The following is a 286,735-nucleotide window of genomic DNA, read 5'->3' as shown; positions in this document are numbered from 1 at the left end:
AACAAAGCTAGGACCGTGACCTGAGGGCCAACACTTGACATGCAAATTTTTTGTAGCTTTTTGTTTGTTTGTTATCAAATAGAGCCTTCCAGAAGCTTATGTAGGCAATTGCTAATAAAAACATTTACAGAAAGAATTCACCTACTTCCTATGTTTATAAATACATTCTTTTTTAACTTCCTGAACCATCTGGAAATCACATAGAGGTACTTGTGGATTTTTTTTCTCGTAATAAAGAGTATTATAGAGAGTTATATTATAATATATATTGTATGTGTTATGGAGTGATTTCTGCCCATTTGCTTTTAAAAACATATTTTAAAATAATATATATTAAAAAGACTATTAGAAGGATTTAATATATTTCATGTTACATATATATGTTATAAAATTTAATTGAATGGCAGCAAGCTATAATTCTGAAATGTCTAATTGCTCAACTCCCCCAAAAGAGAGAAATTATGTGTCCTAGTAATTGATTCAATAGTTTTTCTAAGATTTTTCTCATTTAGTACAAGTTTCCTCGTCATGTCTTTCCAATGCAGACATCTTAAACATTTCTATGTAACTGGGGAGAAACAGCACTATTGCCATATTATCCACTTATTGTTTTAAAAATGCATTTTTGCTTTATAAACAATTATTTTTTGTTTTCTAGATTGCTTGTTTTGGCATCAATCATCTGATAGTCGTCTCTATTAGTGTCTTTCATTAGTCAGCCTTATGGTAGTAAGTACTTACTTTAGTGAGAGCTAAATGATAATTCTAGTTTTTAATGTCACTCTTTCAGAACTATACCTGAAGGTCCTTCTTCAGTTACCGTCTGATTGTTTTTCGATTATCTAAGTGCTTCTGTTGCCTGAGAGTGACAGGCGGAACGCTGTGGAGCCCAGCTGCCTGCACAGGTGCATGTCAGTGTGGGAGAAAGAGTGGCTGAGGAGCTTGTATTTGGAATAGACCACAGAACCACAGGTTAGCTTGAAGGAATGGCTTTAGTGCAAAAATTGTGTTTGCAGGTGTAAAGACTTTTTAAAAATTGAGTTATTTGTTTTAAAATGTATTTTATTTTAGGTGCTTCCAGTGATTTTGATAATGCACCTAAAATAGTAAAGCAGATGCTGCCCAAATTTGGAATCAGTGAAAAGGTAATAGCTAATTTTCATCCTTTCCATGTATGAAATCATGTGTCAAGTGTCGCTTTCAGAGATGCTTCTGATTGTAAGTTACTAGCATTTATTTTTACCTGTCTCATTTCAGGTGGTTTATTCTAAACAGTATTCTAAATGTTATTCTCTGAGTAACAAATATAGAGCATTCTGTCTGCTCAGAATTAGCTTTTGAGATGTTAACTATGATGCCATGAGTTAAGCAAGTGACGAAGTAAATGCTTTTAACCTTTCATATGGCCTAAAAAAGAGCCTATTTTCCGGGCTTGCTTGCTTTACACTGTCCCTTTATCTCACACTCCCACATTGCCACGGCGGCTCCTTGCAGCACTTCTGTACTCCAGACTGTGGCTTTCTGTATTTAGAGTGGCCCACCCAGGTTCTCTAGGGACTACTCAGAACGAGATTAAAATGATTGTAACTTTTCTCTCTTGCTCACAGATTCACTAATGGAGTTTAGTTTTTATACATTCAGAGGAATAATGAAATTTCTTGACCCGTAAATGCAATTTTCTATTGTATTTCTTCCTTGCTAGCCATGATAGTTATTTCTTTATATATAGGATAGTACTTTCTCTGTTAAATGTTGGCTTTTGGAGGCTTTTCTGTTCCATTAGTTTCATCATTTTGGTTATAGCTTGAAGTTACGATCTACAGTAATACAGGGACACTGAGTCCAGAAACTCAATCTGCCCTTTAACAGGAAATAAGAGTCCTTCTAAGGATAATGAAAATATTTTTCTATGTATACTTATATATTTTCATTTATTAAAATTAAATAAATAGATAATATTTCTAAACAGGTACTTTAAAATGATAAAAGCTGTAGGCCTTCTGCTCACCAGAAATATCACTCCATAAAATAAAGAGAATAGGTGCACCATTGCAGCAGTGCTTTAAATATGTCAGTAAGGAACTCTGGTCATGAACTGGGTCTTTATGGTATTCTGACCATGGGCTCTGAAGTTATATTTGTGAGGGTAAAATTTCAATTCTACTTTCTCTGCAAAACCATAAGCAGTGATAGAAAGGGGGACATTGTTTATTGATTCCCTGTGTCTCTGTTTTCCCACACTGACATTTGTTTTTTTTAGCAAATGTTACTGATGATTTGCTTTGCAGCCACCAGTGTGCATGCGCTGAGAATATAGAATAAGCAAAACAAGTGTCCCTTTGGCTGCAATGTACATTACAGACTAGGGTGCAGAATAGGTGAGAGTGGATTCAGGGAGATCAGTTAGGAAGCACTGCAGTAGTCCAGTCATGATAGAACGGATGCGTGGATGAGGTTGGTGAAACTAGAAATGGAGACACGTGGTGGAGTCAAGAGATACGTATGTAGTAGAATCAGTATGTCCTTGTGATGCTTTGGCTGTGAGGGGTGAGGGAAGTTAAAGGTCTTTTCTAGATTTCCACCTCATGCGACTGCATAATTGTTTGTGCCACTCCCTGGGGAACCTGGAGACTAAGCTCGGCTCAGGCTGGAAAGTGGGGAGATCATGAGTTCAAGGGGAGGATTGTTTTTAAATTTTTTTTAGAGCTGGAGTCTTGCTATATTTCCTAGGCTGGATTTGAACTCTTGGGCACAAGTGATTCCCCTGCCTAAGCCATGTGAGTAGCTGGGGCTATGGGCAGGTCCCATCATGGGGGATACATGAGTTCTGTTATGTCCATGCCGGTGAGGAGAGTGCAGGCGCCTGGGGGTGAGGGCAGTGCAGGCGCCTGGGGGTGAAGGCCAGTGCAGCCCACTGGGGGTGAGAGGAGTGCAGGCCTGCGACAGGTGGAAGGGTGGGGGTGGTGGAGGGAGTGCAGGCGTGGGAGTGAGGGGAGTGTAGGCACGCAGGGCTGAGGGGAGTGCCGGGGCGGTGGTGTGGGGACCAGTGCTGGATCCTGGGCAAAGGTCTCAGATCGCCTGTGGGGTTGGGGGCCCTTCAGGCGCCTGGAGCTGAAGGGAGTGCTGGCACCTGGGCTTGAGGGCAGTGCAGGCTCCTGGGGGTGAGGGGACTGCAGGCACATGGGGGTGAGGGGAGTGCTGGTGCCTGGAGCTGAGGGGAGTGCTGGTGCTTGGGGGTGAGGGGAGTGCAGGTGGGTGATGGAAGTTTAGGCACCTAGGGGTGAGGGCCAGTTCAGGCACCTTGGGTGAGAGGAGTGCAGGCACACAGGGGTGAGAGGAGTGCAGGCACAGGGGGGTGAGGGGAGTACAGGCGCCTGGGGGGGAGGGGAGTGCCGGTGTATGGGGGTGGGGGCCTGTGTAGACCTGTGGAGGTGAGAGACGATGCAGGCTCTTGAGGGTGGTTGCCGGTGCCTGCGCATGGGGGTGAGCACATGAAGGTGAGGGCCAGTGCAGGCGTGCAGATGTAGGGGCGAGTGACTTTGCGTGTGGGTGGGTGCCGGTACAGGTGCCTGTGGGTGGGGGCTGGTGCCGGTGTGTGGGGGTGAGGGGCTGTGCAGGCACGTGGGAGTGAGGACGTGGGGGTGAGTGTCGTTGCCTGCTCGTGGGAGTGGGGGTGGGGGCAGGTACAGGCACGTGGGAGTGGGTTCCGGTGCCTGTGCGTGTGGGTGAGGGTGTGGGGGTGAGGGCCAGTGCAGACATGTAGGCCTGAGGGACTTGCAGGCACATGGAGTTGAGGGGAATGCCGTTGCCTTGTGGTGAGAACCAGTGCAGGCGCCTGTGGGTGAGGGCATGGGGGTGAGGGCCGGTATGGGCGAGTGCGGGTGGGGGCCACTGCAGGCACCTGGCATTGGGGGCTGGTGCAGGGTCCTGGTGGTGGAGGCTGGTGCAGGCCCATGGTGGTGAGGGTATTGCCTGCACGTGGAGGTGTGGGCTGGTGCAGACGCATGGGGATGAGGGTGTGGGGGTGAGGGCAGCGCAGGCACCTGGGGCTCAGGGGCAGTGCAGACACATGGGGGTGAGGGACGGTACAGGTGCATGGGGGTGGGGCTGGTGGAGGCGCATCAGGGTGAGGGCATGGGGGTACAGACGTGCCGGCGTGTGTGGGTGAGGGCGTGGGGTGAGGGCTGGTGCAAGAGCGTAGAGGTGAGGGCCTTTGCAGGCGTGTGTGGGTGAGGCCATGGCGGTGAGGGCCAGTGCAGGCGCTTAGGTGTAGGGCCGGTGTCTGTGTGTGAAGGTGGGGTCCTGTGCCGGCACTACGGGGTGAGTGCCGGTACAGACAAATGGGGGTGGGAGCCAGTGGTGATGCGTGGGGATGAGGAATGGTGGCATTTTGTCGTCACAGGGTGAGGATGTGGGGCTGAGGGCCAGTGCTGGCATGTGGGGGTGAGGGCCTGTGCAAGCGCGTAGGGGTGAGAGCTCGTGGTGGCGCGTGCGAGTGTGGGCTTTGGGGTGAGGGCCTCTGCAGCCACTTAGGGGTGAGGGCCGGGGCTTTTGCAAGGGGGTGAGGTCTTGGGGTCAGGGCCAGTGCAGGTATGTGGGGGTGAGGGCCGGTGTCCCTGTTTGGGTGTGGGGGCCAATGCTGGCGCTTGGGGGTGGTAGCCGGTGCGGACGTGTGGGACTGGGGGCAGGTGAGCGCACGTGGGGATGGGGGCCTGTGCCGGCATTTGCGGGTGAGGCCATGGCGGTCAGGGCCAGTTCAGGCGCTTAAGTTTGGGGGCCGGTATCTGTGCGTGAAGGTGAGGGCCAGTGCCGTTGCGTGGGTCTAGGGTCTAGTGCAGGCGCGTGGAGATGGGGTCCTGTGCCTGCACTTGGGGGTGTCAGTGAAGACATGCGGGCGTGGGAGCTGGTACTGTTGTGTGGGGTTCAGGAACGGTGCTGGCATGAAGGGGTGAGGGCGTGGGGCTTAGGGACAGTGCCGGCATGTGGGTTTGAGGGCTGGTGCAAGCTCGTAGGGCTGGGGGCCTGTGCTGTTGCGTGGGGGTGAGGATTGGTGCCAGTGTGAGGGGGTAAGGACATGGGGCTGAGGGCCAGTGCCGGCGTGTGGGGTTGACGGACAGTGCAAGCATGTAGGGCTGAGGGCCGGTGCAGACACACGGGGCTGGGAGCCGGTGGTGTTACGTGGGGGTCAAGAGTGGTGCCGGCATGAGGGGGTGAGGGCGTGGAGCTGAGGACAAGTGCTGCCATGTGGGGATGAGGGCCTATGCAGGGACTTCGGGATGGGGGCCAGAGTGTGTGCATGGGGGTGAGGGCTGTTGCATGGGCCGGTGCCGTTGCGTGGGTGTGGGGGCCAGTGAGGGTGCACGGGATTGGGGTCCTGTGCATTCCCTATGGGGTGAGTGTCGGTGCAGACACATGGGGGTGGGAGCCGGCGGTGTTGCCTCGAGTTGAGGAAAGGTGGCGGGGCGTCAGAGTGAGGGTGTAGGGGTGAGGCCAGTGCCGGCATGTGGGGGTGAGGGCCAGTGCAAGCGCGTAGCAGTGAGTGCCTGTGCCAGCGCTTGCGGAGTAGGGTGTGGCGGTGAGGGCCAGTGCGGGCCCGTGGGGGTGAGGACTGGTGCCGTTGCGTGGGGGTGAGGGCCAATGGCGGCACGTGGGTGTGAGGGCGTGGCAGTGAAAACCGGTACCAGTGTGTGGGGTTCCGGGCGTGGGGTGAGGTCCGGTGCCGGCACATGCGGGTGAGGGCATGGGTTTGAGTGCCAGTGCCAGCATGTGGGGAGAGGTCCGATGGAAGGTCGTCGGGGTGGGGTCGGGTGTCTGCACTTGGGTGTGAGGACAGTGGAGGCACCTGGGAGTGAGGGACAGTTGAGACACATGGGGGTGAGGACCAGTGCCGGCACGTGGGTGTGAGGGCATGGGGGTGAAAACTGGTGCCGATGTGTGGGGGTGAGGGAATGGGGTGAGGGCCAGTGCTGCCTGTGGGGGTGAGGACAAGTGCCGGCGTGTGCGGGTGAGGGCATGGGGGTGAGGGCCAAGCCAGCGTGTCGGGGTGAGGGCCATTGCAAGCGTGTACAGGTGGGTACCGGTGCCGGCACGTGAGGCTGAGGGCGAGTGGAGGCACGTGGGGGCGAGCGCGTGGGGTGAGTACCGCTGCCGTCGTGTGTGGGTGAGGGCGTGGTGTGAGGGCCAGTGCCGGCGTGTGGGGGTGAGTGTCAGGGCGGCGCATGCTTTGAGGGTGTGGGGGTGAGGGACAGTGCAGACTCCTGGGGCTGAGGGTCAGTGCAGGCATGTGCAGATGGGGGAACGGGGGTGAGGGCTTGTGTTCTGTGTGGAGATAGGGGCATGGTGGTGTGCGCCGGAGCCAGCTCATGGTGGAGGGATCCAGTGGAAGCGCGTGGGTTTGGGTGCCGGTGCACATGCGAGCGAGTGGGGGCCGGTCCAGGCAAGTAGGGGTGAGAGCCGGTACGGGCGCATGGGGGTGGAGGCAAGTGGTGGTGCCTGGGGATGGGGGCCAGTGCTGCCGCGGGGGTGTGGGGGCCGCTGCTGGCACATGGGGTGGTGACAGGGGCAGGTGTGTGGGAGTGGGAGCATGTGCAGGCACGTGTGGGTGGGGCCCAGTGCGGACACGTGGGGCTAGGAACTGGTGCTGCTGTGTCGGGGGTGGGGGCCGGTGCAGGCCCGTGGGGGTGGGAGCCGGTTTCGGCACATGGGAGTGGGGGCCGCTGCTGGCGCGTGGGATGGGAGCCAGGGCAAGTATGTGGGAGTGGGAGCCTTGCAAGCGCGTGTGGTTGGGGGCCAGCGTGGGCACGTGGGGTTGGGGGCCGGTGCGGATGCGTTGCGGTGGGGGAAAGTGTGGTCATGTTGGGGTGGGGACTAGTACGCGGCACTGGGGGCCTGTGTGGGCGGGCGGGGGTGAGTGCCGCTGTTGGAACGTTGGCGTGGGGGCCGGTGCTGGAGCGAAGGGCTGCGGGTCCGGGGGGGAGGTCCCCTGCAGGCGTTGGGGGGTGAGGGCATAAGGGTGAGTGCCAGTGCAGGCGTGTGGGCGTGAGGGTTGGTACGGGGACGGGGAGATGGGGGTTGGAGCGGGAGCATTGTGGTGGGGGCCGGCGCTGGTGCGTGGGGATGGGGGCCTGTGCCGGCGTTTGCGGGTGAGGCCATGGCGGTCAGGGCCAGTTCAGGCGCTTAAGTTTGGGGGCCGGTATCTGTGCGTGAAGGTGAGGGCCAGTGCCGTTGCGTGGGTCTAGGGTCTAGTGCAGGCGCGTGGAGATGGGGTCCTGTGCCTGCACTTGGGGGTGTCAGTGAAGACATGCGGGCGTGGGAGCTGGTACTGTTGTGTGGGGTTCAGGAACGGTGCTGGCATGAAGGGGTGAGGGCGTGGGGCTTAGGGACAGTGCCGGCATGTGGGTTTGAGGGCTGGTGCAAGCTCGTAGGGCTGGGGGCCTGTGCTGTTGCGTGGGGGTGAGGATTGGTGCCGGTGTGAGGAGGTAAGGACATGGGGCTGAGGGCCAGTGCCGGCGTGTGGGGTTGACGGACAGTGCAAGCATGTAGGGCTGAGGGCCTGTATCTGCGCATGGGGGTGAGGGCCAGTGCAGACACACGGGGCTGGGAGCCGGTGGTGTTACGTGGGGGTCAAGAGTGGTGCCGGCATGAGGGGGTGAGGGCGTGGAGCTGAGGACAAGTGCTGCCATGTGGGGATGAGGGCCTATGCAGGGACTTCGGGGTGGGGGCCAGAGTGTGTGCATGGGGGTGAGGGCCGTTGCATGGGCCGGTGCCGTTGCGTGGGTGTGGGGGCCAGTGAGGGCGCACGGGGTTGGTGTCCTGTGCATTCCCTATGGGGTGAGTGTTGGTGCAGACACACGGGGGTGGGAGCCGGCAGTGTTGCCTCGAGTTGAGGAGCGGTGCTGGGGCGTCAGAGGGAGTGTGTAGGGGTGAGGCCAGTGCCGGCATGTGGGGGTGAGGGCCCGTGCAACTCCATAGGCGTGAGTGCCTGTGCCAGCGCTTGCGGAGTAGGGCGTGGGGCTGAGGGCCAGTGCGGGCCTGTGGGGGTGAGGACTGGTGCCGGTGCGTGGGGTGAGGGCCAATGTCGGTACGTGGGTGTGAGGGCGTGGGGTTGAAAACTGGTACCAGTGTGTGGGGTTGCGGACGTGGAGTGAGGTCCAGTGCCGGCACGTGCGGGTGAGGGCATGGGGGTGAAAATTGGTGCCGATGTGTGGGGGTGAGGGAATGGGGTGTGGGCCAGTGCCGCCTGTGGGGGTGAGGACAAGTGCCGGCGTGTGCGGGTGAGGGCGTGGAGGTGAGGGCCAGGCCAGCGTGTCGGGGTGAGGGCCACTGGAAGCGTGTAGGGGTGGGTACCGGTGCCGGCACGTGTGGCTGAGGGCCAGTGGAGGCACATGGGGGCGAGGGCATGGGGGTGAGTACCGCTGCCGTCGTGTGTGGGTGAGGGCGTGGTGTGAGGGCCAGTGCCGGCGTGTGGGGGTCAGTGTCAAGGCGGCGCATGCTTTGAGGGTGTGCTGGTGAGGGACAGTGCAGACTCGTGGGGCTGAGGGTCAGTGCAGGCATGTGCGGATGGGGGCACGGGGGTGAGGGCCTGTGTTCTGTGTGGAGATGGGGGCATGGTGGTGAGGGCCCGTGCAGGCGCTTTCTGTTGGTGGCCGGTACACTGTTTGCACACTCACAGAGCCACGCACACACTCCACACACCCCTCTGCACACTGCCATGGCCACAGCAGTGACGCCGCAGCTCTTACCTGCCACACACACAGTGGAAGGCTCCACAGATCTAACCTCCAGACAGACCTCTGTCCGATGTAGAACAGACAGGGGTGCAAAGGGCAGGGAGCTTGAACCTCGGGGCACTGGTGCCCGGCTGCCCCTGCCCTGGCTGCAGCCCACTCACCGAGTCCAGGACGCCATACAGTTCAGCGGGTCTGTCGCCCACCGTGAGAACGTGCTCGGGACTGTCTGCAAGTGCTCCTACCTACGGAGAGAGGAGGTGGCTTGGAGCCCCAGCCAGGGAGTCAGGATTCAGCAAGACCCCAGGCCCAGGAGACAGCGTCTTGCCCACAGGCCACGGGGACAGTGGGATGGCAGACTCTGAGGGAAAGCCCCTGGCCCTGCCAGCAGCCCATTCTCGGCGAGCGAGAAGTTTCCACCCCTCCCTCTTCTCTGGGAGCATTTATGGAACACACTGTTGACACCTCCTGCAGTGGCCATCAGTGCCCTGAATCTCTTGCGGCAAGTTCGAAGAGCACCCTGTGCGTGGCCCTGGGAAAGCCGCCTGTGACACCTTTCCCCGACTGGGCTCATCACTGGCACCTGAATTACCTGCCGTCTGTTGTTCACATGGACTCTCACGCAGTAGACGTACGGCCCCATTCTCCGTGCCTTGGCGAGCTGAGAACAAGAAGGCATGGAGTGCCAGTCCCCAGAATACATGCGGCAAGGGGCTGGGGATGATGGGATGCACTGCCTGCCTCCTGTGACTTCCTGAGTGATTCTGGCACCAGTTTTCCTCTGAGCAAACTGAGAATCACGCTGGACACCTGGACATCTGCAAGAGAAGCAAGCAGTGGCCTGGTCGGCAAAGGCACCAGCGTGACTCCAGAAGCTCTGAGACTGCCCCAGGCTGCCAGGGTGAAAGCACTGACACTTCAGGACATGGCCGGGTGCTCCCCGCAGCTCATCCTCCTGGGGAGAGTGTGCCTAGATAGGCCCTGAGCAGCCACCACCCAGCTTCTCCCAGAGTGAACAAGGGCCGCAGCCCAGGACCCATTTGACAGATGGGGACGGAGGTGGTTCAGAGCCTTCCCAGGAGGCTGCCTGACCTCCCCCACCTGCCACTTCGTACCTCTCTGCCTGAAGGGCAGTGCGGCCACAACCCCACAAGCAGAAGCCCGGGCCACAGGCAGAGAAGGTGAGCCAGACCCTCCTGTGAAAAGCAGGCTCAGGGGGCTGTGTGTGGCTGGGTCCTGTTCCAGCAGAGCCTATGGGCCTCCTGTTGGCTGCTCTGGGTTCTGTGGGTCAGGACTCCAGGTCAGCCGCACCGGGCAGGGCCCCGACCCCTTCTGCAGCAGGTGCCTCCCTCCCGACAGGAGCCGCAGCCCCACAGTGGACGGACAGGGGTCGGCTGCGCCCTGCACGGCCTTTTGCACCATCTGAGACACAGTCGTGAGATGCAAGTCAGCTGGAGAGGACACTGGACGGGAGAAGGACAAAGAGGCCAGCGAGGCGAAGCGGCTGTTCTCTCAGGGCCCCCAGCTTCCTCCCTTCCTTCTCCCCCTGCCCCCCTGCAGGGTCACACCGCCTTTTTACTCAGAACTGGGAAAGGACACACGCGTGAGCTCGGTAGTTCTCAGGGCACCCGGGACTGGCCCTGCGCCCTGCACAGGAAGGAGCCTGGAGCTCAGAACAGGGGCGCCACGTGCTCCACCAGCCACAGGGGTCTGCACACAGACCTCCCTGAGGCCCCGGTCTGTGCCCTGTCCCTGACCACCATCCAGGCAGTAGGCACTTACCATCAGAGATGGCTTGTCGAATCTCCTCATTTGCCGGCAAGAAAATCAAGAAATATGGGGATGGACAGTGAGGTGAAACAGTAATGGTAAGACCTTGGAAGCTGGAACAGATTCTCTGAGATCTACAGGACTATAGCTTTTTAATTCCTTCGTGCAAGTTAGTTTCTCCGTCAGGTTCAATGTCCTCCAGTAGTGTGAGCTGGTCATTGATGCTTTTTCTGAAAAAAATATAAAAAAGCAGATGGAGGTGAAGAGGTTTGACTGTTCAGAAACAACTCCCAAGCTAGGCTGGAGCCCTTGTCCACTGTGGACACCTGCCTAGATTGGTGAGGGGCCTGGGCAAGTGCCACGTCCTGCCCATTCCTGATTGTGAGTGTGACAGCAGATTTGCTGTCTTTCTCTGTGATTTAGTGAGCAGTGGCAGGCAGGGGGGTTGGGGGCTGATTGGCTAGTCCCATGTCAATGGGTATGGCCTGGCCCTGTCTGAGCTTCTTCCTGACTCATGGAATGCAGGCCTCGGGGACATCACCAAGGGCCCTGCTTGGACCATCCCCGGTGAACGTCAGAGCTTCCCGGGGAGCTTCAGCTGCGAGCCAGGCCCTCCCAAGGCAGCAGCTTTCCAAACCCTGACCCAAACCCTAACCCTAACCCTAACCCAGAGTGTGCAACTGCCATTCAGGGCCCGGCAATGGGGCCAGCCATCCTAACCCCCACTCTAAGCTAACCCTGTGCCCCGGCACCCTCAGGTTGGCCATGTATCTTTCACTTGAAAAGGCTGAGCTTGGGAAAGGTCACCTGCTAAGCCCCCCCAGCCCGCAGCCCTCCCGCACAGCATGAGGTTCGGTCCAGTCGCATGAGGGTGAGCACGTGGGGGTGCCAGTCAGGCAGGTGGAGGTGGTGGCCAGTGCTGGCACATGGGTGTGAGGGCTGTTTTCTGCACTTGGGGTTGTGAACGGGGAGTGAGGCCCCTGCAGATGCGTCGGGGTGGGGGCCGTTGTCAGTACGTGTGGTTGAGTGTCCATGCAGGCGCGTGGAGGAGAGGGCAGTGCAGGCGCCTGGAGGAGAGGGCAGTGCAGGCGCGTGGAGGAGAGGGCAGTGCAGGCGCGTGGAGGAGAGGGCAGTGCAGGCGCGTGGAGGAGAGGGCAGTGCAGGCGCCTGGAGGAGAGGGCAGTGCAGGCGCCTGGAGGAGAGGGCAGTGCAGGCGCCTGGAGGAGAGGGCAGTGCAGGCGCCTGGAGGAGAGGGCAGTGCAGGCGCGTGGAGGAGAGGGCAGTGCAGGCGCCTGGAGGAGAGGGCCGTGCAGGCGTGTGGAGGAGAGGGCAGTGCAGGCACGTGGGGGTGAGGGCGTTGGGGTGAGGACTGTTGCTGGCACATAGGAGTGAGGGTATGGGGTGAGGGCCAGTGCCAGCATGTGCGGGAGAGGGCGTGGGGTGAGGACTGGTGCTGGCGAGTGTGGGTGAGGTTGTGAGGATGAGGGCCAGTGCCAGCGTGTGGAGGTGAGGGCCTGTGCAAGCGCAAAGTGGTGATTGCCGGGGCAGCACCTGTGGCTGAGGGCATGGGGATGACGCCCAGTGCAGGCCCTTAGGGGTGGTGGCCGGTGTCTGCATGTGGGTTTGAGGTCCAGTGCTGTTGTGTGGGTGTGGGGGCCACTGCAGGCATGTGGAGGTGGGGTCCTGTGCCTGCAGTTGGGGGTGAGTGCCGGTGCAGTCATGTGGGGGTGGGGGCCATTGCTGTTGTGTGGGGGTGAGGACTGGTGTGTTGGCATGGAGGTGAGGGTGTGGGTGTGAGGGCCAGGCAGGCGTGTGCGGGGGTTGAGGGCCAGTGCAAGCATGTAGGGGTGAGGGCCTGTGCCGTCGTGTGCAGGTGAGGGCATGGGGGTCAGGACAGTGCAGGCGCTTAGGGGTGGGGGCCGGTGTCTGCGCATGGGTGTGAGGGCCAGTGCCGTTGCGTGGGGGTGGGGTCCACAGCAGGCGGGTGTATGTGGGGTCCTGTGCCTGCACTTGGGGGAGTGGTGGTGCAGACACATGGGGGTGGGGCCTGGTGCTGTTGCGTGGGGGTGAGGGCTGTTGACTCCGTGTCGGGGTGAGGGCCGGTGCAGGAGTGTGGGAGTGCGGGCCGGTGCTGTTGCGTGGGGTGAGGGCCGGTGCAGGTGTGTTGGGGTCAGGGTGTGGGGGTGAGGACTGGTGTAGGTGCTTAGGGTGGGGGCTGGTGTCTGCACGTGGAGGTCAGGGGCGGTGCTGTTGCGTGGGTGTGGGGGCCAGTGCAGGTGCATGGAGGTGGGGTCCCGTGCCTGCACTAGGGGATGAGTGCCGGGTCAGACACATGGGGGTGGGGGCTGGTGGTGTTGCGTGAAGGTGAGGACTGGTGCCGGCGCATGGGGGAGAGGGTGTGGGGGTGAGGGTTAGTGCCGGCATGTGGGGGTGAGAGCCGGTGCAAGGGCGTAGAGAAGAGGGCTGGTGCCGGCGCGTGCGGGTGAGGTCATGGGGGTGAGGGCAGGTGCTTAGAGGTGGGGGCTGGTGCCTGTGCGTAGGGGTGAGGGTGTCACAGTGAGGGCCAGTGTAGGTGTGTGGGGGTGGGCGCCGGTGCCGTTGCGTGGGGGTGGAGACTGGTGCAGTCGCATTGAAGGTGAGGGCCAGTGCAGGTGCCTGGGGTTGAGGGCAGTGCAGGTGCGTGGGGGTGAGGGAAAGTGGAGACACATGGGGTGAGGGCCTGTGCAGGCACATGTGGGTGGGGGTGGTGGCTGGTACAGGTGCGTGGGGATGAGGGTGTGGGTGTGAGTGCCGGTGCAGGCGCTTGGGTGTGAGGGCAGTGCAGGTGCCTGTGGGTGAGGGACAGTGCAGAAACGTGGGGATGAGGGCTTGTGCAGGCGCATGGAGGTGGGGTCCAGTGCAGACACGTGAGGGTGAGTGCCGGTGCTGGCTCATGGTGGTGGGTGCTGGTGCAGGCACGTGGGGGTAGGGGCCGGTGCTGGCGCATGGTGGTGGTGGCCAGTGCAGGCACCTGGGGTTGGGGGACGGTGCAGGCTCCTAGGGGTGAGGGTAGTGCTGCGCATGGGGGTGAGGGCCCGTTCAGGCACGTGGGGGTGAGGGCTTGTGGGTGAGGGTCGGTGTAGACGGGTGGGGGGTGGCAGCCGGTGCCAGCGTGTTGTGGTGGGGGCTGCTGTCTTCTCTTAGCGTTGAGAATGGGGGAGTGAGGGTCCCTGCAGATGCGTCGGGGTGGGGGCCAGTGTCGGTACGTGGGGGTGAGGGCTCGTGCAGGCGCATGGAGGAGAGGGCAGTGCAGGTGCATGGGGGTGAGGACATGGGGCTGAGGGCCGATGCAGGTGCGTGGGGGTAAGTACCCAGGCCGGCCCGTGGAGGTGGGGGTGGGGCAGGCAATGCAGTTGGGGGCCGGTGCCCACGTGTGGGTTTGGGGTCCACTGCAGGTGAATGGGGGTGGGGGCCGCTGCCAGCTCACGGTGTTGGGGGCCGGTGCCGGCACGTGGGGGTGGAGGCCGGTGCAGGTCTCTAGAGGTGAGGGCCAGTACCTGTGCTTGGGGGTGAGGGCATGGGGGTGAGTGCCCCTGCAGATGCGTCAGGGTGGGGACCAGTGCCATTGCGTGGGGGTGAGGGCCTGTGCAGGCACATGCGGGTGAGGGCCGGTGCCTGTGTGTGGGAGTGAGGGCATGAGGGTGAGGGCCAGTGCAGGCACTTAGGGGTGGGGTCCTGTGCCTGCACTTGGGGGTGAGTGCTGGCACAGAAGAGTGGGGTTGGGGGCTGGTGCCATTGCTTGGGGGTGAGGGTCGGTGCAGGTGCGTGGGGGTGAGGGAGTGGGGGTGAGGACCAGTGCTGCCGCGTAGGGGTGAGGGCATGGGGTGAGGGCCAGTGCTGGCATGTGGGGGTGAGGGCCGGTGTAAGCACATAGGGGTGAGTGCGGGGGCCGCGCATGAGGGTGAGAACGTGGGGGTGAGGGCCAGCACAGGCACTTAGGGTTGGCGGCTGGTGTCTGCATCTGAAAAAAATAGGAATAGAAGGGAATGTCCTCAACTTGCTAAGAAGCATCTACAAAAAAACCCACTGCTAACATCATACCTAATAATGAACACTGAATTCCATCCTGCCAAGATCAGGAACAAGGCAAAGATGTCTACTTACTACTCTTATTCAACATAGTGCTGGAAGTCTAGCCTGTGCAGTAAGACATGGAAAGGAAATAAAAGTCATACAGATCAAAAGGAAAAAGTGAAACTGTCTCGATTTTCAGGTGACATGATTGTCTATTTCGAGGAAACTATCATTAGAATGAATAGACAGCCTACGGAATGGGAGAAAATATTTGCTTTCTACACACCCGATAGAGGCCTCATAACAAAAATCTATATAGAACTCAAAAAAATCAACAGGAAAAAAATCAAACAACCCCAGCAAAAATGAGCAAAGGACATGAACAGAAACTTTTCAAAAGAAGAGAGAATAATGGCCAGCAAACATATAAAAAAAAAAATACTCAACATCTCTAATCATTAGGAAAATGCAAATCAAAACCAAAATGAGATATCACCTAACTCCAATGAGAATGGCCTTTATCAAAAAGTCCCAAAACAACAAATGCTGGTGAGGATGTGGAGAGATAGGAACACTCTTACACTGCTCATGGGACTGCCAATTAATACAACCCCTGTGGAAAGTAATTTGGAGATACCTCAAAGAGCTAAAAATAGAAATACCATTTGATCCAGCAATAGAGCTACTAGACATCTACCCAAAGGAAGAAAAGATATTCTATAATAAAGACATCTGCACTTGAATGTTTATGGCAGCACAATTCACTAAGTCAAGGATGTGGAAACAACCCAAGTGCCCTTCAATTGATGAGTGGATTAATAAAATATGGTATATGTATATAATGGAATACTACTCATGTACAAAAAACAATGGTGATCTAGCACCTCTTATATTATCCTGGATAGTACTTGAGCCCATCCTCCAAAGTCAAGTATCACAAGAATGGAAGAATAAGCACCATCAAATTGGCACTAACTGATCAACACTAAGGTGCTCACGTGGTGGTAATGTTTATTGGGGGTTAGGAGTTATGGAGGTGGGGGTGGGTAAGCTCATAACTAATGGATGCAGTGAACATTCTATGGGGGAAGGGCACACCTCTAATCCTGGCTTGGGTGAGGCAAAGTCATAACATGTAACCAAAATGTTTGTACCTCCATAATATCCTGAAATAAAAAAAAAGAAAATCCAAAGGAATTTACAAAAAAAATTAGAACTCCTAGAACTAAGTGAGTTCAACAAGGCTGCAGGATACAAGAGCAATATACAAAAACTAGTTGAATTTCTGTATACTGACAATGAACATATGTACATGGGGAAAAAAACACCATTTATAATCACTAAATAAAAGTGAACACCATTTATAATCACTAAATAAAAGTGAAATGTCAGTATTAATCTCAAGGAACTTGTATGCCTAAAACAAGAAAAAATTAATGAAAGAAATCAAAGAAGATAAATGTAGCAATATACAATGTTTCTATATCTGAAGAGTCAACATAGTAAAAATGTCAATTCTTTTCAAATTGATATGCAGGTCTAATGCAGTTCTCACCAAAATCACACCAAGATGTTTAATAAATACATACAAGTTTGTCCTAAAATTTATATGGAAATACATAAGAACCATAATAGCTAAAATAATTTTTAAAAAACCAATTAGATGGATTTCATTTCAAGAATTATTATATAGCTACATAAATTAAGACTGTGGAATTGTTGGATGGACAGACACATAAATCAATGGAAAAAATAGAGAGCCCATAAATAGGGTCAAACAAATATGCCCAAATCATTTTTGACAAAAGTGCAAAAGTAATTCAATAGAAGAAAGAGCCTTTTAAACAAATGGTGCTAGAGCTATTGGACTAATTGGACTTCTTTTTTGTTTCTTTGTTTGTTCTTTTATTCTTTTTCCTTTTTTATTTCAGAATATTGTGAAGGTACAAATGTTTAGGTTACATACATTGCCTTTGCCCCCCTGAGTCAGAGTTACAAGCATGTCCCTCCCCCAGACAGTGTGCATCACACCCATTAGGTATAAATATACCCATCTCCTTCACCCCCATCCCACCTGCTGACAGCTAATGAATGTTATTACCATATGCACACATAAGTGTTGATCAAATAGTATCAACTCTATGGTGAGTACAGATAGTGCTTGTTTTTCCATTCTTGGGATACTTCACTTAGTAGAATGGGCTCCAGCTCCATCTAGGAAAATACAAGAGGTGCTAGTTCACCATTCTTTTTGTGACTATTACTCCATTATATACATATATCACATTTTATTAATCCACTCATGCATTGATGGGTACTTGGGTTGTTTCCACATCTTTGCAATTGTGAATTGTGCTGCTATAAATATTCAAGTGCACATGTATATTTTGCAGAATTTCTTTTTTTCATTGGGTAGATGCCCAGTAATGGGATTGCTGGATCAAATGATAGTTCTGCTTTTAGCTCTTTGAGGTCTCTCCATATTACTTTCCATAGCAGTTGTACTAGCTTGCATTCCCACCAGCAGAGTATGAGTGTTCGTAACTCTCTGCATCCATGCCAACATTTGTTTGATTGAGACTTTTTGATAGAAATCATTCTCACTGGAATTAAATGATATCTCACTTAATTTGATTTTGCATTTGGTTTTGATTTGCATTTCCCTGATTATTAGAGATGTTGAGCATTTTTTTATAGGTTTGTTGGCCATTAGTCTGTCTTCTTTTGAAAGTTTCTGTTCATGTCCTTTGCCCACTTTTTAATAGGGTTGTTTGATTTTTGCTTGATAATTCTCCTGAGTTCTATATACATTCTAGTTATCAGCCCTTTATAAGATATGCAGAATGCAAATATTTTCTCCCATTCTGTAGGTTGTCTATGTGCTCTAATGATAGTTTCCTTGGCTGAGCAGAAGCTTTTGATTTGATCAGGTCCCATTTATTTATTTTTGTTGTTACTGGGATAGCCTTTGGGCTCTTCTTCATAAATTCTTTCCCTAGGCCACTATCGATAAGAGTTTTTCCAACATTTTCTTCTAGAATTCTTACAGTTACATGCCTTAGGTTTAAGTCTGTTATGTATCATGAGTTGATTTTTGTGAGAGGTGGTAGGTGCAGATCCTGGCTCAGTCTTCTACATGTGGCTATCCAATTTTCTCAGCACCATTTATTGAATAAGGATTCTTTTCCCCAGTGTATGTTTTTGTCTGTTTTGTCAAAGATAAGATGGCTGTATGAGGATGGTTTTATATCTAGGTTCTCAGTTCTGTTCCATTGTTGTATATCTCTGATTTTGTGCCAGTACCATGCTGTTTTGGTTACTATAGCCTTGTAGTATAGCTTGAAGTCTGGTAAATTGATGCCTCTCATTTTGTTCTTTTTGTTTAAGGCTGCTTTTGCTATACAGGGACTTCTCTGGTTCTACATGAAGCATAGAATTATTTTTTCTAGATCTATGAAAAATGATGTTGGTATTTTAATAGGGATTGCATTGACTCTGTAGATCACTTTGTGTAGTACAGACATTTTAACAACATAGATTCTGCTGACCCATGAGCATGGTATGATTATCCACTTGTTTATGTACTCTGCGAGTCCCTTCCTCAGGGTTTTGTAATTCTCCCTGTAGAGGCCTTTTACCCCTTTAGCTAAACATATTACTAGGTACTTTATTTTCTTTGTTGCTATTATGAAGGGTATTGAGTCTTTGATTTGGTTCTCAGTTTGACTATTGTTGGTATATATGAGTACTACTGATTTGTGTACATTATTTTTATAACCTGAGACTTTGCTGAACTTGTTTATCAATTCCAGTAGCCTCATGGAAGAATCTTTAGGGTTTTCTAGATATAAGATCACATTGTCAGCAAAGAGCAATATTTTGACCACTGCTGTCCCCATTTGGATACACTTGATTTCCTTCTCTTCTCTGATTGCTCTGGCTAGAACTTCCAGCACTATGTTGAATAGAAGTGGTAATAGAGGGCAACTTTTTCTGGTTCCAGTTCTAAGTGGGAATGCTTTCAATTTTTCCCATTCTGTATGATGTTGGCTGTGGGTTTGTCATATGTGGCTTTTATCATTTTGAGATAAGTCCCATCTATGCCTATTCTGTTAAGAGTTCTTATCATAAAAAGGTGCTGAATTTTCTTGAATGCTTTTTCTGCTTGTATTGAGAGGATCATTTGGTCTTTGTTTTTACTTCCATTTATGTGGTGAATTACATTTATAGATTTGCCTATGTTGAACCATCTCTACGTCTCTGGGATGAAGTCCACTTGGTCCTGATGGATTATTTTTTTATAAGCACTTGAATTCAGTTTGCTAGGATTTTGTTGAGAATTTTTGCATCCATATTCATAAGAGATATTGGTCTGTAGTTTTCTTTTTGTGTTGAGTCTTTTCCTGATTTTGGTATCAGGATAATGTTGGCTTTATAAAACATGTTGGGAAGGATTCCTTCCTTCTTGATGCTGTGGAGTAATATCTGCAGGATAGGCACCAGCTCCTCTTTGTAGGTCTGGTAAAATTTGGGTTTGAAGCCATTTGGTCCAGGACTTTTCTTTTTAGGAAGATTTTTTATTGCTGCTTCAATTTTGGTACATGATATTGGTCTGTTCAGGAATTCTATTTCTTCCTGATTGAGCTCAGGGAGGCTGTGTGTTTCTGAAAATTTGTCCATTTCCCCCATATTTTCAAGTTCACATGCATAGAATTTTTATGATATTCATAGATGATATTTTGTATTTCCATGGTATCAGTTGTAATTTCTCCTTTTTCATTCCTGATTGAGCTTCTTAAAGTCCTTTCTTTTGTGTTTCTGATCAATCTAGCAAAAGGTATGTCATTTTTTTTAATTTTTTCAAGTAACCAACTTTTTGTTTTATTAATCTTCCATATAGTTTTTTTGTATTATTATTGATTTCATTTAGTTCTGCTCTAATCTTGGTTTTTCCTTTTCTTCTGCTGGGTTTGATATTGGTTTTCTCATCCTTTCCAGATCTTTGAGACAATTGATTATAGATTGTTGATATGTGATCTTTCTGTCTTTGGATGTGGGTATTTCTGGCTATAATTTTTCCTCTCAGGACTGCCTTAGCTGTGTCCCATAGGTTTGGATAATTTGTGGCCCCTTTATCGTTTAGTTCAAAGAATCTTTTGATTTACATCTTAATTTCCTCCTTAACCCAATGGTCGTTCAGCAGAAAGTTGTTTTGTTTCCATGACTTTGTATAGAGATGAGTGTTTCTGTTGGAATTGATTTCTAATTTTATTCCACTGTGGTCTGAGAAGATACATGGTATAAGTTCTATTTTTTTACATTTGTTGAGATATGTTTTGTACCCTAGGATATGCTCAGTCTTAGAGACTGTCTCATGAGTTGATGTGAACAACAGATATTTAGTGGTTTGGGGGTAGAATGTTCTGTAAATGTCTGTCAGGCCCATTTGTTCTAGTGTTCCATCGAAGTCCATTGTTTCTTTGTTTACTTTCTGTTTGGAGGCTCTGTCCTGTTCTGTCAAAGGGGTGCTGAAGTCTCTGTATATTCTATGCTGCTTTTTATCATTTTGTTTAGATTGAGTAGGATTTGCTTTGTGAGTCTGGGTGAACCTGAGTAAGTGCATGAATATTTAGAATTGTTCTGTCTTCTTGTTGAATTGTACCCTTCACCATTATTTAATGACCATTTTTGTCTTTCATTATTTTTGTTGATTTGAAGACTAAATTACCTGAAATCTGAACTGCTACACCAGCTTTCTTTTGTTTTCCATTTGCATAGAAGATTGTTTTTCATCCTTTCACCCTGAGTCTGAATGCATCCTTGTGTGTTAGATGTGTTTCCTGAAGACAGCAGATATTTGGCTTGTGTATATTTATCCATTCTGCCAGCCTGTCTCTTTAGTGGGCAGTTCAAGCCATTCACATTTATTGAAAGAATTGATAAGTGGGCAGATTTCTGTTCATCCTGTTGAGTTGAACTTTGTTGCTTTGTTTTCTCTCTTGAGCCATTTTGGTATCTGGCCTTTGAACTTTAGCTTTTGGATGATTTTATACTGGTGAGTGTCTATTGAGCTGATCCATGTGTAATGTTGTTCTGAGTACTTCCTGGAGGGCAGATCTTGTCTTGACAAATTCCCTCAGTGTTTGCTTGTCTGAGAAGGTCTTTATTTCTCCTTTGTATAAGAAACTTAGTTTTGCAGGATACAAGATTCTAGGCTTAGAATTATTCTGTTTGAGATGACTGAGTATAGAGCCCTAGTCATTTCTGGCTTATAAGGTCTCAGTTGAGAAATCTGCAGGTAGTCTGATGCGTTTTCCTCTGTAGGTTACCTGCTGCTTTCTCCTTACAGCTCATAGGAGGGCCTCTTTCATGTTTATTTTGGCCAGCTTGATGACTATGTGTCATGGTGTCTTCCTGTAAGCAATGAATCTCCAAGGATTTCTCTGAGATTCTCATATCTGGATATCTAGATTTCTAGCAAGGTCGGGAAAATTTTCTTCCATTATTCCCTCAAATACATTTCCCAACCCTTCTGTATTTTTTTCTTCACCCTCATGGATGTCTATGATTCTTAAGTTAGGCCTCTTTCTATAATCCCACATTTCTTGTAGGCTTTGCTCTTTTCTCTTATTTCTCTGCTCTATCTCTGCAACTGAAAGATGTTGTCTGAAAGGTGTTGTCTTCAACCTCAGAGAGTCTTTCTTCTGCTTTATTTAACCTGTTCTTGAGGCTTTCCACTGTGTTTTGTAATAAATTGAATAAATTTTTCATTTCCAGAAGTTCTGTTTGATTTTTCTTTAATATTTCAATTTCTTTAGTGAATATTTCATTCGTTTCCTGGATTTTTGTGTGTGTGTGGTTTCTTTGTGTTGAGTATTTATTTTATTTTGCAGTTCATTGAGTTTTCTTAAAATCCATGCTCAAAATTCTTTTTTTTTTATTTCAGCATATTATCGGGGTACAAAAGTTTAGGTTACGTATATTGCCCTCCCCCCCAATCAGACCTTCAAGTGTGTCCATCCCCTAGACAGCGCACATTGCACTCATTATGTGTGTATACACCCATCCCCTCACAACCCCCCCCACATCTGCCCAACACTCGATTAATGTTATTCCTAAATGTGCTCTTAGGTGATGATCAGTGAAACTAATTTGATGGTCATGCTCAAAATTCTTTACATGTCATGTTAGTGTTCTGATTTTGGTTGGTATGCATTGCTAGAGAGCTGGTGTTTCCTTCTGGGGGTGTCCTTTTTGTTTGATTCTTCATACAGCCAGAGTTCTTTTACTGATTCCTTCCCATCTGGAGCAGCTGTTGCTTCTTACCTTTGGATTTTTGTTCAGATGGTGACATGCCCAGTTTAGTCTCTGAGAAAGTGGGTGGTGCTTGTGGGTAAAAATCGACCACACCCTGTATACTGAGTCAGTAAATGCAGTAAAAGGGCATGCACATTGACCTCCCTGTCAGTAGGTTACTCTTGCCAGGAGAAACAAGCCACAATGTTGTTTTTTGATCCTGTGACCAGCTCTACTTCCTGTAGAGAAGCAGTGTAGTGCCCCAGGTGGTGGGTGTGGCCCTGGTGTGTCTTTATTCTCCACCTTAGCAGAGGCGGGAGGGGAGTGAGGCTGGGTGGGGTTGGATTGGGTGAGCCTGACCTCAAGCTCCACAAATGCTGTTAGAAGGGGTCAAAGGTGTTTTCCCTGCTTGTGGGCAAAGCTTCCAGAGAGGGGCTGAAGTGGCCCCACTCAACCAGAAAGTCTGCTTGTGGAGGTGGGGCTGTCTGAATCCCACCATCTGGCAGTCTGGAACAAGCCTCACTACTTTCCACCCTTCCCTATTCCATGGTTTCTCCAGGGCCTCTGCTGGCAGACAGGACCTCCAGCCAGCCAACATCCTCCATGACTGTGATGCAGGCTGGGAGGTTCGGTTCCCAGCCCAGGATGCTAGCCTGAGTAGGGAGCACAGGCCTCCCATGGGAGGAGGGGTGCCTAGTGAGTATACTTCAGCTAGGACCCAATCTGATCTGCTCTGGCAGGCACCCACACCTCAAGAAACTAATTCAAAAATATCCCCTCTGTGCTCCTGGGCAATGCAATTGAGACCTGAGTATACAGGATCTGGCCTGCAGGAATGTCTCCTCAGCCCCTGAGATCAATCCCTGACCATTCCAGGGAGAAGAATGCTGGTACCAAGTCACCTATAGGGTCCCCAAGCTGATTCAATGTCCCTCCACCTCAGGGTTTGCCCCTCTCTGCTGGGGTCACTGGGCAAGCAGCACCAAGAAAGGCCATCGGGTAGGGAGCTCACAGTCTGAGCACCCCTCAGTCCACTGTAGGGCCCCAGAAGGAAAGGTCCAAGCCCCATTCCTTGTGGATGTCTCCAGATGGTGGCTAAATTGTCTCTCTCAGCAGCCATGCATGGAGAAAGGGAAGGGTAGAATAAAGGAGTAGGTGGAGGGTGGTCTGCGCACTGGTTGTCTCTGACCCTCTCTCTGGGAGGCAGTCTTCCCAGAATGACTGGGCTCTGGAGTCACACAGATAACCTGGGACTCGCTGGATCCCTGTGGCTCCTGCAGGCTGGGCCAGAGTTGGGAAATGTCTGTATGGGGACCAGCAAGATGGATCCTGAGGAGTTGAGGCCCCCCCAAGGAGGACAAAGCTGCCTGGTGGGTAGAGAAGCAATATAACACCTGCCGACTGGCTTGGGTCTGTGGGGCAAGAAGTGCCCTGAGGGAGCTGAAAGCCTGGTGACCTGTCCACAAGAAGGTCTCTGCTCATTGGCAGCAGCAGTCTCTGGGCTTGCTTTGGCAGAAGGTCTCTCCAGCAGCTCAGGAGCCCCACAAGGGAGGGGAATTTTAACTGTTCCGCCTAACCTTTTCGCTAGTCTCCAAGCTTCTTGAGGTTTAATCTCTGCCAGTGCCTTTCTCCTTCCAGTTCTGCTCTGTAACCTTTTCCCGTGAAGTCTCCTATAGGTTCAGGTACCTTTCCTTCTGACTCTCATCTGGTCTGTCTTTTTGGTTTTTTCCCTTTCATCTAAAATTTCTCCTTCTTGCAAAGAGTCCCTGGCTAGTGGTGTTTCTCATCCACCATCTTGCCTCCTCCCCCCGGTTGGACTTTCATAGGCAAAGAAAACTAATCTCTATCTAAGTTTCACACTTTATACATAAATTAACTCAAAATAATATATGTATTTAAATGTACAACATAAAATTGTAAAACTTTTAGGAAAAAAAGAGGAGGAAATCTTCAGGATTTATGGTTAGGCAAGGAATTCTTACACATGACACCAACAGCGTAAAACATGAAAGAAAAAACCAACTAGACTTCACCAAAATTTAAAACTTTTGTTCTATGAAAGATGCTATTAAGAGGATTAAAAGAAAAGGTACAGACTGAAAGGACATATTTGGAAATCATATATTCAACAAAGGACTAGTATCTAGAATATATTAAGATCTCTCCAAACAAAATAGTAAGAAATGATCTAATTAGTAAATGGGCAAAAACAGGAAGAGGTATTTCATGGAAGAGGATATGCAGATGTCAGATAAGCACAAGAAAAGAACTTCAACACCACTAGCCATTAGGAAATAGAAATTAAGACTACAATGAGATATAAAATTTAAAAAAAGTGATGATACCAACTATTGGTGAGAATGCAGAGAAACTGTATCTCTCATACATTGCAAGTAGGTATGTAAAATCACACAGCCACTTTATGAAACAGTTGGGCAGCTTTTTTAAAAACCAAACATGCAATTACCACACAACCTAGCAATTGTCCTCCTGGGCATTTATCCCAGAGAAATGATAATCTATTTTCCCACCAAAACTTGTACACAAATGTTTACAGCAGCCTTATTTGCAGTACCCAAAAAATGGAAACAACTTTAGATGTCTTTAAATGGAGGAATACTTAAACAACTGCAGTACATAGAATAATACTCAGCAGCAAAAAGAAAGTAACTATTGATACACAACTTGCCTAAGTCCCCAGGGAACTATGCTGAGTGAAAAAAAAAATCCCAGAAGGTAATATACTGTTTGATTCCATTTATATAACATTCTTGAAATGATAAAATGATACAAATGGAGAACATATTTGTGTGTGCCAGGGGTTAAGGGGGAGGTAGAGGTGAAAGAGACATGGGTGTGGCTATAGAAGGGGGCACCATGAAGGATCCTTGCAGTGATGGGCATGGTCCGTATCTTGACTGTGTTAACATGGATATCCTGGTTATGACATTGTACTGCAGTCTTGCAAGATGTCACTATTTGGGGAAAAAGACAAAAAGTATATGAGATTACTCTATTATTTCTTACAATTGCATATGAATCCACAAGTATAAATTTTGTCTCAAAATAAAATTTTAACTTAAAATATTGGAATGATAATTAAATAATGTATTTGTAACATATTTCACTATAACATTATTCCAAACATTTTTTAAAATATGAAATAAATGTAACCTAAACATTTGTACCCGCATAATATGCTGAAATAAAAATTAAAAAATAAATAAATAAATAAATAAATATGAAATAAAAATGGATTCATTCCCCATAGCCCATATTCTTAAAAGTTCAGGAATAATCCTCCTATAATATGTCAATTAGCATCTTTGGCCTCTGACAAACCAACGCAAACTTTAATGGCATAAAACAAAAAGAATTCCTTATTATTTTTATTTTTTTTATTTTATTTTTTTTGAGAGCACACTGGGCTCAGCAAGGTGGTTTCCACTCAGGGTTTCTCATGCAGTTGCAGTCAAGCCATGGCTGGGTCCGGAGTCATTCAAAGGCTTCCTCACTCACCTATCTGGTGCCTGGGCTAGAAAGATTCAAAGAACTGGGACTCCTCCAGCATCTCTCTCTGTCCCTACAGTTTCTCTAGGTGATCTCTCAGCATGGTGGCTGCAGAGTAGCTGGATGAATATCCCAACCAGGCAGAAGCTATGGTGCCTTTTCCCACCTACACTTGGATATCATGCTACATCACTTTTCTATATTCTATTCTCTTTCCCTCTCTGTCTTCAATCATCTTTTCCATAGCCCTTTCCTCACTCCATCCCAGAAGGCTCCCTCTACCATCCACCAGCAAGCCCCCAAATTCTTGTTATTTTGTTAGGCAAAGAATTATCTTTTTCCACTCACATTTTGTGAATTTCATTTGTGGAAAATATAGAGGACATAGGAGGTAGCATTCACCTTCCACAGCCCAAAGAGGGATATTATGGCAGATGAGAATATTGCTCCCAATTCCTCACTCCCTCCCTGTAAGATCACAGCAATGCCCTTTGTCATGTGACACTGCAGGGCTTTCTACTAGAATAGGCAGAGTGTGATTCCCCACTCCCTGGTGTCACTTCGGCACGTCCTTGCTTTGGCCACTGGACCATTAATGGACATGGTAAAAGGAGAGGCTGGAAGTGGATTTGCTTGGTCTAGCTTGTCTTTCCCACTCTACCCATCAGCCAGGAGAGGAATGTGCCCCCGGTAGCCACAGGTCCCAGCATGAGAAGATACATGGAGCACGCCTGAAGCCAGCTTTCAACCAGAGCCACACCCTCCAATCCCAGTGGTACCAAGGGGAGCCCAGCTGACCCACCAAACTGTGGATGACAAATAAATGTGCTTGTATTTGCAAGCCACTGAGTATAGTTTGGAGATAGGCTGTACTTATGTCCAAGAACAGAGGGTAAGTGCACAGCATTACCACAATCCAAAAAATTACCAAAACCATGATAATTGTGGGGCTTTAACCCCACCAAATGCAAAAGAAGATTGAGCAGTTTGGGTTTAAATTAGCCATTTTTCCTCCTCTGGTTGTGGGTAAACGGCTAACAATGTCCATTCCTTTCTGCATGTGGCTTAGACCTTCTGTTTACTTTCTAGACCTATTTCTCTCCAAACCTGATAAATATGGAAAGCCAATTGTGTTTCTAGGCAGCAATGTTTAGGTAAAAGAGATCCGTGAGTGGTTGGTTGCTTCTGGATATGAGGAACTTATTAATACCAGATAAAAAGGCATAATTTGGGACTTCCCCTCCACTAGAAGCCACCTATAGTCATTCCTAGGGCTGTTGTCACAAATTACCACAAACCTGGTGTCTTAAAACAACAGAAATTTATCCCCTCATAGTTCTGGATGCTAGAAGTCTGACATTGAGGTGTCAGCAGGACCACGCTCTCTCTGAGAGTTCTGAGAGAGGGTCCTTCCTGCCTCTTCTAGCTCATGGTGGTTGCTGGCAACCCTTGCTGTTTCCTCTCTTGTAGATGCATCACTCCAACTTCTGTCTCTGCCTCCACATGGCCTTCTTCCGTGTGTGTCTCTGTGTTTGGCCAATTTAGGGGTGTACATGTTGGGAGTGCATACGTAGGAGGTTGAGCGAGGACCTCAGTCATGTAGAGAATCAAATTCTATTCACATAGCAATAAAAATAAATTCACATTGTGTGCTTTTCTCCTGAGAGCCCAAGTGTTCAAATGTAAGAATAAGACACCACTACACATTGGCCTTATTGGATTTCACTTCTTAGATTATGTCTAGGACACATTCAACTCTCCACGGGAAGAATGGAAATAAAAGACTTAACTGTGTAGTAGACTGACTGGTACGCACATGCACACACACATGAAGGGGGAGAAATGTCATCAGTTCTGAGAGCATCTTTTATTCATCTATATTTCAGAGGCCCAATGGTCTCCACCATGTACAAGCCCCACGTGGCTATCATTAAGAGACTGGGCTCTACTGCTATCCAGAGGAATCAATGTGATAATTAACGAAGCACTTTTCATTGATGAGAACTTGTAGGTATAAGCATTCTTTTTTTAATCATTTTCAGGGATATAATATGTTTTCCAATTGAGTAAGGGAAGAAACCAGGTACAATATATGCCTCCCAATATTCACTGGATAAAACTGTTTCTGATGATCATTTTCCCACCATTTCTAGTTCAGATCAAATCAACCACTCTTGATTTCTTTCAATTGGCTATATGTGCTACACTCACTCTTGCCCCGTGCACTTGCCAGGAATCCCTGAGCCTAGAATACTCTCTCCCTGCCCCATCCCCTCCAAATTAGTTCTCTGTCCCCTACTTATCCTTAAGAGCTCAGCATAAGTGACACTTGTTACAGGAGCTCTTCTTTAACCCCACAGCAGGCAGGATTCCCTTGCTTTGGGTGCTCCCTTCATCATGATATTTTATTTTCATTACTCATTAAATTGTCTTCCCAACTAGACAGTGGGACAACATTTTCCCACCTTGCTCACTGCTGCATCCTCAGCAGGTATTACAGGGCTTGATGAGGGCAGGATAAGTATTTGTGATAAGAGGGAAGGAAGGAATGAAGTCTGTAATGACATAGTTAGAACTGAGACAATTATGTGGCAGATTCTGACCAAATAGACTGAAAGCAGGAAAGGAATATTTTCAGGAGTAAATTATGTAGGCTTTATGACATATTTTGTTCCAAGTAGTAGCCTCTTGCTTTCACTTTGTTGATACACTGCATTGTAATCTCCGAGTCCTCTCAAAGATAAAATTAGCCTTGAGCAACATGAGGAAAGCAGCACTCAGCCTTTGATCAAAGGGTCCACCAGAGCCACTGGCACGATGTAACTGGATCCCAAGATCCTAAGGAGCTGATCTGTACATCACCTTAGGAACTCTGTGATATACCAGGAAGGGGTGGGAGTGAGTGAGTGTCACGGGTGGAGTGGCTCTGGAAGGGAAGATTAAGTGGACTTTAAGGCACAGGGTTAGGTTTCCAGACACCAAGATAACTGCCCTTTATGTCTGAAGAAGGAGAGACAAAGGCTGCTCTCCCACCCCAGTGGTAGGTGCACCAGGAAAGCAAAGACATTCACCTGAGATGGGAGAATAAGGATACAGGCACTGCCCTGAAACCAAGAATCAGGTCAGGAGAGAAGGCTGCCTAGAGCATCCAAAGGGACTCCTCTCCAGCCCTGCAATGAGGAGCCCAGTGACCTTGTTAAGGAGAGAATTTGGGAAACCTGGAAGAGGAAGCCTGAAAGACAAGAGATATTGTCCACGGTCATCAGGAGTGTTGGCGAACTCAGAATTATGGTTTTCTCCCTCCAGGAGCAGAACGAGCTCTGGCCCTTGATAGATGCGAATTCAGCCCATTGTCATGTCTGAGGCAGAAATAGATGGAGTGAGGCTTGGGTCTGTCAGAGCCCAAAGCACTCGTGCTGAAGACCAAGGGAGTAGCACAGCAGCACTGAGCCAATGACCCATGCAAGTAAGGCGTGCACCAACTGGCACCCAGCTGGGAAAACAGAAACCACATCGTCTATTTTCACAAAGAGAATCTAATGTAGAGAATTGGTTAGATAAGTTTGGGAGGACTGTGGGGCACAAGGGAAACACTGAGGTGATGCAAAGACAGTGACTGCAGAAAGCGGCTTTATCTCCTGGGACTGGAGGGACACAGAGAGCTTGAGGCCATTGTTACTGAGAAGTCCAGAGAAGGGGCTCCACGGAGCTGGGCCAGAGACCTCTGAGGTGGGTCAGCTTCCTGGGTGGCCTTGGTCCTCCAGTGACATGAAGAGACCCCACAGAGCCAAGGTGCTGGCCTGAGGAGTAGGCACTGCCGAGTGGGTGCTGCTTCCTCAGGACCTCCGAGGAGAGCCCTGCTGAGCAGGGATTCAGACCTCCAAGCGGGCAACACTGGTGACCACATCCTGGCATCTCTGAAAGGCCCAATGAGGCTGCTGTGAACCCGTAACCAGCTGCTGTCACTAGACCCATCACTGCTGTAGAGTTAAGGAGTCATTGTTAGGGTCAGTCTAGCCAGGAGCAAGTGGGACAGAGCATGTACCTGCTCCCTATTCTGGCCTCCTCCTTGCAGTCTCCCTCCAGGCTCCCTTCTGGGCAGAGACTAACAGACACCCAGCTGCAAAGAAGAAATAGGGTTTGCAGCATCCCAGGCCCAGAGTTCCCAAGCTGGGTTTGGAACTGAGAGACAATAGGTTAATAGTGAGCAATTGCTGCCCAGGATTCAGGACTCTCCGCTCTAGACCAGCTCAGGCAACTACCACAGCACAGCGGGAGGCAGGAGAATGTGTTGTGTTCCCTGGTAGGCAGATCCACATAAAGGTTCCAGCAGGCAGCTGAATCAGCATCCCAGGGAAATTGAGTAGAGGTTGGATGATAATTTGGGCTCTGAGTTTTTTCACTGTCCAATATAACTAACATAGGTGACAGTTCCACATTAGAAAGTACATTTGTAGTACTACCTAATCACATCTGTTGATTATAATTCATTATAATTCAGAAAAATAAAGCATGATGGTAGATCTCATTCTCCTGATTAGTCTGTCACAGGCTGAGTATAAGTGTTTAAGGGGGAAAAGACAGCATATGGCAACACACAAATCCAGATCAATTCAGTATCAAACTACCAACAAGTTCTGACTCAGATGTATGGTCAGCCAGACATGAGGCTCGCTCACCCCTGGAAAAGGACAAAAGCAAGACCCAGTCACAGCTTGGCTCTTGAATGTGATGTAGAGCCAGCATAAGGAGATATTGTCTTTAAGAGCCCAAGCACCTTCCTCATCCCATGCTTATAGAGAATGCCAGGGGCTCTGTCTAGCTGGGCTGTTGAAGATCCAGGACCCAGCCATGATGTCCAGTTTATGGGTGGAGCTCTCACTCGTGAGTGCACTGGGCTCAGCCCAGCTGGTGGTGGAGGATGAAAGCCTACCCCTACCTCCCATATGGGGTGGGCCAAATGCCTTTCTTGCTTGCCTTTGATGAAAGTCACTCCTTTGATGAAAGTAACTTCTCCACCCTCCCTTTCTAAGAAGAAAGGGGTCCTTAGATTAAATTTAAAAGAATCTTTTCCATGCTATGGAAATTAAATGTGAGGGAACTTCCTCAGTCTTATGGACGTGCACTTTCTCTGGAATAAATCTCTACAACTGCCAGAAAGGCCCTAAGAAATCTGCTCCTGGGAAAATGGCTCAGGTATCCCATCTCTTTAACTAAATGGCAGATAACATTGCACCAATTCAGTCGCTCTGACAAAAGTTGGTGGATTGAAATCTTACGTCCTCTGCTGAGGTCAACTGCTACCTTTCAAAAAAACTGCTCTTCCAGACACATTGGTCATGTTGGGCAGGAGCCTCAGAGGACATGCTGCTTGTTAACAAAGTCCTTTGTCATCCCACCTACGGACAGCACGAGAAGCTAGAGGTCATGATGGACTATAATATGCTTTGGAGGCTAAGAGCATATGCTCTGGATTCATGGAGTTTCTGTTCAACTCCCACATCTACCACCCACTCATTGTGTGACTTGTACACATTGTCTAGCCTCTTACAGTCTTAGCAGAAAGCTAGGAACAACCTGTGCTAATACTTAGTCCCAGACCTGGCGTGTGGCAGCTCTCATGTTAGCTAGAGGCAGTGATTATAGTGATGAGAGGGACACAGCAGCAGCAAAACATCTTTCCAAGTGTGAGAAAGGCCATCTCTGGTTGGCTGTAGACCAGTGGTTCTCATCCAGGGGTGATCTTTCCCTGTTTCCAGAGATATTTGGCAATGTCTAGAGATAGTCTTGGTCGTCACAACTGGAATGGTCCTACTGGCATCTGGTTGGCAGAGGCCAAGGATGCAGCTATATGCCCTGCCATGCACAGGGCACCTCCTGCAGCAATGATCCAGCCCAAAATGCCAATAGTGTGGAGGTTGACAATCTCTGATGTAGTTGCATCCAAAGATTAATTCCTAAACTGAAGAAAAGGAAGGAAAGCCAATATAAAACACAAACACAGGGGTCACAGGACAGAAATGTGGCTAAGATTTCAGTTTCTGAAACAACCTCCACAGAAAGACAGCTGGGTGCACTGTAGACCCATGCCATGTCTCCACAGGCAGATCCGCCATTGCTAGGGCTGTTGATGCTGCCACATCAGTCTGGTTTCCACCACTGAGAGGATGTCAGATCGAGTCAGGAAGACCAAGAAGATAAGCACTTGTGGTTGTAAAGTCTTTCAAAGAAAGCATGTGCTTTCCTTTACTGATACATGTTATCAAAGACAAAAAACAGAAGAATGGGTAAAACAGAAGTTGTATCACTTCTACTCTGTGGCTCTTAAAGACTTGATAATACGAATTTATAGAACATCTGCCTGCCAGATGCCTGTGGGGTTATGAGTTTGTGTGCATTAAATTACAGGACTGATGTTAAGAGATAACATCATAGGGAAGCAAAAGCTGCTTCTCAGTTCCAGCTGAGGGAAGCAAATTGTCACCATTCCCCACAAAAGCATCTGCAAAAAGAAAAAAGTCTTAGTTGCTAGGCCAGTAGGAGGAAAGGATACAATTGCTCCTGAGAAGGCAAGCACCAAACAAGACAGCAGTCTACATGGAAGGACACTCTCCTGCACCAAGTCAGCTACAGGGAGAAGGACATGCAGCTCACATAGGGTGCAAAGCAACAGATAAGCAGAGTCCAAGGGACAGATAAGCAGGGGTCTCAGCTAAACTGGGTAGAGAAGAGTGATCTGAAGACTAATGTGGACCTGTTTGAGTTTGAAGAACAAGAAAAAGGTGTTGGGCCTGAAGAAGGTGGGCTTTGGGGATCTGGGAGAGAATTCAGATCTAAGGGAAGGTTGACGGCCCATGTCTGTCAAGGAACTCTCCCATTTGGCCCTTCCTGAGTAAAGATGGTGTCATGTATCAGCCTGAAGATTACTGAGATAAACAGGGTCCACTTGTTGCATCAGAAACCACTGGAATTGTTTCTCACTTACCCACCCCAGTTGCTTCTCCTCATACAGTCAATTTTTAGAAAGCCAAGACCACAGCTGCCCACAGCCCCACCTGAGTGGTCCCATACCACTTAGCCCCACTTACCCTTCCTGGCCAGCAAATCCTGTCCTGAGCCAGGCTGTGCTGAGGACCTGTGACATTCAGGCTTCCTCGGTGACTGCTCACCAGTAGCAAGGTCTTAAACTTACATAGCACTTGATGTCCTTTTCTTCAGTTCTCTCATTCAATTGTGGCAGCATCTCTAGGTTAGTTTGTCATCCTCATCACACTTAGAAGAAAAGGAAGGCTCCAGTGGGCTGAGTGCTTCTGAGTCTGTACTTGAACCCAGAACTTCCCCCTCCCAGATCAGGGCTCTTTTCACAATCACACTTCTCTGAGAATCTACAACACCATCACACCGCACCCAAAAAACAGCAGTCTCTGTTTGTATTCATCATCGTGGGTGCTGGTGTGTGTTTAACTGGATTAATAACTTGGTAAGAATAGAGACCAAGTCTCATATTTCTGTTTTGTCAAGTTAGTAACGCTCTCCTAGATTCCCAGTATTTGTCCAAGTGCTTTTTATTTTTTAAACACATTGTAAAATATAGAAAATATAAAAATTATAGAAACTAAGTTGAATAACACAATACATACTCTTCATGGCATGTTGAAAATCTATTAATAATCAAATTGAGTCATTGGTGGTAGTTTTCAAAGCACTGTTCACTGGAAAGTCTCTGAGACCACTGAGGGTTGCAACATGTTATTTGGGAGTCAGAATGCTGTTAGAAGACACGAAACCTGGTCTATAACAATCTATGTGACAAAGCCACAGTCAGCCACAATTCATCAAACTTTTGAACTTCATGTTCAAAATCAACATGCTTCTGATGAATGATAATGAGAATATTGGATGGAGAACCATGGACAATTCATCCCTTCTAAATCAAATATCACACTCCACTCCTAGCTTCCACCTACAGCAGCAAACTATATGTGTTTTTATTCAATTCCAAAGATACAGGTAAACATTCACATCTTATTATACTTTTTGTTTTAATATATATATATTTTATTTTAGCAAATTATTGGGGTACAAATGTTTAGGTTACATATATTGCTTTTGCCCCACCCGAGTCAGAGCTTCAAGTGTGTCCATCCCCCAGACAGTGTGCACCGCGCCCATTAGGTGTGAATATACCCATCTCCTCCTCCCCCCCAGCACCTGCCTGACACTTGATGAATGTTACTACTATATGTGCATTTAAGTGCTGATCAGTTAATACCAATTTGTTGGTGAGTACATGTGGTGCTCGTTTTTCTGTTCTTGTGATACTTCACTTAGTAGTATGGGCTCTAGCTTTATCCAGGATAATACAAGAAGTGCTAGATCACCATTGTGTTTTGTGGCTGAGTAGAACTCCATGGTATACATATACCACATTTTATTAATCCACTCATGTATTGATGGGCACTTAAGTTGTTTCCACATCTTTGCAATTGTGAATTGTGCTGCTATAAACATTCTGGTGCAGGTATCCTTTTTATAGAATGTCTTTTTTTCCTTTGGGTAGATGCCCAATAATGGGATTGCTAGATGTATCACATTTTCTTTATGCACTCATCAGTTGATTGGCAGTCCATATCTTTGCTATTGTGATTAGTGCTGTGATAAACATATATGTACAAGTGTCTTTTTGATATAAGGACTTATTTTCCTTTGGGTAGATAGCCAGTAGTGGTATTGCTGGATCAAATGGTAGATAAGCTTTTAGTTCTTTGAGAAATCTTTATACTTTTTTTCCATAGAGGTTATACTTATTTCCATTCCCACCAACAGTGTATAAGCATTCCCTTTTCCCTGCATCCACACCAACACCTATTGCAACATCTATTGTTTTTTGACTTTTTAATAATGGCCATTCTGACTGGGGTAATGTGGTATGTCATTGTGGTTTTAATTTGTATTTCCCTGATGATTAGTGATGTTAAGCATTTTATTCATATGCTTGTTGACCATTTGTATCTCTTCTTTTAAAAAATGTCTTTTCATGTCCTTTGCCTACTTTTTAATGGGGCAATTTGTTTATTTTTTCCTGATGAATTGAATTCCTTATAGATTCTAAATATCAGTCTTATTGGATGTATAGTTTGCAAATATTTTCCCCATTCTGTAGGTTCTATTTATCTGCTAGTTATTTCTTTTGCTGTGCAGAAGCTTTTTAGTTTAATAAAGTTCCATTTGTTTATTTTTGTTTTGTTTGATTTGCTTTTGGGGTCTTAGCCATAAATTCTTTGCCTAGGCCAATTCAGGTCCCAATAATCAACTGATGTTTGACAAAGCAAACAGAAACATACACTGGGGAAAGGACACACTATTTAATAAATGGTACTGGGAAAACTGAATAGCCACATGCAGAAGAATGAAACTTCTTTTCATCTTTAGTGGGTCATGATAAAGAGAATGGATTTTCCAGGACAGTTTTCTAATGGCACAAAGCACAAATTCAAGACCTGTCTTCATTAGACATGGAGGATTTGTCTACTCAGTTTTATTCTGAAACAATGAAAGGATAGCAATGCCTTGTCACAATGCTGTGTAACTTATTAGAGCCAAGTCATAGAGGTTGTCTCCATTCCAGGCCCGTGAGGTAGGTCAGATACTCATAATCTGAGAAGAAGGTCAAGGAGAGGTGAGAAATCTTGGGCATTATTCCAGGTGTTAAAGTTAGAATTTCTATATTCAAAGCAAAGTAATGGTCCTAATAATACATTTTACCTTGAGTGTTACTGAGAAGAAAAGAGAAAAATAGAAACAACAGTTTGCATTAGAATCCAACTATTTTCAAGATCCAGTTGGCTCCAGATGAAAGATCTGAGGTAAGATAATGGGGGCAGGTTTCTTAGGGGCCAATGGTCACCTTAAAGCAATTCCTCAGTCTGACAGTCCTCCAAGTGCTGTGGGGTCCACAATCCTGCCTAAGTCTACACACCTAAATTCTGGGTGTAATTTCAGGATTTATACCCTGAACACTATACACACAAAAGAATAAAAAGGAAAACATTTGGTATGGCTATAAGTCTAAAACACAAGGAGCATTTTTTTCTTTTCCTAAAGAGCTTTGCTTCCCTGTCAATTTAGCACTGACATCACCTTGAGGTCAGACAGTGAGATCCCATGTCTCAGAGGCTTGTGGGTCACACCCAACCACAGTCCTCCCATCAGCCAGTCTTGAGCACCAGATCTCCAAGCTCATCCACGCAGATGTTCTGCTGGAGTGGAAAAGACAGGTTTATTGACCTTCCAGACCAGAAACTTGATAATCAGACCCCTCACAGAAAGGTTAATTCCCACAAATTAATTTCTGAAGTAAGGAAAAAGCTTCCTGAGGGCTGCCTTGACCTCCTTGTTTCTCAAAGTATAAATGAGGGGGTTGAGGGTAGGACTCAACATGGTGTACAGCACGCCAGCCAACTTGCTCTTTTCTGCACTGTAGCTGGAGACGGGGCTTATATAGGCATAGAAGACAGCAGTGTAATACATGCACACCACAGTTAGGTGGGACGAGCAGGTGGAGAAGGCTTTCTGCTTCCCCTCCGCAGTGCGCATTTTCAGGATGCTGGAGATGATGAAGCCATAGGACACGATGGTCAGGAGGAAGTTCAATATGCCGTAAAAGGCGTCAGCCAGGACAATCATGACACTGTTCACATAGGTGGAGCTACAGGAGAGAAGCAGCAGAGGAGGGATCTCACAGAAGAAGTGAGTAACAACATTAGGGCCACAGAAATTCAAGCGCAGCATCAGCCCCGTGTGGATGGCTGTGTTGAAGGCGCAGAGTACCCACACACCTGCAGCCAGCATGCTGCAGAACGCCCTGCTCATCATGGTGCTATAATGCAGGGGGTGGCAAATGGCTGCATACCGGTCATAGGCCATGACCGTGAGCAGGAGCAGCTCAGAAGATGCAGCCCACGTGAGAAAATAGAGCTGGGCCATACAGCCTCCATAGGAAATGGAGCTTTCCTCTGACACCAGACCTTCCAGGGCCTTGGGCATGATGGAAGAGGTGCAGATAATGTCCATAGTAGCCAAGTTGAACAGGAAAAAGTACATGGGGGTGTGGAGCCCAGGGTTGAAGGTGATGGCCAAAATGATGAGGACATTACCTGTGAGGGCCACAGAGTAAAGGGAGAGGAAACAGATGAATAAGAGCACCTGGTATTCTGGGTGCTCTGAAAAGCCCTGCAGGATAAACTCTGTTACCAGGGTCTGGTTACTCATGGTCCTTGGGCTGAGAGGGTTTTCCAGGACTATCAGATGAGTCTCCACCCACAGCTTCATGTGATCTCAGGGCTAGAGAGATAAAGGAGAGGGGTGCTCAGGAAAGCTGCTACCACGTGTCATTCACACCTCACATTATGGCATGAATGATATTATATAAATGCACTAGGACATATTAATTAAGACAAATACGCCAATATCACAACAAGCAAAGGACATGAACATTTAGTTTGTAAAAAGTAAATACAAATGGCCAATTAAACTCATGAAGCATCATTCAACCTCATTCAAAGAAATGCAAATTAAATCAATGATCCACTCTTTATCGTCCATGATTTTGCAAAGTTAGAAAAGCATGCTATTGACTAGCATTAGTATGGTGCAAAGATGCAGGCCTTTCAAAATGTGTATTCCCTACCCAGCCATAAAAAAGAATGAAATAATGTCTTTTGCAGCACTTGGATGGAACTGGAGGCCATTATCCTAAGTGAAGTAATGCAGGAATGGAAAACCAAATACCACATATTCTCACTTATAAGTGAGAGCTAAGCTACAGGTACGCAAGGGCATACAGAGTTGTGCAATGGATATTGGAGACTCAGAAGGGGGAAGGATGGGAGCAGGTAAGGGAAGAAAAAATACCTATCAGGTGTATTGTACACTATTTGGTGACAGGTACACTAAAAACCAAAACATCACTACTGTATAATTCATCTGTGTAACAAAAAAACACTTGCATCCCTAAATCTATTAAAATGAAAACAAAACAAATAAAATAAAATAAAATATTCTATCCATTTGAGCCAGAACTTTCCCTTCTGGAAATTTTTCCTAAGGAAATAACTCAAAACATCTTTAAGGTGACAGAGCAGTGCTATTTATAATAGTGAATGTTTAAAAGCAACCTATACTTGTGAGTATATCATGGTATTTTGATATAATGCTGTGTAGTTATCGAAATAATGCTTTGGAAGTGTTTTACTGATGCAGCTCCTCCTGGCCCCCTCCTCTGCAGCCTGTCTTCCCACTCCTCCTAACCCTCAGAACTGCATCCCCTCCCACACCCAGCACTCCCAGACAGGCCCATGCACTGGGTGGGCCACACCAGGCTTTCTGGGTTTTGTTCTTGTAAGACCGTCAGCCAGGAATGCCCTTCTTTTCATCAACCAGCTCGATCATCAGCCCTCTCCTTCTCAAACATCACTTTCCTGGGGAGAAAGGCCCACTGCCCTTTGTGTCCCCTCAAGATTCTGTACGACTTCCATCCTAGAACCATTACATGTCACTGCTTGATCAGGTTACCCAGCAGTCTCCCCTGTGGTTCATATGTGCCCCATGGATCTCTGGACATCCCTTCTTGGCACCAGGCCCTGCGCCTGGCAGGCAGTGGGTGGGCACTCCAATACATGTGTTGAGACAGTGCTAAAAGGCAGTTCAGTACGGATAACAGCAGAATGACTTCTATTCTCAAGGCAGTGCACATTCTGTATTATTTAAGATAAAATTGGCATGGTACACAGTTGCTTTTCCCTCCTTTTCAACTCTTTATTCATTAAGGAAGTTAAGGAAGACGTTCACTTTTAATTAATAATTCTGGGTTTTGTCAAACTTTAAGATGTGTATTTACCATTAAAACATTAAAAAGTTTACACAAAATGACCAAACCTTACCTCCAATCTGGGTCATATCACCGTTTTGTGAGGTGAAGACTGTTCTGTGAAGAGAAAAGCATAAAATCCCTGTGACTCTGAGCAGTAAGGCTACATTAGCGTGGAGTCTGACCGGAGATGATGGAAATGATGGGGTTCCATCTGGGCGTCTTCCCAGCAGGAAGGTATCAGGATAGCTCAACTTTAGTGTACATAATGAATACAATACACTTTAGCTGATTTCATTTTTATTTGGGACAAAAAGATTGAATAATTACTTTTGCTCAGTGTGAGTCATGGATCTGGAGAAATAACTGTAACTCTATTTGCTCTTACCATGGCTCAGTGAGTGATTCCTGTTTAACTTCAGGGTAAGAGGGACAGAATTGGATTTGTCCCATTGATGTCCCAGTGTGAGGTTTCTGCACTTCCCACTGATGTCCTCCATAGGATTTTAGCCACCTGATTCCCCAGCCAGCATGACATCATGGTTCACCTCACAGTGCAATTCACAGACAAACCAGAGTCAGCACCTGCAGCTGCACCCAGGAGGAGACAAACATCCATCACTGAGCACCCACCCAGCAGCGAGTCCTGGGTCTGCCACACACTGTTCCTGTAGCACCAAGAGAACCCATTATGAAGGAGACCTCGAACTCCATCTACCTTTTAACTCAGCCCAGAATGAGGTTAGAAAAAAAACTGCAACATAAATGGAGGTTTTTAACCAAGAGAACCCGTTATGAAGGAGACCTTGAACTCTATCTACCTTTTAACTCAGCCCAGAATGAGGTTAGAAAAAAAACTGCAACATAAATGGAGGTTTTTAACAGGTGCTGAGCACAAGGAAGTTTCAACAAACACATGCACATCCAGCAAAAATATTAGCCCTCAGATGGTTACCCGCTCACTGTGATTTGCAGGGCAGGTGGGCAGCTTCCTCCACCAATCGGTCAAGAGGAGATCAAAGGTTCAGGGTGCCAACACTCTTTCTATGAGAATAACCATACGTCTGTTGGACCTCAGCCAGTTATTTCTTCTTCTGAAAATAATAACAAAGACCTTGCTCCCCCAAGATTCACAGGGCATTGGCTTTAATTCTCATCAAGCATCACAAGAATATTACCAAGGATGTGAGAGAAAAGAACACACTTGCAGGTAGCAATTGCCAAGTTTAAACACCTACTACATTCAAACAGACAACACAGTGACTCCCCACATGCAAGGCAATAGGATATTTAGACAGTGGTTATATTCCACATTTATCAAACCCTTTGGCACTCAAGCTTCTGAGAAAATAAAACCATATTAAATATCTTGGATGTAGGTATACACCCATCCCCTCCCCCCACACTCCACATCTGCCCAACACCCAATTGGTGTTATTCCCAAATGTGCACTTAGGTGATGACTTTTGTACCCCACTAACAAGCCGAAATAAATAAATAAAAGTTATTTACTATTAAAAAAAAATATATATATATATATCTTGGATGGTTTTTCACCGCTTTAAAGAAACAATAGGTACCCTCAAAAATCCCTGAAATTAAAAAGGTCATTTCATTGAGATTATCCTAAAGATAGATTGAATTTTACATGGAGTACAATTTATTTGTAGTGAAATTTTCTCTTAGTTCCAATTTATTGTTTATAGTTTCACAAATGGAGAATTATTGCTCTTTTAAGGTGCTTAATTAATAATGGAGAACTTGACTACTTTCATTATGTTTATTTCTAAAGGGGTTTAAGGATTTTCAGACACTATATAATTAATCCAATGTCCTTTAATTTTTTTGATCATAGAATCATTTTATTACACAGTACCAATTAATATCCAGAAAAACCAGCAAATGAGACAATACAATTTAAGCATGTCAACTGACAGTGAAGAAAAGTAACTACATTTTAAAAATAAACTGGCCTGCAAGATATTAAGTAATATACATTATTATCTTGCTTAATATTCATTTCATATCTGCATATTGGTATAAAATTATCTTCATTTTAAACATAAGGAAACTCAGGTTCAGAAATCTTCAGTTACATGCTTAGGTTACAGAAACCATATCAGCATCTGGGTCAAAATTTGAACCCAGGTCTATGTGATTTCAAAGTCCATGGTTGTTTCTCTTCTCTTTTCTATCTCTTTTTTTCTTTTTTTTTTTTTAAATTTCAGAGTATTAGGGGTGTGCAAGCACTTTGATTATATTGATTGCCATTGCACCACCTGAGTCCAAGCTGTAAGGGTGCCCATTCCCCAGACAGTGCACACCAGATCCATTAGGTATGAATTTACCCATCCTCCCCACCCCTCCCACCTGCCCAAAACCCTACGAATATTACTTCCCCTTATGTGCACATAAGTCCTTTAATTTTATATGAAGGTAGATATTTCTATTATAAACATGTTTCAAGAATAGAAAACTAAAAATTAGAACATGCCAAAATCTCATATGTTCAAGTTCAAATCGAAAGACATTTTGAAGATAACCTTATCCAACCTATTTATTGGAAAGTCACAAATGAATCCAAATGACTTACCCTAGTAGCACAGAGTATGAGTGACAAAGCTTGTATGAGGTCCCATGGCTTTGGGATTCCAGTCCAGAATCTTTGCTCTGTAATTTGTTAGTTGCCTCTCTAAATCCGACCCCGTCAAATATCAAATAAAAGCCAAGACAAAGAAAAAGCAAGAATTTATATGATCGTATTTATGATTGAAGTGTGCAGTGCAAACCCAAAAACTCTTAACTAGTTTTGGTGCCCCATGTACTCTATTATTTCATTTACTGATCAAATAGTAATAACACACAGGGAGAAATATTCAAATGTTACTGACACAAATGTTACTGTTGATCAGCTCAACAAAAACCATCAGGTCTTTTACATAGTTAATGATTCAAATTAAGCAGACTTAGAATTATGAGCAGAACTTTTCTTAATTTTTTTATATCACTTAATGGAAAAAAACATCCTCAGAACACTCATAATTACCTTGAAAACGTTATTTCACCTTTCTGGAGCTAATAAGTTTTAGGTATGGCCATCCCCTGTCAACCACAGTTGAGGTTGAAAACATGGTGACAACTGAGACAGTGTGCAATATGTGACAAGAACAGTCTAGACAGGATGGTTTCCTTCCCATATTTACGCTGACCTTGCCAAGAATATGTGACTCAACTTTAGCAATGTCTGTCACTGCCTAAGGAAGACACTAGGGAGAGCTGTCCACAGTGATTACTCTAAGTGGACCCTTAAGGAGCAATTAAGTGTCTCTTCGCTGGGGACTTGGCTGTCATTGGGGTTCACACAAAGGTCAGTTCAGACTTCTGATCCAAATGTGTGAAAAGGGATTTAAACCCAAGAAGGGGCAGCAGGACATTCCCTCTGTCCCAACTCACAGTCTGAGGCAGGGCAGAGCCAGGCTCAGGTGCTCAGAATGTGCCCACACATATGGATGGACTGGAAAGAGGGTGTCAGGGAGGCAGCTAGCATTTCTGGACTGTTCTCCATGGAAGACTAGAAGCAAACATCCCCACACTTCTCTGCATAAGCCAGCTCCTCTAACAGAGCTGGCTCCTCACCAACCCTCACTCACACCTTGGCTCCCCTACTTCCTTGCTGTTTCCCTCCTCCAGCCCCTACATCCTCTCTTCCTATCCAAATCCCTACAGATCTAACGCCATGTCTTCTGCTAAGCCTTCCCTGACTCTCTGGAGCTAAGTGGCCACTCTGTCTATGGAGCCTCCATCTCATTCAGGGGTTTCTCCCAGGCTTTGGTGGCAAGAACATGGGCTTCAGAGCCTTTACAGCCCAGAGTCAAATCCCAACCCTGAAAGCTACTGGTTGTGTGACTTTGGGTGAATCTCTTAACTTCTCCAGCACTCAATTCCAATAACGAAAAGACTTACTTCATTGTCACAGCACATATTGCCAGCCAAGAGGCTGGCAGTATCTTAATTCCTCTTCCCCCAATTTGGCACCTATTTACAAATGTATGTTTTTTTTCTTCTGTATTGTTTAGCAAGCAGAGAGCAGGCTACATATCTGTGGTTTGTTATTAGAAAACACTCCAAATGGTTCTAATTTTACAAGGCAGCAAGATATATATTTGGAACAAGCACTAAACTAAATGGTTGACTAATGTCTTTGAGACCTTACTGTTACTTAAATAGCTGTGTAAATTTGTATAAGTCTCCAGTGATGTAGCACTGCTTATATTTCCCTGGATTGAGCTTGAGCCCATTATCCGCAGTGAGGTATCACAAGATCGGAGGAATAGTCTACACATATACTCGCCGTCAAATTGGTACTAACTGATCGACACTATGGTGCTCACATGGTAGTAATACTCTCCAGGGATGGGGGGGGACAAACTCGCAACTAAGGGTCACAAACATGGTGAGCATTGTAGAGGGGAAGGGCATGCCTCTAAACCTTGCTTGGGTGAGGCAAAGTCATAAAAGATAACCAGAAGATATTTGCACTTCAGTGTTTATTGCAGCATTATTCACAATGGCTAAATTATGGAATCAGCTTAAGGGTTTATTAAGGGATGAATGGATAAAAATGATGTGGTGTATGTACATAAAGGAATATTATTTAGCCATGAAAAAGAAGGAAATTTTGTCATTTGCAGAAACATGGATAGATCTGGAGGGCATTATTTTAAGTGAAATAAACTAGGCACAGAAAGACAAATATTTCATTTTCACATTCATATATAGGACCTAAAAAATTGATATCAAGGAAGTAATGAATAGAATGGTGGCTACTGAAGATTGGTAAGGGTGGTGGGATGGGGTAATGAAGAGATGTTGGTGAAGGGGTAATTCAGCTTAATAGAAGGAAGAAGTTCTGATGTTTAGTGGTATAATGGGGCAACTATAGTTGACAATAGTTTATTGTATTTCAAAATAGGTAGAAGTTTTCAAATGCTCCCAAAATAAAGCAATGATGAATGTTTCAGGTGAATCTTGTCCCAGTTACCCTGATTTGATCATTGTATGTTGTGTGCTTGTATCAAGATGTAACACATAATCCATGAATATGTACAATTATTGTGTATGAATAAAAAAATTTTTTTTAATTTGTATAAGTTTCATAATCTCTCTGAATCCCAATTTTTCAATCTATAGAATGGGAATAATAATACCTACCTTCAGGATTTTCCTTTGGACTAAATAAAATGCATACACGATTCCATTTTAGAAACCATGCCAGTTGTCATTAAGGATAGTTCATCAATAGAAATAATTACACAGAGAAATTCTGCCTTGGTAGCATTAAGCCCAAGCAGGCTATCTTTTTTTCAACAAAATAAAAGATATATGAACAAGGAATTCCCTTCTCGTGATGTTAATGATTTGTTACCATTCAGGAATAAATGTGTGTCAATTAGGTTAAAGGCTAAACTATTAAAACAAAGAGATACAAATATATTGGGGCCTAATTTTTTCTTTCACTCAGCAATCTGAAGGTGTGCTTGAGTAGTGGGGTGGTTTCCAGGCTAACAGGGTAGTCTTGGTCCAGTTCCTTCCAAGTCAGTGATTCTTGATCTCCTAGGCTATGATTCTCTTCCCCATAATGAAGTTGCCAGGAGCTTTACATTTCAGCTTTTGGAGGGACACAACAGAAAGCTCAAGGAAAGCAATTTATTTAGGCAAATGAGGTAGATGTTGGACACATAAATTCCGCTCACATTCTATCAGCAAAAAATTTAGTTACATTGCCTCACCTAGCTGCAAGGGAACCAGGGAAATATAGTCATGCTGGAAGATATATGTGCAGGAAAAAGGGGAAAATGAATTTTGGGGAAATAATTAATAATTGCCACAAATATGCAAGAGGAAACCAGAGATAAGGAATTTTTTAAAGAAAGACTGGAATTGAGAGTGAATTTTACATATTACTCCCAAGAATAGAGATCAAAGAAAAGGGGAATGATTGTATAGTCCTACAGGAAGGAGGGAGAAAGTGAAGAGAAGGTGAAAGACATACAGAGGCAAATGATCAACTCTGAAAGTTAAACTAGAAAATCAAAGAAATGAATTTAAGAGTTCTAATAGCCCTACGCAGTATCCAGAAAGAGTTACAAAGTGGTGGGATTCTGAAAAGTCATGGAGAACCCTAGCCATTGCCATTTGATGGAGAACAGTGCTGTGCAAAGCTGTGGAATGACTGACTAAAGGAGAGTGTGATCAGAGCTGTGAGAATTAGCAGACAAGGGAGGCTTTTGGTCAAAGAAATGCTTGGAAACTTGGGAAAACTTAGGGGTCTAGAGAATGTGATGAGGATTCCTGCCTGAGCATATCACTACCCACTTTTCTGAGGCCTATGCCCTAACCTCAGCTAGGACCAGCTATTGAAACATTCATTTTAATACTTTTTGGTGGATTTCTCATCACCCAGCTATAGCTCTGAGCACAATTGATACTCCTCAAGTCATTCTCCTTCTACTTTTCCCTCATACTCAGCTATTGGCCTTGCCTCCTAAGTTCCTGAGAAGAGAAATACCATCTTATTAGAACTCCTCGGCTTCATTCCTCCCCACCTAAATCTTTCTAGGACTTATCCTCAGTCTTTGTTAAGTTCCATCTTTTGTACAGGTTCTATAAGAAGCTAGCTAAAGAGTTAGGAAAGGCTCAGTTTCCCCTAGAGCAAATTGTTGAGCATTGTTATTTTCTTTTAGGTGTCCATATTGCCACAGGATCATGACATAATTCCCATACCAAGCATAATTTGCATGCCAGACATTGAAAGAAGTAGAAAAATATGCTGATAGTGAGAAAAATTAATCAAAGCCAACTCCAAAATGACAAAAATAATAAAATTAGTAGATAAGGACATTAAAATAATCATCATGACTATCTTTCATATGTTAAAGAAGCTAGAGAAAAGATTTAACATAGTAAGTAGAGCCAAAGAAGGCATAAAAAGACAAACTGAATTTCTAGAGATACAAACTATCAATACAATGGATGATATTAACAGCAGATTAGACGTTGTGGAAAAAAAGATTGGTGAATTTGAAAAAATAGAAATAAATCTGCCCAAATGAAACACAGATGGAGAAAAAAATAAGAATAATGCAGTAAGACAACTTCAAATAGCCTAATATATGCGTAATTAGACCTTTACGTGCATAAGGATTGGGAAGAGAACAGAAAAAAATATTTGAATGAATAATAAATAAATTTTCCCAAATTTAATGAAAAATCTAAACCTACACACCTAATAACTTCAACAACCCCATGCATAATAAAAATGAAGAAATTCACACCAAGACATATGCTTAAAATCAGTAATAAAGAGAAAATCTTAGGAAAAAAAGGCAGAGTAAAAAAAAGGCACATTAAGTACAGAGTGACAACAAAATAGAACCTATTAAAAAAAACTAAAAAAATTCTGGCTGGGCGCGGTGGCTCACACTTGTAATCCTAGCCCTCTGAGAGGCTGAGGCAGGTGGATTGCTCAAGGTCAGGAGTTCGAGACCAGCCTGAGTGAGACCCCGTCTCTACTAAAAATAGAAATAAAAATTATCTGGACAGCTAAAAATATATATAGAAAAAATTAGCCAGGCATAGTGGCGCATGCCTGTAGTCCTAGCTACTCGGGAGGCTTAGGCAGTAGGATCACTTAAGCCCAGGAGTTTGAGGTTGCTGTGAGCTAAGCTGACACCATGGCACTCACACTAGCCTGGGCAACAAAGTGAGACTCTGTCTCAAAAAAAAAAAAAAAAATTCTGGAGCTGAAAAATACAATAACTGAATTGAAATTTTTAGTCAGGGATTAAGCAGCAGAGTTGATTATGCAGAAAAGACAGAATCAGTAGACTTGAAGATGGGTCATTTAAAATTATTGAGTCATAGGAACAAAAACAAGGAATTAAGAAAACTGAAGAGAGCCTAAGGGACTTACTGGATACCATCAAGCAGGTCAACAGATGCATTACAGGAGTAACAGAAAGAAAAGAGAGGGAAGGGGAAACAGAGCATAATTGAAGAAATAATGGCCAAAAGCTTTTCAAATTTGAGTAAAGAAATGGACATACTAATTCCAGAAGCTCCAGAAATGGTTGCTAGTACACTCCAAAGAGAATCACATTGATACATATAATCAAACAGTCAAGAGTCAAAGACAAAGAGAATATCTTGAAAGCAGCAAAATAAAGTGACTTGTCATGTACAAGGAAGTCTTTATAAAATTATCAGTGGATTTATCAGCAGGAACCTTGCAGGCCAGAAGACAGGGAAATGATATATTCAAACTGCTGAAAGAAAAAAATATTGTCAACCAAGAACACTATATCCAGCTAAATTAACCTTCAAAAATAAAGGAGAAATGAAGATTTTCCCAGATTAACAAAAGCTGAGGGAGTTCATTACCACTAGATCTGCTCTGCAAGAAATGCCGAATGGTGTCTTTCAAGTTGAAACAAAGGGACGCTGCACAGCAACACGAAATCATGAAAATATAAAGTTCTCCAGTAAAGGTAAATATATGGACATATATAGAGACTGTATTGTATATATTTTGTACATAAATCCACTTTTAATTCTTGTATAGAATTTAAAATGAAAAAGCTTAAAATCTATGTTAATAGATATATAATATGCATAACATATAAAATATAATTTGTGACATCAGTAACATAAGATGGGGAAAAGAATTGTAAAGGAGTAGAGTTTTTGTTTACAATTTAAGTTACATTGGTATCAGTTTATAATGGATTGTTAAAACTTTAAGATTTTTTTGTAATCCCTATGGTAACCACAAAGATAATATCTACAGAATGTACACAAAGGGAAACAAGAGGGTATCAAAGCATGTCACCACAAAAAAAAAAATCAACAAAAGAAGGTAGTAAGAGAGGGAACAAAAGACAAAAATCTACAAGACGTACAGGAAATAATTAACAAAACAACAAGAGTAAGTCTTTTCCTACCAGTAATTTCTTGGGTTTTTTTTTTTTCAAAATTTTCACAAGGGTACAAACCTTAGGTTACATATATTCCATTCGCACCACCCGAGTAGGAGCTACAAGCATGCCCATCCCAGACAGTGCGCACCACATCCATTAAGTGTGAATTTACCCATCCCCTCCTTCCCCCCAACCTACCTGATCCCCAATAAATGTTACTTCCATATGTGCAGATAAGTGTTGATCAATTAGTACCAGTTTGATGGTGAGTATATGTGGTGCTTGTTTTTCCATTCTTGGGATATTTCACCTCAAAGAATGGGCTCCAGCTCCTTCCAGGATAACACAAGAGGTGCCAGATCACCATTGCTTTTTGTGGCTGAGTAGAGCTCCATGGTATACATATATCACATTTTATTAATCCACTCATGTATTGATGGGCACTTGGGTTGTTTCCACATCTTTGCAATTGTGAATCGTGCTGCTAAAAACATTCTAGTGTAGATGTATTTTTTATAGAATGTCTTTTTTTCCTTTGAGTAGATGCCCAGTAATGGGATTGCTGGATCAAATGGTAGCTCCACTTTTAACATCCATGTTCAAAATTCTTCATTGTTCATTTCAATATTCTGCTTTTTATTGGTATCCATTGCTAGGGAGCTGGTGTTCCCTTTTGGGGATGACCTTTCACTTTGATTCTTCATACTTCCAGAGTTCTTTCACTGGTTCCTTCTCATCTGGGGCAGATATTGTTTCTTACTTTTGGATTTACTTTTTTTAAATTTTTTTATTGATAAACAATAATTGTACATATTCATGGATTACATATTACATCTTGATACAAGCACACAACATACAATGATCAAATCAGGGTAAATGGGACAAGATTCACCTGAAAGATTCATCATTGCTTTATGTTGGGAGCATTTAAAAACTTCTAGCTATTCTGAAATACACTAAACTATTGTCAACTATAGTTGCCCCATTGTACCACTGAACATCAAACTTCTTCCTTCTAGTAAACAGAATTACACAAATCCCAAAACAACAAATGCTGGCGAGGATGTAGAAATAAAATGTACTCTTAAACAACCAATGGGTCAAAAAAGAAATCACAAGAGAAATTAGCAAATGTCTTCAGACAAAGGAAAATGAAAATACAATGCACAAAAAAATGAGGTGCATCAAAAGCAGTGCTAAAAGAGAAGTTTGTAGCTATAAACATGTACATTTTAAAAAGAAAAAAGATTGCAAATCAAAAACCTAACTTTACACCTTAGAAAAGTAGAGGGAAAAAAACTACCCATAGCTAACAGAAGGAAGAAAATACTAAAATTGGAGCAGAGATAAATGAAATATAAAATATAAGAATAACCGCAAAAATTAACAGAACTAAGAGTTGGTTTTTGAAAAGAACAACAAAATTGACAAACTCTTGGCTAGATTAACTAAGAAAATAAAACTCAACTAACTAAAATCAGAAATTAAAGAGAGGACATTACAACCCAGGCCATAGAAATCAAAGGATTATAAGAAAATACCATAAACAATTAATTGTATGCCAACAAATTAGATGACTTGAATAGGTATTTCTCTAAAGATGATATACGAATGCCAACAAACATGAAAAAAATGCTCAATATCACTAATCACTAGATACTGAAAATCAAAATGCGATATCCCCTCCAAAAAAAATAGGATGTTTACTCTTAAAAAAGAGAAAGAAAGAAAGAAAGAAAGAAAGAAAGAAAGAAAGAAAGAAAGAAAGAAAGAAAGAAAGAAAGAAAGAAAGAAAGAAAGAAAGAAAGAAAGAAAGAAAGAAAGAAAGAAAGAAAGAAAGAAAGAAAGAAAGAAAGAAAGAAAGAAAGAAAGAAAGAAAGAAAGAAAGAAAGAAAGAAAGAAAGAAAGAAAGAAAGAAAGAAAGAAAGAAAGAAAGAAGGAAAGAAAGAAAGAAAGAAAGAAAATAACAAGTAGTTTATTGTTAGAGGAGAGGATGTGGTTGCTACCAAAGAGATTGAAAGCAAATTGACCCTAGATGGTAATTTAAATCTACCTGAGAAAACAAAGAGCACTGGCAAATGTAACTATTTATTTATAAAAGACAGTAGAAGTACATTTATTCTTTCTTCTCTTAACTGATTTTAAAACAATTGTATAAAATAACATGTACATAATGTACTGTTGAACAAACCCATAATGGGGTAAAGAAATGACCACAGATGGTAAAGTAACAATTAAACAATGTATTGCTTTGTCTATAATATTAATCAGTGTAATATGAATTATAATGACCACAAAAAAGGGAGAAAATAAAACTATACATAAGTAACATTTCTATACATTACTGGAATTAAGCTAGTATGGATCTGAAGCTCATATTTATAAAATGTAAATCATAGGGCAATCCCTAAAAAAGATCAAAAATATACTAAAAAAAACCAAATCATTAATGAGATTAAAATACTATATTAGAAAATACTCAATAAAAAAGAAGTAAAGACAAAACAGAAAAAAAGACATGATATCTAGGAAACAAAAGGGGGGATTGGGACAAGATGGCTGACTAGATACATTGGTTGCCATATCATCCCAAAAAGAGGAAGAAGTTTCAGGTGAAAAAGCATAGCCTAGATGAAATACTGAGGGAAGAGTATGAGAACTTACCCTTACTAGAGATCCCATTGAAAGAAGTTGCAGAGCCGAAAAAGAAGGAGCAAGATTTGGCCAGAGATTGACCCCGGAAGAATTCAGAGCCCTGCAGAAAGGTGGGAATGTTTATTTTTCCTCCCCTTACACCTGTAGGAGTCTGTCAGCTCCCATTCTGTTGAGAGAGTCCTTCTACTCTCATGAGTCCAAGCGCTGCTTTCATCAACAAACTGAGCATTTCTTAGGAACAGAGCACCAGGCTGCAAGCTCACACAGGTTCACTTTCACCCAGCACATACCAGAGCCAAGCCAGTGGACTACATATTGCTTGGACATCCAATGTATGCCTCTATCCTGCCTAGGTATTCACAGTCCTTCAGGCTCCTTATCACCAGACCCCATATGAACATTCCCCAGCATGGGCTTGGACTGACACAACCACAAATGCACAGGGAGACTTAGGAGAACAGCAGTATTCCCAGAGTTCTAACCCATAGGGCAGGCTGCCCCAAGGGGCTGGTGAGGTGCCACAGATGCTTTTTGGAACAAAAGAAAGTGGAACATGCACTCTCCTGCACCTGAGAGCCCCTGTATCATGATCTAAAGTTGTCTGCACCCCTCCCAGTGGAGACACAGGTGCAGAACAGAGTCTGTGAGCTAGAAGAGTGTTCCTGCCCCAGAACAAAAGAACTGGAATCCAGTAAGGAATAGTGGAGATAGGGACTTCCCTTCCTCCAACCATCCAGTTCTGTGGACATGACAACTTCTACTCCCAAGAACAATCTTTTGCCTTGGGTGTGCCATAGAACAGTCAGTCCTGGGCATGTTGGGGGGGGGACTGTAACCCCCACTAATACTGTGCTGACTGCACCCAGGTTTTGCACACAGGGTGTAGCTCATTTTCCCCCCTTCACAAACAGGTAGCATTTTTGCATCTGTCCTGACAAGGGAATCTCAGCCCAGGGGTCTCTCCATTGCTAGATCTACAGCTAACATTCCCCAGTACTCACTTGGACCAAGGTAGCCTTAGGGGACCAGTGGGTCCCAGAGGAACTGTGGGGTGCCAGAGCTTGGACATTGAGGCAAGGCCACTTTCTGCTGAGAGTGCAGCACACCAAAGGGCCCCTCAGGATAAAGGGGACCAGAGTACCAGCTATCCCCCATTAGGAGACTTCTCCTCCTTCTCCTCTTCCCTGCCCACTGTTGCAGAGGCAACTGTAGCTGTTCCCACTCAGGGCTGGTGAGGGTTCCACAGGGGATGATCAAGCCAGGGCACTTAGGAGTAACTGCTCTACCCCTAACAGCATGCCCATCATATCCAGCCTTCCATGGAGAGCAGGGCACCTGCCTTTCTCTTTAAAAAGCTGTAGCAAGTACTTTCATGCATCCCAATAACAAAAACTACCTTCCACCTGGAGGGAGGGTGGAGCAAGCAGTCATCTCCCCAGGCTGCCTGCCTCATCTGAGAGGAACCTACCCCCTTGAAGGCAAGTCCCTAGCACAACTTCCCCTCTCCTGCTGGAGCAGTTCAATGGCAGCCCCCAGGCATTTTGTGAGCCCAGCATATAGTAGTTTGAGCTTTCTTTGCCAACTCTGCTGCACTCAGGCCAGGAAGGGAGTTGGGAATCCAGGCACTCTGTCCACCCCGAGGACAAAAACTACCGCCTCCACTGAGGGAGGGAAGGGTGAGACATCCTCACGCCAAGCTTCCTGCCTCTAATGGGAGAAGCCTGCCCTACCTGGAGACAAATCTGCAGCACAACTACCCACCCCTGCCTGAGCAGTTCAGCTGCAGTCACAGCCATTCTGAGAACACTGCACATAGCCTGTTGAGCTGCTTCCACCATGTCTGCTGCAGCTGGGCTAGAGTGGTTGCTGGGAACCTGGGTGCTTTTATGCCTCTGAAGGACAGAGACCACTGTCACTGCTGAAAGAGGGAGGTGTAAGTGGTTTGTGTGCCCTACAGCTGCCTGCCTCTGCTAATCTCATTGAGGGGTCCACCTGTTCTGTGGCAGGCACACAGAGCATACACCCTTCCCCTAACTGAGCATTCTTCCAGACCAGGATATCACCCTGCCCCTCCCTATCACAGGCAGCACCTGAACTTGGGGAAGTCTGAGGGTGAGTTTTCCAGCCCGGTCTCAGTCTGGTTCCCCCAGGACTCAAGCACACCATGCAGGGGCCTGACAACTGGGGATGACCCTGTGAACCAGGGATTACCTAACCCAGTCCACCACCACTGGCACCTAAAGACTCTCCCAGGGGCCTGAGAACCACCCAACCCAATTGTCAGCAACCTCACAGTGGGTACCTACCTGCACAAGCCAAAAGTCAGCATACCTCTCCTCTCTACACTGAGCAACAGAATTCCTGGAAAAGAAGAGCAAGTGAATCACAAAGCTGTCTGTTTAAGCTCAGGGAAGAGGTTCCAAATGAGAAGGAACCAGTGTAAGAATTCGGGAAATATGAAAAAGCACACTTTTTAAACACCCCCAAACGATCACACTAGTTCTCCAGCAATGGACTCCAACCAAAAGGAAATTTATGAAATGTCAGATATGTAATTCAAAATATGGGTCACAAGCAAGCCCAATATGATTTATGGGAAAGTTGAAAACCAACACAAAGAAATCAAATAATTCAGAACATAAATGAAAAATTGACTAAAGAGAGAGATAGTTTTTTTTTTTTTTAAAAAAAAAAACAGAACTTCTGGAAATGAAAGAATCATTTAGGGGAGTATAAAATATGGTGGAAAGTTTTAACAGACTAGACAAAACACAAGAAGGAATTTCAGAGCTTGAAGAAAAGTCTTTCAAATTAACCCAATCCATCAGAAATGAAGAAAAAACTCAAGAAGAATGAGCAAAGTCTTTGTCAATAATGGAACTATGTAGGACAGCCAAACATAAGAAATATAGGTATCCCTGAATGAGAAGAGGAAAAAATAAAAATTATGGAAAACCTATTTGAGAAAATAATGGAGGAAAACTTCCCTGGTCTTGCTAGAGATTTAGAAATACAGATACAAAAAGGTCATCAAAAACCTGGATGATTCATTTCAAACAGGACATCTCCAAGGCACATGGTCATCAGACTGGCCAAAGTCAAAGTACAGGAGAAAATCTTACAAGCTGCAAGATAAAAGCATCAAGTAACTTACAAAAGAAAATCCATCAGACTAACAGCAGACCAACATCATACCATGTACTTTCTCAGACTACAGTGAAATAAACTAGAAATCAATTCCAAGAGAAACTCTCAAAACTATACTTTACTCTCAAAACTACTTTAAATCAACAAACAACACATGGAAATAAAACAATGTGCTCCTGAACAATCCTTGGGTTAATGATGAAATCAAGATAGAAATCAAAATATTTTTCAGAGTGACTAACAAAAGTGACACATGCTACCAAAATCCTGGATACAGAAAAAGCAGTGCTAAGAGGGAAATTCATAATACTAAATCCCTACATCAAAAAGTATAAAGATCACAAGTTCACAACCTAATGTCACACCTCAAGGAACTAGGAGAACAAAATAAGCCAGAAAGGAATGGGCTCTTATCATCAGTCTTCCTAAACAGAATAACTGATAGCCAAGAATTTTGTATCCCACAAAACTAAGCTTCAAAAATCAAGCAGAAGTAAAGTCTTTCCCAGGCAAGCAAACACTAAATGAATTTGTCCACCAATAGACATGCCCTACAAGAAATCCTTAAAAGTGCTCTACACATCAAATAGAACAATTGATACCTTACAGTATAAAAAGAACCAAAAGTAACAACTCACTACTCTTATAAAACAGTAACTCAACGAGGAAAACACAACTAGGTAGCAATTAACACGATGACTGGTACAGTATCTCACATATAAATATTAACAATAAATGTAAATGGCCTAAATGACCCACATAAAAGATATATATTGGCAGAATGAATTGAAAAAACAGAACCCAAATATATGCTCTCTCCAAGAAATCCATTTAACTCAAAAGATTCTCATAGAATCAAGGTAAAGGGGCAGAAAAAATTATTCCCTGAAAGTGGAAACAAAAAGTGAGCAGGAGTCACTATTCTTATGTCAGATAAAACAGACTTTAAATCAACAACAGTAAAGAAAAAAAATACAAATATTATCATTATATAATGATAAAGAGATCAATTCAACAAGAAGATACAACAATTCTAAATATATATGCAACTAACACATGAGTTCCCAGGTTCATAAAACAAATACTACTAGACTTAAGGAAAGAAATAAACAACATAATAATAGCTGAGTATGTCAACACTCCACTGACAACTAGACAGATCACTGAGGCATAAAATCAACACATAAACACTAGACTTAAATGGGACTCTAGAAAAAATGGAACTCACAGACATTTACAGAACATTCCACCCCAAAATGGCAAAATATACAATCTTCCCATCAGCACATGGAACATTTTCCAAGATAGATCTTATGTTAGGCCACAAAACAAGTCTCAGCAAATTTTTAAAAAATCAGAATCATACCATGTACCTTCTTAGACCATAGTAGAATAAACCAGAAATCAATTACAAGAGGAACTCTCAAAACTACACAAACACATGGAAATTAAACAACCTGCTCTTGAACAATCCTTGAGTCAGTGACAAAATCAAGATGGAACCAAAATGTTTGTATCCCCATAATATCCTCAATTAATATATATATAGTTATCATCTTCTGATTATAACATAGTAAAAAACAAAAATAAAAGTTTACTTTTAACAGCAACAACAAAAATAACAGGCTCTTTGAAAATGAAAAAAAAATCAATATGGGAATCAAAATATTTTTTAATTGAATGACAAAAGTGACATATTCTTCCAAAATCTTGGATACAGAAAAGCAGTGCTAAGAGGGAAATTTGTACACTAAATGCCTACACCAAAAAAAAAAATCACAAATTCACAACCTAATGTCACATCTCAAGGAACTGGGAAAACAAGAGCAAAACAAACCCAAAGTGAGCAGAAGAAAAGCAATAATAAAGATCAGAGCAGAACTAAATGAAATTGAAACCCAGAAAAAAAAGAATCAATGGAATGAAAATTTGGTTCTTTGAGAAGAAAAACAAAATTTATACGGCTAGATTAACCAGGAAAAGAAAAGAAAGGATTCAGATAAGTTCAATCAGATACGAAAAGGAGGCATTACATCTGATACCACAGAAATACAAAAGATCATCCAAGTTACTATAAATACCTTTATGCACACAAACTAGAAAATATAGAGGAAATTGATACATTTTGGGGAACAAAATTCCTCCCAAGCTTGAATCGGGAAGAAATAGAAATCCTGACTACACCAGTTACAAATAGTAAGATTGAAAAAATAAGAAATCTGCAAAAAAAAAAAAAAAAGAAAGAAAGAAAGAAAAGAAAAGAAAAGAGAAAAGCCTAGGACCAGAGAGGTTCACAGCTGAATTCTAACAGAACTACAAAGAACTGACACCTATCCTACTGAAACTGTTCCATAACATTGAGAGGGAGGGAATCATTTCTAACTCATTCTACGAAGCCATTATCACCCTCATACCAAAGCCAGGAAAGGACACACCAAAAAAAAAAAAACTATAGACCAATACCCCTCATGAACATAGATGCAAAAAATCCCCAACAAAATGCTAGCAAACCAAATCCAACAGCACATAAAGAAGATAATCCACCACAATTAAGAGGGTTTCATCATACGGATGCAAGGATAGTTCAACACATGCAAATCAATAAATGTGATTCACCACATAAACAGAATTAAAAACAAAAAACATATGACCATCTCAATAGATGCAGAAAAACCATTCAATAAAATACAGTACCCCTTCATATTAAAAACTCTCATTATATCAAAAAAACACCTGTACCCAAATGTTTATCACAGCACAATTCACAGTTGAAAAGATATGGCATCAACTAAGTGCCCATCAACTGGTGAGTGGATAAAAAAAAGTAGTGTATATATACACACACACCATGGAGTACTACTCAGCCACAACTTGGATGGAAGTGGAGATCATTATCCTAAGTGAAGAATCTCAGAAATGGAAAAACAAATATCACATATTCTCACTTATAAATTGGAGCTAAAGATGGGCATATGTGCCCATAAAGTAGAGTATTGGACATTCCTCCCTAAGAAGCAGGGAAGGAGGACAGAGGGTGAGGGATGAACAATTACCTATTGGGTACAATGTACACTATTTGAGTGATGGATATACTAAAAGCCCTGACTTCAGCATTATACAATTCATCCATGTAACAAAAAATATTTCTGACCCCTAAATCTATTTCAATTTTTTAAAAAATAATAATATTTAGAAAATTCTCAACTTTTCATATATTTTCTTTAGCTGTATTATCCTTTGTTTGTTCCAAACAGTTATGCAGATATTAGTTTGATAATGCCCCACATACCTCTCACAATGAGTTTCTGTTATTTCATTATTTTTTCTCTGTGTGCTGCAATTTTGGTAAATTTTGACTTATCAAACATTATACTTAATAGTGAAGTAATAAAACCCTCCCCCCCTAATGTTGAAAAGAAAATGTTTTTTACAAGTGCAAGTAAGCTCAATGAGATCCATGAGAAAGTTGAAAACCAACACAAAGAAACTAAAAATACAATTCAGGACATGAATGAAAAATTCACTAGAGAGTTAGGTATTTTTTAAACAATAACAGAACTTCTGGGAACAAAAGAATCATTCAGGGAATTTTGAAATACAGTGGAAAGTTTTAACAGACTAGACCAAGCAAAAAAATGAATTTCAGAGCTTGAAGACAAGGCTTTTGCATTAACCCAATCTGTCAAAAATGAATAAAAAATAATCAAAAGAAATATTAACAAAGTCTTTGAGAATTATGAGATTATATAAAATGTCCAAACATAATAATCATAGGTATTTCTGAGGAAGAAGAAGAAAAAGAAGGAAGCTTGAAAAACCTATCCAATAATGGAGGAAAACTTCCCTAGTCTTACTAGAGATTTAGACATCCAGATACAAGAAGGTCATCAAACGCTTGGATAATTCATTGCAAACATGACATCTCCAAGACACATTGTCATCAGACTGACCAAAGTCAACATGAAGGAGAAAATCCTATGAGCTGTCAAACAAAAGTATCAAGTAACTTACAAAGGAAAATCATACTAACAGCAAACTTCTCAGCATAAAGCTTACAAACCAGAAAAATTTAGGTCTTATCTTTAGTCTTCTTAATCAGAATAATTGTCATCCAGGGATTTTGTACCCTGCAAAACTAAGTTACCTAAAGAAAGGAGAAATAAAATCTTTCCTAGACAAGCAAATGCAAAAGGAATTTGTAACCACTATATTGACCATACAAGAAATGCTACAAGGAGTTTTAAACAACAAAATGAGAGGTCAATACTCATCAGTATAAAAACACCAAAATTTTTAAAAAACTCACAATCAACATAATGTCTGGAACAGTATCTCACATATCAACATTTACATTGAAGGTAACTGGTCTAAATGCCCCTTGTAAAAGATATACATTGGCAGAATGGATTGTAAAACACAGGCCAAATAACCTGCTATCTCCAAGACACCCACTTAACTAATAAAGATTCTCATAGACTCAAGGTAAAAGCGTGGACAAAAATATTCCACGTAAATGGAATTCAAAAGTGAGCAGAAATCACTATTCTTAGATAAAGCAGATTTTAAATCAACAACAGTAAAATAAAAAAGGACAAACATTTTGTCATTATATAATGATAAAGGGATCAATTCAACAAGAAGATATAACAATTCTAAATATATGTTCATCTAACACTGGAGCTCCGAGATTCATAAAACAAATACTATTAGACTTAAGGAAAGAAATAAACAGCATGGGAATGTCAACACTCCATTGACTGAACTAGACATCACTGAGGCAAAAATCAACAAAGAAACACTGGAATTAAATGTGACTCTAGATCAAATAAGCCTCATAAACATTTACAGAACATTCTACTCCAAAACTGCAGAATATACATTCTTCTCATTAGCACATGAACCATTTCCCATGACAGACTATATGTTAGGCCACAAAACAAGTCTCAGCAAATTTTAAATAATTGAAATTGTACCATATATCTTCTCAGACCACAGTGGAATAAAACTAGTAATCAATTCTCAAACTATACAAATACATGGAAATTAAATAACCTGCTGCTGAATAATCATTGAGTCAATGACAAAATCAAGATGGAAATTTTTTTAAATTCTTGAATTGGATGACAATGGTGACACAAGATACCAAAATCTGTGAGATATAAAAGCAGTGCTAGGAGGGAAGTTTATGGCCCTAAATGCCTACATCAAAAAGATAGAAAGATCATAATTTAATGTCACACCACAAGGAACTGGAAAAACAAGAACAAACCAAACCCAAAGTGAGCAGAAGAAAAGAAAGAACAAAAAATCGGAACAGAATTAAATGAAATTGAAACCAAAAGAACAACACTAGGGATCAATCAAATTAAAAGTTCATTCTTTAAAAAGATAAACAGAATTGATAAGCTATTAGTTATATTAACCAAGAGAGGAAGAGAGAGGATTAAAATTAGCTCAATCCGAAATGAAAAAGGAGACAACTGATACCACAAAATCAAAAGATCATCGAAGACTTGCTATGAGCAATTTTACTTAGACAAACTAAAGAAAATCTAAAGGAAATGGATAAATTTTTGGAAATGTACAACCTCACCAAGCATGAATCAGGAAGAAATACAATTCTGAACAGACCAATAGAGTAGGAAGATTGAATCAGAAATTTAAAAAAAAAATCCCAACAAAAAAAGCCCGGGACCATATGGATTCACAGCCAAATTCTATGACACCTACAAAGAAGTGACACCTATCCTACTGAAACTGTTCCATGCCATCAAGAAAGAGGGAATCCTCCTTAACTCATTCTATGAAGCCGGTATCACCCTGATACCAAAGCCAGCAAAGAACACAACAAAGAAAGAAAACTATATACCAATGTGCCTCACAAACATAGATGTAAAAATCCTTGACAAAATGCTAGCAAACCAAATCCAACAGCACATCGAAACAATAATTCACCATAATTAAGTGAGTTTCAATCCAGGGATGCAAGGATTGTTCAAGATATGTAAATCAATAACTGTGATTCACTATATAAACAGATTAAAAACCAGAACCATACGATCATCTCAGTAGATGCAGAAAAACCATTTGATAAAATCCAGGATGGCTTCATGATAAAAAACCTTCAACATACTAGGCAAAGAAGGAACATTTCTCAAAATAATAAAAGCTATACTTGACAAACCCAGAACCAACATCTTAGTAAATTGGGAAAAGTTGAAAAAATTCCCCTAAGAACTGGAGCAAGACAAGGATGCACAATTTCACTATTTCTACAGAAATAAAGAGCATCCATATCAGAAAACAGGGTGTCAAACTATCCCTGTTTGCTGATATGATCTTATATCTAGAAACCCCTAAAGACTCCTACAAAAGCCTCCTAGAATTGATAAATGAATTCAGTAATGTCTCAGGTTACACAATTAATGTACAGAAATCAGTAACTTTTTTATACATTAATAGCAGCCAAGCTAAGAATCAAGTCAAGAACGCAATCACATTTACAATAGCTGCAAAAATATACCTAGGAATATACTTAACCAACGAGATAAAAGATCACTACAAGGAGAACTACAAAACACAGATGAAAGAAATCATAGATGATACAAGCAAGTGGAAAAGCATCCCATGCTCATGGATTGAAAGAATCAATATTGCTAAAATGTTCATACTTCCCAAAGTAATCTACAGATTCAATGCAATTACTATCAAAATGCCAATGTCATTTTTCATATTAGAAAATTAGAAAACACAATCCTAAGATTCATATGGAACCAAAACGAGCCCAAATAGCCAAAGCAATCCTAAGTGAAAAGAACAAATCTGGAGGTATCATATTACCCGAAGTAAAATTATTCTATAAGGTGGTAGTAAGCAAAACAGCATGGTACTGGCATAAAAATGGACACAATGATCCATGGAACAGAATAGAGAGTCCAGAAATAAAAGCAAATACCTACAACCAACTGGTCTTTGACAAAGCAGACAAAAACATGCACTGGGCAAAGGGCACCCTATTCAATAAATGGTGCTAGGAAAATTAAATAGCTATATGCACAAGAATGAAGTTGATCTCTCTCTCTCACCATCTACAAAAATTAACTCAAAATGGATTAAAGACTTACATGTAAGACTTAAAAATATAACAGATTTTATAAAACCTAGGAAAAACTATCCTTAACATTGGCCTAGGCAAAGAATTTATAACTAAGATCTCAAAAACAAATACAACAAAAACAAAAATAAACAAATGAGACTTAATTAAACCAAAAACCTTCTGCACAGCAAAAGAAATAACCAGCAGAGTAAATAGACTACTTACATAATGGTACAAAATATTCACAATCTATACATCTGACAAAGGATTAATATCCAGACTCTATAAGGAAATAAAACAAATCAGTAAGAAAAAACAAACAACCCCATTAAAAAGTCAGCAAAAGACATGAACAGATATTTTTTGAAAGAAGAGAAACAAATGGCCAACAAATATGTGAAAAAAATGTTCAACATCCCTAATCATCAAGGAAATGTAAATTAAAACTACAAACACCTTACCCCTGTCAGAATGGCCATTATTAAAAAGTCAAAATAATAGATGTTGGCATGGATGCCATGAAAAGGGAACACTTATACACTGTTGGTGGTAATTTAAATTAGTACAACCTCTATGGGAAACAGTGTGGGGATTTCTCAAAGAACTAAAAGTATATCAACCATTCAATCCAGCAATCTACTGTGGATCTACCCAAATGAAAAGAAATCATTTTAGTAAAAACAAACAAAAAGACACACCTGCATTCATATGTTTAGCACAGCACAATTCTCATTTGCAACCATAAGGAACCAACATAAGTGCCCATCAACTGATGAGTAGATCAACAAAATTTGGTCTATATATACCATGGAATATGACTCAGCAACAAAAAAGAATGAAATAATGTATTTTATAGCAACTTGGATGGAATTGGACGCCATTATTCTAGGAGAAGTAACTCAGGAACAAATAACCAAATACCACCTGTTCTCACTTGTAAATAGAAGCTAAGCAATGGGTATGCATGGTTATACAGAGTGAAATAATGGACACTGGAGACTCAGAAGGGGGAGAATCTTTGTTTTTGGTGTATTCAGATTGTCTGTTTCTTCTTAAGTCAGTTTGGGTCTTTCTAGGAATTTGTCTATTTCTCAACATGATAAAGAGCATGTAGGATTTCCACCTGTTTACATGCTCTGCGATTTCTTTCCTCAGTGTTTCATAGTTCTCCCTGTAGAGGTCTTTTACCTCCTTAATTAAATATATTCCTAGGTATTTTATTTTCTTTGTTGCTATTGTGAAAGGTATTGAGTCCTTATTTTTTTTCTCCATTTGACTGTTATTGGCATATATGAATGCCTCTGATTTGTGTATTGATTTTGTATCCTGAGACTTTACTGAATTCATTTATGAATTCCAGGAGTCTCTTGGTTGAATCCTTGGGGTTTTCTAGATATAATATCAAATTATCAGCAAAGAGTGAGAGTTTGATCTCTTCTGTCCTTATTTGGACACCCTTGATTCTGCTCTCTTGCCTGATAGCTCTCACAAGGACTTCCAGTACCATGTTGAAAAGTAATGTGGACAGTGGGCAGCCTTGTCTGGTTCCAGTTCTAAGTTGGAATGCTTTCAATTTTTCCCCATTCAGTATGATGTTGGCTGTGGGTTTGTCATATACGGCTTGTATCATTTTTAGATAGGCCCCATTTATGCCTATTTTGTTAAGCATTCTTATCATAAAAGGGTGTTGAATTTTGCCAAATGGTTTTTCTGCATCTATTGAGAGGATCATATGGTCTTTATTTTTGCTTCTATTTATGTGGTGAATTACATTTATGGATTTGCGTATATTGAACCATCCCTGCATCTCTGGGATGAAGCCCACTTGTTTGTGATGGATTATTTTCTTGGTAAGCACTTGGATTCGATTTGCTAGGATTTTATTGAGAATTTTTGCATCTATATTCATAAGGGATATTGGTCTGTAGTTTTCTTTTTTTGTTGCATCCTTTCCTGGTTTTGGTATCAAAGTTATGTTGGCTTGATAAAATGTGTTGAGGAGAATTCCGTCCTTTTCAATGTTGGAGAATAATGTAAGATGGGCACTAGTTCTTCTTTTTAGGTGTGGTAGAATTCAGGTGTGAACCCATCTGGTCCAGGGATTTTCTTTTTGGGAAGGTTTTTTATTGCTGTTTCGATTTCAGTTCTTGATATTGGTCTATTCAGGAATTCTATTTATTCCTGGTTAAGCCTAGGGAGGCTGTGTGTTTCCAAAAATTTGTCCATTTCCTTTACATTTTCCAGCTTGTGTGCATAAAGGTTTTTGTAGAATTCATAGACGATAACTCATATCTCTGTGGCCATAAGTTGTGATTTCTCCTTTCATGTCCCTTATGGAGGTTACTAAAGATTTTTATTTTCTGCTCTGGGTTAGTCTAGCCAGAGGTGTGTCTATTTTATTTATCTTTTCAAAGAACCAACTAAAAACATACCATGCTCGTGGATTGGAAGAATCAACATTGTTAAAATGTCAATACTACCAAAAGTGATCTACAGATTCAATGCAATCCCTATTAAATTACCAACATCATTTTTCACAGATATAGAAAAAATAATTTTATGCTTTGTATGGAACCAGAGAAGATCCCATTTACCAAAAGCAATTTTAGGCAATAAGAACAAAATGGGAGGTATTAATTTGCCAGACTTCAAACTATACTGCAAGGCTGTGGTTATTAAAACTGCATGGTATTGGCACAAGTACAGGGACACAGACCAGTGGAAAACAACAGAAAATCCAGATATAAAACCATCCTCATATAGCCATCTAATCTTTGACAAAGCAGACAAAAAGATACTCTGGGGAAAAGATTCCTTATTCAATAAATGGTGCTGGGAAAACTGGATAGCCACATGTAGAAGACTGAAACAGGACGCATAGTTTTCACCTCTCACAAAAATCAAATCATGGTGGATAACATACTTAAACCTAAGGTGTGAAACTATTAGAATTCTATAAGAAACTGTGGGAACAACTCTAATAGACATTGGCTTAGGCAAAGAATTTATGAAGAAGACCTTAAAGGCAATCACAGTAACAACAAACATTAATAAATGGGACCTGATTAAATTTAAAAGCTTCTGCATAGCCAAAGAAACTGTCATGAGAACAAACAGACAACCTATAGAATGGGAAAAAATTTTCGCATGCTACACATCTGATAAAGGGCTGATAACTAGAATCTATTTAGAACTCAGGAAAATCAGCAAGAAAAAAATGAAACAACCCTATCAAAAAGTGGGCAAAGGATATGAATAGAAATTTTTCAAAAGAAGACAGAAGTATGGCCAAGAAACATATGAACAAATTCTCAACATCTCTAATCATCAGGGAAATGCAAATCAAAACCACAATGAGATATCACTTATCTCCAATGATAAGGGCCTTTATCAAAAAGTCCCAAAACAATAAATGTTGGCATGGATGCGGATAGACAGGAACACTCATACATTGCTTTTGGGACTGCAAACTAGTGCAACCTCTGTGGAAAGCAGTATGGAGATACCTTAAACAGATACAAGTAGACCTACCATTTGATCCACCAATCCCATTATTGGGCATCTACCCAAAAGAACAAAAGACATTCTATTAAAAAAGACATCTGCATTCAAATGTTTATACCAGCACAATTCACAATCGCAAAGATATGGAAACAATGCAAATGCCCATCAACACATGAGTGGATTAGTAAAATGTGGTATATGTATACCATGGAGTATTACTCAGCTATAAGAAATACCGGTGATATAAAATCTCTTATGTTCTTCTGGATAGAGTTGGAATCCATTCTACTAAGTGAAGTATCCCAAGAATGGAAAAATAAGCACCACATGTACTCACCAGCAAATTGGTTTCCCTGATCATCACCTAAGTGTACATTTGGGAATAACACCAATTGGGTGTTGGGCAGATGTGGAGAGAGGATGGGATGGGTGTATACCTACATAATGAGTGCAATGTGCACTGTCTGTGGAATGGACATGCTTGAAGCTCTGACTCTGGGGGTGGGGGGGATGGGCAATATACAAAACCTAAACTTTTTTACCCCCATAATAAGCTGAAATAAAAAAAGAACATGTAGGAAAACATCACAGCTAACATTATGTTCAATAGTGAAAAACTGTAAGCTTTACTCCTAAAAGCAAGACCAAGACAAGGATACCTATTTCTAATACTGCCACTAAATATCATACTAGAAGTCTTACCCAGAGAATACAGGCAAGAAAAAGGCATACATGTTTGAAAGTAAGAAGCTAAATTATCTCTGTTTGCAGAATAGATGATTCTATATACAGAAAATCCCAAAGAACACACCAAAAAACTACTAACTTTAATAAATGAATTCAGTAAGGTTGCAGGGTACTATATCCGCACACAAAAATCAGTCAGATTTCTATACACCAACGATGTTGGGTATATTAATTTGCTTATCTGTAGTAATCAGTTCACTGCATATATGTATATTAAGATAAGTATATCAAAGAGTTTGATAAGAGATGAATTGAAATAAAGGACTCAGAATGAAAAAGCGTGGTTTTAAAAAATACTGATAGCAAGTAATCATTGAATCCATTTAAATATAGAACCATCACTAAGCAACTGTAGAATTTAGGGCTACAACACAGAATAAACATAGTAATATAAGATAAATATCTAGAACTTAAATTATTGTGGTAAGGGATTTTAATAGACATGGCCTAACTGCCATCCAAGGAAATGTGGTCTACAATTACACCCATCTATTTTAGTATTTCATGTCTGTTAAGTAAAAAAATGATATATTCTTGTTTTATATTTTATTTCTTTAATTAATGAGAGGTTGAATAACTTCTCATATATGTTGAGGTTTATGGTCATTCCTTTTCTTAATAATTTGCATGGGCTCTTGCTATATTAAGAAATTATTTCTTCATCTATCACACTTTACAAATAGCTTTTCTTTAATGTGTATTCGTATGTCTATGTGTGCAAAAATTTTGAAATTTAATGTAGTCAAATAAGTCTTTCCTGTTATGGGTTTAAGCTTTTCTGTCTTGGTAAGAAAAACCTCTTTACTCTAGATGTTAAAAATATTAGTGATTTTTACTTAGTACTTTTGAGATCTAATATTTTATACCTAAAATTATTAATCAGCAGTTACTTGCAAACCCATGTTCATAGCAGCATTATTCACAATAGCTAAAATGTGGAAGCAATTCAACTGTCCACTGAAAGATAAATGGATAAGTAAAATGTGATATGTCAGCCAGGTGCAGTGGCTCACACCTGTAATCCCAGCACTTTGAGAGGCTGGGGAGGGAAGATTGCTTGAGGTCAGGAGTTCAAGACCAGCCTAGGCAACATAATGAGACTCCCTCTCTACAAAACAAAAAATTTTAACAATTAGCCAGGCATGGTAGTACACACCAGTAATCTCAGCTACTCAGGAAGCTGAGACAGGAGGATTGCTTGAGCCAAGGTGTCGGAGATTACAGTGTGCCACTGCACTTCAGCCTGGACAACAGAGCAAGACCTTGTCTCTAATGAGAAAAAATGTGGTATGTCCACACAATGGAATTTTATTCAGCCTTAAAATTGAAGGAAATTCTGACACATGCTACAACATGAATGAACCATAAAGACATTATGCTTAGTGAAATAAGCCAGTCACAAAAGGACAAATATTATATGACTCTATTTATATGAGGTACCTAGAAAATTCATAAAAACAGAAAGTAAATGGTAATTACTAGGAACTTGAAAGAGGAGAATGAAGAGCTATTTTTTAAACAGTGTGGAATTTTGAATTTGGAGTATGAAAAAGTTCTGGAGATGGATGGTGATGATGCTTGCACAACAATGTGAATGAATTTATTGTGACTGTATTGTATGCTTAGAATGGCTAAAATGATAAATTTTATGTTGTATATATCTTACCACAATAAAAAAAAAACCATGATTGAATTGGTAAGTAGTAAGATAGGAAGTTGGTAGCCATTTTTCTAACCCATTTACTGAAAAATCCATCTGTTTGCTACTGCTTTGATGTACATTGTTTATTTTACTTCAAATTCCCATAGTAATTTAATTCTTTATTTAGACGCAATTCATTTCTGCCTATTTCTGTTTCATTATCAAACTATTTTAATTATTGTAGCTTAATGATATGCTTTATTATAAAATCCAGAATTTTTTTTACAATTACCTTATCTTTTCCCCCATATGAACTTTAGAATCAGCTTATATAGTTCCAAAAAATAATCTTGGATCTTTATTAATATAATATTAAATTTATAGCTTAATTCGGGAGATTCATACATTTTTACAATTTTTATCCTTCTATCCAAGAGTTAGCCATGTCCTTCCATTTTTATGCCTTATTTTATATTTCTTAGTAAAAGATTAAAGGTTTTTTACATATAAATCTTGCACATATATTACTAGGTTTATTTCTAGGTTCTGTATCTTTTTGTGATTGTTATAAATTACATTTTTCTCTAGTATAATACTTGTTAAATTTGCAAAAATTTATATTTTTTAATTCTTGTATGATTCTAATAGGAATTAGTTGAATTCATCTGTTTACTTGCAGTTTTTGCTTTATGAAATTTGGTGTTATATTAGCTAATACATATTGTATTAGTCTTCTAGGTGTGCCATAACAAAATACCATAAACTGGGTTGTTCAAATGCCAGAGATTTATTTTCTCACAGTTCTGGAGAGTAGGAAGTCTAAGATCAAGGTGTTGGTTGATTCACTTTCATGTGAGGGAAGAAGGCTCTTTTCCTGGCTTGCTGATGGCTGCCTTCTCATTGTGTCCTCATATGGTGAAAAGAGGTGTGGGGGGAATGGGAGAGGGGGAGAGAAAGAGATTTCTTACTCTTCTTATAATGCCACGGTCCTATCAGACTAGGGCCTCACCCTTATGACATCATTTAATGTTAATTATATCTTATATATCTTATGTCCAGATTCAGTTGCATTGGGGTTTTGGGAATCTGTGGGAGGACACAATTCAGTCTATAGCCTACATCAAAATTCAAAAAAGTTAGATCTTCAGTGTCAATTGTATTCCTTATAATCAAAAAGGTCATAACATACTTATTTTGTGTTTTCTGCCATATTTTTATTATCTTCAACATGGGAATAATAATAATAGTGTTATTAGGTTTAAAAACAATAAGTACTATAAAATAAAAATAACAAACCCAAAACATGAATTTTCAGGGGAAAACAGCATAAAACCAATACAAACACACTTAGAATGTCAAAGAAAATAACAGAGTATAAAAAAGATATATTTAATATATTTTGAAAAGCTCTGACTTGGGGGGGTGGGGGGATAAGGGCAATATACATAACCTAAACTTTGGTACCCCCATAATATGCTGAAATAATAATAAAAAATAAGAGCTCAAACCTGATTTCCTCTGAGTACCAAAGAGCTTCATGCGTATTTCAGCATGAAGGAGGGAGGGGAACCATAAAAAATAATAATAATAATAATAAAACAAAACAAAAAAAGAAATCTCATTCTAGGCAGAGAAGACGGTTTTGACAAAAATAGTTGAAGGGAACATAAACTCTATGAAACCACATATCAGAAAATATATTCAAGAGATCAAATAAGGAATGATAAAACAATGTTACAAGAGGGAAAGTGAGCTTTACAAAAATAAGAAAATGTTTCTAAAAGAAAAATAAAAACAATGCAGATCTTAATTAAGAAGCATTAAGGGGTAGCATTTGCCCATCTTCTAACTGGATTATCTGATTTTTTACTACTGAATTTATATATTCTTTAAATATTCTTTCTTTTTAAAGGACACATTTTCAGTATTTATTCTAGAGAATAACTGATAATAGAAATACCTCAGATAAATACCTTTGCTCATTTTGAAGCTCTAATCCAGAAAAACTTGGATATTTCCAAATTACTACAAAAAGAACAAATTAACTGTACTCATAAAAGCCCGCTTTTCTTTCTTATTTACTTCCAGGGCAGAACCTGTCATGAATTTAGGGAAATGCAAATTAAAACCACAATGAGATATCATTTATCTCCAGTGAGAATGGTCTTTATCAAAAAGTCCCAAAACAATAAATGTTGGCATGGATGCAGAGAGATAGGAACACTCATACACTGCTGGTAGGACAGCAAACCAGTACAACCTCTGTGGAAACCAATATAGAGATAACTCAAAAAGCTACAAGTAGAACTACCATTTGATCCAGCAATCCCATTATTGGGCATCTACCCAAAAGAACAAAAGACATTCTATAAAAAAGACATCTGTACTAGAATATTTGTAGCAGCACAATTCACAATTGCAAAGATGTAGAAACAACCCAAGTGCCCATCAATACATGAGTGGATTAATAAAATGTGGTATATGTATGCCATGGAGTACTATTCAGCTATAAGAAACAGTGGTGATATAGCACCTCTTGTATTTTCCTGGATAGAGCTGGAAACCCATTCTACTAAGTGAAGTATCCCAAGAATGGAAAAATAAGCACCACATGTACTCACCATCAAATTGGTTTCACTGATCATCACCTAAGAGCACATTTAGGAATAACATTAATCAGGTGTCGGGCAGATGTGGGGGGGGGAGGGGATGGGTGTATACATACACACATTGCACCTTACGAGTGCAATGTGGACCACGTAGGGGATGGACACACTTGAAGCTCTGATTCGGCGGGGGAGGGGGGCAAGCACAATATACGTAACCTAAATTTTTGTACCCCCATAATATGCTGAAATAAAAAAAAAAGAGACACAAACAGGGACAATGCCCTAGAGCAGGCAGTCTTCACCATTTTTTTGCCATGGGCCCCTTTGAAAGCTGGGCAAGACCACAGACCCTTTTCTTAGAATGTTAATAATGAATAAAAATATAAGGGAAGCCAATCATATTGAAATAAAATTATTAGGATATTAAATAAAATTTATTTGCAATATAAAAAAGAAATATATTAATATAATTCTTTATTGTGACCTATTGTCACCCTATTGTGCTATTGAACACTAGAACTTACTCCTTCTATTTAACTGTATTTTTATACCCATTAACCAACCTCTCTTCATCTACCCCTCCCCATCCTTCCCAGCCTCTGGTAACCATCATTCTACTCACTACTTCTACAGCTATTTCACCAAGAGGATAGCAAGCAATCACATGAAAAGACGTTCAAAATCATTAGCTTTTAGGAAAGTGCAAATTGATATAGCAATGAGATACCACTACGCACCTATCAGAATGGCTAAAATTAAAAATAGTGACAATACCATTTGAATGGTCAGACAAACTGTGGTCAATATATAGCATGGAATACTACTTAGCAATAAAAAGAAATGGACTACTGACACATGTAACAACTTGGATAAATTGCCAGAAAATTATGCTGAGCAAAAAAAAAAAAAAAAAGCCAATCCCAAAAGGTTATATAAATGTAATTCCATTTATATAACATTTTTGAAATAAAATTTTAGAAGTGTAGGACAGATGCATGGTTGCCAGGGGTTGAGGCAACAGAGATAGTTTTAGAGCAGGAGGTGGAAGGGAGATGAATGTGGTTATAAAACGGCAACTCCTTGCAATGTTCAATGTTATAACTCATGATAGACATATGAATCTGTACAAGTAATAAAATTGTGTAGAACTTATACACACATATACAAATGAGTAAAATTAAACTGGAGAAATCTTAATAAAATTGCTAGATTTTATTAATGCCAATATCCTGATTCTTATAGTACACTATAATTTAGCAAAATGTTATCATTAGTATAAACTAGGAATAGTGCATAAGAGATGATTCTGTATGATTTCCTGCAAATGCATGTCAATCTCAATAAAAATTTCAATAAAAAGAGGAAGAAAACAGAAGCATTAAGAAGTAGTATTGCCATTACAGAAAATGAATTCATGACATAGAGGATAATCTTGAGAAAAGGGTAAAGAATGTGATCATGAAAGAAATGAAAATTATTAGAAAAGTGATTGACACAGTGAAAAAACAATGGATAACCACTATATGAATACTTGGTGTTCCTGAAAAAGAACCAAACAAGAAGAATGGGACAAATTTAAAGATATCATTGAAGAAAACTTTCAAGAACCAAAGAAAACCCAAATCTTTAAGCCTAAAAATTTCATCATGTCCAAAGCTGGTGGTAGGCATTCCCCAATAACTTTAGATGCTAGAAGATAATGGAGCAAGAGCCACAGAGTTTTGAAGTAGAAGAGACTCAAGCCAGGAATGTAGTACACAACCAAGTTATTATTCAAATATAAAGACATCATAAAAAGAGAATCTATTATACAAAAACTGAAAATGGCATTCAATTATCTTTCCACAAAATATATGCTTACATACATGCACTAAATTAAAACTAACAATAAATTTTTTAATATCATGAATAAGGAAATCATAATGTGAAAAACTGTGGGCATGAATTCATTTAGACATGAACTTATATTTAAATAATAATACAATTCAAAATACAATTGTAATAATTATTGACTAGAAAATTTCATAATCGAAAACATTTTAATAAGCTGGCTCAAATCAGGAATATGTCCACAGAAACCAAGCCATGAGTAGTGGAGTGTGTGAGGGAACAGTGCAATCATTATGCTAATGTCTTCATCTTTTATGTGGTGGCATTAATAGATAATGCTTCTAACATTGATATAATAAAAATTATAGGAAGTCATGTTTTAGATTGAGATATAAAAGATGAGTCAAAGTTAATTGGGTAGATTGGTGATGTGGAGAGGAATGTTCTGGGCATAGCGAATGCTCTGAATCAGAAAACAGAATGACAACTTGGGGAACTGAAAAATGTGTGGCTGGAACATAGAACTTTGGAGAGAGTGACACTAAATGATGCTGGATAAGCAGATAAGGGACAGATCATGGAGTGTCTAGCAAGCCATTTTTAACAGCAAGTGAACTGTGGAAACTTTGAAGCATTTTAAGCAGGCAGTATTGGTGGTGGTGGTGATGGGGTTATATAATGACAATCCCATTTCTAGAAGACTAATTTGACTGCAATTGGAAGAATGGATTGGAAGGGGCAAAGAGTAGAAACAGAGTGGTCATGTTAAAGATGGTGGAGATGTGGTGGTAGGGATATTGGGAAATTTTAAGCAATATTTAGGATTCAACCAGCATTGGTGACTGAGTGAATATAGTAGGTGAAGTGGCACAGGCAGAATTTTAGGTTCACTCGTATACTTCTGGCTTGAGCAACTACATACTCATTGGTGACTTTTATTGAGATGGGGAGAATGAAGGATGAGTTGGCTTGGGGACAAAGATCATTAGAATATTTTGAACATGTTGAGTTTGAGGTGCTTGAGAAACATCCAAGTAAAAATGACAAAGATATCATGTACACACACACACACCACAGACAAAACACAATAATTAATATGAATGAAAAACCTCAATTAAAAATAGTAAATAGGAGAGGAGTGAGATGGCTGACTAGAGACATCATTTGATGGACCATCCCAGAGGGAAGGTAGGGTTTCAGATAAACGAGAGGGGAAAGAGGACACACCTCAAGTGTAGGTCAGAGAGAGAATTGCCAGAGCCCTCCAGGGACCTCACAGAGGAAAATTGTGAAGCAGAGAAGGAAGAGGATAAAGGAGAAAAAGATACCAGCAAGGATCAAAACCAGAGAGGATTGAAGCCCAATGAGGGGGTAATGGGGGAATCATTTTCTCCCTCCCACACTCCTTTGGTGATCAGCAGGCTACCAAGTTGCTTGGAAACTTTTCCACCCCTATGAGCCCAAGCACTGTGGTGAGTATGGAATTGTGGGGAGAACTTGAGTGATCCAAAGTTTGGACATTCCATATAGGGTGTCCCCCCAAGGAAAGTGACCAGATAGGCCAGAGAGCTGGCTTCCTTCCATTTAGACTGCTGTCCTTCCCTGTCCCTCCCACACACACTACAACTGGGAGAGCAGTTTGAACCAAGAATTTCATAAGTGGCTGCCTCTCCATTACTCATATATCCTCCAATCTGACATTTCCACAGAGAGTGGGACCCATGCCTTTCCCCTTGAGGACCTGCAGTGGACCCAGGGTGCCCGATCTTGGAGCTCCGTGCTCATTGGCATTTCTCAGAGATATATGCCAGTAGGTCAGACATGCAGGCCAGATCCTGTGCCCCTTGAACTTGAGTGGGTTGCTGGAGGACACAAGGGGGAAGTTTTGGAGTTGGACTAGGGAAGCGAGGGAGCCCATGTGGACAGAGCTGATTGGAGAATACTGTAGGGGTCTGAGACAGCAATCTGGGGAAGTGCCCATCTCCCCACAGAAAAGCCACACTCTCAGACTGGGGTGCGTCCTCTGGCAGAGAAGGTCCCAACCCAAGGTGCCATAGCAACTGAGTGCAATGTGTTCAGGCATGCTCATTTGCAACCAGACAAATACGTTCAACAACTCTAACCATCATGGAACTACAAATCAAAATCACGATGAGATATCATTTAACTCCAGTGAGAATGGCTTATATCAAAAGATCCCAAAACAACAAATGTTGGCATGGTTGTGGAGAGATAGGAACTCATATACTGCTGGTGGGACTGCAAACTAGTACAACTTCTATGGAAATCAATATGGAGATATCTTTTGATCCAGCAATCCCACTACTAGGTATCTATCCAAAGGAAAAAAGTCATCCTATAATAAAGACATCTGCACTCAAATGTTTACAGCAGCACAATTCATAATTGCAAAGATGTGGAAACAACCCACATGACCATCAATATATGAATGGATCAATAAAATGTGGTATGTGTATACCGTGGAGTACTATTCAGCCACAAAGAACAATGATGAACTAACACCTCTTGTATTATCCTGGATGGTGCTGGAGCCCTTCCTTCTAAGTGAAGTATCGCGAGAATAAAAAACAAACACCACATGTACTCACTATCAAATTAGTACTAATCAACACAAGTGCAGATATGCAAATAGCATTCACTGAGTGTAAGGGAGGGGGAGGAGGGGATGGGTAAATTCACACCTAATGGGTGCAGCATGCACCGTCGGGATGGGCACATTTGTAGCTATGACTCGAATGGTGCAAAGGTAATATATGTAACATCAACGTTTGTATACCTTAATATTTTAAAATTAAAAAAATAATTATTTGATTGCTAAATACCCTGACATGATCGTTACACATTTCCATGTATGTAACAAAATATCACATTTACTCCATAAATATGTGCAAATATTATGTATCAGTAAAAAAAATTAAAAAGAAGCTGCAATAGGCATTTCATCATTATTCTTCCAGCAGGATCTTTACAAAGTAATAAGAACATCTTAAGATGTATCCCTCTTCCTCCTATTCCTTCTGGGATAGAAAAAACAAAAACTAAACAAGCAATGGGCTGAGACTACCTGTTAACATCCATCCTAAGGGGAAGTCTGCCAGGATTATGAGTGCCCTCTATCCTAGGGCAGGCCTGGGGAGATGTGGTCTGAACAACTGATTTCTTTCTCTTTCTCTAAATCCCCAATGAATGAGCTTTTCTTCTTAGTGCTCAGTGGTAGACAGAGCTTAATGTTGTTTAAGTATGTAAATGATCCAGGAGAAACTGAAATGGGCCATAAATGTTTGGAGCTGCCCAAAAGAAGGTCTGGTCTCACAAGTACCCTCCAGAGGAAAGTTACTACTCAGAAAGATTGGTTCTTAGTCGCTTTAGCGCTAAAGTTTTGTCCTGCTGGGGGAGCACAGTTGTCCTGCTTCAGTCAGGAGTGCAGTGGCTCTGGGGCTTCCTGTGGACATGCCACAAGTTCCACTCCATGAGTCAGGGGATCATGCGATCGGCTCAGGGGAAGTTAGGGTTGTTCTCTTGAGTTTAGGTTTATGCCACCTGTCTGCTTTAACAACCACAAAAACCATAGTTTTGTAGCAAGTTGCAAGCTTCCTGGCAACTCAACCTATTAGGATCTATTTACAGCTTCTTCGCTGCTAGCATTGTGCTGGAGACCAAGAGATGAATAAATTATAGCCCCCACCCTCAAGTATTTCAGAATATGGTAGGGGGATGGAGACAGGAGCAAATACCAATGGGACAGAATGGCTATGTGCCAAAATATGGGCTTGAACAAAGGTTGTGGGAGCTCAGAAGAGGAGCAACTACTAACTCTGTCTGGGGGAGTCAAGGAGGGCCCCGTGGAAGAAGCAACATTTGTGCAGGTTCTTGGAGGAGGAGATGAGGAGACAGAGAAAGAGAACAGGATCACTGCAGATGAAGGGAAGGAAATGTGCCAAGATTTCATGGGACTAAGAAGATGTAAATTGTTCAGGAAAGAATACAGTGGTTGAAGCATGGTGCAATGTTTTGTCTGTCAACTTGGCCAGGCTATTCAATCAAACACTAATCTAGGTGTTACTGTGAAGGTGTTTTGTAGATGTGATACATCTGAACAGTTGATTGTATTTAAAGGACATTACCCTGGATTATCTGGGTGTGCGTGACCCAAGCAATGGAAAGGCTTTAAGAATAGGCAGGAGGGGGCCAGGCTCAGTGGCTCACAACTGTAATCCCAGCACTTTGGGAGGCCAAGGTGGGAGGATCGCTTGAAGCCAGGAGTTCAAGGCCAGCCTAGGCACCATAGAGAGACCCCATCTTTACAAAAAAAAAATAGAAAAATTAGCCAGGTCATGGTGGTACATGCCTGTAGTCCCAGCTACCCAGGAGGCTAAGCCAGGAGGATAGCTTGAGCCTGGGAGCTCAAGGTTGCAGTGATCATGCCACTGCACTTCAGCCTGGGCAACATGGCAAGACCCTGTCTGTTAAACAAAACAAAACAAAAGAATAGGCCAGAGGAATAAGAAATTCATCCTGTGGACAGGAGCAATCAGCTCCTGCCTGAGAATTTCCAGCCTCTCTTGTGAGTGGTTTGCTTTAAGGATTTCAAACTTGCCTAGCCAGCTCCCACAATCATGGAAGCCAATACCTTGCAATAAACCTCTTCACATGTACACATATCCTTGTTGTTCTGTGTTGCTGATGGAACTCTGACTGATACACATGGGAAAGGTGGTGAATCAGGGAGTGGATGAGGACAGGCAGTATGAGACTGAGGGGCCAGTGCATGGAGTGGGTATTTCATCCTAAAGGCCAGTGATCCTCCAAGAGTGTTCCCATATACACAGAGCCTGCCGTATGGGGTGAGGGGAAGGCATGGAGTCAGAAAAGGAGCCAATCAATCAGAACTTCTAGCCCCTGTGTTAGTTCAATTTATGTTTAACCCAAGCATCTCCACTTTCATCTGCTTCCTTGTAGGATTTCATTTAAAAAAACAAAATTCACTCTTCAGGTGTGAGAAATCAATGATGGAAGAAGCATTTCCAGAATGGTGCATGAGGAACAGGAGCTCCACAGACATTCTCCGGAATGAAACAATCATAACCAGTGAAAATTAAAAACAAACAAAACAAAAGAGTATGGAAATCGACCTAAGGACAGACCACAAATGAAGAAACACTTATCCAAAAAAATGTACCAATCTCAGTGAGAGCAGTGAGAGTCTGTGGTGTTTAAGCCACGACCCCATCCTGCCCTCGCCTGCAACCAGTCCAGTGAGACAGAAACTCTACTCCAGGGATGTGCAGCCAAAAGGGCAGTGAACCCTTTCCCCCAGCTCCCAGTTTATGGGTGGATAATCAGAACTTCTCATCCTCATCCCTAGTCCATGTTGCAGAAGCTCTGTTTCAGGAAAGCTTGACCAATAAGTCTGAAGCCCCCTACTCCACTCAGCCTCTACTTTTATGGCACAAACTCTATCCCTAATACAGCAGTCCAAGGATACTGAACATCCTCACCCCACATCACTCATGGGGCAGAGATTCCATGCCAGGAGCAAAGTTTCCATACCAGGAAAGACAGAAGAACAGGACCTACTGCCTCATCCAGTGCCCCACTCATACAGAAGGGAAGACATCTGGGAAAAGCATTACACTGCCTTCAACCCCAGCTACAGACCAGTGGCATGGAGGACCTGCCCAGGGGGAGAAGAAGACCATGAGGATAAAAGCCTATAGGTCTTCCTAAGGGGACTGACTTGATTTGGAACAGAACATGGAGAAGTTCAAGCAAAAGGTCACTGTCAAAAACAATGGAGATTTTAGTGATGAGCAATTACGAGGATGATGGCAGCTTAGTGAAAGCAATAAACTAAATCACAAATCACCTAGAAATGTATGGCAGAAACCAAAGAAAGAGACAGCCAAGAAGAGCCTTCCTGAGGTCAAAACAGACTTCAAAAACTGCTCCTGAAAAGGAATACAAAAGTATTTGGATCATACTGTGGTGCAATTTATGCCCCCAGAAAAGAGAAGAGCAATCATCCAGCCATTGGTGGAGGTTAACAGCTGTGTATGATACCAAACGATTCAGGCACATTAACAGAGAGCACTACTGCAAGCACTATAATTCCAGTTTGAGAGTAAATGTGCCCAGTGCTGTGCCCCCTAAGGAGCAACATCAAAGGCTGCACATTGTGGGGGAAATAGACTTTCACTATGGAGTCCAATCAGGTCATTAAATAAATAAACAATCAAACAATAACTATCAAGGGAGGGGACAGAGGCCCGGTGCGGTGGCTGACGCCTGTAATCCTAGCCCTCTGGGAGGCCGAGGCGGGTGGATCGCTCGAGGTCAGGAGTTCAAGACCAGCCTGAGCAAGACCTCCGTCTCTACTAAAAATAGAAAGAAATTATCTGGCCAACTAAAAATATATATAGAAAAAAATTAGCCGGGCATGGTGGCGCATTCCTATAGTCCCAGCTACTCGGGAGGCTGAGGCAGTAGGATCACTTAAGCCCAGGAGTTTGAGGTTGCTGTGAGCTAGGCTGACGCCAGGGCACTCACTCTAGCCTGGGCAACAAAGTGAGACTCTGTCTCAAAAGAAAAAAAAAAAGGGAGGGGACAGAAATGAGTATGGAGAGTAGCTAGAACATAGAGTTTTGAACAAAAAGTTGTAAGTTATGTCGAGAAATAGGAAAGACCGTACAAATAGCTTGAAAATAAAAGGTTGGAAAGAGATAATAATATGCAAACAGCAACCGTAAGAGAGCTGAAGGGGCTAGCTAGTATCAGACAAAATAGACTTTAGAACAGAAAAAAATGTTATTACAGAGATAAACTTGGACATTCTATAATGATAAGGTCAATCCATTAGGGTGATAAAATATTATAATCACCTAACAACAAAATATAAACATATAATCACCTAACAAGAGAATCCCAAAATATATGAAGCAAGAACTGAAAGAATTGAAGGGAGAAATTTATAATTAACAGTAACATTTGGAAATTTAAATACCCCACTTTCAATAATGGATAGAACACCTAGGCAACAGATCAACAAGGATACAAAAGTCTTGGAAAATAGTATAAAACAACTAGACCTAATACATCTTTATAGAACAATCCACTCAACACCAACAGAATACACTTTATTCTCAAGAGTATGGGCACAGTGGCTCACGCCTATAATCCCTGTACTTTGGGAGGCTGAGGCAGGAGGACCACTTGAAGCCAGGAGTTGGAGACCAGCCTGGGCAATGTAGCTAGACTCTGTCTCTACAAAAAAAAAAAAAATTTTTTTTTTAATTAGCCAGATGTGGTGGTGCACACCTATAGTCCCAGCTATTTGGGAGGCTGTGGCAGGAAGATCCCTTGCGCCCAGGAGTTCAGGGTTGCAGGGAGCTATGATCATGCCACTGTCCTCCAGCCTGGGTGACAGAGAAAGTCCCTGTTTCTTAAAAAATAAAAAAAAAAAGAGTACATGAAACATTCTCAGAGACAGACCATACGCTAGGCCATAAAGCAAGTTTCAATAAATTTAAATGGATTAAAGTGTGTTCTCCAACCACAATGGAATAAAATTAGATATTAATAATAAAATATATTGAATTTAAACAACACATTTCTAAATTACTAATAATTCAAGGAAGAAACCACAGGGAAATTAGAAAATTCTTCCAGCTAAATGAAAATGATGACACAACACACTGAAACTTAAGAGATGCAGCTAAAGCAATACTTTGAGAGAAATTTATATCTGTAAAATCTCTATTATTAAAAAAGAAGACAGATCTCAAATAAGTAACCTAACCTTCACCTAAGAAGAGAAAACTGAACCTAAAACAATAGAAGGAAGGAAATAAAGATCAAAATGAAATTTAATGAAATAGAGGAAGAAAATCAATAAAGTCAATGAAACCAAAAGTTAGTCTTTGAAAAGATCAACAAAATTGAAAAACTTTTAGTTAGACTGAGAGGAGAGAGAATGAGAAAGAGAGAGAAGACTCAAAATACTAAAGTAAGGAATAAAAAAGAGGACATCACTTCTAATCTTATGAAAATAAAAAAGATTATATGTAATAGTATATACAACTGTATGCCAACAAATCAGATAACTTAGATGAAATGGACAAATTACTAGAAAGACACAGACCACAGAACTGACTCAAGAAGAAATGGACAATCTGAATAGACCTATAACAAACTAAGAGATTTAATCAGTAATCAAAAAACTACCCTCAAAGAAAACCCCAGGGCCAGAGGACTTTACTGCTGAATTCTACCAAACATTCAAAGTGTTAGTACCAGTTTTTCACAAACTCTTCCAAAACAAATAGAAGTGAGGGAACACTTTCCAACTCATTGTATGAATTCAGTATTACCCAGATACCAAACTAGAAAAACAAAATAATAGGAAAAGTAAATATCAATGTCTCTTATGAATATAGACACAAAAATATTAATAAAATACTAACACTGAATATAGCAACATAAAAAATATTATACACTAGGACCATGTGAGATTTATCCTACAGTTTCAAAGTTGGTTTAACATCTGATAATCCATTAAAATAGGGCATGGATAAAAGAAATTGAAGAAGACACAAGTTAATGGAAAGACATTCTATGTCCACGGATTTGAAGAATTAATATTGTTAAAATGTCCACACTAACCAAAGTGATCTATAGAATCAGTGCAATCTCTATCAAAGTTCCAGTGGTATTTTTCATAAAATAGAAAACAAAATCCTAAAATTTGTATGGAACTACAAAAGACCCAAAATACCAAAGTAATCTGGAGAAAGAAGAACAAAGCTAGAAGCATCATACTCCCTGATTTCAAACTACATTACAAAGCCATAGAAATAAAACAGCATGGTACTAGCATAAAAACAGACACATAGACCAATAGAACACAATAGACAGCCCAAAAATAAACTCATGCATATATGGTCAACTAATATTAGACAAGGGTGCCAAGAATACACAATGGAAAAAAGACAAGTCTCTTCAATACATGGTTTTGGGAAAACTGTAGATCTACATACAAAAGAATGAAATTGGACCCTTGTCATGAGATCTTAACCCATAAAACTCCTAGAGGAAAGTGTCAGGAAAAGCCCCTTGACATTGATCTTGGCAATGACTTTTTGGATGTTATACCAAAGCACAAACTTTTGCAAAAATAAATAAATAGGACTACATCAAACTAAAAAGTTCCTACACAGCAAAGGAAACAGTCAACAAAATGAAAAGGCAACCTACATAATGGAAGAAAATATTTTCAAACCATATATTTAATAAGGGGTTAATATCCAAAATACTTAAGGAACTCATGTAAATCAATAGCAAAAAATAATAGTAACTTGATTTTAAAAAATGGGCAAAGAACCTGAATAGGCATTTTTCTAAAGAAGATATACAGATGGCCAACAGGTATATTAAAAGGTGCTCAACATCACTAATCATCAGGAAAATACAAATCAAAACCACAATGAGATATCACCCCACACCTGTTAGGATGGCTGTTATCAAAAGGACAAGGGACAAGTGCTGGTGAGGGCATGGAACAAAGAGAATACTTGTACACTTTTGGTGGGAATGTAAATCACAACAGCCATTATAGAAAACAGCATGGAGTTCCTAAAAAAATTAAAAATAGAACTATCATACAATAATTCCACTTCTTTTTTTCTTTTTTTGGGGACAGAGTCTCACTCTGTTGCCCGGGCTAGAGTGAGTGCCGTGGCGTCAGCCTAGCTCACAGCAACCTCAAACTCCTGGGCTCAAGCAATCCTACTGCCTCAGCCTCCCAAGTAGCTGGGAGTACAGGCATGTGCCACCATGCCCGGCTAATTTTTTCTATATATATTTTTAGCTGTCCATATAATTTCTTTCTATTTTTAGTAGAGACAGGGTCTCGCTCTTGCTCAGGCTGGTCTCGAACTCCTGAGCTCAAACAATCCGCCCGCCTCGGCCTCCCAGAGTGCTAGGATTACAGGCGTGAGCCACCGCGCCCGGCCCAATAATTCCACTTCTAAGTATATATCTGAAGGAATGAAATCAGTAGGTCAAAGAGATATCTGCACTCTCATGCTCATTACATTATTCACAATAGCTGAGGCATGGAAACAACCTAAATGTCCATCAATGCAATAAAGAAAATGTGGTATGTATATTTACACAATGGGATATTTTTCAGCCATAACAAAGAAGGAAATCCTGCCATTTTGCAAAATCTAAATGAACCTGGAGGACATTATGCTAAGTGAAATAAGCCAGATACAGAAAAACAAATACTGTATGATCTCATACGTGGAATCTAAAAAGTCAAACTCATAGAAACATAAAGTAGAACAGTAGTTACCAGGGGCTAGGTGGTGGGGAAATGGGGAAAATGTTGGCCAAAGGGTACAAACTTTCAGTTGTAAGATGAATAAGTTCTGGGGATCTAATGTACAGCATGGTGACCATACACTATAATACTGTATTGTTACTGAAATTTGACAAGAGAGCAGATTTTAGGTGCCCCCACTCCCCCTCACACATACATACAAATGATAACTGTAGGTGGTGATGGATATGTTAATTAATCTGACTATGACAATCAGTTCACTATATCTCTCTCACTCTCTCAAATCATCAGGTTTTATACCTCGAATTATTGTCAATTAAATATTTTAAAATAAAAAATCATAACAACTTATAAAAAAGAAAATCAAAGTAATGCTGCATATTCATATAGGAGAAAATTGCATAATATCTCAATTGATACAGAAAAAAATTTTGATAAGATTCAACATCCTTTCATGATAAAAGTGCTAAAAAAAAAACAAATAAATGATGATAAAAGGCATCTGTGAAAAACCCATGGCTAGCATCACACTTAATAACGAAAGACTGGGCGCTCACCTCTCAACTCAGGAACAAGACACAAAGATGGCTGCTTTTGCCATTTCTACTTGACCTGGTACTGAAGTTCTACACAGGAAAATTATGCAAGAAGAAGAAATAAAAGGCTTCTAGATAGGTGAAGAGGTGAAACTATCTCTATTTGCACATAACATGATCTTGCATATAGGGAATAAACACACATACACAAACCATTAGAACTAATAAACAAATTCAGCAAGTTCACAGAGTACAAAATGAATATACAAAAAAATCAAATGTTTTTCTATACACTAGCAATGGACAATCTCAAAATGAATTAAGAAAACAATTCCATTTACAATAGCATCAAAAAGAATAAAATATTTAGGGATAAATTTAACAAAAGGGGTACAATGCACTGACAACTACAAAACATTGTTGAAATAAATTAGAAAAGATTTAAATAAATTGAAATATACTCCATGTTTGTGGATCAGAAGATTTAATATTGTTAAGATGGCAATACTCCCCAAATTGATCTGCAGCATCAACTCAATCCCTACCAAAATCCCAGCTTTCTTTTTTGCTGAAATTGACAAACTGATCCTATAATTTATATGGAATTTTAAAGGATCCAGAATAGCCAAAACAATCTTGAAATATAAAGAACAACTTTTTGGTGGATTAACACTTTCTAATTTCAAACTTTACTATAAAGCTGTAGTAATCAAGACAATATGGCACTGCATAGCATGTACATATAGATCAATGGGCTGAAATTGAAAATCAAGAAATAAACCCTTAGCTTCATGATGAATTAATTTTTAATAAGGTATCAAGACAACTCAATGGGAAAAGAATAGCCATTTCAACAGATGATTCATTGACAATGGATATTGACATGAAACAGAATGAATTTGAATTCCTGTATCATGGCACATGTAAAAATTAAATCAAAATAGATCACATTAATAGATTTAAATGAAGAGCTAAAACTATTAAGAAGAAAACATGGAAGTAAAACTTTGTGGTCTTATCACAGGCAATAGTTCTTGGATATGACACCAAAATCACAAGTCACAAAAGAAAATGTATGTATTTAATATATTGCACTTAATCAAAATTAAAAACGTTTGCACTTCAACCACCACCATAAGGAAAGCGAAAAGAAACCCACAGAAGAAATCAAATATCTGTAAATCATACACCTGACAAGAGGCTTCCATCCAGGACATACAAATAACACAACTCAATGATAAATAGCCCAATTTTTTTAAATGAGCCAAACATCTAAATATACATCTCTCCAAAGAAGATATACAAATGGCCAATGAGCATGTGAAAAAAATGCTCAACACCATTAGCTATCGGGAAGATGAAAATCAAAACCACAGTGTGATACTACTTCACAGAGGATATGAAGTGTTGGCAACATGGGGAGCCTGCCTTTGATGACTGTATATAGCCACCGCCTCACGCGGAAAGCATTCATGTTCTCAGTTATCTCAGATCATTAGACATTAATTACTAAGTGTGTACCAGGTCAGACCCGGTGCTGAAGGGGAGCGGGGACTGGGGCGTGACAGTGGGAGCTTGGGGAAGACTTTTGAGGGCAGGCCACAGGCGCGGGAAGCCCCTCTGGCGCACAAAGCCTTCTACCACACCTTCCGCATCCCTTCCAGACCTTCGCCCAGCACGCTGCAGAAAGCCAACCCATCACCCCGCAGCGCAGCCCGTTCCCGGGCACAGGCTCTAATTCCTGGAACGTTCTTGCTGTGGCGTGCACAACTCCTTCTCTAGGACTCGCAGCCGTCGGTCCCCTCCCTGAGCCATCTCCACACGCGCAGCCTCCCAGCGCCGCCCCAAGCGCGCTGACCTCTCCGGACAGCCCCACACGTCCAGATCTGGGTTTTCCTGTCCTGCTGCCCCTCTGGCTGCCCTGCCTCCCGCCATCCGCTGACAACCCCCAGCGCCCGCCAGCACGCGGCGCAGGTAGCCCCAGCCCAGCCTGTGGAGACACCAGTACCGAGGGAAGCCCTCCGTGTTGCAGGTGCCAGCCTCAGTGTCAGCTCAGGTGTGGCCTCCCCCAGGAAGCCCTCCCGGCTCCCCAGGTGGGCTCCTTCTCCCCCTGCAGGCCCCCAGAGTGCCCCTGCTCTAAGTTACCACAGCGTGGGCAGCAGTCCCGGTCGCGCTGCCTCCCACTCACACTCGGTAAGGACAGGGACTCTGTCCAGTTTTCCAGGGGTCCCTGCAGCCCCAGCGCCTTAAAGGAGCCTGGCCCGGAGGGACGCTGAGGCAGACAGGAAGGGTGAAGGGTGGAAACAAAGAGACTGAGGAAGGGGGAAGGAACGAGGGGGTGGCAGCCAAGGTTGCCCCAGTCCCCCGGCTGCTAGAACAGACTCCAAGCGGAGGAGGCGAGACGCAGGAATAGGTGACCCTGCCCTGTCGGAGGCAAGGCCGGGGGCACGGCCCGCGCGGCGGGGCAGGGGGCGGGGCGGGGCCGGACCGAGGCGGGGGAAGGGGCCGTGCCGGGGCTGGGACCGGGGCGGACCTGGGCGGCCGCAGCCCGCGGAGGGAGGTCGCCTTCGGCGCGGGTCCCAGCCAGTTGCGGACGCGCGGGCTACTGCGCCGAGGTTCCCCGCGCTCGCCACGCCGCGCCGCGCCGCGCCATGCCGTCCTACACGGTCACCGTGGCCACCGGCAGCCAGTGGTTCGCCGGCACCGACGACTACATCTACCTCAGCCTCGTGGGCTCGGCGGGCTGCAGCGAGAAGCACCTGCTAGACAAGCCCTTCTACAACGACTTCGAGCGCGGCGCGGTGAGGGCGCGCGTCCGGGACGGGGCGGGGCGGCAGGCGCCGGGGCGGGGGTCAACCGAGGGTCCGTCGGGGCGGCCGAGAGCGCGCTGGGGGTGCCCAGGCCCCAGGCGGGGCGGGCGGAGCTGGGTGGGGCGCGCCCTGGGCTCCCCCGCTGCGGTGGCCAGGACCCAGGTGAGGAAGGGGGCTCTTCCAGCGTGCGGTCTGCGGGGCGCTTCTTCCCCGGGAGGAGGAGAAGGCGCGAGGCTTCCTCTCCGTTTCACCGGTTGGGACTCCGAGGCTCCGAGAGCCCGCTTCGCCGGGCGAGCGCTGTAGGCTCCATCTCTCGCGCCACTGCCTAGCAGGGCTCCTTCCGCAGGTCCCACGGGGTGGGGCTCCGCTCGCAGAACCCTGAAGCACCGAGAGCACCTAGCTGCGGGGCGGGGGAGAGTGCAGGTAAGGGAGTCACAGGCTTGAGTTCCATCTGGGCTTGACTAGCTCACTCTGTTCCTCTCTGGGCCTTAGTTTCCCCACCTGTAAAATGGAATGTTGGTTTCGTTCTGGTCCATGAGTCATGAGGGAGCCCAGGCCCACCCGTTGGCTCAGAGTGGCTCTTAGCAGATTTCGTCACACCTGGGCAGCTTCATTCTCAGGACAGGCCCCAGAGAAACTTAAAGGGAAGGAACAAGAGAACCCAGGCCTTTCGGAATCCTAGGGGGGGCCCGCTCCCTCTCAGCAGAATGTTCACCAGGGAACACTCCCCCCTAGGGATGAGGACCCTGTGGAGGAAGAGGAGGGACAAGAAAGTCCTTCTCCTCACTAGGGACCCTGGAGCCTGGGAATTCAGGGATTAAAGGCAAACCAGGTTTATTGTACCTCTCACCTGTAGTGCCAGGCACTGTGTGTGGCCATGCGCAGGTGGCCTCATTTGGAAGGCGGCTCCTGAAGCTGGCCTGGGCCTCAATTCCAGCTCCATGACTCTCCTGAGGATGGGCAGGTCCGAGTTCTCGTTGAGCACCTGCTGCATACGAAGCGCTCAGTAAATGACTCTGACGGTAGTCCCAGACGCACTGCCAGTGCCCAGGGAATATCAGTTTCCTTCTACCGCTTCCAGCTCCTGCACTGGACCGGAAAGACTTAGACTTTACCAAGCTACCTTCCCGCCATTTAGTTTATTATTAGGTCACACCATATGAAATTGCTCATAATTGACTATTTTTGATGAACACAACTGGAAATTTCATATTTCAATTGAATATGTTTTAAATAAAATTCGTGAAGTGTGTTTTAGGTCTACAAAGCCTAAAGTAAGTAAATCATAGCTTGCTCCTCTGGATTGGAAACTCCAAGTGGGCTTGCTTTCTCCCCAGGAGCCTGAGAACCTTGCTGTAATCTGACTTGGCACTTAGCCAAGTCCAGCCCACTATTAACGTGGCTTGAGCTCCCTGCAAGAAGTGTTAGGTATTGTGTATAAGAGTGACCTTCTATTGCTTGGTTTCCCCCACCGGGGAACTGCCCTGAGGGAGGGGAGGAGGCTGGTGCAGTGGAGCTAATGTGTCATCCACGTGGGATGATGAGACCCTCTGCCATTTCGGAAGCACCTTCATTTATTTCCATTATTTTATGGATTCCGCCAACACCTAGGGGGAAGGTACAGACTATGTGGCCTTTATAAGTGCCCCCTCCCATCTCCTCTACACTCCCCAAGGTTCTGTTTTAAAGCACAGGCTTTTGGTGTGCTCAGGCTGTGCAGCGCAGGGCACCTCATGTGTGGTTTCTCCGAGGAGTAGGCGCAGTGATAATGGGGTCTCGTAGCAAGAGTGAAAGCTCTGCTCTGTTCATTGTTGCCCCACCCTGAAAAGTCATTCAAACGAGACTGGATTAAACACCTCAGTCAGAATCCCAGAAGCAAATTTCAGGAGAGATTTGCATGTCCCATTTCCACTGGGTTGAGAGAGCAGCCATGCAGGAGGGGCTGCTGCGCTGTTGGGAACCAGCTGGGTCCACAACCTCTTGGATAAAATCGGTTTTTGAGAAAGTTCCTGTTGATGCAAAGTTACTCCACACTTTGTCGTCTTGCACAGCCCAGAGCTACTTCCTTATTCTCTAGCCAGGACGTCTTTAAAGACAATCCATCCCTTTTGGGTAAAGGTAAAAGAGAAACCTTAGAGGAAGTACTTGCTGAGAAGGCAAGGCAATCCCATTTTGCTGGGGGAAATGTTACAATCCTTGTCTTTAACAACAGTAACAATAATAACAAAAAAGGCAATTTCCATGCAACCAATTCAGTCATTTCCAGATCACTGACAGGTCAACAACCCTCTTTCCCCCATGCACAATTCACTCAAATAACCGACAGGACTGATTTTTTTCCCACAGTAAACCGAGTTACAAATCCCTGATTATTCTCATCAGAATTCTGCATAGTGATTAAGGTCAAGACTGGGAATTGTCAATGGAAAAGAAGCCAAACTCTGTAAAACAATTTTAAAGAGATTTATTCTGAGCCAAATTTGAGGACCATGACCCAGAGCCATGCCCAAGAGGCCTTGAGCAAGTGGGACTGGCTGTGGCTGGGTCACAGTTTGGTTTTTTTTTTTTTTTTTTTTTTTTTTTTTTTTTTTTTTTTTTTTTTTGAGACAGAGTCTCACTTTGTTACCCGGGCTAGAGTGAGTGCCGTGGCATCAGCCTAGCTCACAGCAACCTCAAACTCCTGGGCTTAAGCGATCCTACTGCCTCAGCCTCCCGAGTAGCTGGGACTACAGGCATGAGCCACCATGCCCGGCTAATTTTTTTGTATATATATTTTTAGTTGGCCAGATAATTTCTTTCTATTTTTAGTAGAGACGGGGTCTCACTCTTGCTCAGGCTGGTCTCGAACTCCTGACCTCGAGCGATCCACCCGCCTCGGCCTCCCAGAGCTAGGATTACAGGCGTGAGCCACCGCGCCCGGCCCACAGTTTGGTTTTATACATTTCAGGGAGACGGGTTACAGATGAAGTCATAAATCAATACGTGACAGGCATACATTGGTTTGGCCTGAAAATTCTTGAAGTGGGGGCTTACAGGTTATAGGTGGGTTTAAAGATTCTTTGACTTGTAATTGGTTAAAGACATGAAGCTATGTCTAAAGGCTTGGAAGGTTTTAACATAAGGAGCTGTTTATCAGAGAGATAAGCCACCAGACATATTTGTTGTGTAAATTGAGGACCTGCAGGTTTGTCTTGCGTACCCTAGGCCTGTTAATGGGTTACAAAGGATGTCTCCAAGGAGGGAGGGGGCATGATGAGGCATGTCTGACCGCCCTCCTCCTGGCAGGCAATTTAGTTTTAGGATATCCCCTTGTCCAAGAGGGGGTCCATTCAGTCAGCCTGTGGGGGGTGAGCCTTAAGATTTTATCTTAGTTCACAGAGTCGGGATTCTCCTGTAAATGGTCAAACCTTCACTGGGAAAGCCCAGATCATACACCAAGTAGCCTTATTTCCAGAGGTTGACCCAACTCTAGGCAAATTTGACAAATTCATTTGTTTCTTTGACTCTGTAAATTTAAAGTAATTCAGGTTGGATGGGATGACTTTAACAATCTGAAGATTTCTGGGAAAACCTAGTTGGCCCATTTCATTGCTTAATGGTACTTTAAAGAAAGCTAAGGGCAATAGGCTGATGGTTCTTGAATACATTCTAAGCGGAAACAAGTCTGGTACAATACATGCTTTTAAAATATAGTCAGTGGATATTCTTTATATATTTATGAAGAATATATTCCAGAGAATGGGAATGAGAATATATTAGTGGGGAATAAACCTTTCTTCCTTATGACTCTCAATTTCTCTGTCTCCTAGTGTTCTCTGTGTCCCATCTCTTCCCGACATTCTGCTCCCTCTGCCCCCTCTGCCCTCAAGTTCCCCCATTTCTACTCTCTGCCAGAAGCTCGCCCCCTCCCTTCTTTTCTGTTCCAATTTCTCCTTCCTGCTCTGTCTTCCAGCCACCCCCAGGGTCCCCTTCCCTGCTCCTTCAATCCCCATCCCTCTGCCCCACGTTTTCCATCTTTCTGCCCCTTGATCCCTCTAACCACTTCCCCCTTCTCCTTCAAATGGAAACTGCCCAACTAACACTTTGCTGGAATATTCATAAGCTTTAAAACCATATATCCAATAAAGAGTTGGAAGCAGCAAGTGAAATGAGCCAGCTGGCCCTTGGTGAAATGAGGCAGGTGGATTGCATGCTTCCCGGTCTCTCTCCAGCATCTCAACTGCCTCATTAGCCACCTTTGTCCCCAGGACACTATGTCCAGCCTTCCTCCTCCCCCATGTGTTACCCACATCAGGGATCTTGCTCTCCCAGTTCCCCTCGCCTGAAATGCCCTTCTCCCCACTCACCTCAGAAATCTGACCCGCTCCCAAAAGCTGCCTCAAATACCATCTCTGCTAAGAAGCTTCTCCATGTCCTTCCCTGCCACTCCACATTACCCCCTGCGCTCCATCAAGGACATGAACCAGGGCTCAAAGCTGGGTCTTACAGCTCCTAGTTCAGGGCTTTTCCCAAGACATGGCCATGGAGAACAGTGGGAGGAACCGAGGCTTGGCCGTCACCCAGGCATGACTTCTAATCATGGGGCCACACATTGTTCACTAGCACAGAAGCTGCCTGACCTCTCTGGGCCTCAGTTTCCATCTGTAAAATGGGATAATCACTCAGCCAGTCACATGTACAGTGCTCACTGAAGGCCAGCTGTGGGCCATCCACTGTTTTTATAACCACTCTGCCCACCAGGCAGAATTCAATGTGTCACATGAGAATTTAGTGTGTCACAGCAAATAGATAACAAATACAGCATCAGCGCAGTGTACCTGGCCCACAGAGAGGAGGGAGGAAGGTCAGCATCTTAAAGTTCCACATAACTTCCTAAGACCTTATTTTGATGTTTGACACATGTGGCCCTGATCTTCCTGGAGGGAGGCCTTTCTCCATCCTCTGTGATTCTTCTAGTAGTTGCTCCCTGGGATGCCAGAGCCACAGCCACCAGGCTTTGTCCCTAAGACTTCCTGAACTGGGTCCAGGCTAAACCCCTCGGCACTTTGTTCACCACCGGTCACATTCAGGCCTGAAGTCAGGGCTAGCAAAGGCCCTGGGCCGGCCAGAGACAAGCCAGACTGCAGGCCTGTCCTGCTGCCCTCGCGGAAGACCTCCTCAGGTGGCATGTTGAGTCCCTGGGAATCTCCCATCCAAGTACTAACCAGGCCCGACCCTGCTTAGCTTCCGAGATCAGACAATCGGGCACGTTCAGGGTGGTATGATCATAGGCAGAGTCCCTGGAAATCTATCTAGTGATTTCACTGCAGGTGAAACTCCAGGGCTCTCCACCAGGGTGCCTGCAGGCATGGGTGGGAAGGGGTCCTGGGGTGTCCCATTCTCCTGTGACTATACCTCAGGTGTGCCGAAGAGTCACCCCATTGTCCCCTCTCTCAGAGAAGCTATTCAGTCACTTCCTTGTGGGTCACACCCCCAGCTGGACATCTGGCCCTCCGCCTAGGACTCACCTGTCCTGGAGCACCTCCTTGGCCCCATCTCTCGTCCCTTTATTCCAAGATGCTGGCTCCTCCCTCCTGTGAGAGTGTCCCCCTCAGGTCCTGGTGGTACCTGTTACTTTGGAGTGTACTCACCCCAGCCTTCTTGGCATCTCCAGCCCCTCAGAGCCACAGGCGAGCCACTTCCCCTGCAGCAGCCCTGCTCAGGCCAGCCTGGGCCTCCAGCAGCCGCCCCTGGGTCCTCACCACATGCCAACTTCCCTCTGCTCTGCCTGCTCCACCAGCAGCCCCCCCATTCTCCCCCCATCCCCAGCCTTACAGGAATTCTCTTTGGGTTTCCAGCTGAGGGGTTTGAGGTCACAGGTTCAGTTTCTTCTTCCCGTTACTCCAGCCACTCAGTTTGGAATGTGTGGTTACAAACAGGCCACAGTGCAAGGGGCCCATGCTAGCTCACGGCTGCTCGGGACAGTGCAGGGCCTGGCACCCTGAGACCCCTGAGGCTGAGGCCTCTGCAGATCCCCACGGTGTGCGGGGCCTGGCGTGGGGCAGACCGTGTGGGCATCCAGTCCTGGGCCACTCAGTCCCACTCTGCTCCTCCAGACGGGCCCGTGGCCATTAGATGTTGGGCCTCTTGTCCCATCAGAACCTGCCTTCCCTGGCCCAGTGATGCCCCCACGCAGAACTCTCCTTCCCCCCCCCCATCCCTAGAAGCCACCCAACAAGAGCTGCATCCTTCCTTTTCCCTTCCCTCCGCCCAGATCATTTCTCCCAGTGCCACACTGGGCTCCTCTCCCTAACTTTGCACCCCAGGACCTCCTGGCTTCTCCCCAGGGGTCACCACCCTTCAGTAAGGACAGAGCCACTGCTTGAGGTCCTGCAGGCCCCGGAGTCAGTGTTCCATCTGTGTGGCCTCGCCTGTGGCCCTGGTTTCCCACAGGACAAGCCTTGGGGCAGGGGACTCTTTCTCGGAGGCTGGCTGGCACCGTCCCTGCAGGAGGAGCTTTCTGGCAGGGCAGAGGCTCATACACATGTGAAAAGACCCAGGACGTGTCATCCCAGCATACAGGCCTGGCTCTTCTATCCTCAGAAACTGTTCCTAACTGCAAACTCAGGCCCAGACCATGCGGCAGGACAGGAAGCTTCCGCTTTCTGACCACAAGCATCTGGCCTTGGCAGCAGCTACCACATACAAACTGCTCATGGTGTTCAGAGCTGAAAACACCCAACTTCTCATTCCTCTTAGGAAGTCCTCCAGGGGCTCTCCTGGCAGCATGGAAGGAGGGGGCTGGAAACAGAGATTCATGGGGTCACATGCAGGATGGACACCCCGCACCCTCCATCTGCTTCGCAGTCACACTGATAATTCTAGGTTCTTCTGCCAAAGGAAAGTTCAAGGATTGGTGAAATCCGACTTAGAAAGTGCCTTAGACCACATCGAGCCCAGGGCTTTCCAAACCTGCTGGTCGTCAGAACGCCCAGTGCAATCCTGAGCCCCTCATGCCTCCTTCCTTCTGCCACAGATTGCTGCAGAGACGCAGACCACCTAGAAGCCGTGGCTGCTGCTGCTGGGCCCACCCATGTCCTAGAGACAGGGGCCTGGCACTGCCTGACCCAAGCAGCTCCATCCCAGGGGCCTGGGTGGCAGCGTAGCACGCAGCCTTGAGTGGCGCCTTGTAGCCACAAGACCAGCCTCAGCCTGCCTCCAGGGGGGCCGCAGGTACAGCAGGGAGCGCTTGGGCTGAATGTTCTCGCCATCGCCACGGGGCTGCGAACTGCAGGTGTTCCAGAAGTTCTTAAGTCCGTGTGACTCCCCTTGTGTCTGAGCCTCCCCATTTCCACTCACGAGAACTAGAGTGAGATGAAGGGGCCTGGAATGGAACCCCAGCTCCGCCCGTTACTAGCTGGCCTGGGGCTCAGCCTCACTGTCCTCGTCCGTGCAACAGGTCATCACCCCCCACCTCCCAAAGTTGTGGTGGGGACCCGAGGTCATGTCAGCAGGCACTTTGCCAGTTGGAAAGGATGCCTGTGTGAGGGCTGGCTTGACTCCTTGCCTGCGGGGGAGCAGGGGTGCTGAGGAGGGCCCTCTCTGAGCACGGCCTCGCAGGCCCTGCACAAGCCTGGGTGTCTCCCCTGCTCCCGCCGGAGCAGCATGCAGGCAGCAGACAGGCCCCTCCATGCAGCGCTGTCCTGGCTCCCTAGAGTCCGTCTCTGAGAGGGCAGGGCTTGTCCATCTCTGTCACCCAGGGCACAGCACTGACCCTTGTCAAGGGCAGGGCTTTGGTAAGCGTCTTGGGTGAATGAACTAAGGTGTTCCTTTAAGGTGCTCACTAAGAATTTTGGCTACATGAACTGTAGGGAGGGAGGCAAAACTCTGCCTCCTCCCATTTCAGCTGGCCCTGAGAATTAAATTGGCATAAGACAGATTAATGGAAAGAAAGCAAGCATATTTATTTTAAAACACAAGTTTTGCATGGCACAGAAACACTTGTAAGGAAATGAAGACCCCAAGAAGCAATTAGGGTCAATCCTTTACATACTGAATTGGACAAAGAGTAGTTAGTGGTGACACGTGACCAGGCCCAGGGGCTTGGGCTCAGCAGGTGATTGGGTGGAGAAGTGACCGGGAAGACAACGGTTTGTGTAAGGAGGTCTGTTTGTGTGGATTTCCTTTGGCCTCAACTTCCCCACCTTGATGAAAAGAAGGTCACTTTCCTTTTGGTGCAGGGAGGACATCTTTCACATGGGAGTTCCATCTTCTGCTTTTAGGAAACGGCACAAAGGTCGGAGTGATCTTCCGCCTGCTGTTTTTCAGCGCTTTTCATTCCAAACAGTCCTTGTGCCAGAGCAGCACATTTCGGGGTGGCGCGGTCTTCGCCGCTTCAGAACAAAGGCCCCGGGGACCGCGGGTCTCACCTGCCTGCCCTTCTCCCCAGGTCGACTCGTACGACGTGACTGTGGACGAGGAGCTGGGCGAGGTCCAGCTGGTCAGGGTCGAGAAGCGCAAGTACTGGCTCTGCGACGACTGGTACCTGAAGTACATCACGCTGAAGACGCCCCTCGGCGATTACATCGAGTTCCCCTGCTACCGCTGGATCACGGGCGAGGGCGAGCTCGTCCTGAGGGATGGACGCGGTGAGCAGCCCAGGGCCCTCCCTTCCCCAGGCTTCCCCTCCCCAAGGGGCTGTGTCTGTGGTGGTGATGACACTGCCGGCCCGGGGGAGCACGGGCTCTGGGCCTCCATGTACCTGCAGTAGGTGTGCGCTTCCTCGGCTACTCGTGACCTCGGGGGAGTGAGTGTCCCCAGGCCACGTGGCCAGCCGTGTCCTCCCTCTGCACTATAGTTCTACAGGTAACCAGTAGCAGGGACATACCACTACATGGCAGTTCTCCACTTTCCAGGTTCACAGCCTTCCCTCCATGAGACCACAGTAGGGCTCAGGTGGGGTCAGGGTGCCCCACACAGGCCTGGAGAGGGAAGGGGTGGACCAGGAGCACCCCGTGTGCCAGCTCCAAGGGACCATGGGCCGGCTTGCAGTTCACAGTCACCACTTCTTAAACCTGAAGTCTCACTTTTTGCTGAAAGAGAAAAAACCCTAAAATCTGCCCCTCAGTACAAACCCCAAAGGTGCAGACCCCAGTCTGGCACTTCCTTGGGAGGCCATTCTTTGTAAGGGACACACAGCTGGCCTGGTATGGAGAATCAGAGAGAGAAACAGATGTCAGAGGCCAGCCAGGCCACTCTCGCCCTGAACAACCCCCTTGCACACCAGCTTCTCAGTGTGCCTGAGTCAAATTCATGCCTGGGCAAAACCTTACCTTAGTTCAAGGCTCTTTGGCTTGCTCCCACTCTACTCAACCTGGAATGATAAACCCTCAAACACCAAGCAGCCACTAACAATGAGAGCAGGACAGCTGCTGCCACTCTGACGGAGCAATCCCTACCACTAGCTGGTTTGCTCTTCACAGAGGTTTGGTGGGGTAGGTGAGATGAGAATGACTGTTAGCACTATTTCATAGCTAAGAAAACTGAAACAAAGGAGAAAAACCCGCATCCCATGGCTTCTGAAATGGAACTTGACTTAAAAAACCGTATTCCAAGAATATCTCTGCCGAATGATTGGGGCAAAGAGGACTTTTGTCCCCTACCTCAGTGCAGGAAAAACATCACAAAATTGCTTTTCTCTTGTGGTTGTCAGAACTTGGAAGGTTTCGGGGAGGCAGTTTTCCAGTATTTGGAAAACACTGGCTCCAAATCTCCCTCCTGCCCACCCACCTCAGATCTCAGTTGTGAAGTCCTTCTTCCCTCAGACCCCTCAGCTCTTCCCAGCAAAAGACTGAGGATGGCACACTCAGGTTAGGATAACTCAGGAGAGTTTAAGGAAGGGACTTCATAGAGCTGAGGGCCCCTGTGCACTGCCAGCCTGATAGAGAGGGGAGAGAAAGAGTGCCAGAATAACCCAGAAGAGGGGTGTCCTGGAGACCACTCCCTTGGAAGAGCTGTGGCCCCTCCTGCTCTCCCCATTCCCTCCTCTCTGGTCAGGGTTCCCAGTGGCTGCACCCAGGGGGAGCCCATTGATGAAGTCTCTTCCCATCACCTTCAGGGACTGGACAGGGTGGACAGTGGGCAGAGAAGCTGTATAGCAAGCTCCACTATCTATTTTTGTGTAACCAACCATCTTGGTAGCTTTAAACAGCCATTTAATTTTGCTTATGATATTACATGTCAGGAACTTGGGAAAGGCTCCACTGGGTGGTTCATCCGTGGCTCACGTGGCATCAGCTGAGGGGACTGGGGCTAAGGATGTTCTTCTCTCATGTGCCTGGCACCTCAGGGCTCCTTGGCCTCTCTCTCCACCTGGCATCTCATACTTTAAGGCTTCTCACAGCATGGTGGCCTTGGGGTACTGCACTTCTTACATGATGGCTGGCTTCCAGGAGTGAGTATTCCAAGAGACATAAAGCAGAAGCTGCTAGTCTCTTTAGACCTGGGCCTGGAAACTGGCATAGTGTAACTTCCACCATATTCTACTGGTCTAAGCAGTCACAGAACTCACCCAGACTCCAGGGGAGGGGATGTAAACCCATTTCTCAATGGAAGGAATATCAAAGAATTTGTGGCCATTATTTTTTTTTCTTACTCATTATATGACTTTATTTTTTTTATTTCAGCATATTATGGGGGTACAAAAGTTTAGGTTACTTATATTGCCCTTGGCCCCCCCCTAAATCAGAGCTTCAAGCATGTCCATCTCCTAGACCATGGGCATCACACTCATTGTGTATGTATACACCCATCCCCTCCCCCCCTCACATCTGCCCGACACCCGATTAATGTTATTCCTAAATGTGCTCTTAGGTGATGATCAGTGAAACCAATTTGATGGTGAGTACATGTGGTGCTTATTTTTCCATTCTTGGGATACTTCACTTAGTAGAATGGGTTCCAGCTCTATCCAGGAAAATACAAGAAGTGCTATATCACCATTGTTTTTTATAGATGAGTAGTACTCCATCTAATCTTTGACAAAGCAGACAAAAACATACACTGGGGAAAAGATTCCTTATTTGATAAATGGTGCTGGGAAAACTGGATTGCCACATGTAGAAGACTGAAACAGGACCCACACCTTTCACCTCTCACAAAAATCAAATCACGATGGATAACAGACTTAAACCTAAGGTGTGAAACTATTAGAATTCTAGAAGAAAATGTGGAAAAAACTCTTATAGACATTGGCCTAGAGAAAGAATTTATGAAAAAGACTCCAAAGGCAATCACAGCAACAACAAAAATTAATAATGGGACCTGATTAAATTAAAAAGCTTCTGCACAGCCAAAGAAACTTTGTGAGAGCAAACAGACAACCTATAGAATGGGAAAAAATTTTCTCATGCTACACATCTGATAAAGGGCTGATAACTAGAATCTATTTAGAACTCAGGAAAATCAGCAAGAAAAAATCAAACAACCCTATCAAAAAGTGGGCAAAGGACATAAACAGAAATTTTCAAAAGAAGACAGAAGAATGGCCAACAAACATATGAAAAAATGCTCAATATCTCTAATCATCAGGGAAATGGAAATCAAAACTATAATGAGATATCACTTATCTCCAGTGAGAATGGCCTTTATCAAAAAGTCCCAAAACAATAAATGTTGGCGTGGATATGGAGAGACAGGAACACTCATACACTGCTGGTGGGACTGCAAACTAGTCCAACTTCTCTGGAAAGCAATATGGAGATATTTTAAACAGATGCAAGTAGACCTACCATTTGATCCAGCAATCCCATTATTGGGCATCTACCCAAAAGAACAAAAGACATTCTATAAAAAAGACATCTGCACCCAAATGTTTATAGCACCACAATTCACAATTGCAAAGATGTGGAAACAACCCAAGTGCCCATGAATACAAGAGTGGATTAATAAAATATGGTATATGTGGCCATTATTAATCCACCACATGGGCAACCTGGAAATGAGCAGGCCTAGCCCACAAGCCATTCAGTGACTCACCACATGATAACCTCTTAAATACTTCACTACTGTACTTCAGGTGAACATAAAAGTCAGAGAGCTGTCACTGTGGCCCCAGGGATTCACAACATCTATGTGACGGGGCAGCTTCATTAAGGCACTTGTATCAGTCCTTGGAAACCTTCCCCCTGAACCCTTCTGCAGTCAGTCCAGGCTTTCTCGTCCTGCCATGTTCCTGGAACTTCTGTCAGTCACTGGGTAGAGTCTTCCAACACCCTCGGGGCAAGAAGAAACAGAGCCATTCTCTTTCCGAAACTTGGCATGTTGCAATTCTGCATGTTTTGTCTTATGCATACCAGTGAAGCTGAAGAGATTCAACTCCTCAGAGCCAAGGTGCCCAAGAGATAGGCTGGTTCTTTGAGGTGTATTAGAGATGTTGAACACTGAGTGCCTACAGCCATGCTTCCTAAAGCCAATAGTAATGCTTATAGACACCATTAATACTCATCTTGCCTCCGCTACTGGCTTTACATACCCAGGGAACAATACGGAGGGTCCCATTGGTCTCCTGTTTGGGCCCCAGCTGCAAGCTTGGGACTGGAGCAGCCTCAGCCTAGAGGTGCTGTGGGTCAGAGAGCTCAGAGTGTGGTGTGAGAACTGTTGGGTCCAGATCTGCAAGGAGGTCAGCACAAATATTGGGAGCAGGTATTTTAGAAACTTTTATAGCAAATTGACAGAATAATTTTATGACTGCTGCACCTAATAATAAAAAAAATGGCTTGCATTTTGAATGTCTTTGATTTGGTTTTTTATTCTATTGTTCTGATAATTAATTTTTGTTGTGTTTTACAAAAATATCAATCTGTGTCAGAATGGAAGTTTTAAAAACCTGGTGCTTCACCACACAGAGCTGGAGAAACACTATTAGGAGATCTGGGCTCTTCCTACTCAGGGCTCTGTTGACTGTGTTCACTGGCTTTATCTTAAATAATAGCATAAAGAGTGATCCTGGTACGACCTCATCTGCTCTAAAGCCCCTGAGAAGCGACCCTGCCCTTAGGCACCTGCCCCAACTCCTGATATGAAAGATGGCAGCAGGACAGGCTGAGAGACAGGATGACCTCTGAGCCAGGCTTGGAGAGAGGAAGGGAAACCTCAGGCCTTAATGGCTACAGGCATGATGGTAATAATTACTGTTGCCATTTATTGGCCATTTACCAGATGCCAGGCACCACGCAGAGAGGTTTACTGTATTCTCTTACTAAATCCACACTGTGACCCTGAGAAATAGGCGTTATTATCTCCATTTTACAGGTGAGGAAGTCAAGGCAACTCACTCTAGGTCATAGATTTAAGTGTCAGAGTCCAAGTCCAAAGCCCACAGGCTAGGACACTGCACCCTGTTTTCCGAGCTTTGTTCTCAATGCTCTGTATAGCCACAGGGAACTAGACAGTGTGGGTATCTGTATGTTAGATCTTAAGTCACACATTTCTCCATGAAGCAACCAAATGGACTTAGAAGCATGAGAGCCAGGAGTCCTGCTGCTCTCAGGCCACACTAAAGCTCACAATCAGCTGCCATTTCTGCTCAGCATAAGAATTGAAGGAAAGAGGAGTAAACTATTCTTTAGTGGTTTAAAAATACCTATCAAGAACCACGCAATACATTTCCGGAATGAAAAGGCAGCTCTGCACCAGGGACCCTAGGATTTCGCAGAACCAAGGTCCTGAGGGGCTGAGCAGAAGGGTAGAGCCGCCAGGTGGAAGTGCACGGGCAGGCCAGAGATGGGTACACACTGCACCTACTGAGCTCGAGGAGAACCAAGCCCAGCTGATGCACCTGGACGTGATTCTCTGAGCACTAAGGGGCAGGGGCCCCAAGGCTTGCTGAGGGAGCAGGCAGGAGGATAAGGAACTGCATTTGCCTTTTGTAAAGAGAGCAGCTAAGAGCATCGGATTTGAGTCTTGTGTTGAAAACCCATTAATTAGGTGCATGACCTTGGGCAAAGTTCAAGAGCAAAGCTATTTAACCTCCCCAAGCCCCAGTTTCCTCACCATAAAATGGGGAATGTTCTGAGGCCTCAGTGAGACGATGCACATAAAACCCTCCGTACAGGCAGGGCATCACAGGGAAACCTGAGCACTGGACATTGCTGTCATCCTTCCATAGGCTCCTCTCATACTTGTTCTTTCTTCACAGCAAGGTTGGCCAGAGATGACCAAATTCACGTTCTCAAGCAGCACAGACGTAAAGAACTGGAAACACGGCAAAAACAGTACCGGTGAGTTATGACATCAGACCAAATGGCCATGGGGCCGTGGCTGCTTCTATCTCGGGTGCATGGTATAAAATAAACCCTGACCACAGCATATGGCCCGTCACTGCTTGTTAATCACTCAGGCACCAGCTCCCTGTGGTGGCTCCACAGTCTCCAAGCTTCACCTTTGCGTACCACTCCAAGAAGAGATGGTGAGCAGAGTCAGCCATACTGGCACACAGGAGGAAAGCGCAGCCCAGGCTTGACCATGCTGCGGTGTCCTCCCACCTCCCACTGGGGGGACTGCCCTGCACTTGCTGTGCTGCTTATAATAATTTGATTACAAACGTGATACACAATCAACAACAAAACTGACCTTCCTCTTCTCTTTCTTTAAAGAGTTTATGCAAGATTGGTATTAATTCTTCAAATGTTTGATAGAATTCACCAGTGAAGCCATCTGGGTCTGGGCTTTTATTTGTGGGAAATTTAAAAAATTGCTAATTTTTAAATTAGTAATTGAATGTGGAGCCACCACAGGGAGCTGGTGCCTGAGTGATTTATAAGCAGAACTGACCTTTAGCTAGCTGACCAAGAAAAAAGAAAGGACTCAAGTTATTAAAATTAGAAATAAAAGAGAAAAAAACAATACCAACCTCGTAGAAATTAAAATGAATAAAAAGAGAACACTATGAACAACTGTGTGCCAACAAATTAGTTGACTTAGATGAAATGGAAAAACTCCTAGAAAGACACAAACTACGAAAACTGACTCAAGAAGAAATAAATACATAATCTGAACAAACCAATCACAGGCATAGAGATTGAATTAGTAATGTTTAAATTTCCCACAAATTAAAGCCCAGATGGCTTCACTGGCGAATTCTATCGAACATTTAAAGAATTAATAACCATCTTGCATAAACTCTTTAAAGAAAGAGAAGAGGAAGGAACACTTACCAACTCATTGTATGGCACCAGTAGCATACTATTAAGTAAAACCAGACAAAGACATCACTAAAAAAGAAAACTACATACCAATATCCCTTATGAATATAGGTGCACAAACATTTTCAGCAAAATACCAGCAAACCAAATCCAGCAGGATATAAAAGACATTATACATTATGAACAGGTGGGATTTATCCCAGTAATGCAAGGTTGGTTTAACATCAAAAATCAATTAATGGCCGGGCATGGTGGCTCACGCCTGTAAGCCTAGCCCTCTGGGAGCCAAGGCAGGTGGATCGCTCGAGGTCAGGAGTTCGAGACGAGCCTGAGCAAGAACCCGTCTCTACTAAAAATAGAAATAAAAATTATCTGGACAACTAAAAATATATATAGAAAAAATTAGCCAGGCATAATGGTGCATGCCTGTAGTCCCAGCTACTCAGGAGGCTGAGGCAGGGGGATCGCTTAAGCCCAGGAGTTTGAGGTTGCTGTGAGCTAGGTTGACACCACGGCACTCACTCTAGCCCAGGTGACAAAGCGAGACTCTGTCTCAAAAAAAAAAAAAAAAAATCAATTAATTTAATACCCCATATCAAGAGACTAAAGAACAAAAAACACATAATCATCTCAATAGACATATAAAAAAGCATTTGGCAAAATCCAATGCCCTTTCATGATAAAGATCACTCAAAAATAGGAATTAAAGGGAACTTCCTCAGCCTGATAAAGGATATCTACAAAGAACTCATAATCAACACCTTACTTAATGGTGAAAGACTGAACGCCTTTTCCCTAAGGTCCAGGAATAGAATAAGGATGTCCACTTTTGCCACTTCTATTCAACGTTGTACTGGAGGGTCAGTTAGGGAAGAAAAAGAAAAAGGTACCCACATTGAAGTACAATAAGTAAAACTATCACCATTCACAGATGACATGATCATGTATATGGAAAATCCTAAGGAATTCACCAAAAGAAACTATTAGAACTAATAAACCAGGAAGGTTGCAGAATACAAGATCAATATACAAAAATCAATTGTTTTTTTAATACACTAGCAACCAACAATCTAAAAATAAAAATAAGAAAAAATTCCATTTACAACAGCATCAAAAGGAATAAAATGTTTATAAATAAATTTAACAAAAGTAGTCCAAGACTTGTGCAATGAAACTACAAAACATTGCTGAAAGTAATTAAAGAAGATCTAAATATGTGGAAAGACATCTCATGTTCATGAATCAGAAAACTTAATTTTAGCCAGGTGCAGTGATGCACACCTGTAGTCCCAGCTACTTGTAAGGCTGAGGTCTAAAGATCACTGGAGCTTGGGAGTACAAGACTAGCCTGGGCAACATAGTTGAGACCCCATCTCAAAAAAAAGAAAACTTAATTTTGTGAACATGACAATACTCCCCAAAGTGATGTACAGATTCAATACAATCCCTCTCAAAATTTCAGCTGGCTTTTTTGTAGACATTGATAAGCTGTTCCTAAAATTCATATGGAAATTCAAGGGACCCAGAATAGCCAAAACAATCCTGAGAAAAAGAAAACAAAATTGTAGGACTCACACTTCCCAGTATCAACATTACTACACAGCTGTGATATTCAGGACAATGTGAAATGGGCACAAGGAAAGATATGTAGATCAATGAAATAGAATTGAGAGTTCAGAAATAAGCTCTGATTTATAGTCATTTAATATTTGACAGAAGCAGCAAGACAATTCAAAGAAGAAAAAAATAGCCTTTTCAACAAATGGTGCTGGGAAAACTGGACAGCCACATGAAAAACAATGAAGTTGAACCATTACCTCACACCATACACATAAATTAACTCAAAATGGATCAAGTACCTAAATGTAAGTGTTAAAATGCAAGACTCTTTGAAGAAAACATCAGAATAAACCTTCATGACTTTAGATTTGGCAAAGGATTCTTAAATATAATACCAAAAGCATAAGCAACAAAAGAAAAATAGATGAATTGATGTTATCAAATTTCAAACTTTTATGTTTCAAAGGATGCCATCAAGAAAGTAAAAGGACAGCCCACAGAATGAGAGAAAATACTTGCAAGTCATATATCTGATAAGGGACTTCCATCCAGAATTTATAAAGAACTGTTACAACTCAATAATAAAAGGCAAACTGCCCAATTAAAAAATGGTCAAGGGGCTGGGTGCAGTGGCTCATGCCCGTAATCCTAGCACTCTGGGAGGCCAAGGCGGGCGGATCATTTGAGCTCAGGAGTTTGAGACCAGCCTGAGCAAGAGCAAGACCCTGTATCTACAAAAAATAGAAAGAAATTATATGGACAACTAAAAATATATAGAAAAAATTAGCCGGGTGTGGTGGCACGTGCCTGTAGTCCCAGCTACTTGGGAGGCTGAGGCAGGAGGATCGCTTGAGCCCAGGAGTTTGAGTTTGCTGTGAGCTAGGCTGACTCCATGGCACTCTAGCCTGGGCAACAGAGTGAGACTATGTCTCAAAAAAAAAAAAAATGGGCAAGGATCTGAATAGACCTTTCTCCAAGGAGCATATACAAATGGCCAACAAGCGCATGAAAAGATGCTTGATACATTAGTCATTTGGGAAATGCAAATCGACACAAGATACCACTGCATACCCACTAGGATGGCTAGAATCAAAGTCAGATGATAACAAGTGTTGACAAGGATGTGAAAAAATCAAAACCCTCATACGCTACTGGTGGAAATGTAAAAATGGTGCAGCTGCTTCATAAAACAGCCTGGTAGTTCCTAACTATTAAACAGAGAGTTACAGTATGAGCCAGCAATCCCACTCCTAGGCATATACCCAGGAGAAATGAAAACATGTCCACACAAAAACTGGTACATGCATGATTATAGCAGCATTATCCATAATTATCCAAAGGTGTATACCCAGATATCCATTAATGAATGAGTGGATAAAACGTGTATCTATGTAATTTGGCCATAAAAAAGAAATGAACTATTGACACATGCTACAACATGGATGAACCTTGAAAGCATTATACTAAGTGAAAGAAACCAGTCACAAAAGGTCAAATATTGTACGATTCCTTTTATATAAAATTTCCAGAACAGGAAAATCTGTAAAAACAGAAAGTAGATTATTAGCTGCCTAGGAGCAAAGGTGGGGGTGGGGAAGTGGTAATTGGAGTGATAGCTACAAGACATGGGGCTCCTTTTTGGGGTAATGAAAATGTCCTAAAGTTGTAATGGTTGCAAGTATCTGTGAAAATACTAAAAAGCTTTGAATTGCACACTTTAAATGGGTGAGTTTTATTGGATGTGAATTATATTTCAATAAAGCTATTATAGAAATTTAAAAATTCAAAATGGATCATAGACCTAAATATAAGAGCTAACACTCTAAAATTCTTAGAAGAAAACATATGAATAAGTCTTCATAATCTTGGGCTCGGCAAAGGCTCTTAGCTATGACACCAAAAAGTACAAGCAGCAAAAGAAAAGTAGTGAAATTGGACTTCATCGAAGTTAAAAACTTCTGTGCTTCCAAGGACACCATCAAGCAAGTGAAAAGGCAACCTACAGAATGGAGAAAATATCTGTAAATCGTAGGAGGTCTGTCTGGAAAGTCTCCAGCCGTTGTTATTATAATGAGAACGGCTTGTGCAACATCAATGCGAGGCAGCCAAGGAGAGTGGACTGGGGTGCACATGTGTGAACAATGATGCTTCCGCTGTACTAGTCAGTGGGGCATAGATGCTGTGGAGTTAGTGTGGGCACTGTGTGGATGTCGCATTCAAAATGACTGAGCAAGTAGAGCAAAGAGTCTGCGTGAAATTTTGTGTTAAGCTTGAACATTCCACAGTGGAAACTATTTGGGTGATTCAGAAGGCTTTTGGGGACGATGCCATGAGTGCAATGTGAATAAAAGTGCGGCACAAGTGCTTCAAAGATAGTGGAGAATCTGTTGAAAGCGACCCACGTTCTGGAAGGCCTGCAACAAGCAGAACACCTGAGAATGTTGAACGTGAACAGGTTAGGTTAAGAGATGGTGGGAGGACTGTGTGAGGTCCCAAGGTGCCTACTTTGAAGTGGACTGGGGCATCACTGTCCTATGTACAATGTTTCTTGTATCTTGTACCATCTTTAGTAATGTCTGTATTCTTCCTATTACATGGCTGGATACTTTCCAGATAGACCTCATATATCTGATAAGGGACTTGTATCCAGAATATATAAAGAACTCTGACAACTTAATTAAAAGACACTGTACAAATATCTCAATTTAAAAATTAGCAAAGGCTAGTTCTCCAGAGAAAATTTATGTATGGCCAATAAGCACAGGAAAAGATGTTCAGCATTATCAGTCATCAGGAAAATGCAAATCAAAACCACAAAATAACCACTTTGCACTCACTAGGATGGCTAAAACCAAAAAGACAGATAATAACAGGTGCCTCCAGGGATGTGGACAAATTGGCATCCTCATGCATTGCTAGTGGAATGTAAAATGATGCAGCTGCTTTGGAAAACAGTTCAGCAATTCCCCAAAATCTTAAACAGAATTACCATATGACCCAGCAGTTCTACTGACAGATATCTACCCAAGAATAGTGAAACCACATGTCCACACAAAAAGCTTGTACACAAATATTTACAGCAACATTATTCATCATAGTATAAAAGTGGAAACAACCTAAATTCCATTAACTGATGAACAGATAAACAAGATGTGATGTATCCATACAATGGAATATTATTTGTATTATTCATTAAAAAGTAATGAACTACAGATACATGCTAAGCCATGAGTGAACCTCAAAAACATTATGCTAAATGAAAAAGTAATTTACAAAAGACCATGTATTGTATTATCTTGTCTATATAGGCAATCCTAAAGAGACAGATTCGTAGATTAGTGGTTGCCTCAGCACTAGGAGTAGGAGATGGGCAAGGGGAGTGAGTGTCAATGGCTACAGGTTTCTTTTTGAGGTGAGAATATTCCAGAATTAGAGTATAGTGATGATTGTGCAACTCTGTAAATTAAAAAATTTCAATAGCATACTTTTTTTTTTCTTTTTTTTTTTTGAGACAGAGTGTCGCTTTGTTGCCCGGGCTAGAGTGAGTGCTGTGGCATCAGCCTAGCTCACAGCAACCTCAAACTTCTGAGCTTAAGCAATCCTACTGCCTCAGCCTCCTGAGTAGCTGGGACTACAGGCATGCGCCACCATGCCCGGCTAATTTTTTCTATATATATTTTTAGTTGTCCAGATAATTTCTTTCTATTTTTAGTAGAGACAGGGTCTCGCTCAGGCTGGTCTCGGACTCCTGACCTCGAGCGATCCACCTGCCTCGGCCTCCCAGAGGGCTAGGATTACAGGCGTGAGCCACTGCACCCGGCCAATAGCATACTTTTAAGGGGTGAATTTTATGGTATGTAAATTACATCTCAATAAAGCAGTTTGAAAAATAATAATAGCACATGTTGCATAGAGTGCTCCCCTGGAAACAGGTGGCTGTGGGCTGTCTCCAGCCTCCAGATGTGCTCAATGGGTCACTGGGAGCTTTGAGTGAGAAGAGTCATTCCCCAGGCTTCCAGGTCACACCTGCCTTTCATGTCATTTCCTACCGTGTGGGCCCTGGAAGCATTTGAGTCTGTGACTCCTCCCAAGGGAAAGGGGCAGAAGGAATCATTCTACCCAGGCAGTGTAGTTACCTGGGCTGCAGTGGGGCCTATGGAAGCCACAATTGTCCCTCAGTAGTTTAACCTGGCACGAGGAATGTGTAGTACATCTAAGTTTTTTTTTTAATAATCCAGTAAAGCAAAAGAAAGGGAATAATGTAAAAGCAGAAAAATACCTATACTTCACTTTTAGGTGTTTTCACTTTTTCTTACTTTTTTATTAGGGATTGTTCTGTACATGTGATCTTGTGTCCTCCTTTTTACCTTTGGCCTTGTAGCAGAATTATTTCCCCATATTTTTAAAATCTCATCATAAACATTATTTTAGTTTTTATATACTATTCCATTGCACAGATGTACCATAATTTACTTAAACACTCAGCCTAACTGGACATTTAAAAGGTTTCTAATTTTTTTTATTCTTATAAACAATGTGAAAACCCTTGTATATGAATCTTTTTGTGCATTATTATTTCCCTAGGATAAATGCCCAAATATGAAATTACTAGTAAAAGTATTAGTATAAATTGACAAATTTCTCCTCAAAAATCCTTACCCAGTTTTCACAAGCCATGTATGGGTCTTCATTTCATAAAACACTTGTCATAGCTGAGCAGTATATTTTCTTTTTTAACTTTTCTGTTAATAATTTGTAAAAGCATCTCTCATCTCCTGGCGTCTTCTCCTTCATCTGCTGCTCAGGGCCCCACCGCTGTCAAGGGGTGAGAAATCTCCTGTGGAGAACACGACTGCCCCAGCCTCAAACTATCTCGAGGTCCATCCCCCTTTCCAGCAAAAACATTTCCATGAAACAGAATAAAGAAATGAGAAACAGCCACACACACGTGGACACTTGATGCGTTACAGAGGGCCCTGCTCACAGGCAGTGCTCAGGCTGCTGGATCATCCAGAAGAAGTGGGTGGGTGAGGGGAGGGAGAGGGAGAAGGAAAAGAGGAGACTGGACTCAAAACACATTAACCATAAAGGAAAGGAGTGGGAAGTTCACCTACCTCGAAATGAAGAACCTCTGCTCACTCAAAGGCACCAGGAGAGAGTAAGGTCATGGCGTGATTGACAAGGATCGTTACTCCTAGGGTGTAAAGGAGCCCTGCAAATCTGCAAGGTGGGGACTGTCAATTCAGTAGAACATGGGCAGGAGGTTCAAGCAGTTGCACAAAATATGAGCAGCAAGTATACAAAAGGTGCTCATCTTTAGTAGGAATCAGAAAATCAGAAGTAAGATAACAATGAACTACTATTACTACCTACCTACACACACACACACACACACACACACCCCAGATGGGCAAAACTTAATGTGACAATACCTGAGCATTGGAGATGTAGAGGCACACTCACATACTGCTGGCAGGAACATAAATTGATACAACCTATATGGAAAACAATTTTGCAATATCTAATAAGATTCAAACTACATTATAATCTATGACCCGAAAATTCTATTCCTGGGCATGTGCACCTTGATGTTCACAACAGCATTATTCATGCTCACCAAGAAATGGAAACAACTCAACGTCCAACAACAGTAGAATACATAAATAAATTGTCATGATTCTACACAGCAAGGAAAACCAATGACAGAATAACATGGACAAACCTCACAGATACAGTGTTGAAGGAAAGTAGCCAGAAACAACGTATCTGGCTAATGCATAAAGTTTGGAATTACATTGGTTGGAGAGCCAAATAGTAGTGGAACTACAAACAATAACCAGGAAATGATTATCATGAAATCAAGAATGGTGATTACTGGGGTCTGGGGACTGGGGGGGGGGGGTTGATCGAGAAAGGTGGGGGTTGAGGGTACTGGCAGCGTTCTGATTTTTAACCTGGGTGGTGGTTATACAGGTGTTTCATGCATTTTTCTGCATGCATAAGTGTATGTGTGGATATACACATACATATATTTATATATTCCATTTCACAATAAAAAAGTTAAAAATAAAACTTTTTTGTCTTTAGTGTCAGGTGTGGGAGAGTAATCTGATTATACTGTGGGTGATGCTAAGGATTATGAATTTGCAATTTGTTTTAAAGTATTTGTGTGAAAGCCTCTCAGCTCAGACACCAAATGAGGTGTTTTGAGACTTCATGCTTGGTACTGTGCGGGTAACATTGTCCTAGACCTCTGCCTCCCATCCCAAAGGGTTGTTATTTTTATGCTTCTTTCTCAGCTTCTCTCCCCACTTCAGCTACATACATGTGGCAAAGCTTCTACAGCCAGTTCTCTTAGTACTTCTGGCCTGTGGAACTGGGTTAAGATAAAGTGCCTGTAAAATTAACTTAATTTGTTATCATCCATTAACACCTTAGTATGAATTAGTGGGGACCTGATTGGACTTGCTGTCCACTCACCTAACAGGACACAAACTAGCCCAATTCTGTGGGAGCTGTTTAATGTCATCACAATCTAGGACTTGTGGAGAGGAGCAGAGGGCTTCCTGGTAAGATATTTTGTCCCTTTCTTAGATCTAATCATCATTTTTTCTTCCTCTTTCTGCTCCTTTGTCTTTTTCAGACCTGCTCCTCTATTTCCGTTTAGAACACACTGAACTTTGCACTGTCTGCACAATCTTAGAGTTCCTCTTTCACATGACTTCTCAGGCTTCCAGATCAGAGGTTGGAAGTAAAGCAACAACTAAGAACAGTCCCATGTCAGAAAGCCAGTGCATCCAGCCATGCAGGTAGATGGAGAAGCCGACCCAGGTCATAAGCCCCCTGGCCCCGCTCTCTTACCGTGATTGCATCTGTCTGTGTGTGTCGCATGCACACACACACACAGCAATATGTGGTAGAGTTTGTGTTTTTTAATAGACATCATTTAATATAATCCTTCTGTGACTTGCATTTTTCACTCATCATTATGTTTTAAAGAGCATCCAGTTGACACAGATAGATATGATTTGTGCATTTAACTTCTGTATAGGGCACTGTTGTCTGAACAACCCACCATGCTCATGCACTCTCCTGCAGTGGGCGTGCAGGCTGGCTTGAATTTCTAGCTGTGACAAACCAAGCCGCAGTGAGCTTCCTCACACGTCCCTCTGTGCTCTCATAGAAGAGTTTCTCTAGGGAATATTCCTAGAATAGACTTGCAGGGGTTGCAGACCACATTCATTTGTAAGTTTTCTGTACCTTGCTGATTGTTTCCCAAAGGGGTTCTGCCAATTTACACCCCAGAAGCTGTTTCTGAGAGTTGCTGTTTCCCCCACCATCAACACACTTCCCATCTTGAGACATTTTCATTCCTGTTAATCTCACGTGTATAAAATAGTATCTCATGTTTTCCTCTTCTTAAATTGCTGCGCTTCTTGCTTTCTGTGGACGTACCATCGCTTACTCAGCCAGTGCCCTGTCTCCCATGTGTATGTTTGCTTGTTTGTCTGGGGCACTGCTGTGCCAATGGTGTTGCCCGAAGCAACCTCGCACAAACATCGTGACACGGTGCTGCTTTAACTACGGGCAGATCCATTCCCAGAACTCGGATTGCTGGACCAAATCGGCATTTTTCGTTTTAAGAAATACTGAGGAAAATCCTTTTACAAAATTGTACGATAATTTTCAGTCCCACCAATTGTATATGAAAAGATACTTTTACCTATACCTTTGCCAATATCTGATAAGCTTGATCTTATAAAAGTTTGGCAATCTAAAGCCCCTAAGACCGCATGATGGTTTTACTCTGCATTGCCCTGGCTGCTGGTGAGTTAGTTAAGCAGCACTGCATTGCCTTTGTGAATCGTCTATTTATATGCTTTATTTTTCTGCAGGCTCTTCTAATCATCAGTCTACAGGAGTACTTTCTATATCAGGATCGTGTCCTTTTGTTACATATGCAGCATTTATCATTTGTCTTCTGTTGCTTTTGCCACCAGAGATTCTAGTTCTCTGGTTTCTTAACTGTAGGTATTGTTTTTCCTTTGTAACCTTTGCGTTTCCTGCTTTGCTTAAGAAAGTCCTCCCCACCCCAGTGTTACACAAATACTTCCCCTATATTTTTGTCATTTTGTCATTTGCAGGACAAATGAAAAATTTAATGATAGTTTGATCAATTTTCTTTTCTGAGTCTCTCTCTCCTTCCCTTCCTCCCTCTCTCTTTCTTCCTTTCTCTTTCTTCTCTGTTACTCTCCTCTCTCTTGAACATTTTAAAATTTAATTAATACATATCTAGGTGTGTCTTTTTTCCCATTTCTTCCCTACCTAGGACTTACTCAGGAATTTGAAATCTTTTTTAGATTAACGACGTTTTTCTTTTGTTGATTTTTTTTTTCACTTCTCCTTATATTCCTCTCTCTTCCTTTAGAACTCTGACTCATATCAGATATTCCATCTCTGGCTTTCGTGTCTCTCACAGGTTCATTCACGGCTTCAATGTCTCTGTGCTTTTGCCCTGTATTTGTGTTACGTTTCCTTCTATTTCTCGCAGAGCACTTCCTGGCACATAGTAGGTGCTCCAAAATTAGTTATTGAATGATCAAATTTTATCTCTCAGGTGATAAATCAAGTTTAGCCTAAAGCTGCCTCCTTACAGATTTTAAGTTTGGCCTACAGGTCTCTCCACACGCAGTGAACTGTAACCTAACAGGCTGTGTAAACAGGCTGCGCCTACTCTCATGGCAACGCCAATCACAGAGTTTCAGCCAGGCACGGGCAGCCAGCTGTCCAAACCATGTCCACGTAAGGCAGACGCCGAGCTGGTCCCGCTGGCTGTGTCTGTACCTCGCATCCACTTCTGTCCCTCACTCTCCTTTTCTGCCCAGAAATGCTTTCCAACCACGTGGCAGCACCTGGGTCGCTCTGAACCTCTTCTGGTTGAGGGGCTGCCCGATTCTCAAATTGTTCTTTGCTCAATTAAGCTCTGTTAAATTTAATTTGTCTAAAGTTTTTCTTTTAACTAAGGAGATCAATCAGATCTAATAGTAACTATTCTCTTTCTCCATTTCTCTATTGAATTCTTAAGTCAGAAATCATGTTTTGTGGTTGCAGGAAGTTTTCTTACATTCTAATTGCACTAATTGCATCTTCTTAAGATTTTTCTCTTTTTTTTTTTGAGAGGTTGTACAAAACTATTGTATTTACAAAAATGACACAAAAGTGAATTCAACAGTCAATGCACATACACACTTCGTTCACATCTTCAACAACAAAAGGTATTCTAAAACTATGGGACTGAACAAGGATACTAGCTTCTCCTGGAGCTGTCCAGCACTAGAGTCACATAAGTGACACCAAAATGGGCAAATACTGCCCGAGCAAAATTCTGCTGTTAAAGCGGAAACAGGTTTAAGGCCATTCAAGGCTTGAGCACAGACCTACAAATCTTTCAGAGTCCCATCTATTTGTATTTGAAATATGTGACCTTCTTCCAACTTGTGGTCTTAAACTTCTGTTTTACAAAACCCAAAAGAAAAGTACAGATGAGATTAATACAATAGAAATTAAATTAAATATGGGTAACATACAAAGCTGTAATTAAAATGAAGTAATGAAAGCCAAAACATTATAATTGTAAAGGTTGCTTGTTACTTGTTGGAACCAGCCCTACACTTAGGTAATACACACAATTATTTTCAGGTAGATTACTTATGTTTTCCAGCATGTCCTTTTCATCAGTGCACTGTTAAACTAATCAAAAACTCTACACATTTCTATTCCCTTACAGTAGCAGCACACACTACAGCTACCTGCAATGCTGTCAGTCTCAAATGACTTAGTGAATGAAAGGAAATAAAAAGAAGATAAGTAATATATTAAGGACAAATAATGGGAATTAGAAGATTCATATGGTTTATCTCTTTTAATCAACCAGCCAGCTTGCTGGCAACAAGGGATGGTTTCTGTTGAGGGAGGTCCTATGCAGTGGGAAACGTGGTCACCAGAGACCTCCGTCTTATCCAGGCTGCAGTAGGAAGTCACTTGTTCTTCATTTTTGCTACCGTTGGCTTTCATGACTTCATCTTAATTATAGCTTTGTAAGTGCGCCCTCCTGAGGCTTCCCTCTGAACCTTTTATGCACTGGTGCACACGTCCATCATCTGCTAACCCTTGGCAGCAAGCCCAGTCTCAGGTCTCCCACTGTGACGCTCCGGGCACAGCAAAGTTGGCTGCCTCCAGACCTGGGAAGGGGTCCCAGTACCTCGCTGGACACAGAGTCAGCCTGTGATATGTTGACCTTCTACTCATCAGCCCAAGGGTCCTTGCCCAGGGGTCCTTGCCATGTGCCGTTGTCAGTGTGGACAGCCTTCACCTGAGGGGCCAGCCTGTGCATTGAATGCAGTTTTCTTCTCTTTCCTCCCACTCAGGTGGATAGAGTGGAACCCTGGCTTCCCACTGAGTATTGATGCCAAATGCCACAAGGATTTACCCCGTGATATCCAGTTTGACAGTGAGAAAGGAGTGGACTTTGTCCTGAACTACTCCAAAGCGTGAGTTTACAAGAGCTTAAGGACACTGGGCACTCCCAGTGCCAGGCTGGGAGTGGGACCCTCCCTCCTTTCCTAGCAGGGCCTTGGGCAGAGGAGCAGCCCAGCCCAGCAGTGTTTCCCAAACATGTTTGAGTGTGTCTTGGCTGTAGAGTGGATCCTTGGTGCACGACCACAGGGTAGCCTAAGTCTGAACAAGGTCACAACATGGAGGACTCCAGATGCCAGACGTGGCTGTGTTCCCAGCCCAAAGCAGGGGTCTTTGGTTGGAAGGCCTTGTTCCCACCACATCTCAGCCCCTCTATGGGCACCTCGAGGGCAGAGAGTGTCCAGGCCGTAACGATGGCCAGATGCCGGCAATGATCCCAGGACATGTGTCCCCTGTTCCTCTGTCACAGCAACCCTGGGGGCAGGCACAGCTACTGTCCCCACTTTTCAGTTGAGGAGCCTGAGGAAAGGAGGCCAAAGACCTTGCACAAGGGCTCCTGCTAATAAATAGCAGAAATTTCCACTGTGCTCCCTTGTCCGCATTGGAATTATTACAGAGTCTTTTAAAAGTTTGCCAATAGGAGACCCCCTGGCTGATTATTAAAAATATGGGTCCCCCGGCCTTTCCCCAGGGCTAGCAGAGGGCCTTCAGATCTGCACGTTGTCACTTTAGGGGATGCTTTTAATCATGCAAGTCCAGAAAACCCTGAATCCACGGTTCTGAGTCCTGCCTGAACCTCGGAGTGCCTGAGGAGCATCAGCACCTCCCTGTGCCTATCAGCACCACACCACGCGAGCGTCGCCGAGGGCAGGACCCAGGCCTGGGGTCTGCAGTCCCGCAGGCGGACGGGGCTGAGAACCACTAACCCAGGCAGCCTGTTTGGCATGGGTGCTTTCTAGGTACAATCATCTATTTTAAGCTTCACAACAGTCCAGGGAGGTGAATAATATTATTGACCATTTCTAGGCAAGGAAACTGAGGCTCCAGTGGGTCAAAGTCAAGGAATCTGCCTGAAATCATTTAGGCAGAAATTGACAAAACCAGGATATGACTCCAGGTCTGTTTGGGTCCAAAGCTGGGGCATTTTTCCCCTGCTATAATTTGGATCAACTAGGAAAAAAATTAAAATCAAACATCTGGATTAGTAACACAGCAGCACGTAACATCTTGCTCCCTGGACACAATTAATCACGGCGACTAATGTCTGACTTTGCATCCCCCCCACCCCCATGCTGGGATTGGTGATGCTGAGCAAAGCCATGTGGCTTTCGTAGGGTGGACCCCAGACTAGGATGGGACAAGCAGGATGGAGGCCCTTGTGAAAGGAGCAGTTTGGAGGGAGAATGATAAGGATGGAGAGGCAGCGACATCAGAGAGGCGCTACTACTCCAGGGAAAAGTGCTCCCTGGGCTCAGTAACAGTGGAGGGAGGGAGAGAGGGATGGAGGGATGGGTAGGTTGAGGGATGGATGGATGGTGAATGGATGGATGAAGGGAGGGAGGAAGAAAGGGAGGGACAGATGAATGGTTGAGGGAAATGGGATAGGTGGATGGGTGGATGATGGACGGTGGATGGATGGAGGGATGGGTGGAGGAGTGAAAGCAGGGAAGCGGCTCACACAGACCTGCCCGGGCATGAGAGGCACATGGGAGCAGGCCCTGGGCCAGTGGAGGTGACCCCAGGCAAACTGTCTAACTTCCCTGAGCCTCGGTGTCGTTATCTGAAATATGAGACTACAGCTCCCACTCAGGATGTTGTGAGATTAAAATGGGACCCTATCTGTCAGCCTCGGTGACACGGAGAAAGTTCTCCTTAAAGACAGCATTGGTCTTCTCCCACTGGTAACGGGGTCAGGCCCACCAGGACCACTTCTCCCTCGTCACACACCCTCGTCTCTAATTACCCTTTGAAAACAAAAGGTTGCCTTCTTTAGAGCCTGGCAAGCTGGGGTTTGAATTAAGACTCAAGTTGTGCCATCTTGGGAGAGTTATTTAACTTTCCCAACTTGCAGTTTTCTTCCTGTAAAATGAGGATGATGATGCCTACCTCGTAGAATTGTTGTGAGATTTAAAGGAATGCAGGCAGGCAATGCCCTGTGGCGATGCCTGGTGCACAGTGGGCGAGTTCCCACTAGTGTCTGGATTCTGGTGCCTGGTAGGACCTTCATTCCTGAGCTCACATAATGAAGCCTTCCGGCAGGGGAGCCCCTTCACAGGCACGGTCGGCGCCTGTTTGCTGTCTACTCTGGGCTTCCCACACACCCACGGGGGGAGGCTGTCCTTCCTTTGACAAAGGCTTATTGAGTTCTTGAGGTGTAAGGGACAGAGTTGAATCAAAAGTGGCCCTTTGTCCCAGCTCCATGAAGTTCACAATCTCATGGGGACCAAGCCAAGGACAGCTCATCATGATAGCACGTGGCAGATACTCCTTAGAAAGGAGTCCTGGGGAAACTTCAGGCAGGAAGGGAGTGACTCTAGGGGAAGAGCATCAGGAAAAAGCCTTCCAGGAGAGAAGATGACCAAGCGGGGTCTTGAAGGATGCATAGGAGTTCACCATGCTGAATGGAGGAGTGGAGAGGAGAGCATTCTGGGCAGCATGGCAGTGAGAACCCCAGTGATCCAGGAGGACCCACGTGGGGACCTGGGTAGAGAAGTGGGGCTGCAGCGGCTGATGGGGGGAGGTGCACAAGGATCCTGGCCTGTACCTGGGCAGCCAGGGCCATGGGGGCTTGAAGCAGGGGCAAGGCCTGGGGGGCTCTGCGTTGAGAGAATGTCCAGAAAGGACAGGTCAACTGTCACATGCTTCAGAGAGATCAGGGCCGGGGGGGCCGGGGGCGTCCGGGCTGACCAGGGCCTTTCAGATGCAGCCACTCAGAAGTCACTGGAGCCAGGGTGAGAGCACTTTCCGGGGGGCAGACAGGAGAGGAAGAGAAAAGGCAGAGGCACTTTCATGAATGGGGTGTGAAGCGAAGAAAGGGGCTGAGTGAACTGCACTGAGGGAGCAAAGTGCTGTGCTGCAGACTGGATGTGAACTGGCCTCTGGCCCCACGGAACACCGCGGCCCAGGCTGCACACTTCAGTATTAACAGGAAGTGATAATCACTGTCGTGGCTGCTAACGCATTTTCCTATTTTTACGCGCCAGTGCTTTGTATACTCTTACATTGTGTCAGCCGTATGAGGCAGGGGCCTTCGTTATGTCCATTTCACAGATGAGGTCACTGAGAAACAGTGAGGTTAAGGGACTTGCCCAGCGCTACATGGCTGGGAGGTGACTGGGCCAGGATTTTAGGCCAGGCCCTCGATGCTCCGTGCTGACCTGCACCTACCGCTGCCTTCTCTCGCTAGGCCTGGGTGGACTCCCTGCCCCATCCAGGATTCTTGTGTCCAAGTCCCAGTACGTGCCAGAGGGCGTGGGGGGCTCTGGGAGCCTCTGGTCCAGCCCTCTCCTGGACCGATGGGGAAGCACGGCCCACGCGTGCCTGTCAGCCCACTCTGTGCACACGGGCCCAGGAGAAGGACAACCGGCAGACCATGGCCAACCTGCGGCCCGCATGGCTCACGCCGTGGCAGTGCTGCTTTGCCCCAGGTTAAACGTGGTGCCCACTGGCAGAAAACTGAAACTCATGGCTAAGGTCACCAAGGAGGCCTTCCGCATTGAACCTCCAGCTCCAGACAGCTTGGTCTCCATGCCATTTCTGGGTAACTGGCCACTTGTTTTTTCTTAGCCACCTGCTCTGCCTGGAGGGAGGCCAGCTGTCCTCAAGTAGGCTTTGCCCCCACCCTGCACAGCAAATCTGTGAAATGGGACATGGAGGAGCTGTCAGGAGAGGGCAGGGGGGCAGAGGAAGCAGCGCTCCCACCCCGCAACCAACAGCTGTGCCCAGCCCGGGCCGCAGCTCAGCTCAGGAGGAAGCCACGGAGTTAGGCCATCAGGGTCCTGCCTGGCCACATCATTATCAGCCTTTGTGGCCTTGGACAAGCCAGGTGTCCTCCCTGGGCTGCAGGTTCCTCCGTTGTGCAAGAACAGACCTTTGAAGCCCTGAATATTCTAATTGTCTATAAGCATGCAGGAATATTTTGCCTCTAGATGACATGCAAATATGTTCCTCCTAACTCACTTCTTCCTGGATCTGTGGCTTCCTCAGAACTGCCACACCCAGCCTGTTTTCAGTGCCAGCCTTCTGTTTTGAAGTCAAAGAGACCCAGCTGAGGGGATGGTGACTCACTCCCAGTTCCCCACAAGAACCGGGGTGAGCAGCCAGCTGGGACCTCTGGCAGCCAGGACGGGACCTCTTTCCTGGGCACCACTGGGGCCCCGACCCTCCTTGGACCCTGAGGGGATCAGGGCCTGGGAAGGCCTCTCCTGTCCCAGAAATAAGTCCTTTTGCACACCCAGACTGACGCTGATGCCACAGGTTTACCCCTCTTGCCTGGCGAGGGTTTCTGCCCCAGGGTGTGCGCTGAGGAGGGCTGCAGGGGGAGAAGGAGGCAGCGAGGCTGAGAAAACCTTTGCTGGGGCCATTCCACTGTGTGCAGCTGTCAGGAGGCCACACTACCCAGGCTGGGCCCCAGCAACTGCTGGCAACACGTCCTGTGGGCCATCTGCAGGGGCTTGTTCGTCCTGTCTCACGGGGATCTTGGCCCCCAGGACCCTCTCCTGAGCATCATGGCCTCCTAGGGGGCCCAGGGTGGCCAGTACCAAGGAGAGAAGCATTTGCTGCCCTGTGGAGGGACCCAAGTGGCCCTGTGTGAGCAGGCATCGGTGTCCTGCCTGGGCCTGGCAGGGCCGTGACAGACCTTGTCTCCTGCTTGTCCGAGGAGTTCCTTGCCTTCAGTCCCTCCACCTTGCTGCCTTCGTGCACAGCCACGGCTGGCGTCCCTGGGACAACAGAGCTGGAATGTCGCTGAGCCCTCTGTCTTGTCAGCCAGGTTCACTCTGGGCAGAACCGCCACCCTCAGTCCTCTGACTCTACTGGGCCGGGAGGGTATGCGGAGGCCCCTGGACTCAGCAGGAGAATGTCTCGGTCCGCTGGGGCTGCCAAGCCAAAACACCACAGGCGGGGGCTTCAACAACAGACAGTTCTGAAGCTGGCAGTCCAAGATCTGGGCACCTGCCAGTTCAGCTCCTGGCGAGGGCCCCCGTGCTGGCTGGCAGACGTCCCACCGTGTTCTTGCTGCACCTTCACGTGGCAGAGACAGAGAGCGAATGAGAATGAACAAGGTCTCTCTGGTCTCTTCTTATAAGGACACTAGTGCCATCATGAGGACCCTACCCTCAGGACCTCATATAACCCCCTACTGCCATCACGTTGGGGCTTAGGGCTTCAGCACGTGAATCGGGGTGGAGGTACAATTCAGCCCATAGCACAGAAGGGGTGCAGAGCACAGGCTGGGGCAGCCAGGGTCAGGCTGGGGGAGTGGACAGCGAGCACTGACCGTGGGGAGGGACAGTCACTTTCATTTTACTCAACTGTGTGTGCCAGAAGGAGAAACTGAGGCAGAGTGTGTCCCAGTGAGCATCAGCCAGAATTCCTAAGCTTCTGTCCTGCAGTCTGCTTGGGCCATGCAGGAAGCGTGGGGAGCCTCTCCCCTCTTCTCCTTTCCTGGACGCCTCCTCCAGGAAGCCCCTGGAATTATTGCTCAGGCTACTAACATCCACTCCCTTGGTCCCCGCAGCCTGCATTTTGAATTTAGCCAGCTCCTGCCTTGGGTTTCCATCTTGCTGTCCTGTGTAATGGGCATTTGGAAGCTTGTGTCCTCAGACCAGACACAGAGCCAGGGTTAGCAGAAAGTAAAGAGCATTTATCTTAACTGAATTATTCATCCCCCCCAAAATCCAGGCAAACGGTAGAGCAGCTGCACGGCAGGCACAGTGCCCTGGCCCTGGAAGTGTGCTCAGGACCCGGCCCACTGAGTGGGGCAGCAGGTGCCTGATGAATACATGAGTGAATGAATAAACACAGGCCTGCATGGAATTCGAGGCCCTGTCACCTGTTTGGGAGGGCAATGACCTGGTCTCTTCCGGGGGGCGGGGGGGGGGTGTGTGGCAGGAGGGGCATTGGGAATAGGCACACACAAGGCCAATCACCTGCCCCCTCGGAGCTGCCTGGGGGTGTGGCAAGGCCCCCGAGACCTGGCTGTGAGGGCCGCGCGGAGGGAGGCGAGGCGGCCTGCATGGAGGTGACCTGCGCTCTGGCCTGCAGGATGGAGAACCTGTTCATCAACCGTTTCATGCACATGTTCCAGTCTTCCTGGAGTGACTTTGCTGACTTCGAGAAAATCTTCGTCAAGATCAGCAACACTATTTCTGGTGAGTGTACCTTTGGGGGCTCTCGAGGTACTGGGGAGAGGGGATGCCACTCTCCTGTCTGAGACTTGCTGGGGAATTGGCAAGGGCTGCCCCACCCCACTGCAGCACAGGACCACCATGCCCAGGCCTCACCACCATGTCACCCTGTCTGGCACCCCTGCACCCCACTTTTGCCTCACTGTGGTCACCCTCATGCCCAGAGGTTTCCCCTCCTTGGACATTCAAGCTCGAGCACCCTCGACCTCATTTCCTCATCAAAAGTCTCAAAAATATCAGAACTTTTTCTCGACGTAAATTAATCATTTGCAGTGCTTCTGAACAGAGGAAAGGCAAATGCTTGTTTTGCAAGCATTTACATAAAAGCTACTTTGGGTCTCTCTGCACTAGGACGTGTTTGGTTAGAGCGCTGGCATCACAGGGGCCAGCGGTGGCACGGGAAGGATGTTAAGGAGGCAGGAATGGGGGCACCGCCCTTGGCAAACTCCCCCCAGGACTCCCCTCCGCTCTCCTCCCTCTATCCTGGCCCCCTCCACGCTGGGCTGAAGGACCCAAGTTCTTGAGAGAGGGGTGACCCGGCAGCTTCCTGAGCCACTAAGGGCCAGCCCAGAGAAGACAAGATGGTGCCACAGTCTGACACAGTGACAGGCAAGGGGGCAGCAGTTGGGCACAGCGAGTGGAGCCTGTGGCTGGCCAGCCAGCCAGTGAGCACCCAGGAGAGGAGACCAGGCAGGGACTCCGCTATCAGGCAGGGTCGGGGGACCATGGCCTGGCTGTCCTCTACTCGGAGCTCAGTCTGGGCCCTGCTCCTCTCCCCGTAGAGCGGGTCATGAAGCGCTGGCAGGAAGACGACATGTTCGGCTACCAGTTCCTGAACGGCTGCAACCCCGTGTTGATCCGGCGCTGCACGCAGCTGCCTGAGAAGCTCCCGGTGACCACAGAGATGGTGGAATGCAGCCTGGAGCGGGAGCTCAGCTTGGAGCAGGAGGTCCAGGTAGGGATTGGCTGGCTGGGGAAGTGGCCAAGGCCACACTCTGTCAGGTGGAAGCCAGTTCCTGCTGGCCAGTGCTCACAGGACCCCAGGACAACAACTCTAGGTCCATCTGGCCAGCTGACAGCACGAGATTGGCTGCCCTCACTGGAGTAGCCTCTTCCTTTTCCTGGCAGCATCCTGGGCATTATGCAAACTGTCTTGTGCAACGTCAGAGGAGGAATTGAGGGAGATGTTTCTTCACGATGCTTGTGTCTGGGAACATAATATCAATATTTTCAATATCAATATCAATAATTACATAGAGCTATCCCTGACTAGGGGTCTGTGATGGGCCAGGCATTGTGACAGACGCTTCACACACAGTCATCAAACTGCCACCCACCTTGCAAAGGTGAGAAAACTAGAGAAAGAAGCAGGCCTTATGTAAGAGCAGAAAAGGGAGGAGTGGGGAGAAACCTCACAGAATTTTTGACTAATTAGAAATGCGAGTGGCACTGCTCCTGTCTCCCCCTCTCCCCACCCCTTCTCCCCACCCTCACCTGTAGGCTCAGCACCCCGACCCCCAGTTGCAAGGGTGACCTAGTGTTGAGAAAGGAGTTCAAACCGACTCTACCTGGATCTGGTGGGACTCAGTGACAGGCACAGTTTCCCCTCAGTCTGCCTCTTCCCACTGGAGCCAGCACAGCTGGGTCTCTAGCCACCCGCCCCCTGCCACCTGCCCCCAGGTGTCCAGGTGGCCTCTGTTGCTTCTGGTCACCCTGTCTTGCATGCCAGCTTGCCTGGAGGCCCCAGCCAGACAGGGGTGGTTGGTGCCATCTGGGGATAAACCTCCCAGCCCCAGTATGCTGTCCACCAGACTCTGGAGGCCACCACCCAGCTGAGTTCCCCAGACAGGTCCCCTGCCCCAGTGCAGGCAGTCCTGTCCCTCTCCTCCTGGACCTGACCAGCCCCAGAACAGTACCTGGGCATGTGGACAACTGACATTAACAACAACACACACACACACAGAGCAGTGCTCTTCTGTAGACTTCATTGCTAGGTGTAGTAACATTGATTTGGTGGCTGTAGGTTTCAAACATCAAATCAGAGAATCATAGAACCTTAAAAGCCATAAAATCCTAGAATTGGAAGGGACTGAGCAGTCATCGGTGCACCCAGCTGCCCAGGGAGGGGACCCTTCTCAGCACTGGGACAGGGTGATGGCCCCATGCTGGGCAGTCCCTGCCACCTGCAGGGCAGGTGAGCTGTGGCTCATCTCCTCTGAGCCCGCCCACCCCTCACTGCCCACACGCCTACACACCCGCACAGTAATTAATTCTTCACTGCCACAGTCATTCACGCTACCTGTCTTTGGCAGCACTTTAGCAATCTGCGGTAAATCTGTGGCTTACTAAAACTCCTAAATTGTTTTTAATCTTTACCTGTGCAATCATTTTTTTGAATACGAATAGAAAAATTCTATCCCTGTTGTTAGTTTTGATTCATTGTTTCACCTCAAGGTTGTTTTTGTTCTTAGACTTTATATTAGGATTCTTTGGTTTCGAATCACAAAAATGAACTCAATCTGGCCTAATCCAAGAAACTACAGGCTCAGGCCACAGGAAGCGGCAAAGCGCTGGGCGGGCCTGGGCCCTGAGGCCGCGCTCGGTCCCCGCCCCACCGCCCCTGGTGGACGCTCCCGCGGCAGGGCGTCCTCACGCGGAGCAGTAACGGCCGCCACCCGCTCCCTGAAGGAAAGGCCTGCAGCCCACTCGCCCAGCAGGTCTGCGGGCTCATCCTCCTGGCCCCATCGAGTCCTGAGGCAATGCCCTCGACCCCCGCCACGGCCGGGAGAATGGAATGCACTGGCCGAAAGAGGACAGGGACCCGACGCAGGCAAGGGCAGCGCTGTCCACCGCACCGCCCCGCACCGTCGGGAGGGAGAGCGACGCCAGCCCTCCTCTTGCAGAAGAGCACGAGGCGGCTCCGGATGTGCCAGGCCTGCCTGCCTGGGCTCCCGGGCCCCCTTCCGTGGGTCGTTCCTCGTTAACCAGCCCGGTTGCCCCCGGATTTGATTGGCAGTCACACCTTCTCGGCAGAAGCCTCTGACGGTCGTGTCCGCGCTCAGAGTCAGTGGTGCAGCCCGTCCGGGAGCCCCGCCAGCCCCGTGCCCGACCAGCCCGCGGGGCTCCAACTCCTCGACCGGGTGTCCCCGTCCCCACCCTGGCCGTGCATCGCCGCGGAAACGCTCCGAGCTCGTCCCTAGTGTCAGCGGCGAAAGCAGGAGGCGCCGGCCCGACCGAGCTCCCCCGCGTCCCGTTGGGCGGCTCTGTCCCCGGCCAGTCCCGCAGTCCCGGGCTCCGGCGGGAGCGAGCGCAGTGGGCTCCGCGGGGACGGGGGGCGCTGCAGGTGGCTGCTTTGTGACGCCTCCCGACGGCACAGACCCCGACTCCTCCCCAGCTGGGGCCCTCCAGCGCTCTCTAAACTCAGGGACACAAAAGGCTTTAGAAGGACGGTCTTGCCCGCAGCCTCAACTCCGGTTCCCAGCGCTGCCGCACCCGCGCTCGGCGGGGCTCCCTCCGGAGGACGCACGGTGACGTCTTACAGGGCGGCTGTCACCTCCCCAGATCACAGCTTGTTAGTTTTGTACTGAAGCGTAACAACTACAGAAAAGGGCACGGATCCGGAGTGTCAGCAAGCCCGATGAACGGCCACCAAGTGACCCGCCATGTCGCCAACCTCTGGAGCAGGCACACAGCACGCCAACCCTGCAGACCCCACCCCGCCCCGCCCTGCAGACCCTGCCCCACCCCTGCGGGAAACCCCTCCCTGCAGACAGCCCGCCCCTCCCCGTCGTTTCCTCCCGAGCGAGGCCCTGGTCCGGGCTCTGGCGGTGGCGGGCCTTTGCCCGGTTTTGAACTCGCAGCGTCCCCTTTTGATATCTGACTTTTCTCATCTATTTCTCCTAACCTCGTCAGCGCCGCTGGTGTAGTGGTATCATGCAAGATTCCCCTATTTCTCCTAACCTCTACTTCTTATTAGACTGCCACTCTGAGGGGTCTTTCAATTTCTTTCATGAGGGTCATGAGGGTCAAGCAGGTTTCAGGTACAACAAATGTGGAATTAGCTGCTGCCATTCCTTCACCTTCCCCACACCTGTCACAGCCTGGGAGAACTCTCGGTGTGAATCTGCCTTGGAGTCAGGGGACAAAAGAACTAGACACTCTGAGCTCCACTGAGTTGTGGGGAAGGGGGACCCCAAAGGCCATCACGCCCTCCCGCCAGGCCTGAGTCTTGGGTCCATCTCTGCTGAAACTGATCTGGACACGTCTCTCTGCCTCCTGCAGCAAGGCAACATTTTCATCGTGGACTTTGAGCTGTTGGATGGCATTGATGCCAACAAAACAGACCCCTGCACGCTCCAGTTCCTGGCTGCACCTATCTGCCTGCTCTATAAGAACTTGGCCAACAAGATCGTCCCCATTGCCATCCAGGTAGGCTGCCTGGCTCTCCACCTTTCTAAGTGGCTCAGTCCTCCGCGGTCCAGGGCTCAGGGAGGACCTTCCTGGGTGGCTCTGTCCGCACCTGCAGGAGGAGGAGGCAGCTCTGCCTCGAGATCCTAAGGAGGGTGCTGAAGCTGAGGGCTTTGCCCTCAGTGGACAAGAAAAGTAAGACACCAGGTAGGGCTCCCTGCCACCACAAGAACCTGCCCTGGGATGACACTCTGCACTCCCAACCCCAGCACCCTGTCTGCGGACCCCAAATCAAGATGCTGAAAGGGCCCAGGCAGGTGAAGCTGTGAGCTGAGCTAGAGACAGGACACCGAGGGGCACCGTGGGCACTGGTGTCCGGGACTGGGCCAGTCCTGGGACGCCACCATCCATGCCTGTGGGTTCGCGTGCCCATCAGGGACTGGGGAGGAGGAGGAGGGGAGCAACTGGCAGGGAGGCAGCCAGGCACTGGGCTCCATCTCCCCCTGTTCCTGGCACCAGTCTGCTGCCACACTGCCTACCAGGACTGGGTAGGTCCATGAGGGTGGGGAGGACTGCTCAGGGGCCCCCATGGGTGACGGGCACACGAGCTTCAGCACATGATGTCTGTGAACCAGACACTGGGTTCTGTGGACATCATAGCAGCTGAATATGTCAGGCCCTAACCACACGCCAAAACTATCCTAAGGGTTAACTTGTATAGTCCACAATCCCTAATCCTCAATTCTGAAATCTAAAAAATGCTGAATACTGCTACGTATTTCAAAAAAAAAATGCAGCAAATTCATTGGCTGCAAACAAACCTTTGAACCAACAGGAGAGGCTATTTACATACAGGCTGTGTCCTGTTCAGTGTGATGTGCATGTGGATCACTGTAAAAGTGCTACTGTTTGTAAATTATTATGTTGCCTCAGACCCAGGCTGGGGGGGTGGGGTAATGTCACATAATGAAGTATACATACTGCTAAAATCCTAAAATTCTGGATTCTGAAGGACATTTGGCCACTGGTGTTTCTGACAAAGATCACCACAGCGCTTTGAGGTGGTGGACACTACTGTTGATCATTTTACCCACATAAGGAAACTGAGGCACACGTGCACGCAGTCAGCCGCAGAGCTGGGATTCAAGCCAGGCCATCTGGCTTCAGATTCCATGCTCCCCCAGGCTCCCAGGGGCAAGTCCCACAGCAGAATTCCCTGCCTGTCATCCGATAGAAGCCCTATGCCTAAGAAACTGATGCAGCAGGTCAAGGGACAGGTGACCTAAGAGAAGAAGACATTGCTGGGAGATCCCAAGGGAGGGGCTTGGAAGCAGCCTGTCCCAGAGATCTCTTGGAGTGGCCTGGAGTCAGGCAGCTAAATCTGCCTAAATTCCAGTTCTGCCACTTGCTAGCAGGCAGCTGGGCCTCGGGCAAGCCACAGAATGTTCCTGAGTCTTTTTCCTCTCCTGAAAGTGGCAACTTTGCAAACCATAAAGACCCATGCAAATGAAAAGACAGAGGATAATAAATCCAAAATCTGGTTCTTTGAAAGACTCAGAAAAATAAATAACCACCTCAGGAGGCTGATGGGAAAAAAAATACAGAGCAAACATAAACAAGATTCAGAATCAGAAAGGACACATAAAAAGAGAATAATTGTAGCTGGGTGCAGTGACATATGCCTGTAGTCCCAGCTACTCGGTGGACTGAGGTGGGAGGCTCACTTGAGCCCAGGAGCTGGAGGTTGCAGTGAGCTAGGCTGATGCCATGGCACTCTAGCCCGGGCAACAGAGTGAGACTCTGTTTCAAAAAAAAAAAAAAAAAGTGAAAATAAAACAAAAAACAGTAGCCTTTCTCCATGTTAACAAAAGTAAAATAATGCCCATATAAAGAAAAATTATAAAATCGGTTTAAAGAACATACAATGAAATCTTAACAATAATTTGATATTGAATAAGAAAACTTTATATAATAAAAAGTCACTTATACCAAATTTTATTATACAAACTTAGTACACTTCCAATTAAAATTTCAATCAGAATTTTTTCTCCTTTTTTGGGGGGGTGTGAGGACGAAACTAAAAAGGTGAGAAAACTGAATAAAAGAATTTAAAGATTCATGTGGAAAAAGAAATATTCAAGGACAGTCAAAAATTTTTTGAAAAAAAAAAAAAAAACTCAGAGGGAAAACTTTCCTTGCTGGGTATTACGGGATTCTGTAAGGTCTATGATCAAAGCAGATGCTCCACATGAGAACAGACAGACTGGGTCGAGAGTATAAAATAGACATCTAGAAACAGAACTCCTACAGAGGAAGGTAATGTGTGACAATGGGGATTTTTCAACTTAATGAAAACGGGGTGGTGTATCAATGGTGCTATCTCACTGTCTTTGCATAAGAAAAAAAAATTATTGGACCCCTCAGTCACAACGTTTATAAAAATAAATTTTGGATGAAGTGAAGATTAAAATGGAAAAAGTAAAAGAATTTAGGATGACAATGGATAATATGCAGACTTTTAAAAGTAAAAACAGGAAACCAAGAAATTATAAGCGAAAAGATAGGCATACTTGATTACATAATGTTTTTAAAATTGAATGGTAAAATACACCGTAAACAAAGCCAAAAGGCAAAAATAGATTGGAGGAAATAACTGCAACACAGGCAACAGCTATAGGATGTATATCTATGATATGCAAATAGCTCCTTCAGATTGATAAGGAAAAGACAAAAACCCCAGTAGAAAAATGGGCAGAGAATATGATAGGCAAGTCACAGATTCGGAAATGTAAACGGACAATTAGTTTATGGAAAGATTCTCAACTTCACCATAGTTAGGGAATGCAAATTCAAGTTAATAAGATATGTGACCCATCGTGTTAGCAAAAAAATAATAGTAACAGCCAACCGCTGCCCCCTGCACAGTTTAGGAATTGTTACAGCTGAGTAGTGTTCACGGGGTCAGAACTGGGCAGCACGAGGTCAGGGCCTGGGCTGGCACCTGTGTGTCAGGTGTGCCTCTTGAGGTTCCGGATTTTGGAGCGGGCAGGTCAGAGGATCCTGGGGTCAGGGCTGGCATGGCCAGGGCAATTGGAGGGGCACTGGGCAGGGGTACCGCGGGCCCAGACTGCTTACTGGCTAAGTGTTCTGACCAGTACCGCTGACCAGCTGTGTACCGGCTAAGTGAACCTTTCTGGAACAATAGAGAGGGCACTGTCACGCCCCCGGCCGGGTGGCTTAGTAGTGTCTTCCGCAGCCGCCAGGCAGCACAAACCAAAGCACTAACCTGCGGTGCGTGGCGGAGGATGGTTACCCTGGCATTGCTTGTGCGGAAACAAACAGAACGATCTGAAGGCAGGAGAGGGTTGATTAAAACCTTCCACGTCCAGGCCATGAAATTGTTAAAACAAACGGGTTCGATCCATCCCAGCTGACCTGGAGGGGTGTCCACGGTGAGTTACAACAGAAAAGAGAGACAGACTCAGGAGACAGTATGACTTCACTCACGTAAAATGAAAGGGCACAGCGAGCCATCGCCAGCCATTCCCGTGTGCAAACCAGCCAGCAGGAAGAGCGTGCAGGTCACTCTGCTCCTGCCAGGTCTTCCGGGAGCGCTGGGGCCGCCCGCTCTGTGCCCAGCGCGGCCTCCCGGCTCTGGAGCACTGGAGACTGAGCCCCTCCAGCCCGAAACGGGCCGCGGTGCGAAGTACACCCCCGACTTCCAGGACTCAGAATGAGGGAGGAAGTGCGAAATATCTCACTTAATAGTTTTAGAATGGTTTCATGTTGAAGTGAAAATACTTTGAATACATTGGGTAAAATAGAATTCCATGGTTAACCTAAATTTCACCTGTTTCCTTTTCCTTTTATTAACGTAGCTTCCTGAAAATGTAAACTGCCATGTGTGGCTGCCATTACGTTTCTGTCGCACGGCGCTGCTGTCCAGGGAGACTTACCCAACGCAATAAGCCGCTCGTCCTTCCAGGCGGAGCTGTGCGGCCCGCCCGCCGCCGGCCGCTGTCCCCTCCGGCGCATCCTGCCGGCCCCGCGTCCTCGCGCGACAGACGGGCCCGGGCTGGGTGCGCGCAGAGGCGGGAACGTGGCGCTGCGTCCGCAGGGGCGGCGGCCAGGGCCCCGCGGAGTTTGGGGGCTTTATTTTCTGGCATTTAGAGGTGACTGAGTGGCTTTTAAAAAGGCGATTCACATGATTTATTTGCATTTTAGAAAAAAAAATCGCCCTTGCCTCAGAGTGGAGATGAACTGGAAAGGGGAAGAGAGGTGCGGCCTCCTGCGGGAGGCGCCTGGCTGCCGGCCTGGGCGGCCCGACCTGGGGGACGCGCAGCCTGAGGGCCCGAGCCCGCGAGCGGGAGGAGCTGACTGAGGGCACAGGGAGAAGATGGGAGCACCCAATAACCCCGCGAGCTGAGAAATTCTTGTCCCCGCAGATGGTGAAGCTGGAGCTCTGGACAGGCTCGGTGTGTGGTCCAGGGTCTTGCAGATTATAAGTGATGTCGCTGGGACAGGAAACACACCCTTGGGCCCCCTGCCCCCCTCCAGGCTCTTCTCATGAGTCAAAAGTCACTGTTTAAGAAATTTGGATTCTTCTAGAATTTCCTGAGAGGCCAGGTTCTCCAACAACTATAGTCTGGAGCAAAATATAGCAATGTGTTTTCTTTCTCCAACATACCAGCTCAACCAAATCCCAGGAGAGGAGAACCCCATTTTTCTCCCTTCGGATGCAAAATACGACTGGCTTTTGGCCAAAATCTGGGTGCGTTCCAGTGACTTTCATGTCCACCAGACCATCACACACCTTCTGCGCACACATCTGGTGTCCGAAGTTTTTGGCATCGCCTTGTACCGCCAGCTGCCCGCTGTGCACCCCATTTTCAAGGTACAGCAGCTCCTGCTTCCCCTGGGTGGGGAGGGCAGCCAGGATATGAGAGCGGAAGGGGGCTGACATTCCCACAGGGGGACTGTGGCTAGAAGTGGGCAGCAGAGGGAGCCCCCGGGAGAGATGTTCTGGGAGTCCATAATGCCCCCCAAGGAAGAAAGCAGCTGGGAGCCCGCTGTTCCCCAGTATGCCCTGCTGGGCTGCTGGGCTGGACCTGGCACAGGCGCCTGGCCTTTTAGGGAGTGGAATTTGAAAAGCAAATGAGTTCCCTGTGATCCTGTTGATCCTGGTGGCCACCCCTGCTGTCACTCTCCTTCCTCTTTCTGAATCCTACCAACACTGACTGCTGGGATAACTGCAGGCTAAAATGCCTCCATGTGCCTCATTTTCCTCATCAGTGAAACAGATCAAACTAGTACACCTGCCTCATTGGATGATGGTCTGGATTAGCACAGTTAATAAACTCAGCTTAAAACAGTGCCTGGGACTGTAATTACACACTATACCAGTGTGACGTACTGTTTTCAGCAGTATCATCTCTACTGTTAAGCATCAGAGCTGTGCCAGGCCCCCAGCAGTCACTCAGCAGGAAGATCAGCACCCCACCCTTCACTTCCCGTTGCATCCAGCATCCCTCTGCATGGCGGGCTGGGGAGAGGCTGCTGGGGTCCCAGGGGCACCTGGTCTGAAGGCCCTGGCTAGGCCCTCTCTGAATCCTCCTCCTCCTCCCCCACCCAGCTGCTGGTGGCACACGTGCGATTCACCATTGCCATCAACACCAAGGCCCGAGAGCAGCTCATCTGCGAGTACGGCCTCTTTGACAAGGTGAGTACCCTCCTTGTCCTTGGGAAAGAGCCCTGCCTGGCAGCCTCTGCCCCCACCTGAGGTCTCAACTGAGGTAGAGGCCTGGGAAGGGTGGAGGCTGGAGGTTGTGCCCAGAGCGCGGCTCCTAGGTTCTCTGGCCAGTCTCTGGCCCCTCCCATTCAGCCACGGGGAGCACTCCTCCCCAGTACACCAGCCGTGTCTCCCTGTCAGCAGCTCCCACCCCTCCTCTCTCCTGGCTTCTGGGACATGGGTGTAGACCCCCTCTGGCACCCACTCCTCATGGCCCACCGACCTCGTCTGCATCAAGGACCTGTGTCTCCCTCCCACTGCTGCCCCCTGGGTCCTGCCCTGGACTGCCCACCACTCTGAGCCTCCCCTCCGTGCTGCAGCTCTCTGTCCCCACTGTGCAAGCCCTGGCGTTGGATCTGGCAAAGGCTACTCCCCTTAAGGCGCTCCTCAGGCTGCCCTTGGCATTCTCTGCATTAAACGTGCCCCCCCCCTACAGGACATGGGTTTGCCCCTGGCCCCATGGGCCTGGCCACCCCACTGCCCTTGCACAGGTTCTCATGGATGCGGGGTGAGCTAAGGGGCTGGACAGGAGGGGAGGGGGAGTCTCGGTTCAGGCCACTCCCCTCCCACCCCAGGCCAACGCCACAGGGGGCGGCGGGCACGTGCAGATGGTGCAGAGAGCCATGCAGGACCTGACCTACGCCTCTCTGTGCTTCCCCGAGGCCATCAAGGCCCGGGGCATGGACAGCAAAGAGGACATCCCCTACTACTTCTACCGGGACGACGGGCTCCTGGTGTGGGAAGCCATCAAGACGTGAGCGGGAGCGGCGCGGTCAGGCGCTGATGGGGGAAGGGAGGCGCGGGGTAGGGGAGGTAGGTCCTGAGCCCGGCCATTAGGAGTAAGTGGCAGGGTCGCCGATGGGGCGCAGCGTCACACACCTGGCTGGGTCACCCACTGCCGGCTGCGCCCCACCCCCGAGCCAGGTTCACGGCCGAGGTGGTGGGCATCTACTACGAGAGTGACCAGGTGGTGGAGGAGGACCAGGAGCTGCAGGACTTCGTGAAGGACGTTTACGTGTACGGCATGCGGGGCAGAAAGGCCTCGGGTAGGGCCACGCCTCCCGCCCCTCTCCCGCCCCTCCTCGGGCCCCAGGCTCCAGCCGCCCGTCGCGGCTTCCCCGGGCTGCTGCGGCGACGCGGGCTGAGCTGCGCCCTCCCCCACCCCCCGGCGGAGCCCGGGCGGGCGGGGGCGGGGTCCGGGGCGGGGCCTCAGCGCGCGCGTGGCCCCGCCCTAGGCTTCCCCAAGTCGCTCAGGAGCCGGGAGAAGCTGTCCGAGTACCTGACCGTGGTGATCTTCACGGCCTCGGCCCAGCACGCCGCGGTGAACTTCGGCCAGGTGGGCCGGGGGCCCTCGGAGCCCCTTCCGCCCGCCCCGCTCCGCCGCCTTTCCCCTGCGGGATCCTGGGGCGGCCGCCGGGAGGGCCTGGGAGCCGCTCTGCGGGGCGGTTCCGACGGCCCAGCCCGCGGTGCGGGTGGAGGGTCCCGGGCGGCGGGGCGCGCGGCCAGGCAGGTGTGGGCGCGGCGGGCCGCAGGTGGCGGGTAGCCGGGCTTCGGGGGCGCCCACGCTTGTTGGTGGCCGTCCCGCAGTACGACTGGTGCTCCTGGATCCCCAACGCCCCCCCAACCATGCGAGCCCCACCGCCCACGGCCAAGGGCGCCGTGACCATCGAGCGGATCGTGGACACGCTGCCCGACCGCGGCCGCTCCTGCTGGCATCTGGGTGCAGTGTGGGCGCTGAGCCAATTCCAGGAAAATGAGGTGAGGCTGGGCAGTGTGGGGGACATCCCAGGTCACCCCAAATTTAACCCATTCTCAACTTTAAGGTTTTGTGACTCAGGGCTCAGGCTGGATACGGGGGCCCAAATGGGCCGGACGTGGCACCAGGTCCTCAGGCCTGAGCCTGGACACAGCTCAGGCTGGCAGGACAGGAAAGCACACACAGGCTCTGCTCCACTAATTGTCGCCGGAGGGTGGTGTGTGACCGACCCCCTTCCCCAGCTATTGACTAAGCTCTTCGTGTGGTTTCTCCCTAGCACCCCAGAGGGAATGACTAAGAGTTTCTTGGGTTGTTTCTAGACTCATACTCCTTATTTATCCTAACACCAAATCTGGTTACCTTGGTGGACACAACCCCTTGGCAGTAGCTCAGTGGTTCATACAGTGATGGTACCAGTTTCACCAGCTTCAGACGGCTTGGGCATCTAAGTGTTTCGGGGCCTTTGCTGATGTGTTGGTCCTTCACTGGACATGCATATGTGTCACTCCTAGTAGAGGAATTTCTTGGTCAAAGAATATTGAGACAATTGACCTCCACACACTAAATCCAAAATCTCACATCTTTCCAGCCCTGAAACTGTGTCTTAACAATCCAATAGAGTAGCTTTTAAACAAGATGTCTGGCTTTCATTTGCAGACGTCTGTGAGCATGCAAATGAGCACACCACCCTGACAGGGAACCCACCCCTTCCGACTCCCCCACAGGCCTGCCTTGGCCCTTCCGCTGCCCCTGTGTGCCTGGAGCCCAGATGGCAAGTGGGAGTGCTGTATAGGGTGGCCCACCCAGGCCACCAGGGCCGCATGCCCGCCACAGCTAGGACCACTAGCAGCGTCCACATTCACCTGCATCATCTTATAATCACTCGGCAGCCAGGCAGTTATTTTTCCCACTAGTCCATGAAGCCCAGGCTTTCCTCAGGGAAAGCAGGTTGGAGGTGGCATTTGCCTTCTCCGTGCACTCTCGGCAGGCAGCAGAGGGTAGAAATGGGGAGGTGAACAGATGCTCCCTCCCTGGCCTCCCAACGGGTGGCCCCTGGGGGTGGGAGAGGCTTGTCAGTTCACACTGGTGGCAGATTAACCTGTCTGTCCGTGCCTGGGCCCTCAGCTGTTCCTGGGCATGTACCCAGAAGAGCATTTCATCGAGAAGCCTGTGAAGGAGGCCATGGCCCGATTCCGCAAGAACCTTGAGGTCATTGTCAGCATGATCGCTGAACGCAACAAGAACAAGAAGCTGCCATATTACTATTTGTCTCCAGACCGGATTCCCAACAGTGTGGCCATCTGAGCACACCTGCACCGGTCCCACTCTGGGAGGGCAGCTGCTCCAGCCCTATGGACTCCAGCCTGCCTGGCGGGCTCTCTGGTCAGGCCTCCTGGCAGCTCACTTTCCCTGTGAGGCTAGTGCATTTCCCTGTTTACCCCTCAATCTTCAGGGAATCCCATAGTTTGATCAAGGTGTGTAAACACTGCAGGGACCCCTCCTATACAAAGCAAAACTGTGCAGCCTCCTCCCCACACGCAGCTCAGTCCTTCCACACTAGGCAGCAGCAGCAAATCAGGACCACTGGTAGATGGTTGCTCTTGTTGGAGACCTGGGATGATTATTTTCTGTCCTATTTATGCCTAGTCCAATTTCTTATGTGTGGTAGGTACCCAAATAAATTCTTATTGAGTGAATTTAAGAATTGGTTGTCATAAAAATAAAAAGGTTCATTTAAAACAGGTCTCATTCCACATGCTATGTCCTAATCACCCTAAATAGCTCACTGACCATCCCCACCCCCAACACACACATGTACTGGAAAAAAAACCATCATCACTGTGATTTCATCTGGGCAAAAGCCTCCCCACCCAAGTCTGGATAGAAGGTGTTTTTTCCCTCTTCTTTTACCGTGCAGCTCCTACTCTTTCTTCAGAACACATCCCAGTTGTCACTGCCTCCGGGAGGGCACCCTTGGTTGCCCAGATAGAGTTTGTCTCTCCCCAGGGCTTTGTCTGAACCTCTGTTGTTGCCTTCCGGGAGTTAGCTACGCTCTCAGCAAAACAGGTCCCAGGCAGGATCATCGCAAGAGATTTGGAAATAATAGAAATAGAGAAATAGAGACAGAGAAATAACCAAGACATAGACAAAGTATAAGTGATGGGGGAGCCAGGGGTCCTCCAGCATTCCCGTGAGCTGTGAGGCCCTGAGTGAAGCCCCGCATCGGTATTGGTGCAGTAATTAGTTGTAGTGGTTATAGATTTATGTGTATAGATAATTTGTTTAGGTTTTAAGGCTCCCCAAAAGTTTCTAGAGATCCCTTAATTAACTCTATCTACGTGGACAAATGGTTACAACAATTTTTTAAGGTAAACTTCTAAGCCCTAAGATAAAACTGTCAGTTAGCAGAAAAGCTAAACAGAAATATAGAGGCTATATATTTCTTTATCTAGTTTCTTATTAATGAGACAAGTGGTCAGGAGTAAAGCAGGAACTGTCCTTGAGGCTAATTTGCTTTAGCTGCAGGTGTCCACTGGGCTGGCATTCTTTAATCAGTCCTTAACCTGTGACCACATGCCAAACTGTCTTACACAAGCTATCAGGCACTGGCCTCCGGGTCTCGAGATGGGTGTCACCTTGCCTATGCCTCTGACTGGTGAGATGCCCTCCTGTGGCTAGGCAGCTTTTAGTCTGGAAACTAACACATTCACAGATTCCTCTAAGACAAAGCCCTGCAAAACTACTGAAACCTTTTATGTCCCTTATCTTCCAACAGTTGCCCTCCCTTGTAGTTTCTCCCTTGGGAGAGGAGCCCCTGGAAGGACAGGAGACCCACCCTATTTATTTCTGTGCCCCAGGCTGGTCAAGGGCTGGCATCAGGCACAAGCACTCAGCTGCTCCCTCATCTCCCTCCTGGCTGGGCACCTCACTGGCAAATATTAGGCATTGTCTTGGGAGCTGGGGGCTTGTTTTCTCCTGAGAAAGTGTTCTTAACATGACTTACAAAAATGCATTCTCTTTTCCCCCAGCCTGAGAAGCAGAGCCAGCTCTAAGCTTGGGCACGGTGACCCCTCACCCTTCCTACTCACATGCCCAACTCACAACCCCATATCCCTGGCTTCAGAATCATGTCAACAGGGTCTCCAGTGTTTCTGGAAGGTGCTCCTGATGTGGTCAGCCTGCAGCTCAATGTCTAGGTAAAAGGCTTATTTCTACCAGGGCTAACATGGCATAGAAGAAGGTGTGCATGTGTTTCTGAGCCCACAAAGCCCTTGGAGAAAATTTGACTGTTGGAGTGAGTACAGCCCCTTACTGCTCCCGACTTCCTACCATCCCTCTGAGAATTGCCCACCATATTTGTGAATGACCTTCAGGACAGATGCCATAAATATATGGCCATGGTAGAGGCATTCCGCTCCATATTACTATTTGTCCCCAGACCAGATTCCCAACTCTGAGAACCTACACACCAATTTTTAGAACCCACAAGGCCATGTGGTCAAGGAGGAGGGGGCAGGAAGGAATAGGAGTGGGCAGGTGCTGCTGCAGGTGTGGCACCAGCGAAAAGAGAAAGAGAAGTAAGGATTGGTATAAAGGGCTCCGGACTACAGAGCTCATCAGAAAAAGTCTCACTCCAACCAATGAGAAGTCCTCAAACAAAAGTCATCATTACAGAAACACTGCATCTGGACGGAATGGGAATAGCGGTCTTGGCATGAATGTCACAGTGGATCCAAAGGTGAGGCAGCTAAGGCTGTTTGTCAGTTATGTTCTCTGTAGCTGGTCATCCTGGTTCCCTGCACCTGGGTATCTAAGTGGCACAGCTCCATTGCTCCCACGCATGCATGGAGCAAACTGCAAACAGCCTGATTTAGGATAAAACAACCTATGTTAGTCTGTCTGTGCTGCTATAACAAACTACCTGAGACTGGATAATTCCTAAAGAAGAGAAATTTATTTCTCACAGTTCTGGAGGTTAGAAATCGAAGATCAAATCACCAGTAGGTTCAGTGTCTAGTGAGGGCTCAGTCTCTGCTTCCAAGAAGACGCCTTTTCCTCACAGAGCAGAAGGGAAAAAAAAGGATGAATACTCTCTGAAGCCTCTTTTATAAGGGCATTAATCCATTCGTGAGGGCTCAAGACTTAATCACTTCCCCAAAGACCCCACTTCCTAAGAACATCACCTTGAGATTTAACTTCCAACATACAATTTTAGGAGGGACACATATATTCAAAATATATTATAGCACAACCAAACTGAGATTTGAGCTTTCAAAGTTTCCAGTGTAAGTTAATTGCTTACCTGAAAAAAAAAAAAAATCCCTCTTTGGAGGAATATAACAGAATTCAGAATCTCTACAAAATAACATTCATCATAGTCAGCACATAATCTAAAATTACTCAACATACCAAGAATCAGGAAAATGTGACCTACTCTCAAAAGACTATTAACAAAGACCAATCACAAGATGACCCAGATGTTGGAATTAGCAATCATTTTAATGCAGCTTTTATATCTGTGCTCAGTGAGTTAAAGGAAATATGCTCCAATTTATGAAAGGATAGGAAATCTCAGCAAAAAAAAAAAAAAAACCCTATGCAATGTAAAAAAAAAAAAAAAAAGAGGAGGAGGAGGAGAAAGAAGAGAAGAACCAAATGGCAATTCTAGAACTAAAAATTATCTGGGAAAAAATAGTTAAATGGGGCTTAATAGCAGAACAGAGATGTCAGAGCAAAGAGAAAACTTGAAGTCAGCTCAACAGAGATGACCCAACCTAAAGTACAGAGATCATTTCTTCTTTTCTTTTTTTTATTTTCAACTGTCTCATTTTGAGAAGCAGATAATTTCTTTTTAATGAACACAGAGAGAGGTATGGGATAATGTAAAAAAATTTAAGATACATATAATTGGAGTGTTAGAAGAAGAGGGGATGTGAAAGAGAATGAAGCAGAATATTTGAAAAAATCAAGGCCAAAATTTCCCCAAATTTGGTGAAAGACATAAATTTAAAGCTTCAAGAAGCTCAGCCAAACCCAAGCAGAATAAATACAAAGAAAACCATACCTACATACTTCAGAGTCAAACTGTTGTAATAGAAACCAGAGTTAAAGAGAAAATCTTAAAAGCAGTGACACTCAGAATACAATAGAACAAAAATGTGAACTACAGCTGACTTTTCATCAGAAAGTGTGGGGGAGGGGCAAAATACAATGGAGCAGTATTTTTAAAGCATTGAAAGAAAAGAAAATCACCAACACAGGATTCTGTAACCAGCAACAATATCCTTCAAGAACAAAAACAAAATAGATTTCCAGTAAAACAAAACTAAGATAATCTATCACCAGTAGATCTGCACTACAAAAAAAAAAAAGCTAAAGGAACATCTTCAGCCTGAAGGGAAGTGATATTAGATGGAAATTCAGATCCTCAGAAAGGAATGAAGAATATTAGAAATGGTAAATATTTGGTAAATATAGAAGATTTTTCTCCCTCTTAATTTCTTTAACATATATATGACTATTTAAAGCCAATATTGTCATGCGACATTTATAATTCGTGTAAAGGTACTACATATGAGGACAGCATAAAAGACAATAAATGGCTACTAAATGGACTTATTTAGTTACACAGTTTCTACATTTATATCAAGTGGTACAATATTAATTTTAGGTAGCTTGTGAAAATTTAAGAAGGTAGATTATAGTCACTAGAGGAACCACTAAAACTATTGTAAAGAAATATGGCTAAAAAGCAATAGATTACTTAAAATGAATTCTAAAAATACATAAATAATGAAAAGGCAGGAAAAGAGAAACAGAGAAAAACAGAGGTAAAAACAGCAAATAATAAAATGGTAGACATAGATTCAACCTTTATGATAGTTATATCAAATGTTAATGGACTAAAAGCTCTAACTAAAAGAAAGAGATTATCAGAATGGATCTAAAAATATCAATACCCAACAATCTGCTATATACAGGATAAACATTATAAATTCATAGTAGAATCAGAATTTTTTTCTGTAAGATATTTTAGGTTTTGCAGGCCACAAACAATCTGTTGCATTTTTTCTAAAACAACCCTTTAAAAATATAAAACACATTCCTCACTCAAGAGACTTACAAAAAACAGGATATGAGCTACATTTGGTCAGTAGTCTGGAGTTTTCTGGCCCCTGATATAGAGAGACAGATAAGATTTGTGAATGGCAAATAAGCACAGGGAAAGATGCTCAACATCATTAGTCATTAGGAAAACGCAAATTAAAACCACAATGGCATACAACTGCACATCTATCTGCAAGAACACCTAAAATTGGAATGACTGACGACACCAAATGTTGGCAAGGATATGAAGTACCTGGAACCTCATACATCATTGTTGGGAATGTAAAATGGTACTCCTGCTTTGGAAAAACATCTGGCAGTTTCTTATAAAACTAAACATATCCCTACCTCCTCTGAACCAGCATTCCATTCCTATGTATTTATTTACCCAAGAGAAAGGAAAATATATGTCCACAAAAATATTTGTACAAAAATATTCTTAGCAGTTTTACTCATAATAGCCCACAACTGGGAACAGTTCAAATATCCCATGGTAAGAACGTGGATGAAGAGAAGCATAGTAATGCAACGGACTATTATTCAAAAATAAAAAGGAACAAGCTAACTGACAGAATGGCATAGGTGAATCTCAAAAACATTATGCCAACTGAAAGAACCCTTACACCAAAGGTATAAAATTAATTTCTGGGACAGGCTAAAACCAATCTCCGATAGAAAAAAGATCAGAAGAGGTGTTTGCTTTTGAGGGGATAGGGACAGGGTGACTGGAGAAGGGGAATCGAGACACTTTCAGGATTGAGATAATGTTCTACATTTTTATAGGGTGTTGGGTTGCACAGGTACATTTGTCGAAATTCATCAAATGGTACCCTTAATATTTATGCACTTCACTGTATGTAAATATTGCCTAAAATGACAAAAAATCATAAACAAATATTGAGTTCTAGCTAATGATATCCAGACTGAAATAGTTGGGGTGAAGTATATTTATGGCTACAATTTACTCTGAAATGCATAAAAACAAAAGCTGATGGATGAACAGAGTGATGAATAGACAGGGTGAAGAGATCTGCAGTAAAGCACATAGAGCAAAATGTTAATTGTAGAATCTAGGGCATATGTATTCTCACTTCAGTAGGCAAGTGATAAACATCCTGACAATGAAATATGCAGTGCTAAAAAGAAATGAGCTATCAAGCCATGAAAAGCCATGGAAGAATCTTAACTGTATATTAGAAAGTAAAAGAAGCCAATCTGAAAAGGCTGCATACTATATGATTCCAAAGACATGATGATGTTCTGGAAAAGGCAAAACTATGGAGACAGTAAAAAAGTTGTCAGGGGTTAGGGCAGGGGGAGGGATGAATAGGTGGAGCACACAGGATTTTTAGGGCAGTGAACCTACTCTGTGTGATACTGTAATGGTGGATGAGGTCACAATACATTTGCCCAGACCGATAGAATGCACACCACCGAGAGTGAATCCTAAATCATGGACTTTGAATGATAATCATGTGTCAATGTAGGTTCATGGATTGTAACTAGTATTACCACTCTGGTGGGGATGCTGACAATGGGGAGGCTGTGGGCGTGTGGGGGCCAGAAGCATATGAAAAATCTCTGTACCTTCCTCCCAATTTTGCTGCAAACCTAAAACTGCTTTAAAAAAATGAATCTTTTAAAAAAATAAACTTATGAATTGCACATATATGCCACTTATATAAGAACAGAGAGTTAATATCCTTACATTATAATTTCATGTAAAACTACAAAGAAAAATCCAAGAGAAATGGCCAAGACATGAACATTCACAGGAGCAGAAATGGGCAAAAGATGTTCAATCTCATTTACCTGAGAAATACAAAGTAAAACCTCAATGAGATACAAAGAAATAACACTCATTTGAGGAACAAGTTTTTAAATGGTAACAGGTGATATGGATGTAAAGAATGAGATGCATATTCTCACAGTAGGAAGGTAAGTGAATCATTTTGAAGGTCAGTTTTGCAACTTAGAAGTTAAATGCATCTACCCCTTTTTTTCTACTTCTAGAAGTTTATCTTCAGAACTGGCCTCCCTTCCACACACATACCCAGGTATACAAAGATTAATGTCACGGATGTGAATTGCAGCCTCATTTCTAATAATATCAAAACTTAGTAATGAACCTAAAAATCTATATCTGTAAGGATTTAAATAAATCGTGCATTAGTTAGAAAGGTATATGCCTATGTTCTGACACAGAAAATATTAAACTGGTTGTTAGATGAAAAAAACAAGCTGCAAAGTGATGTGATTGCTGTAAGCAAATGCATTTTATGTATTTTCATATATACGTAACACTTTATATATTTTTACATACATAAGAGCAATGCCTCCGACTGCATGACTATGGCTCTGTGAGCAGGACCTTGTAACAGAGCCCCAGCCCTGGCCTTCCCTTCCCTGTCGTCCCTCCACCCACCCAAGGTTCCAGCCCTGCTCCTGCCAAAGGGCCAGGTTTGGTTTTCATCCTCTTCTGTTATTATCATGCTAACAGCTTTGACTGTTGTATACCTTTCCCTCCACTGTACTGATTTTACCTCATTCAATCTCTTTTTAATGCTTAACACATTGACTGCCACACTAGAAAAAAATATTTTTTCCTTGGGGCCATGGTATTTCATTATGAAAAATAGAATAAAAACTTCAAAAACAAAACGATCCTAATATAATGAAAAATTTGTTATTTTTTATTGTCTTCTGTGCATGAGTTATATGCAACTTGAAAAATAGTTCTCATGGCTCCCAAGGTGAAGAGACACATGAGTTACATATGCTTCACGAGACCCCAGGCTCAAACCTAGTGTGAGTTAAATACAACTCACATGGCAGTTAATGTGTTAGCCAGACATTCCCTCTTTTCCAGAGAGAGGCCAGTGGCATTGCCTGGTCATCTGGAGAGCCCCATGGGAGCCCTGGGGATCATCCCTCGCCCCCCAGCCTGAAACCCCAAGCAGTGAGAAGCCGCCCTCCCGGCCCTTGCAGCCCCAGCAACATGGAGGTTGACACTTCCAAGACCCTGGAGAGGGCTCAGCAACATCTCTGTTACCAAGACGTCACATGGGCTGTGCACCAACTCCAGGGGCACCATTCACATTACCAAGAGTTGACAAACTTTTCTAGAAAAGGCCACACTGTAAATATTTTAGGCTTTGCAGGCCATACACTCTGTCCCAACTATCCCCCTTGGCCACTGCAGCAGGAAGCCAGCCATAGACAGTATGTAAGTGAACGGGCATGGCTGCACATCAAAGTTTATTTACAAAAACTGGAGGCTGCTTTTGAACAGTAGTTTGCTACCCAGACATCCCCTGGGGGTGGGGCAGCCCTATACCCCATCACTGTGGCTGGAATCAAAGGACAAGAAGGCTTGGCCTGCCTGTACCGAGACCCTACCTAGTGTCTCTTCAGCCAAACTCCCAACATTCCTGAAAAACACAGTGGCTCCTCTAGGAGCCCCAGCCGTCACCTTCATACAGAAGCAGGTTCTTCCTCCAGCTCCATCCCCTCAGCACTGAGCCCTGGGGTTGTCCCCAAGCAGGTTCAGTGGCTCTGTGGGCCCATCCTCTACTTGGAGCCGGAGCCTCCTGTTCTGACATTCTGCTGTGACCATGGCTCCACGAAGCATCCTTGTGCTTAGCTCCCAAGTCTGCCGCAGCACAGTGTGGACGAATTCCCCAGGCCCACCTTGTGAGGCTGCAGCATGTCTGGGTAAGCCTGGCCTCCCTCCTGCACCCCTATCCTTGGTGGGGATGCCAGCACTCCCAGCCCTGTGGGCTGTGTGCAGCCTGAGGATCAGTGGCCCTGCCGTCCCTCAGGGAAGCCCCGCCAGAAGCTGAGAGATGCAGCCTGGCAGAGATGGCACCAGCAACCCTGCTGGTCTCCCTGGTTCTCTTACTCAGCTGGGCTCTGGGTCAGGAAACACGTTTCCACAGACAAGCCTGGTTCACAATCCACCGCTCCCATGGGCATTTGCCACACACCGAGGCTGGCTTCCCCAGGGTGGTGAGCCCAGGCAGGTGAGCCTGGAAGTCTGAAGCAAGCACAGCTGCACGAAATGCCTCAGTTTTCATTCAATGCCTGAGCACCCCCAGACACTCTGGCCCCCAAACACATGCCAGTGTCTGACGGACAGGCTGAGGAAAAGACACCTCCAGAGGCCGCCTGATATTCTTTCCACAAGCCAGACACATCTGGAGAGGTGATCAGGGCCACTGGAGCGCCTGCCCACATCCCCAGCCTCCTAGCAGGAAACAGTCTCATGGCAAAACTCCTTTTTAAAGAAAGGCTTTATTGCTGCAATTAGACACCCCAGTGTATAGCACAAACCCCCCTGTACAGAGAATTATTCAAGTGGTAATACTGAGAAACAGTGAACATACACAAAAGAATACAAAACTAGACATTCAGATAACTAGAAACTTTCTAAGGTAAGAAAAATTTCAAATGTGAAGTGCCTTTAGAAACTACACCACACATGCCAGTGTAAATTTGGTTTTTATTAACAATCAACTTTCTATAAACATTGCATCTAAATGTGCCTGATCAGGTGCACAACCTGAACAATTACTTCCAAAACAAAGATAAATGCTTTTGTTTCCCTACGTTTTGGTCTTTCCTTGGGCTAGAGATGGAAGCTGCACATTCCAAACCAGATTCAAAAGGGAAAGTATTTCAAATGTGTTTGTGTCCAGCCAAGCCCACAGCACTGCGAGGCTCGCCCCGCTGGCCCAGCCCTCCTCTAGCCCTGCAGGCCCTGCAGGCATCACCAGAGGCTCCCAACTGGCCCGGCTGCTGGGGCCTCACACCAGGCAGGGCACACGAACGGCAGAAACTAGGCCTATATGATTGAAAAGAGGGATTAAAGCAAAAAAGGGAGAGATATTAGAAGCCTAGAGTAGAAATAGATCTTACAGGGTTTCCAAGAAAGTCTCCCAATAGACTTGGACACAAAAATCCATTTACAGCTGAAATCAGAAACCTGAAAGTGGTACTTATGGGAGAAAAGGCCCAATCAGAGAGAGGGCTGGCTGGTGACACACCGGAGACTGCCTGCCTCTTCCCCTTCCCTGGCCCACAAATATCAGCCCTCCTGGCCCTGACACCTAAGCCTGGGTTTCTGTATGGTTCAGCCAAATGCCATCTTACCACTAAAGCCAAATGCAAAATAAAGGGGGGGGGAGAACTAGGGAATAAATAGCCCCCCAAAAGAACTTGGCAAGTTCACCCAGATGAAAGGCATACTGGCAGATGCTGTGTCCCCACTAGGTGGCAGCAGAGCACCCCCTGCCAGGCTTCACGCTTCACTACTAGTCAGTCACTGAGGGGCCAATGGATCAGAGGTGCTGAACTAGAACCTGCACGAAAAGAAAAGTCAAGGGGGTGGCTGTGTGCCCCGCCAGGAGGTGAAAGAAGGATGTGGGCGACTGTCCACAGAGTGGCCAGAGATGATGAGATGGTGTTAGGCCTTCCGGAAACGGGAGACGGCTTCACATGAGAATCTGGTTGGGCATGCATGGCAGCCGGACAGGGTGCCAGCCACGCCAGGTGGGCTGCCCAGGGGCTACCCCTACCTCAGCACACTTTCCTCTCTGCAGGAAGTCTCAGGGCTTTTCAAATTCAGCAGAAGGGGTTCCATGGGTGGGAGGGAATTCACACTTAAAAATCTATCCCAGTCATCACTTTAACCACTCATCCGTGGTTGGAGGGTAGCAGGGACAAGTGTACAAAACCAGGGGCCTTGCCTGGGCAAGAGTTCCTAAGAGGCAGTGGCAGGGCTGACCTGGGATTCAGCTCCCCTGAGTGGACAGTCTGTGGCTGCCTGGTGTCCCCAGAAGGAGAAGGGGTGTGGGTAATTGCACTTTGGGGCACAGTGAACACAGGCACAGGCTGGATGTGGCCTGGGAGAGAGGGCAGGTTAACCCATTTTCAGGAGCCAGCTGTGGCCGGACAGTGCCTGTCCGCCCAGAGAAGGGCCACGGCGGGGCAGCTCCACAGACCAGGACTGGTGACCCCGATGCGCCGCACCCAGAGCTTAGAGACCCTTCAACCTCCTCCCGGACTTCAAAACAAACCACAGGCTTCCACTCCGAAAGGCAAAGAAATCTAGTGTTTGCTTGCGCCTTTCAACAGGATGACGGACCAGGCTCAGAGAGAGTGAGGGCAGGACCCCCGGGCACCTCACCACCCCTCTGCCAGCTGGATGAAAGTCACCAGGACAGACAGCACGTGGCCTGCTCACATTGTGGTGTAGGCCCTCTGGCCTACTTTCCTGGAGTTGACTCTTTATTTGCCTGGTACTATGGAACTAGGTTTTAAAAACAGAATTTTAAGCAGACTTTTTAAAGGGATAAAGGCAATTTGATGGTAGTGATTTTGGTTTTGTCTTATGAAACTGGTACAGGAGATAATCCCTGATGACAGAATGGACCAACAGTGGGGCCAAGGGCCCCTAAAGGATCCTGTCTGTTCAGTCCAGTTAAGGCGACAGATGGGCAGGTATGTGGCTGGGGACCCCCGCAATTTGCTGCTCACACCTGATCCTTGTCCTAGGGCCAGCCCACTTGCCCCTTGGCCCTCAGTGGTGACTCCACAGAACCTTCCCCCGAGCAGAGCTGCATGGTGGGCCAGCACCTAGGAGCACCTGCGGCACAAGCCCCGACCAAGGCGGCACGTGGCTGCTCCTTCAGTGTGAAGTCAGCACCAACTGGAGAGATTTGTCTATAAAGGAATATTTTTTAAATATTCATTTTTGTTGTAATTATTCACTTCCTTTCCTTCTGTTTAGATCTCAAAAACCCTTCTTTTTCAGTGTTGACAAAAAAGAAATGTACAGGGCAGGCTTCTGAAATAAGGACTTGTCATAAAACAAGCTCAAAAGCATAGGAATTATGCTCTAATTGCCATTTAACATCCATTAATTCCCATGAAAAAGCCTCAGATCTGTCTGTCCTGTTTTAGAGTCACACAAGTCTGTCTTATGGACACAGAGTGAATGTCACGCTTCTTAGCATATATAAGGCAAAAAGGGTTTTAGATCTATTACGATGTAAAAGAGATAACAAGGGTAACAAAGGGGAGATTTCTAAATGAGATGTTCTTTAAGTGTCAATCCCACTGGACACACGTATCACAAAATAAAGATTCTCTTCTGTAAAGTGCTGTTTGCTCGGTGAATCACACGCCACCACACACGGAGCGCCGGCACTGCCTGCTTGAGAGAGCCAAGGTGGCAGCATCAGCAGAGGGCGGGCAGGACTTTGTGCCGGGAGGGGCTCTCCTTAGTGCAGAGGGGATCCTCTCCTCAGGGCCAGACACTTCAGGGCCTGCACGCTGCAAGCTGGAGGAAGCTGCACATCAAGGCCTGGTGCCCCCTGCTCCTGCTCTTCCCTCGGGTTTGGCATTTTATTCTCTCGTTCTGCTCAAGATCATGGGTGCAAACTCGGCCGTCTCCCCATCATGGCATCATGGAGTCTTCCACCTTCTCTTCCCACAGAGCAGCCTGGCAGAGGGGGGACCCAGCCATGCCTGGCTCCTGGAAGGGCTTTCGAGGAGATTCATGAAGGAGGGTTCAGAAAAAGAGAAGCCACTAAAAATATTCACCTGCCCCGTCTATGCTATTAAAGGACATAAGAAAGGTACACAATTGGCAGTAAACAATTTCCTTCAGCTCTTCACAGATGTCCAGGAAAACTACACCCTCCAGACAATCAAACATGAATGATTTCTGCTCCAGTGTCTTCAGGCTCTGTGCAACAAGAGTTTGTGTCGGAATGACAGACTCCACGTCCATCTTTATTTTCAAAGTTGGTCTCCGTTAGTGCAGATTTTTCAAAAACATTCTTTTTGCTTGTTTCTGGACAATTCTGAACATAGATCACTCTATTATAAGCCTTGAGTCTCTTCCATAAATGCACATATACTTTGCACTGAACATACATAAAAAGAAGTCCTCCGGTGAAGCCAATGGCCACAACCACCAATTTAGTCCAAAAGGGCCACTCTAGGATTCCTGAAAGGAAAAAAACTCAGCCTATTAGATCTTATTTAAGATATGAAGTACATAAAACACTACTTCTGAACTTCCCATAACCAATAGATTCTTAGCTTTCTTTTAGAGACGAGGTCCTGCTATGTTGCCCAGGCCAAAGTGCCGTGGCTGTCCACAGACGCCATCACAGCTCACTGCAGCCTTGAACTCCTGGGCTCAAGTGATTCTCCTGCCTCAGGAGGATCTAGAGGCACATGCCCCAACCACTAGATTCTCAACTGGCCACACCCTGCTTTGTCAAAGGAGAGACAGAAAAGAGTGGCCACCACCTTTTATCCTGCTTCTCTAGGAGGTAGTCTGTGGAGATTCTCACGGTCCACGATTTGATCTCTTCTGACTGGGTTTCAAAAACTACCAACCACCACATCAACAGAAACATCCAAAAAGGATACTTGGTGCCTGCTAATTTACGTTTCCCATCCAGAAACCCAGATGTTTGTGGTCTGGCTGGAACAATGCTCCAATCCTGAGACCCAGTGTGCCATCCAGGGCCTCTGTGCTGAGCTCACCTGGCAGCCTGGGCACTCACCTGTTGCCTGCCCCTGCTTGATCTCCTCAGCGGTGCGGTCGATGAGCACGTACAAGGACCAGACCACGCAGGTAATGGCGATGACATGGAACGTCACTGAGCACATGATCTTCCTGCGCTCATTGGCTGTCATCTGCAGCTTCTCCCACTGGAAAGACAACATGCAGGACATGAGGCTCGGGCTCAAGGTGAACGGCTACAGTGGGGTGAGAACACTGTAGATGGACAAGACTGGCTTTCCGATCCCTTCCCCATTTCCCAAGCTAGATGAATTTCCCCAAATACACGAAGTAGTTCTCTTTAAACCACTTGGCTTTGAACCAGTACCAGGCACAGCCAACTTTCTATGCAATGAAAAGAAGCTAGGATCAAGATGAGTGCTGAACTACCAGCGGCAATGCCCTTGTCTGCTCATTCTGGCAAGCAGACAAATGGCCTGACAGAGGATTCTACGATTTTAGTCCTGTTGAAGACAACATGTTGGCCCGAAACCCAGGTGCTACGTTTTAAGTCTCCCTGACTTGCTGACTGGCATGGACAAGCAGGGGAAGAGAGGGTTGATGATGCCACAACACACTAGCAGATGGGTCACACTATGTTGTGAAGGTGAATGGCAGAAGGCGCTCACTCTTTGGTCCTCTGCTACTTTTGGCAGCAACAGCTCGAAATCGATGCTAAGGGTTCCTGGTACAAGCAGACTCTGCCAGTCCCATCTCCTTTAGGAGCTCATTAATTTACTCCAAATAGCCAGATTTTCATTTTCATTTACTGGTTTCCGAATCAGAAGAAAACACATAAAGGTAGAGAGAAAGAACAAAGTGTAAACACTGCATATCCTTTGCCAACCCTAGTCATAGCCTCTTTCCAGATGGATCTATGCGGGGTAAGTTGAAACTAGAGCCTTGTGGACTATCTGTATTGTCTTAAGACTCACTTGAGAGATTAGTATAGAATAGACACCCAATAAATTATAAGGCTTTTACTGGGGCAGAACAGTTTTTATACAGCTTGTGCCTCCTTTCTCTAGCACGCAACTGCTTTCTGCTGGGGTTTTATACACTAGCAAGTGCCCTGGACTTCCTATCTAAACCCAGGGTCAGTGCCTCGGTGTTCCTGATCCCTGATCCCCACTATTTCCTGGGACACATGTAGCTCAGCCCTTGCACAACCCTTGAACACTCACCCTCACCTTTTTGGTGTATGCTCTTCTCTACAATTTGACCTCTCTAAACTCCTTTCACTTCACCTCCAAAATGCTAGTCATCTTCCAACAACTGCTCTAAAACCCAAACATTCCATGATGCTACCAGCATGCCACTTCCCCAGCACTCTAGCGATAAGGGGCACTTTCTTCTCTGAATGCCTGACGTGCTCCAGCACCACATAATTTTGCATATAACTGGCACTGCCATGTACTGTTATTTGATTACGTGATACCCCCTGCAATTTACATATTAACGTTTTGAGATAGGAACAGTCTCTTACTCTTCCAAACAATCTTCTGTGCCAGGCATCTAGAGAGATATATGAAAACAGCGAACATTTAAACAGGGGGCCAGTGCCATGGACAAAGCTCCTCTCAGAGGGAGCAATGACATGGGCCTGAAGACAGCTGCATGTCACATGTCTGTGGTTCCTTTCCTTTCCCCATCCACCCACCCACTCTCCTGTCCAGGAAATGCTCATCACAGGTGCATACAAGTAATTTATGGTGTGCTATGCTGTGCTGAGTGCTGGGGAAAGATACTAATCTCTAACATACAGTCCTAATTCTGCAGAGAGGCAAGACATGAACAGTTAATACATATAAAGTTAAATGCTAACTATGACATGTCTCAAAACACTCTGCGGTCTAGGGCCAGATGACTGACACAGACAAACAAGCAGGCTTAGTTTGAAGGAAAAAGAAACATTAGGAATGGTCAGAAAGAGGTTCTTCCTGAAGGGAGGGACTTGGAAATCAGTACCAGAAACAACAATCTCTACAACATGAACGTAAGCACCGGCCCCAGCTTTTCAGATAAATGAACGCAGGAGGCAAGCTATGGCTGCACAGTCTGAGATGCTAACTCTTGCAGGGTCACTTGTTTTACAGAGGGTAAAGCAATTCCAGGAACATCTCTTCCTCACACGTACTTTTCTCAAAGGCTTCAGCTTGGTCTCCATGATGAACTCGTATTTGCAGAGCTCGCAGCAGCGCGTGTCAGAGCTCTTGATCCACTGCTGCAGGCAGGCCTGGTGCACAAAGTGGAGGCTTCCCGTGCAGCGGCAAGGCGTGATCAGAGGGCTCTCGTCATCTCCCTCACAGTGACAGATCCTACACCGAAGAAAAGCAGTCACTGTGAGGGGGTCCCACAACGAGGAAGGTGACACTTCAGTGGAAAGTCAATCCCCTCCCACCCTGGAAAACTTTCAGAAACAGACACCACAGAAGTGACTATGAGCACAAAACATACAAACACAAATGAAAACAGTGACTACGAACTAAAAGTTTCTAGCTTACCGCACCAACATGGAAAATCTGGATGGCATTTGGCAACAAAGAGGAAAAAATGACACAAGAAATGACAAAGCAGTCATGTTTTGGTAAGACTTAAGAACTTCAACTGAAAGACGAATTTACAGCAACCTGAAATCATTTTCTACAATGTAAGATGTTAAAATAATTAGATGAAAAATTTCTACATAAAACAAACCCGGCATTCCACCTTCCAAAAATGCTACAGTGACTTAAAAGGTGATGGCATTGCTCTTTAGCTATGAAAACTGACCTCACCTTTACACACCACAACCGTACATTTCTGTCCTCTTTCTGGCAGTAAACAAAGATCACAGTACCTCTCCTGGACCTAAAACACTCACCGTTATCAGATGCTACCATTTCACTTCCTTTTTCAGGACTACTCATAGCAGTACGTGAGAGTTAATTTAAAAGCATTCCTTATTTCCACGGAGGCATGCAGCAGGATGTAACTACTAACCTCAAGGAACTTTAACAAGCTTTTGAGAAAGAGTCTTTCCCAACAGCTGGAGAGCAGGGAGAGACCTTTCCTGAAAGGAGCCAGGCTCTCGGGCTGTCTGTCCTAGTGAGGGGTTTCTGATCCAGTGATGACAGCTGGCATGAGGATGGGAGACTAGGGAAAGGTCAGAATGGGGAAGGCAGAAGAGTGTGACAAAAGTGAATCGCAGAGGCCAGACGAGGATGCTGCGCAGGACAGATAAAGGTGGGAAGTGGAGTTAGGACCTGGGCATAGCTGGCAGGAGGGAGGAGCTACTGCAGAACAGCCACTCCCCACACACATGCAGGGAGCAAGGGCTTAAAAAGAGGCTGGGAGGGGCAGCAAACACTTAAAATCTGGACCATCAAGCTGGAAAGCTGGAGATACTATTTCGTCTTCAAATTTCTTTATGTAAAATCTACTTATTTTTAGTTGAGAAGAGTCAGCTTGGCCTTTAATATGTGGAGCTTCTTCCTCTTGTATCATCTGTGAAAATATCTTGGGACCCACATCATAAAAATTAGTTTTCCAAATGATACCAATACTCCATTCTTCTGGAGAAAACTATTAACCCACAATTGGCCACACTGCCTATGACTTCATTTTCCTGAAACTTCACATATTAAAGCAAGAGGCGGCTATGGGTGTGAGCAGAGACGGCCAGAGCTGCGCTTCCTGGCAAACCAACCTGCAGGCATCCCCTGATGTGGACACGGGGGACATGGGGGGACATTTCTCAGAGAGGGGAGAAGGACAATCCAGGTCGCTGTCCTTTTCTGTGGAGCAGAGGGGCGCCCGCAGGACCCTGCTTTTCAGTTTTGTGGACGTGCTGTCCTCAAAGACGTCGTCGTCTCCCATCTCATCGGAGCAGAAGCCGGCGCTCCCAGCCAGCCCGCTGGAGGACTTGGCGGCATGCAGGTGACCGGCACAGCTCTCCAGCTCGTGGAACCTGTGCAGGCTGCTGGAGCTCGAGCCGCGCGAGAGAGAGAGCAGGTACCGGAGCAGCCGCCGGCTTCTGGACACGGCCTCGCCATCTCCTTTCTCGTCCGACAGCGGGACGTGCACACCTCCCTTGCCAGCTCCCGCCTCAGAGGCAGTTGAACAATTGGCAGAAAGGGATGAAACGCAAGAATGTTTGGAACTGCCAAGAGGTCTGCGGATCAGCGTCCTTTTCTCTTTATGATGGAACCTGTTAATTCTGAGACGTGGATCGTGAGGGAGTATTAATTTTCCTTCAGAACAAGTTCGTTCCACATAGTCAAAACTTTCCAAAGTATCTTGGGCCTTCTCACCCACGTCATTTAGGGACTTTGAGAACTTTAGTGTTCTTCTGCCTTTAGTATTCTTAACAGGGTTCAAGGCCTGGACCCATTCTGAACCAAAGGAATTTCTCTTTGACGCCTGTACTGTGTCTTTACAAATAACTGTCACAGTGAGCCCTTGTGTCAGAGAACTCTGGCATTGAGGAGTTTTCAAGACAACAGCAGACTGCACGGGACTGTGGTGACAACACTCAGAAAACACTGCACTGGAACTGCATGCAGAACAGTGGAATAAAAGCACAGAAAGTAAAAACAATTTTAAAAGAGAACAGACATCAAAGTGAAGAAATGAAACTTGTATGGGTAACTTGTGAGCAAACAGCACATAAAACTGGGCCAGCTGTCTAGACCAAAAGTAGCCTGATCAAGCAATTGGAAATCCGGGAACCTACAGACACTACTGTTAATTTCTGGGGTGCACACTGACCCATCACAGCACTGAAGCAGAGTGTTACCTGCAGATGTCCTGGGTGGACGGTGTGACAGAAGTGCGAGAGAAGGCAGACACCGGAGCCGGAGCTGACGCTGATGGAGGACTCCCAGCCTGTAATGACACATCTCTGGTCAGTGTCCAGGAATGAGCTAAAGAGACCACGTGCGCTGTCTCCTTCTGAATGGCGACGCTGCTCAGTGAGTAACATATACTAGGTCCCAACAAGCCTAGGCAAAACAAATTAAACAGCACTCTTTTTTCTTATCTGTGGATAAAAGTATAGCCAAGAAATATCTCAGACTACAGAACACCACTACTGATCTCTCGCAGGTTCAGTGGTCCTTCGTTTCCTGAGCATCTAAACTGAATTGGGTCATACATAAGTCAAGAAATCAAGTACTAAAAGGTGCTATACAAATGGAAAAGAAGTGTGAAGCACCATGCTGCCACACTTACCTTCCCAGCCCCAGCACACTCACCTAGTTTATGAAAGGACCCTAATCCAGGCTGGCAGATTTGAGAGCTCTCTCCTACTCCACAACCTCATGCACAGTACCATGCTCTGGTCTGTGAAACCTCACTGCCCTGCCATGGCTCCTTATACAAAAGGGAGCCCACCTGACCACGGGGCCACCAGTCAAAACTCAATCAGGGCTTAGGAGGAGAATGAGCACAAAAACGTTTCCAACTAGTCTAAACTTGAAATTGAGAATTAATAAAAGTCATCAAGGCCGGGCGCGGTGGCTCACGCCTGTAATCCTAGCACTCTGGGAGGCCGAGGCGGGTGGATCGCTCGAGGTCAGGAGTTCGAGACCAGCCTCAGCAAGAGCGAGACCCCGTCTCTACTAAAAATAGAAACAAATTATCTGGCCAACTAAAATATATATATAGAAAAAATTAGCCAGGCATGGTGGCGCATGCCTGTAGTCCCAGCTACTCGGGAGGCTGAGGCAGTAGGATCACTTAAGCCCAGGAGTTTGAGGTTGCTGTGAGCTAGGCTGACGCCACGGCACTCACTCTAGCCCAGGCAACACAGAGAGACTCTGTCTCAAAAAAAAAAAAAAAAAAAAAAAGAAAAGTCATCAAGAAAATTTAAATTTGGCTGGGTGCGGTGGTTCACACCTATAATCCTAGCACTGTGGGAGGCCAAGGTAGGATTGCTTAGGAGTTCGAGACCAGCCTGAGCAAGAGTGAGACCCCATCCTAAGGCACCAGGTGTGGTGCTGAGCGCCTGTAGTCCCAGCTACTCAGGAGGCTGAGGCAAGAGGATCTCCTGAACCCAGGATCTTGAGGTTGCAGTGAGCTATCATGATGCCACTGCACTCTACCCAGGGTGACAGATTGAGACTGTGTCTCAAAAAATAAAGAAAGAAAGAAAAGAAAATTTAAATTTGAAAGAATGTGCAATAGGAGGTCCATGGGATAGAATAGGACCTCTCAGGTGGTGAACAATCAAAATTAGAGAAAAGATCTGAGAGGGAGAGGAGGCACCACAGTGGGGAGAAAGCAGACACAGGGAAGTAGGGACGGGGACAGAAGCTGAGCTGAGGATGCACAAGCACCGTTAGAGGGCTCCCACGCTACCATTTCCATGGCCCTCACAGACCCATGCGTATGCACACACATACACTCTTCCCTCTCTGGGACAGTGAGCCTGAGTGAGCATCTGCTTCATGCAACCCACAACTCCAGGGAAACAGTGCCATGAGTCTGTATCACGAGTAAGCCCAAATCACCACCTCCTTTTGCCAGGCCCACTTGAGTGGCCCTTGGTCCTAACTCCTCCAAGTGAGGGAGCTCCGCCCTAGCCCACAACTCCCCAGTTGAGGCCTAGCCCTCACTCTTAAGTGCTACCAGCTGGAGTGCACTGTCATCCTGGCATGCCACCTAGGGGATCCTTGACACTGGTCAGCCACAAGAACAGGTATGGGCATGGCCAAGAAACTCTTGCCCCCCACACAGTAAATTTGGCAGCCTGGAGAGAGCCAGTATAGGCACTCTGATTAAGGTGTTCACTGGACTGCTATTCCTACTCCCCAGAGCAGAGATTAAACATCGCTTAAATCCAACTCAACCTAAAGAAATATGATCCAAGAAGTTACTTGTAAGCATGCTGCATGTGTATGCTGAGACTACCGAGTATCACTCAATTAGCACATCACGTGAGTCAATAAGCAATCCACGTATAGTTTCTAATTGAATGTGCATATGGACATTGGGTATATTTTCTTTAAAAGCATTAATGGTCAAAATTCTTAAGAATCTAAAGTTTATTTGGAGATACAAAAATGACATCCCCAAAATAATCTCCATTGCTACTTTGTCAAGATTCTTCCTAAAACAAAACGAGGTGCATCTGGAGAGCCATGTGGACACTGCTGTTACATCCCTTGCATCCTCTAGACCCGAGTGCACGAGCCATCCTTCTCTTTCTGCAGCGTCCTCCTCTCGAGGCAGCCATCACAGACTCAACCCCTTGGAGGCTCCTCTGCCCCTGAGACGAGCACACAAGGCCTTCTGGTATCAGGCGCTTCACGGTTACTACCACAGGGAAGCAGGTGAGGATACTTATACTGAGGTCTCCAAACTCCTACAACCAGCCTGTCCTCTGACTTTTAGTCCTAACACTGTTCTGGACTGGAAGCCTTCATTAACTTCTTGCTCCCTTCTTTTACTTCTGAGGGTGACCAGCTCTGTTCAGCATCTACAGGCAAGGCAGGAAATGTATCATGAAGGCCACAAGCTGGCCTTGAGTACTTCAGAGAAGTGAGAGGTGTCACCACCACCACCCCCCCAGACTTGGAGGAAGGAATGTCTAGCTGTATTCACATCCCTGTCCCCTCCGTGCTACGAGGTCACCTCTCCCTCTGTGTTGCTGGGTCATAAAGGAAGCCTCCTCCTCAGGAGGGACGGCAAACAGAGGGAAGTATCTAGTTATCTTCCTCCCCGTTAGCTCAGTAACAGCACGATCCTCTTGGAACCACTGCACTTTCCTGTGTTCTGAAGGGAAGGCAAACCCTGCGGGAGGACGATGGGGTCTCAACTGGTGAATGGCACCCAATCAGGGTCAGTGTCCTGGGAGAAGGCAGGTCTCACAGGAAAGTGAAGTCAAGAGAAAATGGCCCCTTACTCTAGTTCTGAACGTCAAGTGATTCACACCAAAAGGGTACTCCGGGGTAATGGTCGCAGCCATGCACACCTGTGACGGGGACAGGGCGCGGTGGTAGCAGGGAGAGCCTGGCAGCAGAACAGAGCCTGCACTGAGGAAGCAGCCACACTGTCCACACACACCACGGGACCTGTGTTCACTTCCCCATGCATTTCCCCACCTCAGATGTATCATAAGGCACTCACACAGGTGTGTCTGCACTTGTGGCAGATGTCAAGGTTGGCAAGACAGTGGCAGCAGTCCCAATGAGAAAAGGCATCATGGCAGGGCTGGGGAGATTCTGCAGCTGTTCAATTTTTACTCAGGAAACAGGAACAACCTCAGCATCCTCCACGTATGTTCCTGCCCTCATTTCACTCTCTACAATCTCATGAAAACACTATAAGACACTCAGCAGGTAATGTCCAAGCCTTAACAAGCCTCCCAACAAAAGAGTAAGAGTCTCTCTTATTAGATCATAAAATTTCCAGGAAATTTAAAAAACCTACTTACTGTTATTTTACATAAAACTCAGCTTCAACAAATGCTGACTCCTTCAATAAAAGCAAAAAACCCAGCGAGGTTTGTGGGCCATCACAGCTCTAATGAGAGGCTCCTGCTGTCACCAGCTAAAGATGGGCACATGCACCAAAGTTCAGGACCAATCCATATGTAGAAGGATCACCAAACCAACGTTAAAGAGCTTTATTTGTTGCTGTCATCAAGCTGAATAGAATCTATCCATCAACCAGCAAGGATCTAAAAGACTGGCCTGGTCAACAACAAAACAAAGTCTATAGCTTCAAAGTGCGGTTCCACCGTCAGACTGCAGAAGTCGACATAGTCAAAGGCCAGCAATCTCCTCTCAGAAGCTCTGCGGCAAGGGACCTCACTAGCTAGGACAGGACGAGCTCTCCTGCTCATCCTGAGAGCAGCAGGCAGGGTGGTATGCGGGGGCTGAGGGCAGTACTCGCCTCAGAGGTCTATGACAAAACTCTGGGAACACCTACATCTCCTCTCCATAGGATCAGATCACACAAGACTTGACAGTTACTGAAAAAAGGTATAAATGTTCATAATGAGAAAAGTCAAATGTGTCAAGAAAACTTAAGCTCTCTGTTCCTGAAGTTCTTTGTTGGTTGTCAAATGAGAGATTTTCCAGTCACGGAAAAGAATGTAAAATTGAAAAAAATTCCTGTAAAAATCCCCTCTTCCTGAGATGTTGTAATTATGCCGAAACAAACCTCTGGATTCTGTCCAAGCCTAAATCCCAGTTTATTTTATTTCTTAGGAATGATAAATACTTTTAGACAATGTGTTTTGCTATATTCAGTCTCTTAGTGGCCGGATTTCCTATCAGATTCACTGTTTTAAATGATTTTAACAAGGCTGCCAAGAACTTATGGGGAAAAGGAAACTTTCCATGTATCCTTGGCAGAAACTGCTATTCCTCTTCTCAGAGGACCTGCGGCCACTGGAGCGGCCATCACAGCACACTCCTCCCGCAGACTTCCCACAGCACCCGCTCACTGCAGGCCAGCACACCTTCCCCACCGGCCTCTCCCTACTTCTTCTCTGTCCAACCCCCTCTGGGCTTTCTTTTCATTTACCAGCAAAGCTACTTTTAAACATTTGGGGTCTCAGGCCCCTAACAAAAGTGAATTTGCCCATCTGCTTTACACCTGATTTACATCAACAGTGTAGGGCCACAGGAATGGTCTGTCTGGGTGAGCTTGTTTCCCAGCCGGGAGGAACTTAGGGAGGGGCTGGATACCCAGGGTAAAAGGTAAGCAGACCCCATGTTTACAACTGCCCTCAAATTATCAAATCACTGAATGGAAAAAAATGGGAAAGAACATGGAGATGGCCCTTAAAACATGAAAAGATGCTTAACCTCTTTTACAGTAAGAAATACAAATTAAAACTACAATGAGGTACCATCATTTTTTAATCAAATAATTCTGTGTTGGCAAAAGTGTGAGGAAACAGGCATGCTGTACACTGCTGGTGGGAAAGCGAATGGTAAACTTCCACAGGATGACAACTGTCTTCAGAACGACAAAGGCACATATACTTTGTTCCAGCAGTTCTTCTTTTATTAATAGGAATTCATCATCACACACAGCACTGTTTGTGACAGTGAAGGGCTAGAATCAAACTAAACAGCCATCAGCTTGGAGCTGACTAAGGCCATATTGTTCCATCTACAGAAAGGATGGAGGGGTCATGTGACGATGGGGAATGCTCGCTGCCCCCAGAGGTACCTGGACTCCCAGTCCACGGAAACTATGAGATGATAACTTTGAATAGTTTTGTGGTGATTTGTTACCCAGCAGTACAAATCTCATACAGGTGGCAAATGCTATCCATTGAAGTGGAAAGACTCTATCTTGGGAGCTGTCAGGGCCATTCACTTCTGAAGTCTCTGTGCTGACAGTGTAATGTAACATGATCTCTTGATTTAGCCCTTTTCTTCTTCTTTTACTTATTTAGATATTTTGTATTTTCTTTGTAGAAATAATCATGCAGTGACTTTCAAGTTACTTTGACATGATCCATAGTGAGCAGTAGGTTTTATTTTGAAATGTGGTTCACTCACACACATAACTGAAAGACAAAATTACCCCAAAGGACTTCATCCTTATTATGACAGATAGACTGTGACATTTTCTATCTTATTCTATTCTTTTTCATTTTTAAAAATGTAGGTTATGACCCAGTAAATCAATTTCTTTATCTATTGTCCCAGAGATAGAAAGTTGTTGGCAATTAGTTGTGCTTTTACTTCTTACTTCTTAAACTATCAGTCACATGTTATTTTTTAAATGAATTTCTGTTTAGAAAATAATGCTCAGGGTAAAGTGGCATATTGGTTCTGAGGGACTCCATGCCAAATCAGTGTCCTTCCCACCCAGGTCCCTTGGTCTGTTTCCTCAGTCGTCTGTGACGGCACCAGCTCAGAGGGCAGCGGTGCTTCTCTCTACTCGTTTCACTAGGTGTATCCATCACTGGACGTAACAAGAGCTTTTTCCTTCTTTTTAATGACTCCTAGGAGTCCAGGTACAGCGCGACAGGATTCTCTGCTCAGGTCTCCCTCCTTCCTGGGGGCCCTGGGGAAGAATGCGTTTCCACATTCATTCAGGTTGTTGGCAGAATGCAGTTCCTTGCGGCTTCAAGACTGAGGCCCTGTTCACTGGCTGGCTGCCCCCTAGGGGCTGCGAGCATTCCCTGTCTCACAAGACCCCTCCCGTCTTCAAGCCCATTTGTGCTACCATCTCTCTGACATCCCCTTCTGCCACCAGCCTGAGAAAGTTCTCTGCTTTTAAGTACTCATGGGATTCCACTGGAACTACATGTACAATCTAAAATAATCTCTCATATTTTAAGGTCAACTGTGCCATACAACACATGATCACGGGAGAGTATCTCATGGCATTCACAGGTTCTGGACAATTAGGTGGGACATCTTTGGGGAGCCATATTAGAAATCATGCTCATCAGACCACTTTTTTTGTGTGCCTCCTGCTCAGGAGGTTGCTAAAGGTCACTGCCCTCCCACTTCCAAACTAAGAAACAGTGATCCACTAACTGCCAAATAAGCAGGACTGACTTCGGATAATAGAGCCAAATAAAGTCTCACTTGGTGTTTAGACACTGAAATGTGCAGACTGAGATTCCATCTCAGCAAACTTTCCGCTTAGCACAGAAGTTACTCTGTCAAACCAATGCTTCATTATGACAGCCTCTGATTTCTATAAACACACAGTTGTATTCAACTTCAAAAATGAGCTACAATTAAAAGAGAAGAGGCCATTCTATGGCTGCCTCTGATGAAGGGCTGTGCCAAGAACGAGCTTTAACAAAGGCAATTAATTAAAATTGACCATTACAAAAGTAAATATATGCAATATAGGATTCATGGAAGAGAATGTACAATAAAAACTACTGAAAGCTAAAATGATTTCCATTATAAATGACTAATTAGCACTGCTTAGCAAATAGCACTAACACTGAATTCTTTTCCTTGGTGGCCTTTTAGAGGGAGTTAGAATTCCATGAATGGCATATCCCCAGCATAATGAGGAGGGTATATCACAGCTGCTAGAGGGAAGGTGGCAGCTGAAGAGACTTTCTCAGAGCTTGTCTTCCAAAGCAAGTCTCCATGCTACAGTTGGGGATCTTGCAAATATAATTTGTTTTCAATAAATTACACTGAAAGCAACAATTTCTGAGCAAAGATGGCTTCACGGTCCCAGAAACTACAGATGTAAGCATATAAAGGTCCGAAATCACCAGAAATAACATTGTGAAAGTGCTGTGTTTATGAGTTATCTACCACTCAAAAGGACCATTTACTATTGTAGACCTCCTTTAAATATTTAACTTTAAAGTTTCGTTCAGGGTCTCCTGAAGGTAGAAGGCAGCAAGTCTGAAACAGTTTCCTAATAATACTAAGACATTATTGCCTACAGTGTGAGCAGTAGCTCATGCTGTAATCCTAGCAACTCAGGGAGGCTGAGGCGAGAGGGATCGCTTCAGCTCAGGAGTTTGAGACCAGCCTGAGCAAGAGAGAGACGCCATCTCTGCTAAAAATAGAAAATATTAGCCAGGTGTGATGGCGCATGCCTGTAGTCCCAGCTATTGGGGAGGCTAAGACAGGAGGATCCCTTGAGCCCAGGAGTTTGAGGTTGCCGTGAGCTAGGCTGACGCCACAGCACTTTAGCCAGCGCAACAGAGTGAGACTCTGTCTCAAATAAATAAATAAATAAATAAACATTTAACTTTTCAAATATAATCAAAATATGTTTTCATTGCCAAGAATTGAGAGAATTCTGGGGTGGTAGCCAAAGCACTGGCTCTTGACTCCAAAGTCCTAATTCTGTGTTCTGGGTCCACTCCACTGAGCATACCACCAAGAAGGAGTTTAATCATTTAAAAATTAGGTCAACAATCCACAGGGCTGCTGCAAGAACCAAATAAATCAGAGAGAGGCAGGAATGTGACACATACCATTCCAGGAACGCCTCCATTCTGTAGACTACCACTCCTGACAACCTACAGAGTAAACCTGCAGGTTTCATCTCTGCTATGGAATGCCTAGTTCCAACAGTTTATGAGATGTTTCTGGAATATGTTAACTTATGAAGCTGCTACAGTTTGGCCTGGCACACAGCGGGTGTTCAGTGAACACTTGCTGAATGAACTAAACAACCATACCCTGGGGAGACTGAGCATCTAAAACAGAGATTCTCAAACTTGTTGGTCTCAGGACCCCTTTATACTCTTCAAAATTACTGAGGCCCCCAAAGAGCTTTTCTTTATGTGAGTTATGTCTCTCAATCTTTATTATAATAGAGCATTTTAAAACACAAGAACACATTCCATTAGGATCTGAAAGAAGATGCTATCTTACATGTTGCTTAGCTCCAAAAACTCCAGTGTGAGCTTGTGAGAGAATGAGAATGAGAAAGGCAAATAATGTCTTACTATTTATTATTAGGAAACTGTTTCAAACTTGCCCCCTCCTACTTTCAGAAGACCCTGAATCAAACTTTAAAATTTGGTGGCCTAAAACTTTAGCCAGAAACTAAACTGTAACCAGCCAAAAGAAAAAAAATTATAAAAATATGGTCCAACTTTGCCAAAAGGGAGCCATGTAGCAAACAATGCCCATGGCTCTGTCAGGACTCAAGGGAGGCTACGTGGTGTTCTGAGGCAGACAGAGAAGGCTGTCGCCACTGGATGCCACACAGCTCCTCCAATTCCTTTGCTTCCACACAACTCTTCCAATCCTATTTTTTTGTCACATGAAAATAAGCAGCTTGTTTTGGGATAGTTGTTTTCTTCAGTATAAATTAAGACATGCACATTTTGCCTTATACATACTGCATAAGGCTAAGTAACCTGAGTCTGTCACTGGTTAACTCTGGATTCAGAAACAAAAGAGAAGCAAACCCTGGTCTTGACAACCACATCCAGATCTGTCCCCTTGGAGCAAAAGTGGGTCAGCAAGCCTCCCTCGTAAGGCTGTATGTACATCTGACACATGACATCCTGCTGTATCTCGCTCCTTGCTAATGGCAACAATAACTGGAAAACATTCAAGAGATCTAGGAGGGTCAATGCTCAAATTCAGTAAGATCTGCTTGCCAAACATTAGAACAGCAATAATCTTAAGTGCTCACTAAACATGTCCAGTCTGACTTCTACCCAGGAATATTTGATTAACCAGCAGTACATAATGTTCATGGTATCTGAATAAAATTACACAGAGCTCTAAGTCTACAGGGCACCAGCCTTCAGCAACTGCAGGAGCCCAGAGAACCTGGCTGGCTACAGGGAGGAAGTACCCATGCTCCAAGCTTCCACTGTCTTCTCACTGCCCATCATGGGTTTGCTCAAAAAACTGGACCAAGTCCAATTCCTAGGGTTAAATAAGAAGGCTTCCCTCAGGGCAAAATAACATCATGTCTGGGTACTGCCCTTCTTGCACCACAATCCTCCCCTGAGAGGCATCAGCAGAGGCTCCAGAAAGCCCAACCCCTACGATTATCCTAGCCTAGGTCAGTTCCTGGTAGCTAAAGAAATTCCAGTTGGACTGAGTGGGTTCAAGCCTCCTCAAGGAATCCCAACCTGCTTCTGAATGATTTTAGGCCAAAGTACTCACTAGAATGGCTGGAGCCAACACAGCCTCACTGCTGACAGGCACCTGCAACTGGGCGCCTTGAGAGCCACCACTGTCACCAACTAAGGCTGCCTTTCATTGTCTATCTCAAGTGCTGGACTTCCCAAGGAGGTGACAAGCTATCTGCTACAGTTTAGCCCCATCCTACTGGCTCCTTTCCTCCTTTCACATCCTGCCGTAAGTGTCCTCTTCTGAGCCACGCCTTCCCTGAGCAGCCCTTCTAACTTGGATTCCTTGTAATTCTCTACCTCAGTTCCTTGTCCGTCCCTTCGCAGGAATTCTCTCCATCTGAGGTATTGTGTGAAGGTCTGTTTACTTCTCTCTGCTGTTTGGTTCGGCATTTAAAGCACAATGTCTGGCACACAGCCGAGCGCTGAACAAATGTGAACTCGTGCAATCCTCATAAATGCTGCACCGGGCCCCCATGTCTCCCCAAATTACAGGCCGAGCACACATCTTGCCAAGGGCTAAGACAGCCCACGGGAAGCGGGTAGTGGTGGCACAGGACACAACATCCCTGGACAGGCAGTCACCTCACCTCACCTGACTCTACACTGAAGCCATGCACAGTACCTTGCTGCATCCCCCTCCCCAACCCACACTCCATGGCTTCCTGGCACCCCAAACTGCAGGCCCCCTGACAGGCAGAGGTTCACAGCAGAGAGGGGAGGGGGCTTGCCTAGTCCCTACCTTTCCCTTTTCTCTACCACACAGCCTCCCAAGTCCCCCTCTCCATCAGAGCTCTATCTAACAAAGGGCCATCCGAACCAGTGAGGGGGTGACAATGAGTTTAGGTGATACACCAAAGAACATATTTTTTAGTAGTTACATTTTCAACTAACCGATCAAAATCTAGAGGAGGAGCTTGATGTCTAACTAGAGGCACCTACTTGCATCCTCTATAAAGAAGAACCAAAACAGCGAGCAGATAATCACACTTTGAATAGATCATCTAAAAGAGAACACTGGAATTCAACAGAGAAGTGACAGAAAACATCTAAAGCAAAGAGGAGTAAAGCAAGGCTGCCTGCTTGGCTGGGATCAGCTGGGAGCTGAAGAGGCTCTGCAATGCAAGTGAGTGATTCCCAGTGGTCCATCCCAGACTCCTGCAGTTGTAGCCCCAGGAGAGCCCCAGACTCTCACGGGCCCTGAGACTCACATAGGGAGCTGCCTGGAAACCATGGCAGGCGCTGCTCCAGAAAGGGAGCCCACACGGGGCCCACACCCCCTCAAGGCCTAAGCAGCTACAGCAAGGTGCCATATTGAGAGCCCAATTCTCACCAGACTGCATCCTGCTGGAGGCCCAAACGGCCCCTGAATCTCCACAGTCCTGGAGGTCCCACTCTGACATTCCCCACCTGCAGCCACTGGCTGCTACTGCCAGGGATGAAGTGCAAACCATTGGCAATGATCCCATCGAGCCCAACAACAAAGCCACTGCACATTTTCACACACCCCAAGGACAAACTCCCCCAACCATGGCTACTGCCACATTGGGCTGCTGTGCCAGGGCCAAAGCACGAGCAAAATGTGCATTCCCCAGCCACTTGCATACAGCTCTGCCAGCAACCCCACCCTCCCTAGTAACAGGGCTGCAGTGCAGCCATTGCTGACCCACCTGATCATTCTGACGTGGGCCTGGGGATCTCCCCACCCCTGGCTACCGCAGCTTGCACTGTGGGGCCTGAGGACAGGTCCACCTAGCCTAGTCCACCATCCCCCATGCCCAAACACACTGTCCAGGGGCCTGGGGACCACACAACCCATCCAGTATTGCTGGCATCTAAACACCCTACCCAGGGGCCTGAAGACAGGCCCATCCAACCTGCCATTACCACTACAGTTGGCACTCACTTGCTCATGGCACATGTGGTCATGGGGACTGGCCTGTTCAGCCCATCACTGCCAACACCAGCACGGACTGCTTGGGAGCTAGAGGGTTGTCCTGCCACTGCTACTGCCATTGCCCACACCACATACACTGCCCGGGGGCCTAAGAATTCACTCAGGCACCTGGCCTACCACTGCCACTATCAGCACCCAAGCAAGCTGCCTGGAGACGAAAGAATCAGCCTGCCTGGACCCACTAACACTAGTGCCAATGTACCTCTGCCCTGTGGCCCTGTCTATATAGGCATACTCAGCCTGCCACAGACACCACTGGGGCATGACAGGCCAACCCGGTGTCTCTGTCCCCAGTAAAACTTAACCACAGCCTCCACTAACAATCAAACCCTAAGCCACCAAGGAAATCACAGACATAAGTGATGTTGTTTACAACCAAAGAAATCATATGGAGACTACATTGCTGCGTGCACCCAGAATCAAATCCAAAGTGCCCTACCCAACCAACACCATAGATGCATCTTCAGGAAAAATCCCCCTACAAAAGCAAATTCAAAAAATTAGAAAAAGAGACTGTTACATGAGATGCACAGATATCAATGTAAGGAAAAAGAAACATGAAAAAGCAAGAAAATAAGAAACCTCCAGAGGAACACAATAATTCTCCAGCAACAGATTCCAATCAAAAAGAAATTTATAGGCCAGGCGCGGTGGCTCACGCCTGTAATCCTAGCACTCTGGGAGGCTGAGGCGGGTGGATCGCTCGAGGTCAGGAGTTCGAGACCAGCCTGAGCGAGACCCCGTCTCTACTAAAAATAGAAAGAAATTATCTGGACAACTAAAAATATATATAGAAAAAATTAGCCGGGCATGGTGGCACATGCCTGTAGTCCCAGCTACTCGGGAGGCTGAGGCAGGAGGATCACTTAAGCCCAGGAGTTTGAGGTTGCTGTGAGCTAGGCTGACGCCACGGCACTCACTCTAGCCCAGGCAACAAAGCAAGACTCTGTCTCAAAAAAAAAAAAAAAAAAAAGAAAGAAAGAAATTTATGATATCCCAGAAAAAGAATTCAAAATAATAATATTAAAGAAGCTCAGTGGGATACAAGAGAATATAGAAAAACAATACAAAGAAATCATAAAAATGATTAAGGATATAAATGAGAAATTTACCAAAGAAATAGATGCCATAAAAAAGAATCAAACAAATTCTGGAACTGAATAATTCATTAAATGAAACATAAAATACATTTGAAAGCTTCAATAGACTACATTCTGTCTTCAGAACTTGGAGACAGGTCTTTTGAAATAATCCACTCAGATAAAAATAAAGAAAAAAGAATAAAAAAGAATAAGCAAAGCTTATGTGACATATGGGACACCATAAAGGAACCTAATATTCAAATTTTTGGTGTCCCAGAGGGTGAAGAGACCAATATCTAGATCTGAAATTGAAACAGCAATAAAAAACCTTCCCTAAAAGAAAAGCCCTGGACCAGATGGGTTCACAACTGAATTTTACCATACCTACAAAGAAGAACTGGTGCCCATCCTACATAAACTATTCTCCAATATTGAGAAGGATGGAATTCTCCCCAACACATTTTACCAAGCCAACATAATTTTAACACCAAAACCAGGAAAAGATGCAACAAAAAAAGAAAACTACAGACCAATATCCCTTATGAATATAGATGCAAAAATTCTCAATAAAATCCTAGCAAATCGAATCCAAGTGCTTATCAAAAAAATAATCCATCACGACCAAGTGGGCTTCATCCCAGAGATGCAGGGATGGTTTAACATACGCAAATCTATAAATGTAATTCACCACACAAATAGAAGCAAAAATAAAGAACATATGATCCTCTCAATAGATGCAGAAAAAGCATTTGACAAAATTCAACACCCTTTTATGATAAGAACACTTAACAAAATAGGCATAGACGGGGCCTATCTAAAAATGATACAAACCATATATGACAAACCCACAGCCAACATCATACTGAACGGGGAAAAATTGAAAGCATTCCCACTTTGAACTGGAACCAGACAAGGCTGCCCACTGTCCCCCTTACTTTTCAACATAGTATTGGAACCCCAAGGATTCAACCAGGAGACTCCTGGAATTGATCAATGAATTCAGTAAAGTCTCAGGATACAAAATCAATACACACAAATCAGAGGCATTCATATATCCCAAGAACAGTCAAACAGAGAACCAAATTAAGGACTCAATACCCTTCAAAATAGCAACAAAGAAAATAAAATATCTAGGAATATATTTAACTAGGGAGGTAAAGGACCTCTATAGGGAGAACTACGAAACACTGAGGAAGGAAATCGCAGAACATGTAAATAGGTGGAAAACCATACTATGCTCGTGGATCGGAAGAATCAACATTGTTAAAATGACTATACTGCCCAAAGTTATCTACAGATTCAATCCAATCCCTATTAAATTACCAACATCATTTTTCACAGATATAGAAAGAATAATTCTATGCTTTGTGTGGAACGAGAGAAGACCTCGTTTAGCAAAAGCAATTTTAAGCAACAAAAACAAAATGGGAGATATTAATTTACCAGACTTCAAACTATACTACAAAGCTGTGATTATTAAAACTGCTTGGTATTGGCACAAGTGCAGGGACACAGACCAATGGAACAGAACAGAAAATCCAAATATAAAACCATCCTCATATAACCATCTAATCTTTGACAAAGCAGACAAAAACATACTCTGGGGAAAAGATTCCTTATTTAATAAATGGTGCTGGGAAAACTGGATAGCCACATGTAGAAGACTAAAACAGGACCCACAGCTTTCACCTCTCACAAAAATCAAATCACGGTGGATAACAGACTTAAACATTAGGTGGGAAACTATTAGAATCCTAGAAGAAAATGTAGGAAAGACTCTTACAGACATTGGCCTAGGCAAAGAATTTATGAAGAAAACCCTTAAGGCAATCACAGCAACAACAAAAATAAACGAATGGGACCTGATTAAATTAAAAAGCTTCTGCACAGCCAAAGAAACAGTCACGAAAATAAACAGACAGCCTACAGAATGGGAAAAAATTTTCACATACTAGACATCAGATAAAGGACTGATAACAAGAATCTATTTAGAACTCAGGAAAATCAGCAAGAAAAAATCAAACAACCCTATCAAAAAGTGGGCAAACGACATGAATAGAAATGTTTCAAAAGAAGATATAAGAATGGCTAACAAACATATGAAAAAATGCTCAACATCCCTAATCATCAGGGAAATGCAAATCAAAACCACAGTGAGATACCACTTAACTCCAGTGAGAATGGCCTTTATCAAAAAGTCCCAAAACAACACATGTTGGCGTGGATGAGGACAGACAGGAACACTCATACACTGCAGGTGGGACTGCAAACTAGTGCAACCCCTGTGGAAAGCATTATGGAGATACCTTAAACAGATTCAAGTAGACCTACCATTCGATCCAGCAATCCCTTTATTGGGCATATACCCAGAAGAACAAAAGTCATTCTATAACAAAGACACCTGTACCCGAATGTTTATAGCAGCACAATTCACAATTGCAAAGATGTGGAAACAACCCAAATGCCCATCAATCCACGAATGGATTAGTAAACTGTGGTATATGTATACCATGGAGTATTACTCAGCTATAAGAAATAATGATGATACGACATCGCTTTGGTTCTCCTGGAGAGAATTGGAACCCATTATATTAAGTGAAGTATCCAAAGAATGGAAAAACAAACATCACACGTACTCACCAGATAATTGGTTTCCCTGATCATCGCCTAAATGCACATTTGGGAATGATACCATTTGGATATCAGACTGAGATGGCGGGTGGGGGGAGGGGATGGGTGTATGCCTACATGATGAGTGCGTTGCGCACCGTCTGGGGAATGGTTATGCTTGAAGGTGCTGATTCGGCGAAGTGGGGGGTGGGGGGAGGGGATGGAGGTATGACTACATGGTGAGTGCCAGGCGCACTGTCTGGAGAATGGACACGCTTGAGGCTCTGACTCAGGGGAATGGGCGGGACATGGTCAATGTATATAACCTGAACTTATGTACCCCCATGTTGAGCTGAAATAAAAAAAAAAAAAAAAAAGAAAATTGAAGAAGACGGAATTCTCCCTAACTCATTCTATGAGGACGGAATTACCCTAATAGCAAAACCAGGTAAGAATGCAACAAAAAATATGACTATAGGCCAATATCCCTGATGAACACAGATACAAAAATCCTCAACAAAATACTAGCAAACCAAATCCAACAGCACATCAAAAAGATAATACACCATGATCAAGTGGTATTTATCCCAGGGATGCAAGGTTGGTTCAACATATGCAAATCAATAAATCTGACACATCACATCAATAGAATGAAGGACAAAAACCAAATGATAATCTCAACAGAAACACAAAAAGCATTTGATAAAATTCAATATTCCTTCACGATAAAAACTCTCAACTAGGCATACAAACATACCTCAACATAATAAAGGCTATATATGACAAATCCACAGCTAACATCATATAGAATGGGGAAAAGCTGAAACCCTTTCCTCTAAGAACTAGAATAAAACAAATATGCCCACTTTCACCACTCCTATTCAACACAGTACTAGAAGTCCTACCCAGAGCAATCAGACAAGAAAAAGAAATAAAAAGAATCCAAATTGGAAAATGAGAAGTTAAACTGTTCCCCTTTGCAGATGATAAGATCTCTCACCACCAAAAATCTCTTAGATCTGATAAATAAATTCAGTAAAGTTGCAGCATATAAAAATCAACATACAAAAATCAGTAGCATTTCAATATTCCAATGATGAACTAGCTGAGAAAGAAATCAAGGAGGCAATCCCATTTATGATAGCTACAAAAAAAAAAAGCCTAGGAATAAATTTAATCAAGGAGGTGAAAGACCTCTACCAGAAAAACTCTAAAACACTGATAAAAGAAACTGAAGGCCAGGCCCGGTGGCTCACGCCTGTAATCCTAGCACTCTGGGAGGCCAAGGCGGGAGGATTGCTTGAGCTCAGGAGTTTGAGACCAGCCTGAGCAAGAGCAAGACCCCATCTCTACTAAAATAGAAAGAAATTAGCTGGACAACTAAAAATATATAGAAAAAAATTAGCCAAGCACATGGTGGTGCATGCCTGTAGTCCCAGCTATTCGGGAGGGTGAGGCAGTAGGATTGCTTGACCCCAGGAGTTTGAGCTCGCTGTGAGCAAGGCTGACGCCACGGCACTCTAGCCTGGGCAACAGAGTGAGACTCTGTCTCAAAAAAAAAAAAAAAAAAAAGTAATTGATGAGGATACAAATGGAAAGACATTCCATGCTCATGTATCAGAAGAATTAATATCATTAAAATGACCATACTGCCTAAAGCAATCTACAGAGCCAATGCAATCTCTATCAAAGTACCAAAGTCATTTTTCACAAATAAAAAAAACAATCCTAAAATTCATATGGAACCAAAAAAGAGCCCAAAATACAATAGCCAAAGCAATCTGGAGCAAAAAGAAGAAAGCTAAAGGCATCACATTACCTGACTTCAAAATATATTACAACGTTATCATAACCAAAACAGTATGGTATTGGTATTGGTATAAAAAACAGACACATACACCACAGGCCAGAATAGAGAACTGAAAAATAAATCCACATATTTACAACCAAATGATTTTTGACAAAGGCATCAATAACATACATTGGATACCCTCTTCAATAAATGGTGCTGGGAAAACTGGATCTCCATATGAAGAAGAATGAAATTGGACCCCTATCTCTCACCATTATACAAAAGTCAACTCAAGGTGGATGAAAGACTTATATGTAATACCAAAAACTATAAAAATACTGGAAGGAAACATAGGGAATAAACTTTGGGACATTAGGCAAAAATTTTATGGCTAAGACCCCAAAAGCACAGGCAACAAAACAAAAATAGACAAATAGGACTATATTACACTAAAAAGCTTCTGCACAGCATAGGAAACAATCAACAGAGTGAAGAGATAACCTGTTCAATGGGAGAAAATATCTGCAAACTACTTATCCAACAAAGGACTAATATCCAGAATACACAAGGAACTCAAACAATTCAACAGTAAAAAAACAAACAATAATCCCATTAAAAAGTGGGCAAAGGATAAAAGGATATGAATAAATATTTCTCAAAAAAAGACATGCAAATGGCCAATGGCTATAAGAAAAAATGCTCAATGTTACTAATTATCAGGGAAACGCAAATCAAAATCACTATGAAATATCATCTTACCCCAGTTAGAATGGCTATTATGAAAAACACAAAAAATAACAGATGCTAGAGAGGTTGCAGAGAAAAGGCAACTCTTATACACTGTTGGTGAGAATGTAAATTAGTACAGCCACTATGCAAAACAGTATGGAAATTCCTCAAAAAACTAAAAACAGAACTCCCATATGATCCAGCAATCTCACTACTGAGTATTTATCCAAAGGAAAAGAAATCAGTACATAAAAGGGATACCTGCACTTCCATATTTATTGCAGCATTATTTAAAATAGCCAAGGTATGGAATCAACCTAAGTGTCCACCAATGGACTAATGGATAAAGAAAATGTGATGTATATATACACAATAGAACACTATTCATCCATAAAAAATAATGAAATCATGTCATTTGCAGCAACACAATGGAACTGGAAGTCATCATGTTAAGTGAAATAAGCCAGGCACAGAAAGACAAATATCACATGCTCCCCATCCATATGTGGGAGCTAAAAAAGTTGATCTCATGGAGAAAGAGGCTGAGAAGGGTGTGGGAAGGTGGAAGGGGGAGTAAAGAAAGGTCGGTGAATGGGTACAAACATACAGTTAGATAGAAGGAATAGTTCTAATGTTCGATAACAGAGTAGGGTGACTACAATTAACAATGTATTATATATTTCAAAATAACTAGAAGAGAGGCCTTGAAATATTCCCAACACATAGAAATGATAAATAGTTGAGGTAATGGACACCCCAAGTACCCTGACTTGATGATCATTATAGTCTATGCATGTAACAAAATATCACATGTACCCCCATCAATATGTACAAATATGTATCAATTTTTTTAAAGGAAAAAAGAAAATTAACCAAACATGCGATTTCACATATTATTCAATGATACAAAATTTTGAATTGGTTCTTTAGAAAATGATGAAGCAAACAGCAGCACTGGAAGCACATGGGGTGAGGGTCAGGTGTGGGTTGGGGGTCTTGGTAACATGGCTCCAGGACAGCACTGCTGGCCCACAAGATCAAGGACCCCTCACCAAGGTGAAGATCAGTGCAAGTTGCACAGGGGCTGCATTCCAGTGCCCGTCTTTCCATGAGCATGCCCCCTGTAGGATTCAAACTACTCAACAGCTTTTCCAGGCACTCAGTCAACAAAACAGATCTTTTCCCAGGGGGGCAATTCTGCTACTTCTAAAAATATAAGATTCTCTACACATTGCTACAATATCATTATAAACTGTGATAGGTTCTATAAATAAAAAGAACACAATACCAAAATGAGTGATGTAACTTAGCTTATTAAGGAAAGGGTGTCAAGGGAAAGCCCCTCTAATGAAGCTAAGACCTGGAGAAGAAACAAGAGTTAGGAGTCAGCATTCATGCAAACAAGGGGTCGGAGGGGACAGGCCTCCCAGTTAGAGAGAACAGCATATGCAAAGGTGCACAGGCCGGCAGGAAGTTAGCTTGTTGGAGTCATCAAGGTGGTCGCTGTACCTACATCATGATGGCCAAGGGGACACTGACTAGATGAGGATCCAAGTGAGCAGGGCCAGATCACTTTAAATCTGACAGGTCAAGGTAGTGCAATGAGATGCACTAAAGACTTGAAAGGAGGAGCATTAGGATTCCATTTACTGGCTGCTGTGTGGAGGATGATATGCGAGGTTGCCAGAAAGTAGGCAGATTCTTGGGAAGCTACTGCAGGAGTTGAGGAGGACTGGGTCTGGGAGGTGCCTGTGATGAAGAAGAAGGGACAATGGGCTGAGTATCAAGCATCCAGCATACCACCACTCAAACATTCAATCCTTAGGTACTGAAAACCACCAGGAGTACATTGTATCCTTGGCTCTGCAGGGTTTTAGGGGGACACAAGACATGGCTCTAAGCTCATGGGGCTTTATGTCGGGTAAAGAGGCAACAGAAAAAAAATTCAATAAAAAACCCGGCAGTGATAAGTGTTATGTTGAAAATAAAGCAGGAAAAGGTGACTGGGGACCACTTAGGTGGTTAGGATGCACCACTAAAAAGGGGTGACAGATTTCATGAAATCCTGCCCCTGTAAGAGAGGCTCAACAAATGATATCCATTAACATCATTGTATTAATACAAAATAAGTACTGGGTAAAGACTTTGCCAGCAGAATTGCTTAAATATCTCAATATACTTCTTTTTGTTGGTTTCTTATGAGACACAGTCTTGCTCTGTCACCCTGGGTAGAGCACAGTGGCGTCATCATAGCTCACTGCAACCTCAAATTTCTGGGCTCAAGTGATCCTCCTGCCTCAGCTTCCTGAGAACCTGGGAGTACAGGCACAGGCCACTGAGCCCACCTAATTTTTTCTATTTTTAGTAGAGATGGGGTCTTGCTCTTGTTCAGGCTTGGTCTCAAACTCCTGACCTCAAGCGATCCTCCCGCCTTGGCCTCCCAGAGCTCTAGGATTACAGGTGTGAGCCACTGTGCCCAGCCCCAATATACTTCTTTTATTAACTTTCTAAGGGTATCAACTGCAGCTGCCCATTTTAAAGACAGGCAAGCCACCGCGGACCTAGCAGCCTACTGTATATCCTGCCTAACCTACCTGCTTCCTTCTTTGAAAGTGGAGCTTGGTTTCTGAAATCAATATGAAATACAAGAGCTTCCAATAAACACTGAAACTCAATTACTTTGTAATGAAATCTAGATGGGATACTATGAGGCAGATTAAAGGCTTATTTTTACCTCTTGTCAATCTCTAACTTCATGCCAGCAAAAGATAAAGCATAAAGCAGACTGCAGATGACTGACTCATGTGCTGAACCCAGCTGGAGCTAAAAGTACACAGAAAATGTCTCCTGACAGAAACAATGGGTCTTTGGGTAGCATAAAACACGTCCGTGTTCTAACCTCCTTTCTTTGTACCTTTTATCTCAAGGGTATGAAGCATCTACGTAAATATGTCTGCTACACTGAAGATACAGTTTTACATGTCATTGCCTAACAACAGTGTCCTCAAACAGCAGGTTCATAAATACTGCAATAGGAAACTGCACTCTCAACAACAGTTATCTTCCCCAAGGATCTCTTCCCACTCTCCCCAGTCTGAACTGGTTAGTCTCAATGAACTGGTTCACTCTATTTTATATAGCTTGCTAACTTTCTTAGCACTTTGCAACAAAATTTCATGCTGATGGGTTCTTGGGGAAGTTCTTCTGAGCAATCAGAGGTTCTAACAGCACACTCCACTTCCGAGATTCTCCTATGAGGCCAGTAAGTGTCTAGGAACTCACTGGACACAGTAAGTGGCCACACACAAAGAGCATACAATAAAAATGTGTGCAAGAAGAAAGAAAAAAGTATACAGTTCTTCCCCGATCAGCAATAAATAATATAGCTACCAGTAAGGACTGACCCCTGTAGCCCAATCAACCTAAGATCACCGGGATTTGACAAAGTTTGACACCAGTCAGGTTTGCTGGCTCACTGTGATAAGGAAGCTGCCTCATATGGTTCTGGCAAACATTAACCCTAAGACTCACAATAACCCTGAAGGTTGTATTATAACCCTAATTTTACTCATCAGGAAATTGAAGCTCAGAGAAGTGTCCTTCCTCAAAGTCACATAGCTAGTAAACAATGGCCCATGTAACTGCAAAACCCTTACAAAGCAACTCAGAATTCCCCCACTCCAAGAGAAGCCCATAACTTTTCCTCTAGACATTTTAAGCTAATGTTTTACAAACACTTTTTAACTATAGGAAGAAACTTTTCGTCAAATAAAATGTTACTAAAACCCATAAACAAACAGATATGTATTTAAGGCACAGGATGATACCCTCCTTCAGAACTGCCCTTAGCCACCACGGCAAGGTAATAAGTGCCACTGTGTGTTTTTAACACACTTAATCCAACTTAACCAAACAGGTCATCTAAATCTGCACCTTCTCACTTTTCTTGATGCTTAAAAGCTGACCAGCTCCTTTGAAAGGTGGTAGGGCAAAACTTTATCCAAACAGTAATGATATACCACTGCAAAATTCTAGAGCTCCAGCATTCCTGGCAAGACAGACAGCAAAAGAAAAGAAATGGAGGCTGGACACAAAAAAGCATACAATGAAAGCATTCATATTTTTCTTTTTACACAAAATTAACACATTAACTGCCACATGAGTTGTATTTAACTCACACTAGTTTTGAGCCCGAGGCCTTGTCAAGCACATGTAACTCACACGTCTCTTTACCTTGGGAGCTGTGTGGTGTGCAGGCAACTCACGCTGCCATGCTGTAGCATAATGTTATGTGATGTGTGGCCCCTGGGGAAAACCCTGCAATTGGTTCTTGAAAATCTTACTTGTTGATGTTCTTATTGTTACAATTGACAATTTAATTGCATATAACTCATGCACAGAAAATAAAAAATAACAAATTTTTCATTAAATTAGAAAGGATCATTTTGTTTTCTAAGTTTTTATTCTATATTCATAATAAAACACTAGGGCCCCAAGGAAAACAATTTTTTTCTAGTGTGGCAATGTCTTAAGTGGAAGAACAAGATGATTCAATTACAAATATGCCTAAGAACAGATCAACTCATGTCTTGGAGGATTTGCTAGATTTTACTTTCAGTTTAAAAAAGTAAGGTGACCTGAATGAAAACATCTGTGTAGTTAGTAATCTAAAATGGCATACAATGTAACTTTACTTCAGAGTATCCAGGAGGCCTGAGATAACAGGCCTTGTTCTAATCTTCCTGTCAGGATCTGTGTCATGTCTGGCCACATGCCGAAGACATGGAGGGAAAGCCCACACCTGCAAGGAAACTGCATGCCCATACTTGTACGGCCAAGGCATTGGCCAGAGTCCACGTCTGGGCTGAAAGAGGAGCGCTGCCTGAGAGCAAGCTTACTGCATGGGAGACACTCTGCTGGCTTCCGGGTCACAGCCAATGTGCTCCTGGTAGGCTAAGGAGACCACACCACAGGTGTGGCAGATGCTGTTAGATGGTTGAGTCACTCCTCCAACCCTCCTTTTCCTAGCTGCCTTCTAGCTAAAGGCGGCCTGCGATCCTGCTCTGGACAGTGAGATGTAAGCAGAAGTCAGGCAGCTGGGCAGCCATGGCCAACATGCCTGCAGGTCCAGCTGTCACCATAAGACAACATGCCAAGCAGGAGGAAGACAATGTACTAAGGAAGGCGGCTCAAAGAATAAAGAGAGCTTGGATCCCTGGCAACATGTGTGAGCAACTCAGCCCTGGACCATCTACCTCCAGATACCTTGTCATCTGAACCATATAAATCAATAATTATTTAAGTCTATAATTGGCTTTTTGGTACTCGTAGTCAAATACGATCCTAACTGAAATGACAGACTCTGATGACTGAGATTTCTTCTCCCATAAAGTATCTGATTTACTGGGGGGAGAAAAAAAATGAAGCTTTCTCCTATAAGTCACTTCCCCCTACACACACTCAAAACTGCCTTACTAGAAAAAATAACTGCTACACATCTTGTATAGTCCCAGAGCAGATTACAGAAATTTAACAAGAACTTCACATCTTTAAAAGAAAAGAGTATAAACACAAGTAAGGTATAAGACACAAAAACCCCAAGGTAATAAATTTTAACTCTACCTTAGAAATGTTGCTTGAATGACTCATGGAATGTCCCAAAGTCTTCTCATGCTGCAAGAAAGCCAAACAAGTGTTAAGTATCAAGCTTTGATTAAAATATGCAAAGAACAAGTAAATGATCATAACAATCCTACTGAAAAATCATTCCCTGAACTAGAATTTGCTAAGCACAAACTACTATATACTACATGTGTGCAGCTAGGTACTAGACACTGGAGAACTGGGAAAAATGAATAAAACAATAGTCCCTGCCCTAAAAGAACTTAACAAGTTATCAGGAAAAAAAAACAAGAGTTTTAACTGTCAAAGTAAGATGGTGATAAATGTCTTAAGACACATCTCAGGTAGAGGTTCAGAGATGAGAAACTACATGTTCAGTTGCATGTGACGGAGTCCATGTTATAAGGAGCCGCTGTAGGATAGGGAAGAAGAAAGTGGCACAGCTGACCCCACCTGGGTTGTCTGGCTCTCACAGTGCTCAGTATTCAACAGGACATCGCAGAGCTCACACCTTCTCCCTCAAGCTAGTTTCTCCTCCTGGAGCAAAGAAATCTGGGAGTGAAGCTAGCCTCCTCCCTCTCACGCACCTGCACATTCATTGACAAAGTCTTGTATCAAATTCTTCCTTCTTAATGTTTCTCAATCTCAAATCTCATCTCCATTTTTATTGTCAATGCTATAGTTTAGCTTCTCCTCACTTCTCATCTGGAATTCTTGAATAACTTCCTACCTGGTGTTTCTGCCTTAAGTTGACCTTCCTGATACAAAATTGTTATGGACTAAACTGTGTGTCCCCCTCAGCCCCACAAAAATTCATATGTTGAAGTCCTAACCCCCCGTACCTCACAATGTGACTGTATTTGGAGACAGGATCTTTAAAGAGGTAATTAAGTTTAAATGAGGTCATCGGGCTAGACCCTAATCCCATAATCCCAATGACTGGTGTCCTTATAAGAAGAGAATAGGACACAGACAAACACAGATGGAAGACAACATGAACACAGAGGTAAAACACAGCCACCTACAAGCCAAAGAGAAACCAGCCCTGCTGGCACCTTGATCTCAGACTGCCAACCTCCAGACTGTGAGAAAATAAATTTCTGTTCTTTAAGTCATCTGGTGTGTGGTACTTTGTTATGGCAGTCTTAGCAAACAAAAACAATAATCTGCCATGCTTTCATTTTTTTTTTAAAGTGAACAGTTCAAACATAAATCTGATTTTTAAAAATAAGAAAGTAACTTCTCCTGAATCCACTCATTCTTTCTCTAAAACCAAATAAGTAAAAAAAAAAAAAAAAAAAAAAAAACCCGCAAAAACAAACAATAAAAAAACAAAACACATTACCAAAGGAAGAGAAGATCTTACTTGTATCTTTAAAATGATCTGTCTTCAGTTCGCATGTCATGCCCTAACCATGGGGAAGGCTGAGATGTAATTAGCAGGTAAAATCCCTTGGTCAATCAGAAGTACAAAAGAGCTAGTGGATTGCTTGAAAACTCCTTTAAAGAAGAGCTAATTCCCTTCCATCAAGCCTCTCCTTAAAGGAAGCTAACTATCAAGACAGTCTGAACTTTTGCTTCCCTTCAACTCACCAAATTACAGACTGCCTTCACTTTTGTACACTCGGTTTGTGAATACTCAGTATCCCTAAAATGCTGATGAAGAAACATTTCCAGATCTCTCAGCAGTGGCCTGCCAGCCAGCACTTCTATGCTGGCAAAGTTGTCTTCTTTGTCTTCACAGCAATGTGTTTGGGCAATTTTTTGATCATTTTTATTATATTCATCCCTTCTTTTAATAAGTCTAAATGGAAATAGAAGTTCAGGTTTCTTAAGAGTAATACAATACAGACACCGCTACTAAGTGTTCAGCCTCAATGGACTGTTTCTTGGTCTTAAGCCAGTCAATGAGTTAGTTATACAGGAAAAGAACCAAATTATAAAGTATGCTCAAAGTGTCAGGGGTATGTCACCAAAAGAATGTTTCTAAAGACCAATTTTAATTAGGAATTTCATTCAGTCATGTCATTCACGCATTCACTCCCTAGGAATGGAGACCTTCTGTCCACAGAACAAGCAATCTACAAACGATTTAAGTTTCAATCACTAGTCAAGAACGTATTATGGATAAATAAGCTTCCAGGTGACTCCCATGCCCCTGGCTGGTCCCCAGACCACAGTTTGAAGTGCAAGTTTCATTCTAAATCTGGAACCAGAATAATCCATAAAGGCTATGACTCATGACTTTTTTTAAGAGACAGGGTCTCAATTTGTTGCCCTGGCTAGAGTACAATGGCTGTTCACAAGCCACCATCACTTCAGCCTTGGGCTCAAGCAATCCTCCTGCCTCAGACTCCTGAGTAGCTAGGACTATAGGCATGCCTGGCTTATGACTCATTTTATAAAAAGCAAATCATGACTATTTTAAAAGTACAATCCTGTGTAAAAGATGGCAGTGAACACACAATTGAGTTAATACAAATAAATCAATCCGGAAACATACTGATATATAGTTTGGGAAACAATGAGTCTGAGGGTGTGAGGCAGCAAAGTTTTGTTAACTGTAAGAAGTTACAAAATCACAAAGATAAAAAGAATCTCGCATGAAGAATAAGGAGCATTTCACAATTTAATCAGTCCTATCAATGATGTTTTGCAAGTCCATGTGTGGCTCCAATAGAAGGTACCCTGGGGGTAGAACAAAGAGGCAGAACCCACATAGAACAAACACACCCTGGAAAGAAGCAGCCAAGAATTATCAAGCAAACAATGAGGTGAAATGCCTAAGCAAGTTTTTGGGATTCTGTATAAAAGAATCAAACAACAGAACTTCATGTGGGTGTTTCCCTGAAACTCTGACCAGGACCAGTCATTAAAAAAACAAAACAAAACAAAACAAAACAAAATCTATGGGCAAGAAACATTGCTAACTTCCTGCTCAACATCCATGCCCCTTTATCTCCACCTACAGAACCCTGACTGTGTTCTGAACAGCAACGGCCCCAGCTTTAAAGTTTTCACTTTCCCAGATCACTTTGCAATTAAGGAAAAATATGTAGAAAAGTTCTTTGTAAAGAAACTAACTAGAGGTTTTCTGGGAAAGCATTTTGCTTTCCTGATATAGCCACTACCCATTTCTCCTCCTTCATCCAGCCTGGAAAATAGATGTAATACCAGGAAGCACAGCAGTTAACCCCAAGACCGTGAAAAAGAAAGATATATACCAGAAATCTGAAACTTTTGGTCTCAGGACCCCTTTAAACTATAAAAAAATTATTAAGGACCCCTAATATGTCTATTATAAAATAGATATAAGTATCAATTCATTTAGCACTAACAATAAACTCAGTTAATATCAATAACATTTCTATGAAAGATAACTGGTTTCCCAAACATAAGTGAGCAGAGTGATATTGTTTTACATTTTTGTAAATCTCATTAACATCTAATTAATAGAAGACAGCTGGATTCTTATATCTGCCTACGTAGTCAATCTCTTTTGATATGCTGCTTTTGTAGGGACCCACTCTGGAGTTGATATAAAGATTATTTTAAGCTGAAGATATTTAAGATTCAACATATGCAGAAAGAAGCCCTCCTCATTCTTCCCTTATCTGACTAAAAGCAGAAACTTCTGGCAAACTAAGGCTGCCATAAATTCCCTCTTCAAGGGTTTACTCCCAGGAAGGAGACCTAGAGTAACCCTATCACAATGCCCTCTCCAGGGGAGTTTTATGGCCAAGAGGAAAGAAAGACCACTCCTATCTACAAAAACAAACATCACAAGCTTTCTTTTTTTTTTTTTTCCTTTTTTTCTTTCTAATAAAGAGAACCTAAATACCAGTGTTTGTTGTCCAGCCCAGAAAGTCAAGATGGCCAGAGCTGGCACTGTGCCCAGATACACCCCCACTTGTGTACCACCATCCTTTGAGCATAGCAAACAACGTGTCCCCTGACAAATGGCTCCAAAGCCTCTGTTTTCCAAGAACTGGCCCACTGAAGCACCATGGAAAGTGATTTCACCCCTTCCTGCTTCCTTCAGCTCTTTGGTCAACTTATTTAAAAATATGCGTCTCTCCCCCACCTTTTTTTCATTTCTGATTCTATTTTGGCCAATTATTCCTGCTCAGTGATGTTTGTAATATGGAAAAATTCGCAAATTAAACATGGCACAATAGGGAAATCATTATAACAAACCACAGGTCTGTGACAACCGTTATCACTTCTTTTATCTATCATTTTTCCTTGTTACAAAGGCAGCACACAGTCACTGTAGAAAAAGCAGAACAGGGAGATAACAAGCTTCCCTAAGACTAGCACTGTTGGCCCCTTGGGGAATGGCCCTTCAGAGCAGCAACTGAAAGCAAATGTAAAGGGAAATCCAGCCATTTCTGGAAGACTGATAACAGACTCAATTTCTACGAAGGTTTTCAGAAAGGACTGCAAAACTGCTTCGTGGCCTAGCTGGATGACAAATGTTCCCAAGCCCCTGACAGCTTCAGAGCAAAAGCGGCCTAAGCCAAATGGGCCAGGTGCTAAGAAGTGACCCACTGTCCTGGAGGGAGAAAAGAAGTCCATGTCCTATGTCCCACGGCAGGAGGGCTTTCCTTCCCTCCCTGTGCTCCACCTAGGAAGACGTTCAAGGTAGTGGCAGAGCCAAGCTCCTCCCTGTCACTTGGAGACGCTGTGCCACTTGCCCACCAGGCAGCAGTGGAGTGTTCTAGGCAACGGCAGAAGCTACATGGCCTCCCCACTAGAAGTCCAGAAGGCTCAGGTAGAGTCTGACCATTGCCTGTCCGGGTCCACCTGGCTGGCATTCGCAAGGGGCCCACTAGACCAAGCACTGGCAGTACAGGTGTGCCACTCACCAGCCCAAGCCAGAGGCTAGGAGGTAGGGACCACTAGGACCAAAGCCCTGAGGGCACTTCAGCTGATCTGTGGCACCTGCATCTGCAGCCACAGGCACACTTGGGACTTTTCTGTCTCCTTTCTAGCACTTGTCAAGGTCTGGATTCACCTTATTTGTGGCTTCTCAATATTAGTGCCTAGAAGGTGGCTAAGATAGCCCTTCTCTCCAGGGAGCCTTTCCCTGATGCTCTAAGGCTGCTAAGCTGAGCTCACAAAGCCCTACCTACTCCCTTCCCCCACCACTAGGTATATCTCTCCAGGTTATCATTGCCCAACCCCTAAGCCCCTGAGAGCAGGGGCCATCTCTGTTTGGTCTCCCACTAGGGAGACTAGGGAGACCTCAGTCCAAATCCGCCATTCACTACTCTTGACATGGCTTTGTGTTTTCACCTGAAATCCTCGGAACAAAGGTGCCTACTTTAAGTAATTGTTGGAAAGATTAAGCAAGAGGAGGTAGGTGAGCTGTTCATAGTCTCTAGCAAGGACTCCTACTGTGCTAAATAAAGCAGGCCTGCCCCTTCACCCCACAGTCCCTCCAAGTCAGAGTTCAAGGCTGGGGTCCCTGGGGGAAAGTGGGGCTGACTCCTGCTGCTCCCAATATAATTCCTACCAGGCTTCAACTTTGGTGGTGGGTGAGCCGGCCTCTGGAGGAGGCCCACTGGGCCTGGCTGAAAGACTGTGCACCTTCCCCAGGGATGGCAACATCACCACCACGGCTGAACCTGGTCCCTATGCCAGATGTTCCTTCGGGCTTTGGCCAATGACCTAGAGAACTCTCCAGACAGAGACTTCCTCGACCTTATTTTTCAGATGCAGGCACCTACCTTCAGGGGGTCACAAAGGTTGTGCCCAGGCTGCCCCGTAGAATTATCAATCAAAGGAGCCCAGCATGAGGCAGGATGGGATATGCACATGCCTCTTGTTCTTCCATTGTCCTTTGATAGGTACACAGAAAGAAGGGGTCCAGGGTAGTACATGCACTTGCTGAAGGGCTCCCATACACCACATCTCAAGCCTACTGAAGCTTTGCTCTTTGGTATGTTTCTGTTAGATCAAGTACCAATGGTAGCTGAATGTTTTCCCAGGAGGACCCAAGATCTCGGGCTTCTCTCTAAGGGTTCTCACACCCACAAAAACCAGTCTTAGGGCAAGCCACTGCCCAGCTACCAACCACTCACTGTGCCCCACCCCCACCCCAACACACACAAGCACACACAGGGGAGATCAGGGAGGAGACAAATATCTTCACCAAGAGCCTACAGGAACCCAGCTGCTAGAGCCATCAGTGCCTCTGGAAAGCCTCTATATACTGTTGTCCTTCTGCCCACAAGTTGGAAGAAGTCAGCATTTTAAAAAGAGAATTCCCTAAGGCAAAAGCAGTCTCCCCCAGGGGTCAGAGAGAAGAAACATAGGAAGCAGAGGTGTCCATGGGGAGTGTCAGCAAAGTCACAGAGTTCTGGAAGGTCAGTGTTGGCAGGATCCTTTGAGATCATGAAGTCCCCTCCTCTCACTGGACAGACGGAAAACTGGAACCCAGAGAGAGGAGGGGACTGGCCAAGAGCTACACAGTGGGTTAGTGGGGGAGCAAGGCCTAGAGGTCGTATCTCTTATTCCCCAGGGCCAGCTGACTTGCTGCTGCTTCAGGTGGTTACCAACCCACCCAGGACCTAAGCTACCCTCATCTTAAGTGTGTGTAAGGAAAGAGGAATCTAACCTGAGTAACCAAGATCCCAGACACAGAACTTTGGAAGCTAAGCCCCCTCCTCCAGCCTCCTGCCCTCACCAGCCTCAGAAACACTAGCTACCTCCCATTCCAAGAGCCTGGAGGGGACGGGAAGGCATTTTCCCATCCAAGGCTCTAAAAATGTGGGAGGGAAAAAAGAAGGCAGGAGAGCTGGGGTATGGTAGGGACTTGACCTGCCACTGCTGACTTAGAAGACAAAGGGGCCACTAGCACAGGAACGCTGGCAGCCTCTAGAAGCTGAGAACAACCATCACCACCACCCAAACAGCCAACGTGGAAGTGAATCAGGTCAGCAACCCGAATTCTTGCAGAAGCAGATTCAACCGCAGAACCTCCAGAAAGGAGCCCTGCCCACACCTTTATGTCAGCCTGTGAGACTCTACGCAGAGGAACCAGTTGAGCCACGCTGTACCTGGATGTCTGACCTACAGAACTGTGAGATGGCGCATTTGTGTTTCATGCCCTGACTTTATGGTAATTTGTTATGGCAGCAATAAAAATCGAATACACTAAGAAATTAGCATTGATATGTTATGAAATAGACTGCAAACTTGATTTCGATTTCAAAAAGAAAAAAAAAAGAATGTGGGAGTGATCAGGGGTGACTAGCAAAGTCCAATTCTTTGCCACTACAACCGGTGGCAAAGCTGCCCAAGAGAGGGAAACCTGTGGAGAATCTCAGTCCAGGAACGGTATTCCCAAAGTGGCACAAGAAAGGCAGGCCGGGACACATGACTGCCTCAGAAGGACTCCAACAAGGACATTAGGGAGGTGACACCTGGCCGCAGCAGCCCACTCCACTGGCCTGTCCAGAGTTCCCCACCACCAGGTGCAAACCACTGGGGAAGCTGGACCAGGGCCAACAATTTTGGCCAATCTCCTCACTGACACATCACAGGCTTTCTTATTTCCAATCTGTTCTCCTAGAAACCCATTTGTCTTTCCTAAAGAAGCCCATGTTCTTACCATAAAAGCCTTTTCTCTTTCCTCCTTTTCCATACGTATTAGGTCTCTGACCATGTAGCAAGCAACTTCTTTGTGACCTCCTGTATGCATATGAATAAACGTTTTTTCTCCTATTTATCTGTCTTTTGCCAGTTTGATTAACAGGCCACTAGTCATGAACCTAGGAGAGCAGAGCAAAGCTTTTTCCTCCCCAACACTATGATTGAAACAAATGAAAAAAATCTGGCTTTACACAGTTACGTAGTTTAAAAAGGAAGTATATTTTAATAACTATTTCAAAGAATTGTGGATGTTACTCTTTGTACTACACAAAAACTCAGCAAGTGATTAGCTGCAATGTGGACTCTGAAATGATATCAATGTGCTTTTAGTACTGTTACATTCAAAATCAACTGGCCCATCTTATACTTTTAATTGATCTCTTAACCATTCATGATTTGATAACATCACACCTTGGCAATGTAGAAATTACTGGCTCACTCATTTACATGAATCTTCCAAATGTCAACACATTTCCTTATGCACTATCAAAAAAAATCATGCTCAATACAGCTATCAATCTCATCAGAAAGTTCTTTAGTTAATGAAAAGTAGCCAAGCTCAAAGTGACTGATATAAATTTCTAAAATTCTAATTTTTGCGTAGAAATCTCAATTTTTATCATTGGTAACAAAGATTATTTGCTTTCCTCAAAGTGAAAAATTCATTTTTGAGACAAATTCTGCCCATATCAGAATAACTAGAATTTGAATGTCATTCTTTCAAGTAAAAATTGTATAGATCTTCCTTAGTTTATGGTAGGGTTACATCCCAATAAACCCATCATAAGTTTAAAATATTTTAAGTTGAAAATGCACTTAATACACCTAACATACCAAACATCACAGCTTAGCCTAGCTTACCTTAAATATGCTCAGAACATTTACATTTGCCTACCATTGGGCAAAATCATCTAACACAAAGCCTATTTTATAATAAAGTATTTAGTATTTCATGTAACTTATTAAATACTGTACTGGAAGAGAAAATCAGAATGGCTATATGGGTACTTAAAGTACAGTTTCTACTGAATGCATATCGCTTTTGCACCACTGTAACATTGTAAAACCATAAGCCGAACTACTATAAATCAGGGACTGTCTGCATGTAGAAGTTCAAGCCTAAAGGTGTTGTCAGAAACAATGGCATTTTAACAGTAAGCAATGAAGAAGAGGGTAGTAGCTCCATGAGGGCAACAAGCTGAACTGCAAACCAAGCCGAAGTGTACGACACCAGGGAAAAACACAGCTAAAAAGAGAACTCCTGGGGGTAGAAGAAACTTCAAACCCTAGCCTTGAAGACCACTGCTGCAAAGGGATCCAAATTTATTTGGATCAGCATGTTACACCCCAGGGAAGTGTCAAAAAGAGCAGAGCAATCAGTTCAGCCAGCAATTAGCAGACACCAAAAGTTGGATGTGATACCAACAGAGACAGAAAACTTAACAGAGTGGTCAGGGAAAGAGACACTCAAAAAGAGCACTGCCAAAAATGGTCACCCCAGCCTGACAGTATGCATGTCCAGGGATGTACTCCCTGAGAAGCAACACCAGAGGCTACACATTGTGAACAGACTTCACTACCGTAGTAAAGCCAAGTCATTAAACAAATAAACAAAAACAACCCCCAGGAGATGCAGGGATGAAAGAATGAAAATTCAGAGTTGCTAGAAACTGTTATGTAAAATGTTTAGTTTTGAACAAAATAATTGCAACACATGCAGAGAAATAGGACTGTTTGATCCATACATAGGAAAAAGTGGCAGGTAACAGAAAGTGCCCTTAAGAAGGCCCAGACATTACACTTAGCACACAAAGGCTTCAAAGTAGCCACTATAAATATGTTCATAGTACTAAAAGTGAAGCTATACTTAAAAAGCAAATGAAAATATGATGACAACGTCTTATTAATTAGACAACAGCAATAAAATGATAGACAATGTAAAAAATGAACATGGAAAATGTAGGAGTGAGAAGTACAATAATTGAAATGAAAAATTCACTATGGACACTTATAGCAGATTTGAGCTGGCAGCAGAAGGAATATGTAAACCTGAATATGCACCTTTGGAGATTACACAAATCTGAAGAACAGAAGGTAAAAGGAAAAAAGAAGAAACAGGCATTTAGAGAAATGTGGTTTTTGATTAAGTGCTCCAACATTTAATAATATATAATGGGAGTACTAGGAGGAAAAGAGAAAGAAAAATAACCAAAATAAAAATGGCTAAAACTTTTAAAATTTGAAACGTTACACATCCAAGAAGCTGGATAAAATTGTAGTAGATAAAAGCAAAGCGATCCACATCCAGACACATCAAATTAAAACGTTGAAAATACTGAAAAAGCAGGAGAGAAATGACTCATCACATATAAGGGAACCCCAAAAAGATTAACAGCTGACTTCTCCCCAGAAACCACAGAGGCCAGAGACAGTGGGAGGACACAAAGAACTAAACAGAAAAAAAAATGTCAACCAAGAGAATCATATTCATCAAAACTACCTTCAAAAATGAAGACAGGCCAGGAACAATGGCTCATGCCTATAATCCCAGCTACTCAGGAGGCTAAGGCAGGAGGACTGCTTAAGGCCAGGATTTAAAGACCAGTCTGCGCAACATAGCGAGACCCACAGTTTGTTAAATGTTTTCCACTAATTCTTATTCGTGATAGTGCTGAAAGTTCTAGCCATCAAAATAAGAAAAATAAAGGAAATAAAAGGCATGTGTATCAGAATGAAAGACATAAAACTCTCTTTTTGCAAATGACAAGACTGCCTATGTAAAAAAAAAAAAAAAAAACCCAAGGAATCAGCAACAACAAACCACTAGAATAAGTGAGTTCAGTAAAGTCACAAGATATATAAAAAAGAACTTAAAATTGCTACTGGAGTGGCTATACCACCAAAAAAACTGAAGTATTTAGGTGCACATCTAGTGCAAGAGGACCTGAATGCTGAAACTGCAAAATACTGATAGAAGATGATCTAAACAAATGGAAAGACATACTGCTCATGGTATGAAAAATTCAACATAGGAAAGCTGACAATGCTTCCCTAAATTGACAAACAGGTTTAACACAATTCCTATCAAAAACAAAATTCCAGCAAGTTGTCTTTTCTTTTTTAGATATAAGCTTATTCTAAATTTATATGGATATGCAAAGGAATTAGAATACCTAAAACAATCTTGTAAAATAGTAATAAATTGGGAAGAATCTGTCTATGCAATTTCAATAATTATTATATAGCCATAGTAATCAAGACTGTGTGGCATTAGTGGAGAAACAGACACAAACATCAACAGGACAGAGAATCCAGAAATCAACTCACATGATATGCCCAACTGATTTTTAAGAAAGCAATTAAATAAAGGAAAGAAGAATTTTCAACAAATGATGCTGGGGCAATTGGACAATAAGCAAGAAAATGAACTTTAACTTGAGTCTCAAACGTCATACAAAAATTAATTCAAAATAACTCATGGACTTCAATGTATAACCTAAAACCAGAAAACTTACAAAAAATAAGAAAAAGATCTTTAGGATGTAGGGCTAGGCAAAGCATTCTTACACCAGACACCTAAAACATGATTCATTTAAAAGATTAATGAATTAAACATCATCAAAATTAAAACTTTTACTCCATGAAACACCTTGTTAAGGGGGGGCGGGGAATAAAAGCTTCAGATTAGGACAAAGTATTTGCAAACCAAGTATCCAACAAAGGAAAAGTATCCAAACAATATAAAGAATTCTTAAAACATAGCAGTAAGAAATGAAAAATCCAATTAGAAAATGGGCAAAAGGTATGATGAGACATTTTAATGAAAAGGATATTCAGATGGTGAATAAGTGCATGAAAAGACATTCCATATCATTAGCCACTAGGGAAATGCAAATTAAAATCACAATGAGATATTGCTATATACCTATCAGAATGGCTAAAATTTTTTTAAAAATAGTGATCACTAAAAGGCTGGTGAGGATATAGAGAAACTGGATCACTCATAGATTACTTGCAGGAAAATAAAATACTACAGTTACCCTGGAAAACACTTTGGAATTTTCTTTAAAAATTAAACATGAAACAGCTATTGTTCTCCTGAAGATTTATCTCAGAGAAAGGAAGACATATGTCCATATAAAAACTTGTATACTAGTGTTTCCAGCAGCTTTGCGCAAACAAATGTCCTTCAACAGATGCAGAATAGTCTTCTAACTGTGGAACATCCATACCAAGGAATCTTACCCAGCAGTAAAAAGGAACAAACTATTGATACAAATAAAAACCTGGAAGAAGTCTCCAGAGAATTACACTTAGGGAAGAAAAAAAAAAAAGACAGCCAGGCACAGTGGCTCATGCCTATAATCCCAGAACTTTAGGAAGCTGGGGCAAGAGGATTGCTTGAGCCCAAGAGTTCAAGGCTGCAGTGAGCTATGATAGTGCCACTATCCTTCAGCCCAGGCAATAGAGCAAGTCTCTGCTTCTAAAAAAAAATTTTTTTTAAAGCCAATCTCAAAGGCTACAAATTATATGATTCCACATACATAACATTATTTAAGTAACAAAATTATAGAAAATAAGACCAGATTAGTGGCTGCCAGTGGTTAAGAAGGGAGTAGGGGCAGGAGGGAATTGGATGTGACTCTACAAGACAAACTGAGAGATCCTTGTGGTGATGGAAATGTGCTGTATCTGGACTGGACTGCTGTGATATTGTGAACAATCGAGATAACTCACTACCTCCGGACCAGCCCTGCTTGTCATACTGGACTGTAACTTTCCAAGATGTTACCACTGGGCAACAGTAGGTAAAAGGTACCCAGAATCTTTTTGTATCACTTCCTACAACTGTATATAAATGTACAATTATCTCAACATATAAAAGTTTATATGTATTATGGCTGAGTGGGTGGATGGTGTGTGTACGGTTTCAACACACTAATTAAAAGGCAGAGGTTTTCCGATTAAATATTAAAGCAACATATAACTACATGCTGCCTACAAGAAAAACAGTTTAAATATATAGACATAAGCAGATTAAGAATTAAAGATGAGACACCATTAACAAGATGACACTAATAACAAGACGATACAGACGGTGGAATTATCTGGCAAAGACTTCAAGCAGTTATTTTTAAAAGACTCAAATGAGCAATCACAAACACTCTTGAAACAAAATGGACTCAATAGCAGAGAGGAAATGACAGAAGAAAAGAGTCAAGAACTTGACAGAACAAGAGAAAGTATTTAATTGAAACAGGAAAGACAAAAAAAGATTTAAAAAAACACAGAGAGAACCTCAAGAACCTGTGAAGTAAAAATAAACAGTTTAACAGTTATGCCATTAGAGTTCAAACAGTAAAGGAGAAAGAGTACAGTGTTGAAAAATATTGGAAGAAATACTTGTTAAAATTTTCCCACATTTGGAGAGAGACATAAGCCTATGAATTCAAGATGCTGAGTGAATTTCAAATAGGATAAACTAAAAGAAACCAGTGCCTGGCATATCATAATCAAATTAATGAAAATTAAAGACAAAGAAGAAATCTTGAAAGCAGTCAGAAAAAAATGATGTATTATCTATAGGAGAGCAATCACTCAAAAGATTGTAGCTGGCTTACCAGGACTGTGGAGGCCAGTACTAGCAAATAACATATTTTTCAAGTATTGACAAAAGAGAGCTGTTTACTCAGAACTCAATATGTCATGAAAATATCCTTCAAAAATGAAGAGGAAATGAAGACACTGACAGATAAAGAATAACTAACAAGATTAACAAGCAACAGATCTGCTCTAAAAGAATTGCTTAAAAGAAATTCTTCATATAGAAGGCAAATGATACCAGAACACTCTGGAACATCAGCAATAAAGAAAGAGCCACAGAAAGGCTCTTGGACAAAAGCATTTGGATAAGAACTACTGAGTATTCTTTTTCTCTTGCTTTATTTAAAACATATTTGATAATTAAAGCAAAAAAAAAAACCCAAACAAACAAAACCCACCCTATGAGGGGTTTTCAAAGTATACAGATGTAACATATAACTACAACAGAAAGGGGGCGGAAGATGAAAGTTATGGTCTATTTTCCATATTGTAGTAAAGTTCCTACATTGCAACTGAAGTAGAAAAACATTAATTCTGAATAGGCTCTGAAATGTACATATTTTGTAATTCCTTTTAAAAAGCAAAGAGATATAGTCAAAATCAAACAGAAGACAGGCACGGTGGTTCACACCTGTAGACCCAGCACTTTGGAAGGCTGAGGTGGGAGTATCTCTTGAGGCCAGGAGATCAAAACCAGCCTGGGCAACCCCGCCTCTACAAAAAAAACAAACAACAAAAATCAGCTGGGTGTGGTGGTGTGGTGCCTGTAGTCCCAACTACTCAGGAGGCTGAGGTGGGAGGATCGCTTGAGACTAGGAGTTTCAGGTTTAATAGAGCTATATCATCATGTCACTGCACTCCAGCCTGAGCAACAGAGTGAGACCCCTATCTCTAAAAAATAAAAAAAACAGATAAACATAGCAATAGTTACATTATGTGCACATGTAAACCTGACAAAAAACACAAATGCACATAACTGATTTTTTAAAAAATAACCAATTATACGTTACATACAGGAAACTCATTTCAATGATATAGGTAGGTTAAAAATAAAGGAATGGAAAAATATATACCATGCAAACACAAATGAAAATATCCAAAAGGTGGAAACAACTCAAATGTCCATCACAGATGAATGGAGAAACAAAATGTGGTATATGCATACAATGAATACTATGCAGTCATTAAAAAGAGAGATACGTGCTATAACATAAATGTACCTTGAAAACATTATGCTAAGTGAAAGAAGTCAGTCACAACAGACCATGTACTATATGTACGATTCCATCTATATAAAAAGTTTAAAATAGGCAAATCCATAAAGACAAAAAGTAGGTTAGTGGTTGCAGGAGCTCTGGGGAAGAGGGAAAGGGGAATGAGGAGTGACTGCTATTGGGCACAGCGTTTCATTTTGGGGTGATGAAAATGGTCTGGACTGGGATACTGGTGACAGTTGTACAACCTTATGAATATACTCAAAACCTCTGAATTGTACACTTTAAAAGGGTGATTTTGTGGTATGAGAATTATATCTCAAAGTTTAAAAAATACTAAGGTCCAAAAAATAAACACTATATGACGTATAAAATACTATGCTATGGTATAAACAAGTAACTCCAGCGGGTTTTCTGCATGAGCTAATCAATACAGGACACCAACTACCTGATTACAAGATACTAGCACATAGCTAGCACTGGGAATTAGAAGTTTAAGTGAATGAGCCTCACTCAGAATCTAACAATAAAACACCATACAGTATGAATTTACTGTTGTAAACATGCTGAATATAGCCAATTTTCTTTCTAGATATTGTTTCCTAAATTTAAAGCCTAGCATAGCAATGATTATTATATTACCTAAGGATATCAAAATTCATGTTCATGTATCTGGCAAGTTCAAAAAGAGAAATCTGGCTGAGCATGGTGGCTCACTAAGGCAGGAGGATTGCTTGAGCCCAGGAGTTCTAGACCAGCCTAGGCACAACAGTGAGACCTCGTCTCCACAAAAAATTTAAAAAATTAGCTCAGCATGGTGGCGTGTACCTGTAGTCCCAACTACTTGGGAGGCTGAGGTAGGAGGATCACTTGAGCCCAGGAGTTTGAGGCTGCAGTGAGCTATGATCTGGCCATTGTACTCCAGCCTGGGCAACAGAGAGAGACCCTGTCTCTAAAAATAAAAATAGAAAATCTGCCATTTTTGCAAAATTACTTTTTTGCACTGGTATTTCCCTGTGTCCCTCTTCCTTCTTCATCTGAGCGAGTAGGCGCTTTTACTGAGTGGCTCAGAGGTCACTTACAATTCTGACATTCTACAAAGATAGCACTACATTCTGCATTTCTACTTTTTAAAAGAAGACTTAGATTTTGTTTTTGTTTTTGTTTTTTTTTTTTTTTTTGACTATCGAACACTGGAACTTTATATATTTTCTTTAATTTCACAATATTATGGGAGTACAAACATTTTGGTTACACATAATACCTTTGCCTCACCCAAGCCAGGGCTACAAGCTTGCCCTTCCCCCATACAGTGTGCTCTGCATCCATTAGTTATGAATTTACTCCCACCATCACCCCCCTCCCACCTGACCAGTAAACAATGAATATTACTACCATGTCAGTACCTTAGTGCTGATCAGTTAGTACCAATTTGATGGCGAGTACAAGCGGTGCTTGTTTTTCCATTCTTGTGATAACTCACTTCGGAGGATGGGCTCAATCTCTATCCAGGATAATATAAAAGGTGCTAGATCATCACTGTTTCTTGTAGTTGAGTAGAACTCCATGGTAAACATATACCACATTTTATTAATCCACCCATGTATTGACGGACACTTGGGTTGTTTCCACATCTTTGCAATTGTGAATTGTGCTGCCATAAATATTCGAGTGCAGATGTCTTTATTATGGAATGTCTTTTTTTCCTTTGGGTAAATGCCCAGTAACGAGATTGCTGGATCAAATGGTATTTCTATTTTTAGCTCTTTGAGATATCTCCGAATTACTTTCCACATGGATTGTATTAATTTGCAGTCCCATCAGCAGTGTAAAAGTGTTCTTATCTCTCCACATCCACGCCAGCATTTGTTGTTTTGGGACTTTTTGACAAAAGCCATTCTCACTGGAGTTAGGTGATAATCTCATTGTGATTTTGATTTGCATTTCCCCAATGATTAGAGATGCTGAGCACTTTTTGTATGTTTTCTGGCCATTAGTCTGTCTTCTTTTGAAAAGTTTCTGTTCATGTCCTTTGCCCATTTATTGATGGGGTTGTTTGATTTTTTTCTTGTTAATTTTCTTTAGTTCTATATAGATTCTTATTATCAGCCCTTTATCAGATGTGTAGAATGTAAATATTTCCTCCCATTCATTCTAATGATAGTTTCCTTGGCTGTGCAAAAGCTTTTTAATTTGATCAGGTCCCATTTATTTATTTTTGCTGCTGCTGTGATTGCTTTGGGGGTCTTCTTCATAAATTCTTTGCCTAGGCTGATGTCTGTAAGAGTTTTCCCAACATTTTCTTCTAGAATTCTTAAGGTTTCATGCCTTAGGTTTAAGTTTCTTATCCGTTGTGAGGTGACTTTTGTGAGAGGTGAGAGGGGGCTACCCAGTTTTCCCAGCACCATTTACTGAATAGAGATTCTTTCCCTCAATGTATATTTTTGTCTCCTTTGTCAAACATTACATGACAGTATGAGGATGGTTTTATATCTGGGTTCTCAGTCCTGTTCCAAAGGTCTGTATCTCTGTTGTTGTGCCAGTACCATGCTGTTATGGTTATTACAGCCTTGCAGTAAAGCTTGAAGTCTGGTAGACTAATGCCTCCCAATTTGTTCTTTTTGCTTAAGATTGCTTTGATTATACAAGGTCTCCTCTGGTTCCAGATCTTAGCAAACTGAACCCAACAGCACATCAAAAAAATAATTCATCACGACCAGGTTGGCTTTATCCCAGAGATGCAAGGTTGGTTCAACATATGCAAATCTATAAGTGCAATTCACCACATAAATAAAAGCAAGAACAAAGACCATATGATTCTCCCAATAGATGCAGAAAAAGCATTTGACAAAATCCATCACACTTTTATGATAAAAACTCTTAACAAAATAGGCATAGATGAGACATACCTTAAAATTATTAAGGCCACATACGATAAACCCACAGCCAGTATCATACTGAAAAATTGAAAGCATTCCCATTTAGAACTGGAACCAGACAAGGTTGCCCACTATCTCCACTTCTATTCAACATAATGTTGGAAGTCCTTGCCAGAGCAATCAGACAAGAGACGGGGACTAAGGGTGTCCAAATTGAGGCAGAAAAGGTAAAACTCTCACTCTTTGCTGACGATATGATATTATACCTAGAAAATCCCAAGGATTCAACAAAGAGACTCCTGGAATTGATAAATGAATTCAGTAAAGTCTCAGGATACAAAATTAATGCACACAAATCAGTGGCATTCATATTCACCAGTAACAGTCAAGCTGAAAATCAAATCAAAGACACAACACCTTTCATGATAGCTCAAAGAAAATTAAATATTTAGGAATATATTTAATGAAGGAGGTGAAAGACATATATAGGGAGAACTACAAAACACTGGGAAAAGAAACTGAAGAAGATGGGAAGAGATGGAAAACCCTACCATGCTCATGGATTGGCAGAATCAATATTGTTAAAATGTCCATTCTACCTAAAGTGATCTACAGAATTAATGTAATCCCTATCAAAATATCACTCTTTACAGATCTATATTTTGGTTTTATTGCTCATTTCAAATTGTTAATTATACATACAATTAAATGCTTATTCTTTCTTATTCTTAATCAAGATCTCACTGTTTAAAAAATAAAACATATTGATAGTCAATATACTACTGAATAAGAAACAAGGACTGCTGACTTCACAGCTCAGGATCAAGACCTGCATCATCGGCTCTCTCCAAAGCTCAGTTTCTCCATTTCACAACCAGACTCTCCAACACCGTTCTCTCTCCTTTACCTTTCCATAAAAAGCCTGAACTCCCCAGCCCTGCCTTTCAATAGGATTGGGTCCCCACTCCCAGTTCTAGCATGGTTGCTAAATGGCCTAACATAATCCCTGTGACAAGAGACTATCACTTCTCACTTATATCCACTGAGTCAATTTCACATATTTGGGTCTGTTAACTTGCAACTTCCCAGTTGCTGTTGCCAAATTCTACTGCAGTTGAGTTGCTATCCATTTATTTCTGTCTAATCAATGCCACAGGCTGGTAACTAATGCCAGACATAGTCTATCCTGTTTGACATAGGAAACTTTTGTTTCCCAGCAACATTCTGCCCCTATGTACTCTTTGCCACAGTGACTGGTTGAGGAACTGAATGATATTAATTGCTTTAGGCCAATCAGAGCCGTCTCCTAGAGCTTTGGGTCATTCTATCCAATTCAAAATACATGGCTGTGACATCTGGGACCTGTTTGGAAGGGAGAGGATTTTCTCTCTACTAAATCTGCTTTTGTTTTGTTTACCTCCAATAAATTATTTTCCACTAGGGATTTGGTTTTATGGTCTGGCCATTTTATAATCTCTGTGAGTGGGCTAATGAGTGAGAGACAACAGATAGTATGGTTTGTTAGTTTTTTCTCTTTGCCTATTTGTCTGCCCAGACTGCAAATAAATTAAGAATTCATGTCCATTGGGAACAGAACAGCTCACTGATATGGATTGATGAGTTCTGCAATTCTGTGTTTGTGCTGGACCCAGAGTTGAAATTTCAGAATTGAAGTCATAACTTTTTTTATTTCAGCATATCACAGGGGTACAAATGTTTAAGTTACATATATTGCCTTTGCCCCACCCAAGTCAGAGCTTCAAGCGTGCCCATCCCCCAGATGGTGTGCTGAAGTTATAAACTCTATCTGCATCTGCATGTCTATGTGTAATTCAGAAATGCCCTTACTTTTCACTGTGTGATGATACAATATTTTTCTACCTCAGGATGGTATTAATAAAATAGATTATAAAATCTCTTAAAGGAGTACATTCTGATTGACTTATAAATAAGTACCTATATATAAACAGAATATTCCTAAAATTCTCAGAAAATAAGGAAGTTGAACATCTAACACCTTCAAGTATGGTAGATTTCAAAAGTATCCTTTCAGAAACCAATATGGAGCTGTGTTAAGAAATCAAATTCACATAATTAAGGTAAATCTTTGGCAAATGAGACTAGTTCAACATTTATGATTTTAATAGAATTGGCTATATTTATCCGTGTTAAGTATAAGCACAGATTTTTACTCTGTTTGGGTATGTCTTTCCTAAATTTATATAGCTTATTGCTAATTGAATATGCTAACATTACTTCTACTTAATGTTTAAGATTATGAAAAATGTAAATTCAGTTCAACCAAGTTGAATCATTGTCTTGATGAACTTGTATTTCATCAGTAATTATGTCTTGCAATATGGCAGCTTGAAGATAAATTTCCAAGATCTTTACATAATATGAAAACTTGAACTAAAAATTAATTAATGGATATGCACTGGGTGCCAAGATCATTGTTAAGACTAAATACTGAAACATTTATTATTAAGCATAATTTTAAGTTAATATACCCTTTTTCCTTATTTTTATAAGCCACAAAGAGGTTGTGTCTTTGGATCTGTTAGTTAGTTAAACATGTTCATTTTTGCCACTTTGAGACTTGTATTTGCAGTTAGAGATAGTCCTATTAGCGCTGGATGTTAGCTCTGCTAGTTTGCTGAAATGGTGGCATGTGATAGCTCACAATTATCCATTCCCTAGTTTTCTCTGCATAATAGAAGTTACTTTGGTTAAAAGTTATAAATCACATGTGCATGAGACTATTATAGTAATGGTGACAGCTACAATATTATGTGTAAGGTAGTATAATAGGTTTTGTTTATTTAGGGAAAAAAAACAGTTTTGTCCTAAAATAAAAGCACTGATTGTTCCAGAGTAAGGAAGAGGGTAGTTGTCTTAGTCTATTTGCATTGCTATAAAGGAATAACTGAGGCTGGATAATATATAAACAAAAGAGGTTTATTTGGCTCACAGTTTTGCAGGCTGTATAAGAAGGATGGCACCAGCATCTGCTTCTGGGGAGTGACTCAGGGAGCTTCCACTCATGGTAGAAGCCTGGATGGTGACAGCAAGGAGGTGCCAGGCTCTTTTTAACAATCAGATCTCTTGGGAACTGAGAGTGAGAACCCACTCATTACCAGGAGGACAACACTAAGTCATTCCCAAGGGACCTGCCTGACCCAAACATCTGCCAGTAGGCCCCATCTCCAACATCAAATTTCAACATGAGATTTGGAGGGGACAAATATCCAAACTATATCAGTTGTAAAGGACAAAACTTGAATTGATACAGGAAGTTGTAGAAGGTTTGAGGAAAAGGAACTGTATTTGCCTTGGCCAAAGCTAGTACAGTTTTGATGGGTTAATTCATAAGATTTTATAAAAGAGCTTGTAGATCCTGTAGTATCAAATATTACACTGACACAAAACTAGAATTTGGGCCAGGCACAGTGGCTCATACCTGTAATCCCAGCACTTTGGGAGGCTGGGAGGCTGAGGAGGGAGAATCACTTGAGGCCAGGACCTTGAGACCAGCCTAGTAAGACCCTATCTCTAAAAAAAAATTTTAAAATTAGCCAGGCGAGGTGTTACACATCCGTAGTCTTAGCTAATGAGAAGGATCATTTGAGCCCAAAAGTTCAAGGCTGCAGTGAGCTATGATCATACCACTTGCATTCCAGCCTGACTGACAAAAATTTATTCTTTCATCTGATAGAAAGAAAAGTTACTAGAAATAATTGGATTCGTTACTACTAATGAAATGCAAGGGAAGAGTCAGCAAATCAGAAGAGATTTGTCAATGCCTTCACTATCATGATAGGTTTCTATATATTATTGTCCTGATGCTGCTCTGCACTATGTTGTTGTTATCAGTCTCTTTTTTTTCATAGACAGGATCTCACTCTGTTGCCCAGGCTGGAGTGCCGTAGTGCAATCATGTGATCATAGCTCACTGCAGTCTCAAAGTCCTGGGTTCAAGTGATCCTCCCAAATAGTTGAGACTACAGGCCTGTGCCCACCACACCTGGCTAATTTTTAAATTTTTTGTAGAGACAGGGTCTTGCTTGTTGCCCAGGCTAGTCTAGAACTCCTGGGCTCAAGCAATCCTCCTGCCTCAGCCTCCCAAAGTGCTGGGATTACAGTCATGAACCATTGTACCCGGGCTGTTATCAGTCTTAATTTTTGTTTTTTTAAAATGTTAACTTGGACACAACTTCATTTTTTATTTTATTTTATTTTTTTATTTGAGACAGAGTCTCGCTGTGTCACTCTGGGTAGAATACAGTGGCATCATCGTACCTCACTACAAATTTGAACTCCTAGACTCAAGCAATCCCCGTGCCTCAACCTCCTGAGTAGCTGGGACTACAGGCACGTGCCACAACGCCCAGCTAATTTTTCCATTTTTAGTAGAGACAGCATCTCTACTAAAGACTGGTCATGAACTCCTGGGCTCAAACAATCCTCCCACCTCGGCCTTCCAGAGTGCTAGGATTACAGGCGTGAGCCACTGTTCCTCGCCTACAACCTTACTTTTTAAATTTGAATCCAGCATCGTCTGGGCCAATGGCTGTCAACTGGGGATTCACATCACTTACTGTGGAGTTTTATTAAAACACAGAAGTTTAGAATCTACTCCAGCATTATTAAATCTCCTTATTTGATATTTTTTATATATTACTGGTATATATGTGGTACATAATATCCAGAATTGTTATATTTCAAGATTTTTTCTGTGTAAAATTTATGCTCATCTGCTTTTATAAATCAGATATAATGTTTATTATATTCTTTGACTATAGAGTTGATGTTTTTAATTATTCTGCCAAATTTTTCTGACTTTATTGTTTTGCACATCACAGAAACAACCAAATTCCATGTCAGTTATATTTTTCCTGAAATAAACTCTCACCAGGTCTTTCATTTCTGAAAATTATCAGTAATAAATTAACTACAGCCAAACCTTTTGTCATCTACAGATATTTTCTGTGTTTTAGTCTGATGCTTCCCTCAAAGGCTTTGTAATCAGCTACAGAAGACTGTGTCAGAGCCCCATGGAAAAGAAGACTATGCCAGGTACTTTTGGGTATAGGCTTCTGATGACATTGCTTAAACAATTTTGAGACCATACCAGTGGCTTATGTCAGAATTTCCAGGACTCTTATCAAGAAGCTAATGAGTTCATAAGACTGCTAACCACAGATCCAGTGGAATAAGAATTAATTAGATAAGGGTGAATGAACTGGTGAGGGATGACAGTCATTTTGTTTTGTTGATGTTGTTTGAATGCTCTATTTTTTAGACAAATAAGGAAGCTCCTTTTCTTTCCTCTTAAAGCTATCTGTAATTCATAACAATTTAGAAGACTCTGCTTTTATAAACTGAAATGAAACACTTGTAAATGGTATCTTATTCTCCTTGCTTTAGCCCTCCAGAGTTCAGAGACTTAATGAAGATTCTTATTTTCATGACAATAAAGTTACCTGCGTGGGTTCAACAAGAATCTGTCCTCCTTTATACTAGGACATACTTGGAAATGTTGGTTTTGCAACCAAGCTCACATTTAAAAATGATGTTCATTCAATCAGATATGACCAGACACTTTTAAAGTTAACTAAGGTTATGCTTGCAAAGCCTTCTTTGGAAAAACTGGCTTACAGAGTTTCCAGCCTTACAGGTGAGTAAGGAAAGTCATTTCCTAGGAGGCCCAGGAACCTTAAGATATTTTGGGGACCTCAAGAAATGAGGAATTCTTAAGGTACTACAGGTGAAATCTGATGGTAAGTTCTTAGCTTATCTTTCTAGACTTAGGACTACAAATAACAAGAGGCTTTTAAAAAATGCAATTGAGATTCTTATAGAAAACTTGCAGGCTTGGCACCATGGCTCATGTCTGTAATACCAGCACTCTGGGAGGCTGAAGCAAGAGGATTGCTTGCCAGACTGGACAACACAGGGAAACCCCTTCTCTGCAAAAAAATTTCAAAAATCAGCTGGGCATGGTGGTACAGAAGCCTGTAGTCCCACCTACTCCAGAGGCTGAGGCAGGAGGATCACTTGAGCCAGGAATTTGAGTTTACAGTGAGATATGATCATGCCACTGCACTCTAGCCTGGGTGATGGAATGCGACCCTGTCAGAAAAGGAGAGGGGAGGGGAGGGGAAGGCAGAAGAGAGGAGGAGAGAGGAGGGGAGGGGAGGGGAGGGGAGAGGAGAGGAGAGGAGAGGAGAGGAGAGGAGAGGAGAGGAGAGGAGAGGAGAGGAGAGGAGAGGAGAGAAAACTTGCACCAAAGCAACTTAAGAAGGCCATGAAGGAATGAATCTCTTGCTGAGCCTAATTGAACCCTACCTGTAAACACTGATTCTGGGGAGAGCAGACTGCATACTGTCTATACTACTAACTTAAAGAGTGGGGCAGGGAAAAGATGGAATGGGAAGGAGCAGTACAATCCCTCAAATGTTTAAATAAATTCTAATGTGGGAGGTTGGAAACTGGGATTATTCAGCTTACAAATGCTTTACATAGCTTGGAGCTTTATTTTCAAGTTATTTAAAACTTTATTATTTAATATATTAAAAGAAACAAAAAAACTTATTAGAAATCTTCCTTTAAAAAATATTGCCTTAGTTGGTGCTGTAGACTGAACTAGTCTCCTCCCCACCCCCCAAAATTCTTATGTTGAAGCCCTAACCCCCATATGACTGTATTAGAGATACAGCTTTTAGGAGACAGTTACGGTTAAATGAGGTCATAAGGGTGGGGCCTTAATCCAATAGCACTGGTTTCCTTATAAGAAGAGAAATTAACACCAAAGATGTGCTCAAAAGAAAAGGCCATGTGAAGACACAGAGAGAAGGCAGCCATCTGCAAGCCAGGAAGAGGGTCTTCACCAGAAACTGAACACTGCCAGACCTTGATGTTAGACTTTCCAACCTCAAGAACCTTGAGAAAGTAAATTTCTGTCGTTTATGCCTTGCAGTCTATAGTACTTTGTTATGGCAGTCTAAGCAGACTAATATAGTCAGCAAAATCGATTCAGGAAAATTATGACATAATATATGTCTATTTCAAAAATAAAAGGAAAAGCCAAGTGGTTTTAAGGAATAACAAAAATGGCACAAAATATCAGTTTATAAGAAGCTCAAATTTGAAATAAAATTCAGTGCATATTTAGTCACTAGGATTTCTCACAGAAGTTAAGGGGGGAACACTTACAATTTATAAAACTGTATTAAACAAATAGACTAAGGTAATTTATTTTAAGTAATGCAAAAATGCATCAATAATTGTCCTAAGTAAAATAATACAGTCCAAATTTATAGTAATGTGATTATGTGCTTTGGGTTTTTTAGCTTTAACATGGCAAAAATGAAGTAACAAGCAAGCAGAAAATGTATGAGACAACCATGCACAAGACATAGTAGCTACTCACTTGTTGTGGAGCCATTCATCTAGAGTCTCTGGATTTCAGCTTTCTCCTTTATAAAGTGAACTTGTTGTGGAAGGGGTAAGAGGAGAGGAGTTAACAGAGACGACTACTTTGGTTCCTCTGAGCTCTCGAATGTGGTGTTGTCTAGAGGGAATATGTTGCCCTGCTTAGTGCCATTCAGCACCACACATATTGCAGTTTAAAACTTACCCCCAAGGTTATGAATAAATGGATTTATAGTTCTCAAAACCCTTCTAACATAAACTGACAAATGCTTTTTAAAATGTTACAAGCCGGGCATGGTGGCGTATGCCTGTAGTCCCAGCTACTCAGGAGGCTGAGGCAGGAGGATCACTTGAGCCCAGGAGTTTGAGGTTGCTATGAGCTAGGCTGATGCCACGGCACTCACTCTAGCCCGGGCAAAAAAGCGAGACTCTGTCTCAAAAAAAAATAAAAAATAAAAAAAATAAAATGTTACATATAACACAGTATGATGAGAATCATAATCTCCTAGTAATTCACTGAAGAATACAATCTTTTTCAAATGCATTTTCCATTGTTTTTCATTTTCATTTTTTAAACATGAAATAAGGTTTTGCTGAAAACAAATTAAGGGTATTTGTAGTCATTGTTGATTTTTTAAAAACCTTAATTATTCAAATAGTAAAATGAACAAATAAATTTCTGCCATTTTAAAATAATGTATCCAGGGGAATACTTATTCTATTTTATGGAATGAAGTGTTGCCCAATAAATTTTAAAAAAAATAAAATAAAAAATGTATCCATAAATACACAAAACCCTGAAGATGAAATAATCTTTATCAATACAAATCAGAAATCATTTGCTATAAAAGTTATTATAGAAATACTAACACTGTAACTACTTCTTACAGTGCTATATGAGCAAGGAACCTTTGTAGATGGGTCCCTGGCACAGGACGCGCTCATTCAGGAACACGTTTACTGACTACCTGCCATGGGCCAGGTATGGTTCTAGCCCGGTGGGAATGATGAGTGAAGCAAACAAAAATCCCTGCTCTTGTGGAGCTTAAGAGAACAGTATAGGAGACTATCAGTTTTCTCCGGTTGCCTCAGAGATCAGAGCATATGTGTTAAGAGGATGTTTGTTAGAGTTTCAAAACTACAAATGCTATTTACTGATGAAATAGTATATCCAATTTGGCCCAGATTCCTTAACACTCTGGGGTTCTTTTCATCTTTACTATTTTTGTGTCCCCACAGCTCAAGAGTATCTCAAAGCCTGAGGAAAGTTAACAGAGACAGCATCCATATAAAATCAGATAGACGAAACAAGTGACAACACTGGCACGACCCTGCCAAATGAAATTACATGTCTAGCTTATGTACACTCAGTAAATAATACCAACAAACAGAACAAAGACCCTTTGTTCTGTCTTCTGTGCATTTTTCCGTCCTATGAGAAGCTAAAAGATCTTCCCAGAATGAATGCTCCAGTAGAAAGAATTGAGGTGGCTTCTGCAAACACCACTTCCTCTAGAAAATAACAGTAGAGCCTGCAGCTGTGCTCATCCAAATTATGAAATAAGCTGTCTTTCTTTGTATTTTCCAAAGCCATAACTCCATAATTTAAAATTAAATGGGCAATATCACGTCAGTAAAAATATCTTTTACAACAAGAGTAAGAGGGTATCATTTTTAAAAGTTATAATTTATATATTTAAATGCTTATTGGCTTAAGAATACTTTTCACAATTTCAAGGAACAGTTTTGTTAGAAACAAAGTACACCCTTCAAAATGGAATTGACCTGTTCAGCTTCTCTGGCTAGGAACGTCAACAGTGAGGCAACGTTGAGCACCTCCAGATTCTATACATATTTGTTCCACAAGGGCTCATGACATCCCTAAATCAATGAGAAACCAGGCACTACTGCCAGGGCACTTCTCCTACCTGCAGCTTCATTTTCCAGCAAGAATGCATTGGTGAGTCCTCAGCACAGCTCTCCCCCGCAGCATGGTCCCCTGCTCCACACTGGGGCAGGCTCTGCCTGCACAGCAGCTGCCGCCCGACAGCAGCCAGCAGAAGCACATGGTTGGCTGTTGCAGCTGAACTTGTGAGGACTTGCTAAAGCCCTCAGCATAACACTCCTGTGATCAAACTGGACTAATTACTTCCTCCAGCTGATTTCCAAGGAATGAGGTAGTGAATGAATAATTCATGACAAGTCCATTCCAGAAACCAATTTCACTTCTGCTCTATGGTCTCCCCACAGCAATTTGCAAGGTAAAGATTCTAAGCCATACTTGGTGGCCTGCAATAAATGGAAGTTCAGTTTTCCAGTCAATGACAGTAAATGTTACTGGATCTGTTTGCTCTTCTTGCATGCTAACCTATCACCCTGACTTACTTAAAAGATTTAAAAAAATGTAGAAAAGGTAAATGATTAACCACAGATGTCTGACAGAACAACAAATTTTTGTTTCTCCATAAAAACCGACGGTACATAGTGGGTCCTGTTGTAGGAAAAGTAGCAAAATGCTTGCCCTATGCTCACCAGGTCAGTATTTACGTTTAGCAAGAGATCTGTTCCTGCAAACCAAAGAAAATCATCACAAGCTGGGGGAGGGCAGCTCTGAGCAGCAATGCCAGGAAACAAACTGCTTCAAAGGGGAATTTTGGGGGCTGAGGCTACAAATAAATCTTTCATCTCATTGGTATTCTTCTAGGAAGCACATGAACATTTATTTTCTCCCATTTGTCAATGATTACACACTTCCAAGTGAGTGATGTCTGGAGTTGTCAATTCTCTGCAACTTAAAAACATAATTCCAAGAGGAACTCGAACCAAAGAACAGAAAGCCCATACTCCTTACCACCTCAACTCCACCTCTAGGAAATCCCATCACCTATAATGTTCTCCACCTGTTTCACACACCCATCATTTTTTCCTAACTGCTTCATTCTCTCTTTTTCTTGTACACTCTGTAAATATCTCAAGCTTTTGCTGTAAGTTAGTTTTTCAGCCATGAGTATTCCATTCCTAGCTGCTTCTAGTTAATTTGTTGGTTCTGCAAACTGATTTTCTAAGTGTCTCCTTGGCTCTGTATTTTACCTTTTCACTTCATGCTGCTATTTTATCACTTCTGAGCTTATATTTTATAAAATTCAAGTTCTTATTAAGCTATTCCACAGTACTCAAGAATTCTCTTCCTTTTTTGAAGGTAAATTATGATTTCTTCCAGAAGACTCTGCATCCTTTTTCTACACATACTGGATCTTTCTCTGTCTGTCCTGCTGTGTGTGCAGAGGCCTGGCCATGTCTTCTCACTGGCTCATGCCTCACTGGACGTTCTGTTTAGCCTCTGTGATACTGTGTCATCTAGGGCTGCAGTCCCCAATCCCCAGGGACAGACCGATACCGACCCATGGCCTATTAGTCCCTCTTAGAGACTGGGCCGCAGAGCTCCTCCCCAACCCTGTCCCTGGAAAAATTGTCTTCCATGAAATTTAGGAAGAGGGGGCACAGCAGGAGGTGAGCCACAGGGAGCAAGCAAAACTTCATCTGTGTTTACAGCCACTTCTCATTGCTGGCATCACCACCTGAGCTCTGCCTCCCTCTGTCCCCAACCCCACCCTGCACCCCATCTGTGGAAAAATTGTCTTCCATGAAACTGGTCCCTGGTGCCAAAAAGTCTGGGGACCGCTGGTTCTAGGGGAGCGTTCCCCTTCCAGCTATATTATGAACTGGGTGCAGCATTCTATCAGCTTTGTGCAGGTGTGCTGGGGGGTGGAGGTTCACCAAGTATGGGAAAGAGACAAGAAAACCAGCCTCTATTGGAACCCTAACTTGGCTCTCTCCTCCCAGGGATGTTCTGCTCCTCTTCAACTTTCTTTAATTCCCTCAAAGCCTTATGAGATTTCATGTCCATTAGAAAGAGTCAGCCCAGGCTGTTCTTTTTCTCTTTTGCAGTCACATTCCTTCTTCTCTATTTTCTGACTACCCATTCCTCCACCCAACTCCTCCACCCCACCCCAAGAGTGAAAGAAGGGAGCCCTGTCACCTGCAGGTCACAATGTGCCCCTTCTTCCATTTCCTGTTCTCCAAAAAGACTTGCTTCCTTGATGCTCTCTTCTGCTGTGCATTCTGCTAGCTCCCAGTTCCTGATGAAGATAATCAGCTCTAGGGTTGATCGCTATTCTACCTCTCTTTACTTCCATCTCAGCCTAGACACACTAAAATAGTGATCTCCAGTATGTTTTCCTTGTCATAGGAGAGAAGAATTCAGGGAAGGGTTCCAGTCCCTTGGAATTCCCAGTGCTCCTGCCAGGACTGCCTAGACCCACCCACTCTTCTGCCACAGCCAATAGGGATTTTTCAGTATTCACTTTCCTTCTCTCTCACAGAGCATCCAGACAGTATGGGGTTAAGATGACTCTGATACCCTGGATTTGATTAATTCACATTATATGCCTATATCAAAACATCACATGTACCTTACAATGCTATACAACTATTATGTACCCGTAATAATTAAAAATAAAATTTTTAAAAAAAGAATGATTCTGAGCCATGCCCTCTGAATTCTTGGGAACTTTCATTTCTCTCACTGGCCATCAGCTATTTTCTTTACTGAATTTGCTGTTGGTATATTTCTGCCTTTTTACCTATTTGTCGTACATACCGTCAAGTCTAATTAGGAATGGATATTTTGAAATGTAGCTTTACTCTACAATCTTTAAATAGAAATCACACTATCTAAGAAAAGCAAAACAACAGCAAAAAGCCCTGATATGGCCTCATCAAAAATAGTTCTAACTCAAAAGACTTATGGCATAATAGATCTCAAAACAGCAGCACTGTAACAAAAAGACTACAGTGAATATTGTTGGTTGCTTACACAATGACTCTCCCTTTCCTCCTCCTCCTCAACAGAACCCTGACTCTCTTCTGTAATCCCTCTCCTCAGTTACCACGTGTCTCAGGCATGCTGACCTCACCCTTCGTCTCTGGAGTAGGCTGCCTGGCAAGAACCTAATTCATGAGGTTCTTGAGGTGATATCTGCTGGAGATATCTGGGAAATATCTTCCCCACCCTTAGAGGGAGCAACAGGAAGCTTCCCTTCCTCTCTTCTTCCCATGCACAAAGCTACTGACATGACCATAAACAGAAACATGCCTTGAAATGAGCAGACCCCGTGAATGGTAGGACACACAGACGGAACCTGGGTCCTCAAGTATGCATCTGATATACTGGATCAACTATCCCCAAAGCCCACCATGTCTTATTATATGGGCATCCTCTTCTATAAGCTAGAAAAGTTTTCATTATTAAAGCCACGTTGGATTGGCTTGTTCTGTTATTTGCACCTGAAAGCATCCTAACAGCATTTGGACTACGTATTTATAATATTACACCCTCTTATGTTAACATGTGTATTTTTTAAATTAACATAAAGCTTCAAACTGACTATCAAGCATAGCTCAGAAAATCAAAGATCTTCAGAATTAACAGAAACATAAAGATCATCTAGTCCAACTTAATCCAGAGTCTGAATCCTGTAATATGGCAGCCCCAGCTGTTTCTCCTCAACATGCCCAGAGAGCTCTCAAGCCACTTCCCAGGTAGCCAATTCTATTCACTCTGCTAAAAAACATATCCTTATTACTGTCAGGATCATTCTTTGGCCTGAGGTATCTATGGGAACACTGGATTGTAAAAGCAAATTAAAAGGAAGACAGACAGTTTGGCACAATGGTGGCAGCAGTAGTGAGGAGCATGGCATGAACAAGCCACAATATGGACATCAAATTTCCCTGAAGTATTAGTTAGTTGAGAGCAGAGTTGTGAATCCATTGGCACTTAACCAAGTTACTAAAATTCTTTCTTATGGAGTACACACATGAACAATTCTACTCCATGTTACAGGGCCTCCTTCTACTCCCCATCTCAGGAATGATAATATGAATATATTGTAAAAGAAGAACCTCTTCTATAAGAAGGGCTTATTACTGCTCTAAGTAACTTAAACTTTACATGGAAAGACTTTGGAACATAGTGCCCCCACATTTTCCTCTATACCTTCATGAAATTACTCTGTATTCTCCATGTTGTCCTTAGCAGACAGGTTTGAGTGAACAAATCTTAAATATATAACACAGCCAAGGATTTTCAACATTTTTCCATGAAAAACATCAGACAAGCATGGGGACTGCTGGGCAATATTAATTCTAAGTGATAAACTAACCCTCTAATTTTAAGACAATCATAATCTTAGTCAATCTATGTTTCTTGTACATTTTAAGTTAGGAGTTTTTTGAGTTATCACTTTATTTTCTCTACTGTCTCTCAACTATTGTCATCTATTCCTTGACTTACATCCTCTTTTTAAGTATCTCTATGCTCTGGGTTTAAAATTCCCACTGACAGAATCAGTCTGGAAGATCTTAAAACCTACATAAGTACGATAAAGGTATCTCTCCCAAAGAGTAGCCTTCCTGGTAGCTGATACAACAGGTGATGACCTTATACCAATACCCCAGGTGTCTCATAAGAATTCTTGTTCCTCTTGGGTGTCTGAGGTGAGAGGCCTGACCACTGAAGGGCAGGCTTTCATAAAAATTCTGCACTAGGGCAAGATGCTTATTTGTCAAGCAAGTCCTTCCAACCTTCAGAAGAACTCTGCATTAAAGTTGAAGCTGGACTGCTCCAGAGTACTTTTGATTCTACAATCACAATGCCGCATGAAATGTATTACAGGAAAGAGAGCTCCAAATGAGAAAGAATGCAATTTGCAGCTTCATCACATGTGTATTCTCCCACTGCTGACACTCCCACCAAGACTGTCTTAGAAGTCTCAAGACAACAGCAATGGCAGCAGGAGGAACAGGAAAAGTACCAACACCCTACCTGCCTGCATTTCACCCACTCAAGGATTTTCCCTGCCTATGCCACTGCTCTGAAGACTCTGATGTGAGAAAGTCCTACTTCCCATGATCTTTGAAACCTGCTGCCTCAAACGTTGCCCAATACTCTAGGTGAGACACCAGGTTTGCTCTGACCTTTACTATATGTCTGTTTGGTCCTTTCAGGAGATCAGGACTTGCTCAGCTCCTAAACAGATTTCCCAACAGAGCACACTATGGAAATCCATCTACCTTTTCCACATTATTTCATCATGCCAGTCCTGGCCTGGCCTGCTGATCTCAGCTCAGCAACAAAGTACAGTCTCGGTCACTAGCATGGTTTTCCACCTAGAGCCCTCTTCTAACTTATATGCCACATTCAAGGGCATTCCCAAAGCTACGTATCCTATCACTGCTCTAGGCCAGAATGGTTCTAATAAAGGATGTATCATACACTAATTAAAATGACTTAGCTTTTAAACCATTGTACTTGTCAAAGGAGAGGTGTCTTGTCAGTGCTACAAAAGTATCAAGGATCCCACTACTATGAAAACTCTAACAGATATGCTGGAAGAGTTTGTACAAAAAAAAAAAAAAAAAAAACCTTTGTCAGGTTTTATCAACTGCTGTCTTTTTTTTACTTGCTCTTAAAATGAAAATATAAATATGTGAGTTACAATTTAAATTACCATTTATAAAAGATCAAGAATATCTTCAAACATAAACAACATGGATAGCATGTGGGTACCTTTTGTTGATGAATAAGATATCATCCCTACCATAAAGAGTTTCTGCTCTATTACAGGATATAAATAGGTAAACTAACAAGTAACAACTATGTGGCAAAATTAAATAAATGCCATATCAGAGATACAGATGCTAGCTTCTCTTTCACCTATCTGCCTCCCTACCACCCACTCACCCACCTACAATGGAGAACAGAACAGAAAGAGACATAGGGTAAGGTCTGGGAAGCCAGTAAGTAGCCTACTGCAATAATCTAGATTAAAAGTCAGCAAACTTTTTCTGTAAAGGGCCATAGAGTAAATATTTCTGGCTTTGCAAGTCCTATTTCTCTGTTACAAATACTCAGTTCTGCTACTGTCACACAAAAGTAGTCACAAACAAATAAATGAGCATGGCTCTATTCCAATAAAACTATATTTATAAACACTGAAATTCAAATTTCATTCATTTTTATGTAACATGAAACATTACCTTTGACTTTTTTCAACCATTTAAAAATGTAAAAACTGCCAACCGTGGTGACTCAAGCCTTTAGTCCCAGCTATTCGAGAGGCTGAGGCAGGAAGATTACTTGTACCCAGCAGTTCTAGGCTACAGTGGGCTATGACTGCACTGTACTCTAGCCTGAGTGACAGAGAGAGATATCACCTCTTAATTAAAAAAATAAAAATAAAGAGGAGGGGCAGTAAAAACCAGTCTTAGCTCACAAAACAGCGCATACACACATACACACACACAAAAAAAAAACAGCAACGGCTGGATTTGAGATGACTCATAGGTACTGTCAGGAACAAACATGAGCAGCACCTCTCCTTTACCTGTGGAGAATAACTGTACCTGGACTGCATCGCTGTCCAAGTGATGAGACACTACAGCTCAGCACAGTGGCCTTAGTGCATGGACACAGAAGCAGTCAGCCAGGGTTCAAATCCCATCTCCATCAGTTACCAAATACCTAACCTTTCTGATCCTCAGCTTCCTAATCAATCCATAAAATAGTCATAACACCACCAAAGCAGTGCTGTGAGGACTCGATTCAATGAGTTAACATATGGAAAATCCTTGGGATGGTGCCTGGCACATAGTAAATGATATACGTGGTAGCCATTATCAGGAATAAAAAGCTATTTTTAATCCATAAATATAAGTTATAGAGGTAATTTATAAATACCTTATGTGGGCACCCTTAAACACAGTAAAAACCACAGTATTCACACTAAGAAGCATTCTAAAACATTTAAGCAATCTGTGAATACGTGACATAGTATACAGCAGCGGTCACCAAACTTTTTGGCACCAGGGACCAATTTCATGGAAGATAATTTTTCCATGGACCTGGGGTGGGGGGATGGTTTTGGGATGATTCGAGTGGATTACATTTATTGTGCAGCCAAATCTTTCTCCTAATAATAATCTGTATTTGCAACCTCTCCCCAGCACTAGCATCACCACCTTGGCTCCACCTCAGATCATCAGGCATTAGATTCTCATAAGGAGCCCACAACCTAGATCCCTCGCATGTGCGGTTTACAGTAGTGTTCATGCTCCTATGAGAATGCAATGCCACTGCTGATCTGACAGGAGACAGAGCTTGTGCGGTGATGCCAGCAATGGGGAGTGGACGTAAATAGAGATGAAGCTTCCCCTGCCTGCCCACCGCTCACCTCCTGCTGTGCGGCCCAGTTCCTAACAGGCCACGGACTAGTACCGGTCCTCAGCCCAGGCGCTGGGGATCGCAGGTATACAGTATTACTTAAACTAAATAATACCAGGTTAAATTTGTTTAATTTATTTCATGTTGGGGAAAAAAAAAAATCAATGCTGAAAGTAGTGTTGGCCAGGATAAAAAGTGTAAACAAAGGTATGTGTGGTTTGGGGCAAACCAAAGTCCAACTTAAGACTTAGAATGGGACAAAGGTCCAAAATAGGTGTCAAGTAGAATTCTGGCCTGAGCTAGTCACCAGATTTCCGGGGGATTCAACGGTGGGCTTTTGTCATGTTCTAAGTACCTACCTGGTCTACGAATCCCATTCCACCACACATGAGAGGATGTGCAGCAAATACCAAGGTGAGATTAAAACTTGCTGCAACTACTGTACAGCTAAAAACAGTCTGATAGCAAGAATATAACTTCATTTTTTATGAGATAAAAATATAAAATATTTTATGAGGATTAAATATAACTTGATGTTTCATGATATAATTTGATAAAAAGAGGCATTAACTACTTTGTTCAATGATACACATTTCATCTGAAAGAAATCACAACATATTTTTATCTATGTATTTTATGTGGAATATCTTAAAGAACTTCTGTTCAAAGGCATATACCTTTTTTATCTAATGACCCAACCTAGCAACTAAAACTGTGAACAGCTAAAAAATTAGCTTATCTTTAAATATGTTAAACTTTTTAGAAAACTATTTTCATTACTTGAAACTTACTTTCCTTCAAGGCTCTTTGCCTGAAATGCTCTTCATTAAAGAAAAGTTAATGGGGTATGAAAGAGGTAAAGTCACTTTTATCAATCTTCACTTTTATCAATCTATCTGAATTTAGAATGTGCCAAAATACCCTAGTTTTGAAGTCTTCTAAATAAGATGGAAAAAATAAACTGCCTAGACAGGTACACTATGATTTGATTAATCAGTAAAAAGAGGATCCCCCAAAAGTAATAACTCCAAGTGTCCCTTTGTTTGATGACCTGACATTTTTTATTCCCTAGGACAATGCAGCATAATGAAATTAAGGGGAAGGCCTTTCTTCATCAGAGTGGAAGTCTAGCTGCTGTGAGAGGAAATTTGGTTAGCCAACTTGTGTAAGCAGTTTTAGGCTCAAGTGTACATGGAAGGAGAGGATCTGAAAATGGATTCCTTAAAACTGCCCATGCTTTTGTGCCCTTTGGAAATTTGCTCATGCCTCCCTATGGTCTGAATGTCTGTGCCCCATCCCCCAAATTCATATGTTGAACCTTAATTCCCAATGTGACAATATTGAGAGATAGGAGCCTTGGTTGAACAAAGTGATTAAGCCATGAGGGCTTCTCACAACTTGAAGGCGCAGTCTATGAGGAACAGGCCATCACCGGATACCGAATCTGCCGGCTCCTTGATCTTAGACTTCCCAGGCTCCAGAACTGTGAGCAATAAATTTCTATTATTTATAAATTACCCAGTCTAAGGTATTCAGTTACAGCGGCCTGAATGGACTGAGACACATGGGTATGCCAGTGTGAAGATTATTCTTTAATATGTCAAAGAAGAAAAGTCAATGAGAGATTGACTGAGCCACAAATTTCTGAACACCTTAAGTACAGACACTTGATAGCACAACTTAAAAAAACTTAAACAAGGAAAACAGTCTCCTAAAATGTAACACAAAGAAAACCTAATCTAGTTACATCTTCCATTTTGGACCTTCTGATACTGTGATGGAATGTGACGAGTCAAGAATATCATCAATGATTAGAAATAACCATATTTTAAAAACAGAACTCTATTTCAACAACTGAGCATAATCATTAGCCAAAGTTTGCATATGATAAGAAAAAATCTGGAATCAGATTTAAAAGTATATGAATACCTACAAAGTGTTAGGTAACACTGGCTTTTAAATTATTTATTGTTTACTGTTTATGATTGTTTTCTGCAACCCTGGCTTCATCTCACATTTAACAAGCCTATTCTTTCATTCCCCAAAACTTTTCACTTTGAAAATTTAAAATCTATGAAAAAGCTGAAAGAATAGTACAATGAATACCTGTTTGGCCTTCACTTAGATACATCAACTGTTATAAAATTTGCAACATTTCCTTTCGTTCTCTGATATACACACTGTGATGTATAAAATTAGCTGTAGTTTTATAATTATCATTTAATATATAGACAATATGCAAATTTCCCAGTTGTCAAAAAAACACAATTTATAGTTGTTTATTATTTCCATCAAAGTTCACATATTACATTTGTTATGTCTTTTTAGTCTCTTTAAATCTAAAATATGTTTGCTGGCCATTATTCTGTCTTCCTTTGAAAAGCTTCTGTTCATGTCCTTTGCCCGTTTATTGATGGGGTTGTTTGATTATTTTCTTGTTGATTTTCTTCACTTCTATATAGATTCTTGCTATCAGCCCTTTATCAGATGTGTAATCCATCTCTAATCATTAGGGAAATGCAAATCAAAACCACAATGAGATATCACCTAACTCCAGTGAGAATGGCCTTTATCAAAAAGTCCCAAAACAGGCTGGGCGTGGTGGCTCACGCCTGTAATTGTAGCACTTTGGGAGGCTCAGGCAGGAGGATCACTCTAGGTCAGGAGTTCGAGACCAGCCTGAAAAAGAGTGAGACCCCATCTCTACTAAAAATAGAAAAAAATTATCTGGACAACTAAAACTATATAGAAAAACTTGGCCGGACATGGTGGCACGTGCCTGTAGTCCCAGCTACTTGGGAGGCTGAGGCAGAAGGATTGCTTAAGCCCAGGAGTTTGAGGTTGCTGTGAGCTAGGCTGACTCCAGGCACTGTAGCCCGGGCAACAGAGTGAGACTCTGTCTCCAAAACAAAAAAAGTACCAAAACAACAAATGCTGGCATGGATTGGAGAGACAGGAACACTCTTATATTGCTGGTGAGACTGCAAATTAGTACAATCCCTGTGGAAAATAATTTGGAGATACCTCAAACAGCTAAAAATAGAAATACCATTTGATCCAGCAATCCCACTACTAGGCATCTACCCAAAGGAAAAAAAAGACATTCCATAATAAAGACATCTACACTCGAATCTTTATGGCAGCACAATTCACTACTGCAATGATGTGGAAACAACCCAAGTTCCCTTCAATCCATAAGTGGATTAATAAAATGTGGTATATGTATACTATGGAATACTACTCAATTACAAAAAATAGCAGTGATTTAGCACCTCTTATATTATCCTGGATAGAGCTTGAGCCCATCCTTCGAAGTGAGGTATCACAAGAATGGAAAAACAAGCATCACATGTACTCACCATCAGATTGGTACTAACTGATCAGCACAAGGTGCTCACATAGTAGTAATAACTCATTGGGTGTCGGTCAGGTGGGGGGGCGGTAAACGCACAAAATGGATATGGTGCGCACTGTATGGGGGAAGGGCACGCCTCTAGCCCTGGCCTGGGTGAGGCAAAGTCATTACTTGTAACCAAAATGTTTGTACCCCCAAAATATCCTGAAATAAAATAAATAAATAAATAATCTAAAACAGTCCCCCCACATGTTTCTGTTTTTCATGATAAGCAGCTTCTTAAAGCGAGGGGTTTAAAATTCAAATTTTCCTCAAAAAACTCTTAACAGTACCTTGAATTTAATAAAATAATTTTTTTCAAAGCTCACCAGCCTATGTGACTGAGTTACATTTGAGATGACAACTACTATCCGTGAATTGGTGATGAAGGGTCACTGATGCCAGAAGCAAGACAGTGACACCCATGGAGTGACCACCTCCCACAAATTAGCCATTTCATCTCCACCAGTTTCCAAGTAATAAGCAGAGGCTCATTCAAGTTCAGTAAGGACCCTACCTAGGTCAATCTGGTAGTTAGAAGAGAAGACTTTTGCTCTCAGGGAACAGATGTTGGCATACCTTGGTTAAAAATCTTGGGGTGCAGTACAAATCACTTTAAGCGTATCTTTCACAATTTGGGTATATGACTCTGCTTAGAAGAGCTAGTTATGTATACAGCTAGTAATATATGAACGTTATGCCTTTATTAGCCTAAGCCTAATTCAAAACCAAAGCCCTGAAGCAGAAGATGTTATTAAGATGTCCTTATAACTGCACCACTACTAGTTATTCCAGTTATTCACATATTACCGAATAATGTGAATCCAACAGCAGGCCCCCTGCTCTGCTTTCAAAAAGGACAGGCTTCTGAAGTGAAGAGTTCTTCATAAGCAAACATGAAAAACACACAAACTCAGCATTAGGGTAACTGGATGAGCGGGGTGATAGTTCATTCCCTGTGCAAATGTGGTATGGAAGAAAGATATCAAATATTCCAAAATGCAGCAAGCACTAAGCCTATCTGTCGGCAGAGATGCCTGCTGTCGTGATAAGGGGTGCCTGTGAGACAGTGACGCAAGATGGGGACACTCATCCTTGGCGTCCTGCCACACACCCATACCCCCTCCCTCACACTACTTTCTTTGACAATTTCATCTACTCCTAGGGCTTCCTTTATTCCAAAATTTCCATCTTTCTCTCTCTAGCTTAGATAGATTCCTCTCTAAAGATTCAGACACAACTGAATTCTGGACATCTCCAGCTAGCCCACCCACAAGGACCTCAGACTTGTGCATCTACCAGCACACTCATAATCCTTCCTGCCGCGCCTCCTCTATCACAGTGGATGTTACACTGCTGTCTAGGTCAGAGCCCACCTACTTCTGACTACCACCACCCATCAGCCACACACACTGCCCAAACTGCCTCCTGTCCATCTCCTTGCCATCTGGTCACTTCCCTTGTCTCCAGCACCACTTCCTTAGTTCAGGATATCATCATCCAGACTGGTACAAAAGCCTTTAAGTGCTCTCTTCCCCAAACCCCCTCACCAAACTGATTCTCTAAACAGCACAGTGGCTTCACTAAAATAGAGTTCCAACTGCATGACAACCTGCTCCATACCCTCGTGGATGTCTCACTGCCCTCAGCATCAACGTGGCCACTCCAGCCTCATCTCCCTACTCCCCACACACTTCAAGTCCCAGTCATAATGAGTTCTTCTCAGTATTTCAAACATACCACGTGCTCTTCTCCTCTCTAAGAGTTTTTGCATTGCACTGTTCTCTCTGTCCTGAACACTATCCTCCTCTATCTTCACTTAACTCATACTTCTATTTAAGGACTCAGGTCTGACATCCCTTCCTCCAGGAAACGTTCCCTATCATCACAAGACTGAGTCAGGGGCTCTTCTCTGGACAATGACACTTGCCACATTGAACTGTTTAATTGTCTATTTTTCCTGTCTGCTACAGCAAGAAGCAGGTGATAAGGAGACCAATACAAAGACAGCTGTAGCTATACAGCTGATGAGCCTATGCTACAGAGGAAGCATGGGGACTGACAGCACACAGCCTGGGAGGGAATTAGGCAGCACAGAGAGGAAGTGTTATGCCACATTTATGCTTGATGCCTGACACAGCACCCACTAGGTAATAGGTGCTTAAATATTTGTTCAAAGAATGACTAAATAAATAAAGACATAAGAAAGCAAAAAGAACAACATCCGAATCAAAATCAATATAGACTTATCACGTAATGCTGGAACACAGACACAGGCAGAGGGAGTGGAGATGGGTGAGGTCACTGGGGCGACATGTGGTTTAAAAAGATATAGCCAAGTGGCTGGCCTGAGTAGCCTGCAAAGAGCAAGTCAGTGAAGAGCAAGGTCTGGAAGTTGGGTCTGAATACCGATTCCATCACCTCCCAACCCGAGAACCTGGGGCAACTAGGCAACTCTTTCTGTGCCTCACCTACAAAATGAGGATAACAATGATAGTATATGTTTTACAGCACTCATGTGAGGATTAAAGGAATTAAATGAATTAGTATTTGTGAAGCCCTTAGAAGAACAGTTCCTTGCACAAAGTAAACATTATATAATTATTGGCTATGTTAAATAAATCCTTAGTAGTAGCTTCACCTATTAGATGCTATAAAAATAGCCATGTATAAAGAATTAACAAAATGACTGTCTACCTCCACTTACTACACAGAGATGTGTCAAGCATATTTATTGCAAAATATAAAGAATTTTCATGTCTAGAAATCTAAGAATTTTTACAACAGAATTCTGTGTGCATACATACACACACATAATTCATAGTAGTATGCTGGACAAACTGGAACTGAAGAGCTGCCTCAAAAAATATAACACTCCGCTCCCATCTCTAAACACACAGAAATCCTGGATGAAATATAACAACATAATGTTTAATATATAGCCAAGCTCAAAAGCAAACAAGAAAATTTCCAGGTGCCAAAATAAAAAAATAAATAACACAAGAAATTTAAAGTAAGAGAGCTAAACAAGAGGCTACAGCTAAATGGTAAGAGAAATTTTAATTATATGTTCACAGAGATAAAGGAAAAAATAAAAAACATAATGCAAGGACAGGAATTTATGGTGAAAAAAGCACAAAAATTTAAGAAATAAAAAACATATATAGCACACTGGGAGGCTGAGGCGGGAGGCTTGCTTGAGGCCAAGAGTTCAAGATCAGCCTGAGTAAGAGCGAGACCCCCATCTCTGCAAAAAATAAAAAAAAATTAGCCAGGCGTGGTGGCACATGCCTGTAGTCCCAGCTACTCAGGAGGCTGAGGCAGGAGGATCGCTTCAGCCTAGGAGTTTGAGCTGCAGTGAGCTATGATGGCACCACTGCACTCTAGCCCGGGAGACACAGCGAGACTCTGTCACCCCAAAAAACAAAACATGTAGAAATTAAAATAAAAAATCTCAGTGGCAGGAGTAGACTGAAAGGAAATGATGATGAAATCACCAGAGTGCAGCACACAGAAAGGGATGATGAAGAGAATGAGGGAGAAGCAGTATTTGAAGAAATAATGGCTGAGAATTTTCCAGGAATGAAGAAAGATATATCACAGATCAAGAAAGTTTTAGTTACGCCACACGGGGGAGGCTGCTTAGCCGAGCATTTGTTGCACTCAGCCACACGGGTGCTTTGCTGTCTCCTTGCTGGACTACAGAATCCTTGAGGGCAGGATTCTTTCTAGCATATAACACACAGTTAATATCTGCTTGATGCACAAATGAATGAAAGAATAAATGTGTGCAGTACATCTATATTCGTGTGAAAGCATTTTTTAGAGGGAAAAAAGCAATATGGGAAAAATACACAAAGTCAGGTGACCTCATATAGCGCATTTGGATCCGTTTTTCATGTGTAAAATAAGAGTCTTCTTGATGACATCAGATATCAAAAACCATTAACAATATACTAGGACTAGTATTATTAATTGAAATCTCTGCATTAAAAAATAAATTTGAGTGGTTTTCTTATTTTCAACAGAGTTACTAATAGAAAATTGGAAAGAATGATCTGCACCTTAGTTATTTAATTCACATAGGACAGGTACAAAAGAGTAATGACAGCCATAATCATCGAGTCCTGCAGTAATATCTAGACAAATGTATTCATACACCACCTTCACTCAATTTATATGTTAACACACTAAAACCAACTGCAAATGCTTCGCTTGCCATATAACCAGACTAGACTCTTGGTTTTACCTAGATTATGTAGACTCCTAACCTAGCAAACTCTCACTAGACAAACATCCACAGAGGTCAGCCACAGTCATCCTGTGCATTCTTCCATCTCTATACCCTAAGTAAGTAAACAGCAAAGCGTCACCAGTCCAAGTTTTATGTAAGGATAGGTAAGCTGCTAATATATAAAATAGCCAGAACCTGTACTGTTGGTTTTTTACTAAGAAAATTTAAAATTGTAGGACCTGAAAGTTGCACACAATTTTACCTGCATTTAAGCTTCGAAACCTATGTATGCAAAAGAAAATGTAGCAGTTCAAATTGAGCAACTTGAATTTAATGTTTGATAATAGCATGCTCTCTTATTTCTATAAAAACATCAAAACTTATCTCTTCATTTTCAAAGAAAATAAGCCTGTAAGGCAGAAAATGACCATTTAGTAAAGAAGGAGTCATCTTTGGTTCTTAAAGGATAACTGTGCTACCCTTACCCTTTAAAAAGTCACACACTTTTCATGTGTGACTGAGCAAACTAGGAGAAGCTCCCAGGGGTTTTCAGTGACAGCTGTGATTACCAGACAGAAAAAAACATGCTTGGATGCAGATGTGAAAAACATCACTCCAGGGACCAAGGTAAACAGATAACAAAAGAAATCCTGGTTACTAGGTATGACAGTATTAATCTTTTGAGACCCCCACCAGTAAGGTATATGGATGATTCAAGAAGCCATGCAAATGACTTCACAGATGGTGATGCCTAACTAGACAATAATTTGGAACAGGTATATTTTAAAGATACATATTTATCTCTTCATTGAAACATAAATTGACAAAGCACATAGAAATGGTCTGAAAGAGAGCAATCAGAATGTTGAAAAACTCAACTACAACCACGTGAAATGAGGCACTTTTATCCTGCAGAATAAGACTTACAGTTGCTAGAAGCAAAAAGTAGGACTGTCAGTATGAGAAAGCTACAGACAGTTTGTTCTTACACCAGATCTCAAATCTCTGGAAGCCAAAACACACTAAAGAACTGCCTTTGGAAGTAGTGGGTAAGCATCATAGGAGATGCCCTAACAGGGCCCTAAAAACAAGTGGGCCATGATGATAGAGTAGGTTCAAGCATTTAACTAGCAGTTGGGCTACATGCCTCTGGAGATTCTGGGATGTTAAAAGTCAGGAGGTTTTCTCCAGGTTCCTTATATTAAATATTAGGTTGTTATGATTTAAAAGGGAGTAATTTATCTAGTAAAAGAAAGAGAATAAATTTTAAGAAGTGTGGTGACTGTGCTTCAAAATACTGTTACCATTTAAACAATTGTGTGACCATCTTTTTGGAAGATGTCAAGTACAGATGAATACAGTATTATATGTCAACACTTACATATTTTTAGAGCAAATATAAATGTGTTTAGATGACCGTGATCCTGATGTTTCATGGTAAAATCTTCCTGTTGACCTCAGAAACAAGATGGTGAGGCCAATAGGGCCAGAAATAGGGCTATATACAAATACATAAAAGAATTTTCATTTTCCATATAGTTACTGTTTAAATATAAGCTAATCATTGAATTACCTTTTTGTTTATCTCCTTTCAGTAATATTGTGATATAGACTAGTTCTTTCAGAATCTTATTTTAAAGGAGTAGAGGGCAGAAAGTTTAAAAATGTATTTTTCAGAAAACCTTGCAACTTGGGTTCCAGAGATGATTAGCTTCCAATGCACTCGTGCTCAAAACTTTGATTTGGAAATGAGACATGAGGGAGAACAGCACAGGGCAAAGCATCCACTTAGCAGACTCCCTGAGATGAGGATATGGAGTTGAGGGTCCAGGGATACCGAAGCTGGCTAAAATTCACAGGACAAAGTACTGAAGAGGAGAGAGCTACACAGACAGACCCTTAGGAATCTGCTAAGGGTCCCCCTCAAGTACTCAGCTAAATATACATCTGCATTCAAGTAAGAAAACTACTCAAGGCCAGGAAATAATCCAAAAGCATTGCACAGGCAGGGAACAGCATCTATGCCTCATGATTCATGAGGCATTGGGTAGAGTTCTCAGAAGAGTCTTGTTTCATTAATGGAGAATAACTAGACCTAGACAAAATGTTGCTCTGGTCCCACCTAACAAGTCTTAAATAAAAACACAATGCAAAAAGGATCACACTGTTCCCAGGTAACTTGGCTGCATCTAAGGAACAAAGCTCAAAAATACTCATAGGAATACAGAAATATACAGCACCCAACAAGGTAAAATTCCCAATGTCTGGCATCCCATCAAACATTTTTAGGCATTCAAAGAAGTATGAAAACACAACAAATAATGAAAAGAACAATCAATCAACCAAACCCAACCCAAACACCTAGCACCTAGATCTTAGTTTCTTTTTTTTTTTTGAGACAGAGTCTTGCTCTATTGCCTGGGCTAGAGTGCCGTGGTGTTAGCCTAGCTCACAGCAACCTCAAGCTCCTGAGCTCAAGCAATCCTTCTGCCTCAGCCTCCCGAGTAGCTGGGACTACAGGCATGTGCCACCATGCCCAGCTAATTTTTTTCTATATATATTTTTAGTTGTCCAGATAATTTCTGTCTATTTTTTTTAGTAGAGACGAGATCTTGCTCTTGCTCAGGCTGGTCTCGAACTCCTAAGCTCAAGCAATCCTCCCGCCTTGGCCTCCCAGAGTGCTAGGATTACAGGCGTAAGCCACTGCACCCGGCCTAGATCTTAGTTTCTAACACCATTCTTCAAGAAAAGGAATCAGGGCTCCTTGGAGAAATGGCTGATTCTAGGACTGAGGCAGGATAGGATGTACATGAGAGAAGCCTGGAGTATCCTGTAGTGCCAGAAAGGGAGAAAGGGCTCAAAGCTACAACCATGGAGGTTATGTCAAAGTGGCACAGGAGCCAACTGAAAGAGCTCCCAACAGCCAAAGCTGAAAAAATATGAGCAATAAGGTAAAGTAGTCTTAGATCATAACTGAAAATATAAAATAGCCATGAGTCCATATTGACATAATTACTAAACAAATAAAGAAGATAGAAGAAACAAATCCCCCATGGAGAAGAATTCCAGATAATTTATGCAGAGACTCCACCCTCAAGGAGGAGGAGCATAACTCCCCGTGCTTTTAAGTGTGGGCTATGTCTAGTGACTTCCTTCCAAAGAATACAATATGAAAGGGAAGAAAAAGAGCAACTTTATAGTGGAGAAACCTGGCAATCACCACCTCAATCAGGTAATTAAGGTCAACATCAGTCATAAATCATGTTCATAGTGTGTACCTTTGATTTTATGTGATGAAATGGTACTTATCATCTGTGGACTTCCTTCCCAAAACCTATAACCCTACTCTAATCATGAAAAGAAAATAAAACAATTCCCAGTAGAAAGTCATTCTATGAAATACTTGATCAGTACTCTTCAAAACTGCCAAGGTAATCTAAAACAAGGAAAGTGAGAAGCTGTCATAGCCAAGAGGCTATGGAGACATCACTAAATGTAATATGGTACATCCTAGATGAAATCCTGGAACACAAAATCGACATTAATTAAAAACTAAGAGAATCTGAATAAACGATGGACTTTAGTTAATTATAATATATTCATATTAGTTCATTAATTGTGATGAATGCACCAACGTATTCTAAGATGCTAATAATATAAGAAACTGGGTGTTACATATATGAAACTGTACAAGTTTCACAATTTTTCTGTAAATCTAAAACTATACTAAAATAAAAACTTATTTAAAAATAGAACTCAAGGTATCAAGTGAGGGAAAAAAAGCAAACTCAGAATAGTCACACATGCTAGGATTAGCAGAAAAGGACATTAAAACAGCTATTGTAACTGTATACCATACGTTCAAAAGGTTGAATCGAGACATGCAAGATATAAAAAAATACCCAAACTGAATTTCCAGAGATAAAAACTTCCTGTCTGAGATGAAAATTACACTAGATGGAATTAATAGCAGATTAGACACTGAAGAAAAGGTTAATGAATTTACAAACACAGCAAGTGCAATTATCCAAAATAAAACACAGAACGAAAAATATATCCTGAAGTTAATTCTATACTAGGCAGTTACTAACTAAAGGCTCTTCCAGAAAGAGCCTCTGTCCCAAGCCACTGTCTCCCTGGGTAGTAATCATCGTATCTACGTTAGAGAAAACTACTGTATCAGGTTAAAATGATTAAATTGTCTTAACATGTCTGGATCTTATCTTTTCAGGAAAACATTTTCTGTTAACTTTTTCTTTTAACAAGGAGAACTGCTCTTAAGATTTTTCCCATGAGAACTGGAGATTAATCTTTGATTTTTCTCCTTTTATCCTTCCCATAGCAGCTGCATATTTTGAGGCTTACCACTTGGCTATAAGCAAAATATCCCTAAGTAAACACACATACTTTAGAATGAACGAGCATTTCTGGTATGATCATAGATTTCACAGTGTCAAACTAACTGGGCTGAGAGGGCCACCAGGGTCCTTGTAGCTCAGGGCTCAGGTTTTATCTAGGATTCATATACCCTATAAACAGTTTGTCTGCAGCAGTTTGAAGTGTTAGCACTTCCTGCTCTAAGAAACTAATGTCTAAATAGATAAATGCCATCAGATTGTCTGACAGGAGCTAGAGGAAAAAAATTTGCCATTTTGAATGGGTTTGTGTTTGCTACTATACAAAATGTATCCTTGTATTATTGCTTATGTGAAATTATCCACAGTTGTTAAAAAGGTAGAGCCTATGTTTGCCAAGAAAATAAATTTTTCTCTACCTCTAAGAAAAAAAAATAAAAATTAAAAAATAACTTTAGAAAACTAAACTACAACATTGGGACAACTTCAAGTGAGTTAATGTGTGTAATGAAGCCCCCAAAGAAAAGAAAGGGGATAGAAAATGTATTTGAAGGATAGCCAAAAACCTCCAAATTCTATGAAAACTATAAACCCACAGAAGCTCAACAAACCCCAGATACAAGAAAGAAAAAAAAATGTTTTTAATAAAATTCAAATAAGTCATTGCCAGCCAAATCACAATACAAGTTTTGTTGCAAGAAAGGTGTTGGTGGTTTTTTTGGTTTTTTTTTTTTTTTTGAGACAGAGTCTCGCTCCCCGGGTAGAGTGTACAGTGACATCATCATAGCTCACTGCAATCTCCAACTCCTGGGCTCAAGCAATCCTTCTGCTACAGCCTCCTGAGTAAGTGGGACTTACAGGTGCACACCATCAGCCCCGGCTAATTTTTCTACTTTTAGTAGAGATGGAGTCTGGCTTTTGCTCAGGCTGGTCTCAGACTCCTGAGCTCAAGTGATCCTCCCACCTCAGCCTCCCAGAGTGCTAGGATTATAGGCATGAGCCACTATGCCATGCCACACTACAAGAAATGTTAAAGGAAGCCCTTCAGAGAGAGGAAAAATGATAGATGGGAAAATAGATCTACACAAAGAAATGAAGAACACCCAAAATGGTAATAACCTGAGTAAATAGATGTTTTTTTCTTATTTAAACCTGTTTTTTAAAAAAAGTATTTAAAAATAATAACATCATATTCTGGGGTTTATAATTTATAACATAAATATATGACAATAATAATATAAAGTCCAGGAGGGGAGATATGAGAGCATACTATTATAAGGTTCTTAATCTATACTTGAAATGATATAATATAACTTGAAGGTAGACTGTGACAAGTTAAAGATGTACACTATAAACACTAAAATAAAAGAATACTGAAATAATTATACCTTATAAACCAACAAAGAAAAATAAAATCTTAAAAAAAATGATCCCAAAAACAAGGCAGAAAAGAGATGAAAAAGGGAACAAAGAACAGATAGAATAAATAGAAAACATATAGGAAGACTTAGTCTAACCATATCAATAATCATATATCATCAGATCATATATCAATATATCATTAGATATAAATGAGATATTTATATTTCTCAATATCTAAATAAACATCTAAATAACAGATATTGTCAAACTGGATAAAAAAGCAAGACCAAACCATATGCTGCTTACATGAAGTGTATTTTAAATATAAACACACAAATAGGTTAAAAGTAGATGGACAGTACTTGGGAGGCTGAAGCAGGAGGACTGCTTGAGCCCAGGGGTTTGAGGCTGCAGTCAGCTATGACTGCACCACTGCGCTCCAGCCTGGGTGACAAAATGAGACCCTGTCTCAAAAAAAAAAAAAAAAAAAAGGTAAAAGGATGGAAAAGATGATACTATACCAACATTAATCAAAAGAAAGCTAGAATGCCTGTATTATCACCCAACAAAGTAGATTTCAGAGCAAAGAATATCATCACCAGGGATAAAAATGATCATTTCATAATGATATAGCAGTTAATGTATTGAAAAGATAAAACAATCCTAAATGTTTATGTACCTGATAATAGAGCATGAAATACATGTAGTAAAACTTGTAAAATTACAAAGAAAAACAGACAAATCCACAATTATCATCAGCAATTTTACTACTACTCTTTCAATAATTGATAACACAAGTAGGCTCCCAATTAGCAAGGATACAGAATTGAAAAACACTATCAATCAACTTGACTGGATTGACATTTATAGAACACTCCACCCAACAAAAGAATATACATCTTCTGAAGTACACACAGAACATTTACCAAAAGAGAGCATATTCTGCACCACACAACAAACCTTGATACATTTAAAAGGACTTAAGTAATTCAAAATGTTTTCTGAGTAGGGCACAGTGGCGTACACCTGTCCTCCCAGCTATTCAGAACGCTGAAGCAGGATTGCTTGAGCTCGGTAGTTTAGCCTGAGCAACATAGCAAGACCTCATCTCTTAAAAAAAAATATTTGTGTTTTCAGAGCAAGATGAAACACATTAGATGTCAATAACAGCAAGATCTCTGGAAAGTCCCAAAATTTTGGAAATTAAATCACAAACTTAAAAAAATAATTCATATATCAAAGAAAAACTAAAAAAGGAAATTAGAAAACATTTTTAATTGAATAAAAATGAAACACAACATAGCAGAATTTGTGGGATGCCACTAAAGCAGAACTTGGGAAATTTATAATCACTAAGCACCTATATTAGAAAATAAGAAAGGGTTCAAATAAATAACCTTGGCTTCTACCTTAAGAATCTAGAAAAAGAATAAAGCAAATTAAACTCAAAAGAAGCAAAGGAGGGGAAATAATAAATATCAAAGCAGAAACCAAAGAAGTAAAAAACAATTACAGTAGAGAAAAGCAATGAAACAAAAAGATGGTTCTATTGTGTTTATCAATAAAATTGATAAACCTCTGGCCAGATGATCAGGAAAAAAAAGAAAACACAAATTACCAGTATCGCGTCTGAAAGTGATGACATCACTACAGATGCTAATGATATTAAAAGGGTAATAAGGAACATTATAAAAAAATTATAATAATAATGTCAAAAAATTAAACAATGAAACAGACAAATTTCATGAAAGATACAAACTACTAAAGTTCATTTAAAAAGAAACAGATAACCTAAATAGCCTTATATTAATTAAAGACATTGAAATTATAACTTAAAACTTTGTCACAAAAAAATTCCAGGCCCAGATGGCTTCATTGGTTACTTCTATCAAAATGTAAAGAAGAAATAATAATACCAATTCTAAATAAACTCTTCTAAAATACTGAAGAGGAGGAAATAATTCTCTACTTATTGAATGATGACAGCATTCTCTAATAACAAATAAGACTAAGGCATTATAACCAAAGAAAACTACGAATCAATATCCTTTCTGAACATAGATGTAAAAATCCTAAACAAAATTTAGCAATTCAAAACCAAAAATATATAAAAAAGATAATGCATCATAACTAAGTGTGGTTCGTTCCAGGAATGTAGGACTGGTTTATTATTTAAAAAACAAATCCATGTATCTCACTATAGAAACAAATTAAAAAATAAAAACTATATGATAATCCTAAAGCCAGAGAACTGTAAGAACTCTCTTCACGTAATGACTGCATCCAAACCCCTGCACCAAGATACTTGAACAACACCAGCATAGTTTCTAACACCTCAAGCCTGTATCCCTAGGATAATGACTCCAATCCCCTTAAAATCCTGCCTGGGAAAACCCAAGGCTGCCAAAAGCTTTACTGTTTGTTAAAGCCAACACTTGAAGATAGAGAGCCCCTGTCTCCCAGTCTCTGTGGGAGACAGCCCAACTTTGATAAGCTCCAATTAGCAAATCCAAATGGCCTGATCACATTGACCAAACCCCTTCCCACTTTTTGTAACTTTCCACTTCCCTTATCCCCAGCTCCCTACTCCCTCCTTTTCCCTTTAAAATGCCCACTCACTTCTGCAAAAATTGAAGGTGAATTCAGTTCACACTGGACTCTCTTTCCTACTGCAACAGTTATTACTGAATAAAATCTACTGCTTTAACTACTGTACAGCTTAATTTTTGACAAGACACAGAAAAAGCATTTAACAAACCCCACCATCCATGCCTGATCAAAACTCTCAGCAAACTAGGAACAGAAGGGAATGTCCTCAACCTGATAAAGGGTATCAACAAAAAACATATAGCTAACATCATATTTAATGTTGAAAGAATGAATGATTTTCTCCTGAGGTCAGGAATAATATAAGAATGTCTGTTCTCATCATTTTTATTCAATACGGTAATGGAGGTTTTCCACCACGGCAAGAAGAGGGGAAGGTGGAGGAGGCAGAGTTGGAGGCAAAGGCAAGTGGACATTTAGATAGAAAGGACAGTGTAAAACCATCTTTATTCACAGATGACATGATAACCTAAGCAGAAAATTCAATGGAATCAACAAAAAGCTACCAGAATAAGTGAGTTTGGCAAAACTGCAGGGCACAAAATCAATATACAAAAATCAATTTTATTTCTATTTAGTGGCAAGAAACAGGAAATTAAAATTTAAAAAAGATACCATTTACTACAGCATCAAAAATGTAAAATACTTAGGGATAAATCTGACAAAAGATGTATAAGAAATCTTTACACTGAAATCGACAAACAATGCTGAAATTAAATAAGACTTAAAGAGTCTCGAGATATACCTTATTCATCCATGAGGACTCAATCCTGATAATACTGTGAAAATGTCAATTCTTCCCAAATGGAAGTATCGATTCAATACCCGATAAAAATCCCAGTGGGCTTTAAGAAGTTGACAATCTGATTCTTAAATTCATATGGAAATGCAAAAAAAGCTAAAATAGGCAAAGTTTGAAAATAAAGAATCTGATTTTCAAGACTATTATAAAGCTAGAGTATTCAGGACAGTGTGGTACTGGTGTAAAGATAGGCAAATAATAAACACACATATAGCACAACTGACGTAAGGTGAGGCAATGGAGAAAAGAGTCTATTCAGTGTCTGGGACAACTGACTATTCATAAACAAAAAACACAGTACACAAAAATTAACTTAAAACAGATCACAGACATACATGTAAAACCAAAGCTATAAAACTTTTAGGAAAAAACAAAGGGGTTTCATTGTAACTTTAGATTAGGCAAAGATTTCTTAATAGACACCAAAAGTACAATGCACAAAATAAAAAAGTGGATAAATTTGATGTCACCAAAATTAAGACAATTAAAGAGACAAGGTCTTGCTCTGTCACCCAGGCTGGAGTGTAGTGGCATGATCATAGCTCACTGCAGCCTCTAATTTCTGGGCTCAAGCCTCAGTCTCCCTAGCAGTTGGCACTACAGGCACCCACCACCATGCCCAGCTAATTTTTTTATTTTTTTATAGAGACAGGTCTCACTATGTTGTTCAAGCTGGTCTAGTGGTCTAGAACTCCTAGTCTCAAGCAATCCTCCCCCTCAGCTTCCTAAAGTGCTAGCATGACAGGGATGAGCCACCATGCCTCATCAGATATGGTCATAATCTTGATGGTTTCATACATGGATACATTTGTCAGAACTTTTCAAATTGCATACTTTATATATACGCTATTTATTGTCCCATTAATTAATACCCAGTAGAGCTGTTTAAAAGCAAAATGAAAAAAAAAATCTCAAAAAATGTAAAAGGAGCTATTGAAACACAAAACAAAGAGCAAGTCAAAGAGAAATTAATCAAAAAGCAATCAGGATGGCAACAGATCAATTAAGAACCTCCTTAGACATAGGAGAAGCAAAAATTTGCAGTGCTAAATGAGCAAAATAGGACAATTTGGAAATGGCCAGTCCCAAAGGACCCAAATACAGGACTAAGGGATCCATTAGCCAAGAGAATATAGAGATTTAACCTCTAACAGCAATCTCCAAGAGAACCAGAGTACAGAATTCAGCCCTAAAGGAAGAAGAAAAGGTTTCATAATTTAAAGAAAACGAAAAGGCTTGAAAATCACCCACAAGAACCAAAGAAAGCCACTAACAATACAAAGACATTAATAACTCTTTAAAACTATAAGAAAAATGAAAATATTCTCTAAGAAAACTAGAATTAAAGAATGCATTTCTTTTGAAAGAATACAAATAACCACTAAATCAGGTTTCTAAGTGCAGACTAGAGTCTAGGGAGCAATGGATAATTACCTATAAAACACAATGGAAAAAAAAAATCTTCAAGAAAAGAAAAAACTCTTCAAGAAACATTTACCTAATTCATAAGTGACAGCAACAGAAACCTTTCTATGGATTACAAAACATTCCCCTTTATTTCCACAGTGGGATGTCCCCACACTACTGAAACTGCACTCATTCATTCATTCATCAACTACATTAACTACTGTGTAAAATCATTAATTCTCTGTAGAACTGTAGATATGGGCTCCTAGGATGGGTGCTATAGAGAGGATAATGCATTTGACAAGCATAGGTGAAACTGTGTCAAAGTTAATAGATGGATTATTTGATTCTGGGTAAAATGCAAGGGCTCTCTCTTCTCGCAGGATACAGAAGGAATAACACTGTTACTAATGTAACTAATGTAATAGACTGTGTTATGCTATCCCAGAGGTAGTGGGATAAATGTCACCTCTGCAGTTATGAGAACTGTGCATGATGATGAAAGGAGGCAGCCTCTGCGTAGCTTCTCTTTCTCTCCTGTCTTCATCCCCCAAGCACAAGGGGATCAGACATCATACCAAAAGATTCTGAGTTGAACCTGTGCCATGGAAACTCGATAAAGAAAAATGGGCTTCTCTGAACAAAAACTTACCTTTCAAATCAATCTTGATACCATATTTCAGGCCCTCTAAACTTACTAATACGACCACCATTTTCAGCACTGCCAGCTACTGCCGAAGGTCTCATGGGGCCTGTAAGCTCCCTTCTTAGCTGCTCTTCCACTACTGCCAGCTCACCTTGGCGCCACGATGTCCTGAACTGTCAAGCTGCCACTGGGTGTTCAAATTACTCCCCATACTAAGATGGGACAGGATAGTTTCTCTTTCTTCCCAGTATCCATCAAATTCCCAGTCCTATAAATACCGCTGGTTAATGCTATTCATTTAAACCTTAACAATCCCATCAAATAGATCAATAAGTATTTACTGAGTACCTACCTACCTACCTACCAACAATGAATCTACAGTAGGGTGTGTTTCAACAAGAATCTTCCTTTCTGGCCTAAAATGTTGGATATCTTCCTTTCTCTATTCCAAACAAGTCTGAGTAGCTTCCTCATATACTGCTATGGACTAAATGTTTGTGTTCCCCTCAAAATTCATATATTAGAACCCTAATCCACAATGTGATGGTATTCGGAGGTAATTAGGACCTAGGAGTGGAGCCCTCGTGATGGGATTAGCACTTCTATACTAAGAGTCACCAGAGAGTCTGCTTCCTTTCTCTCCCTTACCATGTGAGGACACAGCAAGACACATAGCTGTTTACAAGTCAGGAAGTGGGCCCTCACCAAAATCCAATCATACTGGCCCTAATGTCAGACTTCCAGCCTCCAGAACAGCAAAAAATAAATGTTTGTTGTTTAAACCACCCAGTCTATGGTATTTTGTTACAGCAACTGGAGCAGACTAAGATGTACATCAAGAAATTCTCACCATTTGTGTACAAATCCAACACTACAACGAATAGGTAACTGGTAGCCTCAACTTAGTATAGACAAGCACCTTAGGCTAAGGTTCTACGTAGTTATATTTAAAATTTCATTTGGGCTAAGAAGGGTTATAATAAAAGACTATTAATTTAAATGAATCTTTCATTGATAGAAAGAATATGGAAAAGATATTTTGGAGTATTCTCCCATCCCCAGCAAGTTGAGGAAAAACTAAAATACTGAAAACAATACTGCCTCCACAAATCATCTACCCCACCACTCCCAACAGTTGGCATTTCAATCAATGCTGGCCACACTTCTCCTAAAGCTCAGTAAAAGTAAACGACAGGTGTAGGCTGACAACACAAATATTAATAACTTAAAAAACAAAGAGGAAACTAAGAACATGGAGACCTCTTTTACTTTATATGGAACTTTTCATTTTCTACAGTCCATGTACTTTAGAACTATGTTTAAAAAAAATTCTTTGTGGAATAATGGAAGGAATAGTATGCCATCAACTATGATGATTCCAATTCAAATGAGACTTACTAATTCTTGATTAAGGATTTGTATAGACTTGGGCAAAGATTAAGTTTAACTATAAAATAGGAATGCTACAAGAACTAATGAGCAAATGTTTGTAAAGCACATTGTAAACACAAGGAGGACAGCAGAGAGTCACTCCTGACTCCTCCCTGTCCCTCCCCACATGCAATGATCAAGCCCAGTGAATAATAAACTAAATATCCCTCCATCTCCATTACCCCTATCCTAGACGAAGTCACCATCACCTTTTCTGTAAGCCAAGGATCTGCAGGGACTGACTCATGGGCCAAATCCAGCCTGCCACCTGGTTTTTTAAACAAAACTTTACTGGAACACAATTATGTCCATACATTTATATACTGTCTTTGGATGTTTTCACACAACAATGGTGGAGCTGAATAGCTGTGATTGCCTGGCCCACAAAGTCTAAAATATTATCTGGTCCTTTACAGAAAGTTTGCCAAACTTGAAGTAAGGAAGTTATTAAATAGTCAACTAGTCTCCCTTCCACTCATGCAATTCACTCCCCAAACTGCTAGCCTGAGTAAAAGTTTTAAGAACAAAAATCTAATTACTCATTCATTCTTGTGCCAAGATAAATCCAAACTCCTTAAGAGTCTGCTAATTCTTCCAACCTCCTATCTTGCCACTATCCAATTAAACCTTCATGTTCAAGTTATTCTACCTTAAGCTCTTTGAACTCACCCTGCTCTAACCTTTGGGCCTTCTGCATGTAGTATTTCCCCCACTTGGGACCTACCTTCTTCCTTTCTCCTAACTAACTGTAGGTCACTATCTGGTTCTCTATGTAAATGGCATTTTCTCCAGGAAGACTTTCTTGACCCCCTGGGCAAGGATTAGGTGTCCCTGAACTTCTTCCATCACTGACTTTATTATACTGTAATGCACACTTAATTGTCAAGCCAGGTCGCAAGCCATAGGAGTGCAGAGATAGGCTCTCTGCAGTGTTAACTATGATACCCTCTCTACCAGACAGAGCACTCACAAATTTCTGTTCAAATAAATTTATTCTTTGCATCATGTTCTGAGACTCCAAAGAATTTTGTCTCACTGATTTATCAGATATAATCAGGCAGACTTAACCAATTAAGATAAGTCATTTATAAACAGAATAGTTTACACTAAAATCTGAAAACCTAGAAATCTACCAAAACACAATTTCTTCTGAGTACAACATTTTTACTTTTTTTTCCTTTTTTTTTTTTTTTTTTTTTTTTGAGACAGAGTCTCACTCTGTTGCCTGGGCTAGAGTGCCGTGGCATCAGGCTAGCTCACAGCAACCTCAAACTCCTGGGCTCAAGCAATCCTTCTGCCTCAGCCTCCCGAGTAGCTGGGACTACAGGCATGCACCACCATGCCCGGCTATTTCTTTCTATTTTTTGGTAGAGACGGGGTCTCACTATTGCTCAGGCTGGTCTCGAACTCCTGAGCTCAAACAATCTGCCCACCTCGGCCTCCCAGAATGCTAGGATTACAGGCGTGAGTACAACTATTTGTGTGCTAATTAGTATATTATCTGGGAAAACCCTTATCTTTAGAGCTTAAGTACTGTTCTAGATCATATTTAATAAAAATGTAATAAAAATAAATGAAGTTTAAAAAGTATTCTCCCATTACCTGTTCTTCCCTCTCCTTTTCTTTGGTCTTACTTCTGTAGACTCTAGCAGAGGTAGCATCCTGGGATGGAATGGCAGAGATCTGATGCAGTGGCATGCTCATCCCAGCCTCCTATCTGGTCGCCTTCTTCACAGAAGAAAGTCTCCACTGGCAGAGTCATTTTGGGCCATGGGTTTCAAGCTGAGAGAAAGTGAAGAGAGAATAAACATAACTGTGTTAAAACACTTCAAATTTCCAAGTGTGAGATTAGCATTTTATATTTATATTCATATTTATATTTAAATGAGTTACAGTGAATGTCTAGGAGAAAAACTGTAATTTCTCTCTTGTAATAAGATGCGAGCACGTCAAGGAGGCTGATGGATCAGGTACACATATAATCAGAGATTAATTTTCCATTGGCCACTTAGGTTTAAAACACAGCAGCGTTACCATCTGTTGTAAGAATATTTTTCATGCGGGTATGGTGGCTCACACCTGTAATCCTAGCACTCTGGGAGGCCGAGATAGGAGGACTGCTTAAGACCAGGAGTTCAAGACCAGCCTGAGCAACATAGCAAGACCCCTTCTAAACAAAACATTTTGAAATTTAGCCAGAAGTGTGGTGGCGCACACCTGTAGTCCCAGCTACTCAGGAAGCTGAACCAGGAAGATCGAGTAAGCCCAGGAGTTCAAGACTGGAGTGAGCTATAACTGGACCACTGCACTCTAGCCTGGGTGACAGAGTAAGACTCTGTCTCCAAAAGAAAAAAAGAATATTTTTGAAGTTAAACTTTTTTCCATGATGAAACATTCACCCTGATATAAGCAGTGATTTTCCCTTAAAACCGCTGCCCTTGAGTCTACATAATGGTAAGATCAGAGGTTAACCAGCCTAAATTAAAATCGAGATGATCCATGTTTAACCTTCCAAAAGTCTATACTCTCTCCACCAGTTGTTGACAAACTTCCTATAAAGGGTAAGATAGATATGTTAGGTATTGTTGGCCAAATATGTTCCAGCTATTCAACTCTGCCATTGTAGCATGAAAATAGCCATAAAAAGCGGATAAACGAATGAGAGTAGTTATGTTCCAATAAAACTTTACCTACAAAAAAAAATGTGGCAGGCTAGATTTAGCCTACAGGTCTATAGTTTGCCGAACACTGTTCTAATGGATTTCCTGGGGAAGATAGGGATCTTTGTGGACATTTCTGAGAACCATGAAAAGACTGCCCTTAGGTCAAATAATAGTGTTTATATATGCTGTCTTTCAATGACTCCAGACACCTGTGTAGAATAAAAGTAACTCCATCTTATATGCTAATCCACTATGTTGACTTATGATTAACCCTAGTTCCCAAAATGACTTTAAGATTTCTACTTTATCTACTATTAAAAGCACATACTTACCATAAATCCTACCCTTAGGTCAAAAAACCACGATGTTACCCTAATTCATGCCCTTAAGCAAATTCCTACATATTCTCTCTGACACACCTATACCCTTTCCCTGTGGTATATAAGCCCTAAGGGAAGTAATAATGCAGATGGATATCTACCTGTCTTGCTGCTGCCCAACACCAAGCTTCTGTCCATAATTTCCTCTATAAAACACGCTGAAAGTAAAAATACTGACAAACTGGATTTGTCTGCCTCATTCTTTGGTTTCTCACCTCCTTTTGCATTTGGTGGTTACTTTGTATATACAGCTGCTTCACAAAACACACCCCTGCCCTCTTTCTGGTTTTCTCCTACATTCCCCCAAAGTGCACAGTAACTGAATTGTGTGTTCTTTCTCTCTCCCCACTGCCCCCACTGAGATCTATCAAATTCTGTATACAAAACCAATGAAATATAAATTATCCATAAGGTTTAATGGAGTAATGTTTCATTTTTTCATATTTTAACTGAGTATGGAAGCCTTAAACCAAAAGAATGAATCTCTAATTTGAGGGTTTTCACTTATCAAGTGGGGTTGATATTGGGGGGGAGGCAGTAGGCAGGGAGGGTAAACAACAGGGTCTGACAATCCTATGGCCGCATTTGACAAGCAGCCATTTATTCCACCTTTCCCAAAACTCTACTCTAGACCAAAGGCAGGTGCTTGTGAGGCTGGTCCACCTCTGATAGTATCACTAACCAAGCAGAAGAGCACCTACACTCACAAAATGGATTCCTTCACACAATTCTCGAATCAACAAGCAACAGGAAGGAACAAAAAACTGGAAGGGAACAACATATACAAGAAGATTAGCTAAAATAATATTGTTTTTAAAAGTCTAATTTTTCCAGTGAGTGATTATTAATAACCTCCAAAAAAAAAAAGATCCCCAGGGAAACAGAGTAGATGATACTAATGTCTAGATATCATACATCACCTACTCTACTTCAAGCCTGTAATGAGGCTGGCACAAGATGCAGCTCTACCATGGCCAAGAAATGGTCTGAATGTTTGTTCTCAAGCATATCCAGCAAGACAAGAGACACTGCTGAGTTGCTTTACATTTTCTGGGAGATCATCACAGTCAGTGGTGAGCAGTTTTTTCATCGCTCATGCACTAAAGTCCTCTGTCACAAATGACAAACTCCATTTGGCCTCTTGGAATACTTAGTCAAACTGACCATGCCCAGAGCCCCACTACCTATCATGTCAATAGCTACCTGTGGTGCTTTTGATACAATCATCATTATTACATCGTTGGTACATGCTCATGACAAACCTGGGAAGGGCTATTTATGCCAGAGAAACACAAATGGAAGAGAGTTTTAAATTATTTGCTAAGTCTAGAGAGATATCCCTCCTCATAGCCACTTAAGCTCCTCTTCTGAGATGCAACCTCACCTCTAGGCAATAGACTTTAAGTCTGCATGAGGCAATCCTTCTCCTAGTTAGGATAAAAATAAGTTTACAAACAAACCACAAAAAAGACTGTGCCATTTTTTATGTGAAGGGTTATATGAAAAGAACAAAGCAGGTATTACTTGTAATACTTTCTTTACATAATTTCCAGATAGCTGTTTTATATCAATTCAATTCACCTTTGATTAAGAGCAGCAGTTAAATCTCTGTACTCCACCTAACAATCCAGGAATGAGGACTTCAATGCCACTAATGCTAACTTGGAAAACACAGCATATCTAATATGAACATTTATATTTAGAAGAACTGGACTGCCAAAGCTGGTTTAAGAGACTGGAAATGGATCTGCCACACTTATGGATCAGAAGACGACTTAATATTGTCCTCTGATGTCAATTCTCCCCAAATTGATCTGAAGAGTCAAAGTAATCCCTATCAAGAAACTGAGCTCTCTTCTTTGCAGAAACCTGACAAGGTGATCCTAAAATTCATATAGAAATTCAAGGAACTGAAAATTGCTAAAACAACATTGAAAAAGAACAATAAACTACAAAACATACTTACTACTAAGGAACATTCCAGATTGCAAAACTTACTACAAAGGAACAGTCATAAAGACAGTATGGTACTGAAATAAGGACAGATAAAAAGATCAATGGAACAGAATTTAGAGACCATGTATCCATGGTCAACTGATTTTCAACAAGGGTGCCAACATGATTCCTTGGGGAAAGAGCAGTCTTTTCAACAAATAATGCTGGGACAACTGGATAAACACATGCAAAAGAATCAATTTGGACCCCTTTCTCACACAAAGAAAAAACAGACAAATTAGACATCATAAAATTAAAACTTCTGTGCTTCAAAAGACACCATCAAGAAAGTGAAAAGACAACCTACAGAAGAAAATTTTTGCTAATCATATATCTAATCAGAGACTTGTAGTTAGAATATATAAAGAACTCTCATAACTCACTAATATAAAGACAGCCCAAAGAAAAATAGATTACTCAACATCATCAGCCATCATGGAAATACAAATCAAAACTATTAATTATGTTCCCAGTTAAAGACAAATAATAAGTGCTGGCAAGGACATGGTGAAACTGAAACCCTTATACACTTCTGGTGGGAATGTATGCAGCTGTTTTGGAAAACATTCTGGTTTTTCCTCAAAATGTTAAATGTTACCGTATGACGCAGCAATTTCACTCCTAGGGTATACACCCAAGAGAAATGAAAACATTTCCTCACAAAAAAACTTGTCCATGAATGTTCATACATTATTCATAACAGCCAAAAAGTGGAAATAATCCAAATGTCCATCAACTGATAAACAGATAAATAAAATGTGGTATATCCATTCAATAGATTCAAATTCAGCAATAAAAAGAAATGAAGTGCTGATACATGCCACAATATGGATGAACCTTAAAAGAAATTCTGCTAAGTGAAAGAAGCCAGTTACAAAGGACCATATATTATATTATACAGGACCATATGATAACATTTGTATGAAATGTCCAAATGGTAAGTTATAGATAAATCTATAACTTAGTTGCAAAGGGCTGGGGTGGGAATGGGTAAATGGGAGGGAGTGGTGGCTTAAAGGGCTTCTTTTTAGGGTAACGAAAATGTTCTAAAACTGACTATGGTGATGGTTGCAGAACTTTTTAGAATACAAAAAGCCATAGAATTATATACTTTAAATCAGCTAACCGTAATGGATATAAACTATAGCTCAAAAAAAACCTATTTAAAAATATATATGGAATTCACTAAAGTATACTAAGAAAATTTTATTTTTTTCTTTGTGCTATTGCTAATGCAATTTATTCAGATGATATGTTAGGGCCACTGTTATCCTATCTCACCCTTCCAGTTTTGAGAGGACAATGGAAAAAGTACAAAATCAGCAATCAGAAACACAAGTTCAAGTCCTGGTCCTAACTGTGTGATGCTGGGCAAACTGATGAATTTCTAAACTCTTTTGTTTCCTAGTCTGTAAAAAGAGAAGGGTAATAATCCATACTAAGTTCAAAGGGTTACTGTGAGGATCAAATAAGACTGTGTCCACATACACAAATGTAGGGGCTCTTAATTAACCTCAGCACATCTGCCAGCAGGCCTTTCCAGGCATCTGCAGCGATTCCTCTCACATCACAAAAGTCTGTTTCTTTGCTTTGTCTTTCCAGTACTATTTTATGTCCCCCTATGCCTCAGTCTAACACAAGATTTATACAACTGGGACCTCAAATTCTTTCTCACATTTATTTACAACCTCTAAGCAGCTTGATTCTGAGGGGGAGCAAGGCTGATGATGCTATCCCCATAAGGGGGGGTGGCTAGGAAGGCCCAGTCCTGAAGACAACCAGTGTGGTTAACAATCAAACTATTCTATGTGCTTCCAGATGGTCAAGATAAATGAAGGATTCTGCCCATTTTAACAACAAGGATGCGGACAAATACAGATGACAAAGTGGGGAGCCAGGAGAAGACAAAGATGCCAGTCACAGCATCCCTGAGCAAAGGGCACCCCAGGAGCAGGCCACATGCCTCCCTGCACCCTTGTTTGCAGGGTGCCAGGCTCCAGCAGCACCTTGCTCCTCCCCACTGTGAATTGTTGTATTTTAACTTCCTAACTGGCGTTGTTAGAATAAACAACTTTAGGTTAAGTTTGCCTTTATCAGAAGTACATTTCCTATAAAAAATGAGAACCCTGTGCACAACAGCTGGCAGAAACAGAAAGAGAAAAAGCAGTAAAAGGGGTGAGGAAACCACTTGTAGATACCAGCACTGAGTCATCAAGGCCAGACCTGAAGCAGTGGATAGAGAAGGAGAGACCAACTGAAAAGGAAGACTAACATAACCTAATGAGAAGTCTACACCATGCCCTGGTTTCTGGCTATGTATTCACAAGACAGGCATACACAGAGGAGCAGGAGCGAGGGGCGAGCTCAGTGTGGACAACTGAGCCTCACATGCCTTTGAGAAATCCCAGACATGTTCATAATGCAGACTGGGAGTCACCAGCATATCACAACACCTGAACATAGAGGATGAGAATTCATTTTCCAAGAAAAACTGGTAGAATCAGTTATTTATGTCATTACACACTACAAGTAAATGATAAAATCTAACATCAATAAAGAATTTTAAAACCTTTTAGAAAGCAGCAAGGGAGAATCTCTAACATTAAAAAATATCTATTGCAAAAAAAAAATCCATCTCAAACCAAAATTTAACATACTCACATGGCAAAATTCTTAGAGACATTCTAATCAAATTAAAAAACAAAATAAGCATATTATCATTGCTATTTTTTAATGTATGGCTAGATTTGTCTGCTAATATAATAAAACTCAAAAATAAAAGGAAGGGGCTGGGCGCGGTGGCTCACACCTGTAATCCTAGCACTCTGGGTGGATTGTTTGAGCTCAGGAGTTCAAGACCAGCCCTTTAAGCATAGAGCAAGACCCCGTCTCTACTAAAAATAGAAAGAAATTTAGCTGGACAACTAAAAATATATATAGAAAAAATTAGCTGGGCATGGTGGCTGAGTAGTCCCAGCTACTCAGGAGGCTGAGGCAGTAGGATCACTTACTTGAGCCCAGGAGCTTGAGGTTGCTGTGAGCTAGGCTGACACCATGGCACTCTAGGCCGGGCAACAGAGTGAGACTCTGTCTCCAAAAAAAAAAAAAGCATAATATCTTTAAGAACAATTCCAAAAGGTAACAAATATAAGTTATTAAGAATTACTGAAAAAGAAGCACTTTTAAGACAAAGGAAAATGTAAGTTACAGATGAGAAATGCCAATCTTTGGGTCAAAAACCTAATGCTGGATAGGTAGCAAGTTATGGAAACCACATTTACATACAAACAGAGGCTCCAAACATGCTATTGAAACCGCCCTTTATAAAGTTAATAAAAGGCTGTAAGGTAGAAACAGTGGTAGGGGGCTGAACTCTACAAAGGTATACGCATAGTTAAAATATATACATAACCAGCCACTGTTCCCTAACTTGCTTTCCTATAATTGTTTACTACTCAGGAGTCACGTAAGTGATGGCCTTAAAGATTCTTAGCTTTCTTCATTGCTCCCATAGATAACATCACGCTTGTGAAACCTAAGGCTAGTCTTTGAGATAGCTTCCAGATCCTGCATTCCTGTGGACCAAGTGACCCAACCAGACCAGTGGCCCATACCAAGGAACCAACTCAACTGGTCTTATAAAGTGGGAGCTGACTTAGCACAGGAGGACAATTTTTGCTTCCCAACTCTATGAGTTCTTCCCCAGCCAATCAGCAGATCCAACTCTCTAGACTTTTGCCCACCAAACTATCTTTAAAAACTATTCCTCCCAAATTCTCAGAGAAATGATTTGAGAACCTCCTCCCATCTCCTTACATGGCACCTGAGATATTAAACTCCTTCTCTGCTGTGTTACCCTGCTGTGTCAGTGTATTTGGCTTCCTCTTGAGCAGGGGGCAATGAACCCAGTAAGGCTGCAACACTACTGCACTAACACTATTACCCCAAGGCATTATTCGCTTCTCTCTGGGAAGAAGGTTTCCCCCTTCCCCATCACATCCGGGCCACTGTCTCACCCTCACTAGACTACTGGATAACTAAGTACAAACCTTAAGGTATAAAAATTACTCTGCTCCTCCCCTTTATTGAAATGAAGACCTAAATTAAACTTCAAAGTTCTGAGAAATTTCAGGGAACATGACAGAGGAACATCCACATGCCACCCACTAAAAAACAGTCTGAAACAAAGTTTTGCTATTTGGGCTTGGTCTGTTAACACTATTAACTTAAAGATCAATGAGGTCATTTAAAAATATCAAAATGAATTAAAATTTTTAAATGCAATAAGAATAAAGCATGAACTACCTGAAAAAAATATATATGCAACTACCAAGAGTGAAGAACTCATAAAACACACAAACACATCCCAGATTAAAGTTTACTCAAAAACAAATGATGGAAACTTGTTAGTTTTTAAATCCAGAACAATTCAAAACATTACTGAAGATAATAAAGAATAAAATCAATATTAAATAATAAATAAGCAATGCTGAAGTGGAAAATAAAATCCAAAGCATGAATGGTTTAAACAGATGACAAAGTATCTGAACATACTGAAAAGTATAGAACTGCCACCTGTGAATAATGATGCTGGAGGAAAAAACAAGAGATGAAAGCACTTGCAAATCGTACGCACTTTACATGCACTTCTGATTTAAATCTCACAGCAATGTCAAGAGATAAAGTTTTATCTCTTTATGTATTTACTGATTGATTGATTGATAGATATAATGTGTTGTCCTGTTGGAGGCTGGAGTGCAGTGGCAGTGGCAGGATCCTAGCTCACTGTGACCTCCAACTTCAGGGCTCAAGCAATCCTCCTGTCTTAGCCTCCCCAGTAGCTAGGAGGACAGGCACATGCCAGCACACTTGGCTAATTATTTTTTTTTTTTTTTTTTTTAGGGTTGGGTTCTCACTATGCTGCTCAGGCTAGTCTCAAACTCCTTGGCTCAAGCAATCCTCCTGCCTCAGCCTCCCACAGTGCTGGAATTACAGGCCTCGGCCACTGTGCCCAGCTGTGGCTTAGAGAAGTTAATCAGCCTGCCCAAGGTTTCACAGCCACATTTCAAGGAATCTCAGCTACTTGCATTTTTCTGATCATACAGAAGGTGCCAACAAAAAGTTTTCATACAACATAACCGCCTCTGCCTAACCTGGGATTCCCAAGTGTCAATTTCAGAGATGTGAAAATGTGAACGAATGCACAACTTATACTTTACTAAATATGGTAGCATGCAGCAATTTACAAGGTGAACCTAAAATATGTAGGGTTTTGTTTTGGGGGGGTTTTTTTATTTCACTGTGGCACTGCTATGGGAGGACAAAGATAAAACTTGATATATTGCTGGCTTTGTTGCAGTAAAGAGCTATTATAATCACTATGGATATAGAAGATAACATGGAATTTTCACATTTGAAGAATTAAATAGTGACATGCTTTTTGCTGCATTTTTGTCTATATGGGGGACATTTAATCAAACAATAGTTATATGTGATAAAAATCTGAGAAATATGACAATTTAGATATTTCAAAAGTGGATATTTTAAGGCACTAAGATGTTCCTCAAATAGCTGGGTCCAACTTATTAAATAACAGATATTTAACTTTATCATTTGAGTTCACTTATAAATTTATATCATAACCCACAGAAAGGAAATATTCCATTTAAAACTGTAGCCCACATCCTTATGTTCTTTCATCTTTAAACTTTAGACTATGGAAGGTAATTTTCCAACATGCATACCCTACCTCTCAAGTAGAGGGGCAGAGTAATTTTAGGCGTGCCAACAATGCTGCCCAGTGGGAAGAGACTGCATAAACACTGGGCACCTAAGGAAAACAGATGAAGCCTAATGCTAGAAGTCCTGTCCAAAAGCAAATCCTTGGCCAGGAGAGAGTGGTAGGACTGCAGATTGAAGGCCAGTGTACACAACTTAGAATCCCCAGAAAGACTGTAACAGAGAGCATGAGAGAGATGATGATGTGGGGGCAGGCAGGACTCAGCTCAAGACAGGGCATGCCATCGTGACTCCCTCAATGACTTGGGAAGACTTCTGCAGAACCACTCCAGCAGGTGTGTAAATTAGGTGAACCAGGTGTGATTACTGGGAAAAGGGCCTGGACTAATGTCTGGGTTTTCTGGAAGATTTTATACCTAAGAGAAATTAAGGAATAGCCATGGTATTTCCTTATTTACATAATACAAGAATAATGACACACTCAGAGTTAACAAAAGGGAACGAGAAGATTTGTTGGAGTTCTTTTACCATTTCACTTCTGAAACAGAGAAGTTTGAGTCTAACTGCCTTTGGAGATGGACAACACCTTCAATGAAGTACATAAATAGTCTACTTTCTCTAGCTCTTTCAACGCTTGCCCTGCAGAGAACAGTATACGATCCCTGACAAGAAAAGGGAGGTGAAGGAGAGATCAAGGCTCCAGCAGCCCAGGGCCCTTCCTGGGCATTTACCACTCTAAGGAAGAAACCTGTTTACTTTCCTCCATCCCTCTTTGAGGGCTCAGCAATGAAGCTACGATTAGAATTACAGGCCCAGATTCCAGACACTTATCACAACATGTTCCATCTTCTATTGCTGTGTAACTACCCAAAAACCTTAGTGCTTAAAACAGCCACAATTTCCATTTCTCATAATTCCATGGGTTGGCTGGGCAGCTCGCTGTTGCTCTTACCTGACTTATTCATGCTGCTGCATTGGGCTCAGCAGAGAAGGCAGGATGTACCTCTCCACGTGGCCCTTTGTCCCAGGCTTCTTCACAAAGTGGCAACAGCATCCCAAGAGTGTTCACCCACTATACATGGTGTCTCTGCTTACATCATGTCAGCCAATGCCCCATTGGCTAATTCATGTCATTTTGCTGAGCCCAAAGTCAAGGAAGGGGGAAGTAGACTCTAACACTTGATGGGTATGGTTTGAATGTGTTTCCCAAAGTTCATGGGTTTTTGAAACTTAATCCCCAATGTAACAGTGCTGAAAGTGGGACTTTTAAGAGGTGATTAGGTCATGAGGGCTTTGCCCTCGTGAATGGACTAATGCTGTTATTGAGGGAGTAGGTACCTAGTAAAAGAATGAGTTTGGCCCCCTTCCCTTCTCTCTGTCTCCCAGGCATGCTCTCTTGCCCTTCCACTTCCTGCCATGGGATGATGCAGCAAGAAGGCCCTTGCCAGATGTGGGCCCCTCAATCTTGGACTTCCCAACCTCCAGAACTGTAAGAAATAAATCTGTGTTCTTTAGAAATTACCCAGTCTCAGGTATTTTGTTATAGCAGCACAGAATGATGAAGACAAGTAAACTCACACACAAAGGAGCAGAGCCATAGGGAGGTGATTCATTAGGGGCCATTTTGTAATAATTGACCACACTATTCTTGCTGTTTTTCTCTCTGATAGTTTTATTAGTAGTCTTTAATTATAGACTTTCACACCTATTACATCTTCAAAACTCATTATGATCTTTAATTTGCAATGTGGGAAAAAGAAGTTGCTGGGCTCTATTTCTACTTCAGAATAACGGATGCAAAAATATTACAAGCTTTAAACTTTCGAGACTAGAATTACTTCTGGCAGCAATTCATACCACTTGAAGATCTCATGTTTCTTCACAAACATAGATCTTTTGAAGCATCTTTAGTAGGCTGACAGAGGAAGTAACTTTGGCCACATTTTATAATAGAAAAATCTAAGGCAGTTATATTTCATGTGAAGTGCTTCCTGCAAAAAGAATTCTTGGCATGTCACCGTATAACATAGCATATAAGGGCAGTAGCACAGAGTGCTCTGAGCCAGTCAGCTAAAAAGGCTGAGTGCTCCTTGGACTGCTATATACTTCTTTAGAATTCCCTACAGTACTCCACACCATCACGTTTCTCTGGTATTCCTTACAGTGTTCTACACAGAGTAGGAATAAAATATTCCTGGAACTTTAATTTGTGTCTCCTTATGACTAAACCTGATATCCTTTCAGTTGCCTAACCATTCCATACCACTGACTGTGATATGCGTATGTAATAAAGCAAAAAGTTGAAAGAAAAAAAATACCACTCTCATCTCCCGATGGTTAAATCCCAAAGGTGGTCTATTAAGAATTGGTAATTTTATTATTAACTTGTGGTGAAATGTAAAAAACTTAGGTTTATCATTCGCTCTATAATCCTGGAATCCATTCTTTTTAATTTTTTTACATCTAGAAAACACCTTCTAGTGAAAAACTATAGTTAGACAAAAAAAATGCTTCTGTCAATCATTAAAATAATAACCTAAGATCTAAAGTAATAGCAATGTAAATCAGGAAATAGCTACTTGTTTTTAAAGTCCACTATCAATTATCAGACATTTTTACTTCATTTTAAATACCTTCTCTTAGGGAAGACATAAGATATTTAAATCAGTGTTCCTAATGAAACAAATGGACAAACGTGTATTTTCATAGTCTGACCCAAACACTGAATTGGATCAGCCATGATTTTCTGAGCATCTTCTAAGCACCAGGCTCTTACTAAGAACTGGAAAACTTTAGGAGGGAACTAATGCTATTCATTACTTCCCTAAAACATATTAGCAAAGGTCTAAAACATAAATGTTCACATTTATTGAACTACTCTGCAGAACAATGTGCCCATTTCTGTTTTCACCAGTTGAGTTGTGTGGATTATCAAAAATCCACTGTTTATCTTCAAACCTGTTTATGTCAGTTGTACTCCTTACTGCAACTGTATAATTTAATACTACGTAAACTGATCACAAATGAGGAAAACTATGGCTATAAAAATAAGTTACTATTTCTATAAAAACTAAGTTGAATACTTCGGAAAGTATCCATACAGGCATATTACTTCCCTTAAAAGTTTTTGACAAATTGATTATAAGTAAGATAACTATAAAAGACTATAACTAGAATTCTGTGCTCAGATTGCTTCAAATGTTTCTAAATTCTCAATCTACCTTAAAGAACATGAAATTAGAAAACCCAGAAGTTACTTTATGGATGTGGTTTATACCAGAACAATGATACAGAATTTCAATCAATGCACCCATTACTGATTCCTCCCTTGGGTCAAACAATTGGCCTCCTGCATTCCCCACTACTCCCAGAACAATCCATCAGTAGCAGTAATCTTACACCTGAATGCCTCCTAAAATTCTTCTATTTAAAACTGAAATCCAGCTGGGCGTGGTGGCTCATGCCTGTAATCCCAGCACTTTCGAAGGCCAAGGTAGGAGAACCACTTGAGGCCTGGAGTTCAAGACCAGCCTGGGCAAAATAGCAAGACCACATCTCTACAAAAAATTTAAAAATTAGCCAGACATGTTTGCACGTGACTGTAGTACTAGCTACCAAAGAGGCTGAGGCAGAGATCTTTTGAATCCAGGAGTTTGACGCTGCAGTAAGCTATGATCGTACCACTATACTTCAGCCTGGGTGACAGAGTGAGACCTCCTCTCAAAAAAAAAAAAAAAAAATCCCTCTGTAACATGGTGGCAAAACTTTTTTAAAATATATATGTTAAGGTATTCACTGAAGCACTTTGTAACAGCAAGAGACTAAAGACAACCCAAATGTCCATTAATATGGGACTGGTTGAATAAACTACGGAACATTCAACACAAGAGAATATGATATAACTGCAAAAAAGGTACAAAGAATGCTTCTATACACTTCTAAGGAGTGATCAGCAGGAAATAATAGGAAGACAAAAAAAGCAAGAAAAAAATTATATGGAGTGTGCTACTATTCACCTAAGACGGGACTGGGAGGCACAAACCAACTATAACATACATAGTTATGCACACACACATACATACATACACTACTTATATGTTTTAAATAAAATGAGGGGGAGAGAAACAGGGTAGAGGGACAGGGAGCAAAGACAGACTATTCTGATTCTACTTTGTTCTACACACGTGGCTCTGGAACCATATACATGTTTTCCATAATTATTTTTTTAAAAAACAATCAAAATGCCTGAATTGCTAAAATTCAAAAGCAAAATGAAACAAACTTAAATACTTATTGGATTGGTGGTGTAACCATACAAAAAAGGAATTATTTCAAATCACTGTAATATTAAATATAGTATTGCTGTATATTCCTAGAGAAATCTATCATAAGAATAAAAAAAATTGTAGAAAAATACTGGGATACATTTGGCAAAATCTGTAATATGAGGAACTACATAGGAAAAAATGACACTTTTCTTAAATTATTTTCAGTAATCATGTTATTAGTAGTAATACTGACAGAAGTAATGGTTATCAATATTATTACGAACTAAGATTTTCAGCATGAGATTCAAATATAAAATCAAAGTTGTTCAGTAAAATCCTCTACTCCTAAATTTGTACTGAAAAGAAATCAGTATGAATCTCATAAAGTATTTTCTCTTAAAAACAACAACAAAACATTTCCTAGCTCTGTCCACTGAGAAAGCCTAGATGCACAACTAATCCATAGTATCCACATTGTGTTCTCTAAATACAATTTACCTCTGAAAGGAATCAGGGCTGGTAGAAGAAAGGGCTGATTCCAGATCTATGGCTGGAAATGTACACAAAGAGGCTAGACATCCTATCACATCAGAAAACAAGGAGCCATCAGAGGTATTAATGTCAAAAAGACCCAGGAGCCAACCTGAAGGCACTCCCACTGGCCAATGAAGGGACAATTTGACCATCAATAAGAATAACCACAATGAACTTAAAAAATCAAATACGTTAAAAATTCATGTATTCATAATGATATTTTTTAAATAAAGGAAAAAACATCATTGGCCATCTTTAAAAATGTTAAGGACCTTCTAAGAGTTATGAATAAAGCGAAATAATCACTCATCTAACTTCTCTGTATAAACTGTATCTCTGGCTAACCAAATTGTAAGAAAATACTTCTCCATAGACATATTCTAGCTAATAAATGAAGAAGAAAAAAGAATGATGAAATTAGAATAGCAACATTTTGCAAACCCACAATGAAATAATGAATCTATGCAAATTATAAGTGGACATTTTATTACAAGGAAAAAAAAAATCAGACATTACATGCTATTGAAAACACATATGTTTTGGCCTATGAAATATTCCTGCACAAAAGTAAACCTAAATCAGATCAAACCTCTAAAACTAACATCCAGTTTACAGGAAACACAGGGAAGATGAGAAACATATTAAATGAAATCACTGGGATACATTTAGCAAAATTCATAGTATGAGCAACTACATAGGAAAACTGATATGACTTCTTTGAGTAAATACATTTCAAGAACAAATAAATAAGGAGAATTTATAGGTTAAAAGATATTAAAGAAAATATCAACTGAATGTAATATGTGGACCTTGTTTCAGATCCCAATTCAAACAAATCAACTGGAAAAAAAAAGCATAAAATAACTTTGGGATGATGGTGGTACTGTGATTAGTTCTAAGAAAACAGCCCTTGTCTTTCAGTGAAAGTACTGAAATATTTACAGATAAAAATGAAATGATAACAAGAATGTGCTCCAAAAATGCAGTGGGAGAGGAATACAAGGAAACAAAAGAGGCTATGAATGGATGCCGGCTGGTGCCAGGCACACAATGGTTCACTGTACTCCTCCTTCACTCTTGTGTATGTTTGAAATTCTCCATAATAAAGTTTTGAAAATCTTATGAATGACTGTACATCTGTATGCTTTAAGTTAATAAAAAGATGTTCATGGTATACAAAATCTTTCAGAATTTCCTGCTTTATGGTAAAAGGGACTCTATAGTTTTTTTGGCAAGAGTGGAAATACTAGACTGGGCAACATAGTGAGACACTGTCTCTACAAAAAATTTTAAAATTAGCCAGGCCATGGTGGCACGTGCTTATAGTCCCAGCTACTCAGAAGGCTGAGGCAGGAGGATCTCTTGAACTTCGAAGCTGCTGTGAGCTACGATGATGCCACTGCACTCCTGTACTCCAGCCTGGGCGACACAGAGCAAGACCCTGTCTCAAAAAAAAAAAAAAAGAAAGAAAAAAGGAAAAAAGTGGCAGTAAGTGTATACCTTCATCTGTCTGTCCTCTGGGGCTCATGTCTCTATTTCTCTAAATTATAAGCTAAAAGCATAGAGCCTGCCACACAGGAAGTGCCTGATAAATCTTAAATGAATGAACTGTTTGCTATACTTCCCTTCTCTGCTGAACCTTTCAAAGCTCTAATCTATTGATCCAATTTGTAGTAAAGGATGAGTAAGTAGAACCAAGTATAAAAGAGATAAACAAAAATACAAAACCCTGCACTTAATCTTTTAACTCTATATTCCAAAAAAGATGCTTATTTTTTCTTGTAGTAAAAAATATGTAACATAAAATTTACTAAATTACCAAATTAACTATTTTCAAGTGTAGAGTTCAATAGTGTTAAGTATATTCACATTGTTGTGAAAGAGATCTTTAGAACTTTTTCATCTTACAAAACTCAAACCATATCCATTAAACAATAAAAGATGCCTATTCTTAATACTTCCAACCCATTGGCTACTCTACTCTACACACACCTCTAGCTTTTAAACTATTATCCTTCTGACAATACACTTAGTGGATCATAGTACAGTAACTTCAGATAGAAAAGAATTCATCCTTAAAGGAAACAGGAAAGGTCTGAAGAGTAACTGTGAACAGAAGACCCATATGATCCCTGTGCAGAAGAAAGGAAGACAAGGCTGGAATGTGGCTTCAGGGTCACTCTAAACGGGGGTGAGGGAGCAAGAGGCACCTAAGAGAAGGCAGCACTGGCTACAGAAGCAGTCATTTCATGACTACATTCAACAAAAGCCTACCACTCCTAGCCTGCCCCATAGCAATGACAGCAAGATCCCTGGTAAGGGGTCAAATTAACATATACCTTAGATCAGGTACCTACAGAAGCACTGTGCCTCATTCAACAGACTTTTAGTTAAATATGCCTATGCAGGCCTACAAAAAAAAATAATGACTTAGCTATAAATTTGGTACAACAACCTAGCATAATATAATATGTATGGAAAATGATCCTGATAATCTTCTGTTACTACAGTTCTAACTAACCTTGGTAGTAGATGAACACTTCCTCAATCCCTCCTTTTTCAAAATCACTTTCATGCATTATTCTTCAGAAACAGCTCCTAGCCTGAGTCTGCACTGGGGCCACTCCAGGAAAGATATAGTGATTTTATACGTGACTGGGGATATTGGCAGGGTCAGGCCAGCTAAGGGCCTGTTTACAAAAGGGACCTAGAAATCTCCAGGTGGAAGGAGAGATCGGGAGGGGACAGTCATGCTAAAGCAAGAGTCCAGGTTTAATTTTAAAAAGCCACAGAGCATGAGAACAGAGTAGTGGTTTGGAGGACAACATGGTATCCATCACTCACACTACCCCACATAAAGCAAGGGAGCTATACACTGAGTTAAAGACACCTCTCAAAAAAGCTCTGTAGAACAATAAAATTTCAAGGAATCAGCAGCACAGGAAGTAGCAGCTGTTAGCCACAGGCCCGAGAGCAGCACGGGTGATAGTGACCATTCTGGTGGCCACAGCTACAATAGTTGTTGCCTGTCAACATAACGATGTTTACACTGACGATAGTGGCTGCACTTCCAGTGCTGGGACAGAGGTGGTGTGGCTCGCAGTTCTGTTTCCAGCACCAGCAGGCTGCATGCGTATGTGTTATGTGTGTGTAAAAATACATATACATATGTGTGTGACATAACATGCTAAAATTTTTAAAAATGTTATAGGCCAGGCATGGTGGCTCACGCCTGTAATCCTAGCATCTGGGAGGCCGAGGCAGGCAGATTGTTTGAGCTCAGGAGTTCGAGAGCAGCCTGAGCAAGAGTGAGACCCCGTGTCTACTAAAAATAGAAAGAAATGATTTGGACAGCTAAAAATCTATATAGAAAAAAATTAGCTGTGCATGGTGGCGCATGCCTGTAGTCCCAGCTACTCGGGAGGCTGAGGCAGAAGGATTGCTTGAGCCCAGGAGTTTGAGGTTGCTGTGAGCTAGGGAACCCCATGGCACTCTAGCCTGGGCAACAGAGTGAGACTCTGTCTCAAAAAAAAAAAAAAAAAGTTATATAAATGGAAAAAAATGTTATGTGTGTGTAACACCCAACTATTGACAGCACAGCTGGAAAGCACTCAGAGAAAATGCAAGTAGAATCACAAGGGAACTTTCACTTTTTCCATATTAACTGATCTTCTTATAACTATGTAGTATCACGAATAAAAATTCCATTTTAAGGAAATAAAAATAAACGTAAGTAGAACATATTGAGGCCTAAAGGGAGAAATAATGTAGTAAAATCAGTAAAATTTAATACAGAATTATAATAAAGTCCTATTTGTGTACTGACAATTCTTGCTTTTCTAAAATCAAATAAATGTTCCAAGTAAATGTATCTTTAAAAAAGAAAACATATGGTTTAAAATGTAATAATTGCGGCAATTCCACTTATTCATGAAGAATATAAATTTTAGGAAAGGAATGCGTAACTTTAGCCCTGTCCTAATCATCTGGAAATAGGAAGTTAATGAACATACCATAACCTTAACAGGCCACCCCAGGTAGGACAACATAAAGACGCAAGATTCAGTCAGGGGACCTGGTCTGAGACCTCAGTTTGCCAACGCTGCTAGTGAGCCTGCGCGACGCACATTCTCACACTGAGAGCTTACTGCACGGCAGGCTAGTTCTACACACTTCACATACACTAGCTAAATCACTCCTCACAACCCTATGAGGTAGATCCCACTATCATCTCCATTTACCCGTGGAACTGATACACAGAGAAGTGGACTGGCATGCTCAGGGTCCCTCAGCTGGCAAGGGCCAGACCAGATGGGCAGCAGAAAGACTTGCCCAAATCAGCAGGCTGTGAAGACTGGTCTGGGTCTTTCTTACTGTCCTTATTTAGCAGGGCTCCTCATGTCCCTCTGCCTGACTTCCAATTTAGGGCTCTTAGAAAGAACGAATGCCATAACAAATGTAAAAATTGCTTTGCAAACTATACAGTGGTATACAGATGACAGTTAAATGTCTACCATTCACAAACATGCTATGGTTTTTTTCATTTGACTTTATATTATAGAACACAATATAATGAATTTTTAAAAATATAATGGTCCCTAAAGCTGTTTCTTATATTCCTGATTCATACACATAAGAATTTGTTTTCATTTAATTGAAAACAATCTGGCCGGGCATGGGGGTTCACGACTATAATCCTAGCACTCTGGGAGGCTGATGCAGGAGGATCGCTTGAGCTCAGGAGTTCGAGACCAGTCTGGGCCGGGAACGGTGGCTCACACCTGTAATCCTAGCACTCTGGGAGGCCACAGGCAGGAGGATCCCTCGAGGTCAGGAGTTCCAGACCAGCCTGAGCAAGAGCAAGACCCCATCTCTACTAAAAAATAGAAAGAAATTAATCAGACAACTAAAAATATATAGAAAAAATTAGCCAGGCATGGTGGCGCATGCCTGTAGTCCCAGCTACTTGGAAGGCTGAGGCAGGAGGATTGCTTGAGCCCAGGAGTTTGAGGTTGCTGTGAGCTAGGCTGATGCCACGGCACTCTAGCCTGGGCAACAGAGCAAGACTTTGTCTCAAAAAAGCAAAAAATAAAAAAATAAAAGACCAGTCTGAGCAAGAGTGAGACCTCGTCTCTACTAAAAAAAGAAAGAAATTTGGCCAGGCAACTAAAAATATAAAAAATTAGCCAGGCGTAGTGGCAAACACCTGTAGTCCCAGCTAGTTGGGAGGCTGAGGCAGGAGGATCGCTTGAGCCCAGGAGTTTGAGGTTGCTGTGAGCTAAGCTGACGCCACGGCACTCTATAGGGCAACAGAGCAAGACTCTGTCTCTATTTCAATAAAGATAAACATTAAGTCTTTGCAACTAAAAACCTTCATAAATATGACTGGAAACCTGCATTTCCTTCTTGGCGAGAATCCCAGAAACAAAGAAATTCCTGGTGTGCATTTTAGAGTCAACAGTTTTCACACAAGAAACAGCATAAAAAATTTCTAATTCACCAAACTTATTTCTGAATCAGGATCATTTGTTTTCTAGGTTAGAGGCTTTTATTTTTATATCCTTCATGACTCCGGAAGGAATTTTACACAGCTTAGAAGCATACACGATGGACATGCCATCATGGCACCCACCCCAGGGAGGGGCCTCAGCAATTAGGTTTGCTCACAGGATCCTTCCTTCCCACAACACATAGACAGGTATCTGCATCTGCCCCAAGGACAGCCAATCCACTGGTCACAATACTTTAGTTAACTGATCAATATATAACCTTATTTTATGTGTGCTTCTGTGCCCAATTCTACTCAACATTATAGTATATAAAAGGTGCTAGCCAGTGGAATATGGCAAGGAAAAGAAATATAAGGCATAAAGATTGGAAAGGAAGATGCAACTTTCTTTTCACAGGCTATGTAATTGTTAACAAAAGAAACTCCTGGGAAATCTAAGTCAGTCTAGTCAGATTCATCTAAGTAAATTTGCAAAGTTGCAGGATAAGAGATCAATATACAAACTCAATTGTATTTCTATCTACTACCAACAAAAAGAAAATAAAATATAAAAAAGTTTTGTTAATATAAAAATGCAGAGTATTTAGGAATAAACTTAACAAAAGACATGCAAGTCCCACATACTGAAAACTACAAAACACTACTGATATTGCCGAACACAGGTTCAGCTGCCCACCACCAGAGAACCAAACACTGGAGATAAGTGTTGGTGAAGGAAAGGTGGTTTACTCAAGTACTGGCAGGCTGATGAGATAGTAGACTATTGTCTCAAAACCATCTCATCTTTCTCTGCTTACTGAGCAACTTATGAAGGGAAGGGGTAAAGGGAGTTGATGGCCGAAAGCAAGCTTTTGATGGTTATCAGCTAACAATAGGTAGTCTGGTGGATCTTGTTATCAGCAGTCTGTGGTTGGCCTATTCCCCACCCCAACTGCGTTTCCTCAAGGTTGTTTTCTAATCTTGCACCAGCAGCTGTATAAGCAAGCAACAGGTTAATTCTAAACTTTCAAGACGGAACCAGCCAAAAGCATACAGGAAGCAAAATGGCTTCCCTTTAGCTAGCCTAGTGTTATAGTCTTGAATGGCCCCTGAGGTGCACTTACACTGAGAGAAAATAAATACCTAAATAAACGGATACATATACTCTGTTTATAATTCAGAAGATTCAGTATTGTAAAGATGTGATTCTGTCCAAATCATAATTCCAACCATATTCCCACCAGGCATTTTTATAGAAATTGGCTATTTAATTCTAAAATTTATATGGAAATACAAAGGACCTAGAACAGCCAAAATAATCTTGAAAAAGAATAAAATTAAAGGACTTACACTATATGACTTCGAGACTTCTTACAAGTAAGAGTATTGCACTAGTGTAAAGGATAGACAAACAGATCAAGGGAACAGAGAGAGTCCAGAAATAGACTCACACTTAGATAGACCCTTGATTTTCAAAAGAGGTACCAAAGCGATTCATCAGGCAATGGACAAGCCTTTTCAACAAATGGCATTGGAGCAACTGAATATCCATATAGAAAAAAGATGAACTTCAACCCCTATCTCACACATATTAATAAATAAAAAATAATTTGAGATTGGTCATAGATCTACACCTAAACACCAAAATATAAAACTTTTAAAACAAACACAGAGTGTCTTTGCACACTGAGTTTGGGCAAGATGCAAGAAAAGCATCTGACGAAATTCAACATGAAAGGGACACTAGAAGTACCCACCCCTATGGCATTAGATTAACACTGGTAGTATCAATATGAAATCACAGTTTTTAGTATACATACATGTGTACACACAAAGATGTTGTTATGGTCTGAATGTGTTACCCAAAATTCATATGTTGAAACTTAATGGACAATGTGATAATATTAAGAGGAGGTGATTAAATCTTGAGGGCAGGCCAGGCACAGTGGCTAACATCAATAATCCTGGCACTTTGGGAGGCTGAGGCAGGAGGACTGCTTGAGCTCAGCAGTTTGAAACCAGCCTGAGCAAGACTGAGACCCCATCTCTACAAAAAATGGAAAAATTAGACAGGCATCGAGGTGCACTCCTGTAGTCCCAGCTACTTGGGAGGCTGAGGCAGGAAGATGGCTTGAGCCCAGGAATCTGAGGTTGTAGTGAGCTACGATGATGTCACTGCACTCTAGTCCAGGCGACAGAGACTCTGTCTAAAAAATAATAATAAAAAATAAAAATCACTAGGGCAGCAGCCTCATGAATGAGATTAGGGACCTTATAAAAAGAGCTAGAGGAAACTAGCTTGGCCCTTTTGCCCTTTCACTCTTCTGCCATGTGAGGACACAGCAAGAAGGCCCTCACCAGACACTGAATGCTGGCTTCTTGACCTTGAACTTTCCAGCCTCCAGAACTGTTAAGAAATAAATTTCTATTGTTTATAAATCACCCAGTCTCAGGTATTTTGTTTCAGCAGCATTACTGGACTAAGATGTATAAAGTAAAAATACGTATATATACGTGTATATATTTACATATACACACACACAGATATCCTAGCTTTGTCCACCGACAGAGCCTAGAAATAATGACACACCAGTTGCAATAAACACATCATGTACCCAGATCCTGATTTCCAAATACCATTCCCCACTAATAAGAACAAGGCTCCTCCTTGTTCCTTGATTCGAGCACTGGGGCATACAAAATGAGCCCAGAGCATCTTGTAGCACCAGAAAGTAAACAAACGCTCAAAGAATAATGGAAACATATTAAATGGACAAGGAGCCAGCTTGAAAGGGTTTATACAGACCAAATCTGAGGCAATTTGAGTATCAAAATAATCAGAACAATGAATTATAGGCCACTAAATAAGAACATATGACAACTAAATTTAGGGTGATTCTAGATTGGATACTGGACAGGGAAAACGAAAGGGCAATAAAGAACATTATAGGGACAACAGTTGAAACTGCAATATGAACTATGAATTAGATAACAACACTGTACCAATTATTAAATTTCTTGACTCATAATTTTACTATGGTTATGACTCTTCAGAAATACACACTCAAGTGTTCTTAAGACATATACAACTTAAACTCAAATGCATAGAAAAAAATGCATATATATACGAATACAGAGAAAGATGGAAAGAGTGATAAAGCTAACGGGGTAAAATACAATCGGTGAATCTTAGAAAAGCAAAAAGGATATGTGGGAATTCCTTGTACTCTTTATAGTTTTTCTGTGAAGTTTGAAATCACATCAAAAGTTACATAATTCAAAAACTAGAAAGTATTTTTAATAAATATGACAGACAAAAAGCCACTACTATTATATAAAGCAGCTGTATAAAGCAAAGTTTTTAGAAAGCAGGAATACCCCCAGAAGATTAATAGGAAAAGGACAGCCAATTTACAAAAGACACTAATGAACTTTTAAAGGAAAAAGAAAAACAACAAAAAGTCAACTTCACCAATAACTTAAACAAAGAAAGACAACAATGAGATGTTTTCCACCTGTTAAATCACTAATTTTCTTTTTTTAGTAAACACCAGCATAGGCAAAGATGCCCTAAAATGGCAACTCAACACCTTGCTAGTGGAAGCATTAATTAGAACCTTTCAGGAAAGCAGTTCAGGAATATGAATCAAGAGCCTTAAAAATATCTGCACTATTCTAGTCATGACACTACCCAAAAGAAGTAATCTGAACTGCAGATTAAAATTTATGCCCAAAGATATTCATCCAAGGACATTTACAGTAGCAGAATCATTTAAAATAATCTCCATGTTAAGCAATAGGGAAATGGTTAAGTAAACCATTTGAGATATAACCATGAAACACAATATGCAATCATTAAAAGTTATTAAAAACGGGGAATATGATATAATAAATGTTAAAAGAATAAAGTTTATAAAAATGAGTACTCAGTGTGATCTCAACTAAGTAAAAACTCATAAAGCCTAGAATAGAAATACTAAAAACAGTGACTGTTTGAAAATGAATATAAGCAGGGAGTGTGAACACCTGTCCCAGCCCGTTTATTTATGGGACCTCACCTGCCCATCCCTCACCACCTGTGAGCTCCCATTCCTTACATGGAGGCCTCATTCCCCATCTGCCTGTCTGGCTTCCCCAGCACTCCCAGCATTTCTCTGAGCGTTTCTTGAGGACAAGGCACCATCCCCAGCTGCATTCAGTAAACATCTGCTGCTTCATATTTACAAACTCTCCTACCTCATTTCATACCAAAAAAAAAAAAGGACTACCTAGCTATTGAAGTCTCCCAAAAATTGAAACCTATATTGACTATGGAAGTTCATCAAGAAACAGTTTCAATTTTTTTTCTTCTTTCAACTAAAAACATCAAGGATAAAACATCTCTGGAGCTTTCTTTCATAACTCCAGACTCCCAAAGCAGGCTTAAAGAAAACATGAAGACACCACATACCTGATTAGTGTCGTGTGCTAGCACCACTAGCGTAGCTGTCAGCTTATTTTCATGTCAAAGAACATTTGTTTTAACACTCTAATCATTAGCTACCACCAAAACACACACCCATCTGTGTGCTGCAGAGCCCCGCCACTACCCAGGGCCGCACCTGACTCTAGCTCTGCCCTATTCCCCGCTGATTCCACCATCCACTTGGCAACTTTCTGCCTAATTAGCTGAGCAGAGAGCACAACCAGGGGAGAGGAGGTTGTGGGCAAGGCTGGGAACGTGGAACCAGACAGAAGGACAACCTTAACTATGGCAGAGAGCCAGCTGAGAGGCATCCAAAAGTCAGTGGTTCTCAACAGGGGCAATGTCACACCCCAGGGGACTTTTGGCAGTGTCTTGGAGATATCTGTAGTTGCCACAACTGTGGAGGTGCTACTGGCATTTAGTAGGAAAAGGCTAGGGATGCTGCTAAACACCCTGCAATAAACAGGACAGTTCCCTATAACAACGAATTATCCAAACGCAAATGTCAATAGAGCTAAGGTTGAGAAACCCTGCCATAAACTGATGTATCCGCTAGTACAGTAGAGCCCAGGAGAGCCTAATCTCAATTCAGCAGGAGCAAGACATCCAATGGGTAAAGGAGACCTGAGGTAGGTCAGGAAATGTAAACACACACACACACGATCTCAATCAGATGCTAAGGCAGGGTGAGAGAATTGCTCCTTTGGTGATCAAAATTCTACCTCGGGAATTAGGAACAAGAGCACTGTAATTTAATAAAAAGAATAAGAATGCCTTTTCCCCAAGGGCTTGCTCCCCTACATATCTTATGTCTTCAAAGAGTGCTTCACAGCAGCAACTGTAAGAAGATAATACTATCAAAATTACCCAGAGTAGTAAACATCTCCAGAGAAGTTGGCAGTGCATCCACATAGCCAATGACAAATTTAGCTGTGTATCTCAACAGGACCTACAAACCCAAACGCAAAATTTCCAGCTTAGCTTAAAAGAGAAGTGGCAAGCATTCAAAGATCACTCAAAAAGAAAAGTGTTGCCTTCCCAGATGAATCATCAAAGACTACAAAAGACTTAAAGAAGCAACATTTTCAAAACTGAGAACACACAGTACTGAGCCACTTCAACCAAAAAAAAAAAAAGTACATAGAAAAACTTAATATATAAAAATATATATATGTAAAATATATAAAATTTGGTTACAGTTATGACCACTAAGTCATAACACAATAGGCTTTTTGTGATTATTTTAACACCTTTATCATACCATCATTTCCACTCAAGGAAGGACAGAAGGCTAAAAAAGTCATCTGGGACCATCTCTCGCGGAGGCTTAAATAATTTAGACCTGTCTCTGAAGCATCATTTGCCTCTCTGATCTTGACTTTTGTTTTGTTTTGTTTTTTGAGACAGGGTTTCACTCTGTAACCCAGGCTGGAGTGCACTGGTGTGATCATAGCTCACTACAGCCTTGAACTCATGGGCTCAAGAAACCGTCCGACCTCAGCCTCCTTAGTAGCTGGGACTACATGGGTGTGCCACCATGTCCTGTTGGTTGGTTGGTTGGTTGGTTTGCAGAGACGGAGTTTCCCTGTTGCTCAGACTGGTCTTGAATTCCCAGACTCAGGCCTTACCTTCCCAAAGTGCTGGAGTTACAGGCGTGAGCCACCATGCCCAGCCATGACCTTGACTTTTGTCCTTTCAGTGTTAAGGAGTATCTACCACTTTAACGTGACCCATTTCAATGTTAGACAGGAGTAACTGTGTCCATTAAGCTGAATTAAGAGCACCTCCCTTCCAACCACAGGTGTTACTAAACATGATATGTCCAATTTCACATCAAAAGTCTAGTTTATTATATTTCAAACAAGAAGCAGTACAAATAATCAAAGCATGCACCTAAACTATTTTTTTCTTTTGAGTCAGAGTCTCACTCTGTCGCCCAGGCTAGAGTGCCATGGCATCAGCCTAGCTCACAGCAACCTCAAACTCCTGGGCTCAAGCAATCCTCCTGCCTCAGCCTCCCGAGTAGCTGGGACTACAGGCATGTGCCACCACACCCGGCTAATTTTTTAGCTGTCCATATAATTTCTATTTTTAGTAGAGGCAGGGTTGTGCTCTTGCTCAGGCTGGTCTCAAACTCCTGAGCTCAAACAATCCGCCCGCCTCAGCCTCCCAGAGTGCTAGGGATTACAGGCGTGAGCCACCACGCCCGGCCATGCACCTAAACTATTGACATAGTTTTGCCATCTAAAGGGTAGCTGGTTTATGTCAGCAGTGAAGCCACCTGGAGAGCGAGTGGCAATGAAATCGAGAAAGGCATTTTCCACAGCTTGGTGAGAATTGAATTTTTTTTCCTTGCAAGAAGTGGTCCAAAGCCAGGAAGAAGTGGTAGTCAGCTGGTGCAAGGTCTGGTCAATACGGTGGATGACAGAGAGTTTCCAAGTCCAGCTTCTGTAGTTTGAGCAGTGTTGTTTGTGTGACATGTGGTCGAGTGTTGTTGTCTTGCAAGAGGATTGGCCTGTCTCTGTTGACCATGTAAGGTTTTTTGGATTGGCCGGCGCCAGAGAAAGAAAGACGAGTAGAGTTGAAAGCGATAAGTAAAGAGATTTTATTGGAGCACTCCTGGGTGAGGGTAACGAGTCCCAAGAGAGAGGGGGCCCAGGCGAGGTTCCCAGGTCCCGGGGAGGGGGAGAGAGAGAGAGAGAGGGAGAGACCTGAGAAGTCGCACCCCCTCCCAAGAAGTTTTGAGTGGGTTTATATATGTTTTTTAGGGCTGGGGGTGGGAGTTTCCTTGGCGGAAAGATTTATGTCGGGGAGAGCAAAGAATTTTCCATTTCAGTTTTAGGGCAGGTGTGGAGAAATAGGAGGGGCTGGTGGTATGGGTGGACTCCAGGAACCGTGAAGAACTCCAGGAGCCAAGGCCCTTGTCATGGTAACCATCAGGTGTGCTTATTCTTTTAACTCAGCTGGGCCTAGCAGGCATTGTTCTCGGCAGGTCTCGTGGGCTTTTTCTTTTTTTTCATTAGGGAAGGGAGGGGTGCCCGCCACAAGCCTTACAGACCAATTTCAACTCCTTCATCACAAGCACCCTCATCATTTCATTCAATTGGTTGCGGTAGACATCTGCTATAACTGACCGTGTTTCATGAAGCTGTATCGGATAATACCAGTGCTAGACCACCAAACAGACACCATTAGCTTTTTTTGAATGAATATTCAGTTTTGGACTGTGTTTATGCACTTTATCTTTACTCAGCCATTGTGCTGAATGCTTGCGATTGTCAAAAAGAATCCATTTTTCATCACACATAACAATACGGTGTAGAAATGGTATGCCTTTATGTCATCACAGCAAAGAAAAGCAGGCTTCAAGACAATTTCTCTTCTGACGCTCATTTAATTCATGTAGTCCCCATCCATCCAACTTCTTTACCTTGCCAATTTGTTTCAAATGGACCAATATTGTTGGAATAGTCATGTCAAACCTTGCTGCTAACTCACACATAGGTTGAGACGTATTCACTTGCACTACAACCTTGCAGCTCATCATTATCCACCTTGATCTCAGGTTACCCACGTGGCTCATTTTCAAGACTAAAATCACCAGAACAGAACTTCTCAAACCATCCATGTACGGTGCATTCATTAGCCATGTCCTTCTCAAACACTTTACTGATATTTCGAGCTGTCTGTACTGCACTGGTTTCATGATAGAACTCATGTTTGAAAATAACACGAATCTTTGACTTATCCATGGTTTCACAAAAATTGCTCTAAAAAAAAATCTGAAAGATAATCACAAGCCAAAATGTGCATTTGCAAGACTGAGGATGTACCTTCACAATAAAAGGAAAACAGGAAGTGTCAATGTGAAATGTCAGAGGTATCAACTGACAAACTTAGTACCTAAGGAAATCGGACATTTCATACTTAATAACCTAATAGTTCTGAATCACAGGAAACAAGTCCAATTATTCTCTACATACCAACCCTTAGGTTTGGGGAGCTCCCTCACTCCAAAAAAAAAGATTCAATGGAAGACCAAAAAACCAGAATGGCAGTACTAAAAGGAATCTTAGAGAATAAACAATTCAAACCCAATCCTATTCTTATAAATGAGTAAACGAGGCAGAGAACAGTGAAGCAAGGCTGCTTGCCAGAGGCCAATCAGCTAGCTACTCCAGAAAGTCGGGAGTAGAACTCAAGTTTCCTAACTCTTTTGCCCTCAGAACTATATCAAGTTGTATAATAAGATGCTGTGTAACAGGATTAACATTTTTTGTTTTAGGATAAAATAAAAAACGTTTTCAGTTTTGACAAGTTAAAAAAATCTCACTTTGTGAAATACTGCATGTTTATAAGTACTCTTGGTTATAATAAAAATCAAAGTCAAATACTATATCAACCACAGCTACGTGCTCAGGGCACCTAAGTGTCTGACACACGACAACTCATTTAACCTTCAAAATCACACTATGAAATAGTGTAATTTTTATCATCCCCCACTACACAGATGAAAAAACCCATGTCCAAGGTCACACAGCAAACGGTGAAGCTGGTTCCAGAGCCCATATCCTGCTGACCACTATGTGACCTGTGTTAGAACATTCCTAACACAATCACAACTGAATTAACAAACTTAGGACATCCAGCAATTCTTATAAAATGTTGATGCTTGGATAAAACCTCATATAAAAGTTGACCTTCCTGAAAATATACCTAATTTTTTTTTTTTTTAAACAGAGTCTTGCTCTGTCACCCCAGGTAGAGTGTAGTGGTGTCATCACAGCTCACAGCAACCTCAAACTCCTGGGCTCAAGCGATCCTCCTGCCTCAGCCTCCTGAGCAGCTGGGAATACAGGTATGCGCCACCATGCCCGGCTACTTTTTCTATTTTCAGTAGAGACTGAGTCTCACTCTTGCTCAGGCTGGTCTCAAACTCCTGAGCTCAAGCAATCCTCCCACCTCAGTCTCCCAGAGTGCTAGGATTACTAAATTATTTTTTAACAAATCAAGATAAATTTAAAGGTTTATAGTATGTAGCCTCTGGCACAAAATGAAAGGTTGTTTTAACTTGAAAAGCAAGTTGTAATATTAAAGTATCAACTTCTATTAACATATCAACTACCCTGAAGAAATTCACCTAAAAGCAAACTAACCCTTCTGGGAGTAACGCAGAAGGAACTCATCTATGGTATGCAGCTTTTTGAGAAACCTTAGCTAAGCAGAGCTTCAGGTTCTCAATCACTTCCCAGAGGCTCTTCCACATAAGTCAGAGACTCTGTACTTTGAGCTGAAGCCAATGACTGGATTCAATTCTGGGCTGCCTTCCTTGGACGGAGGTTAGTGTGCTCTGTGTGTGGGAAGAAAAATGAAACAGTTTGGGGACCAGAATGGCCAAATGAAGCTATTTGGTCAATGCTATTGGCCAATGAATGGCCAATGCTATTCATTCACTACCCAGTTTCCTATTCCTGGGCAACCCAGATGACATTTTCCATCCTTCTTTGCAGTTATGTTAGGGGTCATATGACTAAATCCTGGCCAATATAATATGGGGATAGTGACAGCAACCACTTCCAGGCCTGGGCATTAAAAACATTCGTTGAGATCCTCTAGGTCTCTCTTCCACTGCTAACTTGGAGGCCAGATGGCACAGCTACAGATCGAGGAATTACATCCAACTGTATTGGATTTTGCATAACAGAACTAAATATTTTGTTGTTGCTGTTGTTACCGCAGCACAGCACAACCCAGTGCTTTTCAAAATTTGGGGTGCATACAAATCATCTTAGTCAGATTCAGTAGGTCTGGGATGAGGCCTGAGAGTCTACATTTCTCACAAGCACAGAGGTGATTCAAATGTGGTTGGTCTATGGAATATACTTGGTGGAGCAAGAGCCTAAATTATAATACCATGACTAATGCACAGCGGAAGAACACTCCAAATTCTCTGGAGAAACTGAACAGCTCAAAGTAAAGGCCTCCCACACACTAACATCGGGGCAAGGATTGTTATCTCCCAACAAAAAGATTCTCTTCCTCTTAATTTCCCCACAATAAAATTTGCCAGGACTCAAATTCTGAACATACACACCACTTCCATTTAAGTAGCAGACTGCAGTTCAGATTAAAGCAGGATGATGGAAGCTTTAGGAGGAAAGACTTCCTGCGCAGGGGTGGGGAACAAGCAGCCTTTTGACTAAATCCAAATTTTACAGAATAAATCCTAGATTTGTTTTAAAAATAAAAATATAAAAGATGAACAAAAATGTACTAACAAAAATAAAAAGATTTTATTAAAATATTAAATAGAAGGCCACAGGTTCCCTACCCCTGAATGATATGATAGGCCATCTGGTAAAAATTAAGAATTTGTATATGAAAAATTATGCAAGTGAAAAAAATTAGGTAATTTAACTTAAAAAACATAAGAAAGGAAATGTAGGCACTTGGCTCTATAGTTGAACATATAAGTAGTCACTGATTAAATACTGATTATTGATTTCACTAAAAATAGGGATATAGTCATTGTTGGAGAGTAAAGAAAGGGTAAACGAGGAGTTTAAGATGCCCAAATCCTCAACTATGAAAAAAGGAAAGCAATGCATAAATCAATAAAAATGGTATAAACATTATGTTTCGAAATATGAAAGTAGCTACCATAAAAAACAAGACGCCTGTTTTTCATTACAGGCTTGTATGCTCACTATTCTTAAACAATGTCCAAGTATAATTTTGATAAAAATGTAAACATAAGATGCAGAAAAGTAAAAGAGATTGGTAATAACAATGTGAGCAAGGGAATGAAGGAAAGGGCATCAAAACATTATTAGCTGGAGTACAGAATTTTGAAATAAAAATGGGATGACCAATGCCATTACTCAATTTAAATCCCCTTTGACCAGGCCAGTCCACTTCTAGGGCTCCATACTGTAATAACACTCCCATGAATGTTCAAAGACATACACACAAGAATGGTCCCCGCAACACCATTATAAAAGACAAAAATCAGAGCACACTAAATATCCACTAATGGGGGAGAGCTGAATGAGTTATGAATATATATCCACATATTCTTCATTCATATCACAGATATTTATTGATTGCTAGGCACCAGGTACAGAGTAGTAAACAAAACTCAGTCTGTAAAGGAATACCACATAATTATTAAAAAGGAGAATGTATGTCTATATGTTTTGATCTGGGTGAAAAAGATTATTTCAAAATAATATATGTGGTATGATTTCATTTTATTAAAAAACACAATAAAACTACATACAAGACTTTTTCTTTATGCACTTACAGTGTTTCAATTTTTTTTAACAATTAACATTACCTGTATAGTTCTTTTAAAGACATTTGCTTGTTAGATTGGATGAAAGCAGCAACAAAAGAAAACAAAGAAGAATGAAGAGAAAGAAAGAATATACTTTTTGTAAAAGAAGTCTTTCTATAAAGTAAAACATGGGAGATGCACATGATTTTCATTCTAGATTTCACCCATATACATGCAATTTCATTTCTAGGTATATATGTATCTTCAAGAAATTCTCTTACACATTCACAAGGAAACCCTAGTAAGAAATAATTGGCCAGGTGTGGTGGCTCACACCTGTAATCCCACACTTTGGGAGGCCAAGATGGGAAGATCACTCGAGACCAGCCTGGGCAACAAAGCAAGACCTTGTCTCTACAAAAAAAAAAAAAAATTAGCTGGGTGCGGTGGCGCACACCTATAGTCCCAGCTACTCAAAGAGCTAAGGCAGGAGGGTTACTTGAGCCCAGGAATTCAAGGTTACAGTGAGCAGTAACAGTGAGCTATAATCACACCACTACACTTTAGCCTGGGTGACAGAGCAAGATTCTGTCTCTAAAATATAAAAAAAAAGAAAAGAAAAAGAAAGAATCTCAATGTCCATCAATGAAAAAATGAACCAATTGTGATCTACTCATACAATAAAATACCATACAGTAGTTACAAAAACTCAAAGATAAACCACAAAAGCACAATTATGAAGGAAAACCTCACGTTAGAAAATACATCCAGTATGAAATTATTTATGTAACAGTTTTTAAAAAGCAATCAAATAAAACTATCTACTATTTGTATATAAATATGGACCCATAAATAGATTAAAAACATCATGAGATATCACTCACAGTGATGCTTTCCTTACAGATGTTCTAAAGCTTAAATATCTGACAGTATTAAGTGACAGTATTAATGACGTGGAAAAGAAGTTTAACATACTACTAGTGTAAATGTATATTGGCACAACCACTACAGAAAAAAATTTATATTATATGGTGTGGTAGACAGAAATCTACAGATATTCCCCAAGATTCCTGCCCCTGGTTATTCAAACACTGATCTGGTACAGGTGTGAAGGGACTGTGCAGATAAAATAGGAAGAACCTCCTAGATTATCTAGGTGGGCCCAATCTAATCGCATGAGCCCTTAAAAGCAGAGAACTGCCTCCAGCTCGAGAAGGAGAGATGAGACAGAGGGGAGGTCAGAGAGATCCAAAGCATGAGAGAGACTCAACCGCCCGTTGCTAGCTTTGAAGACGAAGGAAGAAGGGGTCACAGGTAAGGAATGTGAGAGGCCTCTAGAAGCTGAGAATGACCACCGGCTGACATCCAGCAAGGAAACACGGACCTCAGTCCTACAACTGCATGAACTGAATTCTGCCGACAACCAAAATGAACATAGGAGTGAATTTATCCCCCAAGCTTCCAGAAAAGAATGCAGTCTACCAACAACTTGATTTCAGCCTTGTAAGACCCAGAGCAGATAACCCAGCCAAGCCTACTGCATTTCTGACCCATAGAACCACGAGATAATAAATTTGTGTTATTTTAAGCCTGTAAGTTTGTGGTAATTTGTTACATAGCAATAAAAAAAAACTAATACTTCTAGAAAAGTTGAAAAAACGTATCCTTCTACAACCCAGGAGCTATACACACAGAGAAACTCCTGCCCCTGTGCACGAGAATGTTCACATCACCGCTGCTAAAAGGAAAAAAAAAGACAACCCAGTCATTCATCAAGAGTACAAAGTTCCAGCCTGAGCAAGAGCAAGACCCCGCCTCTACTAAAAACAGAAAGAAATTATATGGACAGCTAAAAATATATATAGAAAAATTAGCTGGGCATGGTGGTGCATGCCTGTAGTCCCAGTTACTCGGGAGGCTGAGGCAGGAGGATCGTTTGAGCCCAGGAGTTTGCCGTTGCTGTGAGCTAGGCTGACGCCACAGCACTCTAGCCTGGGCAACAGAGCGAGACTCTGACTCAAAAAAAAAAAAAAAAAGAGTACAAAGTACACATATAATGTGATATAATAAAGCTCTGAAACACCAATGAACTAGAGCCACACACTAAAACATGTAAGATTCTCAAGGGTCATGTGGAATAAAGAAGCAAATGAAAGAAGTATACACACAGTATGATTCTAGTTATAAAGTTTAATAGTCCACAGAGCAAAATAACATAGCTTAGAGATGCAATATGGTAAACCTATAGAGAAAAGCAAGGAAATAATAAACACAAAATTTAGGATAGCAGTTATATCTGTAGGAACCTAAAGGGAGGGCATCAGAGAGGAGCATCAAGGGCACCAAAGGTAATGTAAGGTTCTTCCTAACTGGTGATTACAGGATAAATGTATTTCAATTCTTTACTCGATATTTAAAAAATGAAAATATCTAAATAAGCAAACTTCTACGTAACCAAAAAAAGAACCTTTTTCTTTTCTCTTGCCAAGACATGTCCATTGAAAAGAATATTTCAAGGCCAGGCGTGGTGGCTCATATCTGCAATCCTAGCACTCTGGGAGGCCAAGGTGGGAGGATCACTTGAGGTCAGGAGTTTGAGGTTACTGGGAGCTAGGCTGACACCACAGCACTCTAGCCTGGGCAACAGAGAGAGACTCTGTCTCCAAAAAAAAAAAAAAAATGATTCAAATAATATAAAATGTAAAAGTCCAATCATTTTCTCATTTGCTCCTTTTTTTGTTTTTTTTAGAGACAGGGTCTGGCTCTGTCACCCAGGCTGGGATGCAATGATGCAATCACGGCTCACTATAACCTCAAACTACCAGGCTCATGTGATCCTCCTACCTCAGCCTCCCAAGTAGCTGGAACTACAGGTATGAACCACTACACCTGGCTAATTTTCAGATTTTTCTATAGAGACAGGGTCTCACATGTCGTTCAGGCTGGATTCAAACTTCTGGGCTCAAGTGATTCTCCCGCCTTGGCCTACCAAAGTGCTAGGATTACAGGCATGAGCCACTGTGCCCAGCCCCAATCATTTCTTTAATCACCTAAAATCCCATCATCTAGACATCATCAGTAACAATTTGCTGAACATCCTCGTAGACATTTCTTACATGTGCATATATACACATTTAAATATTTTACATAAAATCCCTATATACACGTATGTATATATTCATTCTACAAATACCTTTTAGACCCCTGCTTTTTCAAAATCGGCTGCATTGATATAATTTACATAAAATAAAACGTACGCATTTTAAGTAAAACATTCAACAAGTTTCGACAAAAGTACATGCAGTATAACCATCACCCAAATTTCCATCACTGCAGAAAGTTCCCTCTTGCTCCTCCGCAGTCAATGCCCCCCCAACACCCCACCTATAACCTCAGACAACCACTAATTTGCTTTCTTTAGTAACATTTTGCTGGTTCTAGAATCACATGTGAATCAAATCATACAGAATATACTCGTCTGGCTTCTTTTGCTCAGCACATGTTTTCTAATTTTATGCTGTAATGTATCAGGTAGTTCACTCCTTTTTACTGCTGAGTAGTGTTCCATTGTAGACTTGTTGACAGACAAGGCTGTTTTCAGTTCTGAGCTCTGAGTATCGGTGTACACATCATTTGTGAACTTAAATTTTTATTTTATACTGGAGTGGAATTACTGAGTCATACAGTAAGTGAATGTTTAAGTTAATAGGAAACTGCCAAATTGTTTTCCAAAGTGCCTGTATATTCCTACCAGCAATTCATGTAAATTCTGGTTGCTCTACATCCTTACCAACACTTGATATTGTCAGTCTTTCTCATTTTAACCATTCTTGTAGGCAAATGGTTATAATCTCTATTTGAATTGCTCTAATGACTAAATATGTGGAGACTTTTTAATGTGCCTACTGGTAATTCAAATATCTTCTTTTGTGAAGTTGCTGTCCAAATTTTTTTACCAACTTTGCAATTGGGTTGTCTTATTATTATTTGGAGTAAGGCTATTGCTCTGTCACCCAGGCTGGAGTGCAGTGACCTCATCATAGCTCACTGCAACTCCTGGGCTCAAGCAATCCTCCCCCCACAACCTCCCAAGTAGCTGGGACTACAGGCGCACACCACCACACTCAGCTAATTTTTCCTTCTTTTTTTTTTTCCCCATCCTTTAAAAGCTCTGTATCAGCTAATTTTTCTATGTTTTGTAGAGATGGGTTCTCACTCTTGCTCAGGCTGGGTTGTCCTATTATTGATTTATTTAAGTTCTTTATATAATATATACTGGATAATGTCCTTTGTCAGATATGTGAATTGCAAATATTTGCATTAAGTCCAATTTAACATTTAAAAAACTATGCTTTTTGTATCACATATAAGACTAAAAGCTTTCCCTTTCATATTGGGAACAAAACATGGACATCTGCTCTCGTCATTTCTATCAAAATATTGGAATTGAGGTCCTCACCAATGTAATAAGGCAAGAAAAAAAATTAGTCTGGCAGGCGTGGTGGTGCACGCCTGTAGTCCCCCAGCTACTTGGGAGGCTGAGGCAGGAGGATTGCTTGAGCCCAGGAGTTTGAGCTTGCTGTGAGCTAGGCTGATGCCATGGCACTCTAGCCCAGGCAACAGAGAGACTCTGTCTCAAGGAAAAAAAAAAAAGAAAGAAAGAAAGAAAAGGCACACTGATCAGAAAAAGAAGAAGTAAAACTATTTTTATTCAATGACTATATGTGCAGAAAAGCCTACAAAATTAATCAAAAGACTACCAGAACTAATTTAATTTAGAAAGGATACAAGATACAAGGGTATCATGTGATTATAGAGGCTGAAGAATGAAAAAAAAAAGATACAAGGGCAATATGCAAAAATCAACTGTGTTTTTACATATTAGCAATGACTACTTGGAAAAAGATTTTTTTAATATTCCATTTATAATATCAAAAACACCAAATATTAAAGCATACATTTAACAAAATATGCATAGGACCTGTACACCGCAAAACTAAAAAAGATGTTGCAAGAAATTAAAAAACTAAATGGAGAGAGACACATGTTCATGGATTGAAAGGTTTAATAATGTTAAGACAGCAATTCTCTTCAAATGGACCTATAGACTCAAAGCAATTCCAATTGAAATCCCAACATGTTTTGTTTTGTTTTGAAACTGACAAGCTGATTTTAAAATATTTATGAAAATACAAAGAACTCAGAACACCCAGAACAATTTGGAAAATAAAGAACAAAGTTGGAGGATTTATACTAATCCACTTCAAACCTTACATAAAGCTACAGAATAAAAACAATACGGTATCAACATTAGTATCACATTGTATCATTTCAAGGCCTTCATCACATTATCCTTAGATTACATATAATTTAACTCCTCTATCAGAGATAAGCACCTGGAGAACTAGAACATCGGTCACAACATCAGCCTTGCTCATAGAATGAATAAATGAATTAGAAAATTCAAGCATTTCAGAGTGAGTTAAAAAACTGAATTTGGCCTAGTTTAAAAAAAACTTCAAAAGAAATTAAAAATTACACTCCTTAAGGAGACAAAGAAAAATGATTTATAAATGTTATATCTTCATAAGAGGTAGAAATAATGCAAATTCTAAAATGACAGAAGAAAGGAAGAGAAAAGAAAAAGTAAAATAAGTTCATTGACTGTCACTTAGTTAATAAGTAGGGGCTGAGTGTGATAGTTCATGCCTGTAATCCCAGCACTTTGGGAGGACGAGGCAGGAGGATCACTTGAGGCCAGTTTGAGACCAGCCTGAGCAACAGAGTGAGGACCCCATCTCTACAAAGTATAAAATTAGCTGGGCATGGTGGCACACACCTGTAGTCCCAGCTACCCCAGAGGCTAAGGCAGGAGGATCACTTAAGCTCAGAAGTTCAAGGCTGCAGTGAACTATGATGGCGCCACTGCACTTCAGCTGGGTGACAGAGCCAGATCCTGTCTCTTTAAAAAAATGTACACTCCTTGAAAAATAATTTCAAAGTTGAAATTCTTCACTATAGAAAGACAAGGTCAACAACAGATAAAATATGTTTATAGTGCATGTACTGATGACTTTCCATACGGGGACAAAATTAAAAGGCATTAGAACTTCTTGAAAGATTATTTATCATCAGAACAGTCCATGACTTTAGAAAATGCTTGAAATCAATCATATAACTAGGGAACAGGCAGACCTGTATCTTTTACAGAGAAAAAAAATAGTATTTGCCATTTCAAGACTCAAATTTAGGTTACTTTTAGAAATGTTAGCAACATATTTAATTTGCTTTCAGATATTTTAAACTTTACCACCAAAAGTATAAACCTAAATACTATACGATTATGACAGAAATAGAACTGCAACACAGGGGGAAAAAAGAGGAACAGACCACAAGTGAAACAGCAATATCCCTCAAGAACTGGACAACACTATAACAAATAGGGGGTTTTGGCTGCTTAAACCAATTCATTCCCATCTATGCTTTGGGCTGATTTCTTCCCAGCGCTAATTTAAAGGAGATAAAAATGCTGGAGCTAGGCTGCCAGATTTAGCAAATAAAAATACAATAAGCCCAGTTAATCTTAAATTTCAGATAAACAGGCCATTAGGCCGGGTATGGTGGCTCATGCCCATAATCCTAGCACTCTGGGAGGCCAAGGCTCAGGAGCTGGAGAACAACCTGAGCAAAAGCAAGACTCCATGACTACTAAAAATAGAAAATATCAGGCAGGCGTGGTAGTGCACGCCTGTAGTCCCAGCTACTGTGGAGGCTGAAGCAGGAGGATTGCTTGACCCCAGGAGTTTGAGGTTGCAGTGAGCTACGATGACGCTACTGCACTCTAGCTGGGGTGACAGAGTGAGACCCCGTCTCAAAAACAACAACAAAAAAAAGGCAGGCCAGGTGTGGTGGCTCATGCCTGTAATACCAGCACTTTGGGAAGCTCAGGCAAGAGAACTGCTTGAAGCCAGGAGTTTCAGACAAGACTGGACAACAAAGTGAGCCTCTGTCTCCACAAAAAATAGAAAAATTAGCTAGGCATGGTGGTACATGCCTGTAGTCCCAGTTACTCTGGAGGCTGAGGCAGGAGGATTGCTTGAGCCCAGGAATTTGAGGTTGCCATGAACTATGATGATGCCAATGTACTCTAGCACGGCAACAGAAAAACAAATTTTCTTCAAAAAAAAAAGAAATTTCAGATAAACGACAAATCATTTTTTAGTAAAAGTATGCCACATGTAATATTTATACTAAAAATGTATTAATTGTTCACCTGAAATTCATATTTAACTAGGCATCCTGTATTTTATCTGGAAATCCTAGTTGGAGGCAAAAGATGGAGCAGTAATCAATCTAATTTCCTCACTTTGTAGTAGAAACTGAGAACCAAAGAAAGGAAGTGACTTGCTTAAACTAAAACCAAAGATCAAGTAAGTAAGCTCACTTTAATATGAGAAAACATACTCCACTAGGTCACCCTGGGTTCCACTCATGGTCCATTCCACCTCCAATTCTTGCTCACCTCAAGCGCCAAGTGGACAAGCTATACAGTGGTATAGTTTCCCTCTTATAACATCAAACTTCAAGTTTCAGTAAATCTCTTATCAACTCCAATCTTCAAAAACAAATTAGGAAACTATGTGTTGCTCTTAATTTAGAAGAAAAAAAATTCTGGACTGACACAGTGGCTCCTACCTGGAATCCCAGCACTTTCAGAGGATTGCTTGAGGCCAGGAGTTCGAGACCAGCCTAGGCAACATAGCAAGACCTTGTCTCTACCCCAAAAATAAAAAATAAAAAAATAAATTCTCATAATTTTTTTGCCTATACACTACCACCTCATATTCTGTTTATATATTCACTCACTGTATGAAACAGGATGTTCTTTTCTCCTAAACCCAGTTTGCTCAAAATCCAAAATTCTCTTGCTCCAGGGTCTCAAGAGAATGCTCATGTTATTCCACGACTCTTAATGATTTCAGTTCATATACTCTTTCAGTTTTCATGTTTTTCAGAGGATGTGTCCTAATCCATCGGGCTGACCTCAAAAGTCTTTCACTTCGATTCTGTGTCCAACCAACTAAACCAGCAATGAGACATGAGGTTTCACTATTCGAGACATATAATTACTTCCCGAGGGACTGGGATGCAAGGAAAGATGGAAAGAGAAGGTCTTCATCAGAAATTCTGGAGCCTTTTTTTCAGCATATTGAAGATTATCTCCTAACTGCATGACATACAATTGACCAAAATCAAAAGAAAAAGGAAAATTCCACACTCGCAAAAGAATTCATCTTCCAGATCCCATCAAATTAAACACACAACATATATTTCCTCAACTCCTTAACAGAGCTTCTTAACCTATGACTTCTGGGAGACCTGAGGGGTAGGTAGTCTGAGAGAGGGAGGGGGGAAGACAGAAAGTGAGGCAAGAAAAAGTTTCATTTTAATCTTTTTTACAAATTGGGCTTCCAAATGAGGTTTTAAGAAACAAAGGTTCTGCTACATTTAAAGAAGCATGAAAATGATATCAAAAACCATCATGGCCCTCCCTGATAAGTTTTTAATAAAAATTTCACCCAGGTGAACAAGAATCCAAATCGTTTCCGATGAAAACTGATTTGAAGCCAAACAAAAAGCGATTAAAAGACAAAATACCTATTCTTTCCCTCCGGCAGCTTCGATGTACGCAGGTCCCTCTCGAGATCACACGTCCGACGCGGAAGGTCCTCACAGATCACTAGCCCAGGCTTCCATTTTACAGACGTGTAAGCTCGGGCCGGGTCTAGGGCGGACTGGCCCGTCAGGGGCGCGACTTCACCCGGAACCCGGACGGCCAGCCCAGGGCCCTCAGCGTCCGACAGCTCCTGAGCTCCTGCTCGGCCCGACCCCAGGGGCCGCCGCGAGCGCCCGGGCGGAAGGGCCCGCGGCCTGGGGTCGCGCTGCCTCTCCGCGGGCTCCCGGCCGCGCCCCCAACCCGGGCGCAGCGCAGGGCCCGGGCCTCGGCAGCCGCCCCCGCCCGGCCCACCTGTCGCGGAGCGCGCGGCCGGCAGCCACACCCCCTGCCCGGGCGGGGGCTCGGCCGGCCTGGCCCGCTGCCGGCGGCGGCGGCTGCGCGCGGCGCGGGGGAACGCCGGCCCGCAGGCGGCACGAGTCACCTCAGGCGGGCGCCCAGCGCGCGGCGCGACCGCCCCGGCCCGCCTCCCGCATGCCGGAGCCGCGGACGCAGCAGGGCCTCTGCTCCGCCAGCGCGATGCCTGTTTACGCCCCTCCGCGGGAGGACGCGGCCAGGCCCGTCACGTGACGCTCACGTCACGTGTCCGCTCGGAGGTTGGGCAAAGGCGTTGCCCGGGCGACGACGGCGCGCTGGGGCGGCGGCGGCGGCGCACTCCCTTTGTGCTCCCAGCGCTTGGCTGTGCCTGGGTGACAACCCACGGGGCGAGGGAGCGGAAAGACTCCTCAGCTCTGGCTTTGTTCTTTAGTGACTCCTGGGCCTGGCTGCATATATTATTAGTGTTTTGGAAAGAAAGGGAATTTGCTCCAGCATTACAACGTTGTACTTGGGGAAAAAAATGGAAAATACCTTCTTACCTGAGACTATCAAACGGGGGGGAGGGGGAGAGGGTGCCAGGGATTAAGTAATAATTGTTTTGTTTGCCTTAACGAAAAGGTTTTTGTTTGCTTTCGCTCCCTAGTGTGGAGTGAAAGGCTGATTGATGCCCACCCCTCCCAGCAACACAAAGGATCTGAGGAAGGCTTTATGGGACTTCCAATATTTTTTAATTATAATTTTCATGGGGATTAGTCTTTGTGTAAATACAGACATGTCTAAATAAATATTTGATTCAACATTCAGCTTTTGTCCGTATCTAACTTTCCTAATTATACCTCTGTCGCTTTGTTTTTAGTGACTATTTCTACCAAGGACAGTTTTCCTAAATCAAACTTTGCAAAAGTAAAGTGTCGGCCACTGCCAATTTTATTGTTCCCATAATATTCATTATAAATTTCATAAAAGTTTGTATTATTTCTTAGTAAATTCATGAGTGAATTGTAAGGAAATCCCTTCCGATATTCTGGAATTGTTCTGTTGTCCAGGAGTGATCTATTGCATAGCTAATGAAGTTCCCTACAAGTCGGAGCACTTTGCATATCTGGTTGTCTAAGCAAAGAGCAAATTGCCAGGGTGAAAACAGCAGGTTCAAAATATGCTCCAGATCAATACAGCAAGGTCAAAACATCTTTATTTCTACACACACCTAGGATGCTACATTACAAAGAGCAGAAAATGATGTGTTTTCTTCATACTTGTCTTTTACTATGGAAAATAGGTTATCAAGGCCAGTTGCCACAACTTGGTTGATTCTTTCTACTGCTTCTGGCAGCAGGTGTTCCATGAAGGCAGGACCAGTATCTTCCATTGGTATAATTTATGCTTAAACCATGCGTGGTGAGCAAAAAAGTTGGTTGGTTGATCTATGGCTGTGGAATCCTGCCATCCTTCTGTAGGAAGCAGCAGAACCTTCATAGTTCCAGAGGTAGCTGTGAGTTATGCAGAAGGCTGATAAACAGTACTGAAGGAGATAAAGCTAGGGTGAGTCGTGGGTCAGCCATTACTATCTAGGCAATTTATTTAACCTTTCTGAGCTTCTCTTCAGCTGTCTAAAAGAAATATAGTATCTACTGAATAGAGTGCTTATGAGATGAAATGAGGTAACACTTGCTAACACTTTAAAGTATCCAACACATACAGTGCTGGATAAATGTTAATCATACACAGCCTTTGGCAGGAGAGGGGTAGTATAGGAGGTCAGAGTCCTGAGGGAAAAGGAGCTCACAACTTGAATGAGTCCAGGTCCTGGGTCCAGATTCTTGGCTGCAGCTGTGGATGGGATTGCCAGCAAGGAAACAACACACAATTGGGAAGAAGCCTTTGCATTTAGAATGTAAGACTTCCAGTAAGGGAATTGCTCACAGGGCACCAGGTTCACACTCCAGGAGTAGTACTGGCCTCAAATCCTCCCTGCTAAGCAAATGTGCTAATACTCTGCCTCTCCTTAGCCTCAGCCCAGGTAGGGAAATTATATGCCCTCTCCTAGAGTAGAGTCTGTGAGATATAAGCCGATACTCAAAAAAGAAGTCAGGCTGAGCCAGGTGACCAGTGTTACCCTGAGAGCCAGTCATGGTTAAACATACAGGTTCTAGTTTTTTAGTTAGGATTTCATTGCAAATAACAAACTGTGTTGTTACATATGACCAAAACACTGCAAATGTACAGTATGTGACTCTGTAATGGCATTTCATCTAACACAGTGGATATACTAGTGTTCCCACTAGATTGACAAATGTAAGGAATTGGGAAGCTTGCAAACAAAGAAATGAACAATAACCAATGAAGGTGTTGCAAAGCTGTGATGTAGTAGAACCAGCCTTGAATTCAAGTTTCCTGATTCCAATCTAAACATCTCTTCCTTTTTATTAATAACCATAAAGATATGGTTTCACTATCTTTTTTATTTATTCTTTCTTGGCCTTCCTATGCTATGCTACTGACAATTTTGCTTCACATAATGGTTGGCACATTTCAAAAGTAGAGCAAATAGGACTTGCAGACTGATTAGATATGAATTGGAACGTGAAAGAACAGAGTGAATACTGACTCCAAGGTTTTTGGCCTGCACAACCAAAAGGATAGAAATGCCATTTACTGAGATGGAAAAGAAGGGTTATGTGCAGTTTGATTAGTGGCAGGATCAAAAATTTGATTTGGGGCATGCTAAATTTGACGTGCCTATTGGATATCCAAATGGAGATGTATAGTTAGCAGCTGCATAGAAGACACTAGAATTTGGAGGAGAACTATACAGACATAAATTGAAGATTTGTAAATGTGGCTTTAAAGCCACAAGATTGAATAAGATCACACAGAGCAATAACTTTCATATCTCTGACCTCAACTCAGGATACAAAATGTATTTTACATATTGACCAAATACATGTATATAACTTAAAAGTTTCCAGAAGCAAATTTACCTTCCTGTGTGTTATACACTATTGCAACTGCCCTTTATACAATTAATAAAGGGCCACAACCTGGGAACGGTGGTAGGGGAAATATATATATATATTTCCCATATATAACCAGCCATTGTTCCCTAGCTTGCTCTCCTATAATATAATTGCCTACTAGTCAGGAGTCATAGAGCTGATGGTCATAAAGATTCTCAGCTTTCTTCATTGCTCCCATAGATAATTTCACCCTTGTGAAACCTCAGCCTAGTTTTTGAGAGATCTTCCAAGCCCTGAATTCTGGTGGAACAGCTGACCCACTCAGACCAGTGGCCTCCACCCAAGAACCAACTCAGCAAAGAAGACAATTTCTATACCCATATGGTTCCGCCCTGAATCCAGCCAATCACCAGATCCAATTGCTTAGCGCTTTGCTTGCCAAACTATCTTTAAAAACCCTTCCTCCCAAATTCTCGGGGAGATGGATTTGAGAAATTCCTCCTGTCTCCTTGTATGGCACCTGCGACATTAAACTCTTCCGCTGCTGTGACCCCTGCTGTCTCAGTGTATTGGCTTCCTCTTGAGCAGCCGGCAGTGAACCTGGTAAGGCTGTAACACTATACTCTTTCTCTTCTACTTAATTGTCTCTTAAATTTTTCCCTTCCAACTCAATTGATTTTTTAACCCAGTAACAGTTGCGGCCTACAGTTTGAAAATCACTGACAGTTACTGACTTAGGACATTAATTGCATAATCGCAGCAAAAGAAGAGATCAAAAGACTAGTCATTGGCACTGTAAAGATAAGAAGACAGTTAACAAAGGAAACTTAGAAGCAGCAGCCAGAGCTGAGAGAACTGGAACAGAGGAGCCCTGAACACCAAGTGAAGAAAATGTTTCAGGAAAGAAGGAAGTGTCCGAATGTGTCATTTGCTACTGAGAGGTTGAGTCCTGAGTATCGACCTTTGAATTGGCAATACCTAGATCACTGAAACCTTGAGAACAGAGCAATTAAGATAAAATAGTGGGGATAAAAGCCTGATTCTAAAGATAATAGATGGTTACAGCAAGTAGATACATTGCTTCTTGCTGTAAAGGGGAGCAGGGAAATGGGACCACAACAGGTAGGAGATGTGGGGGTACAGATGGTCTAGTAACCGGATGCAGCAGAGAGTGACAACTGTAGGAAGGAGATCCTTACGTAGGTTAGAGGCATCAACTTAGACGAGGTGGACAAGAGGAGTAGGTGAGCACAGGTACAGATTGGTTGGTAGATTTGTTGTTACATACACGTGGAATTTCTCTTCTGATTGTTGACAGCTTAATAAAATAAGAAGCTGAGAATGAGGGGAGGGAGAGAGGTGCTGGTGCTCTGAGAGGAGAGGAGAGGAGAGGAGAGGAGACGGTGCTATCATCAAGGAGGGGGCTACCCCCCAGCCCCGCCCCATGACTTCCCACGTGGATGACTGCTGTATCTTTCTGCTCCTGACTTCCACCCTTGCCTCCTACAGTCTTTTTTTCTACACAATCACCAAAGTTATTTTTCAAAACTTAAGTCAGACAGTGTCAACCCCAATATTTCCCCAATTCAGAGCAAAATCCAAAGTTCTTGCCTATAAAGTCCTCCATGATGTAGCCCCTTATTTCCAATCACCCTCTCACTTGCTTTGCTCCAGCCACCTGGCTTCCTTGCGGTTCCTCAGTTTCCTTAAGAGTAGAACATTTCCCTCCATTTCCTCACTTCCCCTGTGGCTTCACTTACAGGTGACTTTCTTAGAGAGGCTGTCTTTGACCACCCTTTGTGAAACAGTATTCTTATCAATGTCACCTTCCCCGACTTGGTTTTTGTTCTGGCACTTATTACTATTTGTGACAGAGACATTTACAGCTCATTAAATATCCATTTGCCACCCTCCCCTTCATACCCTTGCAATTAGGTTGGGCCACATGACCAGCCCTGGGGCTGGGAGCAAAAGCGTGCATATACTTCTAGGCAGAGGCATTTAAGAGCCTAACGCAGCCCTCCAGCTCTCTCTTCCCCTGCCGCAGGCGTCTAGGCCACATGGTGCAGGGGTGAGGCCATGCGAAGGAAACAGCTTGAATCACTGTCACCTCACTGGGAAGGTGCCCGGCTCACTGGATTTTCCCAGCGTGAGAAATACACTTTGTTGTGTTAAACCGCTGAGCTTTGGGGGTTAATCTGTTACCACAGCATAATACAGTAGGTTTTATGGACTAAATCGTGTCTCCGCCCCCACCTCCCACTCCCAATTCATGTATTGAAGTCCTAACTCCCAGAGCTTCAGAATGTGACTGTATTTGGAGACAGGATCTTTAAGGAGTGACTAAGTTAAAATGAGGTCATTAGGGTGGACCCTAATCCAATGACTGGTGTCCCTATAAGGAGAGATGATTAGGACACAGACACGCACAGAGGAAGACCATGTGAAGACACGAGAAGACAGCTGTTTGCAAACCAAGGAGAGAGGCCTCAGAAGAAACGAAACCTGCCAACACCTTGATCTTAGAGTTCCAGCCTCCAGAATTGTGAGAAAATAAATTTCTGTTGTTGAAGCCAACCAACCTGTGTTACTATGTTATGGCAGCCAGAGCAAATGAATGCAGGATCCTAATAACCCATCAGGCATATCTGTTTTTATTGTTTCTTTCCTCTAGAATGTAAGTGTATTATGAAAGCAAGGATGTTGTTTGGTTCAACACAGTATCCAGAGCACTTAGAATTGGGCCTGACACCTAATAGATGCTCAATTAATATTTGCTGAATATCTGCATACTGTATTTTAATTAATCTTTTCAAAGAAAATCTTTCTGGGCTCTACTCATTTTGCTAACTTTCCCTAATACTTTTTTAGACTCTTCTGAATTAAACTTCATTTTTCAGTTCTAATTTTGCTAGTTTGCTTTTCTTTCTTGAGGTAATGTTGATGTGAATTTGGATAAGGCAATTTTATTCAGTTTCTAGTATTCAGTTTTTTTCTCCCTAATTTCCATTTTCTCCCCTCCTTTGGTTTTCTGAGTTCTTTTCCCAAGTTTTAGATTATAGTTTGTGTTTTTCTCTTTCTTGGTAACATGGCCATTTCTGCCTTAAATCCTTTCTAGAATAAATATAGCACTATGAATTTTCTGGTAATTATAACATTGACTGTGTTCTGCAAAACTTAATAAATACTACTTATGAATGTTGTATAAAATATTTTAGGCTGGGTGCAGTGGCTCATGCCTGTAATTCCAGTGACTCAGGAGGCTAATGCAGGAGGATCACTTGAGGCCAGGTCTAGATAAACACTGGCAATATAGTGAGACTCTGTCTCTACAAAATGAAATTAGCCAGGCACAGTGCCATGGTGCCTGTAGTCCCAGCTACTCTGGAGGCTGAGGCAGGGGGATCTCTTAAGCCCAGGAGTTCAAGGCTATGGTGAGCTATGATTGGGCCACTTGCACTTCATTCAGCATGGGCAACAGAGTGAAAGACCCTGTCTCTATAAAAAAAATGATAATAATAATAAAAATAAACAAAAACAAAATAATATATTCTAGTATTCTTTTATCTAAGTGTGAAGATTCTTTTAGTTTTCAATTATTGTTATACATTTTAATGACAGTATTTTTGCAACACAGTATTTCTAAGAATGTGGAGTGTAAAATTTCTACTTATAATATTTTACATGAATTTTCCTGCCCCCAAGTGAACTTTATACAAAGCAATCAAATACTTGAGAAAACATATATTTTCTATCATTTGTCCCATTTTATTCTCTACAAAATCTGTTAAATCTACCCTGTTTTTCTCTGTTGACTTATTTTGTTGTACCTACAATGGACATTAAAGCACTTACTACCTAGTCTATTCCACCTCTTTTTGTATGTATCTTTTTAAGTTTTTTAATACACAATTTTGGATTTAGAGAAAATTTGCAAAGATAGTTCAGAGTTCCCATATATCTCACACCCACTAATTAGTGTGGCATATTTGTTACAGGTAACAAACCAATGATGATACATTATTTAACTAAGTCCATACTTTATTCAGATTTCCTCATTTTCCCTTCTCTGTTCTGAGACCCCATCCAGGGTACCACATTTGTCAGCATGCATCCTTAGGCTCTTCTTGGCTATGACAGTTCCTCAGACTTTCCTTGCTTTTGATGACCTTGAGATAGTGTTGAGGAGTACTGGTCAGAAACCTCATAGAATGTTCCTCAATTTTTCCTCATGGTTAGATTGGGGTTGTGAGTTTTGCGAGGAAGACTACAGTGGGAAAGTGCCATTCTCACCACGTGATGTCAAGTGTACATACTACCAACATGATTTATAACTGTTGATGTTGACCTTGACTACCTGGCTGAGTGAGGTGTCTGTCAGGTTTTTCCATGGTAAAGTCACTCTTTCCCCCTTCCCATACTGTACTCCTTGAAGGCAGTCACCATGCATAACTGACGCTTACGTCATGGGGCATCTGCTCCTCTTCCTTAAGAGCAGAGTAGCTACAGAATTCTTCTGCATGGGAATATGTGTCTCTTCTCCCTTATTTCTTTATTTATTAATATTTGTTTGTTTGTTTATTTATTTATTTATATCAGGGTAGAATCATGGATGTTTTACACTTTGAATTACAACCCAATGCTATTCTGTTTTGCTGCTCAAATTGTTTTAGGTTGGGCCACTGGGAGTGCTTTCATTTGGATTCTGTGTCCCTCTGACATACCCCATCATTACTGTAAGTCTTTATGTTTTGTTTTGTAGCACTTCCCTACTTTCTGGCACTATGAGGCATCTTCGTATTTCCTGTCCCAGTCCTACAATCAGCCATCTCCCCAGGAAGCCTTGGCCCTTATTTTAGAGAAATACATTAGAAACCAAAATCTGGGCACTAGTGGTGCTCACTGGTACTGGCGTACTGTTGCTTCTAGGCCCTGTCAGCTGACAAAAATGAAATATATTTGTACAATAAAATATTATTGAACAATAAAAATAAATGAGCAAAAACTAGAAGATTAGCCTAATACTTTTCTATACCATTCTACTTCAGGTATTTCTTATAAGGAGCAAGGTGTTACATTTTATTTTTTGATTCTACCTGGAATTTTTTCTTTTTATTAAGCCTACTGACACTCATTCATTTTTTAAATTTCAAAATATTAAGGGGGTACAAGTGTTTTTATTACATGGATACCTTGTATAATGCTTAAGTCAAGGCTTTTGGTGTGCCCATCCCCAGAATAGTGTTCATTGTACCCAATAGGCAAGTTTTTAATCCTACACCCACCCTCCTGCCCTCCCCACTTCTTGGTTTCTCATGTCCCTTATATCGCTTTGTGCCCATGTGTACCCATCTATTAGCTCCCACTTATTAGTGAGAATATCCAGTGTTTGGTTTTCCATTCCTGAGATACTTCACTTACAATAATGGTCTAGAGTTCCATTTCAATCTTTTATCAACTTTTCCTCTCCTTAGGGTCTTTGTTTTAGTCTACTGTAAGTATTTCTGTTGGTAGATGTTGCTTTTGATAAAATAGGACTGAATATATTTAAATACTAAGGATATGATTATTTTAAAAAGTACATAGATTAAAATCTCAAGCTTATTCATTTTTTTCTGTTCTAGGCTTATAGTAAAATGTTTCATTCCATTCTTGAGATGATTGGATATGAGCTTTTGGGCTGTTTCTTGCATTCCTTTTAGGATTTTGTTCTTTACATTTTTCTTTTATCCCAACAAACTTTAAATTCTCATCTCCTTTGGAATGTAATCACATTCTGCAACAGATACTATAGCTAACTAACCCAATTTCCATTTCCAGCCTCTTTCTCCCTTGCTTGAAAACTGCTATAATGGAAAGACTACCCTTGTAACAGGGTTCTGGTCAGTGAAATATAGGATGAAGTCATACAGCAGGGCATCCCTCCCCGAATAAAGAGGTAAAGCCTAACTAGGAAAAAGTCCTTTTGAGAATACACAGCTGCCCCTCTGTATCTGTGGGGGACAGGTTCCAGGACCCCCTACAGATACCAAACTCCATGGGTACTCAAGTCTCTTCTATAAATTGGCATAGTATTTGCAAATAACCTACGTGCATTCTCCTGTACACTTTAAATCATCTCTAGATTACTTACAGTACCTATGACAATGTAAATGCTACGTAAATAGTTGTTATACTGTATTATTTAGGGACTAATGACAAGAAAAAAAGTCTGTACATGTTTAGTACAGATGCAACATTAGATGAAACCATCTAATGAAACCATCTAATGTTGCATCTGTTTTTTTTTTTCATATGTTTTTGATCCTTAGTTGGTTGAATCCACAAATGCAGAACCCATGGCTATAGAGCGCCAAGTGTATATATTTTTTTCTCCTCAGCCTCTCCTCCATCACTGCCCTCTTTTCCCAGCTAATTCTCATTTATTACTCTTTGAGAAGTTTCAACTTAAAGAGTCCTGGACTAGGTCAGGTGTTTCTGTTACATACTTGCATAGCTCCATATACTTCTTGATAACATTTATCAAAATTATAATTAAATAATGACACAGGTAGTTGTTTAAGTCTGTCTGTATTGCAAATTACATCCACCTCTCTGATTTTACCACTATATTCCAAACACCTCATTACAGGCCCTTGCACATGGGAGGCACTCAGTAAACATTTGAATGAATGAATCTGCAAAAACAATTACCTGACAAAGCACCGTCACTAAGTATGTACAAATTAACCAATACTTCCACTTTTCTCCTTGGCCTCCACCCATGCTAATCAGTCATTACTTCCTAGCTATGTATAAAATCCACAAACATTTGAATAAAACCAATGGCACAAAATACAGAGATTAAGACTGGCCAAGAATCCAAGAGAATGAATTGAAAATAATTCAACTGAAAACAAAAACTTGTGTCCAGAAATAAGGCTGAATAGCTTATTTGAGCCACACCTCAAACTGAAAATGCTGAATAAAAAACCTAAAAGTGTATATGCTTAAAGAATCAAAGAACTGGCACTATTTTTAAAACTCACTGGGCTAAACTCTCCGTGAAAGCGTACATTCAGAGAGGTAAGCAGAGCACTGAAATCCTGCCTGCACTGGGGACATACGCCAAACTAGGAAGGTGTGAGCCTGGCCTCCAGGGCCAGGGAGAGAGAAGTCAAAGCTCAACATCATCTAAGGGAAACCTTCTCCTCCCCAAAACTGGGATCCCGCTCCACCTCCCGTCCCCAATCTGCAAAGAAAGGTACCTTGGAGCTGGTGGAGAGGGAGCCTGAGGAGGGGAGGAGCGTGTGAGAAGTTGTAAACAAAAACCCATCACGAGAATGACTAAAATAGAGATACTAAGTATCTGTAGGATGTGAAGTAGAAGAGAACTCTCAAACTGTTATGGGTAGGGAAGATATAAATTAATAAAACCATTTTGGAAAATGTGTTAGTATCATCTAAGAGGCTGAATAAGCATGATGATCATGCTACGATCCAGTGATTCTACTCTTAGGTATAGACTCAAAAGAAATGCATGCACATGTGCTCCGAGAAACATGCAACCCGAGTGCTCACTACAGCATTACTTGTAATAGCCCAAAACTAGAAACTCAAATGTCCACCAACAGTAGATGCATGGATAAATTGTGGCAGAGTTATACAACACAATACCACAATAAAATTAAACTATAACTACATGCAACACAAATAAATCTCACAATCAACAGAGTGAAAAAAGCCAGATAAATAACATACACTACACAATTCCATTATGTAAAGGTTTTTGGTTTTGCAAGGCAAAACTGAAGTCATACACGCTTAGGTGGTAAAACCATAAAGAAACATAAGAAAATCACAATCACAAATAGGCAGGATGGTGATTACATTTATAGAGAAGGAGGCAGTGACTGTGAAAGGGTAGGAGGGGAGATAGGTAGCTTCTAGGGGGTTGGCAATGTTTTATATTTCTCAACCTGGGCAATGGCCACACAGAGATTTGCTTAGTGATAAAACATTAAGCTGTGTCTATTTTGTGTATATTCACTTTTCTGTAGGTGCGGTGTATTTAAAAAAAATTTTTTCCAGTAGTTAAAAATGAAAAAAAAAATTCACAAATGGGGGACCTGTCTAGGGGACCAAACATCTAATAGAATTTCCATAATAAGAGAACAGAGGTAAGGGGGGGGGGATCATATTTTTTAAAAATGAAAAACATCCCTCAACTGTTGAAAATGTTCAGACTTCAGAATGAATGGACACACCGAGTGCCAAGAAAAATGAATGAAATTTCAGATGTCCAAAAACTAAGAGAGAAAGCTTTAAAGTCTCTAGAAAACTACCCAACAGAAAAACAAACTACCTTATTAAGAAAGACGTAATTATTAGATTGGCTGTAGCATTCCATCAGCAACACTGTAGGCAGGAGTCAGTGGTTCAATGCCTTCAAACTTTTGAAGGAAAAAGATTTTAAACCTAGACTTCTAAATCCGGCTAAACCACCAATGAAATATGAGGGCATATAAAAGACTGGCAATTTACATCTCCTAAACCCTCTATGAATCTTTGCTCAAGGATCCCAGAAGCAGGAAAAAGAAACATTGCTGTGGAAGCTGGTGAAATCTGAATGGGTTCTATGGTCTGAATCAGTCAACATTGATTTCCTTTGTTAGAGGGTTGGCTAAAAGGTATGTAGGAGTGTGTCCTTGTTCCGGGAAAATACACACTAGAAATACACAGGATGGGCAGCATGTCTGTGTCTTACTCTCAAAAGGTTTGGAAAAAGAGTAATGATAATTGCTATACACATACACAGAGAGAGAGAGTGAAAATATGGTGAAATATTAATAGCTAGGGACCCGGAGTGAGAGGATTACAGTTCTTTTTCTGTGCTTATGCCTTTTCTGTTAGTTAGTTATTAGAGTGCAGTGGTGTCATCATAGATCACTGCAGCCTCAAACTCCTGGTCTCAAGTAATCATCTTGCATCAGCCTCCAGAGTAGCTGGGACTACAGGTGCATGCCACCACATCCAGCTAATTTTTTATTTTTCATAGAAATAGCGTCTCCTATGTTGCTCAGGCTGGTCTCGCACTCCTGGCTTCAAGCAGTCCTCCTGCCTCAGCTTCCCAAAGTACTGTGATTACAGGCCTGAGCCACTGTGCCTGGCCACTTTTCTGTAAATATGAAAATGTTTCAAAGTAAATTATAAGAATACTAAATTACCGCAGAGGTCAAATGATGATATGAAGAATGTCTTCATAAAGAATGATTCCCGGTATACAAACTATATGATTAAGAACCTAGACAGTCTTAATCTGATAACATGCAGGTGTATTTTTCTATGACATTAATAAAAAAGAAAAGTAATTGAAAAAAAGAAAAACTTTCAACAGCTTTGTATAGCACTAAAAAAGAAAAGAAAAAAAAACCATATGAGCTATACAACAAAGAAATAAAAAAGCAAAATAACCCATGGCATAATCTTAAGCAAACAGAAGAATTAAAGGAAGATTCATTTTATCCTATATTTAGAATATGATCCTTTGCCTATCACAGGTTTACTGATCTCGGACTATAGAAAAGAAAATATCATCCTCTCAAACTAAGTAGATCTTCAATGAATATTTCTACAAATGTAATATTTTAACTTATTTATTAGTTTCAAATTTTGAGTCAACCTAAAAACAAGGAAGAAGAGGCTATAATTTAACACAACATAGTATGCTACAAGCCTTAAGTCTAATAGATACCACTTAAAGTGAATAGATCACTAAATTTACTTAGTACATTCTTAAAGCTTTTTCCTTCATTCAACAAATATTTACTGAGGGCTTACATGCAATGCCCTGGTGATGGTGGTCACAGCGCTTGAGAGAAAGGGTGGACAGACGGACAGGAGGGCAATACCTGCTCTCACAGACTTGTCATCTTGTGCAATTCAAAGGATCACACAACTATCAAATTAAAACTGTGGTGGATTTCCTTTCAGGAAAGGCACATGCTGCTAAGAGGAAGGGTATTGACCTGGACAGGGATATATCCTGGAAGGCTTCCTTCAGAAGTGATGATGTTGATACCTCAAAGAGAAAGTGTTAACAAGAGGGAACAGTGTGAGCACATCTCAGAAAGCATGGGGAAATAGTGTAATATAAGGCTGGAAAAGCAGAAGTGGGCCAGACCATATGGGCGTTACTACAGAGAAAAAGGGTTAAGGATTTGGGTCTGCTATAGACTGGATGTTTGTGTCTCCCCAAAACTCACTGAATTTATTAGGTTGAAACCTACCCCCCAAAGTGATGACATTCTGAGGTGGGGCCTTTAGGAGGTGACTGAGTAATGAGGGCAGAACCCTCGCAAATGGGAGTACAGTCTTTGTAAAAGACACCCTAGAGAGGTCCCTTGGGGGCCTCTACCATGTGGGGACAATGAGATGATGGCTGTCTATGAAGCAGGAAGTGAGAGCTCACCAGACAGCGAATCTGCTCACACCTTGATCTTGGACTTCCAAATCTCCAGAACTGTGAGAAATAAATTTCTCTTGTTTACAAGTCACCCAGTCTATGGTATTCTACAGTATGGTATAGCAGGCCTAACAGACTAGGGTCTTTATCCTAGGAACAAAGGAAGTCAATGAAATATTTCAAACACCGATGGGCTCACATTTTTGTTTCTGTGAGGTCACTCTGGTTGTGAAGGGCATAGAACTAATTCAAGTAGCCAGATTAGGAAGCTATTGGAATAGCCCAAGTAAAAGCTATGGTAACACGGACTAGTTAACATAGACTCTACTACGGTAAAGTGAGCAAATTTGAAATAACTGCTATAACTAAAAATGACTCATGGACTCAGTGTATACGTTCCCCCCAAAATTCATACGTTGAAGCCCTAACCGCCAGTGTGGCTGTATTTGGAATAATGAATTATAGTTAAATGAGGTCACGAGGGTGGGGCCTTGATCTGATAGGACTGGTGTCCTCATAAAAAGAGACTCCGGAGAGCTTGCTCTCTTCCTAACGCCCGCCTGCCTCTGCACACACGCTGTGGAAAGCCAGTGTGAGGACACGGTAAGAAGGCAGCCATCTGCAAGTCAGGGCGGCAGACAGCACCGGAAACCGGCCCTGCTGGACCGAGAGCCGGGATTTCTAGCAACTAGAACTGTGAGAAAATAGATTTCTGTTGTTCATGCCATTCAGTCTGTGGTACAGTGGTCTCTTGGTATCCATGGGGAATTGGCTCCAGGACCGCCTGCAGATACCTAAATCTGTAGTGCTCAAGTCCCTTATACAAAATGGCACAGTATTTGCATATAACCTACACGCATCCTCCCATGTGCTTTAAACCACATCTAGATTACTTACAATAACTAATGGAAATGCTATGTAAAAAGTTATTATACTGTAGGTATTGTTTAGAGAGTGACAAGGAAAAAAGTCTGTACATGTTCAACATAACCACAACCATCCACTGTTTTTTCTGAAATATTTTAGATCCTTGGTTGGTAGAATCCACAGATACAGCCTTAGATACAGCCTTGGATACAGAGGGCTGGCTGTATTTTGTTGTGGCAGCCTGGGCAGAATAATACAAATTTTGGTACCAAGAAGTGCAGTACTGCTACAACAAATAACTAAAAATGTGGAATAACTAAAAATATGGAAGTGGGTTTAGAACTGGGTAATGGTTAGAGGCTGGAGGAGTTTTAGAGTGCATGCTAGAAAAAGCCTAGATTGTCCTGAAGGGACTGTTGATAGAAATATGGACCAACAGGTGAATTAAAGGTGATGCTGGTAAGGGTTCAGAGAGAAAAGACGAGAGCCAGAGAGAAAGCCTCCATCTTCTTAGAGAACACATATACCATCGTCCACGATGACATTAAAGGCCATTCTGGTGATGGTCTCAGAAATGAGGAACAGTTTATTGGGAACAAAGGTGATGTTTGTTATTACATAAAGTAGAAAGACCTTTCATATCTGAGTCACGGCACCTTTAGTTTTGATTAATTAAATAAAATTTAAATAAGAAAAAGTAGAAAGAACTTAGGTGAATTGTGTTCTAGCGTTCTGTGGAAGGTAGAAATTATGAACAACAAAATTGGATATTTAGCTGAGGAGATTCCAGAGCAAAGTACTGAAGGAACATCTTGGTTTCTCCTTACCACTTAAAATGCAAGGAGAGAGATAAATTGAAGGAATTTTAAGCAAAAGGGAACCAGAACTTAAGATTTGGAAAATTCTCAGCCTATCCATATTGCAAAAAAAAAAAAAAAAAATGTTTTGAAGAAAACACTAAAGGTGTGGCTGAATAACCATATAAGATCCGTCAAATTTAATCAGCCACCTCAGCAAAAGCCAAAAAGGGGATTATACCAGCAGAAATACTGCCAGCTGGGACAGAAAAAATAGAACAGAATGAAAGAAAGTTGCAGGACTTCTGGGATTCTACAGTACTAGGCAATAGAGCTATCTTTTAAAAAGCCTGTGAAACAGGCTGCCACTCTGCCCACAGACCGAGAGGGCAGGGCTGGTTCCTTCTCCATCTCAAAGGGGGGGGCCTCTTTACTCAGGAGAGGCCAGAATGCCACTGACTGTGCCTCAGGGATAAGACTGAGGCCCAGTGCTTTGGGGGTGACAATGCCATCTCAGAGGGCCTGAAGGGCCAGCATTGAACCAACGAGGATAATTCTCAAGCCTTAAGACCTAATGGGATTTGCCTTGCTATGTGTTGGGACTTGCTTGGGACCTGTCATCCCTTCTTTCTGATTTCTCCCTTTTAAAATGGGAATGTGTATCCCATGCCTGTCCCACCACTGGTTTCACAGGTTCATAGCTGGAGAGGAATTCTGCCTCATGATGAATACTACCTCAAGACTCAGCCATATGTGATTTAGATTATATTTAAATAAGCCTTTAAATTTAGGCTTTAGAGTCCATACTGAAAGAAGTTAAGACTTTTAGGGCTATTGGGATTGAACAGAATGTATTTGCATGCGAGAAGAACATAAATTTTGGGGGGCCAAGGGCAGAATGTTACAGACTGAATGCATGTACCCTCCCAAAATTCATATGTTGAAGCTCTAAGCCCCAGTGTGGCTGTATATGGAGTAAGACAGTAATTAAGATTAAATTGGGTCATAAGGGTGGGGCCCTAATCTGACAGGACTAGTGTCCTTCTCGGCAGCGACACCAGAGAGCACTAGCACTCTTTCCCACTCTGTACGCACACAGTAAGGAAAGACCATGTGAGGACACAGCAAGGAGGAGCCGTCTGCAAGCCAGGCAGAGAGCCCTTACCAGAAACCAACCCTGTTGGACCTTGGTCTTGGACTTCCAGCCTCCAGAACTGTGAGAAAATAAATTTCTGTTGTTTAAGCTGCCTAGTCTGCGGTATTTTGTTATGGGAGCCTGAGCAGACCAATACTCTGACAAAAACTGTGAAGCACTGAGAAAATGTGTTATTATATTAAGCTAAATTCCTCACTTGTAATAACAGAGCATAACAAAATGATGTCTAACGTATACTGGCTAGTGTTATGGTGATAACTACCAGAAAACCTAAAATCGATGATTAGAAAAGATGGGGGGGGTCCATAGTGAAATTTTTACTTTTAATTTTTTATGCTTATATAGTTTTTCTAAAACCATGTATATTACTTTCATTAACCATTTAAAAATTTAACATAATTTGCAAAGAAAAGTTAAAATATAGTATCATTCAGGTCTACTTTTATGATTTTTGCTATATGTATCCTTGCTCGTCAATTTTCAATCAACATTTTTTAACCTGTATCAATTGATTTTACTTTATTTTCAACTGAAACTGTTTCTGGTCATATTTTTCTGATATACATTAAAATATGTAATTATTAAAAATGTTCATCATGTAAGAACTAATATCACCTCATGTTCCAAGAACAATGTAGAGGTTGAGGTCACACTTTGAAAAACACTACTTGATACATTTGTCATTATTTATCATGGTGGCTTAAAACCATAGTAAACATATGAGAGCATGAATTCCTCTCATTTTTTCTAATTAAATCCCTTCACAAGTTACATCACTGATAAAATTTTTAAAATCTGAGTATTTGAATTTCCCATGTTAGAATGATTAGATTACACCAACTATAACTTAAGAATAATTCACATAGCTAAAAGTTAAAGCTTAAAAACTTTTTAGGGTTGTTAAAACCAAATGCTTGCTGGGCGTGGTGGCTCACGCCTGTAATCCTAGCACTCTGGGAGGCCGAGGCCAGTGGATCGCTCGACGTCAGGAGTTCGAGACCAGCCTGAGCAAGACTGAGAACCCGTCTCTACTAAAAATAGAAAGAAATTATCTGGACAACTAAAAATACATACAGAAAAAATTAGCTCGGCATGGTGGCGCATGCCTATAATCCCAGCTACTCGGGAGGCGGAGGCAGAAGGATTGCTTGAGCCCAGGAGTTTCAGGTTGCTGTGAGCTAGGCTGACGCCATGGCACTCTAGCCCGGGCAACAGAGTGAGACTCTTGTCTCAAAAAGAAAAAAACAAAAAAAAGAATTTAAATAATAAAGAAATGCCCTTCAATAATGGTATACCTTGTTGACTTTGAAGTGGTTCATCTCTCAGTGACTTAGAAACTAGCAGAAAGTCTCAACTTTGACCAAAATCTTTGGCAAAACTTAAAACAAGACTTATTTCTTCTTATAGTCTTGGTTTAAAAAGCACAGTACAATCTGTGGATTTTGGTATCTGCAGGGGGTCCTGGAATCAATCCCCCACAGATACCGAGGGAGAATTATGTTTCAAATGACTATTTAAATCTCTCTTTCTTATAAAAATTATACTTGGCTTCCTTATTCAATTCTTTTAGGTTATGAACTTTTTGTAAAGTTATTGGAAAAGACTTTATGTGACCA

General features: G+C 42.6%; 3 protein-coding genes across 7 annotated transcripts; 1 reads left to right on the top strand and 2 right to left on the bottom strand.

Annotated features, from left to right (window-relative positions):
- Nucleotides 1-24,666: 24,666 nt before the first annotated feature.
- LOC123650025 (olfactory receptor 13A1) lies at nucleotides 24,667-39,384 on the bottom strand. 4 transcript variants are annotated; one of them, XR_006739226.1, is made up of 4 exons: nucleotides 39,179-39,384; nucleotides 38,612-38,814; nucleotides 38,297-38,340; nucleotides 24,667-24,820 (listed from the first exon to the last, which is right to left on the bottom strand). XR_006739226.1 is itself a non-coding variant. In XM_045568406.1 (4 exons), the coding sequence occupies exon 4, from the start codon at nucleotides 36,684-36,686 to the stop codon at nucleotides 35,700-35,702; it is 987 nt and encodes a 328-aa protein (XP_045424362.1). In that variant the 5' UTR covers nucleotides 36,687-36,698; nucleotides 38,297-38,340; nucleotides 38,612-38,814; nucleotides 39,179-39,384; the 3' UTR covers nucleotides 35,644-35,699. The 4 variants fall into 4 exon arrangements, 2 of the variants coding, with proteins under 2 accessions (XP_045424362.1, XP_045424364.1); XR_006739227.1 differs by lacking the exon at nucleotides 24,667-24,820 and adding an exon at nucleotides 32,514-32,627; XM_045568406.1 differs by lacking the exon at nucleotides 24,667-24,820 and adding an exon at nucleotides 35,644-36,698.
- A 44,479-nt stretch (nucleotides 39,385-83,863) lies between these two features.
- ALOX5 (arachidonate 5-lipoxygenase) lies at nucleotides 83,864-131,407 on the top strand. The gene is made up of 14 exons (XM_045568405.1): nucleotides 83,864-84,125; nucleotides 92,563-92,761; nucleotides 98,311-98,392; nucleotides 111,304-111,426; nucleotides 117,617-117,723; nucleotides 118,542-118,714; nucleotides 122,041-122,187; nucleotides 126,857-127,060; nucleotides 127,799-127,885; nucleotides 128,530-128,708; nucleotides 128,879-129,000; nucleotides 129,190-129,290; nucleotides 129,542-129,712; nucleotides 130,836-131,407. Exons 1-14 carry the CDS (start codon nucleotides 83,976-83,978, stop codon nucleotides 131,013-131,015), a joined length of 2,025 nt encoding a protein of 674 aa, XP_045424361.1. The 5' UTR covers nucleotides 83,864-83,975; the 3' UTR covers nucleotides 131,016-131,407.
- An 8,685-nt stretch (nucleotides 131,408-140,092) lies between these two features.
- On the bottom strand, nucleotides 140,093-268,776 carry MARCHF8 (membrane associated ring-CH-type finger 8). 2 transcript variants are annotated; one of them, XM_045568404.1, is made up of 8 exons: nucleotides 268,505-268,776; nucleotides 228,641-228,820; nucleotides 172,728-172,778; nucleotides 149,177-149,265; nucleotides 148,088-148,933; nucleotides 146,537-146,717; nucleotides 144,401-144,548; nucleotides 140,093-143,832 (listed from the first exon to the last, which is right to left on the bottom strand). In XM_045568404.1, exons 2-8 carry the CDS (start codon nucleotides 228,740-228,742, stop codon nucleotides 143,531-143,533), a joined length of 1,719 nt encoding a protein of 572 aa, XP_045424360.1. In that variant the 5' UTR covers nucleotides 228,743-228,820; nucleotides 268,505-268,776; the 3' UTR covers nucleotides 140,093-143,530. The 2 variants fall into 2 exon arrangements, with proteins under 2 accessions (XP_045424360.1, XP_045424359.1); XM_045568403.1 differs by lacking the exon at nucleotides 148,088-148,933 and having other exon boundaries at nucleotides 268,505-268,760.
- Between the last annotated feature and the right edge of the window lie 17,959 nt (nucleotides 268,777-286,735).

This window comes from Lemur catta, chromosome 14 (assembly GCF_020740605.2).
Source record: "Lemur catta isolate mLemCat1 chromosome 14, mLemCat1.pri, whole genome shotgun sequence".
NCBI classification, from domain to species: domain Eukaryota; kingdom Metazoa; phylum Chordata; class Mammalia; order Primates; family Lemuridae; genus Lemur; species Lemur catta.
Note: the sequence above shows the minus strand (reverse complement) of the source record. Positions and strands in the feature narration are given on the sequence as shown.

Coding starts and splice junctions, on each gene's coding strand:
- LOC123650025 (XM_045568406.1), bottom strand. CDS start 36,686: ATGAAGCTGTGGGTGGAGACTCATCTGATAGTCCTGGAAAACCCTCTC.
- ALOX5 (XM_045568405.1), top strand. CDS start 83,976: ATGCCGTCCTACACGGTCACCGTGGCCACCGGCAGCCAGTGGTTCGCC. Junction 84,126..92,562: donor ACGACTTCGAGCGCGGCGCG/GTGAGGGCGCGC, acceptor CCTTCTCCCCAG/GTCGACTCGTACGACGTGAC. Junction 129,291..129,541: donor CCGCGGTGAACTTCGGCCAG/GTGGGCCGGGGG, acceptor GCCGTCCCGCAG/TACGACTGGTGCTCCTGGAT.
- MARCHF8 (XM_045568404.1), bottom strand. CDS start 228,742: ATGAGCATGCCACTGCATCAGATCTCTGCCATTCCATCCCAGGATGCT. Junction 172,779..228,640: donor AAAAGGAGAGGGAAGAACAG/GTAATGGGAGAA, acceptor GCTTTCTTGCAG/CATGAGAAGACTTTGGGACA. Junction 148,934..149,176: donor TCCACCCAGGACATCTGCAG/GTAACACTCTGC, acceptor TTCTGCATGCAG/TTCCAGTGCAGTGTTTTCTG.